General features: G+C 36.5%; 11 protein-coding genes and 1 long non-coding RNA gene across 18 annotated transcripts; 5 read left to right on the top strand and 7 right to left on the bottom strand.

Moving 5' to 3' along the window:
- The first annotated feature begins 9,692 nt into the window (after window positions 1-9,692).
- pdk4 (pyruvate dehydrogenase kinase, isozyme 4) lies at window positions 9,693-26,587 on the top strand. The gene is made up of 11 exons (XM_060896787.1): window positions 9,693-10,280; window positions 11,797-11,938; window positions 19,255-19,326; window positions 19,953-20,137; window positions 20,394-20,483; window positions 20,893-20,970; window positions 21,609-21,685; window positions 22,221-22,319; window positions 22,441-22,551; window positions 22,865-22,978; window positions 23,610-26,587. The coding sequence occupies exons 1-11, from the start codon at window positions 10,163-10,165 to the stop codon at window positions 23,781-23,783; spliced, it is 1,260 nt and encodes a 419-aa protein (XP_060752770.1). The 5' UTR covers window positions 9,693-10,162; the 3' UTR covers window positions 23,784-26,587.
- Window positions 26,588-28,114: 1,527 nt separating this feature from the next.
- On the bottom strand, window positions 28,115-32,857 carry asb4 (ankyrin repeat and SOCS box containing 4). 2 transcript variants are annotated; one of them, XM_060857380.1, is made up of 5 exons: window positions 32,513-32,857; window positions 31,013-31,312; window positions 30,148-30,638; window positions 29,939-30,052; window positions 28,115-29,191 (listed from the first exon to the last, which is right to left on the bottom strand). In XM_060857380.1, the coding sequence occupies exons 1-5, from the start codon at window positions 32,649-32,651 to the stop codon at window positions 29,006-29,008; spliced, it is 1,230 nt and encodes a 409-aa protein (XP_060713363.1). In that variant the 5' UTR covers window positions 32,652-32,857; the 3' UTR covers window positions 28,115-29,005. The 2 variants fall into 2 exon arrangements, with proteins under 2 accessions (XP_060713363.1, XP_060713365.1); XM_060857382.1 differs by having other exon boundaries at window positions 30,148-30,632.
- A 1,503-nt stretch (window positions 32,858-34,360) lies between these two features.
- Window positions 34,361-77,411, bottom strand: ppp1r9a (protein phosphatase 1, regulatory subunit 9A). The gene is given in 20 exon segments (XM_060896851.1): window positions 34,361-36,333; window positions 36,335-36,445; window positions 37,033-37,215; window positions 38,212-38,328; window positions 39,736-39,783; window positions 39,897-39,948; window positions 40,157-40,226; window positions 41,144-41,204; window positions 42,295-42,413; window positions 43,230-43,380; window positions 43,874-43,970; window positions 44,678-44,907; window positions 46,463-46,516; window positions 47,842-47,994; window positions 52,324-52,459; window positions 56,125-56,229; window positions 57,796-57,916; window positions 58,549-58,681; window positions 75,308-76,714; window positions 77,337-77,411. Coding segments are annotated over 19 exon segments (3,354 nt in total). The 5' UTR covers window positions 76,607-76,714; window positions 77,337-77,411; the 3' UTR covers window positions 34,361-36,219.
- Window positions 77,412-82,724: 5,313 nt separating this feature from the next.
- On the top strand, window positions 82,725-92,543 carry sgce (sarcoglycan, epsilon). 3 transcript variants are annotated; one of them, XM_060896853.1, is made up of 13 exons: window positions 82,725-82,898; window positions 83,352-83,417; window positions 86,085-86,207; window positions 86,360-86,517; window positions 86,740-86,812; window positions 87,298-87,496; window positions 88,117-88,279; window positions 89,026-89,240; window positions 89,741-89,767; window positions 90,280-90,468; window positions 91,067-91,110; window positions 92,054-92,091; window positions 92,177-92,543. In XM_060896853.1, the coding sequence occupies exons 1-13, from the start codon at window positions 82,862-82,864 to the stop codon at window positions 92,225-92,227; spliced, it is 1,383 nt and encodes a 460-aa protein (XP_060752836.1). In that variant the 5' UTR covers window positions 82,725-82,861; the 3' UTR covers window positions 92,228-92,543. The 3 variants fall into 3 exon arrangements, with proteins under 3 accessions (XP_060752836.1, XP_060752837.1, XP_060752838.1); XM_060896854.1 differs by lacking the exon at window positions 83,352-83,417 and having other exon boundaries at window positions 82,726-82,898; XM_060896855.1 differs by lacking the exon at window positions 92,054-92,091 and having other exon boundaries at window positions 82,726-82,898.
- A 1,447-nt stretch (window positions 92,544-93,990) lies between these two features.
- Window positions 93,991-104,787, bottom strand: casd1 (CAS1 domain containing 1). Its single transcript, XM_060897476.1, has 18 exons — window positions 104,618-104,787; window positions 102,485-102,581; window positions 102,284-102,404; window positions 101,925-101,969; window positions 101,785-101,847; window positions 101,655-101,699; window positions 101,411-101,534; window positions 101,104-101,318; window positions 99,980-100,402; window positions 99,081-99,170; window positions 98,883-99,002; window positions 98,633-98,789; window positions 98,462-98,541; window positions 98,258-98,359; window positions 96,012-96,152; window positions 95,859-95,936; window positions 95,681-95,773; window positions 93,991-95,204 (listed from the first exon to the last, which is right to left on the bottom strand). Exons 1-18 carry the CDS (start codon window positions 104,748-104,750, stop codon window positions 94,947-94,949), a joined length of 2,385 nt encoding a protein of 794 aa, XP_060753459.1. The 5' UTR covers window positions 104,751-104,787; the 3' UTR covers window positions 93,991-94,946.
- A 6,789-nt stretch (window positions 104,788-111,576) lies between these two features.
- col1a2 (collagen, type I, alpha 2) lies at window positions 111,577-129,271 on the bottom strand. Its single transcript, XM_060897661.1, has 50 exons — window positions 129,066-129,271; window positions 127,613-127,614; window positions 125,978-126,013; window positions 125,436-125,519; window positions 125,032-125,088; window positions 124,871-124,915; window positions 124,722-124,775; window positions 124,582-124,635; window positions 124,430-124,483; window positions 124,137-124,190; window positions 123,806-123,859; window positions 123,429-123,473; window positions 123,201-123,299; window positions 123,056-123,109; window positions 122,766-122,864; window positions 122,625-122,669; window positions 121,642-121,740; window positions 121,467-121,520; window positions 121,254-121,361; window positions 121,049-121,102; window positions 120,727-120,825; window positions 120,195-120,248; window positions 119,991-120,089; window positions 119,839-119,892; window positions 119,685-119,738; window positions 119,542-119,595; window positions 119,159-119,212; window positions 118,941-118,985; window positions 118,732-118,830; window positions 118,445-118,552; window positions 118,226-118,279; window positions 118,084-118,137; window positions 117,200-117,253; window positions 117,003-117,056; window positions 116,808-116,915; window positions 116,371-116,424; window positions 116,223-116,276; window positions 115,908-116,069; window positions 115,689-115,796; window positions 115,419-115,526; window positions 114,957-115,010; window positions 114,716-114,823; window positions 114,473-114,526; window positions 114,276-114,383; window positions 114,062-114,115; window positions 113,865-113,972; window positions 113,519-113,765; window positions 113,219-113,403; window positions 112,859-113,101; window positions 111,577-112,583 (listed from the first exon to the last, which is right to left on the bottom strand). Exons 1-50 carry the CDS (start codon window positions 129,133-129,135, stop codon window positions 112,437-112,439), a joined length of 4,059 nt encoding a protein of 1,352 aa, XP_060753644.1. The 5' UTR covers window positions 129,136-129,271; the 3' UTR covers window positions 111,577-112,436.
- Window positions 129,272-148,653: 19,382 nt separating this feature from the next.
- LOC132837542 (uncharacterized) lies at window positions 148,654-149,079 on the bottom strand. The gene is made up of 3 exons (XR_009647543.1): window positions 149,035-149,079; window positions 148,837-148,883; window positions 148,654-148,741 (listed from the first exon to the last, which is right to left on the bottom strand). It is a non-coding gene; the product is annotated as an uncharacterized LOC132837542 (long non-coding RNA).
- Window positions 149,080-163,491: 14,412 nt separating this feature from the next.
- On the top strand, window positions 163,492-167,524 carry bet1 (Bet1 golgi vesicular membrane trafficking protein). The gene is made up of 4 exons (XM_060896857.1): window positions 163,492-163,704; window positions 164,639-164,748; window positions 164,866-164,922; window positions 166,000-167,524. The coding sequence occupies exons 1-4, from the start codon at window positions 163,686-163,688 to the stop codon at window positions 166,153-166,155; spliced, it is 342 nt and encodes a 113-aa protein (XP_060752840.1). The 5' UTR covers window positions 163,492-163,685; the 3' UTR covers window positions 166,156-167,524.
- On the bottom strand, window positions 166,855-184,135 carry zgc:85777 (uncharacterized protein LOC405871 homolog). The gene is made up of 9 exons (XM_060896856.1): window positions 183,914-184,135; window positions 179,234-179,354; window positions 172,347-172,476; window positions 171,897-172,003; window positions 171,308-171,475; window positions 170,975-171,148; window positions 169,008-169,169; window positions 167,973-168,123; window positions 166,855-167,675 (listed from the first exon to the last, which is right to left on the bottom strand). Exons 1-9 carry the CDS (start codon window positions 184,100-184,102, stop codon window positions 167,585-167,587), a joined length of 1,293 nt encoding a protein of 430 aa, XP_060752839.1. The 5' UTR covers window positions 184,103-184,135; the 3' UTR covers window positions 166,855-167,584.
- Window positions 184,136-184,796: 661 nt separating this feature from the next.
- Window positions 184,797-185,826, bottom strand: gngt1 (guanine nucleotide binding protein (G protein), gamma transducing activity polypeptide 1). 2 transcript variants are annotated; one of them, XM_060896858.1, is made up of 3 exons: window positions 185,774-185,826; window positions 185,579-185,677; window positions 184,797-185,248 (listed from the first exon to the last, which is right to left on the bottom strand). In XM_060896858.1, the coding sequence occupies exons 2-3, from the start codon at window positions 185,672-185,674 to the stop codon at window positions 185,123-185,125; spliced, it is 222 nt and encodes a 73-aa protein (XP_060752841.1). In that variant the 5' UTR covers window positions 185,675-185,677; window positions 185,774-185,826; the 3' UTR covers window positions 184,797-185,122. The 2 variants fall into 2 exon arrangements, with proteins under 2 accessions (XP_060752841.1, XP_060752842.1); XM_060896859.1 differs by having other exon boundaries at window positions 185,784-185,823.
- Window positions 185,827-188,265: 2,439 nt separating this feature from the next.
- tfpi2 (tissue factor pathway inhibitor 2) lies at window positions 188,266-191,068 on the top strand. Its single transcript, XM_060897325.1, has 5 exons — window positions 188,266-188,425; window positions 188,613-188,783; window positions 189,661-189,840; window positions 190,285-190,458; window positions 190,574-191,068. The coding sequence occupies exons 1-5, from the start codon at window positions 188,347-188,349 to the stop codon at window positions 190,630-190,632; spliced, it is 663 nt and encodes a 220-aa protein (XP_060753308.1). The 5' UTR covers window positions 188,266-188,346; the 3' UTR covers window positions 190,633-191,068.
- A 12,512-nt stretch (window positions 191,069-203,580) lies between these two features.
- Window positions 203,581-248,045, top strand: calcr (calcitonin receptor). 3 transcript variants are annotated; one of them, XM_060897268.1, is made up of 18 exons: window positions 203,581-203,603; window positions 203,711-203,855; window positions 223,291-223,362; window positions 223,596-223,658; window positions 226,280-226,442; window positions 227,475-227,582; window positions 229,064-229,167; window positions 229,338-229,494; window positions 229,627-229,737; window positions 230,863-230,975; window positions 231,230-231,321; window positions 234,566-234,692; window positions 236,251-236,404; window positions 239,882-239,942; window positions 240,674-240,740; window positions 241,438-241,656; window positions 241,744-241,785; window positions 245,292-248,045. In XM_060897268.1, the coding sequence occupies exons 4-18, from the start codon at window positions 223,614-223,616 to the stop codon at window positions 245,478-245,480; spliced, it is 1,752 nt and encodes a 583-aa protein (XP_060753251.1). In that variant the 5' UTR covers window positions 203,581-203,603; window positions 203,711-203,855; window positions 223,291-223,362; window positions 223,596-223,613; the 3' UTR covers window positions 245,481-248,045. The 3 variants fall into 3 exon arrangements, with proteins under 3 accessions (XP_060753251.1, XP_060753250.1, XP_060753252.1); XM_060897267.1 differs by having other exon boundaries at window positions 203,583-203,855; XM_060897269.1 differs by lacking the exon at window positions 223,291-223,362 and having other exon boundaries at window positions 203,583-203,855.
- Window positions 248,046-250,381: the final 2,336 nt, after the last annotated feature.

Below are 250,381 nucleotides of genomic sequence, written 5' to 3'. Positions count from 1 at the left end.
TTGAGACACACTGGTTTACATTTGAGACACACTGGTTTACATATGAGACACACTGGTTTACATATGAGACACACTGGTTTACATTTGAGACACACTGGTTTACATTTGAGACACACTGGTTTACATATGAGACACACTGGTTTACATATGAGACACACTGGTTTACATTTGAGACACACTGGTTTACATATGAGACACACTGGTTTACATATGAGACACACTGGTTTACATATGAGACACACTGGTTTACATTTGAGACACACTGGTTTACATATGAGACACACTGGTTTACATATGAGACACACTGGTTTACATTTGAGACACACTGGTTTACATATGAGACACACTGGTTTACATTTGAGACACACTGGTTTACATATGAGACACACTGGTTTACATATGAGACACACTGGTTTACATTTGAGACACACTGGTTTACATATGAGACACACTGGTTTACATTTGAGACACACTGGTTTACATATGAGACACACTGGTTTACATTTGAGACACACTGGTTTACATTTGAGACACACTGGTTTACATATGAGACACACTGGTTTACATATGAGACACACTGGTTTACATTTGAGACACACTGGTTTACATATGAGACACACTGGTTTACATATGAGACACACTGGTTTACATATGAGACACACTGGTTTACATTTGAGACACACTGGTTTACATTTGAGACACACTGGTTTACATATGAGACACACTGGTTTACATATGAGACACACTGGTTTACATATGAGACACACTGGTTTACATTTGAGACACACTGGTTTACATATGAGACACACTGGTTTACATATGAGACACACTGGTTTACATTTGAGACACACTGGTTTACATATGAGACACACTGGTTTACATTTGAGACACACTGGTTTACATATGAGACACACTGGTTTACATTTGAGACACACTGGTTTACATATGAGACACACTGGTTTACATATGAGACACACTGGTTTACATATGAGACACACTGGTTTACATTTGAGACACACTGGTTTACATATGAGACACACTGGTTTACATTTGAGACACACTGGTTTACATATGAGACACACTGGTTTACATTTGAGACACACTGGTTTACATATGAGACACACTGGTTTACATTTGAGACACACTGGTTTACATATGAGACACACTGGTTTACATTTGAGACACACTGGTTTACATATGAGACACACTGGTTTACATTTGAGACACACTGGTTTACATATGAGACACACTGGTTTACATATGAGACACACTGGTTTACATATGAGACACACTGGTTTACATTTGAGACACACTGGTTTACATATGAGACACACTGGTTTACATATGAGACACACTGGTTTACATTTGAGACACACTGGTTTACATATGAGACACACTGGTTTACATTTGAGACACACTGGTTTACATATGAGACACACTGGTTTACATATGAGACACACTGGTTTACATATGAGACACACTGGTTTACATTTGAGACACACTGGTTTACATATGAGACACACTGGTTTACATATGAGACACACTGGTTTACATATGAGACACACTGGTTTAGTGCTCCCAATGGGAAGTATGAACAGAAATCAGTCTGTCCATTCTGGATTAAATGTTTTCGCTTTCCACTTTTCTTTTTTTTTTTTTTTTTGAGAGCGGCATTTGTTCTTTATTCTTCCTTTCTCCGTCTCACTCGTCTGTTTCTCTCCCTTTGTTTTCTACATGTATCGCTTATCTTTCTTTCATGTGTAACTTTACTCTAATTCTCTCTCATCTGTCTTGCGCTGTTGAGTCGCAGTGTTTACTTCAGGAATGCACAGACTTGATTGGTTGAGTGGTATCACGTGGGAGGGCTTAACTCGCATGCAATTGGTCTGTGCGTTTCCACTACCACTACCGTAAATATTGCAAAAGCTGCACCGGTAAAATGGAAGCGCCCCGTCAAGTTTTAAATCATATCCTTTTGTTTTGGCTGTAGGTCCGGGTCCGGATTGGACAGCTTTTGGGTCCGGACCCGGACCGCGGTCCGCCTGTTAGTGACCCATGCTCTAGGTTGACAGATTTTGTGGTTTCACGTCCGTATGACAATATTTTGAAAAGGTGTAATCCAGGGGCGTAGCCATCATTTATAAAGTGGGGGGGACGAAATGTCTAGTGTTATCTGTTTTTTTTTTCCAGTTAACCCTTGTGTAAATGACAGGGTTTATTTTTAATCATTCATTCATTCATTCATCTTCTACCGCTTATCCGAACTACCTCGGGTCACGGGGAGCTGTAGGCGTCTCAGGCGTCATTGGGCATCAAGGCAGGATACACCCTGGACGGAGTGCCAACCCATCGCAGGGCACACACACACACTCTCATTCACTCACACACTAGGGACAATTTTTCCAGAGATGCCAATCAACCTACCATGCATGTCTTTGGACCGGGGGAGGAAACCGGAGTACCCGGAGGAAACCCCCGAGGCACGGGGAGAACATGCAAACTCCACACACACAAGGTGGAGGCGGGAATCGAACCCCGACCCTGGAGGTGTGAGGCGAACGTGCTAACCACCGTGCCCCCCTATTTTTAATCATGATTTTTTTTTTTATCATGCTTTATATGCGTTATGATTATATATGATTATAAAACAGAAACAAAGAAAGAAATAGAACAGCTTGCCACTGGGACAGTACCCTTAAAAGGACATCTTTGTACCTTATTTACCTGCTCCTTATTATTAAAATGACATCTTTAATGTCACTATTCGTCGTCCTCGTCTCTGTCGTGTACATACAGTGACACATACATGATATTATGTAGAATTGGCAGAGTTAAACATGCTGTAAAATCACAGTTCAACATTATCTTTATTCTTATTTGAAGGGTTTTGATAACACACTTGTTAAAACAAAAGACGTTATAAAAGAGTTTATATAACGTTTGTCAAAGCAGCTATTTTTCCTTATAATCCTTTAAATTAAAACTTGCTAATTATTCAACAAGAGCAACAGGCAGAGTTACTAAACATTGTGCAACACAATTCAGATACCATATGCCAACTTACACTGCTTGACATTTTTATAAAAAAGGACTAAAGCGTTTTTTGCCGCTTTGAGCTCATCGTAACCGAATGCTGGACCGCGGGTGCGACATGATCTTAAACTTTCTTATCTCTTTGAATTTTAAATCACTCTGCATTTATATACATTGATCCATTAAAACCTCAACATGTGGTGAAAACAACTCTCCACTAAAAAAGTGAGGTGGACGAATTTACTTTTTATAATCTACGCCCCTGGTGTAATCCAACTAAGAGCTAGATTTGTAAAGTTCTTAGTGACAAACTTTGATGTTGGCTTGTCGGAGCATGAATTCCCAAAGGCTGGTATGCTAGGGTGCCAATACTTTTTTTTTTTTTTAAATTAAATTAACACCAATACCAAAGGATTAAAAAAAAAAAAGAATCCTTAAGAATCCTTAATAACTTCTTAAGGCAAATATACATAACCTGAATTTGTTAAAGATGTTAATACAGTGTTCTCAGAATGTTTATTAAATGGTTACAAAGGGCTGAAAGGGCTGTGTGTTGGCTTTGGGGATAATTGAAAAATGTTGTAATCACCAATAAGTTTACAAAATGTAGATCATTTCATTACATTATGTTTGGTGATAAATCTGTCATCCTAATTATTAAAGCCAGCTGCACTGTATTAAATGTATTAATTTATGCCAGATTTTACTGCTGCAGACAAAAATCACACATCGTAAAATAATTCTTCGGCTGTAAGTCAAGATCAGTGACCTTCCAACACATATGACAAGCTCAGCAGCGTCCGATTTAGTGCCAGTGTGACCAAAGAAAGCCAACACCAAAGTTCTGGCAGTGTCAAAAATTGCTATTCAAATTTCAGCGTGTGAGTGCTGCTGAGACTTTTGTCTAAAAGTCATCAATAGGAAAATGGATAGGAAGACATAAAAGTTATGGGACAGCTAGAATTCCAACCATAATGGACTGAACATTTATTCTATATCTAAATATTTATTTTTTATTTAATCTCTTCATATAAACTCACTTGAAACAATGCCCAGATTGCACTAAATGATGATGTAATTAGAACATACACATTTTATTTAATAATAGGTCTATTATTAGAGGATCTTTATTGTATAATCTGATACAGAGAACGCATTTGTATCACAATTTATATTACAGCATTCAATTCCATATAAATTACATCTCGTACAATGTGATAAGAATTCAACTTAAAAAACTGCTTTAATTGCAGTCTAAACAAGTTTAAGAATTTAGAGCAGGTCAGCAATGCTAATGACTGAATGTCTTTTAGGTTCTCCAGCACAGAAGGCCATTCTGCAGCAGGTCTTAAATGTTACTTCAAGAGGTCAAGTCAAAAAAGCTTTTATTGTCATTTCAACCATATACAGCTGGATCACTAACATCACAGTGCAATGAAACAACGTTCCTCCAAAACCAAAAAGAGACATAAAACACAAAACTAACATAAAAACAGAGCACTCTGGTAATGTGATTCATCTAAGTTTTGTATACAATGTTAAGAGGATGTAACAATCACAAGCTCTCATGTTTTGAAGACAGGCAAGAGTGACATTTCCAACCCCCCAGCAACCACACCGACAAAAAAACAAAACAAAACTGTTTCACCAGGATCACTGACCAAATAGTCAATTTATAGAATTGAACAGCTCAGATAGATTCATTTTTGGTCTAATTTTAGATTCCAGTGGTTGTGTTGGAGATATATATGGCAACCCATTACCATATATATTAGTGTTTTCACTGCTATAGCCCTCATTAACCTCATGAAAGACTTAATGAGCTTGTTAATAAGCTGAATTAGAGGTGTTGGGCACAGGGAAAAGCGTGCATATTCAGGCTTAAATAATCATCCTGTGATTTTCTCAGCATGTGTGCACGTTAAACCTCAGAGAAAGTCAAACCAAATGGCTACCTCTTAAACATTGCTCTGTGAGCATGCCAGTCTTCCAGATAGTTTGACTTTGATACTTTTATCCTTCATTCAGGACTTGTTTAGAGATAAATGTGTTCACGTAAATCTGGGGCAGTTTTCTAAATGTTGCAGAAGTACAGCAGTGGGTTTATGTATTTGTCAGCATTATTCTGAAATGAGTGCTCAGTTTCTGTAGTCAATCTGTGCTTAAACCCTGCAGAACTGTGTCAGTGGTTTGCACAGACTTAAAAGCTGAGTTCAAGCTAAGAAATTCAAGCACTGGCATTCAAATACAATTAAGTCCCTTCATCATTTTGCCCATGTGCCATAAGCATTATTATTGCATCTTTAAACCTTGACAGACAGACAGACAGACAGACAGACAGGCAAACAGACAGACTTTGCTGATCCCATGAGGGAAATTATGTTACAGTAGCATAGCAGTAAAATTAAAAAATAAAAATACAGAGCAAGACAAACGTATACACTGAATACTAAAAAGATACATAAAACATTAAATAATAATAATAATAATAACTAGATTTGTAAAGTTCGGCGCAACAAACTTTGATGTTGGCTTTGACGAGGCAAGTATTCGCAAAGGCCGGTGCTTTTTGGAGGCAAGTGGACATAAGGGTCAGTGTTACTTTTGGAGGCAAGTGGACATAAAACTTGTGAAATCTAGTGGAGTGCTAGGGTGCCAAAACATTTGGAGGCAAGTAGAGACGAGCATGTGACGTCATCCGAAAACCTGTGACGCAATTCCCCTCATTGTTCTGAGTGTTTTGATATGTCACATGTCCATGTTGTAAAAATTTTTTTGATTTTGCATATTTTGGGGGTGGGGCTGCAGGACAACCAAAAGGCCAGTCAATACACCAATTTAGAATTTTATTCAGAGTATCACCCTAAAGGAGCTGGCCGAGTTTGGTGTAGATAGTTCGAAAGCTTGCCGATTTATAAACCAGAATGTTGGCTTCTACAAAGCCAACATAATTAGTATGATGGTCAGGCATTCTGCCTGAGATGTGAATGGATTGGGCATGTAGCTCGACAGTGTAGGGCACGGCATGATTCAAAATTCCACTCTATTGGGATGTCAAGTCCTGCAGCACAGGGTAACACGGGTCCCTGTAATTGTATCAGTGTAACACAGGTCAGAATTGAGCTGATGAAGAAAAAACAGGGCTCTCATGTTTTGAAGACAGGCAAGAGTGACATTTCCAACCCCCCAGCAACCACACCGACAAAAAAACAAAACTGTTTCACCAGGATCACTGACCACATTTTAACCAAATACAAAGTATTTGTTCAATTTCCATTTATTAAAGGTAGGGTCTCCGATATTTGAGAAATGCTTCAGAAAACTGCGTTGGGCCACCAAACAAACAAAAATCGAAACAAATGTTCACAGATTGGAGTTTCCTGAGTCAATAACTCCTGAGTTAAACACTGTTACTACACAAATAACACCTCTTTTCTATCGTAGTAATGTAGAGAGGCAGCTACAACAGCGTTTTGCTAGTAACAGCGTTTAGCAAGGGCTTAGTAAGGGCTCCCAATCATCTGAGGAAGAGGACTTCTTTTCCTCCTTGAAGAAGACCAGCCCTTTTGAAACGACCCAGCAGTTGGATGCGTATCTTCTTCAAGGGCTGGGGTTCCCAGGAGACACAGTAGAGGTACTGAAGTCCTTCCCAGCTGTGTGCCAGCTATCACTTAAGCTTAATACGACACTCCCTGCCTCAGCAGCCTGTGAAAGACTGTTTAGTATAGCAGGGCTTATCTTCAGGTCAAGAAGAGCATACATTGGCTCAAAGAACTTTGAGAACCAGCTGCTTTGCGGCTGAACAAAGCCTATTGGTAACTCTTTGTCTCATGTTCTGTGCAAAACTGAATATTCCACAGAGGAATATTCAAACAGAATTGAATCAGCACCAGCTAAATACATATTGTAACATTAGGACTGGAGAACACAAGAATTTACCCGGAGCAACACACACACACACACACACGCCTGTTAATAATAAATTGGCCTGTTCCTAATAAACTGGCCTGTTGCTAATAATTTGGTACGTTCTTAATATTCTGGCCTGTTCCTAATAAATTGGCCTGTTCCTAATAAATTGGCCTGTTCCTTATAAATTGGCCTCTTCCTAATAAATTGGCCTGTTCCTAATATTTTGGCCTGTTTCTAATAATTTGGACTGTTCCTAATATTCTTGCCTGTTCCTAATATTCTTGCCTGTTCCTAATAAATTGGCCTGTTCCTAATATTCTGGCCTGTTCCTAATATTTTGTCCTGTTCCTAATAAATTGGCCTGTTCCTAATAAATTGGCCTGTTCCTAATATTTTGTCCTGTTCCTAATATTTTGCCCTGTTCCTAATAAATTGGCCTGTTCCTAATATTCTGGCCTGTTCCTAATATTTTGTCCTGTTCCTAATATTTTGTCCTGTTCCTAATAATTTGGCCTGTTCCTAATAAATTGGCCTGGCCAGAATATTGGGAACAGGCCACTTTATTAGGAACAGGCCAAAATATTAGGAACAGGCCACTTTATTAGGAACAGGCCAGTAACAACTAGATTTATAAAGTTCGGCGTAACAAACTTTGATGTTGGCTTTGACGAGGCAAGTATTCGCAAAGGCCGGTGCTTTTTGGAGGCAAGTGGACATAAGGGTCAGTGTTACTTTTGGAGGCAAGTGGACATAAAACTTGTGAAATCTAGTGGAGCGCTAGGGTGCCAAAACATTTGGAGGCAAGTGGAGATGAGCATGTGACGTCATCTGAAAACCTGTGACGCAATTCCGTTCCTTGGGCTGAGTGTTTTGATATGCCACATGTCCATGTTGTGCAATTTTTTTATTTTCACATGACATCATGTGTCGTCACATGACGTCATCAGAATACCTGTGAGGAAGTTCCCCTCATTGTTCTGAGTGTTTTGATATGCCACATGTCCATGTTGTAAAAAGTTTTTTGATTTTGCATATATTGTGGGAGGGGCTACGGCACAACCAAAAGGCCAGTCAATACACCAATTTAAAACTTTGTTCAGAGTCTCACCCTAAAGGAGCTGGCCAGGTTTGGTGTAGATAGTTGGAAAGCTTGCCGAGTTATAAACCTCCAAGTCTATGGGAAAAAAGGCCACTTTGAGACCCAGTACCGGAAGTACCAGCAACAAACTTCAGACCAGTGTCTACAACATATCCGAATTTGGTTCATGTGGCTCAAAAGCCCTAGGAGGAGTTACTCTTGATAAATTTTTGTCTAAGCTTAAATAGGAAAACAATGTTGGCTTCTACAAAGCCAACATAATATAAATAAATACATACATACATACATACATACATACATAATACTTATTTACACAAAGCAACAGGCAGAGGAAGATATTAAAGCAGCTTTTTTTTTTTTCAACTTTTAGAGAATATGTAGTTAATATAGAATGTGTAGTACATTTTATAGAGGTAAATATATTCATTTTGCATCACATAAATTTGAGTGAAAAAAAAAAACAGTCAACCTAAGGTGTGGCCCATGTTTTTACTTTACTGTATTATATATATAGTGAATCCTCTACAGCCCACTGAACCCATGGCCACTGTTTTACTGCCAGTAAAACATTAACCTTGACACAGGCTCATTACAGCATGTTTATGTGTTTATACAAGTCCATTTTATATGCACCATTATGATTCAGTTAGTTTGTGTATTATATCTGGTGGTAAACAGACTGTTAAAACCCTGCATGCACATGAACAAGCTCTAAAGGTAGACAGACTACTAAAATAAATGTTTTTGTCCCTTATAAATAACATTTTGTATTAACATAATGAGAAAAGAAATATGACAAACAATTTTTGTCTCAGGTTACCTTTATTATAATTGTTTCTATGAATAAAAACAGTATAGTAAAAGTATCTCAAAAAGCTGGGTGACTAAAGGTTATGCACCTCATTTCTCTTGTTGTTGTGAACTACAACACATACAGCACAACGCAATAAGTCTACCCTAACAATAAGGGATTAAATACATCAACCACATATATGGTATTTTATTCGTCTAGAGCTGTGATGATTTTAATCTGCTTCACCAAAAAGACTCCAACATGGTCTGAAACAAAACTGTTATTACTGATACAACCGATGAAGAAGGCTTATGCAATACTCATTCATTCATCAGCATCACTGACCATATAAAAGTATATATTATTTTTTAGATGAGAATAATAATCTATGTGTAATAAGAAAGCGCATAAGGAAGAGACAAGTTCAGTTCTGTGTGAATGGTGAAAAACTATCCAGGACAGTACATTGTATATGATATTTCTTTTATTCAGAAAGGCAAATATAGTAACAGGCCACAATTGAATATTGTTTTCACCACAAATGGTTCTGTAACTCATTTTGGTTTACAACAAAAGAAGCAGATTTGTAATGTTCATAAATGGCCACTAGGGGGGATTAATAACCATCAAAAACACATCACTCGAACACTTAACCTTTGTAAACATGGATACACTATGTTTCTGTTCACACATAACGACGTCAACAAAGTTTGCGAAATAGGAAATTGGAAGCGTTGGAATGGTAAAACGATAGGTGTTGTTTATGGTGTTATTTGTGTTGATTTTTGTGTAACAGCACACTCTCTGACCTTTGTTCTAATTCTGAAGTGCGCATGCGCCGTGTAGCGGTCATCATATTTTCATAGCTAGTGAAGACAAATAACATCTCAGAACAGATGAGAAGCCTCATCGTACCACGAACGGTAGGGGCAGACATGCATTTAAGTCAGGTTTTACTTAAAGAAATGTGAAGTAAGGGGACTTTAGAGAAGACCCCTTGTTCCAACAGCAATGTCATTCTGAACCCAAACGTTTGGAGAAAGCAGAAGGAGCTCCTGAGCTGTGTGGAGTTGTTGTTACTGCATGTGCTGTAAACAGCTCTCATGCTGGAGAGCAGAGTCTCAGATACTCTGCCTTCATTTCTATGGCTAAAGAACTGCTAACTTTACATAGCACCACTGATTTATTGTTTTTCACGTTATAATGGCTATCTGGTGGAGCTAATCTCGGTTTAGACCTTTTTTTTTTATCTCCAACGTGAACCTGAGAGCTTCTGATAAACAACAGCATTTTAACTCGACGTGGATTTTGACTTCGAGTTCAAAATGAAATTCGCTCAGATTTTGCTGAAGAACTCTTCGAGGTTCAACATACCGAAGCAAGTGGACAGGTTTTCGAAGTTCTCGCCATCGCCACTTTCTATGAAGCAGTTCCTAGACTTCGGTAAGTTGTGTAACAAATAGCTTTTGCCATGCAACATGAGACGCTGCAGTACGTCACGTGTCTAGAATAACACGTAATTAACAAAACGTTTAAAAATTCAATTAGTCTTTTTTTGGTTTATTTATGGTTATTTAATTATTTTTATGTATTTTTGGAGTCTTTTCTGTTTTTAAAAAGCCTCGGTTCTCTCAAGGACTTAAAGAGCAGTTGCCTAATGACTTTCTGACACCTTTGAAGGTAGCTTGTGTCTTTAAAGGAAGTTATGTTCTTTGTTCGAAGTGTGTCATGCCACAGGTCACATGACATGACATGACTTGATGTAACATGACATAACATGACATTCTGTATCATGCATTGGAACATACACTATTTGGCCAAAAGCTTGTGGAAAAATTATCATCACATGCTTTTTTTGGCCTTCTGCAAAGTTTCAAGCACATAATTGTATAAAAGGTATTTGCATGCTGTAGCATTGAGGTTGTCCTTTATTAGAACTAAGAGACCCAAACCTGCTCCAGCATGACAATGCCCCTGTGCACAAAGCAAGATCCATGAAGACAGAGTTTGTCACAACTGGTGTTCTGCAGAGATTTGACCTCAACCCCGCTGAGATCCTTCAGGATGAGATGGAACACTGACTGCACCCCAGGCCTTCTCACCCAACATCAGCACCTGATCTCACTAATGCTGTTGTGGCTGAATGAACACAAATCCCCACAGCCACATTCTAAAATATAGTGGAAAGCCTTCCCAGAAGAGTGTAATCAAATTAGATATCAATCCTGCACCTTAGGTCAGGAGTGTGATTGTTTTCAGTGCCCTGTGGTTCTGGTTACAGATTCACTCGATTCTATCTTGCATCATCACAGACATGCATGGATAACACAATGGTTCTATATGCTACTATTACTTACAGCTGGGTACCTTATTTCTGTATGTGAATTCATGGTGCACGTGTGCTGTGGAAACTGATGATGTCATTCGTCATTATCGGCATTGGACTAAATTGTGATAAAGGCTCCAAAATGTCAGCCCCTCAGTCACATCTCTACTACTTGGACATTAACCAGACTTAATATATATACACGAATGTGTATACTACTATGTATACATATGTGTACTGCTATGTGTGCCTCATTACTGAGAGTGCCACAGTGACAGCACTGTTGAACTGTAATACATTCTCCTTTTTATAGTAGCAAATAAATCACAGAGACTTGTGAATGTATGATGCTGTATAATCTTATAATGAATCATCAAATATGATGCTCTTTAGGAGACACATATAGTCACTGATATGGTAAAATTTTCTCTGATCAGAGCACATTTTATGGACGTGTAATAGCTTTGTAACAGTAACAAATGAAGCTGTTCTAACTTTGTTTACACCACCGGATTGTCTCCTGGAGAAAATACATTATATTGTGTGCTTTTTACTCTAATAAGCCATATTTTTGTGTACAGCAATGTCCAATCAATCTTCTGATTTATTTATTTATTTATTTTTTTTTCTTAGGTTCAGCCAATGCCTGTGAGAAGACCTCCTTCATATTCCTCCGTCAGGAGCTTCCAGTCAGAATGGCCAACATCATGAAGGAGATAGACATGCTGCCTGACAAGCTCATCGGGACGCCATCCGTGCAGCTGCTACACACTTGGTAAGTTCACCTACTTCTCTGGCTCTCAGGAGCCCTTTGCTATCTCTTTTCTCCTGCACGTAAATGAAATGAAATCAGCCGGAGACCTGCAGCATTTTGGACATGACTAGGTCCAGATTGCAGAAGGCTGTCCATTAATTATCTAATGTTAAGGCATTACTTTAATCTTCAGGTGCATTACATATGCCAATGTGGCCTAAATGAAATGGAGTCAATTCTGTGAGAGATTTATGTGATCAGAGATCTTTTAACAATTATGTGTGGTGGTGGTGGTGGTGTGGGATAACCTGTGGATGGCACTGTGCTTTATAAAATGTTTTTTTTTTCTGCCAGTGATATAATTTGTCATCTCTGTTTTAAGAAACAGATCTGTTTTGATCGTCAGTTCACAGCTCCACACTATAAAGAAACAGTTATACAGTAAGCCTTAACAGTTTGTAATCAGGTACCATCTCTTATAATTCAGATAAGAGCACATATAAACTCTGTACAGAGGATTTTACAGTATGAATAAATGTTGTTTTAAGTGTTTAAATAACCTAATAAAAAAAGAAGACAAGAAATTAAGGCAGCAGAACAAAAGTGCCTGATTTAATTACGAATATTTCAGCGTTGATGGTTGTGAACAACAGCATTCATAAAAGATGAGGATGAGGCTCCAGTTTAAATGACGTTTTACCTCAGGTGATGAGACAAATAATCAGTGACATCTCATTTCTCTCTGTAAAACTTAAACTTTGTTTTAATTTAGCAGTAACGTTTATCCGTAAGTAGATTAAGTTGTGGTGGAATTATTCCACTTTAATTTTAGTGGCACTGAAATAAAATCTTTACATGCTTTTCACTTTTAGGGATAACCGGATTTTAATACTAGAACTTTACTTTTTTATAAATACGCATGCAGAAGTAAAGCAGTCTGACCATATGAAGAATATTCCCAGGCCAGAACACAAATAATAATGGAAATGAGACCATTTTTGAGGAAGTGAGAATTTGCTTACATTTCTTATATTTAAAATCCCCTTGCTCTCAGGCCACATTTGCACTTGTCAATTAACCCACATAAAAAGTTAGCTGATTGCTAATGAACTGAAAGTTTGTTCAGCAATAATTTGAAGACAAGATTTTGAATGTAAGGCAAGGCAAGGTTATTTGTATAGCACATTTCATACACAGAGGTCATTCAAAGTGCTTTACATAGAAATTAGTAAACAATTTATAAGAGAGAAAAAAAATATATGTAAAAATAAGAGACATCCGATAAAATCATAATAAAAACAGAGAACAGTTAAAGAAAATAAATGTGATTTCAATAAAAACAGTTTAAAATATGTTAAAAAGAATAAAACAGGAGTAAAAGTGATTTAGATAAAAAGTGCAGTCATTGTGAAGCAGCGCAGTGCTCATTTAGTAAATGCAGAGTTAAACAGATGTGTTTTTAGTCTTGATTTAAAAGTGTCTACTGTTGAAGCACATCTGATCTCTTCTGGAAGCTGATTCCAGCTATAGGTGTTTTGAGTGAACCCTTGGTATCTCTAACTGACCTGATCCTAATGATCTGAGTAGTCTGCTTGGTTTATATTCAATTTTCATATCTGTAATGTATTTCAGTCCTAAGCCATGAAGTGATTTATAAACGAGTAACAATACTTTAAAATCTATTCTAAATATAACTGGAAGCCAGTGTAAGGACCTGAGGACTGGAGTGATGTGCTCAGATTTTTTGGTTCTGGTCAGAATTCTGGCAGCAGCGTTCTGTATGAGCTGCAGCTGTCTAATGGTCTTTTTGGGGATCCCAGTAAGGAGTCCATTGCAATAATCCACCCTGCTGGTGATGAAAGCATGGACAAGTTTCTCTAAGTCCTGTCTTGAGACAAAACATCTAATTCTGGCTATATTTCTGAGATGGTAGTAAGCTGATTTGCTTATCGCTTTCACATGGCCACTGAAATTAAGGTCAGACTCTAAAATTACACCAAGATTTCTGACTTTATTTTGTGTCTTTAGACACCTAGAGTCAAGGTGTGTGTTAATCTTGAGAGTTTCATCTTTATTTCCGAATACAATGACTTCGGTTTTGTCTTTGTTTAACTGGAGGAAGTTTTGACGCATCCAACTGTTAATTTCATCAATAGGGGATCAGGAATGATCATCCCATGAATTGATTTAAATCATTGGCTTCTGTGTGACAATAACATGACACCTTAGGACTTTATTATGCACCTCAGCACTTCAGTACAAGTTCGTACATGTCCTATTAGTCAGTAGTCAGAGAGATGCACCATGGTGGTTTAGGGTAAATATAAATTGCATAATTATTTTTAACTTAATCCAACAGAAAATCTGGCATGTATTTAACTAAAAAAAGCTTTAATTGTTCAAGGTTCTGTAGCAAAAGAGTAGGGTTGCTGAGGTTGGTCATACATTTTCATAATAAGGCAAAGTTAATGCTGACTGCTTAAAAAGTGTGTGTTTTGTGTGTGTGTGCAATCATGAAATCAGGATGTACAGGGTCAAAGAGCATGTTGTCACTGAAGAATGCCAATATTCAGCTTTTACATGTCTTTAAACTTGATAGTTTGGTGGATAAGATGGACGTCTGGTCAGAAGTTGCCCCTGCTGGACCAATGAAGAAGGGCCCTTAACCCTCAACTGAGAGAAATTTAAGAGTCTGCTTAATGTAAATGTAAACTGAGATTGTCTAAAAATGACTCCTGTTTGTGTGTAGCTTGTTTTTTTTGCGTGGCGTTGTTTGTAACTGAAAGGTCCAGGCCAGAGGGCTCATTTCACCTCATGTGGCCTCTATATTGATTACTGAGCTGCTTTAACTTTGAACCTGGGTTCACTGTAGGGTGAACATCACACTGAAGGGTCTGCTGTAGATAACGATTCAGCTGCTATGCTTTTTTGATCTGGTTTATTCTAGCGAGGTCAGATATTGGCCTGATAGTGGGCCTGTATGTACTTCGTCAGCCTTTTTTACTTAAAGTGTGAAAATTATGCATTGGGATTTTCAGGGTTCCCACGTGTCCTGGAAAACCTGGAAATCCTGGAAAATTAATGACCAATGTTCCAGTCCTGGAAAACACATGGAAAATGAGAGAAAACATAAATTGTCCTGGAAAAAATCTTGTTGTCCTTGAAAATTATTATTTTTAAATGTTCTTGATCATTTAAAGAACAGTTTACAACTGGTCGAAACAATTAACGTTAGTAACAGAAAGCGCTCTGTTCAGGGACGCTAAGTTTTGACGGGTTTTTTGTTATGCTGTATAATCTCGCTGTGACGGATGACGCTGTCTTGTGTTGGCGGTTTCAGGTGCTAGGAATGGTTTAAGTGCTCGAATGTTTTCAGCAAATGGTGACGGGTAAGCAGGTTATATTAACCTTGTTAATCTGAATATCATGTGCAAGGGGAATGCACAGCAAACTAAAGCATGCATGACGGCATTGGCCTGAGAAAGGAGAGGGTATTAATATGTGGTCTTTTTATTTTATAAATGTTGAAATTTCATTCACATGACAAATTGTCTTTAAAAGTATAGTTAAGTAATAGCCATAAAGTGTACGTTGTTTTTAAGACTTCTGGAGAGAAGAACATATTACTTTAGGCCGTGAATCTGTGATCCTTGTCTTTTTTTTTTGCTAAATTTGAAATGTCCTGGAAAATGATCTCTGAAAAAGAGTGGGAACCCTGATTTTATTAACAAGGAGTCACCACATACCTTTAGATGCTGTTTAGGAGCTAGTCTTAGGAACATACTATCATTAAACCAAAGGATAATATGTTTAGGCATGATGCAAGTCAGAAGGTTACAATTGCAGGGTTTCCTTAGTTTTCTTCCCAAATTTCACCTGTTTACAGTATGTCCCACTTCTGAATCAAATCTCACCTGTACAACAGCTACTCACTGGAGATGGATAAGGCTAACGAATACGGCTCACGATGTTGAGTCACTTCTGCATACATAAGCTTACAAATGCTGGTGAATGGCTAGTGTCTGAGTGACTGACAGGGCAGCAAACCCCTACCCAAAAAGCACAGCCAGGTTTGTTCTCTCGGGACTCGGATGGCTGTGGCATAGCGGGATTTGAACTTGTGCTCTCTTTGGACAACAGGGCAAATGCTTTTCTGTTGCACCACTTCTGAGCATTCTTACAGAAATGTAAAGAGTTTTGCCGTCCTCTCTGTTTACACATACATTTAGGACATGGTGTCAGGGAATTTTCTAACAATAAGGGCCAGCAACCGTCAAGGATTTCATCATAAGTGTGTTTAGAGTAAATAAAAAGTGTGTTTTAGTGTTTTAAAAAGGTGTTTTCTTTTAAGTGCACTAAAGAACGAGAAGAATGAGTTGAGTGTTTGTAGGATTTATATAGAATCACAATGTTACCAGCAGATGAACTGATTAAATTTTGGAATTGATTCTGGCATACAGTTAAGTATCAGTTTCTATCTTCTAAAACGTATGATATTAAAATGAACTAGATACAGATGCAGACACCCTTGTAAGCTAATAACGACTTGATTTCTTTAAAAAATGACTGCCATCAGATTTCCGCAGGCATTTGGAAGACATTGGATGAAATGTTCATCACTAGTGCTCTGTACGTTTAACCACCATGGGCACTAGTGCCCTTAGTCGCACTTCTGCTCGTCTCTGGAATTCACTCCCGGAAAACATCCGTAACACAGACTCCATCACCACATTCAAAACACGACTCAAATCCCATTTGTTCAGAAGCGCTTATCCCACATTATCTTAGGCTGCACTTAAATCTACTTTATGTTTAATGTTAGATAACTGATTTTTGTTTTAATATTGTTTTATTGTTGTTTATTGTTATTTATTTAATTATTTATTGTGTTTGAATCTGTATGGTGACCTTGAGTGACTTGAAACGCACTCAAATATTATTATTATTATTATTATTGTTATTATTATTATTGTTATACAGCCTCACAAATATTAGCCATTTTGTGCTCGAATTATGTTCCTGAATTTTTGCTTAAATTCTTTATTACATATATTTTTCAGGGGACAGGGGATGTGGTATATTTGTTTTATAAAGTGTTAAGATATTGGACTACTTAACATAAAGCAAGGCCCTTAACCCTCAATTGTGTAAAAATTTGCTAAAATGCACATTTCTCTAGATAATGGTGTCTGCCAAATGATGTAAATGTTTTCAGACTAATTGTGCATTCTGTTTTTAAGCTTATTTAGTCACCTGTCTGTGGAAATTCATCTACAATTCTTCTTCTGGTCAAAGAATGCTAAGGTGGAAATACAGAGCAGTCCATCCTGGCGCACAATACACATATATTAACACACTTATGCACTCGTTCACAGCTGGGGGAAATTTAGCATAGACATCCCAGGTACCAGCATGATTATGGGAGCTGGGGGGAAACCAGAGGAGACCTGCATGGACATGGGATGAACATGTGGAACTTTGCACAGACAGAAACTCGAGCTCGGGATTAAATCTCTACTTGTTTTTCTGAATGTTTTTTTTTTTTTTAATAAAATAGTTGTTATAAATGTGGGCCTTTTCCCATAATTCCCCTCTCTGATATGTTGCTGTTTTATACTGGCTGATAAGCACAGACATCTTCTTGTAGTCTTTCTACCATAAATTTGCAGCTGTTGGCTTTCAGTAAATGTGAGCTTAACTTTATTCAGGAATAAAAGTGAAGAAGATGAAGACATGCAAAAATGAATTGGATTTTTTTTTCTTTCCCAAAACCTTTATGTAACCCAGAATACAAGCAAACATCAATAACAAAACTGTTCTTCTTCTTGATTTCTTCAAAATCAGACACAAACGATCTGCTTTGTAGAAGTTGCTTGTTATTTCTGAGGTGTATATGAGAATGGAAGAGCTTGTGCTGAGTTACAGTACATGCTTGTGTGTTAAGTAAAATGAGTGATGCTCAGCAAAGAATAGACTTGATGGTTTAGTTGTTTAATGACTAAATCATTTTTACATTTGTCACAATCTCAGTGGCACGACACACCAACACAAACACGGTGGACATTTTCTCACAATTACATACAGTCACTACTCATTTATGTTAATATGTATATGTCATATACAGTTATGAGTTCTGCGAAGTTTATGGTTTTGTTGTGGATAAAAGATAACAGCAAGCAAGACATTTTTACAGCAAGGAAATCCTTGTGTTACGATGTTTTTAAAGACGCAGGGACAGTAAAGTTAGCTGGACCAGGATATATCTTACACAGGCAGAAACTATGAGTGGAATTAACTCTGACTATAATAAGCCATAGTGTAAGTGCTCTTCTCATCAGCCACAAAGAATTCAGCAGCAACACTGGCAAGAGAGAATATCTTTGTTTTCTACAACTTTGTAGATGTTAATTAACAATCTAAGCACAACTTATACTTAAAAATGGAAAAGACTGACTCAGTTACTGTAGATACATTTGTGTTTTAGACAAATTTCTAAATCCAGTTTTCTTAACAATTCTTTTGCACTGAAACAAGAATTGTGAATACTTCTGCATTTGTTATTTCCCATAAGCTCATGTTTTAAACCACACAAAAACTCTATGGCTCATGAACCTTAACATCTAACGTACAGCTTGGTTGCTAGAAACATTTAACCACTAAACCTGAATGATAGTTAAGCTAGGTATCAGGTCTAATGGTAATAACAAACAAAACTGGTTGAGTAATTAAACAAATTTAGGGCATATCATGACAGGACTGATTATTGGAATTGCCTTTTACTAAACGTGATCTGGTTAATAGTAGTTAACTGGCTAGATAATTATTTGGCATGGCAGGCTGATGTGGACTTGTGTCCAATTTGTATATCTATAAATCTTTGCCTTCTTTCCGAGGATGATGACAAAAATGTTTTGCATAATTCTAATAAGTCAGAAGCATTAATGCCTCACAGCTCCAGAGTTACAGTTTGTATGAAGTTTCACTAGTTCCTCTCACGTTTGAGTAGGTTTTGTCCATGTTCTCCGGTTTCCTCACACCTACCAAAAGCATGACCATAGGTGGATTTATGACCTCATTCACCTCTTAGTGTGAATGACTGTTTGTTCATGATCCTAGTGTGTATTCCTACCTCACAGCCAGTGTTAACAGACTAGGCTCCGGATACACCACCACCTTGACCAGGAGAAAGTGTTTATTACAGATGAATTAATAATTTAACGCTTTATAAATGATACATCCAGACACACACACCCTTAACTTACACACTGGTGTAGTTTACTTTGTTTGTTCTCGGGATTCAGTGTACTCTCACTAATCAGATATTGTTTTTATACCAGGTATACACAGAGTCTGATGGAGCTTGTGGACTTCCTGGAAAAAAATCCTGAAGATAAAAGTGTTTTAAAAAAGTGAGTTGTATTAATAGGACTTTTAGTCATACCTTTGCTTTGTTTGTTGTTTGGTTTGTTTTCAATCTCTGCACATAATTTGTTGATTGGTCTTAAATGTAGTGAAATGTAGTGAAAAAAAAGCTACTTTGGCCAAGTGAATGGAGAAATCACACAAATCACTCACTCAAAGTACATAGCTTTAAGTAAATAAAAGTGTATAATATCCAGCATTTGTTTTATCTTTTTGTTCATCAGTCCACATTTTCACAGTTTTACAGCTCTGTCCTTTAGCTCAGTTTGCACCTTGTGGCTCAGTTAAGCCTACTTGCATCTACAAAAACGCCAAACCCAAAATACACTACAAGTAGGTTCACCTCCTACAGCAGGGCAAGTTCAGAGTAGAATCACTTCTTACTGCAGTCGAACCACGAGTGCACATGGAACCGGATTGAGGCCTCTTTCAAACAATCTCTGCATATTTTGATCCACACTGGAGTGCGAATGCTGTGTTCTCACCTGTACAAACCAACCACACCACTGAGGAGCATGTTGAGGGTTGATGTGAAAGCACCCTGTGACACACTGTGACACTATGATTCTGATTCTGCTCTACTAGTGCTTCAACAGATATAATATTCGCTTAGGTTTACAGAGACACTGATCAACGTGAGGAACAGACACAATAATGTGGTGCCCACAATGGCACAGGGAGTTCTGGAGTACAAAGAGGCTTTTGGTGTGGATCCAGTGACCAATCAGAACGTCCAGTATTTCCTAGACCGCTTCTACACGAGTCGTATCTCCACACGTATGCTTATGAACCAGCATAGTGAGTATTTCAGATGAGCTTCACAGCTCCACACTGTGCACTTCATTTACAACATTGTCGCTCTAACACTGAGCTTTTAGTTAGTATTTTTATAATAATGACAATTTTTTTGCATGTAGATTTCTGCTTATGGATTTTCTGAGACACACATAACCTACTTCTGTACAGTCCTTTGCTCTGTACTGGTTTACATAGAATATATAAATATTAAAGGGCCTCTTCAACAAGCCTCATCATCATCTTTGTGTACTTACAGCACTGATCTTCAGCGGGAGCACAAACCCAGCTCACCCGAAACATATCGGCAGCATCGACCCCAACTGTGATGTAGTGGAGGTGGTTAAAGGTACTGAGTTATAATCTGATGTATAATGACTTAACATGAGTTCCACATTCACATGAAAGCATTTCACAGAGAGGTTATTGACCCATAACATCTAAATGCGGAAGTGTCTGTTAACAAGTTAGTTATTTAGTTTTCTTATAAGATCTTGTACATAGAGCAGAAAAATCTTATGCAAAAACCATTATATATATTTTGCATAATGCATAAAAGTTTGCATTATCTGAGATTGTTTGTTCTACACTGGTAATGTTTTTCCAGCCACCGTTTGTCTATTTCGAACTCGTGATGAAGAAAGGAAAAGAAATGAAGAACTGCTGCAGATTAAATTTCATCATCTTCAGTTTCTTCTTAGGATTTGCAAATGTTTGCAGTTTAAATGTGAAAGACATTTATTCCTCTGTCCCTGCAGATGCGTATGAGAGCTCCAGGATGCTTTGTGATCAGTATTACCTTATGTCTCCAGAAGTGGAGATCAAACAAGTGAATGGTGAGTAAGACTTATCTGTCCATCCAAACTTTCCATTCCGTCTTTCTTTCTGTGACCTTTGCGTGATGAGAACTCACAGGTTGCAAGCATTAAATATTAATATTACCTTGTTTAGTTTCTCTTTGAAAAGAAACAGAACTGCACTGACAGTGAGTCTGTACTTACTCCACATTTTCACTTTACAACACGTTGCCGGCTTTACGATGTTTTCGAGCTGAGATCTGTTTCGTGCTGCTTCTGTATTTTATTTCTTCTAATACAAGCCATAATCTTTTACTCACTGCCATGCAGCCTGATAAGAAGAGTCATAACAACCTTTGTTCTGTGTGTATTGAGAAATAAAATCAGTCTACCTTTAGTAAAGTTCAGCCCTCATGCTGTGCTTCTGCAGAATAAACAGTATGAGTGTTTAAGTGAAGGCTGAGTCCCAAAGGGCACAATGTTCTGTAGTCAGCACTCCTGATAATAGCTTACAAATTAGACACCATGCATATGATAAGACGAAGTGCAGAGGTGCACACACCTTTCATTTAGTGTACAACTTAAAATAAACTTGATTACAGACAAGTGTTTACAAAGCTTTTATACTGTTTGTTGTTTTCTAACACTGTTTTCTACCTGGTTTTATTGTGTTGCAGCTAAAGACACCAATGAGCCTGTTAATATTGTCTATGTACCATCACATCTTTATCACATGCTGTTCGAACTCTTTAAGGTGTAGTATATATAAGATAATATATGTGTTTATTTTATTTTTAATATTTTAGTTATTTATTTTAATATTTGCACCCAAAAAGACAAAAATCAGTCAGTTGTTTAGTTTTTTTTAGTAGCAGTCACATTAGTTGAACCCTGAAGTATTGCCAGTGTACTTACTGTGATTGTTAGCATGTTAGCATCTCATTTCTCTTACTCACTCATTCAGTCATTCAAAAGCAAAACAGGAAATATTTAAATACTATTTGAGTATTAGCAGAATTACCAACAAGAAAACCCTAGTAGGCAGAGAGTAAAAAAAAACAACATACTCTGTCTAAATAAATTATATTGTAATTTTATTCTCCTTCGGTCTGACCACTGTTTTAGCTTTTTTTATGTTTTTAGGTGTCTTATGTACAGTATATTAGAAATAGCCTTGCTGCTAAACCTACTATTACTCACATTGTTATAATAAGAGAGTTTAAAGTCGATAAGTGAACTCCGTTGTTTACTTTTAACACTATTAAATTCTTTCATATCTGCTTTAACAGAATGCAATGAGAGCGACTGTAGAAACCCACGAGAACTGCATGCATCTTCCACCAATTAAAGTTCGAGTTTCTCTTGGAGATGAAGACCTGACAATAAAGGTAAACATCCTTATCACTGTTCTGCTTGCTGTGATTGAGCTTAAGGAAATTGTACCTTGCTGTAAGTATCTGTGTAATTTAAAGGCATGCTGTGATACAAACCTGATTGTTATCATTATAGATGTCAGACAGAGGAGGAGGCGTGCCCTTGAGGAAGATTGAACGTCTTTTTAGTTATATGTATTCTACGGCACCAAGCCCTGTGACTCACAACGCTCGCAACGCACCGCTGGTGAGATGCAGCTGCTTTGTTTCATTGCACATGAATGTTAGAGAATTCGTAAAGTTGAGTATATAAAGTTTGTAGAAGGAAAAATTTCACCAGAGAAATCACAAACCGTTGTCATGTTCATTCTCCTGACCAGGTTGTAACAGTGATGATTAACGCTACACATATCAAGTAGAAATCCACCAGATACACTGTTTTCTTAAACTTGTTCAAAGTGTAAACTGTGTTAATATACGATGGCTAAGTTGTAATTTATTGAAGTTACACTCAGCTCAGTCAGTCAATTACACCGGGGTTAATGTCCGGGTGTGTGCAGGCTGGCTTCGGTTACGGCCTTCCCATCTCACGACTCTACGCCAGGTACTTTCAGGGAGACCTCCAGCTCTACTCCATGGAGGGATACGGCACATCAGCCGTCATTTACTTGAAGGTACGTTGTAATTACATAAATAGCATTTGACCTATGAAAGTAGACTGAAAATGCTACTGTGCTAATGTAGTCTGTGTACATTATGGGGAGTGTGTGTGCGTCAGTGTGTGTGCGTCAGTGTGTGTGCGTCAGTGTGTGTGCGTCAGTGAGTGTGTTGGGCCCTGACCTCGAGTAAACTTTTTGTTTCTGATGTTTCTGGGAACTGCAGTCATGTTTTCAACATCTGTATACAAGGTTGTTGTAAAAAAAGAGAGCACATGGATGAATAGAGCAAACAAACGTTTTTTTCAATAGACAGAGAGCAAAGGTCAAAGATATTGCCTGGAAATTGCTGCTTTGTGTTTTTACATTGAAAATGCAGTCCAGATAATAGACAGACAGAGTGCATTTTGCTTAGAAATTGTTGCAGGAAGAAAACCTGAAAGCTCCTTTTATTTTCAGTTGATGACAAGGAGAAAAAGTTTTGATCCGCATATAAGAACGAGGTCACAAGAATCCGGATAAAAATAGTTTGCAGTGTTGCGAGTTTTATGGAGGGTGAAGCACCTGCGTGATGATGACCATCATGATGATAATCTTGATTTTGTTTTCTGCCACTCTTTCTCTCTGTTCTACTCTACATGGTTCCCAGGCTTTATCGTCTGAATCTGTGGAGCGACTGCCAGTTTTCAACAAGTCAGCCTTAAGACATTACCAGACGAGCATCGAGGCAGATGACTGGAGCATCCCCAGCAGTGAACCCAAAAAACTGGGAAAGTATGATTACAGTGAGCCAGACCTGAGAACTAAGAGCAGGGTGAAGTGATGGACTAGAATATGATGAAGCCTTAGGGACTAGTGAAATTGCCTTAGGCTGTCAATTTTCATTTCATGCTGGCTTCACATTACAGTGTGCAATGGGCATTTATATTAAACCTCACCTTATGCCTTACTTTATTCATGTAGTTTCAGTATATAAGCTAATTTCTTATTTCAATTAAGTGTAAAGAAAAAAAATCAAAGCTGCATAAAGAATTTATTTAAAATGTTTTTCCTGCTTTTTAATGTGGGATATATTTTCATATAGGACAATAGTCAGAATTATCCAGTTGTCCAAGTGTTTTAGGTGGGTCCAAGTTTATGCTGTCTCTCTGTCCAACTCCCTCAAATGAGCCAACAGGAAGATAAATAACATAACCATGAAGCAGAAAGGTTTAGCATCGAACGTCCGCATGCAGACATGCAGCTAATAGGAACTAATGAAAAATCTGGCAAAGAATAAGTAAGAGCCACTAGAGCTCCAGATAATCCTAATCAGGAGGGTTGGCATGTATGCAAGCAGAAAACAGTAAAAATAAATAAACAAATAATGCAACCACTGCAGACTATAAGGAAAAACTATAAGGAAGGCTAGATTGTGAATAAAATGGTACACATGCTTTTAGACTTCATTTATTATTCTGTTATGGCCATGTTCACATTACAAGGTTAAAGTGGATAAATCTTATTGGCAGAACCTTTTTTTGGGATATTCTTTTAAACTGGAAAAAATTCTACAATATAAACAGCAAACCTGCACCGGAAATCCGACCTTTACCAAGACACACTTGGTACTGATTGATCACCTGAACCTGGATGTCATGTAGGTTCCCACAACACATTCTCAACAGTCTACAGCTCTCACTTAGCTCTAATCCTGGCAGACACAACAATGGCACACATCACCTCTCCATGTATTGCTAGATTTTAAATGTAATAAACACGTTAAGAGGATTTTCCCGGAATTATATCAGCACACACAGCAATGAGAAATCATGCTTGTTTGTGTTTACTTATAAAAATGTTGCAACATTAAACAAGGAGGATGTTGCCCAAGTTCTTGACTTTCCCCAGTTGAATGACCTTTCAATTGCATTTTTCCATATCTGATGTCAGATTTCTTTTTACTTCCAAGGGCGATGGTCTGTAGAATAATTTGTTAGCTAGTTCGAATCCCAGGTCCACCAAGCTGCTGACTGCAGATGCTGGGCCCCTGAGCAAGGCCCTTGACCCCAAATGTTGTAAATGTAGATCAGTAATAGGTACATTTTTGCTACACATCCATACGACCCTAACTGTCTTTTACATCACACTTTACTGCACATATAACAAATGTTTTTTTTTTTGTTGTTTTTTTTAAATCACGAACATTTGAAGATCCAGCTTTTTGCAAACCTCCAGAGCAAATTATTTTTGCACGGAAGGCTTGTGTTGCTAAGGTTATTTATTTAATCCCTACGACACTGGCATATTGTCTCATGAATATGCATTTTTCCATCAAATACCATGGTCGTGCACATGACCTTTATATTGAATGTGTCTAGTTTCGGTTGGCCGAAGTCTGTTCAAAGCTAATGACAGAAATGCATCACTTAGAAACATGAATGTAAACTGCCAAGGCAGAGAGATCAGATCTGAGCTGATCTGATAATTGTTATTGAGCAATAAAGCTTGTAATGTGAACGTAGCCTTGCTGTGAATGTAATTTATGTTAACGTGAGCGGCGTACAGTGTCGTGTGTGAAGCCGTGACGATGACTGATGTATACAATGTAAAAAAACAAGTCATCAGAATAACAGTATATGGACACAGTGTTAGTTTTGACCCACACGCTGAAATAAGAAAATAATTTTGTTATTGTTTTAATAGTGAATAAATGAGCAGTGTTAAACAGAGTAAAAACGTGCAGTATAGGGGCCTGGAATAATATGATGAGAATTTCTAATGCTGCTGTTTGCAGTGAAAACGTGCAACAACATACAGTGTGTGTTTAAAAGTAGCGGCTGATACATCGCAATGTATAGACACTGTGGCCAAATTCTGTTAATATCTTAACATTTCAATTCACTGAGTGTTGAAAACTGATTCCTTTCTTTAATCTGAAGAGAACGTGTCCTGTCCTTTTTACTAAATGTGTGAATTTTAACACTGTAACACTGAAGTAACGATATCGTATTCTAATTAGTTTGGATTTTAATCAGTAATAACTTTGTTTTAATTGCATGATCTCAGGATAAAGAGAAGTATGCCTGCCATACGTTTTACTATTTCTGAATTCCAGGAGTGAAGTGTGTGTGTATCCTATACAGGTGTATACCATATACTGTAGAAAACTTTGGGGTAGCCATTTCAAGGCTACTGCAGACATGATAGTTTGGGTTTTATTATTTTTTTTTTTTTTCTTTTTTTTTTTCTTCAGAGCCAGTTCAAATGCTGTAATCACTTGCTCATGTTGGCAGAAAGCATTTTGTTTTCCACATTGTATTCGTATGCCACTGCTCAACTGATTTGTCATTCTACATGTTTTCTTTTGTACAGAGTCGATGCTATCAGCATCAAATGTTGATTTTCTTTTTGCACATTACAGTGTGTCATTACTTTTACCTCACCAGCTCTATTTATAGTCATGTGAACGTGACATGGGGCAGGAAACCTAACTGTCATAGCGAATCATCTGTACAATTTCTTCCTGTTGTGTAAACCACTCAACCACTTTTTTTTTTGCACATTCAGTGCTTTTTGACTTCGTTGAAGTTAAGTAGCATTCTTTCACCAAATCTATTACATCGTACAATAAAAGACGTGAATACAGTTGTGATCTCTTATTTGTGTGTTAAAAGGATTAGCTGAAGGAGGTGAATTCAGTTGCAGAAATGTTTGATGACGTAATAGTCAGTTTAACTTGCTGCAGCTTCTGCTTCACACTATACTATATTTCTGTACAGCTGATGAAAAACACGACTCGCTGGAAGTTTCCGGTGAAGTCTAGTTTAGGACGAACACAAATAAAATGCACCGCATGTAAATAAATCAGCATTAGTATGCGAGAGCACACACAGCATGGGAGATGTGTATGATTAAATGTGCAATACAAAAATCTCAGCAACACTTCAGCACTCATACCAACACGACTCACACGACCGTTTCAGTGTCATCGCTGTGCTGAGAATGATCTGAAACTCAAACAGTCTTATAGGGTCTCTTTTAGATGTACTAATTATTTTTACTAAGTATGGGGGATAATACTGAGATCATATGACACTTGACAGTTGACATCACATAACAGTCGATTATGTGACATCTCATGGCAACTGGTGGCACCAGAACTTTCTTTTCACAGCAATGGGGTGAACACTTATGCAATCACAACGCTTTCTTTTGTTTAGTTGTAAATAATTTTGCAAACTACTGTATACTGACTTTCCTTCACTTCCAATTTTGTGTTATTTTATGTACTTTCATGACCTAATTCAAAATTCTGCAGATTTCCAGGTTGTAACACTACAAAATGTGGAATTTTCCAGGGGTTCAATACTTAAGCAAATCACTGCAGATTTTCTGAAGTGTTTGCTATAGAACATTTTGCTGTGTCATCCTTCCACATATTCTTCTCCTCCATGCCTGGTTAAAAAACAGAGCTGGATTTCTGGCATGGAGCCTGGAGTTCAGCCTCATGTCTAGAACACTGTGTACTCTCTTTCCTTTGGTTCTCCTGAGGACCCTGTCGTGAACACTTGTGGCTGCATGACATTTAGGAAATGCACTGCTGCACCCCTCTGTTTCTGGACTCACTCCCTGACCTTTCACTTAGTAACACCAAGCTGCCACTTTCAAAGTTGCAGTCATGTCTCACTAAAAATTTCTGTACGTGGTGAGTATTTTTGGATTGTATGCTGCCACTAGGAGTTTGATGAACAACGTGATGGTTGGTTATGAGTTTGGTTTTGTGCTCTGAATGGAAACAGGGGATGTGCACTACGGAAAGTCATTACTTCCAGATGACACTGTGTGGGTGATTGATTACTCATGCCTCTAAGATCACCCGCAAACACACCCAGAACTCTTGACCTCTGAGCAGTGAGAGCAGCAGCAGGAGACACAAGTTTACATGAATAACAGGATCGGCTCTGAGTAAACTGTTGATCAGACTCGTCAAGTAAAGACTTCCTGAGGTCACTGACAGCCTGAGTGCTGTTTACAAATGTACACTATGGGTTTGTATGATTCAACTTCTTTCTACTTTATGACGTGTTCATTTATGAATGTAGTTTACACGTCAACCTCGCAACTTTGTCAGTTCTATAATGCTTGAGAAAGAGAGAGAGAGAGAGAGAGAGAGAGAGAGATCAGAAGGATTAGTAGCTTAAATACTTGTTATTCAGCTGCCAACTACAAAGCTTTACTAGCATCAACTGAAATCTATACTGTAATCTTATGGATCATAGCTTTTTTGTTTAAAATCAGATTGTGATTTTATCATTTCGGGGATAAGTTTGCTAAGACAATGGGATGTTTATGACTGATGTTCTTGGTCTTTTTAAAAGTGATTCTAATAAGTGTTTACAGTGTCTTGACAAAAAATATGTGAACATTTCAATATCAGAGAACAGAGTTGTTGTCTGCAAAGAAATACACAGCCAGATAAAAATCTTTGAACATTTGGAAGTGTTAAAGTTTTATCACAGTTTACACACTACTGGGAATCAAATAAGGAAAAAAGTAAATAAGCAATCCATGAAATTCTGTGTGTAAGGTCTTCAGGCCATTTTCAGATTCTATTGGGATCCTAATTGAGCTCTATTAAAGGCGACTGTTAGTATGAACCTGGATTTGTCTGACAGTTAATATCAGCTTCTTATCAGTAAGAATATAGGGTTAATATATTCAATACACAGGGTCATGTGCTTAATTATGTTGATCCAGAGAAATGTAGTCTTTTCCTATAATAACAAGTGTTTCTCAGATAAACACTAATCTCCTCATTAATACCCATTTCCTGCTTAGACTTTATATTTCTACAATATTTCACTTGACCCTGTAATTTGTCATTTAACTCTAAATGTTAATATTACGTGTTGGTGAAACCTTTGATTGGCAGTATGTAATAACAATGAAAATATTGTAGATACTGTATGACCAAAGCTACAGAACTTTCCTGAGGGACCTTATTAATGTGGATGACGTTTGAGATTAGCACAGTGTGAATTCACCATTAGGCCAATACAGATACTAGCATATGATTCCCACAGGTTCTAGCAGTATGTATCGTTTGATTGGTGGAGGCACTGGGAGTTGTTTAATGCCCGATTCACAGCAGCAGCACATCGTCGTGCGGATGGCACATCTGGCCAGGTGTTGCAGAGAACGTGGACACGTGCAGGCAGCAAACAACGAGTCATAAAACTTCCCATGACGCTTAACGAGAGAAGGAAAGAAATGAAAGGGTCATATTAGTACTGTATATGTATAATAATGCATAAGCATGCTGTACCATGCTCACATTCCAGGAGCTAGTTTGATTATTAAATTACTTTTATAGTGGTACATACAACCCCTAGAAGTGTTATGATAAATGTGGATAGTTAACTAAACCTTCCTAAAAGGTTAATGACACATCCTCTGTTGAACATTTAAGAGTTTGCACCAGGTTGCACAGTTGCACTTTATGTGGCTAAGACTACTTACAAGTCTTTAGCCCTGTCTTTGTTTTTATGTAGCACCTTGATCCTGGAGAAACGTTGTCTCATTTCACTATGTACTGCAACAGCTATATATGGTTGAAATGACAATAAAAGCTTCTTGACTTGACTTGACTTGACTTGAGTTCCCCAAGCAGGACAATAGAATTCAAATGCTTAGAAAAGCAGATATTGACAACAGCATAGTCTTTTTTTCTTGTGAAATAAGTGAAATAATATACTACAGTAAGGTTGTTTTCGTACCTGATCCAAATACCTGATTGTGTACCTTCAGGTTTTCACATGAACAAATTTCCTTCCAAAATGCAGAATTATGTAATAATTACAATCAGCATGATTTCTACCCAAACCAGGAAGTGGAACATCAGACAGCAGTTTGCTTTGACTGCAGCTGGTAAAAAGAAATACTCTGGTACAAAAAAATGCACAATAAGACACCCATTTCCAAACCTCAGTATCACACCTTGTATGTTTCGTCAGGAATAGATTCCCTCCATTTTGTGGTACTCATAAGATGCTCATAGGAATTTGCCATCACTTCAACTGTCCTGGTGTCATCATGACAAATCTGCAGCACCTAATTAATAGATCAGGTAAAGTGCTGTTCTCTGTTCTCAAATATGTAAGTGATGAATTAGCAAAGGTAGTGTAGACAGACTGTGTAACCGGTACCTTGTGGAACTGTTTTGGGTGAACTCTGGTTGCTCCGTAGTTAAGCAGGAGCTGGAAACAGCGATAAGGTACACAGTAAGGCCTCATCTGCATTGAATTTAGCACAAAATGAAGGGCTGCCCAGCCGTTCATGTCCATGATCGTGGGATTGGCACCAGCATCAAGCAGAATCTGCATCAGCGCTTGGTCACAGTTCCATGCGGCTTTGTGCAGTGCTGTTTTTTTGTTTTGCTCTTGGAGGTTTGGTTTGGCTCCATAGTCCAGCAGCATCCGGCACACAAGATGGTGCTTCTCGCTGTAAGTCTGCTCATTGGCATCCATTGCCCAGAATGCAGCTGTGATCAAAGGGGTCTCCATACGGGCGTTAAGCGCATTCACATCAGCACCATGCACAGCATAAAGGCCAACAAGCTCAGAGACACCAAGACGTGCTGCTGTGTGTAAAGGAGTGTCTTCATCATTGTTATGGCTTGACTTGTTCACATCTGCTCCTGTACAAAAATGGCTGTGATGTGAGTGGATTCTTTGTTAGCCCACATTTACCTTGATTCTTGGTGTACAATGACCACAATATGGGACCACCAGATATTAGGAAAGTCCCATTAAGGCCCAATGCACCAATCTCCAGATTACACCAGTTATACTGATTGCTTTAAATCATACATTTTAAAAACTTCAAACCAGACTATTGCTTGGGCTTAGAGACCGAAAGGTAACAGCCCAGCAGTTAACATGAATAGTGAATAGTTATAGTAAAGTGAAATCACTGTTTAAAAAATAATTATTAAACTATTAAACAAATTATACACAGTAATTTGAATGTGGACATTTGGACATTCACAGTGGGTGCTGACTATTTTCTGACCTTTGAGTATCAGCTGTCTGGCACAGTCCACTGATTCCTTTGTGATGCAGTAATGCAGTGGGCTGTGTCCACTCAGGGACATGCTGTTGACTTTTCCCCCCCAGTCCAGCAGCAGACCCACACAGTCAGCATGAGACAGTTCACAGGCCACATGCAGTGGTGTTTTCCCATTGGGCTTCCTGTTCACTGCTGCTCCCCTCTGTAGGAGCACTGAGGCACTCTCCACCGCATTGTGCATCATGCATATGTGAATAGCCATCGCCCAGGAGGACTCCAGCTTATAGTCTGGTAGCCAGTAACCTATAAACAATAAACACACAACCATTAGGGATCAACATAGTCAGGGATCAGAACACTGCAAGTGTGTTTGGGTGCTAGAAATAGATAACAGATATGTGCTGCACTTAAAAAATAGGGTGTTAGAGCATTTTTCAGTTTAACTTCAATTAAATTTATTTGCATATTTGCATTAACAATTTCCCGTTGAGAGAAAAAAAATATATATAATAATAATAATAATAATAATAATAATAATAATAAGGATAACAAATAAATAAATGAATATATACAATTTAAAAAATCGAGAGAGAAAAAATATATAATAATAATAATAATAATAATAATAATAAAAATAATAATAATAATAAGAAGAAGAAGAAGAAGAAGAAGAAGAAGAAGAAGAAGAAATAAGGATAAAAAATAAAAAAATTAAAATATACAATTAAAAAAATTAAAAAATTATGATTACTATTATCCCTAATGAGCAAGCCGGAGGTAACGGAGGCAAGGAAAAACTCCCCGAGATATGAGGAAGAAACCTTGATAAGGAACCAGGCATTGGGTGACACTGAACAGTAAATAATGTCAGTGTAAATAATGTCATTCCTACAACAGTTTATAATAGTGCAACCGAGAGCTCCTGAGGAACTAATGGGTCAGTGCAACGCAGTGTTCAGCACAGACCTGATCGCTGATAAAGACCAGACCATACAGCTGACTGACACAACATTGGTTCTAAAGAAGTCATGACAGTCTCCGGGTGGCTTCATACACAACAATCCCATGGGACACTGGCTGACCATGCAGATCAATCCCTGGTAGGGTGACCAACGGGCGATGAGACTTTAACCAGGGGTAGAACATCAGCATTTGACTACTGAGATTTTTCAAAAGAAATGTCATAAGAAACAGCATTTTTTTTTTTTTTTTTTTTGCAATGGATGTCATATTACCTATCAAGTAATGAAAACATTTGATCATCAGTTAGGTTGCAAAATGCAAAACTGAGTTTTTCAGGAAAAAAAAATTAAAAAATGTATATGTTTTATTTATGTTTACCATAAAACATTTTTTAGGCTTTTTTTTTTGTTGAAAATATTCTGAAAATAATGTTTCATTCTCAGTCTTCGAGTGTTGAGTTACAGCACTGCGTCGCCATCTAGTAGCAGGCCTCAATCACTGCTCATTTGTTCCACAGTACAGTAAATCGACAGAAGTTACCTTGTTTATAAGACGCCAGGACTCTTCTTCGGTCCTCGACGTCGAACACGGTGTCTATATCTATGTTCCCGGTGCGGAGGATCTCATCTACCTCCGGTGCGTCATTGCGCTTCAGCGCGGAAAGAAACCGAGGCTTCATTTCGTCAGTGGTTCAGAGAGTGACACACAGGCGAGAGTGAAACAGATACTTCCAACTATTTTTAGAGTAGCAGGGGAAAGCTAAAATAAAGTACTGCTAAACACTCAAATATATTATTGCACTGACTTGAAATAACTTCTGAACACATACAAGAATGAAGAACAATAGGAGTAATGGAACACTGCACTGTGAAAGTTTGCATCCCATTTAAGTTTCTGGTTACAAAAAGTTTAAATGTGCTTCTATTTTTACATTTTTACATGTTCATTATGTACAGGTAAAGTGCTACACCTTCAGATACTATAAATAACATTTTCTATAACATCACTTAACACTGCATTTTGTCCATTCCAGCTTGTTATATGTAATATACAGGGAAATATAACAATAACAACAATAATAATAATAATAATAATAATAATAATATTATTATTATTTATGCATTAATACGTGAATCAACATACTAACATTAACATATAACAGCATCCTTTCTTTGAGTCATCGATTATTGGTAATGAAAAAAAATGACACAATCCTGTTACCTGTTCCATACACATTCACCCAATGATATGTTTGGAATAAAAGTCAAAGGTTACATGTTCAGCCAGACTTTGCATCATCCAAATATCCCAAAGATCATGGGAAAAAGAAGAGAAAGTTTTCCTCGTTTTAATTTTTTTAAATTTATTCATTAGAAAGTGTTATTCCTATGACGAAAACTTAATCCTGTTACTTTCACTTTTATTAATCACTTAAATGCGGAATGCAAACATTCACAGCAAAGTAACCTTGTTACAATTAAAGGCATGTTTTCTTAGCCTGACTGATTAAAAATAATATTTAAAAAGAAATAAAATGAAATCTTAAGATGGCAAAGAATTGTGACGTCAACCTCAGTATTTTTGTCTCAGAACTGTCTAACGAATGTTTATACACAGCAGCTGAGTGTAAAATAGTGAAGCCATCATCACTGATGTAATCTCATTAGGTGTGTTCTGTGTATAAACATATAATATTATTCAAGTAAAATGAAATAATATAACCATTTTTACTTCATGAACATGATAAGAAGGAAAACAAATAAAAGGCAGAGACTGTATTGGAATGAACCTTGGTTGTATTTCGGTGAATGGTTGTGTCATGTGGAGGTGTATTTACAAGTCAACATAAGTGACAACTGTAACCTCTCAAAAATAAAAACATGGAAAATATGACGGTCCTGGAACTAAGGGACACATGGCACCTTGGGTCCTTCATGCAGCTGTGAGTTAACAGAACAGTGGAAAAAGGAGCAGCTCTGTACTTTCAGGGCTTTGAATTTGATCTGCAGTGGAAGGAGCTAACGCCTTGACTATTTAGGAAAACAAGAAACTTTGCAGAAAGCACAGAAGCGAATAAACGGGGCAGAAACTGTTTCTATGAACTGATGAACAGCTGCCATGTTTGTGCGTCTGAAGACTGATGGAGCACTCGTTTGGAGAAGGTTCACACAGTTTCAGCAATGTGTATGTTGGTCTAATAATGATTATGCGTCATGACCACCAGCATCACCCATGATTATCCTGTGCATACACACATTCATATAGGCATCTCATAGCAAAGAGACAACATCTCTTAAAAGCTTAAGTTCCCATATTGCTTTTAACTTTCATGTATATATATATATATATATATATATATATATATATATATATATATATTATATATATATATATATATATATATATATATATATATGTATATAAAAGTCATGGCATGTTGCTGACTGACAGATATCTGAAAGCAGCAGTCTGATTTTCAAACATTTACGGTGGATCGACATAAAGGATAGAAACTAAATGATCACAGGGATAGACAGATCACTTCGGAACGATTTTTGGCATAAATATGACTATATAATATTTTGTTGATAAATTACATCAGGTGCTTTTTTGTCAATATTTTTTTAGATTTGAAAAATAAATAATTCAGACAAACTCCTTATAAGAAAAAGGTTCCTAACACACTGTAGCTAAATGACAGGAAATACAAGCATATGTGGAGCAAAGTCCAACATACCTTGTGAGAACTTTTAGGATTCACACAATGATTCGGCACAGCCTGATACCCTGCAGCGCTGCCCTTGTGTTTCTATTGAAATCATCACAATTTTCAAATGTAAACATGGAACTGATTACAGCAGAACAAAACAATTGTGTTCACGGAAAAGATATTCACTGGATGAAGGGAAACACGAAAATGTAGAAATATGAACACAAACGTGTAGAATTGCATCAGTAAAAACAACAAAGCAAATGAAGAGCTACTATACTACAGCTGAATATTAAACAAGCGACAGGATATCTGATAGAAATATCTCATGTATTGAATGTACATTAAAAAAATCACAATAGAGTCATGGATTAGGATCAATACTTGCTAGTATTAAATATACTGAATTAAAAGTATTTTGGAATACTTTTTTTCCCCATGATATGGTGCTGAGCTAAAACCGACGAGCATGAACACAGCAGTCTGATGGACAAAACAAATCTCATTTCACTGTCCGGGGAAATAAAAGAACATTTATATAATATGCATTAAATAATAAATTTGAATAAGTCTGCTTTAAGTGCAGGTTTGTTAGCTACTGAACACCATTCAGATGTTGAGACTACCGTAGTCAGGGGGTTTCACACACTCAGAGCGGCTATTCTATACAAAATCTATACAGCGGTAGTTCAGAAGGCAGCACTTGAGTCAAATGCAGTCAAATAACGACTAAAAGCAGGTAGCGGTGAGGAAGAAGAAGCAGCAGGACGTCTCGGCGATCCGTTCTGTCGTCATTGGAGTGCGTTTTCGGTATCGTTTTTTCCAGTGTGGCTGCACAGTCACATGTTCAGGCCTCCACTTGATTATTCCTCGCTGTTTCTTTTCTTGCACTAGGCTCTGAACAGCAGACTTGCGTTTTTCTGTCACTGAGGGATACAGGACACTAAACAGCAGACTGAAGTGTTAATACAGCTACAGGTATACAGTATCCACAAAGAATGATGGATTTAGTGCCAGGTCTGGGATATTTCTTGGAATACTTGGAATGGCTCTCTTTTCACAGTAAGATTTCCTTATTTCCAGTGAGCAGCACTCAAGCTTTCGGACAGTATGAGAGCAGCACTGCATCTCTATCACATGTGCTTTAAGCCAAGAGATTTTTTTTTACACAGAGTAAACCACACATCTTGGTCTCAATAGAAAATGGCACATGAAATATTATATATATATGTTATATTATATATATATATATGTATGCAAATTTGTAATGTTTAAAGGTCCTTGAAATGCCAGAATTACTGTTAATACATTTCAAGCTAAAATGCAAATAAATAAACACCTCGCAGATGAGCAAGCAGTTTAAACCTGTTGAAAAAATTTTTTAATTACAGTTAAAAGGATCAGTTAGTCAGGATGGTTTGGTTTATGTTCTCCAGTGGCAGTTCATTAGCAGTGCATTTTCCAGTGAGATGTCTGATGTCTGCTAAATGGAGCCCAGACTAGAGTACCATAAAATACAAGACACATCTCTCAGAAGTTATTTTCGTGACTGAATGCCGTCACTCTGCAGTACTCTTGGCTCAGAGGTCTTGCTGTTTTTGTGACACTCGTTCTGTGCTCGCTCCAGTTCTTTCATGTGTGGTTTTTCCACACTGCTTCTGCAGTTTCTCGTGTTTCCTGCAGGCCTTCTCCATCAGCACTCTCAGATCCTTCAGCTTCTTCTTAAACACAGCGCGGTCCTGAGAAGAGGCTACACCTAGATCCTTGAAGAAGCAAATGTAAACTAATGTGAAACACTTATATTAAATCTAAAAACTACAAATAACCAGGGACTTTATTCACAAACAATATATCTGATCCAATAAAGAACTTAAAGTTCACTCTAACATGCTCGACACTGGGGTTCATCCTGGAAATATAAATTCACATTTTATCCAGTAAATTTCTGCATTAAGATGTGACTGATTGTAATTATTATGTGATATTGTAACTGACTGTAATATTTATATGATAATCTTTTCTAATAGGAAGTTTGTTTAGAATTTTGGAAGGAGCCTCTTTGTAACAATCAAAGTTCAATCTGTAACTTTACTTTAGGATATGAGTTTGTGATTTCTGCTATCTTAGGAAAATGTCATGCTGCATTTTTGTGTAATTAACTTCAGAAGTGTGGAAACGACGATGAACGATGTTTATAGCTGCTGTAACCTCAGTGAGTTGTTTGCAAGGTGTTCTATAACAATAAATGTAACTATAAATGGATAAATATTATGTTGTGCTGTTCTTTACTAAATAAAATAGGGCTTTTCACTTTGTGTGTGTGTGTGTGCGTATGTGTTTGTACACTCACTTTGAGTGCATCACTGTCGAGTTGCAGCAGCTGCTCTCCATCCACGTTCTTGGCAGTGAACTGAGGGATGTACTGCTCCAGGTTCAGGCCCATGAGCCAGAGACACACCTGCTGACACGACCAGTCTGGCACACTGCGGTTCTGCCACTGGTGCTGCTTCAACCGCTGCCCTACATCCTGGATCTGACCCAAACACAGATACACAGCTTTAGCAAGACTTAAGTCTTAAGTATGAACTCAAGTCATCTGGATAATCACAGGATTTGCCTGTAAAGTGTACACATTTTTAGACACAATGATCTTTCACAAAGATCCTTCATCAAAAAACAGACTCAGTGATTCAGTTATTTCTTAAGTGAAGAATTCATTTTCAATTGATGTTTCAAACAGGGTATGAGCGTTGTTATCATGTTTTGGTTTTTTTTTTTTAGCAAATGCAGGATTTTATTGCCCAGAGGCAAAAAGAGATCTCTGCATAAATAATGAAACATCTCCAGACAAGTGGGATGTGTTGCCACCTCACAGCTATAGGAATACCCTGTTCCATTCTGAGCTCCTGATACTGTCTGTGTGGAGTTCTGCACGTTCTACCTGTACCTATGTGGGATCCTTCAGGTTCTCTGGTTTCCTCCATCCTCCCAAAAACCAGAATCCAAAATGTGATCGGGTCACTTTACATTTCCCTTAGCTGTAAATGAGTGTGTGAAGGTGTGTGCCTGGTGCCTGAAATTGACTGCTTCCCTATTCTGAGTGTATTCCCTCCTCATGCCAAGTGTTCCCAGTATAATCTCTAAATCCACTGTGATCCCGACCAGAATAAAGTGGCTACTGAAGATGAACGAATGAATGATGTTAACCAACTTCAACCAAGAGAAATGTGAGAAAAGAAAATAGAAACAAAACATCTGAGAGAAACATAGAATAACAAGGCATATGCTGAAATAATCCTTTAAAAAGAAAAAAAAAAGCAAACCTTACCTCATCGTCACTTGTATCTGGGCTCTGCCACACGCAGCACAGAAAAAAAGTGACTTTTTCGTTATCATTAGTGAGAGCATGCATGCAACAGCCCCATCTGCTGGCTTAAAACTTGCAAAGCTTCTTCCTTGATGCTCATACTGAAGTGCATCATAATGACATCCTTAAATGATCAAGAAAAAGCCATTAACACCCTCTCACCTCATCTGACGAGAGCTGTAGCGTGTGTGAGTGGCCGGTCAGCTTGGGCTCGGCGAAATCCCACAACTCTCCTGAGCTGGAGCTGCTCATGCTGATGTCATCCATTACAGTAGAAGCCTGAAAAAAATCAATCAGCATCAGAACGTACGGAAACAGCACAAAACAGCCTTTCTTCACAGAACAGTCTGTTTTCCTCTAGTATGATTGTGTCGCTGCTGTAAATAATCAGCAATCAATAAATTGTCCATGATTGATTCTTAATTTAGTTTAGAACACCTAATTAAATGAGAAGAAACCCACAGACATCATGATCTCCCAGAAGAGGTAGGAATACTGATCTATGAAGATGCTTCAGCTGAAAGCGATTCATGTTTGAAAAATAAATGAGTTCAGACAAAGAACACATGTAGAGTTGTGTGCAAAATTTTGTATCACCCTTGTTTTTTTGCAGGTGTTTAAGATAACAATTATCTTTATTAATAAGCTCAGATGTTTGTGTCCACACAGATATACTTTGAGTAATTTACTTAAGTGTGCCTCATTAAGGAGTCTAATGATTTAAACCTAGCATTTCTTAAGTATTATTTAAAGCATTGTAAACAGATTTAAACTGCTCTCACAACACTTTAACAGAAACTATGTCATATTTAAATAGCTAGAAACAGATATAAAAAAAATCCCAGATAACAAGATCTATTAATACCTTAATATAACCATTTTGTTACTTGCCATAATAAAGGAACATTTGTAAAGCTTATCTCAGATTAAATGTCTTGATGGCTTAAGCATTGTGAAACAACTGTACATGAGTTATTACATGACTCAGGTATGTTGTATTGTGATTTCAGCTGGAACTGTTCTGTCTGAGGCAGATATTTATTAACACACACATACACACACAAATATGTGTGTGTGTGTGTGTGTGTGTGTGTGTGTGACAGAGAGAGAGAAATACGTTTTAAAATCTTGTTAGGAACATTCTTATATTTCCTCACAAGGACAGTATAATAAATGTGGGTGTGTTTGTGGGTGTGTGTGTGTGCAGTTTTGGTTCAAAGTCGCTCCTACAGTAGATGTCCCTTTGTGGCTGTTCATTTTTATGGATTTTTTTTGAGGTGAATAAAAACACCTCAGTCCTAAGCATTATATATAACAATACTAATGCAATATGCTGCACAGTTTCATTGTGCACACACAGGTGTTGCAGGGATACTTAAAAAAAAATTCTTAAAAGCAGAATCTAAAAAAATGTCTACATTCCATCCATTTTTTTTTTATCCCATAAGAACTGATTTGTAAATTCTGTGATTTAAATCACAATAAGACTTTATCTTTGAGAAAACAGCAGCAGAATAATCCCAAAAAATCAACAAATCACTCAAAAAAAAAAACAATATGGAAAGCTCTTAGACTCTTATTTTTTCGTTTCAGATTTATGAGGAGTAAAAAATTAGAGCTGATTTTAAATATTCAGATTAAATTGATTTTATGAGCATATTTCTGGCTTTACCGCAGATAGAGTACCAAGTTATATGAATAGGAGAAGAAGTTTGGCCATGAAAACGATTTCTGCTGCAAACCAAACACGTTATCAGTAAACACAACAGCCAACCTCATTACTAAGAAATTACATTTAAAAAAGCTTCACATTTTCAGTTAAGCTGGATGTTGATCAAAAGCCATACCTTGCTTGTGTGTTCCTCCTTGCTTGGTTTCTCTACTGATGGGTCTGTGGAGCTGAAGGGCAGAAAAGACTTTATGGTTATATATACTGTAGTTATAAAGGAATATGCAATTCTGTGTTGTTTAATACTGTGTCTTTCATTGTGTTCACATTTACACATGTACATCTAGGACCGTATAACTATATTTCCCAGCCACATCAACTCATTAATATGTCTTAAATTCTTCACAACCCATTACCATAAAACCTTCTACATCTTACCCCAGGTCCACATGCTTCTTCCTGCATTTTTCATCATGACCTTGGAAAAGGCTTGACACATCTAGAGGACCTGCAGAGAGCCCAAAATTCAGACTTTGCATTTTGGAAAAACTGCAATCATGTAATATTCACTATATGGCCAAAAGCATTTGCACACCTGACCACGACGCCCGTATGCTGGCCTTCCACAAACTGTTGCTTCAAAATCTAGAAAGTCTTTGTATGGTGTTTTAGAATTAAGATTTTTCTTTACTGGAACTAAAAGACCCTCCTGTTCCAGAATGACCACCAACAAGGTTCATATTGAAAAAATGAACTGGCCTGCCATGACCTCAACCCCACTTGATACCTTTTGTATGGATTGGTTCGTCAACCAGGCCTTCTCACTTGACCTCAGTAATAAAAGTCTTTTGGCTGAATAAGCACAAATCCCCACAGACACACTCCAAAATCCACTGGAAAGCCTAGAAAGGCGAGACAAGTTAATGCCTGTGTTTTAGAATGGGCACTTACGTGGGCTTAAGGGTTTAACTCTTAGTGCCGGCCCCAAGCCCAGATAAAATGGGAGGATTGCATCAGGAAAGGGCATCTGGTCTAAAACCTGTGCCAAAATCAAATATGCGGCTCAAGTGATCCACTGAGGCGACTCCGTCGAACAGGGAGCAGCCGAAGGACAACAACAACAAAATATATGGGTGTGTTGGTCAGGTGTCTGCATACTTTTGGCTCTATAGTGTACTCTGACACCTCAACCTTATACTGACAGTTAAGTGTAATTTTCTCACACACTGAATGTCAAGCATTCAAGCTGTTGGATATTTATGTGCCTCAATCCCACATTAAAAACACTGTAGTTTGGATTACGCACATCATTCTGACGCTATAATCAACAGAAACTGATGTTGACTTTGCAGCCCTGTAACTATTCACTGGTGTGACAGGTAAGAAGTATGCTTTGTAAGATTAGTGAGTGTGTGGAGAACTCACCATCACTCTCAGGCACCCTGCGGGCCATAGACTCACGTATAGTGGGAAGGATGTGAGAACTCTATAGAGAAAAAAGAAAGGGCATAGAAACGAAATAATATCAGATACATCCTCTAGATTTTACTGCAAACCTATCGCTCGTCCAGATGGTCCATGTAGGGCCACACGTTATGGATTTTAGAGTGTCCAATTTCCTATTTTGAGATTTAAACGTTTGCCCTTTATGTACCCTCAATGTGCCTCTTTGTCAAAGTTATCGCATGTGCTTTCCCTGACTCACAACCCATTGAGATAACTAGCAGGGACCAATTATACAATTACAGTGGATGGTTTGTTGAGAGCAGAAAGCAGCAGGGTGGATTCAACAACATTAACATCAATGATGGTGTAAAAGATAATCAAATTATGCTTAAATTAATTAATTGCCTTGTCGTTAATGCTTATTAATAAGAGAGTGACATGACGGTAATCACGTCTTTTAAATAAATAAGAGATTGAACTGAGTTTGATCTAAAAATTAATTTCCTGTCTAGTGATGTATATCTATAAAGAAGTATCCACTCTCACTATGGTTTATTATTATTTTGGCTATTTCTAGGTGAGATTTCCACATTGAACAACAGACAACGTTTGAAAAAGTATTCTTCTTGCTTTTATATCCTCATGCCCTTGAAGACAGGTCAACAATTTGGGACAGGCCATAAATAACACTTGCATTTAAACCTATGCCTAGAATAAGCTTTGACACCAGGTGAGATTAAATCAGTACCACTGGGACTCAGACATGTCAATTAATATCTTACATAAAGATGTAAGAACCAGCCATGTCATTTAGAAGCATGATCAGGCTTTCAATGAGATGTAATGTTAAGTGCATTACACTAGTGACAGTTATTTTTATGCTAATGAGGACATAATTGTTAGAGAAACTGGGCAGGTCAGTATTTAACAGAAAGGGATGTAAGTGTAAAATTTGTTGGAAAATGAATTGCTCTGCTATATATTTAAATCTCTCTCTCTCTCTTTCTTACACTCTCTCTGCAAATGCATCCTGATGTCTCCATATGTTGTCCAGTTTATGTCCTAATGTCCTTGTTCTCTTTATCCACAGCCCAGTGCACATATCCATGCTTGTATGTGTTGTAACTTACCCTCCCCTGGAGGACGTCCTCGCCATCAGTAGAACTGCTTCTGTCTTGTACACTGCTGAAGGCTCCAATCATCTGCGTCTGACCCTTCACCAGGCCGCTGCCTACACGCTCGTCTGACCCTGACACATAAAGCACGAGCCAGGAGTTACACAACAGAGCATCCATACATTAACAACATAATAACAGCATTCTACTTGACAACACAGAAGGCCTGACATTTGAGCTTTGCCTCTTTTCAGACTTCACTCATCGCTCATGAGTCCTTGGCCTTTTATTATAAAGGGTTTAAGAAAATGTTAAATGAAACAGTGCTTCATTGACAGGGTAGCGTGAACTCCTTCTAAAGAGCATGTCTCAGTGAAGTCTGAGCGTCCCCTCTAAGCCGCCTCATTCAGTCACCTCGCATCTTAATCAGTATTCCAGCCCTGTCTGGTTTTATCTCTGTTGTTTTGGCAGGCTCAGAATGAACACGTTTGCGAGGAGTAAAATGCTCTTTACCTAGAGGGAAAAGCAACTTCATGGTAAAAGCGCAGCTGAAAACATAAGCTGGTGTCACACTTGGCTGTGTATTTATTTCTTTTCCTTCACATGTCTAAATGATCTTAACATTAAAATTGTTGAACAAGCTAATTAATCGGTTATTTCCCTTCTTGGGACTGATAAATTCTTTCTGCTATTTTTTACCACAGTCTTCAAAACGTGGTGGTCATGTAAATTAATTGTCACAATTATTTTCCCTGAAAATATCTATTTTGTAGTGAAAAACACACAAAAGCATTCCAAATGAATCCCTGGCACCTTATCAGTGGAAAAATGCTATGAGTATAAAGAGGGGTGGTTAAAGTTTGCCTTCCTTAAAGACAATCATTACTGTAATGAATGGATTTTTGGGTCACATTGGTGAAGTGCTGAGTCTGTGGATGTTTGTGGCTCACCTCCTGTAGCGAGGTGTCTCTCAGGAAACTGCAGCGCAGCACCTCTCTCGCTCAGCTGTGTGCAGCTGTTCACACCATTGTTGTTGTTGTTGTTTACCTGAATGCCATTTTGTTTCATCAGCTGCATCAGCTCTGACTCCAGTGCTGTAATCTGCACAGAAACAAATGAGTTTGTTTGATTATCAGACATGAGGTTGATATGAGTGGACTGTCAACACTGTTACTGTAGAATAGAAATTTTGCCTGAATAAACACTGCTCTGTTATCTCTGTTACAACGGGGTGTAAACGAAACACACCACGCACACACATCTCATTATGGCATGAAAGTGGAAAGTGTGGAAAGTTTAAGCAATTGCATTCAAGCACTGATCTCTATAGAGCTCCGACAGAGAAATATCAATTTAATAAACACAGGTCAGTCATGTAAAATTGTACTTCAGTAATGAAGATTTCCCAAATAAGCACGTGATCTCCCCGGGAAGAGATTTGAGTATTTGTGCCAGCTGTGAACATCCCTAAATGAACTGTTAGTGTGTGTGTGTGTGTGTGTGTGTGTGTGTGTGTGTGTGTGTGTGTGTGTGTGTGTGTGTGTGTGTGTGTGTGTGTGTGTGTGTGTGTGTGTGTGTGTGTGTGTAAAATTACCCTCACTTGCAGCCCATGGATCTCATCTAAATGAGCCTTTTCCACGTCCTCAAGTCTCTTTTTCTCTGCCTCTTCCCTCTGGGCAAACTCCACCTCCCTGAGAAAAAGTTGCATACTTTTAATAGAAGATAGAAAGTTTCACATCTATGAACTGTGTGTGTGTGTGTGTGAGTGTGTGTGTGTATGTGCATATGCATGTGCAGTTTGTTCAATGGGTCACATCGCACCCCATGTGTCTAAGGAGTCTCATTATTTCCTCAGTCCAGCCACACTTTACGGCTGGAATAACATCTCTTAATCAAACTAGGTGATTAAACGCAGGTTGCTTTTGCAGTGCAAAAATGCAATTAAATCCAGTCAGGCTGTACTGAAGCTGTTATGACCATCATAAAGAATTTCTCTCTCTTTCTCTCTCCCTCTCCCTCTCTCTCTCACTCTATTTCCCCCTCTCCATCTCTCCCCCTCTCTCCGTACTGCAGCTCCAGGGCTCTCTCTGTGAGATCTAACAATACACACAGTCAGAAAGAGATTACACCGATTACAATGGCTACAAAAACATTCAATGTTTTTTTTTCTGTTCAGTAGTTTTAAAAAGCCTTGTAACCATTTCACAACTCTCTCAAATCCAGACAAATCTAATAAACACATGATTAAACACTAAAAATGAATATAATACTAAGCCCAGCTCTCAGGTCTAAGGTGTGGGATTCAGTGGATTAAATAATAATGTGTATAAATATCTGAGCTTCTGTTTCTTCTCTCAAACCCCTAATATAAATGTAAAACCTTTACTGATGATCTTACTTCTGCTGGAAATCCTTGATCAGTTTCTTGGCCTTGTTGTATTTCTTCTCCAGAGTTTGGTACTGGTTCTGAGCCTCTTTTAAGTGCTCGTTGACAGTGTGGCAGAGAGTCTGAGCCTCGATCCAGTAGCTTTCCAGCTTCAACATCCTTTCCTTATTATCCTCAATGCTCTGCTTCAGTTGGCTTCTCTCTCGCTCCCAGCGGGCCTTCTCTTTCTCCACTGATGCCAGCTAGAGAGAGAGAGAAAGAGAGAGAAAAAGACAAGAGGGAGGGAATCAATCAATAAACACTACATAATCATACTAGAACAGCCAACTTCAGAATTCAAGATGTTGAGATGAATTCAAGAACTTCAAGATGTTGAGATGAAAAACATCAATGTAGAATCTGTACCATACATTTTATAAAGTGAAACTGCAGTACCTTCATATGTTTAAACTCAAAATAGCGCTTGTTAAGGGTTTTTTTTGTTTGTTTTTTTACAATAATTCTAAAGCTGACAGTTTTAATTTATTCTTTCTAAACTCATGCATTTAAAGATATTAAGTCTTATAATAACACTTTCTGTGAAAGCCAAGGCACAGATTACACATTCATAAAAAATATCTGGCAACAGGACATAGTGCCTGTTGATTAATATTACCAGCAAATCAGCAAAATCCCCACTAAAGATAAAATCAGAGGCAAAAATCTTTAGAGTAATCTTAGAGTAACAAAATTAAGAAATGAACAAACAGAAGCAAAAGACATCATAGATAAATTTAAGCAAAGAAATAAGATGAATTAACAGTTACCTAAGAATTTAAAAATGCTGAATTTACTGTATGCACAATATGTACTCAAGATGGCAAAATAATGGTAAGGCATTGTTATGGTAATGGCTAAGATGCTATCTTCAACCAGCTAAAAGTCTGAAACCTTTACCAGAGCCTGCATTATGTTGATTATGTTAAGTTGATTATTTCCCAATAACATCATGTCCCGAACTACAAGACACTGGAGACTCTAACAATTTTTCCGTTATTGCTGTGTGGCATAACTAGAAACAAATCAATTCCAACACTAGTACAGTAGGGCATTATTGTAACACTGTGCTTATTTACTCAAACTCGTATAGAAAATGCTGCAATACCAACTTCGCAAAGGATTCACACAGCTATTTTCTATGCTATAACATTTCATAACATCTTAAACAGGGAGTTCATGGTTAGCAGCACACGGCAGAGCTAAAGTGTTCCAGGATGTACCTCATAACTACTTAATACTAAGTAAGTTAAAGGATCAGTAATCTGTTGGTATAAATATCAATGAAAACCAAACAACATGTACAAAAGACATAATAATGCAGCTTGCTCTGTTACCGGAGACCAGAATATGGAATTCCTTTTACCCTAAGGACTGTCAAAAACTTTAAGTGAAAGCTTCAGCTCTGAAACTGGAGACACTTTCCAAAAATTCGACAAACATCTCCTCACAGAAACCTTTATCACATCAACAACATTAATATAAACCTGTGATGTGCTTTGTAGCTGAAACTGCAATCGGAGCTGCTGTTATAGAAAACTAATCAACAGCACTGTAATAGTGATATTTTAATGTATTACGTAAATGTACAATATGAAATCACATCTCAACCTCAGTTTATAAAGTGTTACGTAATAATGATTTATTTTATATATTTATTATTTATATTGTATATTACGCTATTATGTATAAATAGAAAAAACCTCAAGCAATCCATTAAGAAACAGTTGTTGTATACAAGCGTATTTCCAAGGGTCCTACCTTGCTCTTGAGTTTCTGGATCTCAGCCTCAGTGACAGTGTGTTTGATTTGTAGCTGTGGACAGAAAGAGAGCAAATCAGAGAGTAAGAGACAGAGAGGAAGAGAGTGAAGATGATTTAATGTTTAGGACAGAGGGAGATGTCCTCTGTAACCCTGCACACTCTCCCTCCTACTATCTCCTATTCAGGATACACAGAAGTATAACAGTGAAAGAGAAGCACAGTGAAGAAAAATGATTAATAGAAACAGTGAGGTGGAGAAAGGGCTCACTGGGATGCTGGGGTTTTTAACTTAATGTCAAGCATAAGGCAGTACATTTACTGAAGTGTAAGAAATGTAGCATAGACGACAGGTGTAAGTAGGATTCGGTGTAAAAACCATTTGCAGGACTGATCTGTGAATATAGTAAGCACTAAAACACAGGTTTTGTGCATATGAATGAAGTTTTTGTACATTTTGTTTTGCATCACAAACTATATTTGTACTGTCAGATAAAACAGGGTCTTTTTTAGCGATGCATATACAAAAATATAGGATATTGAATAGGATATTGGCCTCTTTTACTCATACTAGTTATACTAAATGCTCCAGTACAATACCACATAAATGTACTGTATGTATGTCAGTCTAGTGTACACCGCTGCACTAATAAAGAGAAATTACTGTGATCTGGATACATTTCACGATTAATAATGACAGAACAAACAGACCGCAAACAAAAATACACTGGAGGAGGAGGTATCACAGCATCTCCCTACAGTACAAGTAATCTGATAAAACAGCTTAAACATAAACCTCAGCATGAGGAGTTTGTTGGTAAATGCTGGCTAGGTGAGAAAAAACTGTCTACATACAAAGCTGGGTGAGTGGATATAACAGCTCCTTTCCAGTAAGATGTTCCTGAAGATCAGCTACTACCTGACATTTACTAAGAAGGGATGAAATTTATTTTACTTCCAGCTGTACAGGAGTGCTTTTTATTATTAAAAGAAAGCCTAGGGTTAGGGTTTGCTAGCTGATGTAGCTAGCTAATATATATAATTTATTTAAAATCTACATAATTTGTGTGGTGCTCATGATTACTATGGAGGATGTGGTTAAGGTGTTGGAATACTTATCAGAAGGTTCTGAGTTCGAATCCCAGATCCACCCAGCTGCCAGTGAGAAATGCAGAAAATGTTCCCTACTTATACCACATAAACTTAAACTAAATGATGTGTTTCATGATTTCCCTAATTGATTAAAATTACAGATGATGGTAGGTTACTTACTTCACTACTGAAAAGTTAAATTAATTGTATTGATGCATACCTAGTCACTTCAAGAATTCCCTCTGCAAGTCTAATGAAAATGAAGTGCACTTGGAGCTTGCTGCCTACCTCTCTGAATTTCTGGTATAGTTTGGTGGCGTCCAGCTCTGATGGTGAAATGAGGTCTTCGTTTTCAGGCAAGTCAAAAACCTCAATGGTTACGTCCTTCTCAGTTCTGCCAGGTCCGACGTTCTCGTCCTCATCAGTGGCATACTCTCCCGTCTGAGACAAGCATACGAGAGGACGTTCACTGACACGGGTAGATATCACACATGCTAATTAATTTATGCCACCTCAGAGAGCTTTTAAGTGTATCTGAGCAACTTGGCCATAAAGCCCCTGAGTGTTTATTTTGCTAATTAACCTATTCAGTTATTCCTCCTAACACTTGATTTAGTAACACAAAATTATGCTCTAGAGAGGAGGAAGTGAGAAACAGACTAGCTTTATGGATTATGATGGATTTGACTTTGCAGAAAAAAGTATAACATAAAACATTATAATGTATATACTGTACACGTGAAAAAGTATAATGTACACATTGTACAAACATTGTACTAACATTATTTCTCTGAAAACCAGGGTGGAGGCACGTGGGTAATTACTTCCAGTAACCATATCTAATATCTAGAGAGAGTTCAAATGGAATAATAGTTATTGTCCAAACTTCACAAAATAACAACAAAATGGTATCTGGCCAGTTCAGAAAGGTGCTGGAGAAAATGTGGATTGCAAGTAATATAATAAACACACCAATATTCTGGGGTCATGACCAAATTAAATTCTCCTTCTTGGTGAGCATCCAGAAGGGTCTGATTCTAGAGCTATAAGATATTTGGTATAAATCCTACTAGCAGCCCCTATTAAGTGTATCCCATCCAGATGGATGTCTGAACCTCAACCTGACCCTCCTACCTACTGTGTCTGGGTACAAAAAATGTGGGAGCTGTACAAAATGGAACAAATCAAATATGCACTAAGACGTCAGAGCCCAAAACTTTTGAAGATATGTATCCCTGTAATGCCTTTATTAATGCACATCATAGCTGTTCTTACTACATCAACATTGCATATATGTGTTTTGTTATATCATTTGTTATATCCATTTATTAACTTTTTTTCCTCTTGGTTTTGCATTATCAAATATACATGGATGTATATTGTATAACATACTTGATAGACCCAAACAATTTACATCGTTATTGACACAGTTGGACTATAAATATCTAGCTGTAAAAAAGTTATATTTTAAATTACTGAATGCAGAAAAAAAAGGGAAAACATACATTAACAATAAACACATAAAAGAGAGCGCAGCGTAATTCTCTCCACCCACACCTGACCTGCTCAGAAGGGTAAGCTTGTTATGTAGCGTCACTTTTAATTAGTCAGTGTGTAACACAGCCTACCACAATTGATTATCTCTGATTATCTCAGTGCACCTCTCCTCGAAAGCTGAAAGGCGATTTTGTGAAACTACTCAGCTACATTCCCTCACCTGAGATGAACCTGCTGTTAAAGACTTCAAGTCAAGTCAAGAAGCTTTTATTGTCATTTCAACCATATATAGCTGATGCAGTACACAGTGAAATGAAACAACGTTTCTCCAGGACAATGGTGCTACATAAAACGACATAAAGCTACATAAAACAAAACATAAAACAACACAGAGTTAAGGACTTAAATCCTAGCTACATAAAGTGCAACCTAGTGCAACAGTGTGAGACAAGGACAGTGCAAACAGACAATACAAAACAATACAAGACAAAATACATAAAGTACACAAAATAGCACTGTCAGTGTGCATACTGTATTATAAAGTACATTGTGCAACAATTGTTAACATTTTACAAAATTATGTAGTAGCAGCAGTTAAATGAAGTCTGAAATCTGGTGGGAAAAACAGCAATTGAGTGAGTGATTGGTTTATACAGTCCAGTGTAGTTCACATAGTTGGTGAGTGTGTGTATTCGGTATAGTTTAGTTCTGTTTGTTAAGAAGCCTGATTGCTATTACACAGTCTGGTTGTGAGGGCCCGAATGCTACGGTACCTTTATCCAGTGTGTGTGAGGGGTGTGTGGGATTTTCTATATAGTCAGGAGTTTTTTTAATTCACAGAAATAAGATACACATGCCCTTTCTCAGCAGCACTCACTTGTGTACTGAGGCTTTTTCATTACAAACACACTCTTTCAGACCAGTTTGATGAAACAGGGCAGAGATCAAATTTACATTATTTGGCAGAGACCCTTATCCAGAGTGACTAACATTTTTATCTCATTCATACAGGAGAGCAATTGAGGGTTAAGGGGCCAGCAGTAGCAGCAAACTCACAACCTTCCGATTAGTAGGCAAACACCTTAATCACTAGGCTTCCACATTCCACAATGTCAAATCCCTGCTCTGCCTCACAAAAAGCTGCACTAAGCACTTATCCCAGTCTGCAATCCAACTACAAATCGTTGCAGTTATTATATAAGCACAGGACATTGCAATGATAATGGCAGTGGAAAATCTATGACATTAAATATTGAATGTGACAGGCTGATATTTTAACATGGTACCTGTACGTTTATAAAAGAAAAATGGATGTTAGCAATTTTTACTAAAATACATTACCAGCTACAGTATAGCAGATACAAGATGTAAATCATTAAAACATATTTAAGTTAATTTTATGCTGCATAAATTAAGTTACAATACATTCACTTTCCCAGGTTAAAAATTCAGACAAAGGGCACAAATAGATACCCCTTAGATAACAAGCAATGGTGCATTAAAGGTGCTATAACTGATACTGTAAAGGGTTTTTTGAACATGTTCTGTACTATATGTAGACTGCACTGACTAGACGGCTGTTGTCTCGCTACCAATTTGTCAGATGCACTTCGTTTTAACAAATTTTAGCACTGCAAGACAAATCACAGCTTCATATTAACATGCTTGGACTAATACATTAGCGGATAGCAAGTACTGCACATAAAAAGACTTAAAAGTGTGTGTTAATTTTTCTATAATGACAGGTTCAATTTTATGGAAAGCCTCTTTAGTGTCAGTGCTTTGTAACAGTCAGAGATAAAGCTATGCTTTCTGACACAGCGATGTCTTCAGGATGAAAGGCTTTATGGATTCTCAGGAACATTTTTCAACATATTGACTACAGGAGAAAGAGAAATAGTGAAAATGGTGAGGGTATGACTGTTTATAGAGGCTATAACAATTGTTTCACAGATGTTTCAAAGTATCTGTGTCAGCATTGCACTGTTAGCAACCTCCTTTCTAGGAGGATTTGTTTCCATGCATTAGACTGATACACAGGTAGGGCAGTGGTGGCTCATGATGCGGTTATGGCTCTGGATTGTTAGAAGAATCGGGGTTCAAGCCCCAGCACCGCCAAGCTGACACTGTTGGTCCCTTGAGCAAGGCCCTAAACCCTCACTGCTCCTGGGGTGTTGTATCATGGCTGACCATGCACTCTGACTCTAAGGCTTCTATTCAATTCTACTATAGAAACAAAAGAAAAGCCCATGTAGACACTTAGAAAGGACTTGTTAGCAAGATTGCAAACATTGCTTATGGCAGCTTTAAGAAAGTTCTTCCAACATTATAACCTCTAATTTAATAACCACTGACTATTATGCAAAACTGTCCCTATCCCTTCAAATAATATGGTACAATCTAATGCATGTAGCTTATAAATGTAATTATCCCAGCATCGCGCTGATGACTGTATCCCAGTTTCACGGCTGATGATTCAGCCTTTCCTCCAGTCAATCATCCGATCTTTAATATAGAACCGTAGTGCCATGGCAACACATCTCATATTATGGAAATGTGCCTCAGACTAATGCATGGAAACAAATCCTCCTAGAAAATAGGCTGCTGACAGGCAGAAAAACAAGCTCAGTCTCTTTAGTCTAAGATGAAAAAAACGCGCTTACACCAGATCCAGTCAAAGCAACGTACATACTCAAGGAACGAAACACATTTCTATACACGTCACAATAATCTTAAAAAAAAGGTACTGCATACTATAAGTGCTATCACATCTTTTAACATGCTTTGATAAGATGTAGACTTGTTAGCAAATCTTTTGTCATGCTATATCTAGTTTAATCTTTTTCCCCTCAGGCGTTTTTTTTTTTAAACATATTTGGGCTTTTGCTCACTTGCAGGCCTTGTCAATGGGCAGAAAAAGAGTATAGTGAGAGTGAATAGGGGAAAGGGTTACAGTACCCTTTTGCATGAATCTCAATGGGAAGTTATAAAATTAAAATCAATTGTATTAAAATATTAAAATTTTCTGTGCAGATTTATTCCAGAAGCATGTATTTTGCAAGGAAGAACAAACATTTTTACATCATTTTAGATTTTTAGTCAAAAAAAGTGTGCAGTGTGGATGAAGAACATTACATTATGAAGCAGTATCTTTGGTCATTGTCAGGGTTATTTCCATGTTATTTAGGGTTATTCAGGGTTACTCAGGGTTCAGGCAGGCTGTGGTTTGCACAGATCAGTCGCAGAGGACAGATGTTCGGCTCTAAGGCTTACCTCGTCATCATCAGCATCATACTGTGCATACTGCTGCTCCATCATCTCTCTCTGACGCCTCTCCTGCTCCAGAGTCTGACTGATCAGCTGAGCTACCTCACTCTCTTGCCCTGGACGCTCCCGGCCAATCACAAACCTGCACAAAGATAAAACACCCAATGAGCAGGCTAGGATTATTACTGATGTTGTAGGGCTGTTTCTTTGCTGTGTGTGTGAGTGTGTGTGTGTGTGTGTGTGTGTGTGTGTGAGTGAGTGTGTGTGTTTGGGTGTACAGTATGTGCTTTAACACTTAAAAGGTCTATTACAAACAATGGAATGACAAGAAGTCCAAGTAAATAGATGACAACTATTTTTAACAAGCAAACATTGGTTTAAAATGGGAGTTTGTGCTAAATTAGCAAAAAGTAAATTAATCCTTATTCTTAATCTAAAATTCCATCAGGTTCCTAATGTTTTTTAAGACCACAAAAGTCAACAGTCTTCCGATTCTCAGATTGTCACTTTAAATGATTTTAAATGAGCTTTACTAGCCCTGCATTTTACTGGACACTAATTAACCAGATTTTTAGCAGCCAATAGTAAGGAACAAATCATGAGAATAAATCACCAGGACATTCAAAGGTGAGCATTGCTACTAAAAAAAAATATCATGGATGGATGGATGGATATATTGATTGATTGATTGATTGATTGACTGATTGATTGACAACACTTCCAGGTTCAAGATAAGATTATGTTGAGTATGTTGTTATCATATGAGCATTATACATAAAACAACTAGATCCATGTTTACTAGTACAAACCTGGTTAACCCTGAAAAGCAATAATGCATACTTATATAAAACACCTGTATACTCATATAAACTGTGAAACTCTTCTACGCGGCCCGTATTGTTAACAGTTCTAATAGTTAACAATTATCTGTTGCTCAAACTATCTCAACACATATGAGCTGTATCTGGCACAGAGAAAAGAAAATAATGTGCGTTTTTAATTCCTCACTCTCTCACTCATTTTCTACCGCTTCTCCGATCTACCTCGGGTCACGGGGAGCCTGTGCGTCATCGGGCGTCATCGGGCATCAAGGCAGGATACACCCTGGACGGAGTGCCAACCCATCGCAGGGCACACACACACTTCTCATTCACTCACGCAATCACACACTACGGACAATTTTCCAGAGATGCCAATCAACCTACCATGCATGTCTTTGGACCAGGGGAGGAAACCGGAGTACCCGGAGGAAACCCCCGAGGCACGGGGAGAACATGCAAACTCCACACACACATGGTGGAGGCGGGAATCGAACCCCCAACCCTGGAAATGTGAGGCGAACGTGCTAACCACTAAGCCACCGCCCCCCCCCAGTTTTTAATTCCTATTAAATTAATTGTAAAGTGTTGAATAAGACACTTCACTGTCACAATATTTACTCTTTCTTTAGTTAAAATCTCCAATATTTTTCTTTTCTGTTTATCTACCAGTTTTGAGTGATGATTTGTAATAATATAATCTGTTGTTAAAATTGCAGCTCCAACACACACTTCAGTGAAGGTTGGCAGGCCTTCGGGTGTCTTCAGTCAAAATGCTGTAATGCCATTTGTTGAATCTGTCTATAAATTCAGCAACCTACATTAAACCTACATTAAAAAGACACAATCTTCTAAGAATATTATCTATGCTCATTTCCCCAAAGTATCAAGCGAGATCTCCTGGCAGTGTGTGAAACTACAGCAGGAGGAGGACCTCCTAATCGTTCTGTATCTGCACCCAGCCCTGAGGTACATCTGAAATATCAGCCTCATAAATCCTCAGGGTTGTTCACTGCTCCTGTGGCTCTACAGCAGAGCTGACCTGGATTCACACATACGCCCCGGTCGTCACATGTAGTGTGCTTACTGAGCTGACAGGGCAGCCATATAACCACTTCTGCCAAAACTGCTCAACAAATTCTCACTGACACAAAACCCAATGAATCATAATTAGAGTCAGTTTTAATGCATCTGTCCAGTCAGATTCAGTGACCATTTAAGTAGATGTGGTTTGAGACCTGGATTAATTTCTAGGTTAAATATAGAAAGACAGAAGAATCTGGGCCACAAGACGGCATGTTCACTACGAGCAGGGGAATTCCTCAAGGAGAGCTCAAATCAAAGAAAAAGGGGAAAAAATAGAAACAGACATGTTTAAGAGAAAGATCTTTAAGCTGAGCTTGTACACTTTCTATGAAGGACATTATTTTTAATGACGCATGACCACATCATAATATATATATATATATATATATATATATATATATATATATATATATATATATATATATATATATATATATATATAAAGCATTGACTTTTTACCAGTGGTTACTAGGCATTATAAATCAATATATATTATACAACACAGCAGCTCTGCTGAATTCTCCGATTGTTGATTAATTTTCAGGAACATTAGCTATAGCAATTGAATAAAAGGTTATAAAAAAGGAGCTGCTTTTAATACATGATTGTTTCTATAGTAACTACTAATTCATAGGGACCTGTACAGCAGATGCTTACTCAATTTACAACAAATAGATATTTAAAAAAAACTTTTAACAAGGTAAAAATGTATAACCCTTGATTTGGTGATGCTTTCTATAAAGAGAATGTTTTTTAATTTTTAACATTTATGGACATTAACATAACATAATATAAAATTTACATCAATGTTTTTCCATCAAATGACTGTTTTCTGGGATTTAAATTTCTACATTGTCTTTATATGTTAAAATTTCTACATTGCTCATATGTTCATTATTTTCCTCTTCATTTAAACAATTCTAGAATAATAGTGAAGATACTATGAAATACCATACATACTGTAGAATTAAGAAATGTTAAACAAATCAATCTCTAGTTCATATTTTATATTCAGTACAGTATTTCTGACGTTGGGCATTAACGTCACTATTCAGGCGTCACTATCTCTTTTTTTCAACAATAATCCTTTATTTTAATCTAGTTTGTTTAAAACGTGTATAACTTTAATCATCTATAACGTTAAGTATATACTGTAAATTCAGTTACTAGTTTAAAAATGTTGTGTCTGGCTAAATAAAATGCTTAAAGTAAACTGGGTTAATTTAGATTTGACTGTTTTAGACAGTATGACCACTGATCTCCTTATACAATTGTCAACATGTGCTGAGAAACAGCTTTGAAGAGAGAAATAGAGAATAGAGAAAATGCAGGAGTATGCAGAATTACTTGTTCCAGCAAGTATGTATTCCTTAAATGCACCATCAATATTTATTGTACAGAATACACTCTGCTGTGAATCTTTTGTCATATAAGTGATAATTGCAGAGTCTAAGGAAGAGAGGTGATTAAAGAGACAGCAGGGGGAAATGGCACAGATGATTTTGGTGTAAAAATAAACCTCTGTCATGCTGTGCTGTCCTAGTGTTTATGAAGAGTGTGTTTTCTTTCAGCGAAATCTTGCTTCACTAACACAAAGGGCCGCTCTGTTCTGCATCTGAAGGCGTCTCAGTAAACTAATGAGATGTGGCCTTTGTGTTTCTCACACGCAGGAGAAGCAGAAAATAGCAGCTGATATTCTGCACTAATGTTCGACATCAACATAAAAGGACAAGCCACTAGGAATGAGAAGGCATTTTTGAAGTGTATGAATATATGATATAAACATCCATATCCTATTTACCTATAATGTTTAACATAGACAGTACACAAATATTTTAAATACGTATAATATAAAGAATCGGCAAAATACTTTTTTTTTTCCGAGATTACTTGGGAGTCTTACCTGACCACACCTTGAGTGTTTCTCAACACAGAGGCAGCGAAGCTCTGCGTCACACCCACCAGACTGGTGCTGTCAACTTCCACAATCTGATCATTCACCTTAATCCTGGAGAACAGGAAAGCAGGAGAGGAGGTTAAAAATTCTTTATACGCTTAGTCAAAATATTCAAGTCGGTTCACTCATTTTCTCTGGGGAAAGTGTTATTACAGGTTTGCTGCGTGAACTGATCAGACACTTTTATGTGTCCCTTCTGCTGTACACATATGGAAGCAATAAAGAGACATAAACATTTAAATTGCCGTAGATTTGACAATTTAATTCAAACTGTTGAATTACTAAATATGAATGTGAAGTGCGGTTATGACAAGGACAAGTGACAGGCAAAACCATGAAGTACAAAGACATACAGAAGCTATATAGAAAACGAGGGTTTAATTAATGAAAATAATAAATAAAAAGGACTGAATACGTGCTCAAGCTAATCAACAGAGAGCAGAACTTGGTTCCCTGGACAACAAAGAGGTTGGGGAAAAGGTTTTTCAATAAGTGTCATTCAAAGTCTCCTGAGAAATTATGGCAGATTTACAGTATTTTTATGTATAAATATGTTTCATTACTTTTTTAAGGTATCTTTATTTTGCAGCACATCTTAACATGTGCCTAAAACCTCTGCACAGTTAAGAGACATAACCACATAAAATAATCTGAGGACTTGACTAGAATTATAATTACAATGTGAGGGTTGCAGGACAGGATGAAGATCTCAATAAATTTTGTTAAATAGCTGTAAATGGATGTGTGTTAAGCCTTTCCACCGCCACAAACATTTTATATAAACTCTCAACTACTGCATTTGTCCCCCGGCTGCTTTCTGTTTAACTGCTGTGTTTTGTTCTTCTTTGCTGTTTAATAAACTAGTCTCTCGATCCACTGCCCCCTTCGGAATACAAAGCTGCTGGCAAATCCACTCTTTTATATAGACAGGCAGGTGGCAGAATGCTTGCAAGACAGAATCTTAATGTGTTTCTTGAGAGTATGGCATACACAACTCAACCTTCAGCCTTCCGTTAATGCCGTACCAGTAATCACCAGTCCTATGTGAAAGAGTACAAATTACAGATAAATCAGAAAAGACCTCAGCAGATCTTGCTCAAAATTGTTCTATTAAACAAGACTAAATAAAGGGTGGAGGAAATTACATTTAGACCACCTGCAATTATATACCTTCTTTCCAGTCGCACACTAATCTCCTCCAGAAAGACTCTTCACTCATATTTCAGCAAGCTACGGTAGGCAACACGAGACTGAAAGGTAACTTTTTTCTCTGGGAAAAAAATGACACAGTGATCTCTCCCATTTCCCTCAACACTAATACCATGCACATGTTCTCATGTGGTTAGACTTAATCCCAATACCACAAATAATCTTATGTAGCAAGCTCCTTAGCTCTGCTTTAATCCTGTTGCTGGTAGTTAAAGTTACCCAGCCTAAGCAGGTAACCTGCTACAAGAAGGCTTCCCCTGTCCATATGCTAATCTCAGCAAGCTGACAAAAATGTACAGGAAAGGTTGCAGTGGTACAGATCAGAGGTTATAAAGCCATACTTATCCCCCATCTCTCCCTCTGCTCTTTTTACCCTCTGTTTCTTCTTGGTCTCTTTCAAATCCATACCTTCCATCTCTTTCTGCAGCTCCACCTTCAATGACAGTCTTGACAAAGATGCCCAGCTTCTCCAAGCCTGCGTCTGCACCTACTCCCATGCCAATAATGCTGATCCCCAAACCATCGTCATCTGAAAAGAAAAACTGATAAATAAATAAAACACCCACGATGAGCATTCAGAGACATTGTGTTGTAGCAATGGTGGCTGATTATGATATTCGAGAAGAAGCAAAAGTTTTTAATCGATCAATAGAGCAAGGCATCATATCAGGAGGTTGCATTGCTGACACACACACACACACACACACACACACAGGAAGGCAGCAAGAATTTTTTTTTTTTAGAAGAAATAGATCATGTAATAAATCATTCAAAATCACAAATGTTTCATATCTCTGAGAATCATTATTGCTGCATTTTTTAGAAAATATACAATTAATTAAGAAACAAATGAATAAATAAATAAGTAAAATGAAAAAGTTGGCAAATATGTTCAAATGCAACATGTGCATAAATCATGTAAATAGTTCATTTGAGATTTCTAGGACAAAAAGTAAGTCTAACACCCACACTGACATTTCCATACCAACAGACTAATTATGTCCTTTATTTACATTTAACCCAGTAACATTTTTATATATGCATATATAAATATAATATAAAAAATATTATAGTATGTATAATTTAAAAACATAGCCCTACACACCAACTCAATCAGTAAATGGTTGTAATCTGTATGATATTAAAAAAAAAATCAATCACCCTTTTCCAGCTCCACTGGGAAAAGTTCCAGTTTCTCGACTCTCTTCTCCAGTTCATACTCTGCCGAAGATGCCACTGGATCCACCTCCTCGTTCCTGCGATCGTAATCCTCGTTTGAATAGGTATTAAAGACCTGGACAGGAAAAAACAAGCACACATTATCTCACCAGTGAGGTCAGTTAAACGCACAGCCATGACTCTCAGTAATCCTGCCTTCAACATTCTGGCATGCGTGGTGCAGTAAATCACTGAGGGGCGGCAGGTACTGCTGTTTTAAGATCTAAGGAGTAGCTCATAAAACAATCATACTGTGACTTCAGTTCCAGTGATCAACGGTCTACCTGAAACTTTCAACATTAAAATGTTTGATGTTACAAAGGAATTATAAACACTAGACCGAAATGGGGCAAGCAGAAAATGTTGTCAATGTTGATTTGTTCATTGAATTGGCTCTATAATTCAAATCAGCATCTGAAACACAAACAGTCAGTTCCCATCTTGTCAGGGTAAAGTGATGGTGCTGAGCAGTGGTGTGTAAAGGCCCTGACATGCAGAGAAGCATCACACACCCATGACACCTCACACTGACCTCACCCTCATGCCAAAGCAGACGACCATCAGCTTCTTGCTCACCTGCAACCAGCTGCACTGACTGATCCTAAGTCGGGGTGTAAACAGGGCCCTAAACCATATATTAAGCTATGTCATAACTAGTAGTGTCTAAAGTGACTGTAGATCACAACCTTGTCACACAGAGTGACATTTTCACCATCAGCAGCCAATCAGAAACATGCTTTGACATAAACAGAAAATACTATATCCATGCTCATGACACAGGGAAGTAGTTAGCAATCATCTTTCTCTATGTTTTTTCCTTCAAGCAAGGTCAAATTGCCATGTTGTTCTATTAACCATGGAAAATTGCCTATAATTTAAATGATCCATCTCTTGTTTTTTACTTACAGGCTTGTTCTGCTGTTTGGCCTCTGAAGAAACAAACCATAGCCATAAAAATAACAATGTGGATACAAACCACCACAAAATGAATCTGCATTTTATTATGCTCTTAATTATAACAAATTTAACATCACATTAATAATAAGTTTTTTTATGACCTTGCCAATAATCTGAATTTGATCTAGGACATTTAGTACTAGCTGAGGAAAGAGCTGTCTAAACTGGCTGACATAAAAATAGCCTATTGGTATTTCATCCTAGGATCCCTGCTGTTTATGTATATTTCAGTAAAGAGGTCATCCAATTATCCATAAAGGTTTGTCATAATGTAACATACTGGAACTTGTTGTAACTGTTGCAAATGTTTTAACTGTGGCTACTGGCTATTAATGAGCTCATCCTAATTAGATATGAGCTTTTTCCATTAAAATATGACTTTAGTTGACTAATGTTCTGTGTTTTTCTTTTAACATACTGAATCTGTCATTATACTAAAACTGCAGTTGTACATTGCTCTAGTCTTACAGTTGACACCCTCTTGGCACTTTATGTAGTCCTGTGAATAAATTTGTGTTTTGTATGTTTCACTATGGGTCAAGTATGGAAGCTTTTGTCAAGTATGGAAGCCGGAGAAGAATTGCAAGAAAAAAAGTCACAATTCTGAGATATAACGTTGCAATTCTCAGACATAAAATAATGAAAAATAAATTCACAATTCTGAGAAATAAAGTCACAATTCTGAGATATAAAGTCACAATTCTGAGATATAATGTCACAATTCTGAGAAATAATGTCACAATTCCGAGATATAAAGTCACAATTCTAAGAAATAATGTCACAATTCTGAGATATAAAGTTAGTTCTGAGAAATAAAGTCACAATTCTGAGATATAAAGTCACAATTCTGAGATATGAAGTCAGTTCTGAGATATAAATTCACAATTCTGAGATATAAAGTCACAATTCTGAGATATAAAGTCAGTTCTGAGATATAAATTCACAATTCTGAGATATAAAGTCACAATTCTGAGATATAAAGTCAGTTCTGAGATATAAAGTCACAATTCTGAGATATAAAGTTGCAATTATCTTTTATTATTTTTTAAAAACGAGGCGGAAACAAGCTTCCGTAGTCAAGCACTACTCTTTTATCCCACTGTATACACACATGTTAAAAGGTTTTGAAGCTGAGATTTATTCTACACTCTCTCCATTCACTTTTCCTACAGCGTCACAGCGAAGCTGGAGTCTATCCTAGAAGACTTGGGGCTCAAGGCATGGTACACCCTGGACAGGATTATTATAGGGCACAATTGCACACACACTTACACACCGGTTTACATACTACAAACAATTTAGTGAACATACAAACTCCACCCACACGTGACGGAGGCAGAAATCGAATCTCCATCTCCGAGGCAAACGTGATAACCACCAAGCTGTCATGAAATCAATGCTACTCTTTCCCTTTAAAAAAGCATCAATTCTATTAAGTGCACAGTTGATCGGTTTTATAACAAATCTACCATTTTAAAGATTCTGCCACATTTTTTTCTGCAGACTTTTGCTCCTAGACAGACACAGTTATGTTCAGATCAGTGCTCAGTGATGTGTTACAGAACTCTGTGTTCTTTTCTCTGATGGTAGTTCTTTATAGTTGACATATTAATTCTTGGGCATACAACACACTCTTTGTGCAAAAGAATTCCAAAAACTCTTAAAACATAATTTATGTGGGAAAAAATGTTGCACGAGACTTTTACACAGCACTGTGTGTGTAAATAGATTGGGTAACCAGGGATGCATAATGCATAATGCATAAAATTAACATATAGATGGGAAAAATCTATTCTTGTTCTGTGCCATAATTTGTTTTTTTTATATATATATATATATATATAAACATTTTATTGAAAGTGACAACAGTATAAAAAAATTTAATCTTAGTATTAAACACTAGCCTCGGGCAGGGAATATGGTCAAAATGCTGAATATCATGATATTTAACATTATTCAAGACTGACTCAGAATGGCAGTAAACAAGATATTTGTGGAACTTAAAGACTGCTCACTCTTAGATCCTAATTTAACTATAAGTGCTTTACTAATGACTCAGACAGCGCAAATACATACATATGTGGTAAAGTGACTAATTAAAGTGTCTAATTAGTTTCATCTAACAAACTTGCTTTAGCAAAATAAAGTCACTTCTAATATTTCTTCATCTCTTCAATAAACATTTAATAATTTCACAATAAAAACTTGTCTATTTCTTGCTTTCCTTGAGATTCACATTTAAAAAAAATTTGAAATTGACATAACGTACAGGAAGTATGATGCAAAGCTCCTTCCTGGACCAGTTCCCATAGTGACATTGCTAAGGTATTCGTTTATGTCTTGGCCCTGTCTGCTTCTCGTCCTGTTGTTGAATACTTTCTTGAATGCGATTACCTGTTCTATGTTAGCTTATTTACTAGATTGTCTACTTATACCTTGGTGTTTCATTGTCCTTTGACCTAGTTCCTAGTTTCCTGATTTTGATTCTCACCTGTTCCTCTGATATGGATGATGTAAAAATCTATTTTTTTAATTGCTTAATGCTACATTTACACATATAGCATTCACAGTGACAAACCAACCAGAAATCATTCATTTTCAGTGAGAGCTGGTGACTTCTGGGTACCACGAGTGACTAAATAGTGACTAGATGTGGGTGTGTCCAGCAATGTGACAGTTGTGAAAATGTGAACTTTATGTAAATATGGAGCATCATGGTGCCGAGACTACCAATGGGAGTCAAGACGCTGCATATTGACTCACAGAGTGGACTTTGCTTCTTGTTCACAAAAAATAACAAAAAACACATTTTACAAATACCAAGTAACATCACCCTGATGTGATTAACCCTCCTAATCAGGAATATTGATGCTATATTTTAAAACAGCTAATGGTCACATTGGAACAATATGTAAATAAAGAAATCAAAACATGAGGTCCATCATCAAGCGGTATAACAAATCAATTTCTGATTGCATCGTGAGGTCCCTAGGTTGTCAGCCCTAACACAAAGTGACACATTACACAACACCTGCTGATGGAGGGTGTGCTCTTGGTTATCATCTATCAGCACATTAGCATTGCACTTTCACTTCAAGGCAACTGCCAACCATGTCAAGCTGTCACTATCACCACAATCACCAGCTTCATTTAAACTATTGCGTATCATAATAGTGTCCCTGCTTCCTCGTCTGTGAAGAAAACAAATTAGCCTGGGACATGTGAGATATGTTCCTTTGAGAAGTAAATCAGCCTACGCAGGATGGGTTCTAAAAATGGATGATGTGAAAGCACTCAAAAATGGAAGAAATTGGAGCAAGGTTTGAAGGAGCGGCTTTGCAGATGGACGATATCGAAAAGAGGCGTCACCGTGAACTTCCCATCATCAATAATGCAGCCTGATCAAGCAGCATGCATTATTGAGCAGCCACATTGCAGAACAATAGATGAGCCGTTACATCGTGTATAAACCCGTTCACTTGCTTCAGTCTCTCACCACGTTGGGAAGACAGGCTACACCCATATTTGTTGGAAGACAGAAACATGGATGAAGGTGAACAGCTATACATGTGCCTAATCCTGAGCAAAAAATTTGGTTTCACCTTTGTGTCAAAAATGTTTTTAAAATGATAACAGATGGAGAATGAATCAGGGATCCTATAGCATTCCAAGAAGCATTTTAAATACCGTCGAAGTGAGAAAGAGAATGAAGGCACAGGTGTGAAAAAGAACTAGACAGACAGTGAGAAAGAGTGTGTGTGTAGGTGTGTGAGATACAGAGATGAGAAATCAGGAAGCAATGATCCCAAGAGGAAACGCTGCTCCAATGTGGTGGTCAAATGCGATTCTTGCATTCGCTGAGTCGACAGGCTCTCCTGTCAGTGGAGGAGTACCAGAATATTCCACACACTATTAAGTAAATTTCTCTGTTTGTTGCTGGGCCTGGCTAAACCCACAATGCCCACGTCCAACTAAAAATGGCATCCTGCCTCGTTGTCCGTTGTCTGGCTTCCAGATTTAGCAGCTGTAAAGAGGCTCATCAGTCTGCCAGAGGCATAATGGGCACCAATATGAGGTGTGAGCTTGGGTGTGGGATGCCTGAATGTTCAGTGACTATTATGGACATAGCTCAAATTAATTTCAAAGTGGCTAAATTCACATTTGTGTTTATCAAATTTCTATTTAGCACACTAGGGCTGGACAGTAAGTTTACCATCTATATTTTAAAGGACCATACCTTTATGCCCAAGGAAACATTGGAAAACAATGGGATTTCCCCACAACATAAACAACTAGCATATAGCAACTACTAGCCTAATTTAAACTGTCATGACTCTACTAAGGAATGACGTACATGCATCAATCAGCACTATTCCTTTGTGGGCTTTATTTGTCCACAAGCTTCGTATCTCACCATTCACAAAGTAAAAACATTTGGCTTGTGTGACTTTTTTAAACCTCAATCTGAAACTAGAGTAAATAAGAGTAAATCGTGCACCTCCTAGAAATAATCTATTCAGAATCCAATTGCATCCCTAAAGCACAGTAAAGATTCTTTGATCCTTCTTAGTAAGCTCTTTTAAAACACTTTCAGATATTGCAGAAGCAGAACTGTCTGGAGTTTTTCACCCTGAAACTGATGTTGCTACGCTAAAACACTACACTAAAATCTGGAGTGCAATTCAAGGGCATTATTAAATATGTAAATATGACCATAAATTTAATTAATCTTTTCTGTAGAGGTCACAAAGAGCTCGAAGGAGATGGTTTGTCAACTGGAGACATTGTACATTGATAACTCCGCATTTTTAAATTGGTACAATTAAAGTGATCTAAATATATTTCTAAATATATATATATATGATCTAAATATATTTGTGTGCTCTATTAGATCTTCTAATCACTTTTATATTCCTTTTACTTCATATTATACTGCATTTCACAGCAAAAACAGTTGGGCATAAAGTGCTTGGATTTAAAGGCAGTGATTTATATGCTTCTCTGAAAACTTGACTCGAAAAAAATCTGGTAATCTTGAAGTCATAAGCTGCACACAGATAAATATGAATATAAATAATAAAAAAAATCCAAGTTTAGCGAACGAGTATCCTGAATCTGAACATAGACATAACTTAATTTGCTGAGAGGTTCTAGGTGCCGTATAAAAAATAAGAAATTGTAGAAAACTCTTCTACAGAGAAGCTCCAACAGATGCTCTAAAGGAACAAACTGGAAAACCATTCCTCTTCTTTGTTATAGTGTACGTCTTTCTGCTCCTCGCTCTTCAGTTGCCATCATTTCCCAACGGCTGCTTTCTGATCAATACGGATGTGACTTGACAAATGTGAATAAGAGAGCCATCATTATTAATTCCATGCTGCTCTGGAGGGTACAGCACGGCTTATTTGCATATTTGATTTTATGCTGTGTGAATCTGTTATGTGAGCTCCTCATATTGTCGCTTGCCTTTGGCCATTCCTCTTTGTCTGTTCCAAAAAATATCCTCCCTGATCCACATGGGAAAGTCATACAGTAACAGCACCACCATCCATCTCTTCACTCCCACTCTGTTCATTATGCCTCTCTCCTTTCACTCCTCCTCTTGCCTGTCCCAGCACTCAGCGCTGTTCTGCTCTCCTACATTAGTATTTATCTCATGCAGCACTGAGCCGGAGCGCCTTTGACCACATTGCTGGGGCTCAGGCCAAAGATGAACTGGGAGGTGGGAGAGGGAAATGAGAGACAGCGAGGCAAGAATAATGGAAGAAGTTCTGTAGAAGTGAGGAAAGAGCTGAGGAGGGGAGGATGGCAGCAAATGCATTTGTAATGATGCCCAACACTGAAGGACACCTCAGGTTGGCCAACCATCATTGATCACATTAAACCGAGCTCTTCAGTGTCGCCTCAATCTCATCCAATCTGCCATGGCAGACACCCAAGTTTCTAGCTTTAGCAAGACATTTGCACTGCATCTGCACAAACCACTCGTCATATTCTTAAGCACTTCCTCCTGGCCATACAATGCTGACTCATGCCAGACGTATATAACATCATCTTAGAAGGTCCACTGATCTATAGTCAATTACTGGACTCATGAGACACTGCCCAAAATTGTGTTCATGTTTTTTTTTTAAGACCACAAGTCTCACACACAAACAAAAAAGGTATCGTTGAAGACTATTAATATTAATACTATTAATATTGATAATACATTGCCAATAACTGTCATACTCCTCCATTACTACATTATTACCACATAATGGTGTTCTGCTGCTCCGATTCACCTTAATAAGATATGATTCACATTAGTAAACAGTCTGTAAACATGCTCAAAATAAAAAGGGTCAAAGACCCACACCCAAATTTTATAAAGCTGCAGACATGATAACAGAAAGCAGCCTTTCCCTTTCAGCAAGGCCGTGTTTGTAAACTAACCAAAATTAGACAGCAGCTCTGACAATCAAGTAAATGACTGACACACTTCACTTTCCGATCACAATAAAACACAAACAGGAAATGGTAGCAAGCTAACCAGGCCATATTAGCAACAACTTCATGTTAAACAAAAAATGGTTTGCTTAGTCACCCAGTACTTGATAACTGTAGCACATTGTTAAGCACAATTAGGGTTTTATTATTATAACACTTCTGAATTACTGGAGAAATTATGATAATGGCAGCAGAAAAACTACCCCTTCCAAAGTACAAATGATTCGGTTGTATCCCAAACCATATATTCTATATAGGCATGCTATTGTGTGTGGTTAATGGTTTGAGTTGTGCTTTTGTTCCTGACCCTCTCTTGGTTTGTGTCATGAAGTTGGAGAGTTGATTTCCAGTGTATTGTTTCCAGTTTTCCACTTCTTACTTGTATGATCATTTACACAATTGTATTTTGCCTCTACAGACGTTACTGTCAGATTAAGGGAGGAATCAATAACATTTCCATTTCCATATACATCAGATAGAAATTCAGCTTTGATTGATTACAAAGAAAACGCACTTATTAAATCCTGAGTGGTGCAGGCCTTGAGTACCATCGAAGCTCTGAAAACCCTCTACAAAAAGCAGCTTCAGATAGCAGACATGAATATTAATATATGAATACATTAATATCAGCCAGACCCATATTCTGCATACAGAGCCAGTCCTTCAGTTAAGTGGGAAACTCAAATTTATTTACCTTTTTTCCCTTGAAGCAAACTGACTGCAATTTATTTCCCCAGGAATACACTTTCTGCCACTCTTTAATTTTGGGCTTGAGGCAGTACCACTGAGCATCTTTCCATCCAACAAAAAATTCACTAACACAGCGAGAGAGACTCCCAGGGCACAGGCTTATACAAGATACTCTGAAAATGACAAACCACTGCTTCTTTCACGTCTTACTCCAAGGCATCTCATATAGCACAACGAAAAAGCCTGCAGTCTCTGATATACTGCGGACCGGCATTATGAAGGTGGAATTTACCGATAACATAAGCACAATGAAAGTATATTAGATTAGTGTAAGTACAGTATAAAAAAAGTTCTTCCTTCTGTCAAGATGAACTGCAAAAATTCTCCCTCCAGTCATGTTGCTTATAAAGCCATTTAAAATTGGCTCTCTAGTATTTCTCTAAAGAATATAAAGCATATGTTTGATTTAATTAGGGACACAGAAGCAATTTTGAATGCTGACTGTAAACAATGTTTGTGTCGCACTTTGTAAACTGAGCTCAGCACAACAGCCTGTGTGTACAGTCTGCTTATATGTCCATAGGGTCGAATATCAATGAAATGTGTCTCGTGCGTTTTTCCGTACTTGGAGCAGAGTGAAAACATTGCCTGTTTCACTCAAAAAGCCTGAACTCAAAGTAGAAGTGGTAGCACTCGCTCCTGACACAGCCAGCAACGACGTGTTTCCTTCCCACAACAGAGGGTTTTTTTTTGTTTCACTAATTGGTAACAATTCAGCTCCACATGGAGTCAGGTATAATGCACAGTAAGAAAGGCAAACCTTTGCCACAGGATAACAATGTGGAAATTAATGTAATAGGAAACGTCAATTACAATGTAAACGCTCTTCAAGTTCTTCCTTCCTTTGAAATATTAAAAACCCCTTCTTACAAGAATGGACTTTTCTTAGGGGAAAAAACCTTGAGCTCAATTCAAGGCCTTTCAAATGCTGTACATTATTATCAAGAGTACTACAGTATTTCAACCTAATCATTATGTGCCATATATGTATACATATGCACTGGCCAATGTTCTCTCTACTCACTTGTAATAGAAAACACATTTACTTGAAACTCAACACAGAAATCTGAAGGCAGTTGTTAGAGAAATCAAATGTGTTTCAAGCAAATCACATAATTTTTGCAGGATGTCTTCAATAATTCATCAGCTGAAAACAAACATTTTCTCTAAGCATAGAGCTGAGTTATTGTTATCACTATAATGTCATGCTGTGATTAACATTTTCATCAAATTACAGGACAAGAGATCAGCTCGTAATCCAAAGCTGGGGACGTGCCCTTGTACATCTATGAAAAATATTCTGAGACCTGTCTGCGTACATGCGCCTCTTCCTCTGAGCCTGAGTGACAAAATCTGTTGCAAATGCACAAAACCGTGACTCACAAAGACCTAGTACATCTCACGAGCCTTCTAAAAATGGAGTATTCATAGCAGGTTGTTAGCATGCCCCATGAAAGGCATACAATAAAGCGAGTCCAAGATCCATTTCTTCGTAAATTCAATTAAAAGATTGAACGTTTCAGGTGCATTTCTTAGAGGCATAGATAATTTCATTTCAGGTCCAAAATGGGAGTTAGCAGAAGCCAAGGCTGTAGATCAGCCTCACTGAATCAGACCACAGTGTATCCTTTTTCCATTGAGTTAAGGCCGGTGTCTCAAGTGCTCTGCATAAACTGTTAACTTATAAAAGATTTATACTACAGGAACTCTCTCAGAGAACAAAACCAATACCATAAAGACATGAGATGATATGGTATAATTGAGGCAAACTTTAAATTTGGATTAGCTGATTTATATTTGATAAGCTGTGTATTTCGACCATGCAAAAGTGAAAAGCAAAGCAGACTACATACACATTTCTGTAAAATAATGACGGAGCAGAGAGCAGAGTGTGTAATTACTGAGTCGTTTTAGATCCACTTAATTCGAATGAGGATTCAAGATGTTTCAACCAGAGCCAGCATTTTCTGATGCAACATTTTGTCACACCCTTTAAGCGCTGTTTAGGGGACCCTGAATGCACAAGGACACTCAAGAGCAGACACGCACACAAGAGACAAGACACAACACAATTTAGTCACACATGTAACTGCTAAAGCTATCTGGTTAGACTGGGATTCCTGGTTATGCATGACACACAATTAAACAAATATCAGGCATCATAACCCGATCATCAAGTATTTATTATTTCATTTATCTTCCTAAATTTCAGCTGCAATGATTTAAATCAGCTAGTGTTGTTTGTTCGTCTCCAAAAAGTGAAGCTAACCTAAAATGGGAGAGTTTTCTAGAAATAACGCTTATTTGCATTCAGGATTTGAATAGAAAAGACTTATTTTCTGAGGTTCAGCTACTGTGACGAGCCATGAGTTCAGTAATGTGTCTGCTTATGAGCAGGACATGGTGTTAACACCTGGTTAGAGAGAGCAAAACGCTGAACTGCCCTTTCCTTGTCCTCTTGCTCATCTCTATCCATTCCTCTGCAATAGCTGTGTCACGGTTTGAAATTTTTATTCTATGATCATCGTGTTTTTTTATACCAGGTTATCACAGTATCACAGTATGAGGGTAAAGAAACCTTTTATTACAAAATCTTTGTACAAAAGTCTCTTAAAGTGTCCTTGTATAGGTCTACAGAACAAACACAAAAAACATCAAATCTCATAATTATTTTCCTTTCCCCTGGATAAAACCTATGGCCATATACATACCTAGAGATGTTGCTGGATAATGTTTGTAGTAATCATGCTTCATACACCTCATATTAATAGAATATTTGACCTTAATTATAAGGGCTTGCTGTAGTGCACTTGGCTAGAAATCCTGGAAGCATCACTGCTATTTTTCTGGGTTTTAAACTTAGCCAAAACCTGATGTCGATTTTGGATATCAACATGTCAGTTTGGACTTAATTTATATTTTCTAGAGTTATTTCTACTTGATCATTTTGTAGAAGGCAAAATACAGCATAAGCTTTAGAAATCTATGTACAAAGTATGAAAAATATCCACGTCTCTTTCAGAGATACTCTTGTATTACCCTACATTTCATCTGTCAAACACTCAAAACAGAAAGGCCTTTAGAAAGACTGATTTTCCATCAAATCATGATGTAGAAAAAAGGAAAAAAAACTACCTTCTTACAAATTTTCAATTTAATCCATATTTATAAATAAATAAATAAATGGTGTTCTGTTCATACACTGTGACTAACCATGAATCCATAAAGACTCCAGGAGGGTTGTGCTAAAACAACCACAAAAAAAACAACAACAAAAGAATAAATAAATAAATAAAAATAACCATCCCAATATAGAAGGAAAGTTCAAAACATCATGATCAATCAGCCTGAAACCTGGCAGGAAGCTTTCAGATGAAACGTGTTTTTTATTGACCAGCACAATCCGTATCATTGACACGGCAGATCTTTACCTATATAAGCACTTTATGACTATGAACCTAAACCTACATAAATGTTTATTTAAAAAGCATTAGCAATCAGGCATCATTAAGAGATCTTTCATTATATCAGATGTCTAGATGACATAACATCTGAACAAAGTGGCACATTTCTCTTAACAGAAGACTGTGTTATGACAGTTTCTGTGCTGACGTACATGATGTACTGTACGATGTCATAACAATTGACTTTGTAGCTCAGTCTCTTCATGAAAAGCTGCTAAGTAACACACCATTATAAAGTGGTAATGGATTGGTTTTTATTTTAGAAATAAATCTAGTTTTACATTTAAATCCAAAAAAACTTGTGGAAGCTACTTTTCTGTTTGTGATTGATTATGGTGACATATTATATATGCACGCAGCCTCCTCCATATTACGGAGCCTGTATCATCCATCTCTACACTTTATTACAAATGCAAAGTCCCTTACTCACCATTGTATTTTTTATGATCTGGTGGGTTGGACATCACTGACCACTCGCAGAAAACAGCATTGGTATATTTTTATATATAAAGCCATGCTAGGTAAACTTCCAGCTTACCTCTGTACCCTCCTCTGTCTCAATTCTGCTAATTATCAGCTACGCTCTTCCAAGTGGTTGCTTTTTAATGTACCCAGGGTTTGGACAGATTTGGGGAAAACTGCATTTTTATACTATGCACCATGGGCATGGAATAACTTGCAAAAAGATCTTAAATTAGAAACATGTATATCAATAAATACATTTAAGACCATCATAAAAAATGTGGTAAAGGAGACATGTAGTTGTTTTTCTTGAGAAGTCCTTGTATTTGTATGATTGTATGTATGTATGTTTTTACTATGTTGTGTTTATGTATGGCTGCTACCTTGGCCGGGTCTCTCTCGTAAAAGAGATTTTTGATCTCAATGAGACTTCCTGGTAAAATAAAGGTAAATAAATAAATAAAGTGAAGACTTAAGCAGTGCCGAATCATGGCGCCATACATACCATATCATATCCTCTAAGAATCAAGTACAGTTTTTGCTTTCAAGGTTTTTACGCATTCTGAAGACCTTAAAGATTTTCAGGAACACTTATCTTAGAGTAACAAATGTTTGATGTTTTAAGGACTATACAACACGTACGTAAGCATTTTATGAGAAATGGCAAAAACCTATAAAAACTATTCCCATAGTCATCAGGTACATCATACACTACTGCATCTACTTGCATCACTAATGTCTAGTAGACATAACATCTAAGACAAGTGGCAGTTTTTACTTGCCAGAAGACACAACATGACAACTGATTTCTAGCACAGATTCAATGTGAAATGACAGGTTTTGACATGTCACATTATTACCATTATTTGACAACACGAAAGTGCACTGAGCTACAAAGTAAGCTGTAATAAGGCTGTCTAAATGTCAAAGAATGATATTCTGTCTGAAATCAAACTTAACCAACAAAAGCAGTTCTTTTGACAGGCTAATGTTTTTCCACACTAGCAAGTAACAAGTCAGTTGAGACACTTTGCTTCTTATGGGGGTATAGTAACTCATTCTGTTGCTTATAGGCATGGATTAGCAAATTAGCTAACTTCACTAGCCACATACAGTACACTCACCAGGGGTACAGTACCAGCAATCTCGACTACTTTCTTCCTAGCTTTATTTTTCTTCATATTGCCTTTACAAACATATAATCCAAGAAATATAACAAGTCATGTATGACCAGGATAGATTTCAACATGGTTAAGAGCTGTCTTCAATTTTAGTGTATCAAACAGTAAATGGATATTAGCGGTATTGGGAGTTGGAGCGGGAGAAACTGAAAAACTACACACTTTGTACCACTTATTCAGAGTAATTATTCAAATCAAGTCTTTGAAATGGTTTCTTTACGACCTTAAACCTAATCACATAGAATTGACAAAATCTCAATTCAGGTTGTCGTAGCAGTTATCGTAGTTGCTGAAGTACAGTCCCAATTCATGATTCGCTAGTGTCAGTTTAGTAATATACATAGTTTGTGGAGCACTACCATCAATCCCTTAAGTAAAAAATGATAGTAAATATTGTAAATCAACCATAATATACAGCAAACCAGCAATGTCATTATTATTCAGAAAATAAATGACAAAGCTACATGACTAAGCCTCAGAGGATCCAGTGAAGAGAGCTGAACAGTAGTTCTGTGATGTGGACAATAACTCATATGAATAGGAGTGCCTCAGGACAGCCAGCTCTGAGACTTGGCATCACTGCCAAAAACTGCCAAAAACACATTAAAAAATAAGCATGAGGGATGAGTTATGATCACCAATAGTATTACAGGAACAGGTCGGGAGATGCAGTGAAGTCTGTCTGGATTTGACTCTTTTCCTCTTCAATGAAATGAAAATTCATCTACAACTTTCTACAACTACAATTTAACTACCTTTTTCCCCCAAAAAATGTCAGATTAATTAAAAGCTTCAACTCTTACAATGATTTATCCATTTTCCAAAGCATTTAGAAATAGTACAAGGTGAATTGTGCAATTTTTTGCAATGTTGTTAAGGGAAATAACCTGTCAAATGCTGAATGGGTCTGATAGGAGAAGTGGCATTTTACCAAACCACTTAAAGGGTTCCGACTAAAGACAGATTGTTGTTTGTTTTAAGCGCTCAAAACAAGCATGCGACCTGACAGAGTTTGATATCCCATATGATTAATGACCACACTTTGTCTAGTGAACAGAAGCCAAAGGCCATGGAACAATTCAGCCTGGTTAAATGTTAACCCACTCAACACAATGCCAATTTTTAGAGGACTGAGGCTCTCTATTTACTCCCTGATTATAAGAGGACAACTGAATTTCAACAGCCCCAGGGCTATAAATATAGTGAGCAGTGGTTGGAGAAAGCAGGTCTGTCAAACTACCAAACCAGCTGGAGTTTATAATGTAAAATATAATTCACACATTTTCTGTCTATAAGACATTATTTCCTAGCATTTTGTTTATTTATAGCGGTGGGTAGGAAACTAAAATATGAGTTCAGTAGTTCACATTCCGATAATAATAATAATAATAATAATAATAATAATAATAATAAGTGCAGTTTGGTGTAATATTATAGAAAGCTAATATTATAGAAAGCTGATTTAAAGACAGATATATGCAGGAATTCGAAAAATCTGCATGAACGGTAGTACATCATGTCATTGCTATATGACTAGATCTTTGGGAATATGATACAAACCAAGACAGAAAACACAGAGAAGGAGAAGGGATACGGAGAGAAAATATACAGAAAATACAACCGGTATCGTCATCCTTGTACATATGATGATGCAGTATCCTATAAAAGCTTTGAGGACACTGATGTAACTAATAATGACCATAGAAATGTTAATCTTTGGTTGTTTTTTTTTTTTATTCAATTGCCTATACAGCGTCTTGCTAATTTTAGATGTCGTCTGAGAGGCTTGAGATATCATAGCTAATCAATAGTGCAAACAGAATAACCATAAACTGCAGCTTTATGGCCTGTTCGCTTTAAATGACTAAATCAAAGTTCATTGATCTGATGGGGGAAGTGCAAATGGTCCATAAGATTTTAATTGACTGCATAAATTGATTACTAAGGTTTCCTAGAATTATCTTTCAGACTATTGAAGACAGACACTATTTAATTAAAAAAAAAAACCAACATTTTATATATATATATATATATATATATATATATATATATATATATATATATATATATATATATATATATATATCAATGCTCTTGTGTTGTTGGTACCGGAACATTTCCACCCCTAGCAATCAGAAGCAAACAAACCTCTGTTTCCCATTAGAACAACACAACTCACAAATTACAGTCTATTCCTGGGAGATTTTTGAATATGAGGCTTTGAATAATTTCAAATAACAGTCAAATGAACCCAAGAGACCAGAGAAGAACAGAGCAAGAGGCTGAGCCAAAATGAGCTGTGAGGGCAGCAGCTGGTTTTGTACACATCTCCCAACAGACATGAATGGCCGTCCAAATGCCAGCGTAAGACACCGCATGCTCATTAACTAAATTACACTGCATTGATCACGCAAGAAGAGGACTCAGAGCTCAGCCAAGACCAAAATTGAACTTCCTAATACATTCATAGTTTATACATAATTAAGACCTGGAATACATTTTAACAGTGGGCAATGGCTACAGAATAAAACACAATGGAGTAGTGTGATGTGAAGCAGAGTTACTGTAATCAATAGTTATACACTGTCCTTGTTAACACCCATAGGTTTTTATCCATTACCTAGGCTTAAGTTATGTGTTATGAAGTTGTTACTATAGAAACACTAATGTGTATTAATATAAGCCTTTGCTGTGAGCACTAATGTGAATTACAGCCAGCACTACTGTAAGAGCTGCTATTGTAGAAAAGTAAATCAACACCTTTTGACCAATCAGATTTAAGAATTGAACAATGCTTTGATATAAACATATCAATCAATCAGATCTGAGACTTGAACAGTGTTGATCAGTGCTTAGGATATTCAGAAATGAATAATGAATAAATGAATAATGAATAAAAACATTCACAGAGTTTCACAGAATAAATGAATAATGTATAAAAACATTCAAAGTTTCGACAAATGCAAACAAAGCACAAAGAAAATCAGCATGACCTCACACAAGACATTTGCATGACTCCAACTGCAATGTTACAAAGGTTAAAGTTAGGACTAGGCCAAATTTTCTTCTTCAAAATTTTACAGTATATAATTTTTTACAAATTACAAGTTTAAAAAAGATTACTAGCAAGAGAAAATGGGAAGAGGACAATTTTATAAATGTTACAAAATACTAATTTAAACGTACAATCAGTTACTAGAAACAGTGAGTAATAACTGAGTCAGAAAATATCTGAAGCCTGACAATAGCCTGACAATAGACAATAGTTTATTAATAATAGTTATTAAGTGAATATATCACAATATTACAATTCTATTGTCATATCTCCTACACACAATGCATGAGTTTCAAAAAGCACATGAATTTAGTAAAACCAAAGACGGCCATGGATGAACATACCGTTATCACCGCAGTGCTGAATCGAATTTTCCGTTTTGGAGGTATATCTTCTTTTTCCTCCTCAGGAAGGCCAGGGATCTCAGTAATCTCTGATCCAGGATCATAGTTAACATCATCATCCCCATACAAATCATCCTCCACGTCGGTGCAGCTCTCTCCCCAGCCCTGGTAGCAAGCATCTCCGTCAGCATTGTAAATAACCCTCTCATTGCCACAGTATTCCTCATTGGGCTCTTCCGTAGGATAAGATGCTATCCAGATAGAGTCATCTTTAGGCTCATCTATATCCTTTTGAACCTTGCTGTCAACTGAGTCAGGTGTATCCTTTTGTGGTTTGTTATACACTGACGTGTCATTAACTTGAGCAGAGTTTGTGCAATCTCCAGCAGCATCTTCACTCTGAATCTGCTCTCTAGAACCATCTACAGCCTCACTGCTTCCTACATTCCCATGTTCTGCCACAATCCTCTCCTGGACCTTATTCTCCTCAATAGCCTTTGCCTGCTCAGACAAAGGGCTGGGACTGAGAAGATCTTCTGAGGAGGATGAAACTGGAAGAGCGTGCTTGTTCCCAACACGTGTCACGCACATACCTTGTGATGGAGACTGACGAAGGCTAGCGTCATCCTCACTGGCGTCTCCGTGTCTTAGTGAGCTATCTGGTGAATAAAGAGCGCGACCCCTACGGAAAGTGGAACCCGAGCCTTGATGGTCTAAATTCTCAAACACAGCACTGAGCTGGCTGACTGTTGGTGAAGACGCCTCTGCTCGTGAGCAAAGACTGTCCAAGGAGTCTGTGCTGCCCCTGTTGGAACGTGACCCTCGCCAATCATCCAAATGCTCATGAGAACCCCTCTTATCTCTGCCGTATGTGTACACAGGGGACTGAGATGTATCTCTGGAGCTCTGCTCAAAGAGCTTCCTTGTCTCTGAGAACTTTGAGTTGCCAGTTCTCTCACTATGCTGTAGTTTGATTACTGAGCCATCTGCCCGGTTAATGAAATTGGTCGGTTTGGTAAGTTTCTGTGGAGATGTCTCGTCTCTTGCTCGAAGCCTCCCAGAACCCGTGTTCTCCGTGCCCATCTGCATAAACATGTCCTTGATTCGGCTGACGTGTGCGCCATACTGCCGACCACGTGGCTGCCGGATTCGCTCTGGATCTTTGTTCTTGGTTTCGCCATCTTGCCTCGGCTGGTCGAAGGCCTTCTTGAGGGCCTGAAACTCTGCCCTGTAGGCATTCCTGTGCGGAGAGGCACTCCTCAGGGTGGTCCTTTCTGCTGAAGCCTCCGTCTTCAGCATCTTCGCCTGGGCGACGGAGGAGATATTTGCCTTCAAATGTGTAGTAGCATCACTAAATATCAATTTTGTGATTCGGTCTCACTTTCTGTAGGACAGCGTCAAAGTACCCTAGAATTAAAAAAAAGAAAGCACATTAGGATGTGAAATTGTTAAACCATACTATACATTTGGATGTTTCCTTGCAAAAAGCACTGCTGTATCATTTCTGTAAGGGTAGGGCTACTTTCTTTCACAAATGCACTTGGTGCAGCGTAATTCACTGAGTGCACACTAATGAAAAAGAGCTCACAATAAAATGGCCTTTGCGGTTGTTTTCAACAGTATGCACTGTGATTACATTCACAGGCTACAAGGATAGACCCATAACACAGACACTTTTTGCCAAATAACACAGATCTTTAAGCTGTGTGACTGTCCACCGCCCCAGAATATCCATCACTCGTCCACGAGGGCTGGAAGACTGCGCACAGGGAATCTATTCTTTTATTTAGAGCCATGCAAGTTATAAACAAATCAGGCCCAAATCAATATAAGTGTTTCAAACACAACACAAACCAAATGTATCCAATCATATGAAGGGTCATATGAAGTTTCAAAATAATTAATTACAAGCTTTAAGAATAAACAAGAGCAACAGAGTCAGTCTCGGAAATCTTAAATAATGTTTAAATGCCCACTAAGAGGTCAAAATCGACATGTATATCTGTAGATCTAAAGCAAAATGTCTCACCAGTTTATGCAGAAAAGCACATCAGGAACAGAAGGAAGATAAACAGGAAATATGTTAATATACTAAAATATATACTACAAGGCAGGTCTACACTACAAACGTTATAAACCTCCCTTCAAATACATGGACGTGACACCAAACTGCGACACTTTGACAGAGGCACAAATGCTCCTATAGGCTCCAGACATCTGCCTACAACATCCACCCTTTCTATCAACAAACACTGGGCTCGTTTGCATATACACAAATGAGCCATATGCAAGAACAAAACACACCTATTCAACAACAAAACGAGTTGAAAAGCAGAAGTAACTCCTGCTGAACTCCTCTGCAGTTGCTGTTATCATGTTCAAAACAAAAGGGTGACTTACATCCTCTCCATCTCTCCTGCTTTATCTGTCCACACAAATGGAGCTCCTTCTTCGACTAGTAATCGAAAATGGATGCTCTGCTATATCCTATTACTACACAGTAAACATGCTTTTATCACTATTATTTGAAAACGACTAAATTCCGTTACCGACATCGATACCTTCAGCATACCGTTGAACGCCTTGACATCCGAGCCGGGCTCTTACACACACACACACACACACATACACACACACCGCTAGGCAACGCCATTGCAGAATACGTGCTGTTGCGGACATTCTTACGGATTATTGAGGGGGGGCGTAAATAAAAACAGCGCTTGTTATCTCTACATTAAGGTCCACATCGCTTTCTAACACGAACTAAAGAATCTGTACGGCTTTCCAAACAAGATGGCACCAATATCTTTGGTGTCTTTTTGATCGTATTGACGTAACGAGTGTCCATGTGACAGGTGCACATCCTTATTTACAACAGAATGGTTCGCTCCAATAATCGGCTTGCGGTGGAGGGAGGTGGGGGGCCACCAAACCGCAGTGTGGCAAAACAACCATAACTACAGCTACAGTATGGCACAATGATGGAAACTGAAGACATTATATTTTTATCACATCATTAAATGTGTCGTTTTCTAATATCCTGCTTTAACCTTTTTCATACTGACATGCAGAAAGCCGTATTTATGTCTGATGTGTCAGGTTAGCAAACAATATATAGACCAAGAAAAGTTTTAATATAGAACCTTTGAGTGTTCTTTAATTCATCATTTATGCCTTCAAGAATATCCAAAGAATCATTAAAGGCTTTATCTAGACAGTCATGTTAGAAACAAATATGAATTGAGGTACTTATAATAATAATAATAATAATAATAATAATAATAATAATAATAATAATAATAATAAGAAGAAGAAGAAGAAGAAGAAGAAGATTAAAATGTAGTGCAGAATTGCCACCTTACAGTTTCAGGGTCTGTGGTTAGATCCTGAGCTAAGCTGCTTTGCATGTTCTTGCCTCCACATAGATATTTTCCAATTTTACATCAAAAACATTAAACACATGTAGGTGAATTTCCCTCAGTATATTGCTTCTAGGTTTGCGTGTACATAGCACCTGTGAGTCCCTTTTAATGTGCATTGAAAGCTGACACCTATTTTTCGCCACCTGACCATTATAAAGAAAAAGAAGAAGAAGAAGTACAGTAGAAGAAGAAGAAGAAAGAAAGAAAGAAAGACAGAAAGAAAGAAAGAAAGAAAGAAAGAAAGAAAGAAAGAAAGAAAGAAAGAAAGAAAGAAACGCAATTTCACCCCTTACACTGCATATGTAGACTTTAAAGCTAATAAAAGAGAATATCCATATTTTATCATGCAATCTTTCAGTCTATATGCTAGCAGCAATATAAACTAGCAATTCTCTTACAAGGGGCCAAAAGTACTAAGTGGTCAGATCGCTTATGCCTGTAAGGTTTATAGGTGAAAAATCTGAAAACAGTGAACAACTTGAACTGAAAAGCTGCCTGAAGCCTGTGAGGCTGACTACCATGTGATAGAATAGTAGTGAATAATGAATAAGAGCTGTAACAGAAAGGTTGTGATAGACATCTGAAAAATTAGGAAACAAGAAGAACACTTGCAAAATCCCTTAAGAGACTCAACCAAGAACATTTAAACTGTTCTGATTTGTTCAGGTTTGCTTGAAACTGTTAAAGATGTGCCTTTATTATTAGGCTAATATTATCTGTAAGAAACATGTCTGTAAAAGCAAAATCCCCTTACCATGGCATACAGACCCAAGAGGTGAACCATAAATGTACAGTATTGCATATTTCTGTCCTACTCCCACCAAGGATGTTGCTTAGCAACCTAAAAATAATTTTGTGTGTGTTTCTCTGTGTACATATTTACATTTACAGCATTCAGCAGACACCCTTATCCAGAGCGACATACATTTTACAGTATCTCATTTTTATACAACTGAGCAATTGAGAGTTAAGGGCCTTGCTCAGGGGCCCAGCAGTGGCAGAAACCGAACTCACAACCTTCTGATTGGTTGTCCAACACCTTAACCACTAGGCTACCATATCTGTCAGTTATCCTGGTTCTTCTGTATAGTAGGCAGTTTTACTTTCCAAACATTTTATTCAGTAACTACTCTGAAAAATGAGTGAGTTTGTATTTATAACATGGACACATGTACTGTAAGGCTGAACCCACTGACAGGTCCTATACAGTAGCAGTTTAAGTGCAGGTAAAGTTAGGAAACCAGAAAAAAGTGCAGACACACTAATTGCAAGATTTAAGCAACCCCAATGAATGAGTCAGACAATGAAAAAAATCTAAATAGTTTAATGACTTATTTGTGTGTTATGACATGGAAAAAGCCCTAATTAACAGACTCATAATAATGAGTAATAATAGACTCATGGATAAAATACCATATCTGATTAGTCAATCAGCAGAAATTAGTGTTAAAAGTGAATCTGACTTAAAAATATAAAAAAAGACAATATAAAAAATATGGAATGGGGCTGTAAAAACTAACTTTAAAGAGAAAGAATTAAATAGCTTGTAAGCCCAAGGCCTTTTTAAATATCTGTAGTATGAAATATGATACGAGCTTGTATAACTTTAAATGCATGTATTTTCCAGTCATGCAGCATGGCAGGCAAAGAAAACATTGCATAGCCATCTGTCTACTCAGCCTCACTGCAGGAGGTGGAATATATTTGCAAAGACTTTATCTCATTGTCCACTTTAAAGCTTGTGGTTTGCAGTGTTATGGACATTAGAGGAGATTTATTAGTGCATGGAGTGGAACATTTTCTTAGTATGACTATTATTATTATTATTATTATTATTATTATTATTATTATTACTATTATTATTATTATTATTATTATTATTATTATTATTATTGTATTGTACTATTGTATTGTAAGTGGTAAGAATAATGTTATACTTACTATTATAATATTATTACTATTATACAATACTATGGTTTCATCCATAATTGTATACTATATTAAACAGTACACCTGAAGCACCATACCACTATGTTGCAGGAACCAGTATATTTAATTAACATTTGTTTTTTTTTACAAAGATATAACTAAATCTATGATCTGCAACTATTGCTATTTTTACTATATTACTGCATTATTTTAATATGCATGTAACACAGAATAAGAAAAAAAAAAAGAAAGCTAATAGCTTCTCTTCCAACTGTAGATGATTGCATTACTGTATTTCCACTATATAAGGAGGGGAAATAAGTATTCTTATAATAAATAAATAAATAAATAAATAAATAAATCAAGTTCTAGATATAAATGCTGCAAAAAAAAAGTTTTAATGCAAATTGAACCTGTACCTAAGAATGTTACCATTAAATGGGAAGATTTCAGGCAAGTAGCAATATTGATTAAAATGTTACAGAACTTCAAATGGAAGTCAAATGGAAAATGCTACAGAGCCAGAGCAAAGCTACATACATGACAGTGCAATTGGTTTGATAATATGCATGTGTAAATTACCCATCCCCAGAGAGGTGTGCCATGCAATATAAGAAAGAAGCCAGTGGTCAACCAGAAACAGTTGAAAGACAAGCCGAGGGCAACAGGAACAACCTGGTATACAGAAACTATAAGTAATCATCTACAAAGTCAAACTTTATTCCCACACATTACTGTTTTGTTCACAAAAATAGATAATTGTATGTCAAAAAGCATTAGGACAAATCAGAGGTATTTTTGAAAGATTGTAAGCTCTTGCAGTAAACCAGCTCATGTATGGAAAAAGTTCATGTATGGACAGTACATGGCAGTAAACCAGCTCATGTATGGAAAAAGTTCATGTATGGACAGTACATGGCAGTAAACCAGCTCATGTATGGAAAAAGTTCATGTATGGACAGTACATGGCAGTAAATCTGCTAATGTATGGAAAAAGAAGGGTTGTGCATATGATCCTCAAAACACCATGGGGATGTTTCTCTGAAAATGGTTGTGTGGTAATGCATGTCACTCAAGGAAACATGTGCAGAGTGATGTGTGGAGGATATATTAGAAAAGAATTTAATGTCATCTGGGAATAAAATGGACAAATATCTCGAATGTAAAGTCAAAATAACTCAAGAAGGTCTTGCATGGCCAACCGTAACTAGAACTTGAATCACATTGAAGATTTATAAAGGATTTGGAAATCATCAGATTGACTCTCATAATTTTAGAGAATTGAAGATCGTTTGCCTAGAGAAATGGACCAAAACTGAAAAAAAACAAAAAACAAATTGCTTCTTATATTGAACATCTCCAAACTGTAACAATAACAATATACAAATTTTGGTTATTTGGTCATCTATTTATAGGGTCATATATAGGGCTGGTGTCTTTGTTAAGGCTTAAGAATATACTTTTCTGTTTATGAGTACTTACAAAAATATATTGAATGTAATTTTAAAGTGGATATACTATATATACTGAAAGTACAGTATAGTAAATGTTGTCTGAATAATTTCACTACATTGTATAAATAAATATATTCAAGCAGGATGTTACAGGAAAGGTTTTAGTTATTTTTGGCCAAGCAAAACATTTATTGATTTTCTAACAAACTGTTGAATAGTAGTAAAACCTAAGTCAATATAAGTATTATATTATATTATATTATATTATATTATATTATATTATATTATATTATATTATATTATATTATATTATATCTACCTCCATTTAGTTTTAGTTTTATCCTTAATTCCATTCCTTTTATGCTTGAATACCGGGCAGACGTAAAAAGCATTTCACTGCATGTCGTATTCTGTATGTATGTGTATGTGATAAATAAAATTTTATTTGATTATATATTACATTATATTATATACTATATTACATCCCTGTTTATATACACACACATAGCTCGGCTCTTGGGCGTAGTCCCGCTCTTATAAGCTTCAGTCTGTGTGTTTTCCAGCAGCTGCGCCAGATGTTAGTGTTTCCCAGATGTTTGTGTGCTCCCACAATGCGCGAGGCGCTCAGTGATCTGAGAGGGAGTGGGGAATTTCAGCTAACTGAGGGATGCTGATGGCTGCTCGGTCCCTGCTATCATCCCATTAAACCTCACACCTGTAACGCAAACCAGCAGCGCGACCACTACACCATGGGCTCTCTGAAACTCTTCGTGTGGCTTTTTGTAGGTATGTAGTGATTTAAATGCCCCTCGTTAGCATAACGCGCACTGTTTTTTTCCAGAGTGAAGGCTAGCGTGCTAACAGGAGCTAGCTAACTGCCTAACGGAAATGCGCGAGAGCAAAGAGGGCATTTTATTACCGCCACGAGCTCACTAAGTTAGCTAGATAGTGTGGTTAGATTTGAGTAAGTTTATTTACATTCACGTAGACAGATGTTAATACAACATCTGCTCCTGTTGTGTATGGATTTGTTCAGCTACGTGTTATTGCAGAACGGAATGTGTGTGTGTGTGAGTATGTGTGTGTGTCTATGTGTGAGTGTGGGAGTGTGTGTATGTGTGTGTGGGAGTGTGTGAGTGTGTGTGTGTGTGTGGGAGTGTGTGTGGGAGTGTGTGTGTGTGTGTGGGGGGGGTTCCTTGTTTTAACCGTTCATTCTCATTTTGTCAAAAAACATCATAGCTTGTGAAGGACATAGTCAAATCCAGGCTTTAATCGACTCTACACAGAAGGTGTCTCATACAGGCGGTGAGTGAGAGAGCTGTGTGTGTGTGTGTGTTGTGCAATAACCACAGCTGTAATGATGTGCAACTCTGTTTTGACGTTATAACCAGGGTTGCCAGGTCTACATGCAAAATCAGTTCAAAACTATTAACAAAAGGTGCATTACAAACTATATACGTTGATTTAACTTCAACATCAAGACATTGAGACTATTACCACAATTAATATAATGCCCTTATTTAAGAATGTCATTATTTCTATAGGAATAATTGCACAGGGGCTTGTATGGAGGATGTGTCAAATAATCTAAACTTAATAACAGACTGTGTTATTGAACAAGTAACTTGTTTTTTTGGATGATCGACAACATTAAACATATCTGTAATCAGATAGATTTATGTGTTGTTCTTTATTAATAAAAAAATGAATGATTGGTACTTTGCTATGGTATAAGAGAAAATAAACACTATAATATGCTGTTTTTGAAAAGTAATCATCTTTAGAGTAGCAACAGTAACACCGTCAGGCTGCATCACACCACTGCATCATTACATATTATTTTCAAAACAGTACATCCTGTTGGCTTTTATCCCTTACTTAATATAAATATCTATATTACAATTTTCAAAGTTGTGCAAAAAGTCCCAACCCACACATGAATAATAACAAGTAAGTAACAGAAGTTCAAATGTAGCCCAGACCTGGCAACACCATTGTAACACTCTGCTTTTAGTTTTCCTTTTATACAATTAAACCTGTCACTCACTGAATAGTATCATTCTAGCTTTTGTTTTAAACCATGACTTCACCAATACTAGCAATTTCTGCATATGTATTCCTTTTGGATTTTAACATTTAAGAATTCTCTTGCGAATGTTGACATTAGCATTGAAATTGTACTCTACCTGAAGATTTCCAGGCGTAGGTTCACATTGTGGATGGCAAATTCATTCAGGGCTCGTAGCAGCAGTATAATAACGGCAGACAGACGCAGCTTTGTTGCTGACTTTCACTTCCTGATAAGAGTACTTTGAACAGATAGAGTAAAGTGTACATGCACAGCGTATTCCAATAAGCCATCTCCTGTTAAAAAAAAGTGAAGTGCATGAGTTCCTCCTGACCGGAAAGGAAAAGCTGGTGTGAAGCTGACTTGGCAGTTCACTAGGACATGCTTGACTCTGACCATAACACACTGTGTATCTTCTCCTCAGGCATGTAATGGATGTGAGGTCTGGTCAAGGTTGAGCCGTGAGATTATAAACTGGAGTTAGACATTTCTACTGCTGGACCTTTTTTTTTTTTTTTTTTACAGTCTTTGTGTATGTGTGTGTTTGTGTCTCCCACATTAGCCTGTAGCAAAGTGTTTTCCATTAACCAGCAATAGTTGATCCATTAGAATATGGAGGTGTTCGTCACCTTCACATGGCCTTGTATGCTTGCACAATTATTTGTTCATCTGATTGCGAAGAGTTTAGTGTTAATTCTCTATAATTATGCTATAAAATTTGAGTGACAGTTAAAAAAAAATAAATAAAATAAATTAATTAATTAAAAGCTGTCTGGCCAATAAACGTCAGCAGTAGGACCCATGTGATATATATACAGTATATAAAAAAAACAATCAGTAATATTTGGCAGTATAATTATTTCGTCAAAACATAAACCAATCCTAATTGTTTTTGTAAAACTGATTTGATCAGTTCTCAGTTTGACTGTGTATTAAAAGCTCATACAGTATTACAGAGTAACTGTAGCTCGCATAAAGTTTCATAGAAAATGTTTATCAAATCAAATTAAGTCAATAAACCTAGTTTCATCCCAATCAAATTCACAGACGTTCCGCCTCTTTCTGGAGCTGTACTGAAATATAACTCCCTAGACAAATTTTACACACACCTAATATATTTTGTTAGCCACTGCAGAGTTTGTGTCATTCTTATTAAAGAGTCCTGCACATGTATGAAGTAAAACTGTCTTGTGTATATAGCCTTTTAAAACAGAACTGACTGCCTGATGTGAGTGTATGTGATTTCTAGACCCTAAAATGTTTAAAGAATACAGAGTGGGTATCGGTTTCAGTGTTTGCTCTTCATTAATAATACCCTTGTGCTGATTTAACTCTGAGTGTGGTTTCTCTTTCACCTAACTCTTTCTTTGACATTTACTGAAACATTTGCACTGCAAGATCTTTAACTTTTTGAGCTTCATATAAAAGACTGTCCACAAGACTCCTATGTCTGGTGTATGAGTGTCCAGGTATTGCAGCTAATTATTGTAATATACATGAGATAAAATAATAAATAGATCATTACTTTCATCTACTTACATAATGTACTTAGATGCTTGTAGGGAGTACAGCATTATAGGACCATTATCAAAGTGTTTTGTTAAATATTTGCCATTTATTTTTTTCCTAAGATGTTACATAAGATAACTCATGTAGTGTGTCTGAAGTAGGGTGAACGGGGAGTCATTGCCGTGCACACATGTTGACATACTGTAAGTGTATTGCATACAGATTAAGTGGGCTCAAGTAGAATTAAATCAAGTATAGCCCACTTTGTTAAGTACACTGGAAATTTTGTGTGGCAAGGTTCACAATACCTGCAACCAACCCAATTTATGAAACATAATGTCTGTTTTTGATCCAATTATTTTGTCTTCCTTCTGTTCTTTTGCTGTGGGCTTCAGTGGTCACCATTGTCTCACGCTCACATGCAGACCGGAACGTCTACCCTTCAGCTGGGGTGCTGTTTGTCCATGTGCTGGAGAGAGAATACTTTAAAGGAGAATTTCCTCCTTATCCTAAGCTAGGTTTTGTATACTTTGTATTTTTTCACTTTCATCTGGTTTGATTTATAGACCTTAAACTTAGAGAAAGATAGAAAATGCAAGCCTTAAAAAGAAACTGATAGCCTTAGAGTTCACCGTTTTTTTTTTTCCCGGTTTTCTATATTGATACACAGGGGACACCAGCAATGACCCAATCACCTTTAATACCAACTTGAAGGGTTTTCCAGACAGACCCGGGTGGCTGCGCTACATCCAGCGAACTCCACACAGTGATGGAGTCCTTTACGGCTCCCCCACAGCGGAGCATGCGGGCAAACCAACCATCATCGAGGTGACAATATGGTGACACAGGGATACAATAGACCTTATTCTACAGGATAGAAAAATAGTTATTTAATTAGAAAATATCCATGTCATTGTGTTTATTTTAGTCATGCTATAATTATAGGTTGTAGGTTAATTATAAAAATGAATGTGTGTCACTTTGTGTCTACTGCATTTCACCTTGTTCATAAGCTGTTCTTAGTCAGACCTTCCCCCTTTTGTGTTACAGATTACGGCTTATAACCGACGCACTTTCGAAACAGCAAGGCACAATTTGGTCATTAACATCATGGGTACAGAAGGTGGGATACAACAAAAACATTATTAGTTAATACTGTGATCTATTTGCATAACATTCAATTCTAAATTTATTAAAGGTGTTGCATTTACACATTTTATTGTTTATCTTTTATATAATAATGCATTGTTATAAACCCCCTTTTTTTGCAGTAGACATATATGTCCTTCCAACATTTAAATGTTTGTCTTTAAGATAATCGCTTTCCTTCTATCTTAATTTTAGTATACCATCAAATGCCTAAATTAAAAAAAAAATTCTGGGATGAACAGAAAATCCTGTAATGTCTTGCAGTTGATTACTCTTATGTTCAGCAAGCTTATAGTGACTTTATACCGAGCTGTTTATGGTCATCTGTGACCTGATCTCATCAGCCATCTGCCCACTTTCCTCCTTAACACCCTCGTATATCACCACCCCTCTACCAGCTGACACTAAAATCACCACAACCCTCCACTATCCAGTGAACTACATCTCTCTCTCTGCCAGAATTCCCTTTGCCGTATCAGGCCGAGTTTTACATTAAAAACATGAATGTTGAGGAGATGTTAGCCAGTGAGGTGCTGGGAGATTTCCTGGGTGCTGTGAAGAATGTCTGGCAGCCTGAGAGACTCAATGCCATTAACATCACTTCGGCTCTGGACAGGGGCGGACGTGTGCCTTTGCCCATCAACAACCTGAAAGAGGGGTGAGCTTCCTTTACATAGCTGCAGGATATAAAGTTTTATTTAAAACCTCATCCGTGGACCAGAAATTATAGGACGGAAGAAAGAAATAGTGCACCAATAATATAGTGAAAATCACTGGCAATATACAGTAGCATATTTGTTGTATTCATAGTAATAACAGAACATCCATAGTATATCTAAAACATGACATTTAAATTCTGCAAAAGACTTAAAGTGAAAATTTACATACTGAATAGGGTGAAAGGCATCACGGGCAATATAATATAAGTTAAATTGTTTTATAGAACATTAGAGAACAAATTAAGGAAGGAAGGGGGTCATATTCACATCTGCTTTTTACAGACAAAGCAATAACTCTAAATAATGGCAGAGAGGTGGTGGTGTTTTCCATGTCTTATCACACCGACTGCCTTAATGCAGAACCACAGATTGAGAAAAAATACCTTTTTTTATTGATAGTTTTTCATTCAGCTTGCAGTTCCATATAAGTGAACCATCAGTACAAGGTTATCAAAGGATAAATGTCTACATTAAATTTGATAGTCTACAATACCTACATACAATTGCATAATGCATAAAACGACCATTTACATTAGAATTTTTCTTTCATCGTGTGCAGTGTGTATGTGATGGTGGGAGCGGACGTTCCATTCTCCTCATGCCTGCGTGAGGTAGAGAGTCCTCAGAACCAGCTGCGCTGCAGTCAGGAGATGGAGCCAATCATCAGCTGTGACAAGAAGTTCAGAGCTCAGTTCCACATCGACTGGTGCAAAATCTCACTGGTGATGCATTTACTTGTTAATTCCTCCTTTTGTCAGGGTAACAGACACCATAAACTACATGATTGCGAGCTGCTGCCGGTCACCCTGGCAAGCAACTATTAATTCACAGTCAGAAATTGTGCACATTTTCCAACTCAGAAAGAAGTTGTGAAGTCTATAGAATTACTTTAGAACCCACAACTGGAATCAAGTAGGCTTGGGGACGGACGCACACGCACAGCCCAAGAAAGATGTACCAGAAATTATAGCCAAGCTTTGACCACAAACATAGTTGACTCATGACCAAGCAGTGAGTGAAGGTAGAGCTCTGCTTAAATACTTAGGCAAACATGGGGCTGATTACCTCTGATTATAATTAAACCTTGTTCTCTGGCTCCCTGTGGTAACAAGGAGCTGGGCTGTCAGTGTCTCCAGTTACTCTCTGCTTCCCTCTAGTGTCATCACAAGGCTGAAGCAGCCGTCACTTTACAGTAGCAGTCCATAAGTATTTATGTAATATTTAATAGGTGCAGTATAGAAGAATTGGTACCTTAATCGATGAACTAAAACTTTAATGACTAATTTTAATATTTTTTCTTTTATTTTTTTGTAATGTTTATTATCAGGAAAGGTATATTGCACAATTTACTTTGTGTCTAGATTTTTGTCCATTTTTAGGTTATCCAATGTTAAGGTCAGCCTCAGATTTTCAGTCGCATTTGCTAACTTTCTATAATGCTGTCTTCTGCTCCTCTTGTGTTCCTCAGGTGGATATTACTAAAGTCATTCCTGTACACAATAGCCGTCCAGAACCAGGCACTGGGGTGCTGCCAGACATTGGTGAATACAATCCACCCTCTGAGTCACTGAAAAGTAGAGACTATTTTGCTGACTTCCTGGTCACATTGGCTGTGCCCTCTGCTGTTGCTCTGGTCCTCTTCGTCATCCTGGGTTATTCAATGTGCTGTCGCAGAGAAGGAGTGTAAGTGCACTGTACTAACCTCTTAGTCTCAGGACACACACACACACACACACACACACACCTATCCCGGTTTATAATACCACGAACAGTGAATGTGCTGCATTTACAATGCATATATTAAAGTGGATTAGGAAAAGTGGGTATTTAAATTTAGTTTACAATGTTTTTAGGCTTATTAGGACAAAAAAAAGCAGCTTTTCCATCATTTCCAAACATTCTCAATAATCATTCTCATCCAAAGTCTAGTTTTATGGTATGTTACTTTAATTTATACAAGCACAAAGCTTCCATCTACCATATCATTATCTCCATGGATACATCATCTGTCACTCCATATCACTTCAGTCAATGATCTGTGTGCCCTCCAACATCTCCTAATCACCAGAGGTTCTGCGGCCTGAAGAGACCCTCACCAGTTCCTGCTTCCCATTCACTTTTGTGTAGTTGTCTTTAAACTATTAATATTAGTATTTAATTCAGACATTTTGTTTTGTTTCTAGGCGAAAAAGAAACATGCAAACACCAGAGTAAGTGTTTCTTCTCCTGTGTCTTTCTTTTGTCTTGTTTTGTTTTTCTCTCTCTCTTACTGTCTCTGTTATCCTTCTTTAGCCAGGTGATCCCCTTGTTTTATTTTTATTTTCCCTCCCAACATTTTATGCTTTTGTGTCCTCCTTCACGACATCACCATTCATCATTCATAAAGACGCTTGGTTGGCTGCTTAGAGTCAGGTTCAAATCTAGTGTCCTGCCATTAAATACAAATCACAATATTAGCTGGGCTTAAAAGAGATGAAATCTGCTGACATGGTAGAAAGCAGGATGTGATGAATATATAAAACTTTCAACAGATTACGTGACCTGGTTTGACACAACATACTCATTCCTCAGAGTGTACAGAGTGTGTTTTGTAGGTTGTTTGATATAACAGTTCAACATTTCCTTTTTTCCTTCTGCTTATAATAAAGTACAGAGTATGTTGTATATATTGTGTATGCATGTACAAATTGCTTAGATATGTTTTGCTTCTTAATCTTCACAGCATCCAGATGGTGCACCACAGCTCCATTCAGAAATCAACAAAGGAGCTGCGCAGCATGTCGAAGAACAGGGAGATCTCTTGGCCTCTCTCCACGCTGCCTGTGTTCAACCCTGTGAGCGGAGAGGTGGTGCCACCGATCCACCCAGAAAATTATGAGACTACCAGCATGCCGCTCATGCAAACCCAGACGTGAGTGTCATACACGGATTTCTCTCTCTGCTCTCAGACCATTCTGCTTTAAGGCATTAAGAGTGCATTGCTTTTTTTTCTTTTGAAAGTCACATTGTCTGCACATTTCAGAGTCTAAAATGAAATGTGTGCACTTCAAAGATATGGCACAAGACATGAAACTGTAATTTCAGACTTAAAAGGGTCAGTTTAACAATGCAACACCCTTCTGTTACTGGCTGAATCATAAATAATTATACCATTGCTGCTGAATTCTCGGTACTGACTGGTGGGAACCTGTATACAGTATTTATGTAAAACAGCAGCTCTCACAGTAGTTCTGGTTGTAAGATTTATTTATATATATTTTTTGGAATAACAACTTACACATTTCTTTTAAAAATAAATCTGGAGTTTTCTTGTCCCTCTTCCCACTTTTGGAAGGAGTCTTCAGTGTGTAAGCTTTGTTACAGTCAAAGTTGTAACGTCACTTATATAGCATTTTAACACCGGACATTGTCACACCGGTTAAGAGAAATCATTAGAGAAGGCTGTGCAGTTAATGTTCAGTATCATTAAATGAATACGGCAGCTTTAACGAAGCAGTTTCTGTTCACAGAAATCTTCAAAATCAAATGCAGATCCCACAACAGCAGCCTTCGGGTAAGTGTACGGTACATCAGCTTCAGCAGATTGTAGCTATATACACAAGCAACACTGACACATGCAAAGAAAATGATTAGACAATAAATATTATACACAATCATTTGAAATGTTTTTCTCTCCTGAGGATTTTTCACCAAATATGAAGTGTGGACGTGTCATTAAATCTAAAACCAGTGCTCAGCAGAAAACATTGTACTACTGTGTAAAACTACTGTGTTTTGAAAAAGATATTGACATAAATAGTGCCAACAATTCTAGATGTGATTGTAGGTGTAATACTATACGATAAACTTTACATTACTTTATTAATATATGTTTCATTGAGTCTCTTATAAATTCCTTATGAATGTCATTAAGGTCACAAGGTGTACCGTGTTTTAAATTGAATTCTATGATTGCTACAAAATCTTAAATCACATAGGGTTCATTTCAGTTGGTTTTGACCCTCAGGCCATATTAATAGTGCATATTTTTGTGTTTATCCTGATGAGAACGCATAGAACCTCAAGCATTCTCTCAGGAAAAGTGCTGCCGTGGTTAAGGGTCCACTTATTCCCTGTGTACAAAGAGTCACTGCAAAACAATTCAATGTTCTTCTGTCTGATGGGAGTGGTCTCTTCCGGAATGACTCTGCCCCCACTCATAGGGAACAAGGCCTCAGATAATGGTTTAAAAATGTTAAAATGCTAGAAATAGTATGTTATGGCTTTCACAGTCTCCAGATTTCAACACAATTGAACAGTGATGAGAGATTTAGTAGTGGCGTGTTAGACAGCACTATGCACCAATTTTTCCCCCCGCTGAACTTTGTAGAATTGCTGCTAAGGTGCATTGAAGCTGGCCTAACACCTCTTCCCCCCTGTGTGTACACTAATAAACTGCACTTGGTCTGAGTATCTCCTTGTCTAACAGTCTGTTCATTCATTTACTGCTATCAAAGGAGATAATTACAGTTTGTCAACATTTCGAAGGCTGGAGGCAAGTACTAATAATTCGTGTTGCAGTGGTGCTAATTTCCTGTGTTACCAACGTTCTACTATTAAATGGTGTATTTTCCTTGCAGGTAAATGGTATTCCTGAAGAGAGGAAAGTGGCTGAAGCGCTGAATTTGTGAGATCTCTCATCACTCATAGCTTTGAGTGTCTGTGTATTTTGTGTTTCCAAACCGTGCCAAATCTGCATGTGCAATGTGATCCAGTGCAGCATCCATAAGATGTCGTCCACGCGGCAGCTGGAGCTAACGATGGCTACATTCACACCACCATATCTGAACTATTTAAGTATCTGAAGGTATTTTGAGGTAATTGTCTTCTTAAAGGGATGTTTAAAAGCTTGGACACACTTTCATCGGAATGAAAGGTTTTTTTTTCCATCTCTTACTATACTAAAGCTGTTTTGATAAATAAATTAATAAACTTACCATAAATCTCTTCAATGAGCATGTGTGATAATTTAGAATTTGATGGTACCAATGGATATGCTGGGGGTAAAAAACAAACAAACAAAAACAGTCCAGCAAGGTGTTTTATCACTGACAATGATTAAACAACAAAACTGCATTTCTAAAAGAAAATACATCCTTTACACATTTCAAGACAAAACAGTTATATTTACATCAGCATGGTATGAATCCTGTTTTTTTTTTTTTTTTGTTTTTTTTTTTTTTTACAAAAGTCCAAACTAAACTATACAAAACAAGTCTTATAAAATCAAATCCACACATTTACAATTGGATAAATAGCTAAAATGTCCAGTGAATCCATCAAATTATTTACTTCAGGAAATAAAAGAGCTTGTTTACTTTTTATCTTGTCTTCCTATAATGGAAGAAAAGGCTAAAATAGTGCAGATTTTTTAGATCTGCAAAATGCCATATGAAATAAAGCTATGGTACAAAATTAAATTACAAACATCTGCTCACCTAATTCACCTGGTGGCCCTTAAATGGAGGATGATGAAGACTGCATTGGCACAATGTGCAACATCTATCTACAGAACTAAAGGATATTATACAACTTTGTTGTACACTTGTTTTTTTTGTCATAATTTAACAGAATAAACTGATTTACTTTTTCATGAGCAGGATCATTTTAAGCAGCTATTGTTATAAAGAAGAAAAAAAAACAGCAACTCTATCTTGTAGCATAAAGGTTTGTATGTATACAAGTGATTTGTCTAAATTTACTCCAATGTTTTCTCACTTTCAATACAGGATTAAAGTTCTGATTAAAGTTGATAAAAGATAAAACACAACCTCCTAATAGCATCAATATACAGTAAAACACAGAGGATAGTATGTTAAGCTTTTTGTACTTACTGAAATGTAAAAGCTGGACAGATACATACAGCACAAAATGATTTGATATTGTTCGTAACAATTCATAACTTCACTAAAGCTTAGCTTAGATTGGTCTGTAGGATTTTCCCTCTCACTTATTTATATATTTATTTTGTTTGGTTTGCCATTAATATTTATATCACAGGATTATAACCAGAAAGCAGCTTACTCCACTTGGTTAGAGACATATAAAAATGTAATAATAAATAACAGGGTAATAAACTCACACAAATCCAGATGTACGTTACTGTACAGCGTCCTGGGAAAAATCTTTCAGTAGTTCATGCATTGACCCCTTTTGCTCATAAAAGTGTAACATGTCTGTTCACCTGGTATAAAAAAATTCATTTAAAGACCTTTTTAATATCACTATGAGGCACTGTTAATGCCTTTTCAAACACTTATTACACGGTTACATTTACACAAAAAGGTAAATATAAAACGTTTTGAAAAAAATATTTTAAATAACAGAATTATTAGTGCAGAGGGTCACTGTAGCAAGGGGAGAGAAAACAGACAAACATTATTGGACAGAAAGGTACCAGTCGAAGGTTCAAATGTCTGAAAGCGTTATTACGCCTGAACGTACTTCAGATAATGAACTCATTTATTTACACATAAAAGTACATCAAAGACACCAAGATTCTAGGATGTAACCACAATATACTTCAGTAATAATAGTAAATGTAATTTTATGTAAGGGTAGTACACAAAAGTATCCAGATAAATAGATCTGGTCTTCTAAAGACCATTGATAGCTTTTATATATTCAGATTTATTAAATTAGCAAATATAAATAAATAATCCAGAATTTTTAATACCTCTAAAGCCTTAATTGGATGAATTAATACTAATGAATGTTTTTTTTGTTGCACTCATTAATAAGCTATGGATACGCTGGTTGAGATTTAGGAGAATTAAGATCTGCTGAAAGGATTCATTAAAAATATAGAAACATTAACAATAGTGGTTGTTGACACGGTACTTCACTGAATAGTGACAATAGAGTCTGTTGGCCCGTGTACTGCATGAAATGTGAATCACAAAACTATTCATCTTTTATCAACTGGGGCATTCCAAACATTCCAAAAAAAAAACAAAAATAAACCCCAAAACCTAAAAACAACAGACAGGACATTAAGGCGACATGACTGTACAACATAAACTTAATTTAAATCATTAAATACTTTACAAAACTTGGGCGGAATAGACGTCCCTGTGACGCGTCAGATTAACTCGTTTAAAACGTCAGTCAGTGAGCAAACGTTCTGCAGGAGTCAATAAGCACCGCATACATTCTGAAAAAATGTGTGTTCACTGTCTTCATAAAGTCAGAACTGCATCCTGGGCTTTACTGTCCTAATGAGACATGATTCCCAGCTTGTATTCAGTGAGCAGCACTGTGCCAGCAAAGGGTCTGTTCCTAAAATGCAATTTGAATCAGGACGTGTTCCAGTGATTTAACTCACTCAGAGTACACTAAGCTCCTTCAGTCTCAGGCCCAGCTGCTGTTAGACAGCATGAGAACAAGTCCCATGAAGAGTCCAGTCACCAGCAGTCTCTTAAGCAAAGTGCCACTGTCTTTAGGTATTGCTACCTGGGCCAGGTCATTGGTGATCTGCGAGATCTCATGAGCGACACACACAAAGATGAAGGTGCTGATGATGATGTTAAGGGAGGGGATTCCGGGAATAAGGACTAAGATGCCTTTGGTGTCAGCTGCCAGCCAGATGTGGTACTGACAGATGAAGAGCTGCAGCAGAATAAAAACAGACAAATGCATGAATCTCACTCCACTGTAACTTTATATCATGTACTTATCTTCACCCACACAGAAAATGTACAATGTTTGTGGCAAATAGACAGCTAGTAATTGGCAAGTATGTGTCTGTTAATTCTTGATATCTGGATTCCTTTTCAGTGGATAGAGCATATTAGAGTTTTCAGTCAGCCTACAAACATAACAGAATGTGACCATGACAAACGGCATGACTCCACATTCCATTATTTCACTCCAAGTCATTTTTGTGCTGCTACACAATATACAAAAGTATTCGGTATTTGAAAAAGTTGATGCTTCTGATGGTTAACCAGTATATTATACAGATTTGTGCACAGCCATAGTCCTGATTTGGTTTATTTTCTTTCCACATTTGTTTTACAAAAAATACCTTTTTGGACTGCATGCATTTGGTTTGGAAATGTTTGCTCATGACACAGGAGCCTTACCTCTAATGAGATTTTGCCAAACCATGCAAAAAAGGAGCTATACAAAGAACGGGCGTAACCAGGAATGTTCCTGATGAGAACAAACGCAAGAATCTGTAGTTTGAGAAAAAGCACAGTGAACAGCTGGCAGAAGCAGAATATCACCTTCACACAACAAGCACCATTTAAAAGAATTTACCTGCACCACAGATATGTAGGGATGCATCTCATTGCATTTAGTCTTATCTTTACAGCTACTCGCCCATATGGAGTATGTCTAAAGGAGGACAAATACGTTAGATAAAGTCATATCCATATAGGCACTGAAAGCGGAACCTAGTAGCTTACTTACTATGAAGGAAACCACTGATACAAAAAGCAAGCAGTTGGAAATCTTGGTGGAGAAGAGTGGCTCGCCTTTCCCCTCTGATAGAATCTGATATTTCTGCAATACCAGGTAAATAAAGGCGAACAGCATGCCATTGATTACAGCCTGTAACAGAAGTGAAGAAACACACTCAGATGGTTGCATGATAACAGCATAAATGCTAAAACATAATGGATGTACTGGCATGTAAAAGCAGCCTGGATTTTATGAACACATCTCTCTGTAAACATGTTCATAACACCAGACATTGCTGCTTACTTTGCATTGATCACCTAACCTCTTGGATTTTAATTAATAATAATCATTAATAAATAAAACCGTCCTTTGTCGATAATGGTCTTTTTCCATAGAGTGTAATGCACTTCCTGCACTTAGCACTTCTTCAGATAATTAATTGTTCCATATTACTGCAATCAACTGCTTGGACATTTTCAGTCACTCTGAATAAACTCTCAATGGAATTAAAACTGGTGTCTTTGTTTTGACTTTTATAAAAAAAAATTAAATAAATAAATAAATAAATAAATAAATAAATGAACAAAGAGAGCCAAAAGAATGGAAAGTGGAACTGTCTAGTAATACTAGTGCATCACACGGATGTCATCTTGATGTTGTTATTGTCTCATAGAGGAGTGTATATTTGTATTTGCTAGTGTTAATTTCGTCACCTATTTTTAATTTAGTCTTAGTCTTGTGCCAAATGTCCTTGTTAGTTTTAGTCATATTTAGTCATTCACATATCTTTTTTGTTAGTCTTAGTTTTAGTCGACTAAAAGTCTCGTCATTTTAGTCTAGTTTTAGTCAAAAAATTGTAGCTTGACCACATCTGGAATCTATTGTAAGAATAAATACAACGAGGCCTCATTAAATGCAATAATATCAGGAACACAAGTGTTATAGTGGAAATAAATAACTTAATGAAAAGCCTAGGATCAAAACTGTATATATATATATATATATATATATATATATATATATATATATATATATATATATATATATATATATATATATATATACACAAATTACCGACTTAATGCAAGTTATACATGGTATTGCACACACCATTATTGATGATATTTGGAGCAATATTACATGTAATTGTTAAACTTAATTCCCTTACATATACATTTGCTTTTAAGCCTAATTATTAATTTTGATTATGATGTGAATGTGACAGGGGCTTGGGAAGAGGTTTCAGGTTGGGGGTGCTGAGTTTTTTCTGTCACCACTTTTGAATAAGAAACAATATCAAGGCTATAAAACTTGTCAAAACTCCGCGAATCACAAAAGTATCAGTGAGAAGTTGAGAACACTCGTTTAAACAGTGCATACACTCGAACTTGACTGCACATCACATGTTTTACTTTATTGATACTGCTTTTAATCGTAATGCAAAGACCGGTCATCGGGACAGAAGCTGTCATGTACAATAAAAGAGGCTGCGCAGCGACAGGAAATATAATTTAACACAAAAAGCCTGCCTAGACCAGGGGTGGACTTGCGCTCAGGATTTTTATTTGTTTTAATTGTTTTTTTTTTTTGAGCGGCGTGTGGACGAATTCTTTCTACACACACACTATTTTATTTCTTGATAACAGACCGCTGCGAACTATAACACACCGTTGCCATGAAAAACAGAGTGTTGCCATGGACACACAGGATTCTGACCGTAGAGACGGAGCGCACTATTTTCTTTAGCGGAAACAATACAATTGTTTTTAAATCAATAAACTCCTTTTTAAATCATCATTTTGAGTCAAATTATCGATTTATTTGGTAGGTAGCAATATAATAAGCGGGATCCGCTTCGCGGACCTGTAACTTGAGCAACAGTGCGAAGCCGCGAACTCGTTCTGAATATTTTAAAAGCGTAAGGCGTAACAGACGAAAATGAAGAGAAATTTTATCTTAGTTTTTATTTTATACAAAACATTTTCGTCTCGTCTTTTTTCGTCAACAATAATGCATGTTAATTTAGTCTTAGCGTTTTTGGACAGCGGTGCAGTCTTGTCATCGTCTCGTCTTAATCATGAAAAAAAAAGGTTGTTGACGAACATATTTCGTCTCGTCTGACGAAATTAACACTAGTATTTGCCACTAATGCTCTTTGTTGTAGCTTAGTTACAAAATGCATTTTTTGGTCTTCATTGTCTCAAGGGTATGCAAACATTGCATTGCATAGTATAACATAAAGGGGTATTACTTACAAATCTATCTAGCTTCCACCTGAACCACCACTCATGGACACTTCCTTGTAGTTCAAAGAGCTTGGAAAGAGGCCACACTGAGAAAATGCTCTCAAAAAAACCCTGTTTAAAGAAAAGGAGAAATTTCACTTGATGCAAATAAGTGAGGCAGTTTAAGCACGACTCTCTCAAGAATGATGTTTGTATATACAAATTTTTATATACCTGGGAGTATGCAAAGAAGCAAATGAAAAGAAGCAACCCCAACAGCTTCAGTAAAAGGATCAGGTGCCAGAAACTGCTGCCTAAAATACACAAAAATAATACACTGCCTGCACTGTGTGTAGAACTCACAGAAAATGATCAAACTGGTGTTTTATAAATAGCCCTTTTTACCATTGGCTTTTATCTGAAGAATCTGTGGACACATGGCCATTGTGGCATAAATGATCACAAACCAAAAGGTAACCAGTGGCACAAAGTAGTAGAACTGGTATGATCTGTCCATCACAAGGCAGAGAACCATCACCAGGAAATTGAGTCTAAAGAGAACCTGGAACACACAAACCTCTTAGTGTGTACTTAGCATTTATGGGGCATAGTGTGTGTGAACAGTTGTGTATAGACAAACTCTCAAATTAAATACCTGGCACACTCTGTAGAGTCCAAAGTCACCCTTTAACCAGAAGAATGAGAAGTGGCCATATCCAGTCTGGAAGAGATAAGCTGCCACCAGGACACGGACATGCATGTACACAGGTATGAACTGTACAGAACAGATAAGATAAATGAGGTGGGGATCATATTGTATAGCAGACAAACACAGGTTCAAGTCCGAACTTACAGCACTGGCACCAGATATATGATAGACGAGTATAACCAGCTGCATCCAGCCCTTCCATTCATCAGTCTGTTCTCTGTTCAGCAGCTTGGTCTGGAAAATGAAAGAGTTGCTACATTACGTGACAGATTTTATTTTTCTATTTTATACAAAAAGTAGAGTTTCGGTAATGAGGAATAAAAATGACAGAAATTAAGTACAAGTACTAGAAGCTTTTCTCCATTTTCCACTGGGGAGAAATCATCCATTTCACAAAATAGACAAACTATTACTAGGATAAAACAGTTAATAAAAAGGAACAAAGAAAAATAAACATCGCAAACACTTTACACAGGTTTAATTCCAGTATTCTTTATATCTGACTGCCTGCTACAGCCTGCAAAAATGGCTGTGCCCCTGGGGTTTATGTTAGGTCCCACAGGATCCCAGTCCTGATTCACACCTTAGTCAATTCCACAATGTTTGCTACCGGTGGGAAAAGGGCAACAGAGTGCTTAATATTTAATGAAGAAAATTGAAGTCTATGTGTACAGCAGTGTGAATGGAACACAGACTTGGAATTGGATCAGGTGTAATTAAAACACCAACCAAACATTAAAACCTCAAACAGTTTATTAATCGGATTTATTCTGTTTTCTGTGTTGGCATAATGTCTGTCATTACTATCACAGTCACTACACTCTAAAATGACTGGCTGCAAAAATCATAAAAAAAGGTCCTGAGCTAGGCTATGACTGTAAACAAAGCTGACAATGTACAGAAAAGGTGTTTGTGTGTTATGTATTATGAAGATTACACGTCTCACATACACATCTTGTGTAAAAGCCAAAAATAGATATGGTGAGCAAAGGAAAAATAAACGCTTCAGTACAGTTGTGTGTAAACTGTAGCATTTCCTGTACCTCTTTAGTATTCTCATTGTAGAAAAACCCCAGCATAAATATATAGATGAGTGGGATGAAGAAGGTTGCGTTCGTGTAGAACTTCTGCTCCTTCATAAAGATGTCTGCACGGTCACACAGGTAGAAGTAAAGCATGATGAGACCCATCTTGCAGATGGATTGTAAGACATTCTTTAGAATGAGTGGAAATGCAGCAGAGGGAGGTTTCTTTTCCTCTCCGCTCTCAACATCAGACACGGGTTTGCTCTTCCAGTGCCCGGTGTAGCCAAGTGCATGCAACACCAGGAAGCAGACAGCAGCTACCAAGAAAAGTCCAGCAGCCAGTTTCTGTAGCACACTCAGTGGAGGAACACTCTGACAACACGAACCATCGATAGGCTTCAGGATCTTGTTGCATATGGAGTTCATCAGAACCATTGCACCCTAAAGAGTGAGCAGAATAACAAGATTAACTCAAAATTATAATGAGCTTAATACTTAAATGCAGAGTAAGGAAACAGATAAGAGAATCCTTGAAAGGGGGACATTGTCTGTTCTGTGTAAACTCTGGAAATGTGTGTGAAATTCCCAAGACAGCAAGTTTCTGAGGTACTCAAACTATCCCTTCTGGTACTTTCATACATGCCACAATCAAAGTCACAGAGATCACACTTTTTAATAAATTCTGGTGTTTGATATGAACAGTAACTATATCTCTTGACTTCTGCAGGAGATTTTTTTTTACATTTTGCTGCTGCCACATGATTGGCTGGTGTTCCTAATAAATTGGACAGTGAGCATATGCTTAGAGAAACACTGTCGATCAGCAGCAATACCACATCTGTGGTTTGCTTGAATACTGCGATAAGTGGTAGGTTTCAGAAGACTAGGGCATACCACAGCAGTGAGCTGTGAGCTTTGTACCAGTAAGAAATATTTTAGACAAGTGAAGCAGATTACATTTAAATAAGCACAGACAATGAGAATAAAACTAATACAAAAAACTGTGAAGTGAAGGTTGTACAGCAGCCTATTGAACCTGATGAATGATGAGTGATGGTCTGCATATGCAATCTACTTGTCCCAGGTGACCAGACTACACATTTGTCCCTCTATATGTGAGACTGAAACACTTAGAGACCTACCACATTCCTTGCGCTCACAGGAAGGTGCAGGCCATCTTCTGATTGTGTGATGGTCTCCATGGCAGCTTGCCGTGAGGCCTGCAGGAACTTCACCCTTGCCTTAGTGTTCAGCTTGCTGCTGCTCAGGGCGCTAAATGCTGCCGCATTATACGAGTTAATTAGCTCGTTGGTGATCATCTTACGATTTTCGCTCAAGACCTTTTCATAGACAGGACCTAAAAGCAAGGCACAGAAGAAAACCAATGATTTGAGAGTCATTTGAAATGTAATTTTCGTCTCTTAGATGTTCTTCACACTTCATACACACCCTGTATGACCCAAAAGACTTCGCTGTGCTCGGTTAATTTTTCCAATGGTGCTGCTATGGATGTGAGGTTTGCTTTGTATTGAACAAGTGACTCGCTGCTGCCACTGTGCAGTTTAATGGACCACTGTAAAAATATGACACGCATGACATCCAGAATAAGTTTAGGTTGCTCATTGAAAAAAAAAAAAAATGCTCATTTGTACATTTATTTATAAACTTTTATATTTGTGTGGCTTTGACTTACAGTAGCAGCACCAACGATGATTACATCTGGCTTGAAAGAGGGCTTCTGTATGAAAGAGTGATTAAAAAAATATAGTCAAGATGCAAATCAGAAGCTAATAATACGAAATCATTTGAGTTTCCTCATTTACCTCAGTCCATGATGTCAGCTGCTCCTTCATGGAATTATTTACTTCTGCATGCCATAAAAAGTCCTATAAAAAATGTTTGTTACTTATCTATTATATTCATTTCATCATAAAATATAAAATGGTCATGTGGAAACACTCACCACATTAACAGAGGATTCTCTATCTGCAAAGGGAATGTTTTCATGCTGACCAGGTCATTTTAAATAGAAAAGGAGAAAAAGAGATTCAGTTCAATCAGGAGTGAACTGAGGTTATAATCAGATCATAAGCAATAAGGCACCTTTGTAAAGAGGAGAATTACAAAATGACTGACTATTATTATTATTATTATTATGTTTTCCTACTATGTTGAGGTATTGCAATTATTAGTTTAGTCTTACCAATATAAAAAAATATAAAAAAAAAAAAACAAGCAAATTGTGACTACAGCCTCTCATTTCAACAGGATCTCTGAATTAGTTTTTAATTATTTCAGTAAACACAGGAGACACAAACTAACCTTGTTCCCCTCTTCCCTTGTCTCAGGGTTGACGATCTGAATGAAAGAATAGAAAAGCTGACGAATTCGAGAATCCCCGATGAATGCTATCCTCTTATTGCTGAGGCAAGCTTTCGCTTCACTAAAAAGAACAGAAGAAAATCAAACTGCTGTTCTGATAATGACCCTGTGTTTTATTACAGAGAAACTGCTGTGACTTACTTAATTTTGTACTTGTGCATCATGCAGCCATATGGCTGCCACACATTGTTTCCTAGGAACCGTCCATTAGATAGAAGCCACTCACACGTGTCCCGGCCTGAAAAATACAGTGCATTATGAGGTTGAATAAACATGCACATGCTCACACACTCGCACAGAGACAGAAACACACATGATGACACATTCAGACACACAAACTGACACATGTGCAGATATAAAAATTCACTATAAAACACATACAAAAAAAAAATAACAGGACTGTTCCTGTAACAAAGAAGCCTCAAGGTTATGCAATGTGGCACGATGCATGCATACTAAAAGCTGTATGTTCGGGGGTCTTTTAAACAGGTATTCCTTCTTTGGCATATCTTTACACACAATATTTTATATGTTAACAAAGTAAACAGACAACATTCCTGGGTTTCAGAAACATGTAGTTGGGACGAGGGATGTCATAACAAATAGTCTCGACAAGGAAAATAAATTTATGTCAGCTAGCCATTATTTAAAAATTTAATGTTAATTACAGCCTATTGATTTAATTAACGTTATGTTTTAATTCTTTTAAAAGGTAATGTATTATCTTATTAAGTGCATTCATAATAATTCTTCAATCTAATTAGAAAACCACCATCATTTATTAATCTAATCAGCCTAATAATGAGTGCATTTAAAATATCCTGTCTTAAAAGGTAGTTTGAACTTCCAGAATTGCAGCATATAATATACCTATTTATAAATATTTGAAAACAAATGAACAGAGAAGTTTGTGGTAGTTTTATAGAAGTAAGATAAACAATGGCTTAATGATTAATTTTTTTCAAGATCATGACTTTTCAAACTAGCGAAACTTCTGTGTTCTTTGATCTCATCCCTTTTCTTTGAATTATGCCCTTGCTTCATATTTACCAAAATGAGCTAATTTCATGATATTTCCTCCAACATCAGTGTCATGTTTATTGCCTCTGATATTGCTAACTATCTGTGATAGTTGAGTCTCTGCCATGACTGCAGCACTGCATTTTCTGTGTGCATTATTTATAAACTAGATTTCTCATTCATATGATATTTACTGGAAAAGATTAAGCAAGATAACTCATTTGTTATCAGTAGCAAACAGTAAAACAAGGAGGTTATCTCTTATGCTTGACAATGACATTAAAATTCATTGTAACTTTGAAGACAATTTGCCTCTGTAACGTAAAGCGTGACACACAAATGCTAACACATATTACACATACATATATTCAATCTAAAAATATTTTATGTGTTACAGGGCAGAGGTTTCCTTTTTGTGGTGCATCACATGTCGGTTTTGACCGCCTTGTTTTGTCTAAGCTTGTGCAACCATACATAAAGCCGTAAAGTTATATCCCTGCTCAAAAATCCACTTTAATCTGACCAACTCACAGCTACCAAAACAGGCAAAAATCCTCAAACTGCTGGACTTAATGGACTGATCAGAAAATGATCAATGTGGTGAAGTACTTAGGATTCAGCAGGAATAAACCCCCAGCTCCTGAAGCATGGCATCTCTGGTCACCTGGCATAAATCACCAATAATGCCACCCTGTACTAACATTATTTAAAACACTGAACTGTGTAGATGTATATTGTACTTCTGCTGTCAAGGTGGTTCACATTGTGCCAAACCTACATGTCATTCCTGGACAAATGTGGAGGAATGTTGCCAAACTTATCAAAGCTAGATGCTGGTTAACGTGCAGCACTATACCGATCAGTGCTCTTTTCATAAAGCTAATTATTATTAAATTATTCTGCCAGCTGCTTAGCTTAGATGCTCGTGCGTGTCATTTCTGTACAACAGCCTGCCAGCTGCGTTACAGATCACTTCATTAACCTTTTATTACTCTGCATATAAATCTCCAACTCTCTCAGCAGCACTTTACAACAATACTAAGAATTATAATACAAAAAAAAAGAACAAAAAAAATTCTTTACCGCTCATATAAATCTAGTCAGAGTGCCGTTTCCCTGCCTTTGCAGTAGTCGTTAGCGGTTATGCTAACACACACGCTAATGCTTCACACACACACACTGTCAGGTTAAAAACATTGCACGGCGGCACAGAGCTCGTTAACACCGCCTTGTTTTCCTTGGTTACAAACTCACCTCCATAATGCCGAGAGACTGCATGGCACAAAGTGAGGATAATGACAGCAACGAGAGACAGTAATTTTGCATTCTTAATCGTAAAATACTGATTTATTTCCCGTTTGCCCAGGCTGTAGGCCAGTATCGCCATCTTTGCTCCTCCATGACAACGAGCAGATGGACGTGCGGTATTTGCGCCCCGCCCCTCGGAGTAAATGACATGGTGCCGAAACTATGGCCACGCCCACAAACAGAAGCTTCCCAAAATTCACATCTCTAAAAACATGGGATCTGAAGTCGATAAGTTTTTGGATACTCGGTTAATAATTATTTAAAAATTTATGTGAATTTACCTGAAAAAATTAAGTAATTTCATTGTCAGTAACAACTTTATTTTATTTTAAAAACAGACATATTGTCTTGTATATTTTTGTTTGCACTGCCTTTTGTCTTGCAGTGTCTTTTTGTCTTGTCTTGAACTGTCTTTTTGTCTTGTCTTGCACTGTCTTTTGTCTTGCACTGTCTTTTTGTCTTGTCTTGCACTGTCTTTTGTCTTGCACTGTCTTTTTGTCTTGTCTTGCACTGTCTTTTGTCTTGCACTGTCTTTTTGTCTCGTCTTGCACTGTCATTTGTCTTGCACTGTCTTTTTGTCTTGTCTTGCACTGTCTTTTGTATTGTCTTGCACTGTCTTTTGTCATGCACTGTCTTTTTGTCTTGTCTTGCACTGTTTTATGCCTTGCATTGTCTTTTTGTCTTGTCTCGCACTGTCTTTTTGTCTTTTCTCTTGCACTGTCTTTTTGTTTTGTCTTGCACTGTCTTTTTGTCTTGTCCTGCACTGTCTTTTTGTCTTTTGTCTTGCACTGTCTTTTTGTTTTGTCTTGCACTGTCTTTTTGTTTTGTCTTGCACTGTCTTTTTGTCTTGTCCTGCACTGTCTTTTTGTCTTTTGTCTTGCACTGTCTTTTTGTTTTGTCTTGCACTGTCTTTTTGTTTTGTCTTGCACTGTCTTTTTGTCTTGTCCTGCACTGTCTTTTTGTCTTGTCCTGCACTGTCTTTTTGTCTTGTCCTGCACTGTCTTTTGTCCTGCATTGTCTTGTTTGTTTTGTCCTGCACTGTTTGCACCAGGTTGTACAGATGCACTTCATGTATCTGGGACTAATTTACTAAGTCCTTAGCTCTGTCTTTGTTCTCTGTAGCATCATGGTCCTGGAGAAACGTTGTCTCATTTCACTGTGTACTACAACAGCTATATAGGGTTGAAATGACAATAAAAGCTTCTTATATAATGAGTAGGAAACTTTTCAGAGGAACCAGACATACTGTATAAAAGATATCCTACAAGACAAAATGAAGTTAATTGATAGCCTACATAAACCATTTATTTGCCACAGTTGTATATTATGAAGTCAAACAGTACAAACTCTATGTTAAAACAATGACTAGAAGATAGTCCTTGTGATAACAACCACTGTACTCTTTTTGAGCATCCATCTCCTGTACGAAATCTCTTTTTCCTACTTAGATTTTCACTTAGACCTTCAGAGTACCCATTATAAATATCTTTCCTTTGCACACAAAATACAATTTTCAAATACAAATTCAGTTCCTTTCCTTTACATTGTGACAATATATCTACTGTATAACTAAATGTTTGTGCAGGGATTTCCTATAGTCTCTCCAGCTCTTCATATTTTTAAGTTAGTCCAGTGCATGTAGTCCATGTACCCACCCCTACATACAAACATTTACACTTAGTGGCAAATAGCATACTCATACCATCTACTGACATTTTTATGGGAGGTGGGGAAAACAGAAAACCAGGAGGAAACCCACATGAAACATGGAGAACAAGCGAAATACCACACACTCTCTCTCAGTAACCAGTTTATCCTGGTCATGGTCAAGGTGGATCTGTAGCCTATACTGGGAGCACTGAGCATGTGGCAGGTATAAATCCTAGATGGTACTCAAGTACACCACAGGGCAAATATTAAAGCTACTTAAATATACATTTATTATAAAAAAAAAAAAACATTTAAAAATAATAAAATGTAGATAGACAAATAGATTCTTAATTTTAGATAAAATTATTTACTTTTTATTTTTAAAAGGTGTACACTATTTAGGTGTAATTTTAACTAGCTACAGCCATGTTCATCTGAATAAATGTTTGTCAAAATCCCTTTGATTTCTTGATCCCTTTGACACTTTGATTAATTATAAATATTCTGGACTTTTTGCACTCTGGGTGTAACCTTCACAATTGACCTTCACCATGATGTTTTGATGGTAGGCAGTAGATATAAAAAATCATTGTACACCATGCTGTTCTCTCCTCCTGTTTTATCTGACAATTAGCTTTTTCAACAGCAGTTAGAATAACCTTGAATGTCTGTAATGTCAGAAAGTCACTATACCACTAGAACTTTGCAGTTTAAGAGCAAAAGCCAGGGATTGATCTGCATGGTCAGCCAGTGTCTCATGGGATTGTTGTGTCAGTCAGTTGTATGGTCTGGTCTTTATCAGCAATCAGGTCTGTGCTGAACTCAGAGATTACAATGACCCATTAGTTCCTCAGGAGTTCTCGGCTGCACTATTATAAACTGTTGTAGAAAGGACATTACTTACTTTACACTATTTACTGTAGAGTGTCACCCAAATGAGAATGGGTCCCCTTCTTAGCCTGGTTTCTCTCAAGGATTCATCCTCTTAACATCTCAGGGAGTTTTTCCATGCCGCTGTCACCTCCAGCTTGCTCATTAGGGATAGGGGTAGCTATATAGTATCATACATTTTAAGTTAGTCTTTTTAAATTCATTTTAAACTTTAATTGTATATATTCATTTATTTATTTTTATCCTTATGTTTTCTTCTTATTATTCATTCATTCATTCATTCATTCATCTTCTACCGCTTATCCGAACTACCTCGGGTCACGGGGAGCCTGTGCCTATCTCAGGCGTCATCGGGCATCAAGGCAGGATACACCCTGGACGGAGTCTTCATATTATTATTATTATGTATTTATTTATTTTTCTCTCTCTTCTGTTTCCATACTTCTGTAAAGCTGCTTTGAGACAAAGGGAAATTGTTAAAAAGTGCTATACAAATAAATTGAACTGAAGTGAAAAAGCTTTTTTTAATAGGTAAGTTATTCAACACGAACGAATGTTTCATTTGATGAGGATAATTGAAAAATGTATAATTTTCGTTTGTGCTTGCAGCATACACATTTGTGCTCATTCAGTTTTTGAGATTAGCTTTATTTTTATCAAGCCACCTTGGAGCACGTGGCCATGGCTCGTGCCGCAGTGTTGCTGTTTATGTCACCTGGAGCGGTGGTTCACAAAAGACACAACATATTAACATATTTAAACATTTTCTGCATATCAAGAATTCAAACTGTGAATTGAAGACTGATTTGAAAAATAGCGCGGTCCCGTGTTGGGTTCATATTTCATCTCACTCATGTAGCTCCTGCCTGATGAGACCAGCAAGTTTAAACATGTCTGGTGTTATACACACGCTGTTGCCCAAACAAGAAAACAGTCAAGCACAAGCTCTCCACAATTACTTTCTCTGCAGAATATTTTACATTGAAGTTAAACACTCTGGTGAAATATGGGTTAGAGCATCATGGAGATTTATTTTATTTACTCAGCTAATGGCAAACTGAGACATACTGTATAACCTTAAGATTGTGTAAAGTATTCCATTGGTGGCAGAAGCATTAAAACATTTCTGTGTAAAATATATGCAATACAATATTATAAACAAAAAGTCCTGCAATCATAATTATAAAACTATCTGCAGAAAAATGTAATTATGAAATGTGTAAGTACTCATAAGATAACAGAATGGTCTCTGTCTAAATGTTATATAACTGAATCATTACTGATAGAGTATCCTGATGAAGACGTCTTGTACGTTTTGTAACTTCTTATGTGAAAAAAGAGGTCAGTTAAGTCAATTCAATTCAAATTTATTTGTATAGACTTTGTGTCAAAACTCCCTTGGATCGAAGAGGAAGAAATTTGAAAGAAACCAGACTCAAAAAGGAACCTCCTCCTCATTTGGGTGACACTGGAGGGTGTGAATATAAATATACAGTTCGGCAATTGTGTACTGATTAGGAGGTTGTTGTCCTTAAAGACCAAATGTACTAAACAGTTACTAAAACATTACAGATTGGAACTGGGTGGTTTCACAAGAACATCACAATTACCATGTCTTCATGAAGAATTCTCTGCACATTTAAGTCCTTCAATGCACTTAAGATACATCTGTCAAGGATGCACTCCCAGATAAATGATGGTCCTTTTCATATCACTAAACATGTGTCCCACTGTCTACTTTGTGTCTTCAAGGAGTCCTGTGCAGAAAAAGTCTTTTTCCCCCATTTGCATACTCAGTGCCCCTTACAGTGCCCATTTCTGGATTGTAATTTTGAAACAAGTGTCTATACCATTTTTACTGACCAAAAAATCCGTAACCACAATGCTGGCTTTTTAGCAGACTCTCTTATCCAGAATGACTTTCAATGTATACAACTGAGCAATTGAGGGATAAGGGCCTTGCTCAGGGGCCCAGAAGTGGCAGCTGGGTGGAATAGGAATGGGATTCAAACTCATGACCTTCCAATAAGTAGACCAGCACCTTAACCATAGAGCTACCATATATAACATGTATATAGACATATGTATGTATACTGTCTGTGTGTTTGAAAAGGTTTTCTCTGGAATCGCGTGTTTCCTCCAACTGCTCAAAACATACAGGTATGAGGATAAGCTATGTTAAATTGCCCTTTTGGTGTAAATAATCGTGTGAATGTTTGTGTGTGGTGCACTGTTCTATCTTAGTCCAAGGTAAATTCTCCAGTACCATTGCAACAAGTGCTCCAGTTAAAGGCTCTGGATCCACTGCAACATTGAACAGAATAAATCAGTTACTGAAGACAAATAAATTAATTAATATATTTTGTGCTGCTCTATTAGTTGAATTAGTAGTTGGAAGTTGTTAGCTGTAAATGTCTGCTATATGAATGAATGACAATTTGTAGGTAAATCATAGAAAGCAATATGAGTGACAGTTAACAAGGCTATGAAGCAAGGCTGCAATGCACATCAGTACAACCTAGCAGCCACCGAGTTCTGAATAGATTCCAAACAAGCACGAAAAGTAGACACAAGTAGACGTGTACATAAATAATCACTTTAGTAACCACTTTTTTCTTTGTAAGGATCACAGTGTATCTGTAGCCTAATCCAGGGAAAACTAGGTGCAAGAGTGGAGCACACCCTGGGTGGGACGGCAATCCTTTTGGGAATTTTTAAATGAAAACCTACTGATCATTCTTGATTGTCACAAAGCCAAACAAAAATCCCTTTTATACACCAATAGACATATTCAGTAACTTCTTTAAGTACACTTTTTCTGAAAACACCTAACCAGTATGTGTAATTGAGCTATTGCATTGTTTATTGATATATCCACTGCTATTGAAGGAACATGATAATAAGTTGAATATAACTTATTTGTATATAACTTATTATTATTATTCAATAAATGAAAATTATTGTCTTCTACCACAAGGTGGCGCAAAAGGAAACATGACGCCTTATTTTTATTTTTTTTAAATAAATCTTAAAACACTCACAAAAGTTGTATACCTGCTGAAAATCTTCTAGAAGCACTTAGAAACTTCAAAATAACTTAAATGGTAAATAAACACACACACACACACACACACACACACACACACACACACACATATGGGTGATAATATATAGTGGAGTATTTTGTTTTCTTTCAACTGTGATATCAACTTATATATATATATATATATATATATATATATATATATATATATATATATATATATATATATATATATATTTTAATGTCAGTAACAGTCATTTGCAAGACATTGCTAAATGGAACAACTGATAAATGTATTAACATTAAATGTAAATGAGATTAAACCTAGTAAACCTAGAAGTAAAGTATATATATATATATATATATATATATATATATATATATATATATATATATATGCATCTACATTTACAGAATTAAATAGATGCACTTAGGCAGAGTGATTTACAGGCGTGCTTTGCAGTTTCCTTCAAAAAAAATATCAATAGTTCAGGGGCTAAGAATACAGTAATCCTAAAAACCCTGTTTGGAAAGTTAGAACAGTGTGAAAAGAAAACACCACACAAATATTTTTTATAGAGTGTCAAAGGTTGTTTGATGGTAAAGTCTATAATATTTTTTGGTACATTAGTCTACTAGCACTGATGCAAAACTTAAGAATATCATGTCCCATGTTTTGACTAAGTTTGGGTAAGTGGATAACTGTGTGAAAATAACTGTGTGAAAATAACAATACATTGTTTCTTAAATGAAACTTGTTTCTGGTGTTAAGCTTTTTTAGTCAAAACATATATAAAGAATATATTGTCCAAAAATGAAATGGACACATTTTCCCCATCACACCAGTAGTTGCCTTCCTAATTTTTTTTATTAAGCTAAAATGTAAATGTAAAATGAAGCTTAGTTAGAAACAGTAGTAGCAGCCACCTTGAAGCTGAAATCACTTTCTTTCTCAGTAGTTTAGTACCAATCTGTACATGTGCCAGAACTGGAAAGGAGGTTTGGAAATAGGTTTAAAGGCCAAGTTATTTGTTTTGTGAAGTTATTCAAATGTTAATATAATTCTAATTAGAAATCTGTTACATTTGTTCATAGCTCCAATATGAAATGAAATAACCAATAAATTATTGATTAGAAATAATCAAAGGACAGGAGGTAGGAGGTAAAGGACAATTATGTTTTAAATTTGTCTGAATTGGTTCCTTAAGGGAATTTCTTATGTTTTTGTATTTCATAAAGTTAAAAGTTCTGAAGTCATGATATCACATTTATAGACTTTTCAGTTGTTCTAAACACTTTAAATCACTTAACTCGTGGAATGTTGTGTTTTAGAACATTGGACATGCTTTATTTCAGAACTTTTCACAATTTATTTAAACATCTCACATATACAAAATAGGTACAATAAACTTTGTGGTTCATTTTAGCGAGAGAGGCCTCCAATACCCTTTTAAAATGGTTGAAATGTGATTGTCAGTATGAACACTGGGGGGTGTGGTTGAACTAAATGCCTTAACAAAAAGGAATCCAAATAAAACTAAAAACAAAACAATGAAAACATGAAAAGTAAAATCTGGACAAACATCAGATTTAGGAATTTTCCACCTGCTTAAAAAATGGGGTTATCAGTGGGACCTGTGCAATTCTCCTTAAAGACAATACAAAATAATACAGTAAAAGTGGTTTCCTCCACAGCTGTAAATGTAGCACCATATATCCACACTTCAAGTGTTTGAGCACCTTTAACACAGGACAGAACTTGATGCCTTAGTACCAATGAGTAGGATGTGGTTCAGGTCTGGTAATATTTTATTTTTAACAGGCATGAGGTAGTTTAAACCTTTTGGAAATTGTGGTTATAAACCTCCTCTTTGGAAGATATAAAGACCACAAAGTGATGCATACTTTCATCATTTTTATTACACTTCTTTCATTTTTTACAAAATGATGGCATGTCCCACACCATGGTGTTTCCCAGCATCTCTTTCTGGGCAGCTGTATTAATTTGCATTGTGCAATTCTCCGTTCAGTCCATTGGTCCTCGCCGATAGAACCCAGCTTAAGCAAGTGGATGTGCAGAGGAAATCAGCATTCAGTATAAAAAACAACACAGAGAAGAAGGGCAGAGATTTTTTCATTTTTCTTTCTTTCTCTCTTTTTTTTAATTTATCTTGAGTCTATTCATTTGAAACAGACTGGGCCAATGTCCAGACCAAATTCTTGATCAGCGCCACCAATGTCCAAAGGTGCAATGTCGAGGATGGGCAGGCGAGATGGTTTATTTGTTCTGTATTCAATGACTGTCTTGCTCCACTGGCCAGTGTGTTTCTGTAGGGCAAATCACAAAGGAGAATCACAAGTTAGTTAGAAGTAATGCAAGTCAAAATTAACATTTTATCTCAGGTAATTATCACATCTCCAGTTTAGAAGTATGCTTTTTCATTTAACTGGATCAATGAATTTTGTAAGAGCTGGTGGAAATCTACATTAAAAAAATTATGCTATTTAGAGTATCCTGTAACCATGAGACATTGCGCACACATGAACATTGTCTATGTCCTAATAAAACATGAAGATACAGCGATATTGCACTTAGAACTTACAGTGCAGCCATCCTCCAGAACGCTGTAGGTGAAGCGGCTGTTGCCCTCTGCCCGGAGTTCCACATCATTGGAGCCCTGCAGTAAGGCAGCCTTCTTCAGGTTGCCGTTCTCACCATCCATGTAGGCAATGCTGTTCTTGCAGTGGTACGTGATGTTCTGGACAGCCTGGTTGGCCAGCAGACGCATGAAGGCCAGCTGTGTTGCCATGGATTGTGGGCTCAGGGTCTCATCATTATAGCCAAACTGAGGAAAGGAATGGAAAATGTTTCACCAAAGTGAGCAGAATGATCCTCAAGTAATAGACAAAACTTGTTAATTACTAGAAAAAAAGGATGAACTATAACTGTTTATAAAACTCACCTCGGTGCCACCATTGATGGTCTCGCCGAACCAGACATGCTTCTTCTCCTGGGTACTTCTGTACCAGTTCTTGCGTGCAATGCTCTCAGGTTGAGCATAGATACAGGTCTGACCTGTGGTGAAGTCGCAGAAGGCCTTAATGGCATCCATGGTGCAGCCCTGGTTGGGATCGATCCAGTAGAATCCTACAAAAGAAAACATAAGATTAGTTGGACAAGAGCTGAAGGCCAATCAAATACCAGGTATAATAATCATATTTATTAGGATTCAATGTTACATATAAGAAGTTTGAGAACTCACCACTGCTCCAGTCAGGGTGGCTGAGCCTGATGTCACGGCATGTGCGGGCAGGGTTCTTCTTGGAGCCCTCAGGTGAAAGCAGGTTGTCGATCTGAGAGTTTAGGGACTTTATGGTGGCATCCACCTCATAGTCCTTAGCCCTGAGAGCAGCCTGGTCAGCTCTGTACTCATCATAGCCACCAGAAATATCATATCCACCACCAGCGGCACCAGGGGGTCCAGGGAGACCAGGAGATCCTGGAGGTCCCTGAAGATCAAGTTAGTGCTATCTTTAGGCTACAAGCTTGCAACAGTTAATTTTGACCATTTATACCCATCTTTTTGGGGGATAAAAATTACTACTTACAACAGGTCCAGATTGTCCTGGGGCACCACGATGTCCAGCAGGTCCAACAGGACCAGCAGTGCCAGGTCTACCATCCTTACCAGATGGGCCAGTGGGACCAGCAGGGCCCTATAAAGGTGAGTAACATAGATCTTATCAACAGTGTTCCAAGGTCCACATATAAACTATGCCTGGGTAACAACAGGTAGGTTACGTACTCTGGAACCAGCGGGTCCGGCAGGTCCTGCTGGGCCACTGTCACCACTAGGTCCCTGTAAGGTAAAACCATCATTAATGATCAGCCAGTCAAAAAGGAATAACTGTCATTCTAATTGTGGAGTACATGTGGAAATTCATGCTTAGCATGGCATTTTGTTTTGAGTAGGAGAACTACAACGCTAGGATGGGGTCACTAGGATTTGGGTCACTCACGCTGACTCCAGGCATTCCCTGGAGACCAGGATGTCCACGCAGTCCCTTCATGCCTCTGTCTCCCTTTTCTCCAGCCACACCCTTCTCACCACGGGGTCCAGAAGGGCCCTGATGAACACATAAGGAAAGTGAGATTTATCTACATAAAATATATATATCTAATTCATCTGTGGATTGCGCACAGTCAATTTACTTACAGGGGCACCTCTTGCACCGGCAGGGCCAGCTGGTCCAACAGATCCAGAGGGTCCCTAAAGAAAAAGATGCACATAATAGGAATGTAATTTTTACTTGTCATAAAAAAAATTTGCTGTTATAAAAACAACATGCTCTCAATAACAGCTCAGAGTTTGCTATCACACTACTAAGGGAACTCAAGTAGTGTTTATAGACAATTCTGAAATATGTCAAGAACTTGTTTTTCAGGGCTGGACACTTACAGCCTCACCACGGTTTCCAGGTCTGCCAGCTGGACCAGCTGATCCCAAGGGTCCAGAAGCACCAGCAATTCCAAGAGGGCCAGGAGATCCAGGCTCTCCACGGTCACCCTGTCAATTTGAAACAGTTAAATATAAATCACTGATTTACAAATCCAGGCCACAAATATTAAAATATATGAATAGATACATAATATATAATTCTAATCTCATTCTGTGTTTCTTACTACAGTTCAACTTTTACCTTAATGCCAGCAAGACCAGGGCGACCAGGAGCTCCATCATTACCAGGGCTACCCTATAGATGAAAACAAAGATCTATATTTAATTATGTACAGAAATATAATAAATAGGCTTTTGGTTATTCCAACTGTCCTATATATAATAAATATATAATTAATAACGAGTTTTACTAATTTTGCAAGTTGTGTGCTTTAAGTATGCTTTTGTTGGTTGATTATGGAAAGATGACACTCATAGCTTAGAAAATCGCATTTTAGGCACCAAAAAAATTTACTTGCATTGCCTTCAACCTGTATTAAAAAAGTGATTCAAATTGCATATTCATTAAGTCAAAGATGCAAGACATTTAAATAATTTTATCCTCCTTAGAGTCTGTGAGAAAATCAGCGTGCATGTTTTAAGGGTGTTATCAAGTTTACACATTTTTCACACACTGTAGGCAAAATGGCAGAAAACAGCTTACCTCACGTCCAGATTCGCCCTGAGGACCAGTCATACCAGGCAGACCAATGTTACCACTTGGACCACGGGGACCAGGGGCACCAGGAGGTCCAACTCTACCAGGCTCACCCTGAGTAACACATCAGAATACCAAGTTTGCCAAAGGAAGGTCAAGTACAAGTAACATATTCCAGAAATCAGTGACTACCTATGTTGTTGTTACCCAAATGCTATATCACAGTGAGGATAATGATGGTTCAGATTGTGCTTACAAGTGGATGAGGTCACTTACAACTGCACCAACTGGACCAGGAGTTCCACGTTCACCTCTGGAGCCAGGAAGGCCAGTGATTCCCTGAGGTCCAATCAGACCACTAGGTCCAGGAGTACCTGAAGGTCCCTGTGGTCATAACAACAGTAGATTTCGCTTTAATAGTCCATCTTAATGTGTGTGTAAACTGAGACAGTGGACTGGCAAAACTTGTTGCATTTGGAATGTCAGGGAATATACCTTAGCACCACTCTCTCCAGAGGATCCCTTCTCACCATGTGGGCCAGGAGGTCCAATCAGGCCATTCTCTCCCTGAGGTCCAGCAGGTCCAACATCACCACGAGGACCACGAGGACCATCCTTTCCAGCATGACCAGTGGGACCAGGAGGTCCAGCAATACCCTGTAAATTTAAAATGCAAGACCTCTCGTTAGTTTATTCGATCTTTATACTACCAAAGAACAATTCTTCATCCAGCATGTTAATATGCTGTCTATTATATATAAGATATATAGGAAACTGCATGGAGGATCATGGTTATTTTTTGAAACTCACAGCAGGACCAGGTGGACCAACTCTTCCAGCAGCACCAGGGAAACCAGTCAGTCCCTGGGACAAAGACACAGGTTAAACATTACGTATAATGAATATTTTTAAAAATAAAAACAAGAAGTTAGCATTGTAAAATACTGAAGGAGCTTACAGTGGGACCAGTCTCACCACGAGCACCAGGGGGGCCAGCTGGACCAGAGGGACCCTGATTAACACAGCATAATACAATAATTTATGGAGGAACTGTGCCAATATTGCTGAACATTTATCATGTTCATCTGATAACAATGAAAAGCATGCTTTATGCTAGTCAGATCAGAAACTGTATATTTTATGTGTTTTCATTGCTTAGGGATAAACTACAGCCTAGAACATGATTACAACAAAATAATCTACATTTCAGGTAAAATTTAATTACTTTAATACTTAATACATTAAAACTATATGAAGATACACACTGGTACAGTAAATATCACATTCATTTCTATTTCATTTGAAAGGTCTAGCTGTTTTTTTGGTCTCAAGTCCCTGTTGTGCTCTTTGAAATTTTAAACTTAGTGTTTAAATATTTGTATTATTTAAACTTACAGCAGGTCCGGGGTTGCCAGCAGGACCAGAGACACCGGAAGGCCCAACATCACCCTTTCCACCAGCGGGACCTTTCTCACCTTTAGCTCCAGGCTGGCCATCAGCACCCTGTAAGAGCCATGGAAATCATGTCACTCTGGTCATGATGAACTAGAAGTGCTCCATGTACAAACATTGACATGCATGTGCACTTACAGGAGGCCCAGCAAATCCAGGAGGTCCAGCAGGGCCAGCCTCACCACGTTCTCCCTATTGACAGATATATACATAAATTAGATGTACTGCATACTAAGTGGTGGTAACATGACAATGCCAAATCAATTAGGAGTGCTTTCTAATCTTCATGGCAAGGATAAGCATTCTGTATTTTGATATAAAGTAAGAGTGCTTACGGGAGGACCACGAGCACCAGCAGGGCCAGCAGGACCAGCAGAACCAGCCTCACCCTGATAAATAAAGTTCAACATTATTTATCAGGCAGACATGAAGCACACAATATTTCTTGAACCAAATTATTTTTTCTAGAGGCAAATGTAATTGTAGTGTCCAAATAATCATTCGTTATCAAAACAATTTAACTGATTAATTGAAATCCAGTCTCTTAAATATGAGGTACAACTTCAGTTACAACTACAGTAAATTCAAATTGGAACAAAGTATATGTTTTACTGTTTTTACACCTATTGTTGTTGGTAAATAAAGAGTAATCCTTCTATTTGAATTAAAAAAAATAATAGAGTTGATTCATATAATGTCTTTACACTGAGAAGCGTAGTAAATATGTATTTTTTCTACAGAACCTAATTGCAGGTCATACTCTTAAAGTGAATCTTTCTAAATTTCCACAATGCACAATGATTATCTTAAGAATATCTCATTAGGATCTATGGAATTTTTCTCAGTATGATTCTGAGATAAATCCACTGATTAATGTTGTTATTTTTCATTATAAGAAAGAATATATAATAATAGCCAAACTAGTATAGTTAATAGTATATAAATTTGTATTGAGTTTTCTTCAATTTGGTTCTAGATCTCCCGTGTTCCAGTTCTCTTGTCCCTATGGTACTTCTGTAGACAACATGGTAGATCCACAGGGGGGAGTGATGCCTCTCCAGCAGAGGGCAATAATGACTACAGATCCATTATATTTACCATGTTGACTTTTCACTGGAAATTCCATAATGTAGATAACATAAGGATAACATAAAGGATTGTGTCACATAAAAAATTGCTAAATATTTTGTTTCCACATGAGTCACAAAATATTCTTTACTTTATCCCCGTTGGTACCAGCAGGTCCAGGAGGTCCAATGGGTCCAGGAGCTCCCTGGTAAACAAAAAAAAAGACTTTTAACTTAGGCATACATATTATGGGATAATCACATTTATATAAAGGACACTGAGCTAGAACTTACACGTGCACCGTCTCTTCCAGCATTGCCCTCTGGGCCTCTGTAACCAGACTCACCCTATTTGGAAAAAAAAGTGAAAATAAGAGCCTTTGTTTACTGAGATTCAGACATAGCAGAAATAAACATCATTGCTGACTTCACCATGACAAGTTCCCAGGTTACATAGCTCTAAGAATGCACAGTGCTGAAAAGAGTGAAGAGATGGATCTTTCCAGAACTGACCTTCTCACCCTTGACTCCAGGAGTACCAGCACCACCACGCTCACCGGGCATGCCAACAGCTCCCTGGGGACCTTGAGCACCAGCAAGACCAGCAGAACCAGGTTCACCCTGAAGGAAAAAGGTAGCAATGACTGAACACACTTTCTTTAGGGAAAACACTTGTATAGAGTCTTGAGAGATAAATGTTCATGTACATACATCACACATCTAATCAAAATAAATTTGGTGCTCAAATAAAATGAATAGTTTTTCCTAAATAATCAGTGGCACCAATAACCACAGATTACCTTGTTTCCATCAGGGCCAGGTGCACCAGAAGGTCCACGAGGTCCAATGGGTCCCTGGGTACCAGAGGCACCAGCAAGTCCGGGATTACCACGCTCTCCCTACATGGAAACACACAAGAGGAAGAATATGTGAGAAGATGGTCAGAAACTGATCTTGTTATATGTTTGGTTTATGTGTGTATTCAGTGCAAAAATATGTGTGGCAATACCTTGCCACCAGAAGGTCCAGCAACTCCTTGATCTCCGGGAATACCCTATCAAGAAATTAAACACAATTGTAAATGAATTAACTGACGCATGTTTCATCACCAAAGTAAATTACCTGTAGACTCGGATACTGTATTGCAAAATGATTATAGATTTATATAATTATAAGAGAATTATATGTTAATTTTGATTCATTATTGCCATTTTATGAAGATCTTACTCTGTCTCCGGGTTTGCCAGTCTCACCAACAGGTCCAGCAGGTCCAGGAAGACCCTGTGAAATTAAAAGAAGGAGATCAGTGATCCGCACAGAGAACTGGAGTACTTGCACAGTACAATAAAGTATAAATACCAATTTCAACTTACAAAAATACCACTATGTGTTCATATACAAGTTACTGTCAAGGGTAGGACCATCTAATCACATAATTAATAATGAGGAACCAAGCACCAAGTTACTCCACCAGCAATGTGGAGTATACTCTAGCATAGTAAATAACAGAATTTTTTTTTTTTTGCATTGTAAACTGTCTAAGAATCAAAGGACAGGATATTGTGTCCTTTCCATCAGGCCTAAGTGAATAAATAAACAGAGACACAGACCTGGAAACCAGGAGCACCAGCGGGTCCTGCCTCTCCTTTCTCACCAGCACCACCCTGTAAATCAAAGAAAAATTTACATAGAAATCAGCGGTCACACACTTATGTTAGTGTGTAGATTTCCTGGTTTTATTAAGTCTACTTACAGAAAGTCCAACAGGACCAGCAGGTCCATTGTTACCATCAGGACCAGGGGGGCCCTAAAATGACAAAATATTACTCAGTGAAAGAACAACTGTATTACTGTAAGAAATTAGATACATTTAGAGAGGTGACTTAGGGAAATTATAAGATGCGTACTCTTAGACCAGGAGCACCAGCAAGTCCCTTCTCTCCAGGTTTGCCAGGCTCACCCTAGAGATGGATGCAGATATGTTATGTTGAAATCTGTCAGTTGTCAGATTTTGGCTGCTGCTACTTTCTAATACTGTAACATATATCAAATTACGTACAGAAGGTCCTTTAGGGCCAGGGAATCCAATGTTACCAGGCTGGCCTCTGGGTCCAGTTGGGCCAGGAGGTCCACTGCGGCCATCTTGACCGGAAGGACCCTGGAAATGGAGATCCACAGTAGCAGTGATTAAAAGAAATTTTTTCTTTTATACTTCAGCAGTTCTAGTATCAATATTTATTATGTTTTATTGGAAGATACTTACAGAAGGTCCCTCCTTTCCTTGGGGTCCAGGGCTTCCAGGACTACCGGGAAGACCCTATAAGTTGAGAGCAAATTAAGATGTAACATATATAATATTCATAACAATAACATAACAAGGATGAGGTCATACACTAGTATTATAAAACATTTGATATAAATAGAAATAGAAATGGATACTATATATAGCAACTACTGAGCTGTATCTAACTCATCATTTTGTGAGGCATTATGTAAGGCATTCAATTTTATATTTATGTGTATTTGGCAGTAGATAAATCTGTTGAAGTCATATGATAGAAGTAAGATTAAATTATTTTGTGAGCTTTGAACAATCTGAAGCTTTTGAGGAAAGCTTTTTGGTGATTTTTTTACACTGAAAGCCCAATTAACCGTATATTATATCAAATTAAATAAATGAAATTTGAGATTATGATTAGGCCATGTAACTTCAAATTCAAGACAATATACTACTCATTTTTAGAATAAATAGATGTCTCTCAGTGATAGTATATATGTATAGGTAAAATACTTACTCTTGCTCCAACCAGACCGGCCTCACCAGCACGGCCAGCATCACCAGGAGGTCCACGTGCACCAGGAGCACCAGCAGCACCCCTTGCACCAGGCATGCCCTGGAAGTGAAAAGTTTAAGAAACCAGTATTAGCACATAACTAACAAGATATTGTTATTATTATCTTTCAGATTCTTACAAACATTTCTAAAAATATGTGTAGTGATACAAAACTTTTCATGGTTTTGAAATTAAAATTTATCCTATCATTTTAATGAACAATGTTCTCATATTTCTAACAGGCATTCACTAGGTATTTATATTGTTAGCATAATTTACTAACCATTGATCCTCCTCTACCAGCCAGACCAGGAAGACCACGAGTTCCAGCAGCTCCCTATACAGAAAACAAAGAGACATTCATTAAAGAAAATTTAATCATAAACAAAGAGACATCATTGAAACATTAATTGTAATTCACAGAAATACAGGATTAGTGTATTTGTCAAAAAAAATAAACTGAAAAAATACACAAAAACATTACTCACTCTGGGCCCACGCAGACCAACAGGTCCAGCTGATCCCTGCTCACCAGTTGAGCCTCTTTTGCCCTCATCACCAGCAGCACCAGTGAGCCCTTGAGCACCAATGTTACCCTGCATAAGAAGCACATCAAGATTAGGGAATGGGAAAAAATGCAGGAAACACCTGTTCTTTAATACATACTTAATTACAAAAATACATGGTATAATTATACTTACAGGCTCACCCTTGACACCAGTCTCTCCCTTTACCCCTACAGGTCCAGGGTCACCCTATAAGAAAGATGCAATAGAAAGATCCTTCAGTTGAATCCTTCATACAACTGTTCAGCAGAATATAGACAATATACATAGCATGGTTTTATTAGGTTTGGTCTGTTTAGATGGAACTCACAGAAAGACCTCTGGGGCCAGAAGGTCCAGCAGGTCCCTGGGGGCCAGGGCTACCTCTTGGTCCAGGGAAACCAGGGGTACCAGCAACTCCAGGGGTACCCTGTATGATCAACCATAGCATTTAAAGATGGCAAGTGAAATGCATATTTAAATAAATTCAACAAAATGGGTTCCTCAACAATTCTTTGGAAAATTAAAATGGTTGTAATATTTGAAAAGCCTGCTCTATTGTTCTACACAGAACTTTTGTTGGTTCACAAACCAAATGAACAAGATTAAATGTGTTTTTAGCTTGTAGCTGCACAACACTAGAAATAACTCTAAGATGGTTGCAGCAAACAGATACAGTGCAGAACAGAATTTGTCCTGGGTCTAAGACATTTTTTCAAATGAAGCCTAATGTGCCGTAATGTATAGTTTTTTTTTAAATTGTCTTTGTTATTCCATTTAAATCTTCAGGGATATTATAAAAGCAAAGTTACGTTGGTTCATTTATCTGAATCTACTAACAAATATCTAATATATAATATATTATTATAAATTTAGCTAAAAGGAAGACATAAACTTAGAAATAACAAAATTAAATCCCATTTCATATACATATATATGACTGATGAGAGAGAGTAAAAATGTAGGTGACCCAGAGAATTGGTAAGAGACAAAAGATATATATAGTTTATGCAGGTAGACTGCTAATGAATGTGACTCAGATGGTCTTCACTTTAATTCTCTCCACCCTCCTAATGTATGTTAACAAAGCTTAACACTGCAAACATGTTTGGAAGTGAGAAAAAGAACTAATATGGACTCTTAAGTCAAAAATACATTACAGTAATGCTTAAAGAATACAAGCCTGTTAATGTGTATATCTAAAGTGTTGTTCAAATAAACTTGCCCTGTCTTGCCTTGCTTGGTATAATTTCACATCCAATTAGACTCTTATTTTCATTCTTTCACTTCAATAGAGTCTCACTGAATACTTACAGCAGCTCCCTTAGCACCGTTGATACCATTAGCACCAGGGTTACCCTAGAGGAGGGAAAAAATGACTGTCAGTACAGTACTGTGAAGGTAAAAAGGCTGCTAGGCTGAAGGTGCTTTAAAGCAACTAGTAAGCATACTTACAGGAGGACCAACTGGGCCAGAAACACCATTTGTTCCAGGCTCTCCTCTCTGTCCTTGAGGTCCAGATGGGCCAGAGGAACCGGCAGGTCCAATCTCTCCCTGTCAAATAATGATGAGATAAAAATAGCTTAATTGGCAGGCTGATACTGAACTGCATTTACAATAATGCAGCTATGACAAGACTTAAGTCAGTCAAGATTTATGATTCATAAATGCAGACCATAAATTTAAGACACAAGCATATTCATTAACACTTTTTAATTTACAATATTTCTCATATTGGTACATACTTTAGGTCCAGGGCCACCAGGGAAGCCTGGAGGTCCAGCAGATCCAAGTGGACCCTGACAGAGAAGATCACATACAAAACAGTGTTAGACTGAATTTTCAAAATCTAGTCTACGACACAAGAAGGGTCGAAGGTCAAATACTTACAGCAGGGCCAGCAGGACCAGTGTTACCATCAGCACCACGGGCACCAGCGGGACCAGCAGGACCAGGACGACCTCTCTCACCAGGTAGGCCACGTGCACCCTATACAAATACATGTACAATATGAGGATACTGCAACCTTTATTTTACATTATGAAGAAATTGTAGAATAATAACATTTTACCTAAGATAAACCATTCATTTAAGAAAAATATATAAGCCATAACCTACTCTTTGTCCAGGGGTTCCATTTGAGCCATGAGCACCAGTCTCACCCTAAAATATATAAAATAAAATAAAAAAAGTGGGTTCAAACTGTTTAAGCATTAAAGACCATCTATGGACAAACTTGGCTGCAATTGATAGCTTTTGAGGTATAAATGCACTTCAAGGTTAAATAAAGCTATTTTTGGTTTATATGTGAAATACAGATTAATCTCTTGCAGAACTGAAATGACTGTTGGTAATGTGCTTTGAGATAAATAACTAGACACCATGCTGGGATTTCATATTTTTTTTTTACATTGACTCAATCATTATAGTTTTGTTGTTTTTAACAGAATCTTTTTTCCATGATGGTTATTGGATCAGTTCATCTCTAATTTTACCTTAGTTCCGATTTCACCTGGCTCTCCTTTTCGTCCATCAAGGCCATTGTAGCCCTATGATAGAGAAAAAATAATCACAAAAGAAATCATGCATTGCCCAATTTATATGTGAATGCTGCTTTCTAAGAAATAATTAAATCTAAAGAAACCTATAACCATATATAAATCTAAATGTGTATATTTATACAGTATATCTTTCTTGCAAATAATTACAAAGTACCTCATTAGTTTTCTTAAATTAGATAAATACACATAATAAATGAATTACATGTATACAATATAAACATCCTTAATAAAAGTAAATATCCTAATTTGTCCACATGTTACTCACTCTGTGTCCCTTCATGCCTGGAAGTCCAGGAGTTCCTGGGAAACCACGAGCTCCCTGATAAAGTAAAAGAAAAGGATATTAGTGAATTGTGACTTTAAAAGCACAGCAATCTCACGATTGTCATCCTTTGTCATATTGATTATGAAGTCATGTCTAAAAAGGAAATATGTATTTTTTTAGGCCAGATATGAGTGAAAAATACAGGTGAAGCTAGTTTGACTGGTCTTTTATTATCTACAAATCCCTTAAAATACATTTAAATTAAATGGGAAATGTATTGAGGTTGGTTTTACCTGGGAGCCAGGTGTACCTCTGTCTCCAGGCTGTCCAGGTCTGCCATTGTTACCCTGAATAAAAGTTACAGACAATGCTATCAGATATGCATATCAATAAAATCAGAAATTGCTTTTTTCCCCCACAAAATAATGATTTTATTTTCACTCACATCTTCACCAGACTTGCCAGGAGGTCCAGGGGGTCCACGAGGTCCACCTGCTCCCTAATGAAAGATAAAATCAGTAGTTAAAAGTCAAGTGTGTTTTATGCCTCTGTGTATTATTATACTGAGAATAAAAGTTTCCTTACAGCCTGTCCAGGCTCTCCAGGCTCACCAGCATGTCCTTGGGGTCCCTGAGGTCCCTATGTTTGAAAACAAATATTTTGTAAACATCACAAATGTTTCAATTCAACTTGAAATAATAATCACAGCATTTACCAAGAGAAAGACTACTTACAGAGGTACCAGGTGGTCCGCTAGGGCCCCGAGGTCCCATCAAACCCTTTACAGAAGAATACAAATAAGTCTCAAATGAACATTCATTATATTTTCTACATTGATTCATGTATTATCTGTATGAGCTATGGTTAAATGTGTTGTGTTTTTCTGGGCACTCACAATAGGTCCAGGGCCAGGTTCAGGTCCTTTAGAGCCATCATACTGAGCAGCAAAGTTCTGTTCAAAAGTGAGGCAAGTTAACATTTTTCCTCTGACAAATATACACTGTTATAAATAACTTATATAACAGCATCAAATATCTTATTTGACAATGATAATAATAGTGTAAAGAATATGAATCAATGTGCATTGCATTATTGGATGTCACATAAACCATTGTACAAACATAACCATAAGTACAAAGGCATAAACACAAACACTGAAATATTAAAGTTAAAATATAATTGGGTCAAAAAGTTAAGACCACCCTTTTAGACATGATAGGTCAATAAGACACACTGATCAACATTCTCTCAAGATCAGTACAGTTTAAACCTCCATTTATTTTACATGAAACAACTTACTCCACTAAGACCAGGGGGGCCAGGAGGGCCAGGAGGCCCAGGAAGTCCAGGTTTGCCAGGTTTGCCATCAGGCCCTTTAGGACCCTGAAAGAGAAAATTGAAATCAATTTCTGAATGTAGAAAATAACTGTCCATCCTGGAACTCAGTGCTAACTCTGACCAGGACAGGATCTGAGCTTCTTAATAATATAATAATATAATAAAAGTGACAAACTGTTTAGGAGTGACAGCGTACTGTTGTTAAAAAGGTTCCCATGTTGCAGTAGCTTGATCAATGATTTCTTGATATAACACATTGAACACTAACACTAAGTGAACTCATACAAACTATAACAACTATAGATTCTTGGCCATAATGTTGCACTATGATTCAAGAAAAGATTTTAAGATTTACGGAAATTATTTGTTTCCGTAAATCTCCGTAAACCTCAGTCATTTCCTGGGTGTGGTTTCTACAGGGTTAAGTCAGAACTTTGCTCACTGACCCCTTTTTATTAATAAAATCTATTACACATCTTGAGGAATCATGGTTTCGGACTTACCCTATCACCTCTAGGTCCTTTATATCCCCTTGGGCCCTATTTATAAAAAAAAAAAAGAGTTAATCACCAACTGTAACAAGTGCTTTTAGTTAGTAAGGTTTGTAATCATGCATTCATTCACTTGCGTAAAATCAATTGGCTTTGATTATATATGTCGTTCAGTGTGTAATAGCTTTTTAGGCTGCTTGTGAAGATGTGCAAACTGAGTTCAGAAACTGACTCTTGAGCACGTATTTATCATATATAGCCAATTATAGAACCATGAGCTCAGTTCAAACATCCCACAAGCTACATACATCACTATGACATAACAGTTCATGCTCACCTTCAGATAAGCCTAGATAAAAAGAAAGATAAATAAATGCAAGATTTATTTATTCCATCTTTTCCACAAGTTTATTATGCCATTTGACATGAAGGCTATAAGTCCTAATGACATTCGTCCTGACTAAGCTCTCAGTAAAGCATGCATATACATTTACTCTTCACATGCTCTTGTGTCAGCACTGGATTAGTTATTAGTCATCAGTGATCTGTGCATCATATCATATATATTGAGTAAAGATGTTTAAAGGCCTGTAAAAGCCTCATTTGGTTTAAATATACACATCTAATAGAAGTAAAGACAAATAAGTAGAAACTGGACACTGATGTTATTTATTTTTAAGACATGCAAGAGTATTGTCTGATATTACAGTGAACAATCTGTCTTAATCTCAAAGGCAGGACAATACTACACACACATACACACACACACACACACACATTTATATATATATATATATATATATATATATATATATATATATATATATATATATATATATATATATATATATATATATATAATAATTAAAATATATATATGTGTATGTGTTTATTTATTTATTGAAGGCCCTGTTGTTTAGCAGTACTTCTGTGAATTTCTAGGCCACGTTGATTCTGTTAAAGGCCTCCCCTTCAGACAGCCATCTAAAAGGGTTTCATTGTACCCAAGCTGCCTGCCCAGGAGAAGTGAGTGGTTTTTGATTTCACTGACATTTGCTATAGCCAATAGGACAATCTTGTCTCATGTGGACAGGAAAGAGGGAAAAAAACACACAGCATTGCAGAATTATCTGGATAAGACAGAAAACTGTGGCATATCTGAGACTGGCATGGATCTGTTCACTGAATATCCTTCATTTTAAAGAAAAAGGTAAGAATTTCTATTGCACTTCTAAAGAATATGAAGAATATGACTGCATGAAAGTGTACTAACCGCTTTGATGATAAGGAGCAGGAGAAGAGCCATGGAGAAAGAGAGAGGAAGACAGAAATGATCAATCAAATGATTAGAAACAATCAGATGACTAGAAAAATTCAATAGAAAAAATGTTTTTTAATAATCTTCTTGGTGATCAAAAACAACATTTGGAATTAAAACTTCAATGCTAAGTATACTAAGATTTGCAAAGACACAAAAGAGGTGTTTCCACTGTACTTGCCCACTAATTACTACTTAAAACTGTAAAATAACTCTGTTGTATTAAACCTTCAGGCTTATGAAATGTTTTGATCTACTATATGTAATGTAATATGAAGAATATAATGTAATATCATTTTTTATCTTGCGGTAGTAAAACCAGAATTAACAGCTGTCTCGACTAGCTGGTGTTTTTCATTTCACTGAAGCACCATGAAGATGCAAAGTGTTGATAACACCAAAAATCTTTTGCATGGGTAGGATTATATTGCAAATATTACTACTACTCTACTACTACTACTACTACTATTACTACTACTACTACTACTACTATTACTACTACTACTACTACTACTACTACTACTACTACTACTACTAATAATAATAATATCAACTGAATACTAAAATCTTGTTTGTTTTAGTTACTTGCCAGTGTTATTGTAGATGTCAAATTATGCATGCTGGAAAATATTTGGAATCAACTGCCACCACTATTATAATAATAATAATAATAATAATAATAATAATAATAATAATAATAATAATAATAATAATAATGAGATTATTATACACTGAAAAAATACTTTTCAATTTAAAAAAAGGACAGAGAGAAAAAATTCAGGAGCTTCTGAAAGATATATTAGTTCACCCGGATAAAGTATTTCTAGTTATTGGGGTCATCCAGTCAAGTCTGATTGATGAGTGACCTTGTGGGCGGAGTTAACGCACCCTGCAACCCTACTGCGCCCCGGCGCGCATCCAGTCCTGCGCCTCCTACTGGTGGCGCACTGTAACAGCATCATGCTCTCAAAGGGCGGCGCCGTTATGTCACCAAAACTCCACTAGATGGCGCCTCGGGGCTCGTTACAGTTTTTTAAAAGTAAAATCTGCAGGCACGAATTAGGAAAAAAAATAAGAATGTTTTAATTAAAATGCTATCTAATAAATTTGCAATAGGGATTTTAGGTTTGTAATTCCGGTTAAAAAAGTGAAATACTATAATTTATCAGTTAAAAAAACAAATAATACATAGTAACAATATTTACTATTATGCTATTTGATTTAATGTTTTGCTTTGTATTTAAGCTAAACCTTAAGTCTTAATCGCGAAACAAACAGGTAAATTAGTAAATGCTGAATGCCAAAATATGCTATTACATAATTCGTCCAGCAGGTGGCGTTTCTTATATTTATGACAAACGCTCATATACAGGCGCCTGGAAAAAGACGGATTTGCAACGCCCAAGTTAAAGTCTGTAGGATGAATCTAACTACAGAGCCTTAGGCAAATTCTATTTAATGCAGTGTTACTCAGCTATGTTTGCGTTCAAGGGACTTGTCTTCATTTGCAAATACAAAAGATGATATCCACGGTAAAATCACGAAGCATCCTTTAAACGCACGCAGAATCCTTAATTTTCTTTATTTCTTTCTCTCTTTTTTTCATAGCCAATGTGGATAGCTGTCCTTCAGGTCAACTCCAAATAGTGGCCACAAGCAGACCAATGAATCCTCAGTCATCAATGGAATAAATGAGGCTTAAGGGTCCTTGGGAAAACAGACCAGAAAAAAAAAATAAAAAAAATAAAATAAAAAAAACAGAAGAAGCACATTAAAACTTACATTGGCATGACGCAAGGTACGATGTCACTGCAAGCAGCAACAGAATCCGGGTATCCACAAAGCTGAGCATGTCTAGTCCGACATGCAGACTCCTTGTGCCTCGGTGCCTGGTTTTTTCACTTCTTCAAGCAGGCATACAGCCGTGATGACGCAAAGTTAAACTCCAAACTTAGCGGGAACCTGCTGCCGTGATGCTGGAATAACAAAGTTCTATCAGCCCTATTTATACGGCAGGAGGTTCCTATGACTGCGCGTCGGAGAGCCACCTCTGAACCAATAGGATGTGAGCAACTCTAGAGAGGTCCTGAGTTGAGAACAGCCCGCGTGGGTCACGTGAACGCTTCTGGTCCCTGCCCACTCCCCGCAAACTTTGGCAACTTTCTGACCGTGATGACGAGTGCAACGTTTTAATTAGATCCATTCTTTTGAGGACGTGGACACAGACGAGATCCGAACCCGTGTGCGTTTTTTGTCCCAGGTTTCTTATTGGGGGTCTAGTCGTACCTGAGGCGTCACATTGCAGGGTTTGTAGACTAGTGGTGCTTGTCCTGTGGTCAGGGAAGGTCAGGCTGGCCGGTGGCACACGGAAGATGCGCGCTTTTACGCAGCGCTTTGGAGATCTGAGGCGCGCGCGGATCAGATATGGTGCAGCAGGGTGGTGTGGTGCAGACCGGAGACGGTCGCGCTTCACAGCTTCATATCAAATGAGTCTTTTAACATATCTTTGCATTGTAATTCCTAGAGAACCCCAGTTTACATTTTTCTTAGCTTTCACTTCCTAATACACTTAAGCCAGGTGAAAGCTTTGATTTTTTTCCTGGCTCATGTGTGTTCAGAACTGTTAAAAAAAAATTCTCTAAGAGGGCAACAAGCACTGGACTGGGGATGCTACTTCGCCTACAGGGTAAAGTCATGCAGCTAAAGAGGTTTGCTTTAAACACTAAAAGCAGGTGAGAGAGATCCAGTTTCAGCACTGAGTCTCAGCGCACAGCTTCAAGCAGGCCACAGGACCAGACATGTCCACAGCTAAGCTCCAGCAGTGACACTCTGTACAATGTGGAGCTGCAGGAACTCACAATAAGCATCTGCCTGGTTTACTACTCAACGTTCCATTGCATCTACAATGTCATTGATCAATCAGTGATATTATACAAATCCAAGATTACAGGGTTAAAATCTGTGTATTCTAAAGCCAGCTTTATTTCTTATCACAAAATCTCACAGGTGAATGACATTTACAGACCTTATATTCTTTGTTCATTTTATAAAGTCTTTATAAACATACACACATTAATTTTCAACCCATCATGTGATCCTTAATGGATGTCCTTATAAAAAACACCTTTATTATTTTCAAGTGCGATGACGTTGCATGATTGTCATTTGCATTGCTTGCACTGCATACCATTCACGGTTCACTGACTTGTTTAAGGAGATATACTGAGTTCTCACTGTTTGCTATTTATGGTCTACAACATGTAGTGTAAATTATCCCGCTATAGTTATTATGCAGTAGCAGTACCACCATGTCTTATGTTAAACTGCTTTAATGAACTACAGAGTACTATAACAGCCCTCCAGCTGTTTCATTGGTTAATTGTATGGGAAGGATCATGGACTAGGCATTTCTAACCCCCTTACTAACCCAGCATGTGCAGGACATGCACACACACACACACACACACACACACACACACACACACACACACACACACACACACACACACACACAGAGAGGAACTTTCCCTGGGCTATTCTTGATTAGATGAAGCCGCTAGCAGTGTATGTATGGTTTTATTTTTACCCTTGAAAACAAACATTTGTCATGTATGTACAATAATATAGATTTTTTTACCCCCAGTGCCTTCAGTTTGTTAACTTGTTACAAGTCTATATGTAGTAGATTTCTAGGCTTGCAATGAGAAACAAGCTTTATCAAAATGGCGTCTGCTGCTATTCTTTTTTCACAGAGCTGTGCCAGTAAAATATTAGTCACTGCTGGAATATCCAGACAACTGTGCTGAACCTGAAGCAAGGAAAGCATTGAAGGGGAGGAGCATGTAAGAGGAAATGTGTTTCAAAGATGGCCTAGGAGCTGAGCTATGCAGCATGTTCTACAAAAATCTGCACTTAGGAGGAACTGCATACTGTACATATAACTCTGGAGTCGGACATGAACAACCTTCACATAGCTGCATTTAGTAATCAGGTTGCTTCACAACAACAAGCATGTGAAAATTTAGCACTTTGCCCATTGAACTTTATTAAATATGAATACCGACCTATTTGAACTTTAAAGAAGCGCATATCCAAAGTATAATTAAAATACCAATTTAACTAAGGAACAACTCAAAACAAAACGTTAAGTCGACCAAAACAGAGCAAAACAGCAGCAAATTTAAGGGATGAATGCCGTGAGGAATGGGATCTTTGTATGCTGAGGTTAGAGTTTGCATTCAGTTAGTATGACCAAAATAATAATAATAATAATAATAATAATTTGTTATTACTGTAATTAATTGATATTATACTTTGAATTTAATATGTCAAAACCTATTTGGTAGTTTCTTGAGTAGCACAGCTGCCCTAACAGTGGCACTCATGTTCATGTCTCAGAGATCCGACTGGGATACACTGAGGCTGGGAAACACAATGTCCATGCTCTCATTGTGTGTTGGTCAATTTATCTGATAATAGTGATGTTGCTAGTCATTTGTAGCTCAAGTGATTAAGACTCTCGGTTGTTGATTGAAACGTTGGAGTTTAAGCCCCAGCATCACTAAGCTGCCTCTGTTGGGCCTCAGAGCAAAGCCTTTAACCTTCAACTTCCAAAGCTGGAATATGTGGAGAAAAAATTCACTCAGTTGTATTGCATTTGTGAGAAAAATAAAGAATATTTTTTCTAACGGTATCTAATTGATTATATTTATACAGGCAAATGTGACAAAACATCATAACAGGCAAATGTGACAAAAAGTCTGGGAAATAATGTCTCCATTATTTGAAGCAGCATTGTATATCCACAAAAGATACATTTAAAACAGTCCAGTGTCACAATTTCAATGTTGTTCCCTTTTTAACTGTGTGTCAGATTTTTCAGGCAATTTTCAGGCATTATTTTTTTTCTTTATGGTCTTCAGTGTGTGAATGTTTTTCCAGGGCTGCATTTTGCTGTGTTCCAGATGTGCCTGACTCTGCTTACTTGTGAAGATCAGCCTCATGTTGTACCCGGGAAAAGCATCTCTGATTTCTCCACACTCACGGGCAGAAAGTAAGAGAGGCATGCAGATGGTGTCAGGGTTTATGTACATTACACCTGCCAACCAGCTCCTAAAGAATCACTGCTGGAATATCATACACATGTTAACTTCACAACAAGCCTCTAATGTAGTCACATACACATGGTACGACTGCAAGGCAAATACACTATCAGAAAAAAAAGATTTCTTTGTTCATGGTCATTAAATGTAGTGTATTAAACTTATGTTTTGGATAATAAGTACTTTTTTTAAGTTTTAAGAAAATGTGTTGCTTATAATCTATGTACGTAAAACAAACAGCTATAGTACCCTGTGTGATGTAGATGTGTGCTTGTCTACATGTCACGAGGTGCATTGTGTTTATAGAATCGGTTAATAAACTTCATTTTTGATAATATAACATGACTTCAGTGAGCTTTTTAAAATGACTCTTACTCAGTTCCAAATTTCCAGGAGGCCAAACAGCCACAACAGAAAGAACTTTATCCTGCTCAGATTCACGGTGTACACAGATGTGTGTGAATTCATATTGTGGTTGGGACACCACTCAGGGTACCACACAGGACACCATAATACACACATTAACACCTAGGGACAATTTTCTTTAGTAATTCAACATACAGTACATACGTTGTTTGCATTTGGAAGAATGCCGAATAAACCAGATTGGCACTTGTCTTAGGGCAAAAACATCCTGACTCCTTGCTGCAGTGGAGACAGACCCAAGCAAGGCATCTCTATTAAACCAAGCTGGATTTTCTTCCTTTGAGCAAAGCACATGGTCAAGTTTTACATCTTTAAATGTCGGCAGGTTCAATATCTTTAATCCTGGCATATTATTCAGCAAGATTACTTCTCTGAATAATTCAGAAACGACAACTGAAATCAAAATGTAAGCTATATAATTGCAAGAGTGAAGACCAGGACCAGTGCCTGGGATGTTAGAAGTGTTAAACACACTGGCAGAAGATCAAGCTGTGTAATGCACACTCATTGCATTCTTTATCTTATGAGAAAGTGTACTATCATGCAATTTGTAAGATATCAGTGTCAGTCAGCTTAGTTGTGTTATGGCTTTAGAATACATCAAAATTTGCTCACTTGAAAAAAAATTAAGGTAGGATATATCTGAACAGCTGAAGTTCTTACTCAAAGACCCAGCAGTGGTAGCCTGGCATTCTGGGATTCAATCTCACAACCTAAAATATACAGAATATAGATATTTAAAACACAATATAACATTAATATAATCCAATTGATCCAGGCTTGGAGCCTATCCCAGGGCACTTGGTGGCACATGGTGGGGGACACCATGATCAACCCACTGCAGGGCACAATCACACACACAAAGAGGTTCAAGGCTAATAAAGCTATGATTCAAATCTTTGGTCTGTGGGAAGAAACCAGGGTAGCCAGAAGAAACCCATGAAGCATGGGGTAATGCTGCGCACAAGGGACAGAGGCAGAAATCAACCCCCTTGTACTGAGGTACAAGGCAATCATGCTTAGCACTAAGCCACTGCCAATAAGATAAGCAAAAATTCATTTACATTTTGCAACAACTCCCTGGATATAGGACAGAGTGCAATGTAGATATGATGCCAGTCTATCTCAGGACACCTGGTACACAGTCACACATCCTTTAGCACTAGGGGCAATTTACCAAAAGCAGTCCACCTACAGGCATGCTGTTTTACAAGGTGGGAGTTAACTGGAGAATTAGGTAAAAACTAGCATGCATGTGGAGCTCAGGATTGAGCCAGGGATGCTGCAGCTTTTTACAATTTATTATTTACAATTTATATACAGTTTAACCCCTTAAACTTCCTGAATCTGACCAGACTTACATTCCCCAATATCAAAACTACAAACTTTATATTAACCACTAAATAACCTGCTCTAAGACTTTATTACGTTAAATGAAATATAGTATAAAGACTAACTGAACAAAGACAGTCCTAAAACTTTGTGACCCCATGAACTGAAACAGAGTTGAGTAAAAAACAGGAGTCGAAATACAAGCTGCAGGGAAAGCGTGCGGGTTGTCCGCTGCCGTGGCATTTGGGTTATATTGTCTGAAAAACTGCAGGACTACAGAGAGTGTCATTACATAGGAGGAGCTCCCAATAACATGCTCATTTCACTGACTGAGGTGAGGACACACACACACGCACAAACACACACACACACACACACACAAAGGTATATAGAGAGATAGATAAATAAAGAGAGAGAGAGAGAGAGAGAGAGAGAGAGAGAGAGAGAGAGAGAGAGAGAGAGAGAGAGAGAGAGAGAGAGAGAGAGAGAGAGAGCGAGCAGACTGAGGTTTCTAAATTACAGGCTATTCTCCGGCCAGATATCCTTTTTTTCCTATCTCTGGACTTTGTGGTAATGAACTTTCCATATGACAGACAGAGAGAAATGAAGGGCTTAAACATTTCTTCCTCTATACTTCCCTCTATACTTCATGTTCTAAAAGAAATCTTTTATTCTCAATCCACACTAATTCATCAATTCATGCACCTCTGATTTTTATTGCTTCCAAGCAGTTCCTAAAAAGAATTTGCTACTTAAACGAACAGGTCTGAGCACATATCAGAATGTGATAACCATTGACATTCCCTCCTAAGTCTATGTTTGAAACACAGGGCACTGTCAGAAAAACTAGTAACAGCAGCAATTTAAGGAGAACTCGTTTTCTTTATGCACTCTAAATGATCCAGCTCTCAGTCTGGAGTGTGCAACTCTCACATCTGCGGGCCATTTCATTTCCACTGTTTTAGAGTCGTGCAAAATGTGTAGGTGGGGCTTTCAGAGCTTTTACCCTGAGTATGGAGGAGGGGAACAGGCTTCATAAAAATCACTCAAAAAACATGGGTGAATGTAGAGACAGATCAGGAGACTCCAACTTATGTTCAAATTCATGGTATTATAAAAATAAGATGAGAAAAATGTTCCATTTTTTGTGCATCAGGAGCTTTCTGTCCTCTTTAACCTGTAAAGAGGATGCATTTGTGCCTCAAGAGCAAAAATCTCTGAACAGGGAGGGACCCATCGCTTTGCCTAACACATATTTAGCTTTTTTTCAGCATCCACATGACTCACGGTTTGGTCAGCAAACGCATAATAAAGGGCATAAAAATATCTCCACACAATGTCACTGGAATATACAGTGCGACAAATTAGTGGATACCTCTGGCCGTGGTTTTAGAGCAAAGACCTAACATATAATACATATACATGGCTACTGGGTTGCCTGGCAGAAAGAATGACCAGAGAGAATGAAATTTAATGGTTGGTTCAGAGAATTTGGACATTTTGAAACTTGTTTCTGTAGATTTATTGAAGTATTCCCGTGCAGACAGAAATCTCTTGCACCTTAACATCAGTGTTTTGTATCTTTGGCAAATGATTAAATATTGTAAGATTACTTTAATATCAGCAACGTCACTTATTTTATTCCCCTACATTTATCAGACATTGGTCAGTATTCTGTGCAGATACTGGTAATGTAGACATAGTTATATGGCCCTAATTTAATATTTAACTTAATATTAAATGTCCATGACTTAAAAAATATTTTTCTCTGTATGACCTTGAGAAAAACCTATTTCTATTGGGCAGATTCTTCTACCATTCAAGCTGAAATACCCCCATGAGCCACCAGCTATCATGGGAAGAGATCTTTCAGCAGCACTGCTAATCTAACAAGATTTAATGGAGATGTTAGACGTGTTGAAGAATTGAAGTAGTTTGCCTAGGTCAAAGCTAATATAGCAAGCCATTACCAGTGGCTTTTGAGTAAAAATTTAAATGCTCACTCTCAAAGCACACATTTTCACTTATCAGAAGGAATTAAGTGAAAGCTTGGGTATGGATGATTGTTTAAACTATTTGTATGCTGCAGATTGTTGCTATGTGTACCATTTGGCATTATTTGGACACTGTATATAACCTCTTAAGCATCTGCATTAATAACTCAGAACTTTTTTATACACATCATTATGATGTCTATCTAAGCGGATACATTTTTTTTGGTGCTGGAGCCTTATCAGAAGTGTGTGACCACATGTGCGTACAGCACATAACATAAGAAAATTTAGCCGGGCTGGGACGGCTGTCTGTCACAGAGCACCATGCACTCACACACAATCACAGCTAAGGGGCAATTTAGCATAGCCAGTCCAAATACCCAGTGGATCATGAGAACATGTGAAATGATTCACAGGCAGTAAGCTGAGCTCAGGAACTGTGAGGCAGCAGTGCTACCCACTGTGACACTGTGCTGCCTGACACTGAAGGAATACAATGGAAAGTCATCTTTAGAGCATAGACTTGCCTTAAGAATGTTGTAATATTCATGGCCAAGTTGTAAACTCATGCACTTTTGTTTACATGACTACATACATAATTGCACATAGTTACAAAAACATTTCGAATTTTTTTTGTAAAAAAAAAAAAGAAAACATTTTTTATTTCTTCTGATATTTGCATACATTAATATGCATTAATATGTTTATAATGACTAAAAAACAACTTGCCTATTACCCCAGCTGACCTATTACATTACTACATACTATTAAGATATGAGAGAGGAAATAGTTTAGTGTTTTCTACTAAACTTCCAATAAAATTGGTTTAATACACATTCAGTGTATTCTCTCTTCATTAGGAGGTCAGCCCTGCTACCCCCGACCACCCAACCTGTAATTTGTACCCTGAATTTTAAAACATATTGATATTTCATTATTGTTGTGGTAAAACCTTCACAACCTGAGGCCTAAGTAGAGGTGGGTCATTAAATGGTTAAAGGCTCCCTGGATGTAGAATGTAGAAATCTTTTCCATAGAGCAGCACATGAGGAATAGTTTAAACGAGTCCAGCTGTCTGGGACCTCTCTCTCTCTCTCTCTCTCTCTCTCTCTCTCTCTCTCTCTCTCTCTCTCTCTCTCTCTCTCTCTCTTTGTCTCTCTCCAACCCTCTGTCTGTTTCTTGTCTCTCTTCCCCTTTCTTGCTCCCACCCCCTCTTTTATTTTCTCTCACTTTTTCTCTGGCATGGGCAGATTTTGTGCAGTATATCAGTGCACATCTGGTAAACTCACTTCAAGCTTTAAACTCACTTCAAGTTTTGTTTGGAGCTCGTTTTGAAATGTTTTGTAGCTTTTTTTTAAGATGCAGAAGTGAAAAAACTCCAAAGTAAAATGAAGTTCAGTTTAAAGTGGAGACAAAAGTGTACAAGCTTAAGAACAGTGTGTTCTTTTGCCAGCATCTAAGGGCAAAAATAAAGCCTTTAGTAAAGACCTAAAATTACATGGCTTGGATAAACTGGGCTTCAGGAGTGTGGGAAGAACGAAATGTTAGCAGGGCAAAATCGCAGTGATTCACATCTCTCAGTTTATTGGTGTTTTAGAAATAATGCCCCGCCTTCTCAGTGATCTACAAGAAAAAAATGTTAATCATGAATATTAATCTCAGTCATGTAAATGTGAGACATTGTACCTCCCCCATCACATGTCTACTTCTGTGCTCTTACATTCTGTGAAGAGAATAGAGTTTAAAGCAGTGACTCGTCAGCTTTATTTTCTATTAATTTATCTCTTATCTTCACATTTCTTGTTTCCTAGTTTAAATTTTTAAAGTTTAAACACACTTTAATAAAGTTGACAAACATTTCAGCTTATTCCTTCAAACATACATAAATCCTTCCACCCTTATTATTTTGACAGTCTGCCTAAATATGAAGAAGAGAAATGTTTTGAGTTGTTTTCCACCCCAACCCCCACAAAACCCCCACAGCTCTGAGACCTGACCTCTGAGGTAAACAGCAGCAGAGACTGTGAAGCCAGACTGCAAAACACACTCATGCTGGACTTTACCTCAAAATCTTTTACTCTGTGTAGTTGTTCTGACTTTGATCTCCATTTCTTATAAGCATGGCTCAGGAAAATATACTTTAGAAAATAAATATGTACTGGGAATAAAATGTACATTAGAAAAAAAAATTGAGTTTATGTCTAAAGGTCTACTTAACATTGACTCAAATGCTATTGTATGTTAGTGTTTAAAGTGAAGTGAAATGACATACGGCTAGGTATGGTGACCCATACTCGTTCTCTGAATTCGTTCTCTGCATTTAACCCATCCAAAGCGCACACACACAGCAGTGAACACACACACACACCGTGAACACACACCCGGAGCAGTCTTCATGAATAAAATGTATGTATAACATTTATGTTCAGAGAATCCATTTTGGAACACAATATAGTTTGGAATCAATGTTCTGTTGGGGCATTATTGTTTGTGCTGGCATGGTTTGTGTCTTCTTGCAAAGGTTTACAGCAGACAAATACAAAGATCTTCATAGTTTCCATCATGGTGGGAGCGGTCACCTCTAACACAACCCTGCTTCATCCACAAGGGCATGAGAGCTGAATAGTTTGATGAAAATGATAGTGATGTAAATCATATGCTATGGCCTTCATATTCACCAATCCAGTTGAAAACCTATGGGAGATTTTGGAGTGATGTGTTAGACACATCATCAAAACACATTTTCAATAGTGTAATATATTTGTCTGGCATCTGGCAATTTAATATTTTACATTTTTGTTTAAAATTTAAACAATTGCTTTGGGTACAACTTAGAACCATTAAAGGTTCTGCCAGTTTAATCACATGATACTTCTTTAAGAGTTCTTTGGTTGTCCTTCAGGGGAGAACCAATAAAGGTTCTCTGTTGAGCCTTATAGTTAACCCTTCCTATTAGGAAGGGTTTTAGGCTAGAATATTATTAAGCATCTAAGATCCATCAACTATACAAATAATTCTGCAAAATCTTGAAGAACCCCCAGTCTAAATACACTGAAATATTGTAACACACTAACATATTTAAAGAAAATGTAGAAATATTTTGTTCTTAAGCTTTTGTGTTTTTTCCAAAATGGTTAATTTGTAAAATTAATGGTTCTTTTCTACCAAATGATATTCTACTTTGAACTGTGTGTGATAGTGGAGTAAGGGTCTACATTTAATTGTTCTCCCTGAGAAACTGGGTAAAAAGGTCTGAATTATAACTGTAACAGCAATCAAAGTCGTTGAGAACAGATGATTCTATTCACAAATTTAACCTGAATTTGTGTGTAGAAACCTCCAAAAACACAACCTGTATCTCTGTAGTTTGTTCTTCCTTTACTTACTTGCTGTTTATTTGGATACATTTCCTTTCTTCCTGTGATGTAAAGTGAAGACATCATGAAGTCTGCCACCTGTTAGTAATGAGACCCCCACCTGCCTCACCAATTTCCTCTTAACTGGCTGCATTTAAACTTCACACAACATATGCTGAAGCCACCCATTTCTACCCTTAGGCTCCATACGCCGCTGTCTGTAATTGGCACAGGTGCAAATAGCCAGGAATTTATTCTATGAGCAATTTGGCACCTTGTTTTTAATACAATTATGTGAACACCTTTACAGGACATTTCAATTCATCTGTGTGTTAATAATATTAATTAACATTAATCCATATTTTTTTTTTTTTTTTTTTACAAATGCCCTCACTGTAAATGAGTTTTTAATTTGTGAACCAAACTGTTGATAACAGGAACAAGATAAGAACCTCTTCTCCTCTGCATGGAGCCAATCATCATTCCTGTTGGCCCTCCTAATATGCTAGAGCATTTCTTCATTATATTATCTAAGTTTTAACAAGTGATGGAACTATTGTTAATGTAGCATCTAATCAGTAGCACATGTGAGCTCTTATCCTACCCCATGGTTCTCTCACCAGCATTTCTCTTCTCTGAACATTTCCATCGTTCTTTTCTACAGCTTGCAACTTATCTTTTCTTCTGGATTGCTGTTCAAATATTATAAAGTACAGATAATAGTAAACCATCTTCTGCATGCCTTTGTATTTGAAATACTGAAGAAACCTAACCAGATACTGATAATATAGAGTATTTATAACATACTCATTGTGCTGATGGCTTACTTTTATATGATGTGGCATGCATATTTGCAATATTTCCTGGAGACAGAAATGTGAGGCGTGCACTGTCTGAAATAAGAGCAAGGAAAGAAGGATAAACACTGCAGCCGGTAGTTGTGCTTAGTAAATGACTGCCTCACGTCTTTATAGAAAACAAATGGTGCACTAAGTACTGCTTTCACAAAAATAAAACGCAGCAAGGTGCCTCCTGCTTGCAGTGTTTACAGCACAGACAGGAACTAAAGATTGTTAGTGAAAATTTCATTTATATTCATTGTGTATATAACAGTAGCATTATTTTTTTTTTACAAGAGAGAATTAGTTTTATAGCAGTGCAAACACAAAATTGCTAAATAAAAAAGCATCAAACACATTATGGTGTCTATGGAGTTAAGAAATTAATTCGATTGTTTTTTTGTGCAATACAATGTCTTCCCTGTTTAATAAATCTAATTCTTCTATAGTACTGTTGAATTCTTGAATGTGATTGATGAGATGATTAAGGTTTGATTAAAGCAGTTTCTACAGTGATATTATCTGTAATGCAAATCATTACATGAATCTGTCATAATACATTACTGTTTCTTTAATAACAGCTCTTTCACATAATCTAAAGATATAAAAATAAAAATAAATATATAAAATTGCTGCTATTTAATAAAGAAAAACTACTCAGTGATATTGTGAAACTTTCTGTAAAGACATTTTGACAGAAGTCTCTACTGTCAGAGTTTGTCACAAAAATGTCATTTTACATAATTGGAAAGTCCTGATGAAACAATACTTTGTACTTTCTGGTTTCTTGGTGATGACAAGCTACATTTTTTGGGGCTTATTAACTTAATACAAAAAGGTTTGTGAGAAAATAACTGATTAAATCTGCTAAAATATAAGTGATGACAGGAATTAACAAGTTTTGTGAACATAACATTTATAACGTATAACATATAAATTATTTTGCCAGCTAGAATGCATAAGTTTAGTTTCTCTACAAACATTATAAAGAAAGAATGATAGTGGAATCAAGACAAACCTGCAAAGAATATCAACATTTCCCTTAAACGTGTTGATAAATTATCAACAAAACTTCTGCTGGCTTTAGCATATTCAGCCTCTATAGAGCTTGCTCATGAGCACAGGAAGATCTTCGGTGTATGCTTGTGAAACAATCAATTTTGGTGTTGTCCTGGATGAAGTAACTAAGCTGTAGGAACTGATGAATTATCTTTAAATATTAAACAACTGCATTCCCTCCAAAATCAGAGCAGAGGAGGGAAGGATAAACAGATCTGTTTTTTTAACTGTATATTTATTAAAATAAAGCTTATCACATGTTATAACAGGTATACAATAATAAAGAAAGACAGCATTCATATGTCATGAACTTTTGCTAAATCGTTTACATTTCAGGCTTGAAGTAAAAGGTCAGACATTTGAGAGGTTTAACGGTTCAGTAAGATGCCTCCAAAGGCACCTGGAAGACATTACATCCATGAGGAAGAAGGGCATATGGTTCTTTAAAATGTGTCAGTCTGCTAAACTAACTAACTAAATGAAACTAACTGCTAAATGAAAGTCATACGCTGCTTTCAGATGGCTGAAGGATGACTGAAGGTTGTCAAGAATTTGCACTTGGGAAAGATGTAACTGTTAAAGCATATGTCTCCCTGCTATAGCCTTTACTTTTAGGCTCCAGTTTTAACTCAAGTTTCCTCTCATTTTTCCTACCCTTTGGTTAAATCTTCAGGTCTGAATGGTGATGCCAGAAATTCCAGTAGAGAACTTCAGTCGACTGTAATTTTTCCACCTTCCTTTGTCTAGTCCCTCCCCTTCTCTCCTCGACGAGCTCACACAGTGGAAAATCACAGTCATTGCTAAGTTGAGGTGCAGCCCCATGCTCTTAAACATCTCTAAACTAAACAGTTCTCAAGACTCAGTGGTCTGCTAGCTCTAACTCATTTGTAGAAAACATTTCATCTTGGTTATGTCACTGCTGTAACACTCAGTACTAGTCTGTGGGTGAGCTAGTCGTGCATCACCCATCAAGATGCCACATCACATGCAGTAAATCCAAAAGCTTTAAACAAGAAGAAGTGTTGTGTTGTGTCATTTTTTTCCTGCACAAAGTGCTCTTAGGGTCTGCTGTGATAACAAGAAGAGAAGGGGTGGAAATGTATTGTGTGTTTGAGTGTGTGTTGGGGGTGTTAGGGGTTTGAAGAGTTGAGGGAGCTGCTCTCGCCACATAGCTGCAGCATGAGTGCATGCTTACTGGCTGCCATCCAACGTCAAACCACAGCATCTGGTTGAAATCTTTAGCCTTTTCCCTGCTCTCTCTCTCTAGTCCTGTCTTTCTAACTCATGCTCGCTCTCCTTGTCTTCGTTTTAAACAAAGACAAACAAACCACACGCAAGAAGCTCTAGCATTTTGACATTGCCAATCATTTTGTCTATATGTCTAGTACAAGCGTGTACCAGTGAGGGTAGCTGATCATGTGATGATGTCATCATATTTTGACAAGCTTATAATTCTGTAATGAACACAGAAAAATGCAGTCAAGTACATGTTTGTATTTACTTAAAAAAAAGAAAAAAAAAAACTTGAGGAAAAATACATTAAATATATTAAAATTAAAAATGATATAATTTGCATCTCCCTTAGAATGCACCTAATATTTCAGTATTGGAATGTAGGATTTTTTGGGTACATTTTAAAATTGACGTATAGTTTCCCATTTTACTTGCAGGACTTGCATTTGAATATTAATTCTATCTGAAGTCTAACAATATCCTAACAACTAATATCCTAATAACTATTTCCTTACATATTTATTTCTCAGATAATTTTTTCCTAAAAAAGATACGCTTATCCTGGCATCTGACTAAGAATTTAATTAATTTTATGAGCAAATAAGATGAACGCAAATGTATATGTTTGTCTGATGTAGTGCTTCGCATACATAGTTCAAGAAACAACCATTCTCAGATTTGTCATAGGTTTGGATAGACACAAACTTGCCTCAAGCTTCTCTCATTCCAATCTGAGGGGAAAAAACTCCCCCTTGAAATCTTCACAAGCTCTTGGGTGTGTCCATGCAGCCTTAGCTCTCTTTTTCTCTAGGTTATACAAAGGAGGAGGAGTTGAAATCAAGAAGATGATTTCCCTGCCATTCCATCTTAAATCAGACTTCTTCCACGTGTGCATTTCAGCACACTTCAAATGTTAACCCTTCAATTGTCTTCCTCCAGGGTGTACTTAAGGTCTGTACTTGGTGGTAGCTTGCTGATCAGAGGACCAGTCATAATGCTAATACACACCCCAGACATCATGGTCCTACTTTATTTAATGTTTCTCTACATAGCCATTACAGACAAATAACCCATGTCTCATCCTTCCTTCTCTGGCCTATGTGTATCAGGACACCCACAGTGCTCACCTGCAGTCTGGGTGACTAGAAGTCTTCAATAAAGCATGAGAAAATATAGCTGCTCTGAGCAAAAATATAGCAGCAAAACTGTAATTAAAGATAAAAGAATGTTATGGAGTGCTTGGGAAGATAGGGAACAACATTCATTTTAAATCTAGCAATAGTAACTAGCATTTATTTGATTTAGGAGATTCATTGTAGTCTTCTAGCTAACATAATTATAGAAATCTTTTTTTTTTGTATTTAAAGCATTTTACAAATAAACAAAAATATAATTCAGTCGTAGATATGAGTTTGAGAGGGCTATAAATGCTGTAAGAGATGTTAGCAGTTATTGCTAAATTCCTCCATACCTAGTAACTAAAGCAGTCCATTCAAGCAGTTCAATTACACATCCTTAGTCTAAACGTCTGTTTCAAGCCAAGCCATCCAAAGACATTCACAAGCACAATGCAAAAAAAGATGCTTTTGTTCTATGCAATTCGTGCAACCAGAATATTTTATTTATTTGTGAAATTAAGTTGTTAAATGCTCATGAATTGAATTTAAGCATTGTTTTGAAACTGAATTCTAAATATGCAATGTTTACATCATGCATCATAGTTTCACCATATAATCAAGTTAAAATATAAGATTTGTGTATTTATTGTGTGCTTCTAAAGCTAAGCAAGGTTGTATTTGTGTCATAAGACAAAAAGGGGGTTTATGGGTAAATGTAGCAAAGGGTGGCAGGGAGATGTGTCTAGTTGTTGAATAATATTTCAAATATTGTGGGCATTAAATGTAATTTACACACAAAATGTATTATATTTAAAGCTATATGACCACATGTATAAAACAATACAAATAAATAAATAAATAAATAAATAAATAAATAAATAAATAAATGAGTAATGCTTTCAGTGCTAGTAATCTAGCTAGTTAGTAATCTAGTGGTGATCAGCATGAATATGAGATATACTAAGTTTGTGGTTTCTGAGATAGTATTCAGTATCTCCATGATATACATGCTCAGCTTTTTCTAAGTAAAAAAATCTGAACTACTGAATAACATGGTATCTGTTATTTACAGCCTGGAAGTTAATAGAGATCCTCTAAATTTACCATAATTTTCTTTACTACTGTATGTCTTCTGCATTCATTATGAGACTTTCTAATAATTTTTCATTTACTGAACTTGGTGCATTTATATTACACATGGATATGATGGTAGACACCTAGAAGTGCACTCTTACATGTTTGCAGAATTTGGTATTAGCTACTAAATTCCTGTGTTATGTAAGTGTTCTATAAGGAGCTATGGGAGTTTATTAAAAAGCATACTGTTTAATAATCAGGTTTAATGTAGAACTGTATTAAACACATTAAAAAGAACTGCACTGTTGCTAGGGGAAGTAAAGAAGAGTTCAGAGCGATGTAGAGTAGAGAATGGAGAATACGCACCCTCAGGTCATGAAGTGTGTAAGGACAAGCCCTGACTGGTGCTGTGGCAGATTAGTCTCTCTCAAATTACACCCATTCTCTGGTTTTCTAGCTTCATTTCACTGTGCACAGAAAGTCTGGTAATTTTCTGCCATTTTTAGGATTTAAATCGCTTTACTGTATCTTAGACTAAATCTTAGTCTTCTATCCACATTGAACATTTGACAAAATGTTGACTTTCTGTGTTTGGAATTGGTTCTCAAATTGAAAACTAAGCTAGACTTTTAAAAAACTGTGAAATTCCTAAGAAAATATTAAAAATAACAATGACAGAATGGTAATATCCACTTTCTACATCCAACTTTGTTTACAGAGCAGTCACTTTTACTTAGGACTTCTTAGTAATGGCTATTAGAATGTAAGGACTGTTTAGCCAAAAAAAAAAACCAAAACGGTGACATTAACCACATCATCAGTGTGTCATGACAGATGCCATACATCATCATGAGTCCTGTTGTGTAGCAATGCCATGTTGCCCTCTGTGGTCATTATTGTGATAAGCTGCTTTTACATTCACTAAAACAGCGCAATTGTGAGTGTGATAATTTTTTTTACAACCGGTTTACAGCATGGCTGTGATTGTTCCGTAGGTCCTGTGAAGTCCTCTGTGATGTCCTCTCTGTAAAGTCCTCTGTGTTGTCCTCTGTGTTGTCCTCTCTGTGAAGTTTTCTGTGAAGTCCTCTGTGATCTCCTTGTGATGTCCTCTCTATAAAGTCCTCTGTGATGTCCTCTGTGAGGTCCTCTGTGATGTCCTCTGTGATGTCCACTCTGTAAAGTCCTCTGTGATGTCCTCTGTGATGTCCTCTCTGTGAAGTGATCTGTGAAATCCTCAGTGATGTCCTCTGACATACAGTTAAATGTATCAGTGCTTTTATACTAAATATTAGCACTCTAGGAATGCCACTTATCTAATCAAAGTAGTGGACCAGAACTAACTGTTTTGTTAACAATTTTTTGATTTAGGTAGATGTTATGGTTTGTACATCATGATGCTTGACTGACTAAAGTTTACAACCCCACTGATTTTTATAAGAAACGTTGCTTGACAGACATAATTTCCAACCTGTTTTTCCTACCTCGATATACACAAAGTATATACTACATTATTGTCTCCTCATAATTATACAATAATTCTGTATTTGAATGAGTGCTTTAATATAAGCCTGTGATTTGCCTTGCAAAATTTCTTGTTACAGAAAATGAATCAAAACTACATTCAATGTCCATTATAAAGCATGTGTCACGAGCAGAGACATTTTGCTGATGATTGGGTTTGTGTGTGAGACAGATATGCACCATCGTGTGCAATTACTCATGATTAACGCTGCTCTTCAGATACTGTTTGAGCCAGCAGAAATGCAGAAACCTGGAATTACAGCCCCTGCTATAATGTTTCTATTACAGACTTGAGGTAAATCAGATGGATTCATTTTGTTCCTACACCCCAGCCTAGTTATTTACCTTTAAAGCAAAAAATGTCTGTTAGGGGTAAAAAGATCTTTTTCTTCAAGGCATTGTCACATTCACTGGTGAAACTTTTAATCATTTTCAATTGTAGTGGTTTTAGTGAAATTTATAAGAATAACTATTCAAACTTTGGCTATGCTAACCTTTTAGCTCAGGAAGGAAATTGATAGCTTTATGTTTGAGGCTATCTAAGAAGACCTTTTAAGAGTTTTGAATTAATCATGTATTAAACTTAGTGTTAAATATACCCAAGTTCTCTTATTGACACTTATGACCTAAAGTTAACCCTCAGGATAATGTGCTAGTGATATTCCACAAGCTAATGCTAGCTTTCTTTATATACTGTTACTGTCATATCAGCATTTGGTTAGAAGATATAGAACATTTGAAGCTTGAAGTTATAGAACATTCTTGAGATTAGTTATATCAATTATAGATGTAATTAGTAAATAAAAAATAGCAGGGTATTTTTCCCCTATAAGAATAATATACTAGATTATTAATTAGTTGAATAATTGTCTTTATTACTACATTTACTTTTACTTAAGTGATTTTTTGGCTACAATAACAGTAATTAGGTAGGTAGTCAAATTCCATGCGATGATATAATATTTGGCTCAATTAAAAGTTTCATATTGTGCCACCTTGCCATCCTTCCTGAATAAAATATTCACACTGACAAAGGTGAAACATTGGCAATGTGCCTGCAGGGTAAAAAACACCTGGCTTGGCATGGCTAGCTTCTACATGCTACAGTGGAATTTAGCTACCTATCAACTCCACCTCTCCATATCTCTGCCTCTCATTCTGGCAAATAAAGCACACACACACACACACACACACACTCAATTCACAATGTCTGTAGGTAAATGAAATCTATAAGTTGTGAAGCTTGAATAGCTGTGATGAGGTAGTGAGTGGTTATTTGCTTAGCCTGTAGCCAACAGAAGAAATCTTGCAGAGTTGGACACGGTGCTGTTTCCTCTGCTTGTCCCAGGGGCCACTAGACAAACACACTCAATAGTTACCCGAGATCCAGACATCCCCTCTGCTAGTTCACAACATTGCCGCAGTGTTTACTCTCATCTGATCTTCTACTGTGATCAGCGTGTGAGTGTCTGTGTACATTTGAGTGCATGCAGGCCCCAAAAGGAGCAGTGATCGGCAGTAATGACTGCAGACAAATCTGAAATATACATTCTGTCATGCAATTACATGTAGAAATATCCTAAGTGATACTTCATTAATGCCTTGTCCCTCTATTGACCCTGCATGCAGATTGACCTGGATATTTACACATTTCTTTTGTATGTTTTTATGGCTGCATTGCTGCTTCATGATATTCCTGAATAACATTTGTCACTTCAATGGAATTGGTGTTGGATGTTAGGTATTTTTATTTAATTTTTGCATATTCATGGGTTTTTGTGGCATATGTTTTGGAGCAAGGGGAAGAGTGGTAAAGAGTGGAAGGGAGGGCTAGTTGAAGTGGGATGTGCTTTAAAATCCTGTCCATGGTTTCTTATCCATCTGAGTTTCCTCCATGAAATCTGAAATTCTCTCTTTTTCCCCTTTTCACTTTTTCCATCACATTACAGTTTTCCTTTGCACTCTGTTGATGTTAATTTAAAATGTTACCAAAATTATGAAGCATATTTCAGAGTTCTGCTGGACAAATAAGCTTGCTTCTACTGTTCATCTACTCATTTTATAACACAGTTTCACACTCAAGTACTATTTCAAAAGTCTTAGTTTGAATGAAAGTTATGTTTGAAGGAAAGCCGGAGGTTGGCAGGCCAATTCATGCATTTTCATTTTCTCCGGCATGATTCTATTTGTTTCAGCAGTAGATGACGTGGCTGCAGGACCAAAGAAAGGATTTCAAGGCTTGCTCTTTGCTGTACACATCCTCAGAAAGAAAAGGAAAAAATCCTAATGATATACAACGCCAGCCAAAGAGATTTGGAGTCTCGCAGCTGCAGTTTGAGTTGCTGTTGAGCTCCTCCTTCAGGGGGAAGATGGGTCAGAATTTAGGACAACAGTTTCCAGTCTAGAAAAACATAACATTAGAAACAAGTTAGCAATGTTGTGGGTGCTGAGTTACTCTTTAGGAAGGCATAAACTAGTATTTTGTATATAGTCTACCTAAGTGGATGGCATGGTTCATATTTCAAGTGTACTTCAGAAGAAGCCTAAAATGGTCAAAAAAATCCACAAAGCAAGGACCATGGTGAATTACAGCTGAATTTATTTGTAATATTTAATCCAAGGTCTTAAGCTAGTAAAGCTAGAGAATTGACAAGAAATGAAAAGAACTCAATGGAAAAGAGATATAAGACCCACTTTTGTCTTTTTTGGCCAGATGTGTTTTTCTTCTTTGCCTCCCCTCAGCTTCTGTGATTCATTTTCCACAGTCACAAAAGCTGCTGCCCCTCCCTCACATGCTCTCTCTCTCTCTCTCTCTCTCTCTCTCTCTCTCTCTCTCTCTCTCAGCCTCTCAGGCCTGGAAAAAATTCACAGCAGAAGGAAGGAATGAAGTGTTTTAAGGTACATACACATGAGCAGGGAATGGTGTCATTCTAAACCTCCTCCTCAATAGATCATTTGGTATTTTGAAGACTGGTCGCTTCCTAAGTGCAAAAAATTCTTATGATTAAGGGGCTATAATTGGGTGGGACTTGCATATATCACTCTCGCTGAATCTGAGAGAAATACCCTCCCTCAACAAGCACCCATCAAGCTATACTCCTCCTTTTCCCTGTATTTTCCCACCTTCATTTAAACAGGGGGTTTCGAGTCCTCACAGACCAATCCATACAGGGGCTTCCCTGTCACTGTACAATAGTTAACAAGGTAAGTTAAACACCAAAGTCATGATTTGAGTGATGTAATTGAGTTATAGCAGTGTATGACTATGAATGTGTGTGAGAGTTTAAATACAAGTACTTTCAAAATTGACACAACACACCTGTAATGGTGTTCATTATTTATGCCTGTCTATGCCATATGTGTAAGACAAACAACAAATAAATTGGCTGCCTAAACATTAGCAGTTTATAACTTTTCTTCTGAGTGTGCAGATGCAGTGGCTGAATAAAAAAGACAGGACGACAAGAAAAACAGAGTTGCCTAAATTTGGATACTTGCTACTTTAAAGAAAAAAATGATCCCCCCAAATGTCAGTAAATTATTCTTAAAAAATTACAAGCAGAAAATAAAGCTTAAATTATCCTAAAACTCACATGAGTCCTTTAGTTAAGAAGCTAACCAACCAATCTAAGAATAGCCATCTTATTTGCTGTATGTTTCTGTAGGTTATCAGTCATAAGACTTCCTAAGTGATATTTTATAACAACAAGAAGATTACAGTAAGGTATAACCTCTTAAATTGAGAAAAGTTAAAAAAAACCTTTTTTAGCTTTGATGCTGTGGAACTAAATGAGTTTACAAAGCACATTAATATACAGGGCCAATGATTTTTAATTAAAAATGTCATCTTACTTCCATTATACATAATTGACATGCCGTATATAACATAACCAAATACGTTGTTTGAACTGAGAAGTTGGAAACACTAAAGTTTTACTTCAAGGGTATTTATATAAGGTTATATATTTACTGTGCACCATTAAATCAGAACAAATTTTTGTTTTGTATGTAAACTGCCTGGAGATATTTTTAATGATTTCTCAGAGAAACCAAGACGGGATGCAAACTTTCATACCTTCCTATTTTAGAAGAGCTTTATTAATAATTAAATGAATGATAGAATTAATTTATTTGTTTATATTCACTAACTGCTTTTTTCTGGTCATAGTTGCAGTGGATCCAGAGCTTACAGTCATGATTTTAGAAAGTAGGAGGCAACCAGAGGACCAGAAGGAATCGCACACAGAAACAGGAAGAACACCGAAAATCTACACAGACAGCAAGATGAGCTCAGGATCAAATTGGGGATGCTGGAGCTGTGCCATTGGTTAATATTAACATAATCTGAACATTGTAATGTCTTTTATATATTCTTTTTTTAGTTCTAATCATGTCATGATTGATGCAGCTGTCATCACATCATAGTCCAACACTTATACATTTGTAATCTTTTAAAAATCTAATCTTAGCTCAAGTAACATGGAAAGATACAAAGATAAAGTTATGGTTGAGTTAATGCATTAAACATTTTTAATATATGCCTGTCAAATTTCTTTTTAAGAAACAGCTTGTTATCTGTCATATTGGGAGATGACATGAGCAGAAGAAAATCTACAAAAACTTTTTTATTTCTGTTTTATATGACCTAAAAAAAACAGACAATTGTCAAAATATATTTGGCGGGCAGAAATGGTGTGTAAAAATGATTGAAAAAGTGTTTATAAAAAAGTAAATATCCTCAAATTGAACCTAAGGTATGGTCTAGTTTGTGCATAATTTCTGGTCAAAATGATTTGGTAATTTATTTGCTTGATGCCTTTAGTCCACACAGTCTCCTTTGCCACCTCAGGTGAACCTTCAGAAATTTTACCAGCTCCAAAAATGACAGTGCATTGCTGTCTGCCACGTTGCCTTTTTCATTCTCTCTCCCCTCCCTGCCTCTCCAACCTCCTCTCCTCAGCTACATTTTTCTCTCTCTGTCTCTGACTCTCTCTCTCTCTCTCTCTCTCTCTCTCTCTCTCTCTCTCTCTCTCTCTCTCTCTCTCTTTAAGTTGTTCATTGCTGAGGCTTATGATGTGGTAGCAGTTGGGTTAAAGGGAGTGTCAGGGTCAGAGTTGTATCCTGTACATTTTAAATAGCCTTTTCAGAACCTTTCCAAAAGACAAGTTTTTTTCGTTTCTAGAGTACCAGGCAAGGATGCAAAGGTTAGGATCACAGTAAAGTAATGAGATTTGATTGGATATAAAATAAACACCATCATCTATAACAGACCTATTATTTTAGCTATTTTTATATTTTCATACAAGGTGGCTAGAGAGAAATCATCCTTAAATCATTGCTAGAAATGATGGTAGTCCTTTAGAAAAACACTTAGATATCACTGGACAGACACTTACAGTCTACCAGACTATTATTTACATTCTATTGGGAGTGTGGCCCAAAACCATTACCATTATTTTTCCAGGAGAGAGATACCATTGCTGAAGTTTTTGCAATTCTGCAATACAATTAGGATATGATTAAAATGAGAAGCTGAAGTACAATGGCTTCTGTACACCACTATAGTCAGATGGAGTTTTGTTGTCATTTTTCTTTATAACTTGTGGACATTAGTGCAACATAGCATTTGTTCAGGTCCATGATACAAAGGACATGATACAGGTCCATGATACTTAGGACCAATATACATGATGACAGAACAGTATTGGATGGAAAAACAGACCTGGATACAGAACAACTTTTGCCCTATCCCACTGGGTGGAAAAACACAACAATGTAGCCGAAAGATCAGGAAAATGACACCAAATGTGTCTCATATCAGCATTATAACAAGCAGGTATGCAGGGTCATACAAAGGAGAAAGGTCTTGATTAATACAGGCTGGTGTTGTAGACTTTATTTTTGGCTGTTTTTCAGAAGATTAGAAAACCTATGAAAAGAGATTGGAGGTGCAGACATTGCAGGGATCCTGTAATCACTGCAAGACGTCTATAATCTTCTGTTCAAAGTAAACATACAATGAAAAACTACATGTTTAGGGTTCTGGTGTGGAACCTTCCTTGATGGAGAAACACATATAAGGTTCTATACAGGGCCTCAGTTTTTGCCTGCAGTGACAATAAAGGTTTTTCTAACTATGTTCTTTAGTTTATTCCTCAGCTTGAACTCTGAACAGTAAGTGATATGTAGAATCATACAACAGTGTTTCCCTTAATGCAGTAGACTGTTTTGTATAGATGTAAGCTGTTGAATAATCTTCTCATTAAAATGTACTTTGGTTTAGACTTGATTTAGTGTTAAATGAGACATGTAATCTGCTCGCACACCCTTCACATTAACCATCCGGGGAGTTATCTCGCTCATGGTGGCTATAAGCTTTTACTTCTTGTCATTTTATCAAACCTCTTGTGAGTTTGAATGTAAAACATTCTCTTGGGACAATATAATAATGAATTAATAAAGATAATTCATACGTTTTTCTTTACATTTGCCTTTGTTGCACAGAGTCATGGAAAAGATCAGGCCTCTCAGCACAGTATAAACTCAACCACAGGATTTGCTTAAATATATTCACAATGTAATGTCCTCACTCACTCACTTCCAGTAACCACATTATACTTGTCATGGTCTTGGTGGATCCAGACTCTATCCCAGGAACACACTATATGAGGCATTAATACAACCTGGATGGGATGTGGGTAGGAACCAGAGAAACCTGAAGAAACCCATACAGACATGATGAGAAAATCTACAGACAGAAATCTAAAAGAATCATGAGGTTCCAAAAAAGGTGGAAACCTGAAAAGAACTCATCGCGTTTGAGGGCTCTACAAAGAACATTAAAGCTTGAGTTATTCATTTTAAAATCTTACAGCACACACATTAAAACAAACCTATAGAATAGAATGTACTAAATAAAAGTGATGAAAAAAATATATTTTTATGTTGCAATTATTACTGTTAATGTGTGTAGAATTGACCCATTATTATAATTCAACTTGCTGGCTAATGTACTTAAGTAAAATGTAAATGAGTTACATGGGTTATATTTACTATCCTCCAAAATGCATTCATTTATATGATTACAATGTATTTATTACCTTCCAGATTAGATTCCAGATTCCTACCTGTCTAGATCACAAAAAAAAGTCCTGGGGATTTAATTGTAGATTTGTTTGTAATAATAAGACTTTACTTTAACTCACTGAAAGTAGTAAGATGTAGTTTTTATGTAGTTTTGTAATTTTCCATCAAAAATGCCACACATAATACAGTAAAGCGTTTAACCAATCAAAAAAGTAACATTCTAGTAACATTATAGCATGCCATGATTTACATTTATATTAAATGACCCTACTGTAGCTCAGCTTTCCTTTCTGTTCACATGAACTAAAGACGATGATGAAAACATCATCCCTTATTCAGAAACATTTCTCAAAATTACTTCACCAGACAACGAGGGAGAACAAACAGCTTAACACATGAATTCTCTACAGCAAAATGAACTGTAAAATGTATAATATGATTATCTTTAGAAATTCATAGTGTTATCATAGTATACATATTTTCATAGTATGCGTTTAACATATCAGCTTGTTTTATTACATTAGCCTTTAAAAACCTATTGCAAATTTATTGCATGCAAACATCCAAAGTACTGAATCTTGGAAAGATCATCTGCCCTACAGCTTACTCTTTCAGTGAGAGAGCAGCATCCTCTTGTGGTTAGAAACAGAGATGTATGCATTAGAGAATAAAAATGGTTGAGGCAGACATAAATGCTAAATCAGTTGTGCAAGAGAGGAGGCTTCCTATTGCAGTGTTTGGCTATTCAGTAAAAGTATTCAGCTTTTTACTGGACATGTTGGCATACATAAAGCATTGCAGTAGACATCTGCACAGGATGTTCAGGGCAAAAAAGGAGTTTATTAAAGATTATTGCACCTTATGATAAGTGAAGCCATTTGTAAGGTGATGCACAGTTCCTATATCAATTAGCCAAATGAATACATTATCTTTCCAGTGAACACAGTGCTATTCAATAAAGCTTTTTTTGGCCTAGCTTTTCTGAGAATATAAAGAATTACACAGAGACATACTGTAAAGCTCTGGATCAAAATCCGCCACTGGATGGCACTCAGAGATTGTACTAAAAACCAAAACTTGAGAGTAGAGATCCTTGAGTCAGTATTTGCACTTTTCACTTAAAGAAATGAAAGTTTTTGGCAGCTGAAAGCATTAGACTTGCAAATGTGTCTGGAGTTTGCACCAGAGCTCATGAATAAAGGTTAAATATAGTGTCATCACTCCAAGGAAGGTTTCATGGAACATGACTCATCAATAGACTTGAAAGACAGTGAAAGAAGGCCAAAGAGAAACAGAAAAATCAAGTATATGCTAATTTATTGTGTCACTGACAAATGTTAGCCATGAAATTAAGAATTTTTTCTGGAAATAACAGAACCAAATTGATAATTGTAAGCATGATCATAAGCAAATTAAGATAAGAAACATAATGGTGCAGGCTTGCTAAATAAGGAGAGATGTTAGAGATAATTAGTCATTTAATTTTAAACTTTACCATTTTAATTCTTATTCTATGCTTCTGTAAAGCTGCTTTGAGACATTGTCAGTTGTTATAAGTGCTATACAAATAAATTGAATTGAACTGAATGATGCGTGACAAATTCAGAGTGATAATTTAGCGTACTGATAAGGATGAGAGTGCTGTGTGACAGAAGTGGAGTGCTGTGTAATTGCATATGGAAACAACACTAAGGCCTTTTGACATAAATTAACATGCATTTAACATGAATTTAATTACCATGCATTAATTAGACTGAATCAGTAACATCTTGTAGCACCATGATAACCGAAAACAAGGACTCGGGAGGCAGGCTTGAGAGAGAGAGAGAGAGAGAGAGAGAGAGAGAGAGAGAGATGCTGAGCATTGTTCTGTTTAGCCCTGCTTCTGTACTTCACTCTAAAAGAAAATAATAATGATCAAAACACACACAGAGTGTAGTGTTTAATAGTCTGACTAAGGAAAATGCTTGGACAAGCGTTAGATGTCTCTCTGGTATTGCCCCAAAGTATAAATAGGCTACTTATCAACCATTTCTATTCACAGCCAGGACCATATCCTTGTGGCCACATACAATTATATTAATAAACAACAGAAACCTTGCATTTTCTACCAAAAATGTACTTTTATGATTTCAGACTTTGGAAATAAACTAATTTATAAAGCTTTTGGCAGTTTGCTTCTAAGGCAAGGAAGGCATGTGAACCTATATTTTTAACTCATGCACCTTGGCACATGAGAGAGAGAGAGAGAGAGAGAGAGAGAGAGAGAGAGAGAGAGTTCACACTTGTTTAAGGCTCAACATGGCCTTTGACACATTACATTCATTAAGTACATTCAATACATGTCATTACACCCCTCAAGTTAATGAGCAGAGCCCACATGATTGCCAGACAATTTGTTTCTATGGTGTCGTTCTTTGACTCTCACTCGGAGAGCTTCCAAATGATGTACGTTTCTAGGCAATCCTCATCATCAAACACCTGGGACAGAACACAAAAGGAGAAGAAATTCAGGGGAGTGGACGTGACGGGCCCCCAAATGGAGCCCTTTAACACTTCCAAGTGCTTCTGCTCTGACTACAAGACTGAATCTGTCCCTACATTTTTAGTGTGATGGTGGACTGGAGAGGTTTAAATAATGAACCCTAACTCTATGATAAATTGTCAGTCCCAGAAACGGTCTAACCTCCTTATGGTCATGAGTCATGGGAAGGCTACAATCACAGTAGTCTTATAAATGATAGGATAGATCTGCTCAGGACCCAAGAGGATGTCCACGTACTCAATCAGTCAGACTTTGCACATAGGTTCAAGATGAGGCTGACTTGTGCAAAGAACTTTAGGTCTAACCTTATTTGTGGTATATGACATTGACAATTATAAATAAACATTACTATGTCATATGCACAGTTGGGCTTCAGCACACAGTCCATTAGATGTTAAAACAATGTAGCAAGCACTTCAAAAAGCCTGAAAGGAAGAGTGACAAAATGGTGGCATCTAAACAGGGCGGAAAATTGTTTTTACCTTGTTGTTAGCAATACAGCTAACTCTTGGTGAAATCCAGGGTACCTAAAAATGATCCACACCTAGCCGGTCCAAGAGCCTGTCAAAATAAAGCACTGGATAGTCCATATTTTTACATTACATTCACCTTGTGGAAGTCCACTCACCTTGTCCACTTTGGGCACAAGCAGATATATAACAGAATATATATATTATATATATATATTATATATATTTTATATATATATATATATATATAAAATCCTATCTAAAAATAAATTCTTAAAATTGAGATGGTGATATGTCTTCAAGATTTTGAACACTGCTATCCCAACTTATCTCTCTCTGGCTGTGCCGTTGCCAGAGCAACAAGAAGTGCCTTTTTCTGTTTAATGAAGGGGGCATGTTTTTCTAGTGTCTTTTCTCTATACCTCATAGTTGACTTTCACCAGTGTGCCTTTGCTATTTGTTGAGTAATTTTGAGTAAAAGGTGGGCAGTAAAAAAAGGGAATAATTTTTTGCTCATCAGACTGCCTTATTAGGTGGTGATCACTGGTGATCCCCCAAGGTTTGGAGATATATGCCTTTCAGACAGGCTTCTCCTTTCAGACAGATTGAGGAGCATCGTGCTGACAGGGTACAGGGAGCAAAAAATCCATCTTGGTATTCGGGTTGTTCAAACCAGCTTTGAAATGGCATTTTATAATTAAGTAGGGATTCTAGTTGGGCTCCAATAATGCCATCAAAACCTCATTTTCATTACTGTTTTGCTAATGGTCAATATCTGGTTGCTTTTTCCTTGAGCAGTTTTGCCATCACAAATAGACATAGGGATTTGCCACCCCATTTTTGGCACAGCTATTGTTCAGGCCAGAACATCCCCTAAATGAAAGACCCTAAATGAAAGACATAACATTTGGGCATTTAGTGGCCTTAGCTGGAAGCTGTTATAAGAATCATGACAGTAGTAAATCACTATCCACACTAAAGTTACACGGTAGCCAACACTTCATGCTGCAGCACTGTTGATGAAATCTGGGAAAAATGGGAGAGTAGTGTAAAGTTCAGTAAGTTAATGGTTGTGGGGAAATAACTGGCCACTTAAACTGCTGGTTCTGGTGCGGATGGTCCTGAATCTCTACCTGGATGGAAGGATGTTGAACAGTTTGTGACTTGGGTGGAAGGAGTCCTTCATGATATTGTGTGCTCTGCACAGATATTTACTGTGATAGACTCAATGGCAGGAAGTTGTGTGCCAATGATGCTTTGGGCCGGTTTTCATCAATTGTATGCATTTATTAGGTTTTCAATTAGACATTCCTTCCTTCCATGGTACACCATAACCTAGAGATAATTCTGTTAAAATACAAATGTAATGAGTCTGTTTTGGTATTAAGTGTACATAGAATATAAGCTGTAAAATGAGTACTTACGGAAGCTACATACCAATTCACACACAATTAAAAAACATTCATTTGCACATTCTTTATTTGTTTGTTAATTATGCTCCTATTATTGTGTAGCTGTGCTTAATTCATTCACTTTCAGAAATATCTGTGGAAAAAACAAAACCATTCTAATAAGACACACGCTTGATTATGCTCAGCAGATGGAACTTTCCCCACAGCGCTCAATCAGTCAACAGTCAGGCTACCCAGGGGAAATTTGTCCAAGGGTAAAGACTCTGTCTATTTTTTTTTTATTAAAGCCTTAACTAAAAGCATCATATAAACCAATGGTGCTGTTTCTGGAATGATAAACAACTGCTTTTGAAATGTAGTGTGATCCTATGGTCTAGTTTCTTTTCCTTTGAGGACAAATATATGGAGGCAGCCAAAGCAATTCACCTTATTTGAAGAAATTAATATTTACTTGGGGGGAAAAAAACCTGTTATGCTGTGAACCTGCAATAAATGCAAAGTTGCTGAATTCCATTACAACACAATTACACCAGCCAGTAATAGAAAAGGAGAAACAATTTATTGGAGAAATTAAAAATACTGTACTGGGCGTCAGTACAAAGGACTACAAGAGGAGACCGTACAATGCAGGGATTAGCATTTAATAATTTACTTTTACCTCTACACCTGAAAACACAAACTGATTTTGGTTATTGATAGTAAAATAGTCACCTTTTGCCAATGACCCAAGAATGTAGGAAAGCATTAAATAACACTAACTAAAGACAACAAATAGCTCTATCTACAGTGAGGAGAAATAAATATTTGGATTTTATATACTCCTGAATATATCCACTTTAAATTATTATGTTGGCTTTGTAGAAGCCAACATTCTGTTTTCCTATTTAAGCTTAGACAAAACATTATCAAGAGTAACTCCTCCTAGGGCTTTCGAGCCACATGCACCAAATTCGGATATGTTGTAGACACTGGTCTGAAGTTTGTGGCTGTTACCTTTCTAAGCGATCCGACTACCGGTACTTCCGGTACCGGGTCTCAAAATGACCTTTTTTCCCCATAGACTCCCATTATAAACTTTGGAGGTTTATAACTCGGCAAGCTTTCGAACTATCTACACCAAACCTGGCCAGCTCCTTTAGGGTGAGACTCTGAACAAAGTTTTAAATTGGTGTATTGACTGGCCTTTCGGTTGTGCCGCAGCCCCACCCCCAAAATATGCAAAATCCAAAAACCTTTTACAACATGGACATGTGGCATATCAAAACACTCAGAACAATGAGGGGAACTTCCTCACGGGTATTCTGATGACGTCACATGCTCATCTCCACTTACCTCCAAATGTTTTGGCACCCTAGCTTTCTGTTTACTTGCTTCCAAAAGGAACACTGACCATTATGTCCACTCGCCACCAAAAAGCACTGGCGAATACTTGCATCGTCAAAGCCAACATCAAAGTTTGTCGTGACGAACTTTACAAATCTAGTTTTACTTTTTCTTTTACTATATTATTATTATTTTTACAGTAAGAAGGTTTTTCTTGCTTAGTCCTTCTTGGCAAATTGTACTTGATTACCCAGGTAATGGAAACGGCTCCCTCTGATGGAGCCACAATTTCAAAATCCATAGAATTTCGATGAGAGTATATGTATATGTGTAATTGCAAATGAATTTTGAACTCTGACTGACAGAATTCATTATTCAGAAGTGAACACTATTTTTATTATCGAAAGGTATTGTATAAATTATGGTAACTCACATGAAATAAATTATTCTTATATAGCTACATAGACATAGTTATCTAGCTAAGACACCTGTTACACATGATCCTGAGTGGTACCTATAGGCTGAAACAGCACTTCTACTGTATATAAAGTTTAAAACATGGATATATTTAACTCAACAGGCATTACTACAAAACACTGAAGTCACAACTTAAGGCTAATTCAAAGCTATAAATCATCAATGTATTAGAACTAATTAAGGAATTATCTGTTCATTACTGTTTCTACAGTAAATTCTCCTGTCTCAGTGTTATTTGGGGTATATGGTGCAATTTTATACTGTCCTTCTTTTCTCCTTCACACTGCACCTCAAAGTATATCAAGTTTGTAGAATAAAACACTGCAAAAACATTAACATAAAGCATAGGAACATGAAGTGACTAGGCTTCATTACTATTCATTCATTACTTCATTCAACTAAACTTTGAATAGTTGAATGAACATATTTTTACAGATACCATGAGGAAAGTACCAAATACGTGACAGGATCATCCATAACCTTTTACTGAATTAATGTGCAACAAGATATTGCCCAGAGATTGAGGAATACCTCTTAGTCGTTCAAAAGTGGGAGTAACATTCCATTCTGTTAAAGTCAAAACGTGAAACTGTGAAATCATACTTTCTATTACTACTTGTTCTTAAAAAATGGATACCTTTTACGGTGATTATGGATACCTTTGAGAAATTAATCAAGATGTTCAGTCAACTTAGACAGTTCTCAGTACTACAGTGAACTAATGACCCTTTGGTTTTCTGCTTCTTTGTTGATCCCCACACACTTTTTCTCTCTTTCTCCAAACTTAATTATTTGCTAATTTTTAAACATTTATCTTTTTAAAAAATGCAATAAGAAAATGACCCATACTTTAAAATATTTACAAGTAAGCATGCAAACAAACAAACAAACAGAAAACAGGCAAATAAATAAAGTTGATGTAAATGTCATGGATACAAAGATTGACAGCTGTTGAAATCCATTTCCATTTTGGTGTAGACCAATGTATCATAGCTGCTGGAAATTCAAATACAAATGTAAATTACATGTGATATTTCATTTTCATTGTCTAAACTGCCCTGATTCTGAAAATGTAATAGCAACCTGTACACTTGCACTTTCTCATTATCAGCCAAAAACTAAAATGGAAGTGGTGTTTGAATTAGAATTTTTACCACAAACACGGTAGTACTGTCAACCAAACATTGAAGGAAAGAGTTTCAGGTTGGAGGCTGTTCTCATTACTCAATATATTCCTTGTAATATTCTTCCATTGCTGGTGTTTTGTTTCTCTGTTGATGCCTATCTCTAATAAGTCTATAGTATACACTTCAGGTTGGTGAGGTGGAAATTAAGTGGCTTTGGACTACAACATCTTTGAGGTTGTGATATGCCAGAGGAAGGCTTGCCTTGTATGAAACTAATGGGCTGCCAGTGCAAGCTCATTTTGAACTCATAGAAGAAGAGCATAATTAGCACTGGGTGGGAGGGATGGCGTGACTCTCTCCCTTTTAATCAGAAAAACATGACCTTATCTGTATTTCTTTGAAGTCCTGTAAGCGGACAAGGGCAATTAACGTTCAGCAGTGCTATAGTGGGTTTTTTGTTATGAGATAACCATTATTTCTATGACAAAACTCAGGATTTTTTTTGCTTTACATCCTTTTCTGGTATATAGGTATTTGACCTGACATTTTCGCAACATCTGAATGTTGCCTCATGTTCAATAACACAAGGTGACAAACACTGATACCTTTAGGAGAACAGAGGAACTCATAAAATGCACATGTTCAAGAAGACTACAGTAGGGATAAGTGCAGGTTTTTTTTATGACCTGTACAGTTACCTGCCAAAATAGCTTTTTACCTAACTTTTTTTTTAACCTATTATTATTATTATTATTATTATTATTATTATTGCCTAAGTCGAGTTTGCTGTTGGAGTGAAAAGTGTGTGAATGAGTGTATGAATGATGCCTTGTGAAGGACTTGCATCACATTTTAGATGAATTCATCTTCTTTTTTACCCAGTAGAATTGTTGCTGTCCATAGACATCTACAGTAGATGTCGCCTTGGCTACGGCTGTTCATTAGAACGAATGCGTCAATAGAGCCGCCATCTTGGAACAGGGGACCCCCTCCTCTTTAATGCATCACCGTCAATGTAGGCAAAGGTGTAACGGAAATAAAATCAACAGATAAGGGAATCTTACAAAACATACATAAAGTTGGGTCTTCGCCTTTAATTAAAAAAAGCATGGGTCAATTTTTAATGTCCTTATTAAGCGCTTAATCTACAAACATTGTCGGTTTTCCTAACTGTCACAAACTAATGGGTAACTAGCATGGATTAGCTGCGGTCGTTAACCAAGGACAGAAACAGGGGCGTAGATCACGCGGGGCACTTTTTATAAAAAGTAAATTCGTCCCCCTCACTTTTTTAGTGGAGAGTTGTTTTCACCACATGTTGAGGTTTTAATGGATCAATGTATATAAATGCAGAGTGATTTAAAATTCAAAGAGACAAGAAAGTTTAAGATAGTCTATACATGACGTTCACGGCAATCAGTCGCTCACTTGTCACGTCATCATCACGCGCCCCCAGTACTGTAGCTCATGTCGCACCCGCGGTCCAGCATTCGGTTACGATGAGCTCAAAGCGGCAAAAAACGCTTCAGTCCTTTTTTATAAAAATGTCAAGCAGTGTAAGTTGGCATATGGTATCTGAATTGTGTTGCACAATGTTTAGTAACTCTGCCTGTTGCTCTTGTTGAATAATTAGCAAGTTTTAATTTAAAGGATTCTAAGGAAAAATAGCTGCTTTGACAAACGTTATATAAACTCTTTTATAACGTCTTTTGTTTTAACAAGTGTGTTATCAAAACCCTTCAAATAAGAATAAAGATAATGTTGAACTGTGATTTTACAGCATGTTTAACTCTGCCAATTCTACATAATATCAAGTATGTGTCACTGTATGTACACGACAGAGACGAGGACGACGAATAGTGACATTAAAGATGTCATTTTAATAATAAGGAGCAGGTAAATCACACATACATACAACGTAGTAAAGACGATAACCGACAATGAAAACAACAACAAAAAAAAAACAGATAACACTAGACATTTCGTCCCCCCCACTTTTTAAATGATGGCTATGCCCCTGGACTGAAACAAACCAACGGAACCAGAAAAAATCATAAAACATAAAACACATAAATCATAAAACACATTCTCAGCTGTGAAATGTAATCCTTTGCTGTCTGGTTTTTAGATTTCGTTCATTTGAACAACAATATGCAGCACAGAAGTCCGGCATCGCCCATGAATTCGAAGCACAAGACCCCTGTTCCAAGATGGCGGCGGTTTTGACGCATTTTTAGAACCCCAAGGCGACATCTAGGTGTAGATATCTATGGTTGCTGTCATTAATTAATTAATTTATTCATTCATATTTAGTAATGACTTTATCCTTGTCAAGGTCACAGTGAACACTTGGCTTGAGGTGGGCATACATCCTGGATAGGATGTAATAATAATAATAATAATAATAATAATAATAATAATAATAATAATAATAAACAACAACAACAAACAAACAACAATAATAATAGTAAAAAAACAACAACAACAACAACAACAATAATAATAATAATCATCATCATCGTCATCATCATCAGAATCAGAATTAGAATCAGAAAGTGAAATAATAATATAAATAAGTATAAATAATAATTGAAATATCGTCATCCTACAGGAAAACTTACTCTAAAACAACGTTATACGAAAGTTTATGAAAGAAACGAAAACTTCATTTCCCACAATCCCGTTTCTCACGTGACGACTCGGCGTGTCACTCAGGGACCAAACCGGCTTCCGTACGATGTCGTGGCGTGACAACGTAGGCTAACAGCTGGGAGCGAAAATATCAGAACTCTAACAGGGTTTAGCTTCTGTTCATAATAGACCTCTGTTTTTAAAAGCTAACACTCTTTTTACTCATCTGGTGAGGTCATTGTAGGACAAACGCAGTTGAAGATTTGACGGTAAAATGAGGCGCACAGGTTTGGGTAAGTCACCCTAAAAGATGCTAATCATCAGAAAGCATCATGCTAACAGGCCAGATAACTGGCTCTGTTTTCTGTTTATGTCATTTGTCATTTCCACTGTATCTGCTGAGGCGTGTAGGAATTACTTAACGATATTAATGTTATGTAGTTTTGATATATGTGCTATATGTAGCCTACATAAGGGACTACACAGCTAACCAAAAGGGTCAGAACTTCATACGTGGAACTTTCTTTTAGATGAACTTCGGAAACGGCATGAATGTCAAAATACTTATTTGTTAACTAAATCATATGTTCACATGTTTAACTAAATGACAGAAAGACGTCAAGAAACATTATGACAAGAAAGAAGGAGCTTCAAGAAGAAACGAGACGAGACATTTATCACTTTATTTACATTTATTACCCCATTACATTATTACAGTTATTATTACAATGGCGGTCTTAGTAATGACAACAGTTCATAAGTAAATGCATATATTTTTTTTTAACTCAAACTGCCAGAAAATCACTTTCTCGAAAGGTGAGTAGGTTTAAAAATAATGTAAATATTTACATGGAAACACAGACACACACTAATACACTCATCTCTCTCTCTCCTCTCTCTGTCTCTCTCTCCTCTATCTATCTATCTATCTATCTATCTATCTATCTATCTATCTATCTATCTATCTGTCTACTGATATCGTGATACAGTTTTCAACCATATCGCCCAGCCCTAATCCCTAGTCTAGCAAATGTCTTTTACTTCTGAAAAAAATGTCTCTGTACTCCACTAGCTATTGTGTGGACTGTCGTAAAGTGTGACAGAATCATGTTTGCGCCTCTTAATGATCGATTTCTAAGTTTTCACAATGTAGTGTAGGCTGTTATTATTGATTATGTTTCTGCAGTATTGCATGAATTAACACAAAGCTTTTTTTATGGTTTACAGGTGAAGGCACTCCACAGGGGAATTATGTGGCCAGCGGTTACAGCGTTTACGAGGAGGAGAACGAACACTTACAAGAAGGTCTTAGAGCCAAAGTAAACGCACTGAAACATGTAAGTTATACGTGCACATATTTATTAGCATACAGCAAGCATAGTGTATTTAAAAGTGTATGCTATTGAATAGACAGTTAAGTGAATGATCATTTATCTCTCCTTGTATTCTGGCAGCTCTCAATTGACATCGGAACTGAAGTGAAACACCAAAATAAAATAATATCAGACATGGTAAGTTTGTTTTTATGTCAGATCCTTTGGCCACAATTCGTGTACTCTTAAAAAGAAATACTAGAAATTTTGCTAATTTCTTAAAATTGCTGCCAAATTAATATTTAGTTTGACAGAAAATACAACTCAGCCTTTTTGTTTACCTAAAACTGAAATGAAGCTACAATGAAGCTTTAAAATCATTAAGCACTTCACACCATGTAGAACTTTCAAAACTTTTATTTTTTTTGTTCTATTTCATTGCACAAAAATAAAGATAACAGGAAGTGTAATGCAATGGATTAATTATGCTCATTAACTGTTTATCAGAAAACATTATCTTGTGGTATTGTGACAAAAGACATTAATTTGTGTGACATTTTGATGGGCTGCAAATAACTGAACATGGTCTGGAATAATGAGGCTATGAGAAACATTTTCTCGCATAATCACAACTCATGCCTTAAAGCCAAACCTGTTTATTTACTAACCCTAACCCTTGTTAATAATGTATTTATATGAATCAGAAGTGCCTTGTTTAAGTGGTGTTGCTACATGTCACAAAGCTATAGATCATAATATAGAGCTTATCAACCTTTATTTTAATGTGAATGGTCAGATTTGAACAAATTGGGGCTTGAAATAATAAGACACTCAGTCAGTGACTGAGATCATTGGCCCCATGGACACAGTAAAGTAGTTGCAGTGAAGTGTGCAGATCTAGTGAAAGTAGTATGGGGTATGATGTTAGTTTGGGTGAATCATTAAAAAATAGTGATAAGCACTTGATATTATATTTTCATTTCTCTATTGTAGGAGGTGAGCTGATAAATAAGCCTATTTAAAAGTTTGATCGAAATGCTTTAGTTGATTTTAAAACAAAGGGTTTTTTTACATTTTGTGTTTGTGTAAAAATGAGTCGTTTCCCAGGTTGTGAATTTGCATATCTGAGACGTCTAATATCTAAGCATTCGTGCTCTAAGATATCTAAGCATTCGTGCACCTTTGGCATGTAAAAGTCTATAAGCTAATTATGATAAGTGACCATTGGTCTAAGCCCATAAGAAGCCCTGCTTTACATTTTGCACTTTGCTGTAGGACTCGGACTTTGACTCAACAGGTGGTTTGCTGGGAGCCACTATAGGCAGACTGAAGCTGTTGTCCAGAGGAAGCCAGACCAAAATCTACTGCTACATGCTGCTTTTTGCTCTCTTTGTATTTACTGTTCTTTACTGGGTGATCAAACTGAGGTGATGGAAGGACTAATGAGTGCTGACTGCTTTTTTGACGTCCTCTACCCTGTGTCCCATACACCACTGCATCACACAAATCGACCAAAGGCCATTGATCCCTTTGAGATTTATAACACAATGATTTTCTGATGTGTTCAGTATTTATCACTCAACAGTTGCACAAAGTCAGGGACAGAGGTTACCAGAATTCCTCCCTGTTGCAGGTTAGTGATATTAGGATGTAATGTTTGTATTATCAGTATTCCTAGTGAGATCCGAAGTCTTTAATGTAAACTCAGTGTCGTTCTATATATATATAGCTGTTTTCTAGAATGAACCTAACGTCTAATTTTTTTTTTCCACAATTCAATGCATGCATCATCTGAGATTCTAATCAACTGTTTTATATATAAACTGACCAACAAAAAGATGTTAGTTTTATATGAATGCACACATCCTGGCTGTGCTGCAGGTCAGGGAACAGAAAAACAGTCTATTTTGTCAAACTAATTATTCATCAAGATTGGTGATTGCGCTTGGCATAAACAACTTATTGAGCTGGCCTCCTGGTCAGCATGTTCTCAGAATAATTGAGACAAGACTGTACTGACTGCAAAAAGCTCTTAATTATAGACGGAGCATTTCACTGTTCAAGGAAATGTGTAAACAATTATGTTTTCTGAAAGAGGAAAACAATAGTGATGTAAATGATAAGGAGAAAATCAAAATCTTTCACTGTTGATTACTAAGGCAAGGTTTAATTTTATGAATTTATGAGTTCTGAATCTACAGAATGCATCTTAAGCTTAACAGAATTTAACAGCTCAAAACTGAGATTTGTTGGTAAGAAAATATTAGGTAATAAATGTTGCAGAAAGTAATTTAATGTCTTGTATACATTTTATTGTTAGATCGATCAGTGCATGATATTTATTCAGCAATAACAATGCGCCAATTCTTCACAAACCTCTGGTTAAAACAAACAAACCAAAAAAAGGGATTCATGATGAATATGCCCTGTACCAAATTGGTTTTCCACATTAAAGAAAAGAAAAAATAATTCTGATGATAATTAATGCACTTTATAGTTAAAAAACTGATGTCTATTCCTCTAAATGTTTTTCATAACATTTACTACTTAACATTTTTATAGAACCCTAATACCAGAGGATTTTAAACTCAGAGTAGGTTCCAAGTAGACCATCTTTAGAAACCAGTTGTTATTCAAATAAAGCTTTTTCCTAAAAATGTGACTTTTTCCTAAAAAACAGTACATTAGATTGTACATACAACAGATTACTATATAACATTCTTACAATGACCAGCTTTCTATTAACATTTAAGGCAGGAGGTGATTAATAATCTTGTATTAAAATAATAATAATCAATAATCTTGTCTTGGAACCTTCATTACAATGAGTTAAGTAAGCGACACTGTCGTCACACGGTTGTTATTTCCTGGGCAGCGTGTCCATGTACTTGCAAATGATTGCGAGCATGACTTCATCAGCTCCTGCACCTATTGACATCAGTCTGGAGTCTCTGTTGAAAAAATAAAAATAAAAAAAGCATAGCAATGGTTCAAATTCATAATCATAAAGTACATTTCAGAGATATGTTCAAAAAGCACTAATTCATTTGTGTGAATGATGGAGAATTAGAAATCAGAATCTTTTCATATTCTAGTGTAGGCCTGTTTTTTTAAAAAAATTTTTTTTATTTTACTGTTGCTTACATCAGCCATATCACTAGGTGTCACTGCAGCTTGATATTTATTAATATCATACTACCAGCAAGGACTAAGAGGTGTTGGAGTCCAAATGACAGCCAGGGACTGACCTGTAAAACCTGCTGACCAGGACATCACTGGTGAAGCCCATCCCGCCCCAGTACTGCAAACAACTGTCTCCTAACTCGCGTGCCAGGCGACCGGCCTTTAGCTTTGCCATACTTGCCAGCTTTGTCACATCGTTGCCTTTAATGTACAGCTCTATGGAAAAAGGAAGAGATTTTTTTAAAATTTCAAACATTAAACCAAAGTAATATTAAAGGTGTATTTTACAACTTATGGTTTGGCCATAGATGTGTGTCGAAGATAATGAGCTTCGCTTTAATTAATTCACCCCTATGATGTCAAAATCATCAAATAAACAATTGAGAGAGATTAAAAATAAGACCTCACACATCGATCATATGTATAGATTTTGGCGTCAAATACTGGTGAAAGGTTTACCGGTAGGCTAGAAAATGAGAGACGGGAAGATGGTGGATTTAAAAAAAAAAATAAATTACAGTAGTGAAAAGCTACAAAGTCAACTAAAGTTCATTCTTAACCGCTTGTAAAGCCTTGTGATTTGTTTAAGGCAATTTTTATTAATTTGATTTGTTTCACTTTGACAGTGAGTGTTGAATCGACTCCTTCAAAAACATTTATCATCATCTGCAGCTCAATGCTAGTAAGCAAATTCGAAATGAAGCTGAATTATTTCATTATTGTTCAAGTCAAACATTTCAGTTCACATCGATGAGGATGTCATCCAGTCATTCGTTGGAGAGAAAAGTTTCATTTACGTGCTCTTTTCTAATGCGTGAATAAATATACTATGCAAACTGGTTAATTGATCATCTGATTATTATAAACATGCTTACCTGTGTATCAAATAAATGTTTGTTAGCCAAGCATCAGATATGGAAGTAGTTTTTAGTACAGTAGCATGTATTAAATTAACATTTATTGCTGTGTTTAAAAAAAAGCTCAGCTCAAAATTTAAACACAATATTCACAAACTGTGAATATAATGATGCGAGAGACACCAGCAATATGGAGCGTCCCACTGGAGGTAGATAAAAGATTAGGTTGATTAGTTTGCCCACCTGTGCAGCGGTACAGCAGAGAGCGCAGGAGCTCGATCTCGGTCTGCAACTCGGCTAACCTGAAGTGCACTACTTGGTGGTACAGCACTGGCTGCTGGAAGATCTTCCTCTGCCGAGTGTAGTTGATTGTCTCCTGCACCACTTTCTCCATCATTGTTAGAACTTGGTATTACAAACAGAAACAATGAAGAAACATTATAATAATTGGCTTAACCCTGATATTTTCCTGGGGTCAATCTGACCCCTGCTAGAAGGTTTAGAAAAGTTTAATGTGTCATAACTTGGGTTTTCTTCCACATTTGAAATTTACCAGGATTGTTCCAAATTATGAAATTTGCAAATAAAATTAATTTTGTATATTTTCGTTGAACTATGTGTTCAGACCAGTATATACTATGCGCTTTGGATCCTCCTGGGTCATTTTGACTCGGCCGCATTTAGTGGGGCAATAATTCACACTTTTGCCCTTTTCAGCACAATGAAGATCTACCAGAATGATACTACACACAAGCACACACACACACACACATTGGGCATTGCAATTCATTAGGCCTCCAGACAAAACAAAAGCTACTCACTTGTAAATATTTCACACTTGCTATATGCATTTGTCCAGCTGGGGGCAAAATCTGATCTACCAACAAGCTTCACACACACACACGCACGCACGCACACACACACTCAAACACTGTTCAAAGAATTGGGCACTGCATTTCAGTTGGCCTCTAGACAAAACAAAGGCTACACATTTGTAAAAGTTTCACACACACACATTCTTATTTCTATAAAGAAGTTCAAAAATAAAATACGTGTTTTTTAAATCATATTTGTATCCTCTCTTATTTATAAATTTAGTTGCATCAGTCAGCTTTGGCCTGGAGATATGCTGAGTAATGTTTGACATTTATCAGTCAGTGGTTATTCAAAATAATATTTAATAATTTCTGCTTATTTTACTCCAAAACAAGGCATAATTTCATAAGGTTTATCGATCATAAATTAAGTATAATAAAAAAACTTAAGGAGTGTAAAAAGTTTTATTCACATGAAATTATGCCATGTTTCTGATTGTGTGTGTGTGTGTGTGGGGTGGTGGTGGTGGTGGTGGTGGTGTGTGTGTGTGTGTGTGTGTGTGTAGCCTTTTCTTGGTTGATCAGATGACATCAGGTGGGCAAAATAGATATTACAAGTGTAAAATAGATATTACACACAGAATGGTGATCATTGTAGAATTCAAGTCAATTTGGCCTGGAAAAAAAAACAGGTTTTATTATTTGCTGACATTAAAAATGGTCAAAATGGTTTCAAAACAATCTCCTGCCTTTGAAATATACCAGTCTGTAATTGTGCATCAACTTTTGTGCCTCTATAGTAAAAATAATGTTTGCTTTTTTTTTTTTTTTTACTAAGAAATTAGGCATTTTTGTATATAAATAAGGTTTATTATACCAAATATAAATTTATTTTTGCAAAATATATGTTAATATGTTGGAAACAAGTTAGACTAAAAAGGTGAAAAAAAAGGCTCTCATATATAGTTAATTTTTTATAAGCAGTCAAAACAGACAAGGTCAAGTTGACTCGGCGCTCCTAATTTGCATAGGAGGAAAATACAAGGGTTAAAACTATTTGGATCCCATACAAGCAGGAGTGTATTTGCTATTGACCCCAAGAAAGGGAACTTTTAAAATGCTAAAAGTGAAACTCAGTTTCCAACCCACCATGATGACCCCTGTGGGAAACTGTTATTAACTCAAAGGCAAACAAACTTTCAAATTACATTAAGGACACTTTACGAAGTTAAGCAATGTTTAGATGTCGTATCCTACATTTCATAAACAGGAATTGCCGTCATAAATGTGATGGCAAGATGACACATGCAGTGAATCACACATTATTACTCTCTCAGTACTAGGGAGTAAACGGTTCTTTAGCGGATACAAGGGAAATGCCCTTGTAGCACTTACTATTGGCCACTCCCCACAGGCGTTCTTCCTGGAACTGCAGCATCTGGTATGTGAAGCCCATTCCCTCTTCACCTATGACGTTTTTACACGGCACCCGAACATCTTCGAAGAACACCTCTGCTGTGTCCGAGGACCTCATGCCTAGCTTATCAATTTTACGTGCAATATGAATTCCTGTAACAGATCATCCCCAGAGTAAAGATATAAATAAACTAGGACAGATGTCAGATGGTAATACATAAGCAAGGATTCATCCTTTATTGAAGAGCCTACATTCTACTAGAATTTACATTCTGGGGCCAAACAGTTTCCTGGGTTTGCGAATGCTCCTACCAGGCAGATTCATGGGTAGGCAGATGAGGGACTTGTTCTTGTGTGGTGGCCCATCGCTTGTATTTGCCAAGAGGCACATCCAGTCTGCTTGTGCGCCGCTGGTGGTCCACATCTTTCCCCCATTAATGACAAACTCATCTCCTTTCCGCACAGCCTTCGTCTTTATGCCTGGAACACAACAGCACTTCTTTTTTTAGTCTGGATCTACAGAAAATTCCACAACAGTTTGGAAATTGTCTTCTGGATGCAAAGTCAGGTTACTGGTAACACAAGCACCTGACAAGTCTTCTTTTAAGTAAGCAGAGATGCAACTTGGTAAAAAAAAATTATAGGGCAATGTTAGGGGAAAACTGGGAATTCCTACCACCCTTAAGGTGAGAGTGAGTAAGAGTGAGAGAGATCCTTTGTTAAATTTTTTTCCTAAATCAAAAACACTACAGAATAATGCAAAATAATGTATGTATTAACTAGCTCTGCATTATATCTTTCCTTGCCCATGATGCTTTTCTTTAAGTCAAATCTGTGCCTCATATAAGTTTGTGGTAATCCCTTGTTGCCTGTTTCATTGGGGCGAAGAAAATGTACTTACTTGCAACATCAGAGCCAGCACCAACTTCACTCACTCCCAGACATGCCACTTTGTCTCCTATTATGGATGGAAGCAAGAACTCCTTTTTCAGCTCCGCAGATCCAAATCTACGGTGGCACGGAGTTCAGTTACATCCCTCATAGCAATAATTGAACATTCTTTATTATTTGGAAAAATGTGCTCCTTTCAATACAGCAAGCGAAAACCTCATGAGATGGGGATGAAAAGTTTGCATAACAAATTGACATTTTAATAAAAGAAAATTCATTTACAAAGATATTGCAGCAACAGCTTGCAGCAAAGCAACACAGAAGCGTAAAGAAAAAAAACTGCTGTGAGTCCAGGATGTGTAAGTGTGACTTGACTTTTCAATTACTGTATACATCCTACCAAGACCTCAGTTTATATTTATTTCAGGTACCACATTTAAGAGTAAGTATTCAAAGTTACCTGGCCAATGCAGGTGTAGCCATATCGGACTGAACACCGATGGCCATGGGAATGCCTCCACAGTTGATGTTGCCTAGCTCCTCTGCCACAGCCACGCTGTAGCTGAAGTCCAATCCCAGACCTCCATATTCTGTCAACATCAACAACTCCAAATGAATGTTTATTTCAAATGCACTGCCCTTGATTTATGTTTATCTACACTCTAAATATCATTTCAACGTACTAAATTACCTTTGACGTATTATACGGACTAGTATCTCATGTTTAAGAGCCTCAGAGGAGCTAAATATTTAGGCTAGGTTGATGTAGAGTTCCTTGTAAACAGAATTCAACAGATCATAAAGTCACTTCAGAGAGGCGGATGGCGGTCGGGGGCAAGTGGCAGGTTGAGAACGTCATCATCCGGTGGTAAATGAAATAGTCGCAGATCTCCAAAGCGATTGGACTGTAGCGACATGTGAATAAATCCAATACTAACAGGATACTGACAGTAACTTTGACTATTGAAAGAAGATGATTCCTTAACTGTGTTAATAGCAGACATCTGGGTTGCAGCTCATATATTTGTTGCCATTTCTGACAGCAAGTTTTTTTTCCTTTTACATATTCTACGTAACTGATGGACTAAAACCAGTATAGACTTAGAATATAAGACAAAAGACACTATAGTGCTGTAATACTGCTTGCTAAATAATATAGTTTCTACCACAGTGCTGTTGTATAATTAATCTAAATGGGCAGAAGATTTTGTGGCTGCAAAGATCCTTCACATATCCTTCCAACAGAATTTCCCAAACTGAAATTTCTCCTTGTATCTCAGTCACCTCATTCCACTCCAAAGAGACACACCAATGCATCTGCATTTAACATAAAATAATTAAAATCTAAAAATTATAAATAAGAACATGAGCACTAGGTCTTAATTTACACCTTTACTTTATTTCTTAAATGGCTTCTTTATGCATCTTTGCCAAACAGCCATACACATTTAAAAAGAAAACATTTCTACACACTCTATATAATTATCTACATAATCTAGAACATTAAAGAAAAAAGTGCCAGAATTCCACAGTGTGTCCCCTGATTTTATTCTTTTTGCTAGGATTCCACAGTGGGATCTGTGTTTTCACAGAATACCACACAATGATTTTTGAGACTGATGCTTGAAACTAATTATACTGTCTATTGTGTAAAGCACATTTTAGTTATGCAACATTACAAATGGAAATCTGTGAAACGACAGACCACTTATGCATAATGCAAAGAACCTCCAAGGAACAAATACTTCGGAAAACAGCTGCGAGGATTTATCCTTTACGCTAGCTGAGGAATGTGTTACATAAGCCCATTATACACAAATCTTTATATTTCCTTTAGCACTAAAGGTTGTTTTCTCCTTGTGTGTTTAGAAAAGGAGTGTCTGGCTCTGGCAGAGGAAAGCTGAAGCAGAGGAAACAGATACAGCTGTAGAGAGATAAGACTATTGCAGTGATGAAGCCTAAAACAGCACACAGATAAGAGGAAGAAGAATATTGACTTTGGTACATTTAAATGAAGCCTCCAGGCAGATATCATTCATTTAATTGATGAGAAACAGCCACTGAGTGCCAAATCATATGGGGTGGACTATTATAAAAACCATGAAGGCAGTGATATGGTTCAGTCAGGTTTTTATTGAGGTTTACATGATGCAGCTCTTATTATGATTGATTTATTTAAACATACTCTCCCAAGCGTCGACGCAAAATAGCTGCCATTCAAAGAGTGCAATTGAAAAGCAGTCTTATTAATCCCCAGTTTTCTTAAAGGAACGTGTAGTGCTAAAGATGCTTGACTGTGGTTTCAAAGGTTTTGAATCTTTTTGAATCGATTATGGCTAATGTGGTGCAACTGGCACCAAATTTTCAATAATAATGTTTAATAACAAACAACATGATTCAGCATCCACCAGTGAACATGAATAAGGATAGAAATGTTCTTTGAACAAAAAAAATAATAAAATATAGCTGCGAGCAGCAATGGCGGGCCTTCACACGTTTTTTTATCGCTATACGGTGCCTCCCAGAAAACAATGCACAGTCGGCAAGAGAATCAAGTGGGTAAATATCAGTGTTGTTATAAAATATCATATTTTATGTTGTTACTGACCCATTTGGGGACTGTAGGTAAATGAAACCCCACTCTTTTAGACAAATGGGGGCTAGTGAGCCACTTAAGAGACACACCTTTGTCTGACCTTTTTGTCCACACTTAACAGCCGACAAATGTATGTGTCAAATTTCAAGTTAATCTAAGCACGCCAAAAGCCTTAAATATGCCTGAAAAAGAAAGTAAAGTTTGACGTGTTGCCATGAGAACAGCGTTCAAGATATCAAAAATCCCTACGCAATTTAACGTCTAAGCATCATGTTGACCACTTTTGGTGTCAATCGCATGAATCCTCTAGGAGGAGTATTTAAAAGTTTTTTTTGCATGCATTGCATGCAACTGTGAAAAAATCCATCTTTGTGACTGACACACTTCCTGGTGCCTGTTGGTGGCGCTATATCCGAGATTCACAATAGGCACATCGATGCGATCGGAATCCTTGGCCGAACATACACACTGCGAGTCATCACAATAAGACATTTTTTGCTTTAGATATTAGACATTTCCTGTTTCTCTGAATTCGCCATAAATTAGTCGCCTCGCCATGGCAGCACCGTTCGAGATATCAAAAATCCCTTCGCAATTTAGCAAGTGCAATGTCACGGCATCATGTTCACCACTTTTGGTGTCAATCGCATGAATGACCTAGGAGGAGTATTTAAAAGTTCACCACAGGCACTTTTGAAACCATCCAAAATGGCCGACTTCCTGTTGGGTGGAGCTAATAGGTTTGATTGTGAAATTTGTTCGGGTCGATGAGATCTATACAGTATACATACCAACTCTCGTACATGTGCGTACATGTTTGGCCGATCTGTGCACCAATATTTATTTTTCCAATTCAGGGGGCGCTACAGAGCCCTACTGCCACGCCTATGTTCCAGCCTTTGACCGGTCCTAATGGCAGACAACTTTGACGTCTGTGCCAAATTTCCGGTGTTTTCGAGCATTTTAAGGCACCCAAAGTGCTTGCCAAGAGCTTAAATATGACTGAAAAAGAAAGTAAAGTTTGTCGCGTTGCCATGGGTACAGCTTTAGATATTTGCTTTAGATATTAGACACTTCCTGTTTCTCTGAATTTAGCAAGTGCAATGTCTTGGCATCATGTTCACAACGTTTGATGTCAATCGCATGAATTCCCTAGGAGGAGTATTTAAAAGTTCACTGCATGCACTTATAAAACAATCTAAAATGGCCAACTTCCTGTTGGGCGGAGCTCATAGTTTAGAGCGCGAAAGTTGTTCGGGTCGATGAGATCTATATGCGTACCAACTCTCGTACATGTGCGTACATAATTGCCCGATCTGTGCACCGTTTGTTTTTGCATTACAGGGGGCGCTACAGAGCCCCCCTGCCACGCCCGTATTCCAGCCTTTGCCCGAGCCTGGCGTCGCACGACTCTGATGTGTGTGCCAAATTTCAAGAGTTTTCGAGCATGTTAAGGGACCCCAATTGGCCAATGTGTGGGAAAAAAAAAAACATTTTTAATAATAATAATAATAATAATAATAATAATAATAATAATAATCCCAAGGAAAAACAATAGGGCTTCGCACCATTCGGTGCTCAGGCCCTAAAAATAATACTCCCGAGGAAAAACAATAAGGCTTCGCACCATTCGGTGCTCAGGCCCTAAATACAAACTCAGCTGCCAAGTTAAGCAACCAGCAAATATTTCACGAGTTAAAATAACATTTGTATTAGCAGGAAGGAAAAGTCAATGATAATGTGCCCAACCATTTCAAAGATCCAGCTCACACTCTTTCCTCTACATGAGTGGTTGTAAGACTGGGGATTTATCATATCAACACCAATCAGGATTTCACTCATCTCTATAAATTCATTTCGACAATCTGTGTAAAGACCCTGAACAGGAAGGCCACGTGTCCTGCATGTCTGTATCCCCATGTTTACTACAATGAAGGCCTTTTTAAATGTTATATATTTTCATGAGGTAAGACTAATTACAGGATCTTGAAATTGATTCATGTATTAGTGCCCTTAAGGTTAAAACTGAACCCACTTTGCTGCATTGCAATGCATAACATCTTACAGATACAGGTCAAGAGTTTCAGTTAATATTCATAGGAAATTTGTTGGTTGTCCCAGATGGGCAGGTACCACAGAATAGTGTGAAAAATAAGTCAAATGAAAAAAGGACCAGTAAAGCTGCAGTTCTGTGGATGAAAGCAACCTGCTGGTTCGAGAAGTCAGAGAAGAATGGCCAAAATAATTCTAGCTGACACTAAGGCTGCAGTAACTTAAATAACCACTCTATACAGTCACAGTGAACAGAAAAGCACCTCAGAATTGACCACATATTGAACCTTGAGGCAGATGGGAAATGACAGCAAAGGACCACATCAAGTTGTTAGCCAGGATCAGGACTCTTAAGCTGCAGTGGTCACTGATTTACTGAAACTAGACAGCTGAAGATTGGAAAAACCTCATTTGATGTAATAGATCCTGATTTCTGCTGCTACATGTCGATAGTCGATAATTTGGTGTCAACAGCAAGAATCCATGGACACAAACTGCTCTGTGGTGGTATAATAGTATAAGGAATGTTTTTTTGGACATTTTTCAAGCATTGTGAAAATACCACAGCATCGCTTTATAAGCACAATTAAACTTCTTATAATGGCTACTTCATTTAAAGACAATTCGACTCAGTTGACTCATGGTTCCATGAACTTGACATTAAGTTAAGCGTGGCCTTCTCATGACCTGTGGGATGCGACACAGGAGTTTCACAGCATGAATGTTCGGACTGTTCTGTGTCAATGATGAAGCTAAGTCAAAGAGAAACTGGAAAGTATTTTGTCGTGATGACCCTCTTGTGATCAACACATTGTGACTGATCAGATCTAAGAATTTAACACTACTACTACGAGGCTACAAATGTTTATTTTTGTCTCAAATGAAAATCTAATCCTCCCAGCTTTTGCTCATAAAAGGATCACAAAGGTCATTTTATTATTTCAGTTAGATCAATATCTTTCATGATAAATGTCTAACAAGTAACAGACAGTTGTGTATGTCCAATGAGGTGTGTGGAGTTCACAGATGGTAATCTTGTGTACAGGTTAGTCTTCTGAAGCTCTTTAATCCTGCCTGCTAATGCAAAACATTCCCAGTGTCAGCGTTTCTTAATGCTTTTCCTGACCAACTGGTTTTTAAACTCAGTTTCTTCTTGCTCCAAATGCTGTGTTTGCACAAATCCCACATTTTTGACAAGAAAAAAACAATATAAAACCCACAATTGTTTAAGGAGCACAAAATAAGGAGCACTGATGTTTTATGCTCCCCTTTATCTTTTTTGAGGAGGAAAGAGGAAGAAGAATATTGACTTTGGTACGTTTAAATGAAGCCTCCAGGAAGATAACATTAATTTTCTTGATGAGAAACAGCCACTGAGTGCCGAATCTCATGAGGTGGTCTATTTTAAAAACCACAAAGAAAGTGATATGGTTCAGTCAGCGTTAATTGTCAGGTTTTTATTGAGGTTTACATGAAGCAGCTCTAATTATGATTGAATGCCAGCTATTCTGTGTCGACACTTGGGAGAGCATGTTTAAATAAATAATGAAAGTGTGCAATTAAAAAGCCGTCTTATCTTTAGTTATGTTACATTTTGTGTAGGAATGTGTGGTGATAAAGCTGTTCTGACACCAAATCTTTAATAAAAATGTGCATTGTCTGTTTAATAACAAACAGCGTGATTCAGCATCCACCAGTGAACATGACCAAGGATAGAAATGTTCTTTAAACAAAAAAATAATAAAATACAAATTCAGCTGCCAAGTTAAGCAACTGGCAAATATTTCACGAGTTAAAATAACATTTGTATTAGCAGGGAGGAAGTCACTGATAAGGTGCCCAACCATTTCAAAGATCCAGCTCACACCCTTTCCTACGTGAGTGGTTGTAACACTGGGGATGCATTATTTAATTGAAAGAGATTTCTCATATCAACACCAATCAGGATTTCACTCATCTCTATAAATTCATTTCGACAAACTGTGTAAAGACCCTGAACAGGAAGGCCATGTGTCCTGCATGTCTGTATCCCCATGTTTACTACAATGTCTGCCTAAAGCTTATATATTTTCATGAGGTAAGACGTTAGTGTCGTTAAGGTCAAAACTGAAACCACTTGGCTGCATTGCAATGCATAAAATCTTACAGATACGGGTCAAGAGTTTCAGTTAATATTCATAGGAAATGGGTTGTTTGTACCAGATGGGGTTTACTGGTATTTAAACTCAATTCCTCATTGCTCTAAATGTCGTGCTCGCTCCAATCCAACATCTTTGACATCTTTATTTTTTTATCTTTATTATATTTCACCTTTAATAAGAAATACCACTTAATACTCATTCAATCATTTAGCTTATTAAAATATTACACCGATAATGACTAGCTATTTAACTGGCACAGCAGACAAAAATTAAAGTCTGGTCGTTGTGGATACATTTATTCATTTTCATAATCTTTAAACACAGTCATGGTGCTCACAATAGATTATCATTACCGAAGTCTGTCTTCTCATCATCAAATTTTCACATGCTCAACTCCATTTTCATAAAGAAGACTAGGGGTGTATGTGTGTGTGTGTGTGTGTGTGTGTGTGTGTGTGTGTGTGTGTGTGTGTGGTGTGTGTGTTGGAGGGGAGGGGGAAAGATAAATTACTCTGTAGCCCCTGGTCTCTTTAATTTAAAAATGTATATTCAGCTTACCCACAGGTTTACTGACTCCCAGAAATCCAGCACTCCCAAGGAGCTTGAAGATCTTGTGTGCAGGGAATTGACCCTCTTCTTCCCATTTATCAACATAAGGGTTGATCTCCTGATCAATGAGCTGAAAGTGTACAATAAACCACCATGAACAGTGAGAAATAGTTTTCAGTATTTATAATGTAATGTGATGAGATATTTTCCAGTATAATAGAGATTTGACTTAGATTAAAGAAAAATCACTGTGTGATTGGCCTCATCACTTGAGTTTTAGTGCCCGTTTGAATAACTGTCACCTGGTCCTATAAACCACTTAAACAAACCCAAATACACAATAATTTGGCAGCTTGAATGACAACAAAAGATTGTATACACATCAGGTCCAAATATTAAGGAGGCAAGTTTAATTAAAAGTTGTGGGTCATTGAATGGGTCATTAGATGATTGGGCTACATAATGAAACAAGAGTAATGACAGATGTGTGTGATGCAGACACCACTTTTCAACAGCAAATTATTTTATTCCACAATTTTTTATTTATGTTTTTGATTCATCATAATTTTATTGTTTTATTTACACATTTTATGTTATGGAACAAATAAAAAAAAGATGAAGAGACACAATAATGCTAGAATAAGAGTATTAGAAGAATGTATGATGTCTTGAATATTCCCCATATTGTGACTCATATTTAAAGTCTTATTCTGCATCACAGAAATCATATTCTGAGTCAGTTTGGTTTAAATAAATTTACATCACATTTATGTCATAATGGCCATCGAAAAGTAGTGTTTCCAGCTCTTCATTATAGTGTGATGACTGACTAGCCAACCTCAATATGCGTCAAAAGAAAATGTTAGTCTATGGAAGCAGTGCCACTAATGAAAATTGTAGTAAAGCCCATTTCTACAAGTGACCAAGAACTGACCCTCTCACAGAACAGGAAAACCCCTGCTCATAGTTTTAAATCACTATGAATCACTTAATCTTACACAGAGTTACTATAATTTTGTATCATGGATCAACAATGAATTTCATCTTAACAGGATCCTATGATGAAACAGATCATTTCCTACCAACTATTTCTTAGTATTATTGGACACAAGGATGCAGGCAAAGCCAGTCTAGCCTGGAATTATTCATGTCAGGTGCTAAGCAGAACTGTAGGGTTCACTGGTGGTGTAGGGTTTACTGGTTCAAAGCTTAGTCACTTACTGGCCACTTTAATAGGAACAACTGGACCCCTGCTCATTCATGTAATTATCCGATCAGCCAATCATATGGCAGCTGCTCAGTGCATGCAGATACATGTCAAAAGTTTCAGGTCATGTTTTCATTAAACATAAAAAACAGTGAACAGCAGGATAAAAGTGGTGTATATTTGTAGAATGGTTCAAACTGACAGGAAAGTTATTTACAACAGTCATGAAGAGATAAGCATTTCAAAATGCACAACATTACAACCTAAAGCTGAATGTTTTACTAAATCAGAAAACCACATCAGGTTTCACTCATCAGGTAATCACAGAAACTGAAGTCTGGGAAAAAATGATTCCAGAACCAAAGAACATATATTATACCTCAGTAACTATGACTCACTAAGCCACAAGAAGTTTTACAATTTGGTAGCAATGATTGCCAATGAATTATATCCTGGTCCCTTTTGTGAAACAGATCATTTCCTAACAGGAACTCTTTCATACTATTGTTATACACACGTCTGAAAAAACAATGATATTCTAGCCTTTATTTTTATTTTTAAAATCCAGGGCTGCCTGGTAATGCTTCAGAATTTTAGTATTGACTGGTAAAAATGACCCACAACAATCATAAGCTGTTTCTCTAACCACATACAGTGGGGTCCAAAAATAAATCTGGAAAAAATAAATTCTCTGGAAAATTTGTGTAAAAAGACTAAGAAGAAGAATACTAAATTACTCAAAAGCTACACTTTTTGTTTTTGCTTTTTCTCAAACCAGAACAACATGAAGATGAACTTAAAAGATGAACTTTTCATCATTTTCACAGCTAGGAATAGACAAATTCCATTATCTGTAGAACAGTACCTAATATGACACAGACCTAATTCATTCTTTTCATCGAGTCTGTCATGCCACGGTCACTTCAGTTCACCCTTTCCTGTTCACAATATTTCCTGTGTAGTTATGTCCTGTGTCGAAATTAATTTGCCCTACACTGTCATTTTGTACAAAACAACTCCAATTGAATACAATTTGTTAAAACACTCACCAGGAAGTAATTGAGGATATTCTGTATCTATTCTCTAACTGTTATTTTTTTTTAGTTTCTAGTCCTACACTTTTCTGTACAGGATAAACTGTATAGCTTCTTTTATGCTCAGGACCCCTGTTTTAACCGGGGTTTAAACAGGGGTCCTGAGCAGAAAAGAAGCTATACAGTTTATCCTGTAACTGAGAGTTAACCACTAAATGGATAACTCTCAGTCCCGATCCCAAGCCCAGCTAAAATGAGAGGGACACAATAGGAAGGGCATCCTGCATAAAACCTGTGCCAAATCAAATATGCAGCTCAAAACCCAAACAGACAACAGCCAAAGGATGGCACTGACTGCTACAATCTGACAGAAATGCTATTACTGCTACATTTGTCATATTGTTCAGAATATTGATTAATTTGACAGGCTCAATAGCCAATAGAGAGAGAGAGAGAGAGAGAGAGAGAGAGAGAGAGAGAGAGAGAGAGAGAGAGAGAGAGAGAGTATAGATTGGATTTGATTGGGGTGCATGAATAGATTAGATGGACCACATAAATGGGTAGTCTGATTAGACCGGAATGACAAAAGCTTTAAGTTACCAATTGACCTTTTCTTCACTGCCTGTGGAAAAAGTCTGCAATGGAACATTGTAATGTTGTAGAGACAGGAGGAATCCACACTAAACCTCATCCAAAAACATTGATAGGTTATTTCACTAGCCAGAAATAACAGTGTTTCACAATAGGAGTACACCAAACAAAGATATCTGAAAAGTGTGTTAAACTGTTTCAGCCTCTCTATAATAAATCCACACTACACACTACACCAAATTCAAATTTTAAGGATTAATTACAGTAAAGGAAGTGAGGTACTATAGAGAGGTAATGCAGGAAGCAAGCAGGTCTTCAGGGAACTCAAATCTCAAAAAAAGCTTATTGTTGCAGTGAAGAATTCTAGGACATCATATGCAGGGTCATAGGCACTTAACTTTTCAGCACTTTCAACAAACAGGAAACAATGAAAAATGTACTCAGAAATGACCTTACTTAATATTATATAATTATAAATGTGATGGTTGATTATCATAAAATTATATAAACATAAAATACATAAAATACATAAATATACATACATTGACATCATAGGGCCCAAAAAGGCAATGTTAAAAAAACAAAATTTGGTATCCCAATTTAACTCACCCAAAATCACTTGGGAATATAACACAAAGCAACATCCTTTCTCTTTGTTACAACCTTTTCCAGGAGACACTATTTTGAGAAACTGCACTTTGATTCAATGTATGCACAATGGTCTCCTCTCATCAGACAAGGAAGTGTGACACAGTTTAAGGTCTACAGTATATTTTGACTCCTATAAGTAAAGTTAGTTACTTCACTGTTTCTAAATCGCACAGTTGCTTTTTGCAGCTGTTAAAGCTCTAGAGGCAACAATTAACAGCTTCCTTAATGCCAACCGGCCATTATTTGATGAGAGCAATGCGCAAATACATTTATTGAACGTCACCAAATATCACTGGAGCTTCAACCGGAACTTTGTGTTGTGGTCAGAGACCAAGATCAGACTTACTCACTGTCGGTGAATCACTGTAAATACTTTCATAAAAAGTGTCAACGACTTTAACAGGCTACAAATAATTGATCACAATACATTAGACTATAGATGCATGAGGTTTCTGCCACTGCTCTGTTTCAGGACTGATTGTAATGTCAAAGTAATAGTGGTGCCTTTATTGGGTGCAGGAGTAATTTATTCATCTGTTTTTATTTTAAATGTGGACAGACAATACAACTGTTTTACTAGTTAAAAAAGCTTAATCATGACGATTATTTATAATTATCAGGACATATGATTAAATAATCTAAGTCATTAATGTAGTTACACTGATTTTGACTGTATTTTAACTATAAAATGACTTTTTCATTATTTCAAGTTCCGGAAATTGGCTAACTTGCGTGTTACCGTGATACGTGTGTTACGGGATGCGTGTATTTCTGCGTCATTTCCACGTGTCACGTGACAGAGCATGTTTAGTTTTTTTTTTTCCCCTTTCCCAAAACAGAGGCGTAGTGGACAGGATCGATGACTTAAACACAACCGTACCGTATACTTTAAATGGGGTTTAGGCAAGAAAATATACCTTATATTTTCTAACAATATATTTGCACGTTAAATAATAATCCATTGCTTGTTGTAGAAGCGTCATGTGTGGAGCTAAGCTAGCTAGCTTGCTAATAGGTGCTACATGCTATCGTGTAGTGTAGTGACCTTTAACCTACATTATACATAATATAAAGGTTTTGGGTTCATACGTCATAAAATAACCACAGCGATTAAAGTGCTTTTGCAGGGGTAGGAATACATAAAAAGTACTTTTAAAAGCATTGCATGTGAGAGCTTGTAAATAAATGTAATGTTCCTGCAGTTACCTTTCTTAGAGAGTCCTTCAGTGCAAAGTGCTCCTGTGTGTAGAGAACATGATCAGCCTGCTCGGTGCTGGCCTTAGTTTTGGAGGACACGTGTCCAGATGAGTGTCGTTTGTGATAAAATGCAGTTGTTTTAAGAAAATTGCGATTTGCACAAAAGTGCATTCGAATAGCTTTTACATATAGAGCCATTGTCCCTTCACTTTGCTATGCGCATGCGCACTGGCATAGTCTAGGCAGAGGTCAAACTTTAAGGTTTTTATTATTATTTCTATTGGCTCAAGGATTGCATATATCACGTATTTGCACTCACATATACCATTCCTGTGACTCATTTAAGTAAACTAATTACTGTTCTAAAAATATTGTTGAATATATTCCAGTGGTGTGCTGTTATAGGAAATTAATCAGTGCCAGGATTTGTGCAAAAAAAAGGGCTATTGTTACCACCCCAAAATTAGCCACCTGAAAGTGTTTTATTCATCTCACATCACAACTTATTTTAACCACATAGCTTAATTTTTCTTAGCATTATTATCTTTATTTTAATAATGTACAATATTATGTTTGATCATTTATATTTCTATTTAATGTTGATCAACAGCTGCAGTTGATCAACAGGAACTGACTCTGCAGCTGCGTCACCTATGTTACCAGTACCAGAAATGTAGAGAATATTTGTTACTATAGAAGCTACACCATATTAGAATAAGGAATAAGCATATTAATATAATCCTGTGATCTGAATTACTTTTGACTAATCTACTGAGATTTCCTAACACAGTGGCCTAACAACATACAAGTTAGAAGTTCCCCCAGAATATGGTACACTCAGGCAGCAGATATCACACAAACACACAGATTCATGGACATGGAAACGTGACACTGAAGACTTAATTTTTTTTTTAATAAATATTTCTAAAGGAGCCTCTGTACATTTTGATTTTCAACCCATCATGCCTTGCACCAACACTGACAATTGCTGCACAGAATTATTCTGTTTTATTTCAATACTTCAAAGAGGAATACACAAGAGAATGGGAGAGGGTCCATATCCAAGTCATTTAGAGTAATTTTCGTATCTATCCTCAGGTCTCTTTCTCTGTTTCAGGCAGCAGAGAAGATTCTGGCTAAGATTAAAGAGTAGCAGGTGTCCATGTGCAGTACCACAGTCTAAATTGTAAAAGGAAGAGGGCAGTTATTCTGTCCACATTAGCAAATGACACATCCACCCTTTTCCTTGAATGGATTCTTTTCTTCTGGGATGCCTTTGACCAAGGGATCTTCATCCATACCACCCTGAATGTATTCCATGACTTCTTCACAGCATTTAGACACCTACCAAAATAAAAATTAATTAATGTTTACTTAATGAAAATAGTATGTAATAATAATAATAATAATAATAAATGACAAAATTGCCTTAACAATATTTCTTTTAAAACTATTTTAAATATTTTTTACAAACAGCCTTTGGGGTCAGCATTTTATTTTTGAATAAGCAGCACATAAGTATGGAATTGTTTGCCGCAATCTGTGAATCACAACCAAGGCCATTTGCTATGCTTTACATTCACTACTTTGTAAACTATTATTTATTATTTATACCAGTGAGCCTATGAGTAAGCTTTGTGAATAAGTACAAATAGGTTTTGACAAAGTACTCACCTTTTCCCTTTCGAGTTTCACCTCTTTTTTCAACTGATCTACTTCCATTTTAGCCTTATCCAAATCTGTTAGATTCTCTACATCTATAACCGGCATTTTCTGTAAGAAAAAATATTAAATGCACATGTTTTCTGTCAAAGCAAGACTAACAGCAGAAGTATTCTACATGAACATAGTAATAAAGTCCACACTTACTGCCACTTACGGTAAGTTCTCTTCCCCCCTGAAGATGGACAGAGAATCCTTCAGCTCTCTCTCAATCCGGTTTATAAAGTAATCTGTATGAACACTGCAAGCTCATAATCCTATTAAAGCAAACACTCTTATTTTACCATTGCTTTAGATATCTATTGACTTAAAAAGAGAATTACTCATTATGTTACTACTTTTTTCATCACATAACATCTTTAAAAGCTGCACACAGTGCAATTTCTACAAGTCTGAGATTTACCGGGTTCTCATGGCCATTTTAATATTATGGTAGGAAAGTAGGCCAAGGGGACTCAGTATTATAAATGATAAGCATGCTAATCTGTGTTTACCCCCAACCTGTCGTGCTGGATAACACACCATCATTCTTAATGACAAATGTGTTTTCTCAGGAGCTGTCAGAGGGAGAAGCACACTCTGACCACACAGCGCTCACCAGCATGATAAAAAGCTATGATCCCTCTGATATACTCTGGAATCAGGAAATGTCATCACATATAACCATTACTAAAGAAATGCTTTACTGTGTCATATTGGCCCTGATTAACCCTGGTCTTGATATCTAGCAACCAGCTTTGGCAATGGGCATGGAGTAAAAGGAATGACAAAACCGATTAAAGAGATTTCTATCTTATTTCATATTCTTTTACTGCACATAAATTCAACTCATCATCATCAAAGATTCATCATCAAAGACCTTGCACCGACAGGCCAAAGACTCTCTTTGGTCTCCTTTAAAATGAACTTTCTTCTTTACTACATGCATGTTAAATTCTTAGTTAAACTAATAATGAAACTAAATAATAAAGGAAATAAAAAAAAAACACTATACACTTAGCCTTAGACTATTCTGCATATCTGTATGTTTCTTCAGATTTTTTAAATATATTAATTATTTTTTGTTGTAAATAATAAACATGATTATTTGCTATTGTCAGTAACCATTTTATCTTGGTCTGGGAAGAAAAGGGAGAAAGGAAGGAAGAAGGAAGCCTACATGGACATAGGAAAACATGGTGTGTTACTGAGGTTAAGGTTAGGATGTGTATTAGCTTTGGGTGTAGTATAGCAGTAATTAACTGATTTAACAGTTATATTGGTGAAAAGTCATTACAAGCCTAGCCATGCAAGGAAAAGGTATGAAATATTTCGTTATACAATGATTGTAATCCTTTAAATGACAGTTTCTCAAACAGTGAAAGGCCGTTTCATAACTAAATGAGCAATCGCTGGAAATGATCCAAGAGGTTGCTACACTGCGCATCAAGCCGAAACTATGCAAAGACTCTTTTCTCTTCTCAAATCAACAAGAACTTCTGGAATATGTTAGGGCGGGTTGACACATGTAGTGAAACCAGTGTAAAATGAAAAAACAACAACAAAACAATGCATTAAATTAAATATAAAATGTCACATCAAATGCCTTTAGAAATCCTGCTAATATTTTTGCATGATATGGTAAATATAAGGATGTTGAATTCGAATTGTATGTGACATGCAGATGTGGCAATCTGTTTGACTAAGTGATTGTGTGGAGAGGCGTTTTATATGGTGGACAATAAAATATGATGGACAACATTAATTGCTAAGCAAAGAAAATATTGTCTTTCCAATCACTTGTCACTAAGTCATTAAGCAAATGGTATGTAAAGAAATTTGGGCCCATTCTTAGTATACGTATATATTTTGCATATGAAAATGTCTTGGAAATAATTTAGCTTTATGAGGTTTAGTGTTTCACCTTCTGCCAGTGGAATACTATACAGAACACATAAGATCTCATCAGGCATTTAAATCAACTTCTCTTTTTGTGTTTTGTATTTTTTTTTTGTTTTTTTTTTGTGTTTTGTAAGTTCGATTTTTAATAATCTGTAGCTTTCAGGATATTTGATTTAAGATATCTGGCAAGATGGGTCAAGAGGGTTAAGTATGAACATTCCAGGATGTCAGTTTCTGAAGTACTCAAACCAACCTTGGCACCAACAACCATGCAACGTTTAAAGTCACAGAGATCATTGTTCCTTTAATTATTTAATTATTGTTATATATTGTTATAAGTTTGATGTGAACAGGTACTGGACATTTCGACCTATGTATCTGCGTGATTATATGCACTGTGCTAAATGCTTGGATGATTCTTGATAAAATGGTTGATTATACAGTAGAGCTCAAAATGAATGGATCTATCTATCTATCTATCTATCTATCTATCTATCTATCTATCTATCTATCTATCTATCTATATGCAATGTACAATCCAAATACATTTAGTAATTCGTTCATTTTTTCCTACAGGGTGCCTTAAAAATGTATGAATGAATGACAGGTCAATATTTGAAACACTTTTGTGATCACATTTTACCAGAAAGCTCGTCTACACACGTGTGACGTAAAATAGTTATGAAAATAAAAGGCAACACTCAGTCTGATTCAACTGTAAAGTGTTCAGCCCGCCCTTTATTCCCCAGGGGACGTCAATGAGCTGCTATAAATAAAGGAAATATCTGCACTTTACTCGCATTCACATCTCTGATCTCTGAAGTCCAACAACCAGAAACATGGAGAGACATTTTCTCGGATGTTTTTTGCTCATACATTTCATCCAAAGCTCATCAGCTTACAGACCGCAAACTAAAGGCAAGTTCAGGTTTACTTTTCCCTTTTTAAACTTCAGACTTCTCTGTGTTTTGGTCAGTAACTCCTGCGTTTAACTCATGTACCAACGCAGCACGTGTTTCTTTGCTTTCTCCACAACGCGTTTTCTGTTTCTGTGGTTCAAAATCTGCTCATTAATAAGTTCTAACTCGATTTATTTTTTTTGCAGATGTCTGCTTTCTCCAAGTGGACGAAGGACCGTGTTTAGAAGATGTGCCGCGTTTTTACTACAACACGCTCACTCAGAGCTGTGAGGAGTTCAGCTACGGTGGCTGCGAAGGAAATGCCAACAACTTTAAGTCTTATGAGGCGTGCCATAAAACCTGCTTCTCGATTCCGAGTACGTAAAGCCGAGCACTAGATTCACTGTTTTAACATATTAAACTTGTTAAACTTCAACTTTAACTTGTTCTAACTGATTTCTAGGTGTTGGGTGTGGTAGTAATCTGTAGCTCAGACCATTAATCTATAAGTTCCTTTGTGTATTTCAGCTTTAAGATGCCATTACAAACCCTATACTGCATTTTTCCAAGTTTTTAACTGTTTAAAGCTAAAATTTAAAGACAAAAGTTTAATTCTAAAATTTAAAGCCAAATGTTTAATTCAAAAGTTTACGAGTTGTAAAAATGTGTAGAAGAAAAACTGTAAAAAAATAAATAAATAAATAAATAAATAAATAAATAATTAATTAAATAAAAACAACAAAAAACAAAACTATTAAAGTCCTTAGATAGATGTTGAAAATGGTTCATTCACTATCAGAAATAAAGGTGCCACACTGGACTTAGCTGAGGTTTGGTATAATCAAGGATAAATATTTTGTACATTTAATCAGTTTTTTACCTAAATAAGAAAGTTCACACGTCGTACCTTTAATTCGCTTTTAGACTAGTAGACCTTGAGGTCCAATTACTGACCTTAAATTATCCTTAAAGGTTTACATGCAAATTATAGTCCCTGGATGGTAACACCTCAGTGGTAAGAAAACGTACGGTTTGTTACCTTTATTTATGACAGTGTAAAGTACAAGTTATTAGATGTTAAAAGAAAGATGTGTTTTTTTTTTTATCTTAACACTGCTTTTATCTTAACATGCATATTTGGTCCAAGTCAACCCTTAAGAGACGCACATTTTTGCACATGACTAATGTAACACAGAGGATGGCTGTTAAAGTAGTACAGATGTACAGATGTATGTACTTTTTTTCTTTCTGCAGAAATTCCTTCCATCTGTCGACTTCCAATGGAAAAGGGGCTATGCTTTGGCATTTCCACTCGCTATTTTTTCAACATGGCCTCCATGCGGTGTCAAGCGTTCGCCTATGGAGGCTGCAGTGGAAATAATAACAACTTCCCTGATCACATTTCTTGCATGGAATACTGCAGGCCCAAAAAGTGTATGTTATTTCCAAACACCTGATTTAGAGTTTTTTACCCTCATTCTAACGACCAATTAAGACAAGAAAGTTTCTTGGACGCAAACGGATCATATCTGAGTTAGCAGTAAAACACTTCAGTAAATTTGCAGTCATTGGATCCTTTTTACTTTAATTAGACTTTCCAAGTGTGCTACAGAAGATGGTGCTTGTTTAGTGACTTTATTCATGTAAAAAAATCACTAGGATGGATACACTGGTTTATGATTTGCAGACATTTGATCAGTTTCATTGTAAAAATTCTGTATATTTCTCTGGAGTTCTGAACATATTTAGGAAGAAAAAAACAATTTGGTGGACACAAAGCAGTACACGGAAGGCCAGTGTTGGCCATAAATCATGACATCTGTACAGATTAAGCTGTTAACTCAATTTACGTTTAATTTTAAATGTATGATTTTGCAGTGGTCCCTGTGATTTGTCTGGAGGGCTTGGACAAAGGAACAGGCAGTGAATATTTCACAAGATACTACTACGACTCTATGAAAAAAACATGTAAAGAGTTTGAGTACACAGGACGTGGAGGAAACAACAACAATTTTGTCTCCATGGAAACCTGCATGTCAGTTTGTTCTAAAAGTAAGTGTGAAAATGTTTTTGTACTTCATTTTAGGAAAAATTGACTGTGTGGATGAATTATTATGAATTATTACAACATTATTCAACTAAATATTTCACTTGGCTCTCTTTTCAGGAAAACCAAAGAGACAAAGTGGTCAAGCTGTAAGAATTTTTCGAAAAAGAGTAGAATGAGTACTGGGCTTTATTTCTCCAACTGGATGTGCTATTGTATGCTTAAACTTCCTACTCTCAGTGTAATGTGAATCGATTGTACTACATGTGATGTATTTTAAATTTTGACTACTGTATGTAATTTTACATATGCAGATAAGTTATATGTTATACTATAAGTACATACATGTTTACATTTATATATATATTACATATACATGTAATGTTGTGTTCACAAAAATGGCTTGCTTATATATTTTAGTGTTTACATTTCTGTTTAATATTTGAATCATTTTGTATTGTGTACATTTTCAGTTTCTGTCTCATAAGTGTCTGTAATATTGTACAAAAAAATCTATCTATCTATCTATCTATCTATCTATCTATCTATCTATCTATCTATCTATCTATCTATCTATCTATCTATCTAATCGAAAAATAAAGTAATTTTCTTTAATACTGTTAAAATCTAAATTAATTTGAAACTTAAATAAAAAATGCCACAGAATTTCATTAAAACTGTACAAGAATAAAATAAAAAGAGTTTTATATACAAGAAATTAATTTGAATTAGCTGATATTTTGGACACTATACGGCCAATCCTATAGAAGCAACACTAACTCAAAATGATTTGCATACATTTATTCTGTTGGCGATGCACCTGGTAAAAACCTGGTCAAATTGGATTCTTCAAGATATATTTTAAGTCTGAAATTATGTTAATGAGAAATGAAAATAACAGATGATGTGGAAGCCTTGTGGTTAAAGTGTTAGACTGCTGAATGGAATGTTGTGGAATGTTGAATCCCAGGTCCACAAAGCTGCCACTGCTGGGCCCCTGAGCAAGGCCCTTAGTGCTCAATTGCTCATTTGTGTAAAATGAGATAAAAATGTAAGTTTCTCTTTATAAAGACATCTGCCGAATGTCATAAATGTAAATGATGTAGCTTACGCTACTGTAGTAACAGTGTAACAGTTTCACTGGAGCTGTTAATAGAATTAAAATTTTACGATGTGGGAATTCCCCATATATTTTCAAATAATAAAAAATAAGCAGTTTTAACCTGGCACTTATTGTGTATGATATGCTTATTACATTGATTCTACATTTACAGGTGAACTAGCAATGATACAAAGCATCTAGAAAATCTAGACAGATGCTGAACTGCTAGAATGGTCTATGTTCAATTCAAGTTTATTTGTATAGTGCTTTTTACAATGGACATTGTCTCAAAGCAGCTTTACAGAACATAAACATAGAACAGAAGGTAAACATAAGGAGAAATATAAAGAATTATTATAATAAAAATTCAAGATATATATAGTTCACAGTGTGTATGTATGTATGTATGTATGTAAGTATATGTATTTATCCCCAAGTCTGAGGTGACTCAGGCAGCAGTGGCAAGGAAAATCTCCCTTAAATTGGTAAGGAAGAAACCTTGAGAGCAACCAGACTCAAAGGGGAGCCCATCCTCATATGGGTGACACTAGAGGGTGTGATTACAAATATACAGTCAAACAAATGCTGTATTGGTGTAAGGATCACATGGAGTTCAGATCTCCTCTTTAGTATCAGAGTCCAACTGGAGCTGTTAGATCTGTAGATGTCTCAGGATTCTCACAGAGTCGGCCTCATCTCAGTGGAGGTCCGAGATCTTCATCGCACGGAAGACGATCAGAGCTGGTACAATGTCTGGATGCCTCGGGATGGGTGAAAAGAGAGAAGCAGTGGAGAGGGATTAACATATCTGCTGTTCATAAAAATGTGCAAGTCTAATTAATAGTGCACAAGATTATGGGATGTAATGTGTATGCCTGACTAAAGAGATGAGATTTTAATCTGCTTTTGAACTGGGAAAGTGTGTCTGAGCCCCAAACACTATCAGGAAGACTATTCCAGAGTTTGGGAGCTAAATAAGAAAACGCTCTATCACCTTTAGTAGACTTAGATATACTGGGAACTACCAGAAGTCCTGAGTTTTGTGATCTCAGAGAGCGTGAAGGATTGTAACGTGTTAGGAGACTAGTTAGATACGTGGGAGCTAAACCTTTAAGATCCTTGTATGTAAGTAGCAGCAGTTTGTAATCAATTCTAAACTTAACAGGTAGCCAGTGTAGAGATGATAAAATTGGGGTTATATGGTCATACTTTCTTGTCCTAGTGAGAACTCTGGCAGCTGCATTTTGGACTAATTGTAGCCTATTTATTAAAGATGCAGGACAACCACTTAGTAATGCATTACAATAGTCCAGTCTAGAGGTCATGAGTGCAAGAACTAGCTTCTCAGCATCAGATACAGTCAGGATGTTTCTCAGCTTGGCAATATTCCTAAGGTGAAAGAAGGCTGTTTTTGTGGTATGGGCGATGTGATTTTCAAAAGACAGGTTGCTATCTAATGTAACACCCAGGTCTTTTACTGTCGTGCTACTAGTAACAGTACATCCCTCTAAATGGAAGTTAAATTGTGAGAGTTTCTGTGTACTGGTTTTTGGACCTATAAGTAGTATTTCTGTCTTATCAGAGTTTAACAACAGAAAATTACAGCTCATCTTTTATCTCTCTAAGGCATTGAGTTAATTTGGACACTTTAGCTATTTCATCTGGTTTTGATGAGATATATAACTGTGTGTCGTCAGCATATCAGTGGAAACTAATCCCATGTCTTCTAATAATGTTCCTTAATGGAAGCATGTATATCGAGAAAAGCAGAGGTCCTAGAACTGATCCTTGAGGGACCCCGTGATTAACTGGTAATAAACTGGAGGATACACCATTTAATTCTACAAAATGGTATCAATCAGACAGGTAGGATCTAAACCAACTTAAAGCCTGTCCATGAATACCTGTGTAATTTTGTAAGCAATCTAGGAGAATGTTGTGGTCTATAGTGTCGAATGCAGCACTAAGGTCAAGTAGGACTAATAGTGACATACAGGCCTTGTCCAAAGCTAAGAACAAGTCATTTGTGACTTTCACAAGTGCAGTTTCTGTGCTATGATGGGGCCTGAAACCTGATTGAAACTTGTAATTTGATAGGTCATTTGGATCTAAATTAGGTTTTTTGATGAGTGGCCTAATGACTGCCAACTTGAAGGATTTAGGGACGTAACCTTAAGATAGCGAGGAGTTAATAATATAAAGAAGAGGCTCACCAGCTTTATGTAACACTTCTTTCAGTAATTTAGTTGGAATGGGTTCTAGTGAACAAGTTGTTGATTTAGCTGTTGTAATAAGTTTATCTAACACTTCCTGTCCTGTGCTTGTGAAGCACTGTAGTTGTGTGTCTAGAGCCTTAGGTGAGGCTGGGTCACTAGTTGCTTTCATATGTTGAGCATCACCTATTTTATTCCTGATACTTTCGATCTTATCAGTGAAGAATCTCATGAAATCCTCACGACTGAACTGAGATGGAATAGTTTGTTCAGATTTCTGTTTTTTTGTTAATCTAGCCACTGTGTTAAATAAAAACCTAGGATTGTTCTGGTTATTTTCTATGAGTTTGCTCAGGTGCTCAGCCCTGGCAGCTTTTAGAGCCTGTCTATAGTTGGACATACTTTCCTTATACGCGATTCTAAAAACCTCTAATTTAGTTTTCCTCTACTTTCGCTCGAGGTTACGGGTTTCTCTCTTGAGGGTGTGAGTATGACTATTATACCACGGTGCAAGCGTTTTATCTCTAACCTTCTGTAATCTGATTGGGGCAACAGTGTCTAATGTGCTAGTGAGTATAGTGCCTACGCTGTTAGTCATTACATCTAGATCGTTTGTGTCTAAGGGTAGAGTAAGATGTCCAGACAGATCAGGCAGGTTATTTGTGAATCTGTCTTTAGTGGTCGGAGTAATAGTTCTACCGAGTCGATAACGTGGTGAGACACAGTTAGTTTGTTCTACAGGTAGTGTGTACGTTATGAGGTAATGGTCTGTGATATCATCACTTTGAGGTATGATATCCATATCAGTGATGTCTATTTTGTGTGATATTAAATCTAGTGTATGATTACGACGATGAGTTGCTCTAGTGATGTTTTGTTTAACCCCAAATGCGTTTAGTAGGTCCATAAATGCGAGTCCTAAAGCATCGTTTGTGTCGTCAACATGAATGTTAAAATCTCCTGCAATTAACGCTTTATCAAAGTTAACCAATAGGTCTGAAAGAAAATCTGCGAATTCTCTAAAAAAAACGGTGTAGGGCCCTTGTGGTCTGTACACGGTCGCTAGAGCAAGAGACATCAGGGATTTTTTTTTGTGTGCATGTGCGATAGTGTAACATTAAGGACAAGCACTTCAAAAGAATTAAATCTATACTGTGTTCTCTGGGTAACGGTGAGAAAATCACTTTTGATAGTGGCAACACCACCTCCACGACCAGTCTGACGAGGCTCATGCTTATAGATATATCCTGATGGTGTAGACTCATTTAGACCGATGTAGTCATTTGGCTTAATCCAAGTTTCGGTAAGGCAGAGTGCGGTAAGGCTATTTTCTGAGATGATTTCATTTACAATACGCGCAATATGTAGAATAAGTACACTATGTGGTAATAAAAAGACAATTTTAATCCTGATTACCTTGGATAATTAGACAATTCCTAGCTGAATGCAAAAATATTTACATATTACATATTAATATATTAAACAGCACTCAAGCAGCATGTGTCTCACTTTGCAATCTATCAACTTAAATAGAGCATGGTTACTGAATTTCTAGCTGAGTGAAATCGATAGGTCTCCGGTTACATAATCAGTTTTACATAAACAATTTCATTGTGCCTGTTTAGTTCACTGAGTCCAAATTGAATCTAACTTGAGTTATATAAAAGGAAAAATAGACCTTATTTTAATTAGCCTTCAGAGACTATAAATGGCATTTAAAATCATGTTGTTGGAGGAATGCATGAAATGGACTGCAGAAAGCCATTAATCTTCTACTGGCTGCAGCTGAACCGAATGAATATGTTTCAAATGAACAAAAGAACAAGTGTCATTTGTCAAGCTAAATTACATTGTGCATTGGGAATCTGAGCTTATTGTATTGTCACTAATCTGAGGCATGTTATTAGTACGTACAGTGAAATCTATAGCAAAGTTACAAATATACAGTTTGTGTGTAGATACAAGAGAGAGCAATTTATATATATTATATATGTGGACCCTTTATCTATTCTGTGAATTTTAAGGTTTAAGAGAACAAAAACTGGTGACTTTCACTTGAGGAGCCATTTGTTGCACTCAGTTATCACCTTACAGTTTGACTGGCCTACACAGCCACAAGGTGGAGATCTGTGTTCATGCTTTGAGGCAAATCTAAAAAAACCCTCTAAAACATTTTTTATATAAGCATCATCTTTCCAACGACTCTTAATTAATGTCTTTTGGTGGTTTTGGTGGAGTTCTTCAAAATCTAAAAGAAAAAAGGTCTTAAAGAATATAATTTACATAATTTTTATCCTCAACAAACCTATTAAACCTCAATTAAACTCCCGAGAAAGAAAAAGGAAGAAACGTTAAGAGGAACCAGACACAAAAGGTAGCACATCCTCTTCTGGGTGACTTCGGATAATTTGAGTAGAAATCATTTAAATTGATTTGAATTAAAATATGGCTCTCCTGTTTGCTATAAGCAAGATCATTTGGAGGTATAGCCAACCTCTTATCCAGTGCCTAGTGGCATCCATTTCCAATCAATCAAAAGTTAATCAGAACTTTAAACAGCAGCACAAACACTTTTATTGCATTCATAACTCATTGTTTGTCTCGATTTGAAAATAGTGGGGGAATCATCATAATCCTGTATTAGAGCACTGCCACCAGGATAGAAAAGTGTCATTAGGGGATAAAGCTGATCAGACGTCAGAAGAACGTATTGATTGGACCCTGGTCTCAAAACATTCCAGCAAATATAAATTCCCTGTCAGCATAACAGAGCTGCTTTTCTCTTCAAATTTGTCTTCTGTTTATCTCTCCCACACAGAAAGCTCCTTACGATCCCTATTGTGATTATTTTGAAAATTATGATTATTATTGTTTTAAATCCTCCATAGTCAGACAGAGAAAATCTATCTGAAATCGTTTGCAGCATTCTTCAAGCAGTCTTCAAGAGGTTAATGGTTTTATATTAATAAGAGATTTGGCAGCTCTCAGATGGTTTGGCAGGTAAACACATTGGCACAATGTAATTTGCAGCTAAAATGCTGTTTTATATGTGGCTGCTGGTAGGTGGCAGTACACTTCCCCTGAGATACACACATTGCTGACTGCATATCCCTGCCAATGACACTTTCAACTTGAGACATCAGAAAGGCAATGAGCTTCTAATAAATAATCAATACACTTTCAGTTTGTGCAGAAGTTTTTCTGTGATTTGTGACGAAGCTTATATAAGATGGAATTAGATGGATTTATGCAAAGAGATAGAAGACAATCTTAATTCTTGCTTCCAAGGGACCTGGGTTTGATTCAGTTATTTTAAATCAAGTGAATCATTTAAATCTGATTAGCTGAATATTTAAGTTGATGATTTTGCTAGAAGAAAGAAAGTAATATATATAAACATATAAATAAACACAAAACAGACAATTAAGCAGTTTAACCTAATCCAACAGGTTCAGCAAAACAGCTCATTTACCAGCATTACAGTCCTCTGTCCACATCATTGCTTTCCATACACACTCGTTGGTTTTGTTGCCATCAGAATAAAAATCTTTATAAATGGGAGTGGACCAGAAAAATATGGCTGGTCTCAACCTTGTTCTGTGGCTTGAATGAGACATTGTGAAAAATTAAAAAAAGAATATATATATATATATATATATATATATATATATATATATATATATATATATATATATATATATAGGATTAGTGTTTGGATGGAAAATTATATTTACATTTACATTTACATGTACAGTACAGCATTTGGCAGACGCCCTTATCCAGAGCGACGTACATAAGTGCTTAAATCTCTGTGTCAAATGTGAAAAAGTGTCAAATGTATTTTTTTTTAAATGCAAAAGATAAGGAAAGAAGTGTTAGTTGAAGTGTTTCCTGAATAAGTAGGTCTTCAACCGCCGCTTGAAATAGCCAGTGACTCAGCTGTCTGGACCTCTAGGGGAAGTTCATTCCACCACGTTGGTGCCAGTACAGAGAAGAGTTGTAGTTGTATACTTGTAGTATTGTAGTATCTTGTAGTATACTTGCCTCTTTCCCTGAGAGATGGTGGAACCAGTCGAGCAGTGCTGGTAGATCGGAGGGTGTGGGGTGCAGTGCGAGGAGTGATGAGGGCTTTGAGGTAAGAGGGAGCTGGTCCATTGTTGGCTTTGCAGGCCAGCATCAGTGTTTTGAATCTGATGCGTGCAGCTACCGGAAGCCAGTGGAGGGATCGCAGCACCGGGTGGTGCGACAACTTTGGCAGGTTGAAAACAAGCCGGGCAGCTGCATTTTGGATCATTTGCAGAGGACGGATTGCGTTCATAGGTAGACCTGCCAGCAGTGCATTGCAGTAATCCAGTCTAGAAATGACAATAGACTGAACAAGTACCTGAGCAGCCTGTGTGGACAGAAATGGAATCCTTCTAATGTTGTAGAGAAGAAACCGACATGAGCGAGTCACATTCGCAACATGAGAGGAAAAGGACAGTTGATTGTCTATGGTTACCCCAAGGTTGCGAGCTGTGGCTGAAGGGGAGATCAGATCGTTGTGCAAGGATATACTGTAGCAAGATCATGACCTGGGGATGAATCACCTGGGATGAACAGCAGTTCAGTTTTGCTAGGATTGAGCTTTAACTGATGAGCAGTCATCCATGATGAAATTTCTGATGAAATTAAATTTATATTTAATTGTTGTAAATAACTTCAGATGTTAAGGAAATGAGGATAGACTGTGTTATGTTAGACTGAATAAATACATGCTACAGAACACAATACAGTACAAGAACACATAAAAAGCACATATATTAAATGTGATTATGTAAGTAATATATGAAAAACAGGTCCTGGAAAATGTCCATGTGCAAGTGTGTGACACATAATCTAACTCAACAAAACACAACACAACACAGTGAAAGGCAATGTGATGCCACATTATATGTGTAAATTATTACACCCAATCCACTTTGGTGTATTAAACTCCAAATGTTCAGTTAGATCTACAGGTTGTATTTGAAGTAAATTCAGCTTATTCAGACTTGCAATGCAGTTTCTACACAGCATCCTATTTTTGTCTATTTTATATTAGCACAAGCCAGTGATTACCTCCTGCAGGGTCACCGAGAGTTTGTCAGACAAATTTGAAATCGAGGTAGACACTCAATACTAATGGTATTATCATCATTCAATAGAGGCCTATGTTTGCTTACGAAACAGGTAGGATGTGACCTCTTTTCCTCTGCACTTTGGATAACATGCTGTCTATGTAAAAAAGCCTGATTTGCTCTCTTTGGAGGTAGGATGTATTAACCTAACAGTGTTGAGTCACTAGGTTTGACACTAGGTGATTTTATGAGATGTAGTAAGGGCAGCTTGCCTTTGTGTTGCCTGCTGTGGCTAACCTTTAGCTCAGGTGTGTGTGCCCTTTGAAAAACATCACGTTAAAGATGTGTGCCAGATTAGCACATCCAATTATTCTGCTTATAGGACTTATCAGATGCACACAAACTATGACACATTTGTTCAAATGAGAACATTTAGAGAAGCTAAAATGCCATCCATAGCATAAGTGTGTAGTTATTTTTGAAAAGGTAAAGAAAGATAATATATTGCATTCTGTTTAAGTCATTCTAACATGCTGCATTTCACAATGAAACAGATGGTGAGAGTGTATTAAAACCAGGTCATGTTAATGGTCCATAAATATGCAGTGTGGCACCTGTCACCTACCTGTATGTCTGTGCGCATACACAGATGCACATGCATGATGGGTGGATGAAGGAGAGAGCATTTTGTTTTGGTGTGGATTTGTATTTTCTGTATGTTTTTCTTACTTAACCTTTTCATTTGCTGATAGAACTAACTTGAATTTCACAGATGCATTTCAATATTTGTCTCCTCACTAAACCAAGGTATTTCAAATAATGTGTTAGACATATTTCCTATTTATATTTTTCAAAAGGATTTCCTAAATTTCTAAGCTTACAGTCCACTGAAGATTCAAATCTATCTCAGTCGTCTTTAAGTGGTTTAATTCCAGATTACTAAATTAATGTCTATCATTGATAAATGTATATTAATATTTTCAAAGTAACATTTTACAATACATTTTAAATAAAACAGTATTCATTTAGTTCACGTTTTTAATAAACTAACTATAGTTAAAATTACTTATTTTTAAAGATGCAGCATAATTAATCTAACGTGTATGTGAAACCCTCAACCCCAATCACACAAACCTATGCACCTGGCAACACTGCTGTTGGCTTCCTAAATGATAAAGCATAATCATAACATTTCAAGAAATCATCTTGGATACATTTCTGGTGACGGTACTCTGATAAACATAATTAACATTCACAAATACAGAGTGGCAAATGTGGGGCAGAGCGCTCTTTATCTGTCATCATCAGGGAGCTCCAATAATTAGATTCTACGTTTCTTGGTTTTTATCACTAAGAATAAAAAAATGTATTTACTACCTAATAAACTAATTATACTACCTACCCACCTACCTACCTACCTGCCACCCCAACTACTAACTTATTGAAAATATAAATTGCCACATTAACTAAAAGAGAGGAATCAATATGTCATGATTATTTTTTATTTCTATTATATTGCTCAACCTTATTCATTTGTGACATAATTTTTTTCCAGTCTGAATATGGGATTTTAAGCAGAAAAGCTTTTCATAACTTTGTTCGTTTAATCTCAAGCAAGTTAATGCCACAGATGCCACAGTTCCCCAAGCAGACTTGTATGATTTCATCTTTGTGATGCTCCATTCAAATCCTGGCATTCATTTCCTTCCTATCACTCTCAGTGTAATGAAAACTCAAAGGGTTTTTCTTATAATGGTACATTTTCAGTCTAGTTATATTATAGTCATATATGTATTTCAAATCCAGCAGAGATACAGATGGAAATACAGATAAAACTAGTAATAAATGTAATAACCAGCATGTTAGCTGTGCAATGCACTAGATAATCAGAGGATCTGGATGTTATGTTTCAATTATCACTACTTGCTGTATTGTAAGTTACAAATGAAACCATTGAAGGACACGTATTAAAATCAGAACATCTGTGACATTTAATCATGTTTTTGGTGAACTATAAAAGGTCATACTGTAAGTGGCAGCTTTGTAAATACAGAACTGAATTTGTTTCAGAAAATCCATTGCAGTCGTGAAAAATCTATATATATTTTAGTGAAAATATATGTATAAGCTTAGGAACAATAGTTATTTGTTTACCACGACATCTAGTATTCATTGCTCACAGACGCTCCTTCATTATCACAAGTCACAGAAAATGTGTATCTTAAATATGCATTCCAAAATATTTCCAAAATCATTAACACTTTTTTAAGCAAAATGTAACTTTGACTCCAGTTGAGTAACAGTGTGTCTTGTTTCCTGTTAAAATTCACCTTAAACTTGTTGACGGCTTCCTGATCCAGCAATGAGAATCATTTCAATGTTTTCTTTTGTCAAAAGCATTCTTAAAGGTTATCTGAAAAACTAGGGTAGTTTTTTTACGGTAGTATCAAGGACACCCTTTATTAATGCTAAAATGCCAAATGCCACTTCAGTATTCCATAATAATTTGTTTTCTGATTCTTTGTGAAATGTCAAGAAGAACCTTTGCTTGTTGTTTTCTGTTTTACTCTCTTTCTGTCATACTCTGTCTTCAAATCTGGAACTGAGGACATTGTTGCTTTACAGTTCCAGAGTCACTGGAACATTGTTGCTTTACAGCTCCAGAGTCACTGGAACATTGTTGCTTTACAGCTCCAGAGTCACTGGAACATTGTTGCTTTACAGCTCCAGAGTCACTGGAACATTGTTGCTTTACAGTTCCAGAGTCACTGGAACATTGTTGCTTTACAGCTCCAGAGTCACTCGAACATTGTTGCTTTACAGCTCCAGAGTCACTGGAACATTGTTGCTTTACAGCTCCAGAGTCACTGGAACATTGTTGCTTTACAGTTCCAGAGTCACTGGAACATTGTTGCTTTACAGCTCCAGAGTCACTGGAACATTGTTGCTTTACAGCTCCAGAGTCACTGGAACATTGTTGCTTTACAGCTCCAGAGTCACTGGAACATTGTTGCTTTACAGCTCCAGAGTCACTGGAACATTGTTGCTTTACAGTTCCAGAGTCACTGGAACATTGTTGCTTTACAGCTCCAGAGTCACTGGAACATTGTTGCTTTACAGCTCCAGAGTCACTGGAACATTGTTGCTTTACAGCTCCAGAGTCACTGGAACATTGTTGCTTTACAGCTCCAGAGTCACTGGAACATTGTTGCTTTACAGCTCCAGAGTCACTGGAACATTGTTGCTTTACAGCTCCAGAGTCACTGGAACATTGTTGCTTTACAGCTCCAGAGTCACTGGAACATTGTTGCTTTACAGTTCCAGAGTCACTGGAACATTGTTGCTTTACAGCTCCAGAGTCACTGGAACATTGTTGCTTTACAGCTCCAGAGTCACTGGAACATTGTTGCTTTACAGCTCCAGAGTCACTGGAACATTGTTGCTTTACAGCTCCAGAGTCACTGGAACATTGTTGCTTTACAGTTCCAGAGTCACTGGAACATTGTTGCTTTACAGCTCCAGAGTCACTGGAACATTGTTGCTTTACAGCTCCAGAGTCACTGGAACATTGTTGCTTTACAGCTCCAGAGTCACTGGAACATTGTTGCTTTACAGCTCCAGAGTCACTGGAACATTGTTGCTTTACAGCTCCAGAGTCACTGGAACATTGTTGCTTTACAGCTCCAGAGTCACTGGAACATTGTTGCTTTACAGCTCCAGAGTCACTGGAACATTGTTGCTTTACAGTTCCAGAGTCACTGGAACATTGTTGCTTTACAGCTCCAGAGTCACTGGAACATTGTTGCTTTACAGCTCCAGAGTCACTGGAACATTGTTGCTTTACAGTTCCAGAGTCACTGGAACATTGTTGCTTTACAGCTCCAGAGTCACTGGAACATTGTTGCTTTACAGCTCCAGAGTCCCTGGATCCATCCTCAGCTCAGCGTTCTGTCCTTGAGGAGTTTCTGGGCATGTTGTCCAGTGTCTACATGGGTTTCTTTCATGCCAGCAAGTGGTATTAAAGGTGGTATGCATTTCATGTGTTTTCCCAGTGTTCCCAGTATTGGTTCTGGGTCTACCTCTCTAACCAACAAGACGACAAATAGACTGATAAGAATTTGGTTTTGTAGATTAATTGCAAATTTTGCACTCAAATTCAGCTGTATATTTTACATCCACTTTTGTTATATATTCAGTGTTATTTTATTGTTTCTCACTCGTGCATTTTAAATCATTCTTGATTGTTTTTGTCTACCACTATTTGCTCATTTTCCTTTTCTTATTTATTTATTTATCTGCCTCATATACGTTTGGACCCCTGACAGGTTAATGCACCAGACCCTCCGCCCCATGACACTTTTCATGGCGCACGGTGCGGTGCGCGTTTTCTTAAAGTGATAAGGAAGATGTCGCGGGATCACCTTCGTTGCCAGATTGTGCAGTTTTCCAAATCGAATGATTTTTTTTTCTAGCCATCTTCCATAGACCTACAATATAATCCCGATCGCTGATTTATGACTAGCACTAATATCTGATAATTAACACTGTTATATTATTATTTTTTAAGGTTAAAAGGACGAACCAGGCGTTTTGTAATCCGTTATTTAGAGGGATTTCAAAGCGAATATGGCAACCCGGGTTGATCAGCTGTGAGTCCGGGAGAAACGAGAAGCGCTCGTGGAAACGGCTGGCACTTAGAAGAGCTTGGACCACCGACCAACTCAGCTGAAACGACGGTACCCACCTTTTAATCTTCATCACAGAGCTCATAAAAAGTACTCATCCATCACTTTTTACACCTGGGTATTAATTGTTTTCCAATGAAGTGGATATGATGTTTCAGAGAAATAAATACAAGAGATAAATAAGGTAGAAGACTGAAGCATCACTGTTCCTTCTCGACAACTTCTCTGAACGCCTTATGATGGAATTCACTGGTTTACTGTCAGAAGATCAGAACTGAACACCACCAGGACTTCACACAACGGGTAAGACATCACATCACCCTGTAATATTATAGCCTAATGGGTTTCTCATAATAGCTGCTGGACATTCAGTTTTAGTGGTTAGTTGTAGTTTAATTTCTTTTATTAGAAAGCTGTCAAGAAACTCTATTCCTCTACTCCTTTTCACTTAAATATGATCTGAATTTATGATCATGAAAAAGGTCTGATTTGTTGTATCACCCTGTTCTAACGAAGAAAGTAAATATCCTCAACATTATAACCCATGCTTGAAAGCATTGAAGGTTTTTCTATAGCCTGCATTTCTATGTAGCATAAAGACATATTTCCTTTTTAATCAGAAGAACTTATACATTCCTCATAGACCAGCTTTCTGCCATCTGTACTTTAATGCCGGAAGATTCAAGTGCAAGTACTGTAGGCTAACCCAAAGATTTAGATGGAAATTGTGTGGCCACAAATGAAAAAATGAATCATTACAAAATGAGTTACTATGGACTACGCCATCACGCCTGTCAAAAAACACAAAGGCACATTTTGATATGTAATATCTCTAAATAAAATCCATTGTGGGTAAATATTTTTTTATCCAAATATCGAATCTCAAGGATTAAACACACAATAGTACATTAATGGTACATTGTAAGCTAATTTTATTTAGTTTTGGGAGATAAAGATAGATAGGTCTTCTCTATAAACTACATGGAAATGCATTGAAACTTGGTCTAAGAGAGAAGGAGATACGTAGAAAGAAGATGAGGAGTTTTTCCCGCAGGGCAGATGCTTGTCATACTCTTAAAACATTTTTACAATACGATTTAGACACATTCATCATGGTTTATTTTTTCATAAGCATCCTGCCGCACCATTATAAAGATAAGATAGAAAGCATACCAAACACAAGCACCCATCCAGCTCTGTCACATGCCTTAAAAAGATTCAGGGCACTAGAGTAGAAAAAAAAATAGATTGTAAAAACAATACACAGTGATATTCTTTGGTCTGCTTGGGTAACAGTTATTCACTTGCTGTGCTTCAGTCCTAATCGAGATAATGACCCATGTTTTATTCATCAGTGTGTGTACAGTTTGCTCCCGCATCTTATTTAATTTCACCAAGCCTGTAGAGATTAATTCTTTCTGTCGAGGTGATTTACCAGGAATGATAATTGCACAAGACCTAAACGGCTTTTTGTAAATGATCAGCCAGACTAGTGCAGAATCACATTCCTCATTCTCTTAACTACATGCACTTCTTATTACTTTCACTGTAGTTACTGAATAATTCATACAGTTACTGAGTGATATGCTTTAGGATGTATTACTGAACAATAAGCTGGAATTTAAAGGGGTTGAAGTTTACATTTTGCAGTTTACATTACAAGCTTTACTTAATGCAAAGACAATATAATTATCTTTATTTTTGACAAAATATGAGGTATACTCATTTGATGTTCCACCAATAACGTGATCATTAAATTCAACAAATTGTCCTCAGTAGTTTTTCTAAAGTGGATTTATGTGCACTATTGATGCTCTAAATATTGAATCGATGTATATTGGAGGCAGAATGTTAATGTCATGATGACTATTATATGTAATGTAGTGAATTTGTATGTAACATTTCAAATGATCTGGCTGTGTGTGGCATCTATATCAAACATGAGGTATCAATAGGTGGAGCTACGGTACAGTCATATTCTGTGAGATGCCCTGTACTGTTGGTAGTTCTTCATGCTTTGAATAGCGTCCTGTAAAGTATGACAGGCATTTCAGGTTAGATGAAGCGACAGTTTAGCATTTCTTACAACTTCACTGCTCTCACTCTTCAAGTAAATATGCATACATACGTACATCCATCCATACATACATACATACATACATACATACATACATACATACATACATACATACATACAGTACATACATACATACATACATACGTACATGCATACATACATTCATACATACATACGTACATACATACATGCATGTGTTACAATTACAAGTTATATTTATAAAGTTGAATAATGAATAAAGTTAAAAAATGCAGTTGTCCTTTCTAGATAACATCACGTGAATGTGATTTTCTAATTGCTCTTCTCATTTAAGTAACCTGATTTAGTTTTTCAAATGATGCACTTGCACAATTCTGATAAAAGCACTCGTCTCCATTAGCACTGATCTTACATTTATCTGAATGCATGATTTTTCTGTTTTGTTTTTCTGTTTTAATTTTTTAATTAGGAGTTAATTTCCAGGACAGACTGTCTGACTGAGATGCCTTATCTATGAAAGTACTGTAATGTGAAAAGGGTGTTTTAATATGTTTCTGTGTGCAAACACAATTACATCCTTGAATCATTTTTTATTGTACTTGCTTTTTATTACCACCCTGTTTACTTTAGCACTTATTCATATCCAGTACCTGCTCATGGTGTGAATTTGATGTAATTGTGTTTGTCTATCACTCAGTTCAGGATTAAAAAATGTGATTTTTAATGGGCTCAAAACTTTCTCATAGTTTTTTTTTGTCCATGTATTACTCCTAATGTAATGTCAGTTGATACAGTAGGTGTTTAACACTTTCTATAAAATGCATATCTATGTTACATTTTCACTCTTTATGGTCTAATATACAGATTTTACTTTTATACAGGGAGGTGTGCTTAATTTCTGTTCTTAATTCTTTCTCTAATTGTAAGATATGTCTCTGCAGCTCTTTTGTCATGACATGGGCTTATAAGAATGACGTGATTGCTGTTGATTTTTAAAGTATTTTTAACAAAGAATTCCCTATACTAGAAAGTATAGGTCAGAAGTCAATTTTATGGAGAGTAGGGAGAGAATAAACGTGGGTGCAATTCAGTGTAATATCTATGAGAGACATTTGGCGATATTCTCTATTTATAGTGTTTTTTTCTAATGTTTTTTTTCTCTGCACATTTATTCATCATACCAATCATTTGTGCCTATTGACTTTCAAACTAGGAGCTGCCTTTGTACCTTCCCAGTCAGCTTTCTGTGCATTGTGTAATAGCGTCTATTAAATGTCCACGATGGATTGAACTGATTTGCATTCATGATGGTTGTTTCAAACCTTTGACTGGCAGAGGAGTTTAGATGATACACTCTTTTAAATAACAAGCGCCTACAGTACAGTATATGAGTGATTTAACAGTATTTGACCAAATTGGCTGTTTTAATTTTATTGTACTGTAAATTAAAAAAGGTCGCTTATTTTGATATTTTGTAAAAATCTCTATTTAATTTTCCTTTAAATTTAAGGTTGATATAACTATATATAGTTATATACGTAATATTTAATAGTAGTAGAAACTTTATTTTTTTAGACAACAGTATTTATAACATTAGATTTACTTACTTATTTACTTACTTATATAATCGCCACTGAATGCATTGATATATTTAATATAGATATCAACCAGTTACATTTTGGCTGAAGACATCAGTTCATGGAAAGAATAATGCATCAGTGAAATGTTATAAGAAATTAATGACGGGGAATGTAATACCTTTACCACCCAGAATGTTGGTGGTATTTTCCAATAATAAAATATCTCAAAATGATGAATTTCTGTTATACTACAGCAATTTGTTAATGATTACGATTATTACATTAAAGAATAAAACTTACTGTTATCTGTTGTATTTAATGTGGTTTAATGCCCTCAAAATAAGTTTTATGTTATCAAGTACACTGTTGCAGCTAAAGATAACTGCAAGATATTTCAAAATGGTAAAACTTAGAAATGAAAATTCAGCTACTGCCTCAAAAATGTGTATTCAAGACTTTGGGTTACTGTAAATGTAATTTTTGTAAAGTTGTATAGTTGAGCAAAATATCCAAATCTTGTCATGACAGCTGGAGTTAAAGAGAAGAAATAAGTTCAGATAATTTGATAGGGTTCTGTTTTACGGTGTATAAACAGTTCTTACACAAAACTCTCTTTTTATACTTTATTCAAGTTAATCAGACAAAAAAATGCAGCTTTTCATAATATTGAGAATTTACAATGTTTTGTCATGAAGACTTTCTCAAGGTGGAAAAACAAACACCATGAATAAGAATTTTGAAGAACGTTAATTAAATAATTAAATTGATTTCAGTATTATATAATAGATGATGAATAAAAGAATGAACAATTCCATGTACCATACCGCATCTAAAAAATAAATTATCTTTAAAGTTTCCTCTTAGTTTTATTAACAATTCAGTTTCATAAAACAGTATGAAACATTCGCAGCCATGTGGACGCCGTACGTATCATGTTTTTGAAAGAGTCTTTAAAAAAAATTCTATTAACATTTCATAACATTGATCACAGATCTCTTAAAAATGCTCTGTTCCTGTGATGTCACATCTTTAACATTCATCAGTAATATGCACATGACCAGTTTTTTCTGAATATCGATCTGCATTTTGCCTGAAATGTCACATAACAGCATATGCATGCTATTTCACTGATACTGAGCTTGTGCAGGCTACGTCAATATGAACTGAAATATCTCGTCCATAATGCTGCACTTGGCCTTTATTATATAGAGAAAATCAGTAACATGTTGATGTACAGTATGTGTCCTTTTTCAGAGTCATGTTTCAGAGCATCGCCCCTTTTTAAAATATTTGCTATTTTTAAATACAGTAAACTGCACTGCATTAAATATTTTTGCTTCTAGTCTTGGCAGCCTGTTGCCCAACATTAGTTCCATGTGTTTCCTTCTCTAACGCACCTCATTCATCTCATCAATTTCCAAGTACTGAAGAGCTGATTTAAAACCACAGACCTAAAGAAAAACAGAAAACAAAATGACAAAATTATTTTCCTGCACTGCTTCTGAACATGCACTCCTTCAGACTTTTTGCTTACAATAATTTTTTTTTACTTGAGATAAACTCATGTTAGTTTACCAACCTCCAGATTTCTGCACTGTACATCCCTCATGTTTAAACTTGTGTGGAGAGCCACTAAAAATGAGTGTCCTTATTTTTTAATAACAAATGTCCAGAGGTTCACTAGATAATTATTATGTGGCCTTTATTACCCACTGTAAAAATGAAGCATATCTCTCTCTCTCTCTCTATCTCACACACTCTCTCTCTCTCGCTCTGTCACTCTCTCTCTCTCTCTCTCTCTCTCTCTCTCTCTCTCTCTCTCTCTCTCTCTCTCTCTCTCTCTCTCTCTCGCTCTGTCTCTGCCCCATGTCATAAAATTCAAAATGAACACATGGATCTTTGATCAGAAATGTATTTTAAATGGTGAAGTCATAATTACGGACAGCTGTGTGCACTAGTAAAGTGTTATTGATTCATGATTCATTAAGAATATAATGAATAATTTTCCGGGTTTGTGTTATGAGGCATACTATCATCTTGATATGCTGTATATTGAGCATCTGTGGAACTTGAGAATTGTTTTGTGTTTAGTTTTTTGGGGTCTCTGTGGATATAGATGCACATTATGTGTAAGATTTATTACCATCTGTGCCTGCATTCTGGCCAAGAACTGAAGTGATTAGTATTGGAAAAAGGTTCACAGTCTGAATTAAAAGTTTTGTTTTCGGTTTTGCATTGTTGCCTTGTTTTCACATCAGACATTCAGAATATTATTTACTAAATTACAAAATGGAAAATCAACGGCACGGTGTACTTAATATAAAGCTCACACTGAGGGAAGCATCTTTTATTAATTTAAAACGAAATTCAATCAAAGTGGAACAATGTGATTTTTAAAAAGAGAGAGAGGAAGTAAGAGTTAGACAGAGACAGATAGATGCTGCCTCTCAGTGCCTGCTGTAATTGGAAGCACACTCAAAAAGAATGTGTGTGTTTTTTCTGGACTTTAAAAGCAGCTTTTCAGAGGGGTTGAATTATAAGCCACTGTAGGATTAGCATAGTATGAAGATGTTCTCACTGACACACACGCATATATGTATATATATATATATATATATATATATATATATATATATATATATATATATATATATATATATATATATATATACATGTTAACTCATGTCAGCTTTCCTGAAGTACACTGTACATACTTTCACTGAGATCTGTTTTTCTCTGCGATATCACATACCTGAAATTGAGCTGCAGAAGTATTTCTGTATACCAAAAGTATGTAATCCTGAATCTAACCCAAGAAAAATTAAGCTTGAACAACATGTTTAAATGTTTAGCTGGTTCACACATGTTCTCAGGGTGAAAATCTGAGGCTACCATTTTCAGTCGTGTGCCAAGTGTAACTTTCACATGCCAAAGCACTGACACGTCTTTGGGAAGTTGCTGTCTTTTATGTAGCCAGCACAGCTTTTCCTGGCTTCTGATGTAAGTGTGGAAAGTGAGGCTTTTTTATTTGTGAATAATAATGTTACTGCCCATAAGTTACAAGATGATTAATTACCTAAATATTAAATAAATTATGTAATCAAAAGAGGAAAATATGAATATTTGTTGAATAGTATAAGATTTCTTCCAACAAAAATGTCTTCAGCTAATTTAACCCCTTCAGTTTCCAGATGTTCTCCACACGTCTTCATTTTCCTAACGTTCCTCATTCTTATAACAACATAAGTTTTCTTTTACATGTGCAGAACAATTTTAATCTGTTACCGAATAATAATTTGGATTTTAATTGCTATATTACACTTGCTTTCACAGTACATACTGTATGCCCTAAAATAAAATACTATACTACTATATGTACTGTATACTACTACTACTACTACTACTACTAATAATAATAATAATAATAATAATAATAATAATAATAATAATAATAATTTCACTTCAGTGAAACTAGACAGTTAGAAGTGGGAGAAATATCTCCTGTTTGTTATAATGTGAGTTCAGCATGTTCCTCCTAAAAGCTATTCACCTTGTTTGCTATGTAGTTAATATAGTTTAGTTAATATTAGCCCACAAACCATCCCAGGCCATTCTATCACTTAATGGCTCTTGTGGTCATTCTATCACTTAATGGCTCTTGTGCTTCTCTGATATTAATACAGATACTAATTCTCCTGCTGACCAGAGGCACGCATCAGTAGTAAATTCTGCTTGTCAGCTACTGAGATATAACTGAAAAAACCTTCTTTGTTTATCATTTATCTCTACACTGCAATAACTTATAAAAATAAATTTTAAAAGACCCTATAAATTCTTAATTCTGACTTGTTTAAAACATGATAAACCAATCAATCCCATCTGTAAGATCTCTGTAAAACCTTGTGCTGACCGTTTGGCCCACAGTAAATAAAATATAGAGATACAAGTAAATTAGGGAATTGGATGTTACTTGACTAGTTCAGCCTGTTATGTTGTGAGTGCTATCCAAGTTGTAATGAAGGGAATTCTCCAATCTCATGGCTGTTTAGTCAATATTTCATACATGTCAGGACTCTGGCTGCCCTCCAAGGAGAAGCCGTTGGAAGAGTCAACTGGAAACCGTGGCCTAAAATTAATCCCACTTTATTTACCTTCAGTGACACATTCTTTAGCCATTCTGCAGCTCTTCTCCTCAGCATAGTGGTTGTGGGATCTGTGACGTTGTATTGAATCTAACATTATCCTGCATGGTGTGATGCATGTGAGTTTTGACTGGTTGGTCATGGCAGGCTGCAAATGTGATCAAGCATGAAAGTGAATCAGCACTGTAGAAATCAGCAGCGTGTGTGAACACTGAGAATAAACACTAATAGAAGAGCAAACATGTATTCTTTTATTAGTGTAATTAATGAGGAGGGTTGTTTGGTTTATGAGATCCCTTACAGTGTTGCGTGACTCTCTCTTGTGCCAATGCAGCTGGACTCTCGTTTCTAAAACATTGGAACTGGATACAGGGGACAATGCTCTTTTACAGTCTTAAGCAGAAAGCCATTTTGTACAGCTTTCCTGCTTGTATTTGTTTTTCTCTGTGAGTTATGTAATAAAGAAAGCTATTCAGTTTCTTTCTAGAATCAGCGTTTACTGTATTTGATTATGTCATTAACTGCACTGAGAAATAATAAAAATATGCTGATTTACAGATGAGCAGTTATGTTGGTTAATGTAGAGCTTTCTTTCCTGCAGAGCGAAGGCACAAAAGCCTTCAAAAGGAACTTTTTTCTCTGATACTATGTGGTTTTATTATATAACAGGTTACATGACAAAGACAAACAAGATCATTTACCATAAAAGCACATAATAACTATCATATAGGTAATCTTTAACTCACTCACTCATTTTCTACCGCTTATCCAAACTACCTCGGGTCACGGGGATCTCAGGCGTCATCGGGCATCAAGGCAGGATACATCCAGGACGGAGTGTAATCTTTAACATTAGGCTTAAAATATATTATTAAAAAAATGATGCTGGAAAAGCTTTTGTGTCTCACAGGGCATTTTCTTTTCCATTACAAAAATGAAATTGAATATTTGAACATTTTTAGCGAGCTTATTTCTGACCTAAATACTTTTAAAATACTTTATGCACATTTATTTATTTTTTTACATATTGATGGGCTGGATCTATAAGATATTATCTCTGTGCCTTCTGGGCTTTTAGTTATTCTTAGCTGGATTATTTTCACAGAAGATAAGACATCAGCTTTTTGGTTCAATATTAAAGTTCCTTTTTTAAATAGATTTTGATTAACATAGACACATCATTTTCAATGTCATGTGGATGGTGGTAGGTTTTGCCATGATGATTGTTAGCTAATTAATACAAAGTAAAAGATTAAGTTTTATTTATACTTCTTATACCTTATGCTTATACACCTTGCCTACCTGCCTTGTCTTCTAATTCCTTGAACCTTACAAACAGATGCTACACAGTGGGCCTGCATTTAATTTGATTCTCTCTGGGCTCATTGAGAAACATCTGTAATATTGTCTCAACCAAGATTGCAGTGCAAAGCCTAGCTCAAGCTAGCAGAGTTCATATGTATGTTCTCACAATGCTATTATGGTAGATGCTATGGGATGCACTGGAGTCCCACTTTGCAAGCATCATTTGAGATATTACTTTTAGGACTTATACTATCCAGGTTATCTATTTGATTATACCATAATGCTGCTCATACATAATCATACATCACTTTATCTGTTGTAACAATGAACAAAGGGGTTTGCATGGTGGATCCTTCATATATTCATTTTAAAATATGTATTCATTTATATGGAGTTGGGTTTGATTGTGACTAGATTAGGATTTTTATGGAATGAGTCTTCAGTATCAGTTGTTTGCAATAGGGTAATGCTGTGACTCTGTTTCCTGTCTTCAGAATAAAAGGGTTTGTTTCTTTACTGCAAAAAGCTGCAATTTGTTGTCTTGATAACTTGAAGATAAAAGAGACTAGTGAGGAAATTACTGTTTCTTTGCCGATCTAATGCAAGTGACAACAACTTGTTTCACAGATGTTCCACAACCTTGAACCGAAAGAAAGTATTCTGTGTCCCTCTTCAGCTAATTATAAAATGTATATTGTTGGCAAATTGCTGTTGTATAAGAGGAATAAAACATGTTATGTTATGTTATTCACATGTACTTCGGGATAGATTGCCCTGTCAAACCTCTATAATATATCCGTAATAAATGACATATGAGGGATGTTAGTATTTGAGATCTTATAGAAGTATAGTCTCTCACTCGTTTAAAAAGTAAGGTGGAATCCATTGCTACTGATTGTATCCAGGGACATGTTTTCATTTTTAAAATCAATACAGCAAAATGTACTCCGAAACCCTCTGCACGCACAGTGATAGCTTGATTAGACTCATTGTGTGTAAAAGGTTGAAAGAGTGGAATGGGCCAGCTGAGAGGCTGAGATGGAGTGAACAGCTCCAGCCAAGCATAAAATGCAGTGCAAGTGAGCCGATGCATGAGAGGCAGCCGAACACTGTTCTCATCCTCGGGACCCCCGCCAGCACTTTCTTTTTTTCCAGCTAGATGGTGACGGTCAAAAAATTTCCTCCTGGCGGTGTCCGATGTCTGACAGCTCTGTCTGGCATTGTTCATAGTAAATGTAATCGTGCAGCTATTTTTTTGCAGCTAGATTTTAAGCAGAAGTCAGACAGGATTAAATAATGTGTACTGATTAATTAATGTGTATTATATTAGGCAAATATATGCCTGACAACCTTTCTCAATGTGTTTCTGTCTGAAAAATCTTTAATGTAACTGGTTATATAATAAAATCACACAGTAGCAGAGAAAAAAGTTGAACACAATTCCTTATGCATTTTGCACTTAGTTTTGTAGGACATATTTTTCTAACGTTGGCATTTCCTTTTTAATTTTTTTTCAGAGAACTATTTTGGTATTGTTTACCATCATGTTTGATTTATCATTGTAAAGTTTGTTGCAATAATCAAATACAAACCCACCATTACCTTTTCAGATGCCTCTATAAGGCATGTTTATTGCTTTAGCATTTGCCTCCAAGGACTAACCCATGAGCTCCACATAAGATTTATTATGGGGCTTAAGTTGGATTTCTGTCTGGTCTCATATGAAAAGAGTCTCTTTAAAGAAATTCCTTTATTTTCCACAGAAAAATATATCTGTTCTACATCAATTACTGTTTACTCCAGTCAAAATCTTTTTAATCTATTAAATGAGTATGAGAATATTTTCTCGACATTTTCTACACTGTCTTAAAAAACGTAATGACTGCAAATTTAGCTTCAAACAATATTTACAAAGAAGGTTTGGGTTTTATTACTGCAAAAATAGCATTTATGACTCCTTTTGCAAGTACTACATGCAGACAGGGAAAAAGGTAGAAGGATAATTCACTGTCAAATATCAAATATAAAAGGAAGGATGGCAAAAGGTCAGAAAAAAGAATCAAAAGTCTTTCCTAAAGTACTTGCTTCTAAGCAGCTTTCTATTCAATATGAATCTAATAATAATGACAACATTTCTCAGAAAATATCATCTGATCATTTTTTGACAGCCAGGGAATCTTAGACATATGAAATATAGAACACAAAACAAATATGTTAATTGGTTAAACCACATAAAATAACAGAAATATTACATCCAAAATAGACAAACGTTCAGTGACATTTGATACATAACGCAGCATGAGTAAATCACATTTAAATAGTTCCATGTGTAAGCCTCATCAGTTATCGGGGCTGAAATGTATTCTCTATCATCTATTTCACAGATGTGTAGTCTATAATGTTATCACCATACGGCATGCAATGCAGCTGCCATTTGCTGTTCATAGCCAGGATACGCTTAACCCTGAATTCACCCTGGATGCCTAGTGCAAGCGTCCAGTCAAGGGTTGTGTCAAGTGTCACCTTATGCTTGTCATGTCAAAGTCTCAGTTCATTCACATGGGATGTGTTTCAGCTGCCTTTCTGTACAAGCTTCTGCCATGACAAAATGCAATATCACACTTTTAATTTGAATCTGTTTTGTCAACTCCTGCATTTATTTATGAGTTGTGAGGTGGCGGTTATAATGCATTCGGAATTGTTAACTCAATAATGATGCTTGTAAGACACAATATTACCAATTTCAAAAGAAACTGAATATTTATATTTATCATATGTGAGCAAATGATTAACAGACATATGATATTAGAAGCTAATTATAATACTTTATAACTTTGTAAGCTGTGTGTCAGATGAAACAAACAAAAGAAATAAAATGCAAAAAAAAACTGTTTTTTCTTCATAATTTTGTCACTGGTATTATTAGGGGAAAACCTCTCAACTGCACTATACAAAGTGGAGTTTTTTATTTTTATTTTTGTAAGGTATATCAGATATATTTGCCTATAATGCTTCCAGTGTACAGTGTATTTTAGTAGGATGTTGTAAACAATGTGTAACATGCCTTTGAATGCACTGTAGAATGTTATGAATGTCTTTAAAGTTTAATACAGATACTGTCTTTATAGAAATTATTACCAGATGTTGCCTGTGCAATAGTTTTGCTTTATGAGAAGCATGTTTAATCAACTTGATTTAGACGTTACAAACCCTCCAAAAATCTTTTGAACCCAATAACATTGTTCTTTTAAAGGTGAAACATATTTTTTTAGCAGTAAAATATTAATGCATTTTGTTTTAGAAACCTGTGGAGTTTAGAAACCTGTTTATTTTCCAGATTACCTTCTAGCATATAGCATAAGCATATACAGTATGGCTCAAAACCGCAACTCTTAACAAGCATTCCTGCTATAAACTTTCAGTTCCGATATTTCTTAGTGTTGACTGTTGTTATATATAATACATGTAAAATATAAAAGGTAGTTTATGCCCCTTTATTAAACAGGAAAAAACACTAGACATTTCCTTAAAGCTGAAAGATTTCGTGTTCCTCTTAAAATCTATCATCCCCTTTTCAAACAACCATTTGTAAAATGCAGTCTCAGAATGCTGGCCTTCAAAGTTTGGAGGGCATTAAGCTGGAGCTGAGCAGCTAATCTGGACACCCAGCTGCTGCTGAGTAGAAAAGAGAACATAGAGATTAGGGAGCATCTCATACTGTATGTATAGAGCACCGCTGAGTAAGACTAAGAGACCAGCATTGAAGAGGATCAATAATGCACTTGATCTTACTTGCCTCTCTCTATACAGTATATACATATATACATATATATATATATATATATGTATATATATATATATATATATATATATATATATATATATATATATATACATATATACACCTTTTTTATTTTATTTTATTTCTTTTTTATTTTTTTTAAAGATGACATATCAGATATGTAGGATATATATCTCCCTTCTACAGATGAACACGTCAGTAAGCACACTTTAAAGTTAGACCTACACTAATTTCCGTTAAGGTTTTCATTCTTATCTGACATTTAGGTCTCATATTTAAAAATTACCAGTGATGTGGAAAAATCCTTTTTCCTTCTTCTACCTATTTCTGCCTCTAGCTGTGGGTTTAAGTTTTTGGGATGTAACCAATTACCAGTACTTTATTTGCTATGAAGTGATGTGTTAAACATCAAATGTACAAATACAGATACACAATATGATAGATAAGTTTCCAGTATTAGTCACATGCATCTGATGGAGACTGAAGATCCAACAAAAAAGTTGTATAATCTTTTTACATTCCTGCTGGTGAATAGTCAGATATGAGGCTTTTATCTGCATGAATTAAATTAGGCGATTTCCACACACATCTCTAGTGTCCCTGGTCTTGGCTTCTGAAGCTCCCCAGAGAAAATATATCACATCCACCACTTAATTGTACAATTTATTAAAGTGCACACCTGAATAAATGTAGCATTAAACCAATTCATTGGATGGATACTGAGCTTGGCTTTTGCACTTCATGTCCAGAATGACAGGCCTACATCCCAGAAGGAACATATGACCAAAAACATCTGTGACCTGATGGAAAAACTTGATGAAACTCTCAGACAGTTTGACTGGCATGCAAAATCTCCAAAAAAAAAAAGTGATTCCTTGGAGCAGGTGGAACAACTAAACAAGCAACCATGAACTGTGGACCCAGTGTATGACAAAAATTGGGCTTACTGTAATTTGACTGAAACTCAAGACTGAAATCAGTGGTTTAATCCTTCATTGACACTATTGCTGCTCTTATTAATGGAAATTAGGTGTGTGACCTCCCAATAAAATAACATATAGTCTCAAAAAATATCTTGAATAAGATCAAGAAGGGCAATCAGTTTTTGTGAACAATCCAGTATTGGGTCAGTGAAATCATTTAGAACAAGAAAAGCATAAACACAAAGGCTTAAACAAAGAAAAGAAGAAATATAATACAGAAGAAAAATTTTAAATAGTGTAATAAAAAAATCTAAATTTATATTTCAATTAGATTAGAAAATGATGTGGGTTCTTAAACCAATGTGTGTTCTGTAAAGTGATGTTTGTAATAGTTAAATGGTAACTTTGAATTAAAACCTGCACTATTTTGTGAAGAGAGATGAAGATTAGCGATCTCTGTGTAAAGTGTTGAAAAATGTAAATTGTTTGATAAAATGAGCCAATATTATTCTGCCTAAAACTGCTGAAGCCCAATCATAATCAAGGCAGATTTCTATTTAACAGCTGGCATGAGTCATTTCCCACTTTTTCTATTCTTTTTTAATTTCTGGGCTAAGTATCCTCGATTTGCTGCTGTGTGCATGCACCATTATAAACTGAGCTGAGAGGAGCTAGAGCCAATGTGGCACTTGGCTGACTCAGAGCTGGACAGAAGATGGATTAGGTGCAAATGTGACTCGTCACGACAAAGGGCTCAGCTTGGAATGGAAGTAAGGGTCAATGAATCAGATTCTGGGAGAAGATGCATCGGCTTAAGACAGAGGGGAGTGGTGGTGAGGTGCAGCGTTTCAGTTAAGTGAAATCCCACATTTTTTAAAAGGTTAGTTGAAGGGTAAGTATGTATAACTAAGACAGGTAATCACCAGGATAATTCATGCTGTCCAGCCAAGATGAACTTGTGCTCTAAATTTTGTTCATCTTGTCTGTGAAGTAACAGAAATGGATAATACAGTGCTTTAGTTTTAAATGGAGATGCTTAATACAATCACACTATTTGACATTTGAGTGTTTTAATGTATAATAAAGTTAAAATGCAGAATAATTAAGGCTAATTCTGTAACTCATTTTATATGAACTGTATATCAGGACATGTAAGTGAATGAATAAAAGTTGATTTTAAGAAAATCTTAACATTACTTTGGTTGTAAAAACTCTTAATGCCAGTTTCCATCATGTTACATTTAATATCATTTGCATTATTAGTTAAATACATAAAGCAAATTTGGTCATATATTTTGGTTAAATTTCAGGCTTGTTTTGTTTGGTCATTAATTTCAATTCACTTCTATTCACATTTAATACGTATATCACCTTTAACTAGTTAACTGTTAGGCTTTTTACCTGGCCTGCTGGTATCTATTTTGCTGTTGCAACTGCGCTGTCTTATCAGATAAACAGTGATTAACAATATGTTACAGTCAAGTATAAATATCCCTGCTCCATCCGTTTGAAATTAGGTGACAATCATTGCTGATTATATGAATATTATTTTGTATTCAAGGCATATCATATACTCAGTTATCAGGACAATGATGGTCATTGAAATGTCCACAGAATGGGATTCAGGATGATTCACCTTAGGTCGTGTATTTTGTGTGCTTTTCAGGTGCATAGGTCGTGTATTTTGTGTCATTTTAGTTTACAACACAAGTTAAGTACAATCTAGTGTGTTTTCAGGCTGACGGAGATCATTTACGATGGTGTTGTAAACATCAGAATTCCCTCTGCTGAATTTTCTCACTATTATTAAAAACGGTTCAGTCAGACACTTTTGCTATCAGACACTTATGCCAAAATGTATCACGTACCAAACAGCGCTAAGGTCCCAGAGATCATCTGGATGTATGCTGCCTTTTATGGTCTTTGGCATATTCTTCCTGGATCATGCACACAGTGTCATATCCTGCTATGTGAAGGTTGTTTGTCTCTTTCTCAGTCAAACATTTCTGCACTTGCATTTAAAAGAAGCATATTTGAGTCCTTTGTCGGAATTTGTGCTTGTGTAACGCACCCATAATATTGTCCATCTGTGACTAATTGTTTTGAGTAAATTTTCAGTATCATGCTTTACTGTCACTGACATGTCCTTTGTCCTTGAGTGACAAAGACCTGATAAAAATGCCATAAGACAAAAATAGTGCTGAAATAACTGGGATGCTAATTTATATTTTTGGAATTGAAAGATTTTGTTGGCCACAGAAGAGTTAAAGTCAACACTGAGTTTATGTGATATGTTTTCATTCATTTTCAGTAAATGCTTGAACCTTTTCAGTGTTATGGTGGATCTGGAGCCTACTACAGGAACACTGGATCCAAGGTTACAATACACACTTGGAAGGATGTCAGCCCATGATACCGTATGATGCAGAGCACCATGCACACTCACACTCTTGTTCAGACTAGGGTAATTTTAGCATAGCTGATCCACCTGCCAACATGTTTTTAAAGGTGGGAAGAAACCAGAGATCCTGGATGAAACCTACACATAGAACACATAGAGATCAGATAAAACTTACTCATGGAGTAAAAACTTTATAATCCCAAGGTCTAGTTTTATTTTGCTTGCCTAATGCATCATGTACAAAAGTGCATTTGATATGGATGTATGTGGACTCTAATTATAACTGCTGTTTAGCAGTGTTTCACTTCACACACTATCAGCTAGAAAACTGCATCAAAGCAACACAAATTATCAGTCTGTCTAATTGTCATTGGCCAAACTATAAATGACTTCACCTGAAAGTTCTTCTGACCAACAGCAATGATGCAGCATCACTTCTTCTCAGCATCACCTTGCTTCTCTTAACGTATCTGTTATCAGAAAATAAAGCTGAGAAAGTCACTGTGTATCACATGGGATGTTGAGTAGCTTGGTGATAGATTTCCTTATCACTTTAAACGAAACTGACACACTCTGATGGAGCGAGGCCTGAAATTGCACCACTCCCATGTGTGAGGAAAAAAGCCACAAGACATCATTACAGCACATCATTGCACAATGAATTTGGAGATTTCAGCTGGACTGTTTTAGACAGTACTTTGTCCACCTGGTAATGCTTCCAGGATTCAGAATTCATGTCTCAGCAAAATGCAATCTGGACAACCTAACATCTAGCCAACCAGAATTAGACGTAAAATGTCTTCTTTAATGGAAAAGTGTCACACCTCATCAATCATTTGTCATATTCTGGGCTAGAAATGGTTCAGGAGATCTTAAAATTCCTGTTGATGCCATCTCAAGGCTTCAGCTGTCAAGCATCAGTTATCTTCAGCTCTGATTAAATTTAGTATTTTATATCTCAGAATAAATATAAAAGCATCCAAAAGTGACAGCTCTTCTCTCAGTCCCATCATGAGTGTTGATGCTGAGCTCCAGAGGCACTAGATGCTGTTAGAACACCTAAATCTGTATGCACCTGCACTTGATCTACAGTAAGTGCATCAAACTCTTATGCATAGCTTGACTGGGAGAGAACAGCACACATCCTGCTTAGTAATTGGCTTGCTGATTATGGACAGTCTATTAAATGCATTTTCCTGTCTACTTGTTGAGAATGCTTGGGTCCATTTTTGGGCTATATGCATGTCATACCTATTAAAGCTGGTTAATGGCTCTTTGCTGTAAAGGTGGTGTATTTTTTTTTGGCCAGCAGCAGGGTTAATGGATTGAAAATTTTCATGCACCCAAACACTCTAAACCAACCATAATGGTGCTTTTCTGATGGGGCAACTGCCTTAGGGTATGAAATGGAAAATAGAAACTCAAATACGGAGCCAAACACACATGTTAGATGAATCACCTAGCAAGCTTTAATGCTAGGTCACAAAGAAGAACTGCAAGGTTTAAACCATGACACAAAGTACTGTAGATTGCACCCTGTCTTTATTGTCAGCTTCATCATGCTGCTTTGACCTTTGAGGGATGAATCACACTATGCTGGATATCTTTATCTGTAAACAATGTTTGCTGTTTTTGCTTTGTGCCATTGTACATCCTAGTCATTCCATCACACTTCACTTTAATGACTGGCAATTCACTTATGTCACATTTTTGTAAGCAAAAGATGATACCTTTGTGAGCTGTACTGTCATTTCTCTTCCCTCAAATACTGTCTCGGAATTGAAAAGGAGCAGTATATCTCTAATGAGGCTTCGTTCTCAGCTGCCAGGTAAAACACAAGCAATGCTGCAACAGTGAACACAAAAGACTCTGTGGTTGTTCAGTCTGGATCCTTCATCATCAGAGTTCTTCTTCATTGTCAGAGTCTATTTTTCATTTTGGGAAAGTTTCTGTATTCTAGACCTATTTTGGATCCCCCCAAAAAAACATTAAACATGCAGTATATTAATGCAGTATACAGTACTGACTTAGACTCGAGTGTATGAAGTGTGTTTTTAAGAATACAGAACAGCAGAGTGGAAAACATTGAGGAGCCAATTAAGGAAATCATGGAAACTAAAGCTGAGTCTAAATGTTTGCATTTTTGTGATTTCCTTGTGAAAAAAATGAATCTGACCTTCTTTTTAAATTGTATCTATGAAAAGTAATTCCAGGATGGCAAAAAATTAAATATTGTGGCACAGTTGGTAGAGCTGCTGCCTCACCATTCCAGGGCACTGGGATCGACTGGGGCCTCTGGTTACAATTTGTGTTTTGTTTTTTTGCTGTTCCTCAATGTCCATGTGCGTTTCCTCTTGTTGTCCATATATTCCTAATCTCCATATGCAGACTGACTATGCTATATTGCATACTGTAGGTACAATAAATAGTTAGGAAAGTAACAAATGTACAAAATGTGCAGAATGGGTGTCTACATCATGTTATGGCATAAGGTAGAGCTATTTTTCTTACTTAATGCTGTTGCATCACTGATTAATGTGGCTTCGGTGCTGTACAGGTTGGTGAAGTTCTGGCAGGAAATTGACTCATTATAAATGATAATTTGAGTACAAATGACCTGACTTGCTGCAAAAGTCTTGTTTCAAGGAGTTTCTTGGCTTCAAAAAAGTGGCCTTACTAGAGTGGAGTTCTCCATTATGGCTAAAAGTTTGTTTAAGGTTTCAAGACTTAGTGTAAAATGTACAAAATATTGAGCACAAATAACACAAACTCAAAACAAAAAAGCCCTACTCATTGGCTAAAAAGTACAGTATATTGTGCACAAGATGTCCACTCATTAATCTATCAGGTTGCACACATACATATTGGCACATTTACTTATTGTTGTATAAATTAGTTTCTTTTTCATTCTGTCTTAAGGGGAAATGTTACATTTCTGCTGATCTGAGACCAACAACTTTTGTAAGACTGTAGAGAGATTACAGTTTCAGTGTACTGAAATGTTCTCTGAAAACTGATATTGTTAAAATTTAATTTGATGCCTGGTTCCCAATATTGCATCTGCAGTACAGGTTTGAGAGTGAAAAAAATTCAGCAACACAAAAGTACAGGTTTGAAAATGGCATGTGAGTGTAAGGATGAACTGCACATTATGGTAATATACAGTTTTATTCCCAGCCCAACTAACAAGGAACAAGACCTCTGGCTGTTGTCGATTTTAAGCTGTATCAGATGGCAAAGTGGATCCAGAGGCTTTCTGGATTGTGTCCTTCAGTGGTGCTACCCACTGAGGTGCTGAAAGCAAACACACACTGATGCAGTCTGGTTACACAGCAGAGTAATTATATCACAAATAGTGGATTTACAAGGTGTGACTAAAAAGATCTGCTGGGGAAGGCAGTTTGACAGGAAGCCAAGAGCCTGAAAAAAAGACAAATTTACATCAATAAATCATGTTGATAACACAATCTTGATGGTTTAATTGTCTTATTCATTCATGCATCTTCAGTAACCACTTTATCCTGGTCAGGGTGGTGGATCCAGAGCCTGGTGAGGCAGGAGGCAGGAATACACACTGGATGTGGTGCCAGTCAAATGAAAGGTATTACCCATGTACATTTACATACTTATTCACACCTAGAAGCAATTTAGAGTAGCTAATTCACCTACCGGCAGGATTTTGGAAGGTGGGTGGAAACTGGAGAACTCAGAGGAAATGAGGAGAACATGCACAACTCCACACAGAGAGGAACTTGACAATAAATCAAACAGCAAAGGTAATGAAACCCTAGAACTAATATCTGTCAAACTCTTTTCTTTTTCTTGTCTTTCCAGACAGATAGAATCTCAGACATGGGTTGGAAAAGTAACTACTGGCTTTTAATGTTGTTTGTGTTGGTGAGTATAAAAAAGATTTTATTCATAGTTTTGTTACCACTGCAAATCCATATCCTTTTATATGACTTATATTGTATCAAAAGATACAGAGGTTAAGCGTAGGGTTAGGGGAGGGTTTTATCCATGGCTTTTCTTGTAGCATTATTTGTATGAAATGCATTCACATCAAACTGGTTTGTTTAAGTTTGTATGATTTTTCACGCAATTTTTACATTAGGATATATTTGTTAATTCATGTCTCTTAATAGAAGGTGGATTCAAGTAAATTGATAGATTAACAAAGTAACCATTATTATTTCTAAACTGAATAATCTATTACATTTTAGAAATGTACTGTAATCTGATGTGTCCCATAATTCAACAAAAAGTGTCCCATAATTCCTTAATTTCCCATATGCAATAAAATGTACTTTGCAGACTGATATTTAATGTATGAACACAGTCTAGTCCTTTTAACACCAAAGTTGAGACACAAAGTTAGTTTCTGGCACATTTTCTCATTTTATTTTTCCACATTGCAAACCTGTGCCATGAAAGAGATTAATTTGATGTATTTCAGTACTCCATCAGACAATAATTGCTTCAATTTGTTCAGAAAAATGATATGACTCCCTCCCCAAAAATGATGAAGAATAATCACTTTAGGTACAAACTCTCCAGTGTGCAGCTCAGTGTCAGTGCTGCAGTCGACAGGTCGCATATGGAACACGTAAAACCCTCCAAACATAATCAGTTCTTTTACAGTGTGACAGCGGGCTATAGCGGTCTGGCAGGAGGGGAAGCACTCGTTCAAAATGTCAAGTACTTTTCCTCACCCTCTTCTCCTTTTTCACTGAAGTTCACTGTGCTTTTACAGAGCCTTTTATTCAGGTGTACTTATGGGCTTCTGTCACTGTTATTTACTGTTATTATCTATCTATCTATCTATCTATCTATCTATCTATCTATCTATCTATCTATCTATCTATCTATCTATCTATCTATCTATCTATCTGTCTATCTGTCTCTCTGTCTCTTTTTTCTGGTAGCCTCACTATCTGTCTATATGTAAATATATTATGTACGGCTATCTATTTATCTTTCTCTTTGCCTTTGTGTCAAAACAGTTTGTACTGTAGTAAGCTGTCATGTTTTATGCAACATTTTACTTTATTCATTTAAGCTATATAATAAATATATAAGTATATTTATTATATAATAAATATATAAATATTCTAAACCAGGTGACAATGTGTCATTTTAGATGATTTTATGCTATGTTAGGTTATGTCATGTTATGCTTTGTTATGTTTAACATATATATTTAACTAAATTCTTACATTTTAAGAAACAATAAAATATTTTGCACACCTTTAAGTGTTAACGGAGCATAGCCCATCTCTCTCAGCCACAATACACCTTTCAAACTGTGTGTTAATCAATCCAATGGAAAGACAACTAGAAATACTTTTCACCCACTACATTCCAAAAGATATTAAGCTGCACCATTAATGGTGTGCTTGTGCTTTTCATAAATTTATTTTGGTTTATTTTCTTCTTATCATTTAACAGAAGAACAGCTGTCTAAATGCTGGTTAGCTCAGAAGTGGCCTTGGCACTGTTATGACATTTCACTTATTGCTTTTGGCAGTTTAGTTGCTGCTTTTAGAAACCTTGAATCCACTGGTGGGTATGCATAAGAATTCCTTACCTATTAAATGATGTGAATCATGAAAAATGATGTGATGAAATGTTAATGTGTACTATAAATAATTGGTTATTCTGGAAGGATGGTAAAATGATTTTTGGTCAGAATTGCAGAAAACGGTAAGTGCTCTGCTTACAGAGGCTTGGCTTTTCCACTGTGTACAGTATGCTGTGGAACGTGTGGAGTAGGTGTGATTTATTATTCGAGGTCAAGTTCTGCTGAGAAGTGGCTCTTTGAGCTGACACGAGTGGTGGCCTGGTGGTCGTATGTATGACGTCATTTACTTCAATGTTTGGAGTGACATCATATGTACGGCTGCTAAACTGCTACATGGGACATCAAAGAAAAACTCAAATTTTTAAGCGTTTAAGATAAGAACAGGACGACTTTATTTCTAATGCAATGCAGTATACTGTTTTGTAATATTTCTTTTGACTTCATTTACATGTGATGATTAAGAGGAAGACAAGCAGGTTGCTTCTAAATTATCTTTCATCTTTCTCCAGAATTATAAGTTTGATGACTCATACCAGATGCTGCTATTACAGATGCTATCTGAAGCATTGCAGATGGAGCATTATACATCTGATTTACAAAAAATCCTAGTCATGATCTCAGCCACTATAAACTGCACAAGGATGACACTACAGTAGCTGAGCTCTTGCCTTTATGAACCATTCCTATCTTAATGAGCACACTTAACCAAGCTTTACATAATCTGAAGTGCTTTTGAAGTATGAAATGGAATACAAGCAGAACCTGTATATATAAAATTTCAAAGGTTTTTAGAGCTCACAATAGTTGTGAAGGAATAGATTTGTTCTTCTCTCTGGGGCAAAACATAATCCAGTTTGCTATCTGCCCCAATCATTGTGACTTGTAATGTTGATATAGTCTATCAAAAATGCATCTAACCCTAACCCATTTTTTACAGTGGATAACTACTGTGGGTGGAGGGGAGCCCAAAGCCCAACCAACCACAGACTTTTCTCTCATTCCTGCTATGGAGATAATGGAAGAGGAGCACCAGATTATGACAGAATCTCAGTATAAATGCCTGGAACTGTTGAGCAGAGAAGGAATGCACAACAAAACAGGTAGACTGAGAAAGGTTTCATCTTTTACATAGACTGCGTATGTACGGTGGCCTTGGAAAACTCCTGATATGAGGAAATATGGGACAGGACTATATGTAGTTCTGAAAACTACAGACTTTCCTGAACTCTAACAACCAGATCGAAACCTTACCAGGTGTTTAGACATCTTTGGGCAGAATATTTATTTTTACCACGTTAAAAAGTAAATGAAAACATTTCCACATCGGTTTGCAAACTGAAATTGATTTATGGTTAAAGGCAAACAAATTTGTCTAAATCTGATCTTTTGATTTTTGTTTGAATTTAGTCACAGCGACATCCAGTGGATTTTTTCAAACCACCACACATATTGAACGAGAGCTAATGTTGTATCTTGTTTTGTTTAGTGATTTTTAAACTTTTGTATTGTGCCAGGTGAAATAGAAATGTACACATCATAAATGTATTAGCTAACCCAAAGGCCAAGTAAAGTCTCCAGTGTACTAACCAGTCTAAAGTTAGCTAGTGGGGTACATTAATATAAAAGTATATGATCATGTATATTGTATATTGTCAATACATTACAAAAAACTAGCACAAACCAGATTTATGATAATTGTGGTCTCAGTGGATCCAAAGCCATTCAAAGGAAAATTCGGAGTGAATAGGAGACCAGTCTATCACACCCACCATGCATGCTCACTCATTCATGTTTTTTGCATAGTTAGTCTATCTATTGGCAAGTTTTTGGGAGGTGGGAGGAAACTGTAGATTATGGAAGAAAAGCACACAGAAACAGGAAAACATGCAAAATTCCATGGAGACAGAAACCTGAAGTTATGCTAACTTTGCTACCCACTGCACAACCACTTGTAATTATAAATTAAAAACTAATAGCCTGGACAAAACCTTTGGCACAAGCTAATGATCTGTACAACCTAACAACAATTAGTTCCCTTATTCAGCTGGAAACATGTGTTTGGGTTTGATCTCAAACTTCCACCTGGGGAGATGTTAATTTTTGTTGAATCTTTTTCAATGTCTTCTTTCTAGCTTCCCACTGTAGGCGGTTTTGGGATGGTTGGCTTTGCTGGGATGAAACTCCAGCTGGGACTTATGCTTCTCAGAGCTGCCCAGACTACCCTCCCTTTGACACCTCAGGTAATCTTCAGGAAGCTATTATATACAGCCCATCTTGACATTTGACCCTTTACGTAATTGGAAAAGCTATCTCAAACAGATATTTAATTTGCAGCACGCTCTTCATTACTCGCTAACATGAAATGCAGAGAAACAGCACCAGTTTTCATCAGGTAGTTTTTATTTTTCCCCCGAAGGTGTCTGGGAAAGCTTGTCTGTATTTTATTTGGAACAACAGAAAACAATTTATTAGCTGTTGGAAGATAGGAGAAAGCAGTGCAGGAACATCTTGAACTCTTTCCTCAAATGGAATCACAAGCATAAAAAACCTGAGTCCAGGCCGATCATTCCAGAGTGCGGGGGATGAGGAGTGGCTCTACGGTATCTTGTTCAGTATAAGGGCTTGAAGATCCCACAAAAGCAACATTATACCTTGTGATCATTTATTTTATAGAGATTTCATCATTGATATCAGTATAATGTGACAGACCTGTTTGTTTGCCGAGAAGAGATTAATTTATCTAACCTCCATTGTATTCCTTAGTTTGCCAATTTGCCATTTTGATTATTTTCTGACAAATATATTTGCTACAGTATAATATTTAAACCACAAAATTAACATTGCCATAAAATATTCAGTAATATCATATTCATCTGCCCATCCACATCTCACTCAATTCTTAAATCTGTTGAGGATTTAGGATAAGGCTAACAAGTTTAATAAACTCTTTTTGCTAGATGGCTAGGATGCAAATATCTTTTGAACATTTGCTGATTTTTTGTTATTATACTAAAACAGTTTACCTATTACATTTCAAATATTCTGATTAAATAGAGGCAATTTGTAAAGACTTGTCTGCTTAAGCTTGCAAGATTTTTTGGCTAGAAAATCTAGCAAGCTAAGAAGTTATGTTTGCTGAATGCTGAAAAATTACTTTAGATTATATTTTAGCAGGGTAAGAGAAAAGGCACAGCAACACTATTCTCTCATTGTGATTAACTAATTTAGGTAGAAATATTATAAAACAGCAAGGAGAGGGAAGTGAGGAATCATTGATACAAATAGTAAAATATGATGGATGTAGCTAGCGGTTAGGCTATTAGTAAGGTAGAAGTTGTCTGCAAGTCTATTACATTAAATTGTTAAATGGACATTTTAAAATGACTGTATAAGAAATTATTTACATTACATTTACGTTGCTATAATAATCATATATTATAATATGTTGCTTGTCATTTACATAAAGACCATAGCCCCAGTTTAATTTCTACTGATGCTGTGAACACTGGAGGGTAAACAGGTGAAGGGTAAAGGCTTGTATAGTCACTTAAATTGGCCACGCTTTTCTGTTCTAGTCTAGACCAGTATACAGTTTACTGTGATTTACAGTCACCCACTGTGCTAATGCACCGATTGATTTTGAGGTACTGCACTGGCACTGCACAGCTACTGCTACATGGCAACTTGAGTGATTGTTTTTTATGCTTTTCCCCTTACACAGAAAAAATAACCAAATACTGTGATGAAACTGGTAATTGGGCCCACAGCACATCAATAAATAATACCTGGTCTCAGTGTCTCAGCATCTCAAAGGACAAATTAAAGGTAATTACTGCAGTTCTGGTTTGGCCACATACCAATTACTTTAGATTGAAAAACCCTTTTAACAGTAACTGAATGAAGCAGTCGGTTTATTTACAGTTTCATGTACGAGCAGTTATACTGCAGTTCAATCAGTTTTATTCTGTTGATTGTTTCTAATGGCCTTTCTGCAGAAAGAGTCTGTTTATGATGAAATAGAGCCAGATACCACAGCAGAAACCCTGGTCAGTCCTGTGGAAACTGAGAAAACAGAGGAAAGGAAGAAAATTATTGATGGTCAATATAAATGTTTTGAGAAAATGAACAGAGACTCACCATATAACAAGTCAGGTAATGGAGGACTCTTATTTTATTTGAAGAACTGTAATGTCAACATGCACTAACATTTCTGTGAGATAAAACTGTACTTAAAAACAATTTGAATATATCATTTGTGTTTCATTTTAATTACCTAAACTTTAGGATTGTACTGTAACCGGACATGGGATGGATGGCTCTGTTGGGATGATACACCTGCAGGAACGTACACAACTCAAAACTGCCCTAATTACTTCCCTGACTTTGACCCCACAGGTAAAAGCAAAACACAGATCTCACAGTTTGAATCTACACCTACACTGAATTAAAAGCTTGTGGAATTTACTTAGTTTTCACAGTGATTCCAAGTGAGGGAAATGAGTAATAACACAATTAGTTTTTGCTCATACAATTTGATTTCAGCTTGTATGTTCAAAGCCTTGAATAAAATCTCACACCTCACCCAGGAATCAAACCCATTACACTGGTGCTTTCCAACAGTCACACTACTAGTCAAGAAGCTCTTATTTTCATTTCAACCTTATATTTCTGATGCAGTGCATATTGAAATGAAACAACATTCCTTTATGGCCATGGTGCTACATAAAACAACACAGAGCTAAGGGACTAAAAGTATGTTTTCCTAGCCACATGAAGTACACAGTGTGCAACCTAGTGTAAACAGTGCAAGACAAGACAATTCAATGCATATAGACAATCGTGCAAAGATAAATGATTCCTATAAATGTATGATGCATGTTAACAGCATTAATGTATCATGTGCAAAAACAGTATCAAAGTGAGTGTGCAAAAACAGCATATAAATACTGTTTAGATTAGTGGTTATTGTAGTGGGGGATGTGGTAGCTCAGTGGTTAAGGCGTTCGACTACTGATCGGAAGGTCATTGGTTCGAATCCCAGGTCCACCAAGTTGCCACTGCAGGGCCCCTGAGCAAGGCCCTTAACCCTCAATTGCTCAGGTGTATAAACTGAAAAATGTAAGTCACTCTGGATAAGAGTGTCTGCTAAATGCTGTAAATGTAAATGTAGTCATCATTGTACCTTGCATGACTCAAGTACCTAAATGTAATACTATAGTCAACATACTGTACTTGTAAGATTTTTTAAAGTGTAATATTTTTATATTAATAAAATGTGAAATGATAATCTACATAATTCAGTTAATTCAAACCTTTTCAAAAAAATTTCAAGCAATCAAGTCACCTTTTTTGAGAAACGCAATAAGATATTTTTCAGAAGTCTGACTGAATACATATTCCTTTTTTTAGTGCTGTTTCCCACAATGTTTTTTTCTATGAAATCTTTGTGTAATATGATGTGACAAAATATGTGACATAAAAAGTTGAACTTGTCTGTCATATTTTCTCTTCTTATATTAGAAAAGGCCATAAAATATTGTGACGAGACTGGGAACTGGTTTCTACATCCTGAGACAAACAGAACATGGTCCAACTACACCCTCTGCGTTGCCTATACTAAGGACAAGTTAAAGGTAGGAATTGCTTTGCATTGCTTCTTAATATATAAATATTCACAGAAGTCTGAAATACTGCAGAGATTACTATGATACCAGATGGAAGAAAAGACACTTGGTTCCATTTGCAGTCTGTTAATTTGAGGAGGGCATCTGTAGGACTTTGACAGTAAACAAGAGTAAGGGAAATAAGCCAGGTTTGGCATTGTATGAGTTGTATTAGCTAAAAAAGTCTCAGTTGTATCTTGTAAATGTGTGTTTATATTTTGCAGAATGCATACATTCTGTACTACATGGCAATCGTGGGTCACGCTTTTTCCATTGCATCCCTTCTCATCTCTCTGGCAATATTCTTTTACTTCAGGTAAGTTTACTGTAGGTGCTTCCTTCACAACCCAATTAACTCATAACTGTCCTTTTTAGCAGGGTTTCTCAACCAGGCAATTGTACAAATAGGCAGTGGATTGTGTGCTTGGTCTTCCTGACAAATACTTATGTTTGGGTTTATATTATTACACACATACAGTGCTATTGGTTATTCACATTATTGTGGCAAGATTTGAAGACTATTAAACTACCTCTACTACTGTCTATCATCCACCCAAAATGCATGTTATATTATTTCACTACAATATCGTTATATTGCTGTCACTACAACCAGGTGTGAACCTTAAAAGCCTCCATATGGTTATTGTAAAGGGTTTCAGAACTGAAAAGAAATATCAGAATTACTAAATATTTTAATGTATATCACAAACATAATATCAGCTTACTTTGTGTAACAAATTTTGCCTTTTTTATTTAGATTTTTTATTTAGATTTTTTTTTATATAATAACCTATTAGATTCATTGTTTTTATTGTAAATTTGCACCAATGTCAAGTACTAGAGAAACATGACATGTTACATGACAAGTTAGATTTGTTCCTCTTGATGCTGAAGGAGTGAAATTTAGTCTTGGTGATTAATGGAGATTTAATTTATTCATGAGGCCTTTCTCATCTCAGAGGAATTTACTGGGGACTCATTCTAATGGCATGGACCATTAACATGAAAAGATGTTGGTTTGTTCACAATGAAGTAGCTCAATGCCATACTGAACTGCCACGTTTGTCACTTTTTTGTACTATTTTTAATAGGCCTACTTAGTTTCCATGTCTGTCGAAGATCGATATTTAAGTTCATCGCATTCAGAAAAGTGACAATACAAACCTTTATAAAAATCATTGCAAATGTCTAACAGCTTAAACTGCAGTTGAATGGATTAAAAGTTCCTTCGCTCTTTCCAACTCAACTGGTTCTACATTCAAAACCTTATTTCTTAGTTTCAGGATTTATTCCTTGCTAATCCTTGTTGTCCATTAGTTTAGCTGACTGGTTTATAAGCCAAATGACACCAAAAGTGTTTAGCAGGTTTTTGACATCGTCATTTCATGCTGGCTTGGTTTCCCTCATAACTTTGATAGATGGTTAGTCAAGCAAACTCAATTTCGTGGCTTGATTCACATGATATAGTTTACTGATATATAACAATCATTCCTGGTAAAAACAAAAGGTCACTATACTCAGTATACATCCGTGGTTTCAGTTTGTTTCTGTAATGCTTTTTTAATGTTTTTGAATTTTTTCACACTTTTTGAAATAGCAAGAACCCATTAGCAAGAAGACCAGAAGTGTGAGTATGGGTCACTATACTTAGCCGTATGTCACTTTATAAAGAGCCCAAAATTGCTTCTCTTATATAATCTGCATGTCGGTTTGGTTGCAAAATCAAACCTCATATCTCCAAGGACACTAAAACAAAGGACAGTCAGTGTAGTTAATGAAAAGCCATTTGGCAATGAAGTGAATGCTTCCTCTGCCCATGTGGTAAAGTTGTAAACATGCTCTTTTTGTATTTACTGTTGTAATTTGCATCTGCAGGGTCTATACCTTGATTGATGACTGTGATATGAGTATGTTCAGGAACTGCAGGAGGGAAAGAACCTAGAGACATTAGGCTGGAATTCCAAAAGAGAAATATAGGACTGAGAGGAGATGAAAGGCAGAGTTGGGAATAAATGGGAGGAGTGGTTACAGCGGTGTTGAAAATGTAAAAAAAAGTGTTGAATTTTAATGATGAATAGCTGAGGCTTGCACTTTGTTGTGCATAGTATTGCTAAATGTGAATGTATTATTTGATCTCCCCAAGGTTTAAATGTTACTTTATTGCATCCAGATGTGGTGTTTACAAAGGAATGTGACGTTACACCACAGCACAAGGCTTTTATTTATGCCCCACCCTGATCATTGCCAGAAGAGATTGGTTAGAAATGTGTGATTCAGTTTGGAAAATCAGCACAGTTTTCCCTCAGGTCTTGCCAGTCTTCCAAGAACAGTATTACACAAGGCAGCTGATTTTTGTGGCGCATAAGGGTTAGGTCATGTGAACGGGAGTCTTCTGACGGGCAGGATTTGTTGTATTTTTTGCCATGCATTTTTTTTCGTTTGCTGGCTTGCTGAAACTAACCGAGACAGTTGTTAACAAACCACCATCTGTATAACCCTAGTTAGTTGTTGCTTCTGCCTCATAATTATGTTAATGTGTTTTTCTCTGCTTGGATAATTACAGAGCAGCAAGCCTAATCTCTTAGCAGCAAGTGGATTTTATTTTTCTTTCTAAAAAAAAAAAATATCTTTTTTTGCAAGAAACTAGGTGTAAATCATTCACCTAGACTTTCATTTTTCATGTTGACATGTATTCTACTTTATGCGACAACATTTTAAATTCTTAAGGCATTACATACTGTAGGTTTGAATTATGTACTTGTTATAATGTTATCATATGTATTACTGTATGTGGCACATAATATAGGACTAATAATAAACAAAAATTAATAAAACATTTTATTTTATTAAAAAAAAAAAAATTGTGAAAAATATTCATATTTTTCCATAAGGAGACATTTAACACAGAAGAAAGGACACTATAAGTATTTATATCTGTAACCTATTAAAAATTTTATATTTACATTAAAATAAACTTGGTACTGACTGATACTTGTTAGCACAGGTAGAAATCTGTATGACATTTTATTTAGTAGAATCTTCATCCTTGAATATCTCCCATTAGACAGTTTATGTTTAGGTTTGTATGATTTAATGTTACTTTGCACAAAGGAGAGCACAGGTAGCATCTGACAGTCGCATTATACTAACAGGAGCCAGGATAGTCTTGCCGGGGGTTTTGAGATTTATTTTTCTGCTTAGTGCATTAAGGATTCCACATTGTGTTCTTTTTTATGGTAAATTGTAGACATTCCTTTGCTTCAATTATATTGCAAAAAAAACATTTTGCCACCCAATTAAAACTCATGCAACACAAGTAGGAGACATGAACATAATAATTATTTAATGTTTAATTATTTCATTATGTTTTATTTCAAGTTCAATAATCCTATAATATTCACTATTTGACAGAAAAAGCAAAGGTCTGCATTGTTTGGCTTTTCACTTTACTGTAAATCAGTGTGTAATTGTTGTAGCCATGTAAGTTTCTATGACTTTTCTTTTTTTAATGATTGATTTTTAAGTTTATTTTATTATTGTCTGTTGCTTTGTCTTGCTAGGAGTCTAAGCTGTCAAAGGATCACCTTGCACAAGAATCTATTCTGCTCTTATGTGCTCAATTCCGCCTTCACTATAATCAACCTCACATGTGTGGTCAGCAACCCTAAAGTCGTGGAGAGGAACCCGGTAAGGGTTCACACACTGTTTTTCTAATAGGTGTTAAATGTGTATATAACAAGGCTCCAGCTGTTTGAACTCCTTCTGGGTGTGTGTGCGTGCGTGTGTGCGTGCATGTGTAATCTTGATACAGGAATTTGTCTAATAATTAAATGCAGCGCTGTGTTTATTTAGGAGGTTATTCTATTTATATGCACAATTCAGATCATCCTGGAGGGAGGGAGTGAGGGAGGGAGGAAGGGTGGGAGGGATGGAGGAAGGGAGGGAAAGAGGAAGGAAGGAAGGAAGGAAGGAAGGAAGGAAGGAAGGAAGGAAGGAAAATTAAGAAAACTAAGAGAGAGAAAGAGAGAGAGAGAGAGAGAGAGAGAGAGAGAGAGAGAGAGAGAGAGAGTGGAAAAAGAAAAGCAAAGAGGTATGTAGGTAGATATATTGTTTAATGTATATTTGCTGGCAGGTTAGAGTAAAGCCTAGTGGTGTAATATTATGGAATAAAATGGAGCAAAGTGCAGTTGTGAGGTCAGAATTTAAAATCAATTCAGTCTGCATTTAATCTCACTTTCGCTCCTACACAGACTGTTGTGTTCTTTTAAAGGGAAAGACCTCACATTTAATCCATGAAGTAAACTCTGCAGCCAGCTTTCATTTCATTGTGACCTCTGACTGCAAGTCAGACTGACAGCGCTGAGCTCCAATCCAAACACATGCCTGTTAGTCAGATTGTTCAGCAGATTCTGAGCTCTGCTTTAGTCTCCCTTTTTTAGTCTGTTGTGTTATAGAGCAGTTAAACGTGGTTGACAAAAGTTCTGAAAATTCACACGAATTTACAAGGTATTCTGTTGTAAATTGCTTTACAATTTACTGTACTAACATTACATTAGACTGCTCTGTTCATTCCATTCTCTTTTAACTTTACAGTATTCTTGTTTATTGGTCAACACTAGTGATTTCCTCCCTGTTCATCCTGCTCAAAAATTCAGCCTGGTCTCATAAGATCTGCTGAAACCCTGGCCTATCTGGTCAGTCTACGTTAGAAATTATTACTGCTCATAAAACACTGTGGACAAGGAAATAACCACATTTTTCAGTTTGAAAATTCCCAGCATGTATTAATCAATTTGTTCAAGTATTAAAGAAGCTGTCATAGAAGGACAAGGGCTCTAAATCTTGTTAATGTGTCCAAATCAAGATGATATGAGTAGCAGCCTGGGAACATGGTGAACGTTTCGTCCACACTATATATGCTGTATAATAGCTGGATTATTAAGACAAAATGGAGAATTTTAGTATTTAAAGCAGTATTTATATGCGTAAAGTGCTTATAGTTGTTATAGCTCTGTTGCTGATAAGGTAGCAGTTTGACAGCAGTTAGAAACATAAGCACTTGTGTGAATGCCATCCAACTGACATGTTTTAGTTGTTTTTGTACAAACAGAGAGTTTTAAGGACTGAGTGCTGTCAGAAACACTTAAGCCCACGATATTCTTCAGGGTTTAGTAATATAAATTGTTCTTCCTTAAATGTAAAGACATGTTTTAACTTCTTCCTTCTCTCCTCTGTGCTGCTGTAGGTTGGTTGTAAGGTACTACAGTTCTTCCACATGTACATACTGGGCTGTAACTACTTCTGGATGCTGTGTGAGGGCATCTATCTGCATACTCTTATTGTGGTGGCAGTTTTCGCTGAGGAGCAGCATCTTCACTGGTATTATCTCTTAGGGTGGGGTGAGTTTCAACACAGAGCACACCTTTTATAAAATCCAAACACAGGTCATGCATCTGAACCAGCCTTTCTCATTCATTTGAGTATTATTATACTGAGGTAGGTTTAGAGTAAATCAGGAGGCAAAACTGACAGAGAACAGAGCCAGTGACCAAGAGGAGTACATATGTATTTGGGGTTGCACAAGTATTAATTGTTACTAGTAATCCAAAAAAGTACTTGTATTTTCATTTGTATTTCCCATTATACTTTTATAGACATTTTAAACAACAGCAAATATAACACTAATAAACTACAGAACTAAAATATTCTATAAATCTGTATATCATAGTATGTTTAAGGATGTACAAGTTCTTAAAACACACTCATGTACAAACTCATGCGGCTTATCTGAAATCCATCAGTCTGTATTGCAGAAGCTAATGTTCATCAACACAGCTCTGTCCTCTTATCTCAGTGACCACTCTTGTTCCAGTGGATGATGCTATGTCTATGTCAGCGTCTGGGATGTTTTCCCAGGCTGAAAATGACCTGGGAGTTGAATTGCTTTGTACAACTTTCAAAAACAAGTCTGAAAAACTATACTGAAAGGCTTGAAACCAGGTTTGACAGCAACACTCAAAATTGGCCCGAGTGGGGCTGGATAGTGACATTCAAAATGAGCTCTTCTGTGCAGTGCTGGTCCTGAAGGAACTCACTATGCAATAATGAGAGGATTTTATTTGTATTTTAATTAAGGACAAGGAAAATAAGTCTGGGAGGGGCAATTCTGGTTTTCATTCACACTTCTACATTTAACAGAACATCAGAAGAAAGTGATAACATTCTCTTACAGTGAAAGAAAAAAAAACTAATTTAAAAAAAAGTCTTAAACAGCATGTAGATGAATCTTGAATTGTATTCATTCGATTCACAATATTTCAGGCTAACAATGTACATTTATCTTGCATTCTTTGCCATCTGCCTCACTGTTTTTCTTCCTCTTCCCTGAATAGTTGACATCCTCACAGCTGTGATTAGGGAATGTGTTACTCAACTATTCATTAAAATCCCTAATGCATGTACAAATACTCATGCAACTGATTATGGAGCTGCTAAGCACAATGCTACAAGCCAGAATTGAATAACAACCTATTTCATATAATGTCCCTTTAATAGTGTACCTGTGCAGTTACACATAAGACATACAGACAGCTATAATGTACCTCAGGATGTATTCAGTGTCATAGATTAATTACAATGACATATCTTATGGAAATACATGTCTATCAACCTGAACATTGTTTCAACCTACAGTTACACATTCTGGTGCATTAATGTCTATCACATAAATGTGTATTTTTCGACACTACCTACATTTTCAACTTTTTTGGAGAAATTTTGCCTTTTTAACAACATCTGATGGTTTTTTCAGACCATTAGAGGTATATAAAAGTTACGTTTTATAGTACTAACTGTGTGTACAGTAGGACTGTCACATACCTGCACATAAACTGCATAAAAACTTCACTTACTTAAAGGATTTAGCATTTGAATGTATTAATGAATTAATTAGGCATAAGCGTTTAGTCCGTTTTATACAGACAGGTAGAACAGTCATGCTCAGCATTATATTAAATCCAAATTCTTGCAAGCCATGAATGAATGAAATTAGTAAAATCTTTTCTCAAAGGACAGAACTGCCTTTAGCTAAATAATCTGAATTTAATAAAAATGTATGTTATTAGATAAAACACCACAGAGGGTCTGCTGTAGAAGCTGAGCCAGGTCTTTAAAAAGAAACAAATCAAAGTGACTGAAAAATGCATTTAATTTTCATAATGTTTATTGACTTTGCTACAATATTTTTTGAGTGCGTGGTTCAATCTGATGAGATACTTTTATGTGTCTGTATCCATAGTGCAGTCCTCCAAATGGCAATCACTGGACTGCAGCATCAAACATCATTCACATAGAAAGCAGAAACCTTTAAACTATCTGCTGAAGTATAAATGTGGGCTATTCTGTTTTTTCTTTGTTTGAATTGCTGCTGTCTTTAATGTTTTTGGTTGAAGATAGTGTAAGGAGAGGCAAGTGCAGCTGCAACGCTATGTGTCACATCATATATTGTCTTAGCAACACATGCCACAAAACACAGAACATATCTATGTGAATTTTTGCACAAGTATTAAGAATGAAAGAAAATGGTCGTTGGATTTAACGTGAGAAAATATCCTAACATCAGCATCACCCTCCCTTCATTACATATCTCACAGAAAGTGTTATGTGAATTGTTCAATATTTGAAGGAGTTAGTCACATGATTTTATTTTTGCAAACTGAACATCAGGTAGTCCAGCATTGCAATATGAAAACAAAACTGAAAGTCAAAGACCTTTGGTTGTTAACAGGAAAACTTAATCTTACCACAATGACCTTGAGGTTGTGTCAGTCATTGCTGTGTAATTTATTTCCTTTGCCATTTCTTGAATGTTCCATCTTGGGAATTTCACAAAAAGAACATTAAACCATTCTGCAAACCCTGATAAATTAGTTAAACCACAGACAGAAAACATTGTGTACTTACAAATGTGCCATCTTCAGCATCTTGGCTTAATTCATCCTGGTTCACCCATTGCATTAACATGCGCATTGTTATTATGACAACTTTTAAAGAGGGAAAAAGATTGTTAAAGTGGACCATTTAGGTGTGAATAGGAAACAGTTTAAAAATGGAATATTGTTGGACAGTATTTGACTTGGCCAGTAAAGACTATACTATGTTAATACTTAACTACAGCTTTTATAAAAATTAGAAAAATTAATTAATACATGTACTTATCTTTTGTGCATTAGGAAATAATGAAGCTTACACTTTAACAGCCTTAATTATCTTTATTACTGCAAGTCATGAAAATAATTAACAGAATAATTTAACAAGACATTAATACTTACTTATTACCATTACTAATTGCTATTCAGGCTGTTAATGTGTATGGCTTCACCAAAGATCAGTGAATGTATTAATTCAGGAATATGAATGCATTAGTTAAGTATTAACATATTACCAATATGTGGACCATAATGTGTTCCCCTTGGAACATTAAAGATCTCTAAAATTTAATCAAATAAAAAAATAAATAAATAAAATAAAATAAAGTATTATACTGTCATTAATGGATTATGCATCATAGATAGTTGATTTATTTATTCCATTGTGTTAATGGCAGATAAGTGTAATACTATCCATTAAAGTGTGTAATATTTAGTGTCTTATTTTAAACCTATAATAAATAATAGTGGGTGTTTGTGCTATTTATAATAATAATAATAATAATAATAATAATAATAATAATAATAATAATAATAAATATTCTGAAACTGGGAACAAAGTAATTATTTGTTATTAAGCACCTTGACAGCTCTTAGCATTCGTGAAAAATGACTTTTTCTTCTTTGATATACTAACAGTGTTGACAACATGTCTGTGTTACTTAAAAGGCTTTCCCTTGGTGCCTGCCTCCATCCATGCAGTGGCAAGAAAAAAGTATTTTGATGACAAGTGAGTAATGATTTTTTTTTCTTTTGCTCTTGTGCTATAAATACTAAGTAGATTCTGGCTCAGTGGGCACATACAGTCAGTCCCCTGTGAACATAGTGGAGCAGCAAAGCCAGTCATTTTTTATGCTTTACACTGAAGGCATTTAGGTTTATGATCAAAATATGAATATGAGACAATAGAGATCTTAGATTTGATTTCTTGATATTTGCCTCTAGATGTGTTAAACAGCTTAGACCATAGCTAAGTATACCAAAAGACAGTCATAAAGTAAACAACACTTATATTTGGTTGCATATACCTTGCAATAACTGCATCAAATTGGCAACCAACTGACATCACCAAAGTAGTGCATTCTTCTTTCTGTCCTTGGTCAGTCTGTTTCATATCTGTTGGTCTGTTGGTTTCATATCTGGCTTGCTTTTCTCATTGGCTTAACAACAAATATAGTCTTCACAGGTAAAAACCATATCTCAAACCAAGAGGAGACATTCAGAGTTATTAATTGTTTACAATAAAGCAATAAGCAACAAGGATACACCCACCAAATAGTGTCATTTTTAAAACACAATATACATATCAAGAGATCAAAGCTGAAATTCTGAATTATTGTGTCAGTCATCTTTTGTTCTCAAACTCTAAAGGCTTCCATATATATCAAAACCAAAGTACTGTCCTTGGTCTGTAAGCTTTATATGATAAAAGCTTCACTCTTCACTCTCTTGTTCTACCAGTTGCTGGATGAGCGTGGAGACCCATCTGCTGTATGTGGTTCATGGACCCATTGTGGCAGCTTTATTAGTGAGTGTTCATCTTTAATAAAATGTCACCGCCCTATTTATGTATTTTATTTTGCTATTACTGAATCTACACCTCAAACAGTGTCATCCTAACATCTTACCAGTGTAAGGTGTTTTTAGCAAATGTCAAATCTATGTAGTATTTGTAGTAGTATTTGTAGTAGTAGTAGCAGATAATAATAATAATAATAATAATAATAATAATAATAATAATAATACATTTATAAAAGACAATATCAAACTAGAAATGAGTAAAAAAGAAATACTGTAGGTTTTTCATTTTCTATTGTGTATTGTTTTTACTTATTTTTTTACTTTTACTTTCTTTTACTTTTAATGAAGAATGCCAATAATTCTGGAAGTGACTATTATAATTCTGCTGAACATGGCAATTTCTTAATATTTATAAATGCTATTTCAATAAAAATCTTTTTAACAGGGGGTAAAATATGGTGGCCGTGAAGTGCAAAACAAATTAACAAATTTGTTAATTTGTTTTCGGATTTGTTAATGTGTTTTCGGATTTGTTAATGTGTTTTCGGATTTGTTAATGTGTTTTCGGATTTGTTAATTTGTTTTGCACTTCTCGGCCACCGTAGTAAAACAATCTTTTCATGTAGATTAAAATACAAAGAGCTGATTCTCAGAAATATTTCTTAAATGTGTGGATGTTAATGGATGTTATGCTTTCTTCATAGGTGAACTTGTTCTTTCTGCTGAACATTGTGAGGGTTTTGGTGATGAAGCTGAAGGATACTCATCGTGCAGAGTCCAACATGTACATGAAAGCAGTACGAGCCACCCTCATTCTCGTGCCCTTGTTAGGAATCCAATTTGTCATATTTCCATGGAGGCCAGAAAACCGTTTGGCTGGAGAAGTATATGACTATATCATGCACATACTACTGCATTACCAGGTAAATGAAATACATGTTTGGCTATGTTGTTTCTGTCTGGATTAATTGTTTAAATAGTGACTTTATTCTTTTTTTTCCAAATTTAAGGGCTTGTTGGTGGCAACAATATTCTGCTTCTTCAATGGAGAGGTAAGCAATATGGAAACACCCCACCCTAGTAGTATCTCTTGAGTGAAATGACTCTCAAGCTTTGCACAGAAATCTGTCGGTTATTTACTAAGAATTATGACATGAAATTCTCTCATTTTAAAGAAATCTAGATCATTTTAATTATCTAAATGAGATTTGTACCTACAGTACATACAGCACAGAAAATGACTTTGAAGTCTTCCTGCAATCTACTTTTAAGCTAAGAAGTTAGTATTATGTGACTATTGTTTCTGTGGAAGCACCTGCATAAAATAAATAGAAATAATAAGCAGTATGGCACACTGTCACACTGGGAAGCATTGTTGCTTTGCTGCAGCAAGGTCCACTGTTCAGTATTTAACACCAGTTACAGAGTGTTTTAAGTCTGTACCACTGTGGGTTATTCCAGGTTCTCTGATTTCCTCTAACCTCTCAAAACCATGCCTGTACCTGAATTGGCTACACTAAATTGTCCCTAGGTGTGAAGAGTGTGTAAAAGTGTATATGTGTGTTCTCTACACTGGACTGGCTTCTTATCTAGGGTGTATTCCCATCTCATCCCCAATGTTCTTTTGATTTCCTCAGAATCCTCCCTGACCATGAATGGTATAAAACACTTACTAGATATTTCATGACTAAATGAATAAATAATGAGCTATACATCATATAATAGAATAAGTAATACTATAGAAAACACACAGTACTGTTCAAATTTGTCGAAGCTAGACACTGTAATATCAGTTACATGATTAATAAATGAGACATTTGTCAGAGTTTGTATAAGCATCTGACAAACTATTTCATTCTAGTACAAGATCCTGACTCAGAAATATTAACACAGGAAGACACTTTCTAAATATAAGGCAATGTCTAATGTCTCTAAAGCTGTCTATTTTCCAACTGGTTTCATTATAACATTTAATATTGGGGCTATTATTTCCACATGTAATATGCAATGTAGGATTTCTATATAGGAATAAATATTTCTTTAAAATGTTAATTAAGTATAAAATATAAATATATTAATATAAATATAATATAAAAATATTATAATATTTAGATTTTTATATATTATTGTTTTGTATATAATTAGGTGCTCTTTTTATTATAAGGTAGATTTATTCTTCTGGCATTATGAAGAAAGTCACAGTATCTTCAAGTTATTTACAACGAATTACTGAATAAAAATATCAGGATTTAGAAACCAGATTTTACTATATTTTGAAAACAGCATTTTCCTTAATCTACATTTAACCTTAGTAATTCCATATAGCATTAAACCACTTATTGTCTTTCAGTAATCTGCTTATGATGTTCTTTGTGAATTTTGCTTCCTTTTGCTATCACAGCCTATAATAAACAATTTAATTCTGGACACACATTACATGACACTGTATGAAGTATTATTAAATATGTAAATGTAGTCCATATAGTAGGCAGATAATTTTCTCTTGAGCAAGAACAGCAAGAAGATTGACATACAGATTGAGTCGTATTCTTAGTTTTTTCACTGTGTTGATGCATTTTATTTACCAATCATGTGCTTAGTTTCTATGTGAATTCTGGGTTTAACTACTTTTTGCAAACACACTGGCTCATACATCCCTGAGGTTACTTTTTCCTCTAGTGCTGACAAAATGATGAATAACAAGAGCAACCACTTTAGTCAGTTTTAGGGAAACTAAAGAGCATTTTGGGTAAAGCACGTACCACTGGGAAACTGCCATGACTTTAAAGGATTACAGCACTGTGTTATTTTTTTCACTTGGGTCTTTAATGTGAAATACTTAAACACACTCACAGTAGTAGTCTGTCTCACACACAGAGTAGTTTGTCTTACTATCCTTATAAGGACCCTTCAATGACATGATTAGTAATGCAACTAATTAATGCTATTCATACCACTGAACCTGTCCTCAGCAACATATAGAAACCTTTTTGGAACCAATTAAGTGGGCATATTTGGCCCGCTTAATGACATAACACACAAATCTTAATGTCAGTACTAACATTGTTTAGTTACATTGTTGTGTCAATGAGATGATATATACAATTTATATCTTGAGAGACAATAATTATTAGAAAAAGATTTCAGATATTTTTTTCTTATTCTTATTTTCTTAATTTTCTTATTAAATTTTATTATGGAGTGGAATATTTGGATTATTAGGTGTAAAGTTTATTAAATGTAATGAATATAATTTATGTCCATTCTGTTAAGGGGTTCCATTAATTAACTCAGCTGAACCTTGGTAACTTCTTTTGCACAATGAGCTACTGAACTTGTCCCAGGCTTGTATGTGCAGCTGTCAAACATTAGAATGACTTCATCAAAAGTTCCCTCATTTCACTGGGCATTAACTGATCAGACACATTCTATTAACGTCAGATGCATTATCTGTGGTCAGCAAGGTGGCAATTTGTGTGAGCAGAGCTCTGAAACCTGACAGGTAGTGTCTAACCAGCCAAAAGATATTTGGCAGACCTAAAGTTGCATATGACAAAGTGAGGACAATGCAGATCATTCAGTGATTACGGAGGTCGCACTTGAACGCTCAGCATGCAGGTATACAGGAAGAATTATTTGTGGGTCTGAAAAATGGGTCAATTATTAGCTCATGCATGAGCAGCCAACTCTCATCAGCATCATCGAGAGCTTGTAAGCTATTTGGACATGTCCTAAAAACAGATCTCCTTTCAAGAGGATAAAAGGGGCACTCATACGAGATAAATGAGCCTTTGTGAGGATGTTTGTTTATCTCGGCCTAATGATTTGTACTGTTTGGGCCCTGTTTTGGCTAGTATCCCAGCAGAACCATGTATAGCACTAAAATATGGCAGACATGATTTATAAAAAAAAAAAATCAAGAATTTCTCCTTTTTAGGTGATTTATGTAACATGTTAAATTTCCTTTTGGGGTATTGTTATTATGCTTCCTGTGTATTAGGCATTGCACTTTGTTAAACAAAGCATGTTCAAATCCATGAGAATGTAAAGAAAGAAAGAAAGTTCAGTCAAATAGATTGAATATGTAGGCATGCAGGACACATCAGACTGCAATACTTTACCTTTACTGACTCTTAAAATGGTTGATTTTGTCATGTTTACTCACCTACAATATAATGGGCTCTCTTCAGAAAGAGGTTGAGATTCCACCATAGCTCTAACCCCAAAGATGGATTAAGATAAAATAAACAGTCACATAAAGGACAGTTCATATTAACAAATCTAAGAATATAAAGGAACTCAAAATGTTTTACATTGAAGACCATTCACAATGTTCTCTAAACATCTCCAAGCTTTCCTTTGCCTCAGTGGGTCAAAACATTAACCCCAACATCATATCTGAATGCATTTCTTCCTACCTATCTAGCAGCTATCATTGTTTTTCTTTCTTGCTTTGTTTTTAAATATATAATCTGTTTTCAAACTTAATAATAATTTAAAAAAAAAAGAACAACCTATAGATTAAACAGAAAGTGACCTCTCTGACCTCTGCCTTCAGGTTCAGGCTACTCTGAAGCGGCAGTGGATGCAGTACAAGGTGCAGTGGGGTCAGCGACGCCGTGAACACTGGTCCATGCGTTCCACTTCATACACCACCACGTCCCTCACAGAGGTGCCTGCTTTCATGTTCCACTATGACAACAACAGTGAGCACTTGAACGGCAGACATGTCGATGACTCAGCATGAACATGTGGCTCTCAAGGTCAAACACATCTACACCTGAGGCACAAACCATCAGAGAAATATATGACAATTTTTTTCAAAGAATGCCATAGGATTGAAGGAAACAAAGGAAACTGGAGAAGTCCTTGCAGATTCTCTCATCTCAGGGAGACAACATGACACACAGTACAGTACAAGTGTGTGGCAGCAATGTCTCTCTGAGACGTGTGCCGGAGTGTACACCAACATTCAAAAGTTTGGAATAATCTGTTATATATTCAAAATACATTATTTTATTTATTAAAATCATAAACCATATATTACACACATAAATATTTTCAGTGGTTTTTTAATATATTTTAAATATTTTGTTAAAAAAAAACAGTGTTAAGAATTGATAAATCATATGCAGAAAGTATTTATGTTTATACAACAGTAGTGAATTCTCAAAAACTGTTGGTCAACAGGTGTTGATTAATTTTATTAATGTCATTCTTTAATAAATTAAACAAACCCAATCATAAGACATCGCTGCATTATATAGGATTACCTCTTTGGAACATGCTCTTTATGGAAAATGATCAACTTCAGGGTGGTAACAGTACGTCTACTTAATGTAAGGCCACATCACCCCAGCGCATCATTGATGATTTTCCTGTAACTGCGTGTCCTGCCATGTTCTAATCCTTACATAATCATTTCTCTTGAGTATTGATCACTGATTTAGAAAAGGTTCAGTAAGCTATTTTAAATTTTTGAATCTAGATCATTCTTATTATACTATCTAAAGATCTGCATATTCTCAGTGCCATACAGTGCTGTACATACATCTTAATAATTACAAACATATCTACATTTTTATTTTTAGTTTTCTACAAATAAATAGAATTTTATAAAGCTATAAGAGTGGTAGCATGATATTAAAATTGGTTTTTATATTACTTCCAAATTTATATGTAATTCCAAATTTTTGAATAGTAATGTACTGTACTGTGTGTGTGTGTGTGTGTGTGTGTGTGTGTGTATGTGTGTAATGTACATGTTTTCTCTTCATTCTGCTGCTTTAAAGAGGCAAACACTGAGGTGGCATTCCTGAAGAATGTGACAGATTTTAGCTGCTACTCCCTTCTAGAACTTTATGGACCTACACTCACAACCACAAAATTTGCTTCACCGAAACCAAAGGGTGTGTCGGTTTGCTGGATGTCAAGAGACTGATAAGTTTTGGGAATTGAATGACTGAATATGATTCTCCAGAGGATTTGGGCCACTGGGTGAATGTCTTTAAAATATGGAAAAGTTCCTCTGTGCCTACATTCTGGATTCCTGTAAATAAACTCATCAGGTTGAATTTTAAAGTGTCAAAGTAAGTGGTGAGGAGTGTTATATTTTTCTGATGGTTTTCTTTCTTTTTTTTCTGTCTTGTGTTGTGAGATTTCTGACTTTCCTGTTTGTAGCAGCTGTACTTTTTGCTGTCTGTGTCACAATATAGAAAACAAAAGAACATCACTTTTAGTAGTGTTTTTAAGCTGATTTATAAACACAGGATGCAAATGCATTCTAAAACCACAAAAATGAAAGTCTAAATGAAAATGTGTTGACTTTCATTCTAAAGTATGCACTCTGATCAAGGCCATTATTGTCCAAAACCTTTCTTCATCTGCATTGAAAGAGCTGCTTCGTACACCATGTTTAACATGTTTTTCACAGTTTAGTGTTATTCATTTCATCTGACCTGCAAGTGTACTTCTTTTTATTTAAGGGTAAAGTTTAGCTTGTATATGTGCATTGTGTTATTGTGTTTGGAAAGTTTAAAACACTCTTGACGGGTCAAATTTCTTTGTGATTTCTGCCAGTATACTGGACCTGATATTTACCATGTAAATGTTTCTAGCGCAGTGTGGTGTTGGTTTATCATGGTGTACATACTGCCAGCAAATCATGATGCTTCATCAAAGTATATAGCATATTATAAGTCTAAGGTTTTCTTAGAAATTCATACAATGCCAATTGCTTTTGACTTCTGTTGACTAAATGGGCTGGCTATATGACTATCAGACTCTCAGACTAACGGATATTGAATTTTCTATTGTTATTTTTGAAGCAGTTTTATTAATCTCTTAATATTTGTATTACTATTACTTAAAGTTGGTTATACTTCATTATAATATCTCCAGATCATAAATAACTGATGCAGTGATTAATAAATTTAATGGCTTAATGTTAAAATGAACACAATTAGAGAAAACAGTATTTTATTAAGTTTAACATAATACTATACACCCAGATTCTTTATCATGATGGTGTGAAATTACATTTTCACATGAAAAATGAGGATCTTTTATTTTTTGTTGTTTTTGTTTTCAGAACATCTCTACAATCACTTCGTTCTAAAGCTGCATATTAAACAGTGCAGTAATCAACAGTTTTGAATTCCTGACTGAAGCTTTAATGCATGGTGCCAGTATTCTTTCTCAGATCTCTATATGTAATCCACTTGTTGATGCCTGCATGTTACATCTCTATACAACTAAACATTTCAAGCTTGCAGAAAACATCACCTATCAAGTCACTTTGCTCATTTAGGTCTCAGATTTCAAATGCAAATGAAACATTTTAATTTATGTTCTGCTGCATCTTCAGAATGGACAGAAGCACAGAAGCATTATTCATTCTGATATTTGGTATAAAAAAATAAATCAATTTTCAATTGTACCTCATCATAAAGATGAAAGTTTTTAGTTGCATTTAAATGTTTAATCTATAGCAATGATGCTGATTATACCGAAGTCTTAGGCACTCAAATCTTTGGTAGTCAGTAATTGTAAAAAAAAAAAAAAGGTTTTCAAAAATATTGTTAATGTATAATCTCAGTAGAGAGATTAATATACTAAATAACATATTGCTTTTCAAAGAGAGAGTAGTAAGTGACCTACCTGCTGATTTCTGGACATATTAACAGAAATTCTGTCCATGTGCCTAAGACTCAAAGCGCTAACTCTTAGAGTTGTGTAATGTTTAGATTTCTCTCATCACAATACTTTTTTTGTAACCTAAAGATCTAACATCTTGGTTAATTATGTTCATCTACTGATCTGTTCCATGGATGTCAAACTGCAGACAGCAGAAGGAGATATTTTTGGTAGGGATGTCACTAAACATCCATCTGTTCCATCTGTTTACAACTAATCTGCGTTAAAACAAAGTTTAATTTAAGTTGGTTTAAGTTAAGTTTGTTCTGCGGGTGCTTTTCGGGTAATTAGGCCCTTATTACAAAGAGAAAATACAAGCAATGTTTTGAATCTTTTACCGTAGCCCTACTGCATCGAATAAATTAACCAGAAAACATGCACTTAAAACCCTTTGAAGAAAAGTCTGGAGAGAATACTGAGGATTTCTTCATGCTAGTGTTCCTGAGTGGCTGTGGTGCTATCGTTAACTCAAGAAAAAAAATAAAATAAAACAGCATTAAACCCATCACGGAAGAACAGTTGTTTTACATACATCTCAAAGCAAACGTATTCTTTGTTATTTTTCTTAAAGAACTGAACAGAAGTGTGTATAAATAAATGTGTACAGATGTATATGTTAATTTATTAAGGAAGGATACAGGTCTGATTACATTGAAAAGTAACATCAGATACTTGTCTCATGCATACAGAATAATATATAAGCTAAATACTTAACACAGCCAGCTTATAAACTGCATGCAAAGTTTACAAACACAAACATATTTCAGTTTTATTTCTACCATCATCAATTCACATATACCAGCAAAACGATTCACGTTTTCTATAAAGGAAATTCCCTTCAGTGGTTCTTTAATACTAGTGTTTTTGTTGCACAGTTAGATGTAGTCTATAACTCTATACAGTAACAACCATATATTATTCTGTGCAAATAACAATGGGCTAATTATTGTATTCAGGCCTTAAGAAACAACCAAAAATATTGGTTATATTTTATAAGGCTACAAAACAAACTTGAATGACAATCAATTTACCCCATGAAATTATATAATGACGAACATCATGTTTTGGTTTTTTTTTTATTTATCATTATTATTATTTTTTTTTTACATGGCATTCTCAATCCAGCCTGATTCAACTATTTTGCAGATTTGTCCATTGACATAAACATTGTGTATGTGACAGCTGGTGCACTGTGAAAGTGTTTCTTCTTCATGCATTTCTTACTTTCATTTGCTGTTTTTCAAATAAATGTATACTGTTTCTTTTTCGCCAGTGGTTTGTAAAGCTATTCTTATAAATAGACTCATAAAAATGCTTTGCTGTTTTGTGTTTCTTTAAAAATAAATATTTAAAATCTAACATCTAATAAATCTAATTCTATAAAATCTAACAAGCACAAAAGATGACGGTTCAAATGTAATGTTTATATGCACCTCTTTATCCCTGAGTAATTTTAGATGTCGTTTCAAACAAGCAAAACCTACAGTCCAAAGTTTTTTTTTAATTTTAAACTTTTTTTAACTTCATCGGACATACCGAGCATTAATGTGTTTACAATCTTAATTTCAGGTGGATTTTATTTAGCTATTTAAAAAAAATCTCACTAGAATTACAAAATGTTAATAATGTAGATGATGTGCAGGTCATGATTATGATTCATGCTAAACGTTTACTGTTGCCTTTAATAGAGAACAGTAAATAGTGTTATGGATTCACATTAGTATATACAGTGATGTGAAAAAGTGTTGGCCCCTTCCTGATTTTTTATTTTTTTTGCATGTTTATCATACTTTAATGTTTCAGATCATCAAAAACATTTAAATATTAGTCAAAGATAACACAAGTAAACACAACGTGCAGTTTTTAAATAAAGGTTTTTATTATTAAGGGAAAACAAAAACCTACATGGCCCTGTGTGAAAAAGCACTTACCCCTAAAACTGGTTGTGCCACC

Source organism: Tachysurus vachellii, chromosome 21 (assembly GCF_030014155.1).
Source record: "Tachysurus vachellii isolate PV-2020 chromosome 21, HZAU_Pvac_v1, whole genome shotgun sequence".
Lineage (NCBI taxonomy): Eukaryota > Metazoa > Chordata > Actinopteri > Siluriformes > Bagridae > Tachysurus > Tachysurus vachellii.
This window is presented reverse-complemented; position numbering and strand designations above follow the sequence as displayed.

What these genes read in the sequence shown, in the direction of transcription:
- pdk4 (XM_060896787.1), top strand. Translation starts at nt 10,163, where the DNA reads ATGAAATTCGCTCAGATTTTGCTGAAGAACTCTTCGAGGTTCAACATA. An exon ending in TGTAGTGGAGGTGGTTAAAG is followed by an intron (nt 20,484 to 20,892) that starts GTACTGAGTTAT and finishes CTGTCCCTGCAG; the next exon opens with ATGCGTATGAGAGCTCCAGG. An exon ending in TGCTGTTCGAACTCTTTAAG is followed by an intron (nt 21,686 to 22,220) that starts GTGTAGTATATA and finishes CTGCTTTAACAG; the next exon opens with AATGCAATGAGAGCGACTGT.
- asb4 (XM_060857380.1), bottom strand. Translation starts at nt 32,651, where the DNA reads ATGAAGCCTCGGTTTCTTTCCGCGCTGAAGCGCAATGACGCACCGGAG. An exon ending in CCTGGCGTCTTATAAACAAG is followed by an intron (nt 31,313 to 32,512) that starts GTAACTTCTGTC and finishes TATTGTTTATAG; the next exon opens with GTTACTGGCTACCAGACTAT. An exon ending in TTCCTGACGAAACATACAAG is followed by an intron (nt 29,192 to 29,938) that starts GTGTGATACTGA and finishes TCTCTCGTTAAG; the next exon opens with CGTCATGGGAAGTTTTATGA.
- sgce (XM_060896853.1), top strand. Translation starts at nt 82,862, where the DNA reads ATGGGCTCTCTGAAACTCTTCGTGTGGCTTTTTGTAG. An exon ending in TAACATCATGGGTACAGAAG is followed by an intron (nt 86,813 to 87,297) that starts GTGGGATACAAC and finishes TCTCTCTGCCAG; the next exon opens with AATTCCCTTTGCCGTATCAG. An exon ending in ATCAACAACCTGAAAGAGGG is followed by an intron (nt 87,497 to 88,116) that starts GTGAGCTTCCTT and finishes CATCGTGTGCAG; the next exon opens with TGTGTATGTGATGGTGGGAG.
- casd1 (XM_060897476.1), bottom strand. Translation starts at nt 104,750, where the DNA reads ATGGCGATACTGGCCTACAGCCTGGGCAAACGGGAAATAAATCAGTAT. An exon ending in ATGCACAAGTACAAAATTAA is followed by an intron (nt 102,405 to 102,484) that starts GTAAGTCACAGC and finishes TGTTCTTTTTAG; the next exon opens with TGAAGCGAAAGCTTGCCTCA. An exon ending in TTGGCAAAATCTCATTAGAG is followed by an intron (nt 95,205 to 95,680) that starts GTAAGGCTCCTG and finishes ATTCTGCTGCAG; the next exon opens with CTCTTCATCTGTCAGTACCA.
- col1a2 (XM_060897661.1), bottom strand. Translation starts at nt 129,135, where the DNA reads ATGCTCAGCTTTGTGGATACCCGGATTCTGTTGCTGCTTGCAGTGACA. An exon ending in TTGGTCTGCGTGGGCCCAGA is followed by an intron (nt 121,103 to 121,253) that starts GTGAGTAATGTT and finishes TTTTCTGTATAG; the next exon opens with GGAGCTGCTGGAACTCGTGG. An exon ending in CCACCCTGACTGGAGCAGTG is followed by an intron (nt 113,404 to 113,518) that starts GTGAGTTCTCAA and finishes TTTCTTTTGTAG; the next exon opens with GATTCTACTGGATCGATCCC.
- bet1 (XM_060896857.1), top strand. An exon ending in AAGTAAACGCACTGAAACAT is followed by an intron (nt 164,749 to 164,865) that starts GTAAGTTATACG and finishes GTATTCTGGCAG; the next exon opens with CTCTCAATTGACATCGGAAC. An exon ending in ATAAAATAATATCAGACATG is followed by an intron (nt 164,923 to 165,999) that starts GTAAGTTTGTTT and finishes ACTTTGCTGTAG; the next exon opens with GACTCGGACTTTGACTCAAC.
- zgc:85777 (XM_060896856.1), bottom strand. Translation starts at nt 184,102, where the DNA reads ATGGCTCTATATGTAAAAGCTATTCGAATGCACTTTTGTGCAAATCGC. An exon ending in TGCTGGCTCTGATGTTGCAA is followed by an intron (nt 171,476 to 171,896) that starts GTAAGTACATTT and finishes GTTGTGTTCCAG; the next exon opens with GCATAAAGACGAAGGCTGTG. An exon ending in CTGGTCAGCAGGTTTTACAG is followed by an intron (nt 167,676 to 167,972) that starts GTCAGTCCCTGG and finishes TTTTTTCAACAG; the next exon opens with AGACTCCAGACTGATGTCAA.
- gngt1 (XM_060896858.1), bottom strand. Translation starts at nt 185,674, where the DNA reads ATGCCGGTTATAGATGTAGAGAATCTAACAGATTTGGATAAGGCTAAA. An exon ending in TGAAACTCGAAAGGGAAAAG is followed by an intron (nt 185,249 to 185,578) that starts GTGAGTACTTTG and finishes TTATTTTGGTAG; the next exon opens with GTGTCTAAATGCTGTGAAGA.
- tfpi2 (XM_060897325.1), top strand. Translation starts at nt 188,347, where the DNA reads ATGGAGAGACATTTTCTCGGATGTTTTTTGCTCATACATTTCATCCAA. An exon ending in AACCTGCTTCTCGATTCCGA is followed by an intron (nt 188,784 to 189,660) that starts GTACGTAAAGCC and finishes TTCTTTCTGCAG; the next exon opens with AAATTCCTTCCATCTGTCGA. An exon ending in ATACTGCAGGCCCAAAAAGT is followed by an intron (nt 189,841 to 190,284) that starts GTATGTTATTTC and finishes ATGATTTTGCAG; the next exon opens with TGGTCCCTGTGATTTGTCTG.
- calcr (XM_060897268.1), top strand. Translation starts at nt 223,614, where the DNA reads ATGGGTTGGAAAAGTAACTACTGGCTTTTAATGTTGTTTGTGTTG. An exon ending in CCCTGACTTTGACCCCACAG is followed by an intron (nt 229,738 to 230,862) that starts GTAAAAGCAAAA and finishes TTCTTATATTAG; the next exon opens with AAAAGGCCATAAAATATTGT. An exon ending in ACATACTACTGCATTACCAG is followed by an intron (nt 241,657 to 241,743) that starts GTAAATGAAATA and finishes TCCAAATTTAAG; the next exon opens with GGCTTGTTGGTGGCAACAAT.